Source organism: Sitophilus oryzae, unplaced genomic scaffold (genome assembly GCF_002938485.1).
Source record: "Sitophilus oryzae breed Bouriz unplaced genomic scaffold, Soryzae_2.0 scaffold_857_pilon_pilon, whole genome shotgun sequence".
Lineage (NCBI taxonomy): Eukaryota > Metazoa > Arthropoda > Insecta > Coleoptera > Curculionidae > Sitophilus > Sitophilus oryzae.
The window spans coordinates 2,219,601-2,472,303 of NW_022147480.1; the positions used below are offsets into that span (position 1 = coordinate 2,219,601).

The 252,703-nt window shown below is 32.8% G+C and overlaps 2 protein-coding genes across 5 annotated transcripts; both read left to right on the top strand.

The window, feature by feature from the left end:
• Positions 1-24,483: 24,483 nt before the first annotated feature.
• On the top strand, positions 24,484-24,918 carry LOC115889833 (potassium voltage-gated channel protein Shal-like). The gene has a single exon (XM_030909909.1). The coding sequence runs from the start codon at positions 24,484-24,486 to the stop codon at positions 24,916-24,918; it is 435 nt and encodes a 144-aa protein (XP_030765769.1).
• Positions 24,919-27,196: 2,278 nt separating this feature from the next.
• Positions 27,197-239,210, top strand: LOC115889921 (aryl hydrocarbon receptor nuclear translocator-like protein 1). Of its 4 annotated transcripts, none has more exons than XM_030910019.1 (11): positions 27,197-27,542; positions 98,743-98,864; positions 194,830-194,996; positions 201,753-201,922; positions 211,832-211,918; positions 212,102-212,302; positions 218,129-218,360; positions 222,477-222,763; positions 223,942-224,193; positions 224,601-224,777; positions 239,047-239,210. In XM_030910019.1, the coding sequence occupies exons 1-11, from the start codon at positions 27,516-27,518 to the stop codon at positions 239,161-239,163; spliced, it is 1,839 nt and encodes a 612-aa protein (XP_030765879.1). In that variant the 5' UTR covers positions 27,197-27,515; the 3' UTR covers positions 239,164-239,210. The 4 variants fall into 4 exon arrangements, with proteins under 4 accessions (XP_030765879.1, XP_030765880.1, XP_030765877.1 ...); XM_030910020.1 differs by lacking the exon at positions 27,197-27,542 and adding an exon at positions 54,222-54,366; XM_030910017.1 differs by lacking the exons at positions 27,197-27,542; positions 98,743-98,864 and adding an exon at positions 103,972-104,605.
• The last annotated feature ends 13,493 nt before the right edge of the window (positions 239,211-252,703 follow it).

The window sequence follows — 252,703 nt, forward strand, 5'->3', positions numbered from 1 at the left end:
GTTTGAGTTAAAAAGCTAAAAATTTAGGTGAATTATTTTGATTCGATACCAAATCGATCCCCTGAGTGCTAGTGAAAAAAACCGCGGGGGCAGATTTCTGATATTAAAACGGTATAACCTTTGCATGGATTTTCATGTTTTCAATTCTGATGCACCACCTGGTATACCTGAAAGTACGTATAAAATTAAAAACAGATGTTTTAACCTTTAGGATATCCTATATTCGAGAAAAAAAAACAGTGTCATGTTACCTTAGAAACTTAGATCGATAATATTCGCCACAAAATGCGATATAAAGAGAGCTTTTTGGATCATACGGTATATTTAACGAAAAATATCCGCAACTTCTACTTTTTGGATAAATAACTTTCTTAACAACAACGAAAATGTTAATAATAATTATAGGGATATGTATTATATAACTTTTACGCATGCTGAAAATGTCATTTAATTAAAACTTAAGACTTATCATTGGTAAATTATCGTACACGCCCTCAATTAGTTTTTTCCTTTCATTTTAACTGAACTTGGTGGCATTTTATGGATTTTTTCCTTTCTTGTGTGCATGGCAGTACCTTTATCAAGTAATTGTTTTTTATTAATATTATTCATTATATACTATTATTATTCTAAATTAACAGTACGTCGTACGAATATTAATTGAATATCTAACAAATGGGACAATAAAATTATAAATGAGCAACAATATTATACCGGGTGCGTCCCAAAAGTGTCTCACCCCCTATAACTTGTTTATTTTTTCAAATAAAATTCGAGATTTGGTATGTTAGTATATGGCATAAATTAGGATTGATTGAAGTATTCAATTGTTTTCGGTCACTTCTTGTTTCACCGGAAATGACTACAACTTTTTGATTTTTAAATGGCACCCTGGTATTTTTTTTTACTTTATTCTATAGAAAATGACACTCTGAATAGAATGACATATCATATGTCAACTTTTGACATTTTCGAATATGGCTTATTTGAAATTGCAACATGCGATTCACAAGGACAATTTGACTCGAAATACCAAGTGTATGCTGTACAAAGCTGAGGTATACCAAGTATGCTTTATTGAAATATGCTAATGAGCCACCCTCGTTCCATTTTCCAAAATTCGATTTAGGAATTTTTTAACCGGCCAGGATAAGACACTAAAAACATTAGACGATTTAACCTATTTTTCCAAGGCTCATTGATTAAAAATTAGTGTTTTTAACACACCCATGGCATTTTAAGCGAAAATGTCAAAAGTTTAGTGTCATTTTCTATCGAATAAAGTAAAAAATTACCGAGGGTGCCATTTAAAAATCAAAAGTGGTAGTCATTTTCAATAATACGATTTTAAATAAAAAATTTAAATTTACTACAAAACGTAACTTAAATGATTAATAATTTAAATTTTCTAGATTTTCATTTATTGTTTTGAAATTTTTAATGGAATTTTCCAATTAATGGTGTATTAATTAGCTATTATTTTATCGTAACAATCACCGATAATTTAATACAATTATCGTCATTATAATACAGCACATTTTTTTAATAATATATATTAATTATTGTATCAACAACAAATAATAAAATAAATTGTACTGAAGCTGTGGTTGGTTCCTTGTGAAACATCGTTGAAATATTAGTATTTTAATAAAGCACGCTTTTAGATGTTTCAAAAAACTTTTAATAAGAGTAACTTTAACTCTACATATATGTTTCGGCTTGTTAGGCCTTTTTCAAGAGTTTTTTAATAACTAATCGTCTAACTACACTGTAACTATATATATATTTGCTATGGGGGTGGTTCAGAGAGTTTACAATAGGGGTAATAAAAAATGTAGAGAGAATTTAGAAATCCTTGTTGGTCGTTAACATTATTTTCGTTTTTAACAGATTTTAGTATTTCTAACTGTTCAATGTAATTTAAGCGTCTACCTTTTGTTTCTCTGTGTAGTAACTTAATTGAGTTTTCATTAATTTTGTGATTATTTACTATACAATGAGTTGCAAGACCAGAACTTTGCTGGAGATTATTAATAGACTTTACATGTTCTTTAATCCTTATATCTAAATTTCTACCTGTTTGGCCTATGTACACGGCATCACAATCATTGCAATCCACTCTATATACACCCGACTTATTTTTGACATTAGTTTTGTCTTTATTATTTAATAAAATTTGACCTAAATTTCTTTTATTTACGTTAATAATTTTACATCCTATTTTATTGAGATTATTTAATATTTTGTTAGTTAAATTAGGAATGTAGTTTAAAAGTCGATAATTGTTATTGTCTTTAGAATTAGCGGAATAAAATTTTTTCATTAATATTTTCTTTTGTTTTTTCTTTAGCATATTATCAATAAGGGAACACTTATATCCTTTGTTGATGGCGATTTGTTTAATAATATTTAACTCTTTTTTAAAATTCTCTGGGCTCAGTGGAAACATTACTAATCTATGAATTAAACTATGAAAGGGTGACATTTTGATTTGCCAGGATTGGTGTGATTGACTATGTATTACAGTGTCTGTGGTAGTGGGATTTCTGTAAATATCAAATTGTAATCTATTAGACTGTTTTATAATTGTAACATCAAGAAAATTGATGGTATTAATACCTTTTTCAATAGTAAATTGTATTCTCGGGTTAATTGAATTTAATAATGTTAAAAAACTGTTTAAATTTCTCTCGGTGCCTGACCAAATACAAAAAATGTCATCTACATATCTTGCCCAATAATTTATTTTTGATATTAAACTACTCTTGTTTTTAAATAGATTCTTTTCAAAATCTTTTAAAAAAGAGTTAAATATTATTAAACAAATCGCCATCAACAACGGATATTATTATTATAATATCAAATAATCTCAATAAAATAGGATGTAAAACTATTAACGTAAATAAAAGAAATTTAGGTCAAATTTTATTAAATAATAAAGACAAACAAAATGTAAAATAAAGTCAATAATATAGGGTGGATTGTAAAACTTGTGATGCCGTACATAGGCCAAACAGGTAGAAATTTAGATATAAGGATTAAAGAACATGTAAAGTCTATTAATAATCTCCAGCATAGTTCTGGTCTTGCAACTCATTGTATAGTAAATAATCCCAAAATTAATGAAAACTCAATTAAGTTACTACACAGAGAAACAAAAGGTAGACGCTTAAATTACATTGAACAGTTAGAAATACTAAAATCTGTTAAAAACGAAAATAATGTTAACGACCAACAAGGATTTCTAAACACATTTTTTATTACCCCTATTGTAAACTCTCTGAACCCACTTCCATAGCAAATATATATATAGTTACAGTGTAGTTAGACGATTAGTTCTTAAAAAACTCTTGAAAAAGGCCTAACAAGCCGAAACATATATGTAGAGTTAAAGTTACTCTTATTAAAAGTTTTTTGAAACATCTAAAAGCATTAAAGTACTAAAATACTACATTAAAATACTAAATAATAAAAATATTGTTTTTTTCCCGCGACTTCGCCCGCGTAAACCTCAAAACTTTTATGCATTTCCTTTTTATGGTTGAATCTTACAAAAGCTATACCACTTATACATACACCAAAGTTTACAAAATTAATGTAAATTTTATTTACAAATCAACTACTATCAACAGTATCAACTGCCAATATCCACTATGAGTATCTACATTCATTCTACATCCACTATGAAGATCATTGATTTAGATCAAGGACACCAACTGATCATTAAACCTAATATAAAATACATGCGTTAATTTTTATTTGATAATAAGCATAAGAGTTATTGGCAAGTAGATATATAACTCTTCCACACGAATAATCAATCAAAGAAGATGGAATAAGATAAGCATCGTTAAATTAAACACATGACAGTTTAAGAATTATATCTCGACATTGGATGGAATTTGTCTCAAGCTGGTTGTAAATTACTATGGTAGAATAGAGTAGCTGCTATACAGGGCGAATTTTAAACCAGTGCAAGCATTTTAACTCTCAAGTAGGAAACATGATCCATCAAAACAGTAACAAAATGTAAATGCTTTGATTAAGCTTGTATTAAAAAAGCCTCTTCTATTTTTCCTTTAGAGGCTATCGCTTGTTTCATTATAATTTTTGCGTTGTTAGAATCTATTCTATGCCCTGTTTAACAACGCAAAAATTATAATAAAGGAAGCGATAGCCTCTAAAAGAAAAATAAAAGAGTTTTTTTTAATACAATCTAATAAAAATAAATCTATTATTCATGCATCTGTAGATGTTAGTAATAAAAAATGTCTATACCTATGTGGCGGATTCATCTCTCCAAAAAAAATCCTTTAAGGGTATTTCGCCACTGCACTGCAAGAAAAATCTACAAAATAAAATAGTTATTTTTTGTAAACACTTCTGCGTTAAACCTAAACGGACGCTGCTTGTCAGAAGTTATTTTTACAGTTATAAAAATTTACCTAACATAAAATTTACCTATGTTAGTAATGTACGGTAATCGCTTCTTTGATTTTAAAGAACATAACATAAATAAACATAACATACGTAAAAATTAAAAACAAAATAAAAATAATCATACAGAAAGTTTGAAGCGTGGTTTTTTTGGTTTTACCTTATTTAAGTAATTGTTATCAGATAGTAATTATTGTAGTATGGGGGGGTACTGTCGAGTATCTATCACAATATTTTCGATCTTGTTATGTCTGTAATAAAAAGTTTATTTGAATACATCGGGGTCCAAAAATTACTAGAAATAAGTTTTTAAAAATTTTCTCCAAATTATAAAATACCACTAAAAAAAACACTGTCAAGCTGATTTCCGTTTGGTTTCAAAGCAGTTGTGTTTACGCAGTAACTTTTTTATTTTTTAGTTTTTCTTCGATTGGCAAAAATCCCAAAATTTGCTTAAGAAATGAACCCACCATAAAAGTACCAAATGTCTAGATTTATTTATTCAAATTGCTTTTGGCATATTCTTCATTCCATTAAAACTGCCAAACGAAAATTGTTACAAAGTAGCAATTTTTTTCTGATGTATCTACATCTACTTAAAGCTACTGGGTTTCTAACCAAGATATACCATAACAGATTTGTTTTGTATTGCCCCCGACCTTGAAAAATCTCTAGATTTATGAGATAATCGATTCGATTTATAGATAAATCGCAGATATGTATGGCTGTCCACGCAACTGAATCGTGGCAAGTGACTAAGTAAGATAATCTTGATGTTACATAGCTCGAAACATTAAACAAGTTTAAGTTCATTACTTATATATTTTATTGCTTACTGAATTAATATAAGCTAATATCGTTTTGGTTACGCTAATCATAAGTAGAGTCAATTCCTTTGGGACACAATTAACGGGAATTAAGATGCCATAATTCCTTCTAGCTTTTAGCGGTAACAACTAGTAGTGGGAACTATCGAATGAATACTATCGAACCATTCGATAGTTGCAATTCATTCGAATAATTCGATAGCTAGTAAGAAAACATTCGTCGAAAACTATTCGAATAAAAATATCGAATAGATGCGTCATCTGCCTTGAAATATATTAATTCGGCAGCAAAAACCATTCATTTATAAAATTCATTCATTTGTAAAATTCATTTATTCGTCAGGATCGATTATAGTAAAATATAAACTGGATTTTAGTTGTCGCCCGGCGACGTAGGTTTCTTTCCCAGGAACCCGACAGCGGTCGGCGGTCGCTGGCAATGGTATGAAAAAAGCCGGCATCTTTGATTTTGAGTCAGATAAAGATAAGGACACATTATTTTTTTATTGAGGGGCTAGTATTTACACAAAAAGTACATTATGAACGGCGCTGTTGCCGTATATTCGTATTAGTTGGTATTAGCAAACAATATTATTCTTTGGTATTATAGTTAGTTAGGGATAGTATGACTATATATTTTGCATTTTTTTTATTAATATTCTGTTGTTACACTTCAATAATACTTTTTATTTTGGATGTAGGAAAATGATTTTTAATGTTTTTAAGCAAAACTGGTTTAATAAATAATAATAACAGTGATAATTTGTTATACCTATTAACACCAAAATTTAAAATCATTTAATATAAACATTTTTTTAACTAGTAGCAAAATATAAACAACAAATTAGAAGTCAAAATTATTTATATTAAATCCTATTTAAAAATAATATAGTCTCTAAATTTTTTGTGGCAACGTTGGTTTATTAAATAATAATAATTACAGAACTAATTTGTTATATTAACAACAAATTTTAAAATCATGAAATATAAACATATTTATTAATTTTCTGTGTAATAGAAGAAAAATATAATAAAAAATTAGAAATCAAAATTATATATGTGTATTACATTTTATTACTCTGTATTAGTATTTAAAAATAGTATTTGCTTTTACTGGCATTTACTTTAAAAAATAAATGAAATATTTCTTCGCAAAAATCTACATGTAAGAGAATTAGCATAAACAAAATACAAATATCGTTAACTTTTTTTAAATTGGCACGTGTAAAACTTTAATCAATCAATTTAATTTTCTCATCCCAAAATTTGACTTCGATAACCATTTACTTTTTTTTTACTTCGATAACCACATTACCACATTACTTAAATATGATTATTAAGTTCAACTAATTCATATTACTAAAACATCTAAAATACAAATACATATGTATTTTTAAAATTATTTGTAAGTTCACCTCATCTCTCTGAAAAATTGTTACTTCTCAAAATTTTCCATTAAAAAAATAAACCATATACCGCATAATAATAATTGAAAGATCGGAAAATCACACAAATTTTCGGAAAAATTTTGACCACCTGCACACGCACAGAATCGTCAATTTAAAAAAAACACTACTACTTTAGTATTTTAAATATTTTAATAAACGCAAAAATAGCACAGTATTTAGAAGGCAAGTTATAAAAATTTGGAAGAACTAATAATGCACTGACGCACACAAAAATCAAACGAATACTAAATTTCATTTATCAAAAGCATTCGATAGTCGTGGCTTAACGATAACCATTTAGTCGCACGGCGAGGTTGTCACATATGCTTTAGTATACAAACGAATGAAATCAATTCGAATGAAACCATTCGATAGTTGAAATCATTCATTCAGTAACCATTCGATAGTCTAATTCATTCGATAGTTCCCATCGCTAGTAACAACCATGAAATACAATAAAGATGTAAGAATATAAAATGAATATGGACTAATAATTTATTTACATCATTAAAGTCACATGTAATAAATTTACAAGAAAACAGTTTCATCGACATCCCCTGCTACAATATTTTTCTGTCCCAGCTACTGAAGATATATTATACAGGGTGGCCCATCGAAAACGTTCCGCAAGGCATAACGGCCAGGGTATATTTTTTTTTCAGAAAATTAAAAAACACGTCAATTTTGTTTGAGAGGGTGGCCCCCTTTTGCCCCAAAAATGATTGCAAAATCTTCAACCCTCTAAGCAAAGATTTTTTTTTTCAAATGGGAAGGGGGGTCAAGAGGTACCGCAATGAAAAGGGCTTTCTATTCTCTATACTTTCCCGCTTCGTTTTTGAAAATCGGTCCCGAGTCATTGAGAAAATATGAAGGATTGAAATTTGAAAAGTTTATTCAAACATTTATCAGAGTAAATGATAAGGATAAATTCCTTCGACCAATTTGCTGTTTTTTCTTATTGTTTCTAAATGTTTATGCCAGTACTTGCCACAAGGTTGAACGATCAGGTGCGGTAGTTGCTAGATAGCTGTTCTGTGACTTAAGGCTGATTCATGGTACACCGGGCCGTACCCGAGCCGGGCACGTTCCGTGCAGTAGACACCGGGCCACGTCCGGGCCTTCAATATATGTTACACCGAGTGGACAACGGGGATCGTGTCCGTGCCGATTATATTCTAGAAAACAGTGTTGCCGCAGTGGTACATTTGTACCAAATTTGATACTTTTAATTCTATTTGGTACAGTAGTACTACATTTTCAAATCCAGGATGATTTGGTACAATAATTATTTCCCACGCGCACCGAAATTGAATAGATATTTAATAATTATTGTCGTTGATATTGCATTAAACGCGCTTACCGATACCATTCGGAGAAAATCCGCATTAATTAACGACGTATTATAAACGTTGTAATGTCTATAGCGTTGCCTATATTAAATAACCCGAAGAAAAAACTTGAAAATTTACTGTTTCTAACATGCTTCTATATTTGCGTTTTTTTTAAATAAAATTTAAGTTTTCCAAGTATTGTGTGTAGTATTAGAATTACTTAGAATTCTTCAACCTATACATACTTATAATTGGGTTTTCTGAATTTCTATTTCATGTTTTTCGTCTCGATTTGTGTCTTTCTCCAGGAAGTTTTTTTATGTAGAAATTTATGAAGAAATTCACAGCGACCAAACCGGTTAAAGTCATATGCAGATGTATTTTGTTGTGCTTTAAAAAATTGTACCAAAGTGGTACATTTTTAGTTTATAATGTGGTACGCGCTAAAAGTTGGGTGCGGCAACACTGCTAGAAAACAGTCGCTATAGGCCCGTAGACGAACGAAGTATTTAGCCCGGGCGACTCATTTATGTTTGCCGCAACGGGGCCGGACCGAGGAAAAATGTACACCGACATTTCTCGGACGGGGCACGGACGGGTTCCGGCGAAGCTCGGCCCGTGCTCGGCTTAGCATGAATGCATAGGTATCAAATACGTTTTAATAAAATATACGGAGAGTACCGCTTAAATTCCTGTCCCGATGTTGAAGGATGGCTATAGAATGTCAATGCATTTCCTACATAAGTCTATCCTTGTTCGGGAGGAGGTTTTCTGCGCTTGCTCGATCTGTAAGCACTTTGATTGGACAGTTCCAAATCATATGATATGTTTTGTTTTGGTTTTATTTATTTTAAGTTGAGGTTAAAGACGTTCTAATTGAATTAAATCTTTCGAAAAATTGGAAGCTTTTTGTTAAATATTTTGAAATCAAATAAGTTTGATAATGTAACATTATGCGCATATTTGTCAATTGAGATATTTTAATTGTATCCAACATGTTATGGCAAAACACTTTTTCGACCAAAAGTTTTCAGATATCTTCGATTTAGTTATTTTCGAATGTTCATTTTGTTTATATCTATTACAAACTCAAGGAGCAACAGTTTTTTACAAGTAGTGTTAATTTTGATGCTGGTGCAATACTTCTACTCGTTAAAATAAGTTTATTATAAATATTACAGACATTTAAAAGAATAGGCTATGGAATAGGTATATAAAATTATTTTATATCTGTCTCACAATGGGGGGCTCCTAGTAGCGTAATAGGTATCTGCAGTGCGATTCTGTAAACATTTCCCTGTCTAGTGACTCATCAATCGTATACAAATAGCATAGGCTCGATAGGAAATTTCTTGCTACAGAGCTTACAGAATCCCATTGCTGATTTCTAAAATTCTTTTTCTAGATAGGCTTCCCGCATCGTAAAAACTCCTATTTTATGGTATGTAATTAGTATTCTGAAGGTATTAAAATATTTTAATATCAATATAGTTTTTTCACTGAAACTCGAGTTAAATCTTAATATACATTATTCATATTGTCGTTTTAGAGATTGTGCTTTTATACTTACTATTATGAAAATTTACTGAATAAAATATATAGTTGCAATCCTTTTACTGAACTCCTTAATTTCTTGTTTTATGAGGGGATAATTTTTGCTTATTTAGGTACTAATTTTAATCAGACCATTTTTTAATGAACTCATTTATATTTATATCATATCGTTCTAAGTAGACTTTGTTGTGTTAGACAATTATTATTAAATAAAACGAATGAAAAAAAGTGACAGGTACGATATTTTTTTTTTAAATTCAAAAAATAATTTAGTAAAACCACAATTATTAAGAAATTGTCTTAAAAACTTCGTAGTACAAATTGCATATCTATTTCACTTTTTTTAAAATTCAAAAAATAATTTAGTAAAACCTCAATTAAGGAACTGTCTTAAGAACTTAGTATTACAAATTGCATATCTATTTCACTCGACTTAAAAATTGCAGCAAAACAAAGTATAACAGTACATTTTTTACTGTCTATTGTTTCTTTTACTGCCCATGTATTTATGATCAATAATCAACATCAGTCCTGGTTTAAAATGAAACAAAAGTAATTCTTTATTATTAACATATTTTTTATTAAACAAATATAACTAAAAGTATGTACATATTAAGTTTATACATAAATCAAGCTAGATACAAAAAATATAATTATTTACATTGTTGCATTGTAATACTCTTTTATATTATGAAAAATAAACAATAAAATTTACAATAAGACAGTTTGTGTGTAACTGTGTAAGCATTATAATTAGCCTTATGTAGTCTCTATTTTTAGTCTTTACATTATAATGTCATTTTTATTTTAAAATAGTAAGACTAAATATAATGCTTTTAACAATTATTGATTTTTGAATAAAATTAGTTTCGTATATTTTTGTCTTATATTAACATCCCTTTCATTTCTGATTTTGCTTTCATGAAACAAACGAACATCGAGAAAAATTTCTATTATTAATTTGGTTAGTTGGCTTCTACCACACAAAAAGCAGTAGCCCATTCGCATTGTTCTATTAATTAAACTACAGCAAAAGTCTTTAAAACTAAATCACAAAATTGTCAATAAACGCACAAAGATTAAAATACAAACGAAAACACAGTACACGTGGAAAACACAGAAAGTTAGAGAAAACACTAATGGCGACTGCCCAAGTCCAAACTGAAAACAAAACGCCGACGACGCGTCCAAAAATAAATCGATAACCCATCTCGACACCATTCGGCCAATAGAAAAGTAGCATTTCGGCGCATGTGCATTACATCCATCTACTGAACAAGGATGGACTTATGTCAAACTCGATCTTCTGTCCTTCAATACTGGGACATAAATTCTCTCATTGCTCTTATGGGGAGGCCGCAGTATATTTTAATTAAAACGTATTTGATAGGTATAAATAACATTTGACAATGTTTGGCCGTGCCTTCACCGTCGCACGGCCCCGGCCCGTCACTGTGTACCATGAATCAGCCTTTATGCGTTTAAGTTCTTCTGAATATCGTTAAACTTTTTAACAATTATGGTGTATTCACTTGCGGAAAAAGTGGAAATAATCGAACTTTATTTTAAAAATAATGAATGTGCGGGTTGCGCAGATATTCAATGAAAGCCATCCTGACAAACACCTTTATCGTTCACGAGTTAGTAGTAAAACTTCGCGAAACTGGTTCCGTTATGTATAAAAAGAGACAGAGGGAAAATCCTGTGAGTGAACGAGTGGCGAGTGATAATAATTTCCTATTTAATGTGTGTTTTTCGGATGAGTGTACTTTCTTTTTGAACGGTGTAGTTAATCGGCACAACTGTCGGTACTGGGCTAAGGACAACCCCAGGGTTTTTCACGAGGTTTTGGAAATTCTATAATGCGGGTCAGTTTAACGATATTGAGAAAAACTTCAACGCACAAGTCACAGAACAGCTATCTAGCAACTACCGCACCTGATCGTTCAACCTTGTGGCAAATGAAAAAATGCATAAACATCTAGAAATAATAAGAAAAAACCTCAAATTGATCGAAGGAATTTATCCTTCTCATTTATTCTGATAAATGTTTAAATAAACTTTTCAAATTTTAATCCTTCATATTTTCTCATTGACTCGACCGATTTTCAAAAACGAGACGGAGAAACATAGAGAATAGAAAGCTCTTTTCATTGCGGCGCCACTTGATCCTCTTCCCAGTTGAAAAAAGTTGGGGGATGACACCCCCGCTTAGAGGATTGAACATTTTGCAATCATTTTTGAGGCAAAAGTTGTCCCTCTCACAAACAAAATTGACGTGTTTTTGGATTTTTTGAAAAAATAAATACCCTAGCCGTTATTCGTTGCGGAACGTTTTTGACGGGCCACCCTGTATATTCCTTTAGGTAAATAGATTCACTTTTAGGTGGGAGTAACGTTTGTCGTGTTGTTCAGCTTTTTTTAACATTTCTTTCATTTTAATGGAAACATACTCGAACATGTGTCGAATTCGTACGAAATTGACATGGTATTTTGTATATTACATTTTTTTCTTGCAGTGGCGAAATACCCATGTAGCATTTTTTTGGAAATAATTAATATTATTGGCCACTTCCAGTATTTTAAAAAAATCAGAAATATCTTTTTATGCTGTTGTAAATGTTATTGTAAATCTGTTAGATATTTTCATAGACTTAAGTCTATGTGGATATTCTCGTTTTCTTTCAATTATTATCTATCGGAAAATTTACGATTTTCTTAACAGTCCTGTAATTTATTTATTGAAACTAAGAATTTTATTAGAGACAGGTGCGTGTTGCTATACGAAAAAAAAAACTGTGTGACGCATACATTATTACACTTTGCCTACAGAGTGAGACAGAGTTGCGTGGTTGTGTAATTCTTTATTTACGCCGTCTTTGTTTTATGTTTTAATTGGAATTAATTATCGGGCATAATAAGGGTTATTCTAATTTAAATGTTGCTTTTTTGGTCCACCCGTGAATAAAAATATTAAGGAAGGATGCTAATGCTGTCCCTCCCGAACCTCCATTCATGAACCTCCATTTTTGACAGTTCTGTTTGACGTTTCAATTGACACATTTGAAATTTATTGAAGTTTTGTGGACTGATTATTATTTATTTTATAATTTATTTTGTTTATATGTACTAAATCTAGAAAGATATATTGTCAGAACTTGAATTATCAGTAACATTGTTACGAATACTAGACGAAAAAGGCTGTAAAATAGTTAGTTGCGCAGGTGTGTACAGACTTTCAAACCTACGTTTCGTATTTGAGCTGCCATCATCAACTTTATTTTTTTTGAATACGTTTGTAGATTATTTATTAAAGATTTTAAAAGCTTTTAAGGTCTCTAAGCCCCCCAAAAAAGTAGGAAACAAATAAAATAACGCTTAAAATGGAATGACCCATATAATATGTCTTTCTTTGGTTTAACATTAAGTTTGTATAGCAAAATGACATCATATAAATCTCATAAAGCTTAATACAATATTTATTTATTTAGATTCGCACTACTAAATTTATTACAATTACAAGAAAATGGAATCATTAAATGTATCCAAATTAGTAGTGGGAACTATCGAATGAATACTATCGAAACATTCGATAGTTGCAATTCATTCGAATAATTCGATAGCTAGTAAGAAAACATTCGTCGAAAACTATTCGAATAAAAATATCGAATAAATGCGTCATCTGCCTTGAAATATTTAATTCGGCAGCAAAAACCATTCATTTATAAAATTCATTCATTTGTAAAATTCATTTATTCGTCAGGATCGGTGGTAATGGCGGTCGGTGGCAATGGGATGAAAAAAGCCGGCATCTTTGTCAGATAAAGATAAGGACACATTTTTTTTTATTGAGGGGCTAGTATTTACACAAAAAATACATTATGAATGGCGCTGTTGCCGTATATTCGTATTAGTTGGTATTAGCAAAGAATATTATTCTTTGGTATTATAGTTAGTTAGGGATAGTATGACTATATATTTTGCATTTTTTTATTAATATTCTGTTGTTACACTTCAATAATACTTTTTATTTTGGATGTAGGAAAATGATTTTTAATGTTTTTAAGCAAAACTGGTTTAATAAATAATAATAACAGTAATAATTTGTTATACCTATTAATACCAAAATTTAAAATCATTTAATATAAACATTTTTTTAAGTAGTAGCAAAATATAAACAACAAATTAGAAGTCAAAATTATTTATATTAGATCCTATTTAAAAATAATATAGTCCCTAAATTTTTTGTGGCAACGTTGGTTTATTAAATAATAATAATTACAGAACTAATTTGTTATATTAACAACAAATTTTAAAATCATGAAATATAAACATATTTATTAATTTTCTGTGTAATAGAAGAAAAATATAAATAAAAAATTAGAAATCAAAATTATATGTGTATTACATTTTATTACTTTGTATTAGTATTTAAAAATAGTATTTGCTTTTACTGGCATTTACTTTAAAAAATAAATGAAATATTTCTTCGCAAAAATCTACATGTAAGAGAATTAGCATAAACAAAATACAAATACCGTTAACTTTTTTTTTTAAATTGGCACGTGTAAAACTTTAATCAATCAATTTAATTTTCTCATCCCAAAATTTGACTTCGATAACCATTTAATTTTTTTTTTACTTCGATAACCACATTACCACATTACTTAAATATGATTATTAAGTTCAACTAATTCATATTACTAAAACACTAAAATACAAATACATATGTATTTTTAAAATTAATTGTAAGTTCACCTCATCTCTCTGAAAAATTGTTACTTCTCAAAATTTTCCATTAAAAAAATAGACCATATGCCGCATAAAATTAAATAATTGAAAGATCGGAAAATCACACAAATTTTCGGAAAAATTTTGACCACCTGCACACGCACAGAATCGTCAATTTAAAAAAAAACACTACTACATTAGTATTTTAACTATTTTGATAAACGCAAAAATAGCACAGTATTTAGAAGGCAAGTTATAAAAATTTGGAAGAACGAATAATGCACTGACGCACACAAAATCAAACGAATACTAAATTTCTTTTATCAAAAGCATTCGATAGTCGTGGCTCAACGATAACCATTTAGCTGCACAGCGAGGTTGTCACATATGCTTTAGTATACAAATGAATGAATGATTTTATTCGAATAAAACCATTCGATAGTTGAAATCATTCATTCAGTAACCATTCGATAGTCTAATTCATTCGATAGTTCCCATCGCTAATCCAAATGAAGAATTCTATAATAGCTTTATTCAGTTAGCTACGATTATTGTCTATTAATTGTTTATTGGTTTAGGTAGAAATAATTATATAAAGATGTTACTTGTAACTATGATAAAAGAAAATACACATTGTATCGGTTTTCTGTAGTATTGTACCGTATGATCGAGAAAAAACGACGTCCAGTTGGCCATATAAATTTACATTTAAAATGACAGCGATCTTCATTTCCCAGCCAACTGGACGCCATTTTTTTTCGATCATACGGTATAATTAGGTTCATTAACGTAACTCTTCGAGCCCCATCTACATTTCAAGTTTGAGTCCCTTAGCTCACATAGGACAATACCCATTTTATTCCTTTAAGAGTCCATTTCGTTAGTCCGAAAAAGTAGGAAAATAAGCGTTCGGCATTTAACGTTTTACGTAAAACTGGCTAGGTAGGTATTTTTACACAAATGAAGAAGGAAAATAAAGATAAAGAAATATACTATATCCGTATTGTAGCATATTTTTAGACATCTTCTTTATTTTTAAGATTTTGATGGTCAAACATCAACAAATTATTACTTATGTTTGGATTAAATTTTCTCGGAAATAAAGACATAATTTAAAATTCTGTTACAATACGGAAATAGATTGAAGTTTTGTGATTACAGTTATATATAATTTACATGGTTTTGTAACAAATTGCTCGCTATTTTATGGCAAATGCTGAAGCCCTGCAAACTTTAATCAAGCCTTAATCAAAGCACGTGTGTTTGGAATTTTGTGTGGCTTAACACGACAGGATCAGGCCAAGCCTTAGGCAGATTTCTTAAATATAATATACCGGGTGTTGTATCGTCAATCGGGACATAGGAAATCCCATGTAAATTTTAATGGGGTCAATTATTGGCTTCCCTAATTATTTTAGAGAATAATTCTATTTAGGTTTATTGAAGAGCACTAAAACCCACATTCAAAAGAATAACATTAGATATTTTTGATTAGCCCGTTTACGAGTTATCGCCGATTTCTTTTTAAATATTTCTCCTTTCTTATGGCCCTGTATTTACTTATGAGCACCAGTCAAGGTAAAAGATAACTGTCAAATGAAGTTGTCATTTCAGAAATTTATCTATTTAGTGCTTTATTATTATTATTAAGAACTCATACCTACATCGAAAATATTAGCCATGAATTATACTACCGAAGAAAAAGTATTGATGATTAAATGGTATTATCAAGGAAATACTTAGTTATCACAAGGTGTCGGACATGTTTGCTGCTCTGTATCCGAATAGACCGATCGATACCTGGAAAATCTACAATCGCAAGGAATATCCAGAAATTTGAGACCAAAGGTACCCTAATAAATAACTGCAGATGTGAAGCAAGGCAGGAACAAAGAGAAGATGCAAGAAATGATACCGACTTGGAAGTTTTTTTGTGCGTGGAAGAGAACGATGGAAAGATCAGCACAAGGAAACTTGAGGATGAAATAGGAATAGATCACACTACAGCGTTTCGAATTTTGAAACGACATAAATACTATTCCTTCAAATATAAAAAAACACCAAGAGCTACGAGATGAGGACGAAATACGGCGACAGGCGTTTTGTTTTGATATGATGGAAAGAGCAAACACGGATAGGGAATTTTTTAAAAACATATGTTTTACTGACGAATGCACGTTTACCTTAAATAATGAACCCAATGTTCAAAATTATTGATATTGGAACAAAGAAAACCAACACAGGTTTGTCGAAACAAGGACGCAATATCCACAGAAAGTAAATGTTTGGGCAGGGATATTCGGACACAATATTATCGAGCCATTATTTCTTACGCGAAATTTAAATGCAGAATATTATTTGGAACTACTCAAAAATCATATTTTACCTGCTTTACATGATGCCGCTAGCGAAAATCAGGAAGTTTGGTACCAAATGGATGGCTGCCCGGCACATAGTACCCTGGCTGTTCGGGAATATTTAGACAATAGTTTTAACGGAAACGTTACTGGTCTAAATCATACATTAAATTGGCCCGGCAAGGTCTCCTGATATTTCGCCAAATGAGTTCTTTCTCTGGGGCCATTTAAAAAACAGGATATACAAGGATAAAAAATACCCAAATCTAGACGAGTTAAAAAATGCTATTTTTGCCCAATGCAATAGAATTTCAGTTTACCAACTAGCGAATGTAAGAAGAGAATTTTATGATCGCCTGGGTTATTGTCTAGCAGTCGATGGAGGAATATTTGAACATCTTAAATCCTAAAGTTCTAACAATTTAATAGTAGATACCTAAATTAATAAGTTATTGAATATTGTAATAATACCATAATTAACCTTGAAATTGATTACTTTATTTTACTTTAATTCATATTAATTTGTATTTATAAATACATCTTTAAGATTTCCGATGTAGGAATGAGTTTTCAATAATAATAAAGCACTAAATAGGTAAATTTCTGAAATGACAACTTCATTTGACAGTTATCTTTTACCTTGTCTGGTGCTCATAAGTAAATACAGAGCCATAAGAAAGGAGAAATATTTAAAAAGAAATCGGTGATAACTCGTAAACGAGTTAATCAAAAATATCTAAAGTTATTCCTTTGAATGTCGGTTTTAGTGCTCTTCAATAAACTTAAATAGAATTATTCTCTAAAATAATTAGGGAAGCCAACAATTGACCTCATTAAAATTTACATGGGATTTCCTATGTCCCGTCCGACGATGCAACACCCGGTATATTTCCTTCGGCTTGTGCCTGATATGAAATAATAAAACGCAGATACGTAACTGTTCCCTAAATGTGACAAAAGTTTGCTCACTGGGAGGTTACGACGCTCCAAGATCATTACCACATTTGTGACGCTTGGCGACCTTAGCGCGACCCTTCGCGTCACGCTAGCTCGTGTGTCGCGGCCTTCAATTTTTACTCCCTTCGCGCGTAAAGATGTTTCTCTTCAAAATATCTTAACAATGATTGTTTTAGCTTCACTCTGATCTAGCCATTTTAACAAGAGTGATTGATTACTAAATATAATTTTTCTTAAAATTATGATTTTTTTTAAATATTGACGTGTACAGATTGTGGTTTTAGTTTAGTGAGTAATATTATTATGAAAGAACAATGTATAAATGTGTAACACAAAAACTGGAAAATTAGTGTAATAATTGATAAAAGAGGGTCAAAACTACTGTATTTCTTGTTACTGATTTGTTATCTGGAATAACTGGATTTCTGGAAGATCTGGAATATGGAGTGACCGATATTTCCGCAAAATTTGTTTTTACATGACCAAGTCATATTTTTTAATATACAGGGAGAGTCGCTTTTTGAACAAGCTATACAGTATGTCCCCGGATTATCTTTACAAGAGGAAAAACTTTTTTATTATTGATATTTTGTGAAAAATGCATTCTTCATAAAAATTTTTGCTTGTTCTAAAATGGTTAATCTCGTTTATACTTTTTCAAATTTCCATACCATTTATTTAGAATAACTAAAACAACTATAAATATGTAATTAACTAATTTTTGGGCCGAAATGATGGTGGTATATTTAACTGGTATACTATTTTACAAAGATTTTTTTTTGTAAACAAATGGGCTTGCAATATTTTTATTTTTACCACCTGTGCATTTTGTACATATTATAAATATGTTGCTTTAAAAAAATCTAAAATGCCAATATTCCATGGGCATAGTGATAAATGTTATCTAAATTATAAGGAAATACATTTTCTACGAAAATTTGAAAAGGTAGGTAAAATAGTATAATACAATTTGATAGACAATTAAATTGTCCATCTGATTCACGTAAAATATAGAGGGTGTTCCATTTAAATTAAACAAGTTATTGCCGTTTAAATCTAGTAATTATTTAATATAAATTTTTGAACACTCTGTATAAGGTAGTATAATTTTTATTATTGCAACACGATATCTGATCAATAAATAATCTTCAGTAAATATTTAGTATTAAAAACTTTGATATCCTTGGAGAAAATGAAGCCTTAAATTTTTTACTGCACTTTCACAAAATTGAAAATATTTCAAAAACGGTAAGGTTTAAGTGTTATAAACCTTAATCAAATTTACCTTTATTTCAATCGTAGAATCTAAAAAATGTAATAATATACAGGGTGTTCCATTTAAAAAAAACTATAATATTTTTTACTTATTTGAGACACTCTGTATCTTGTAAAATTATTTTTAAATTGTAGCTCTAATAGTCCTCCAACTAACCCAAAACATACAATTTGTAAAAATGTAATCGTTTAGGTACAATATTTTTTAAGAAACCCCCAGAAAAGGAAATTCTAAATAATAATTATAATATTAATTATATTTTGATGTTCAAAATTTATTTTCAAACTCTAATCGCTGATACCTTCTAAAATCATTCAAATTCTCGATCGAGGATCGATATATCTGGACAACGTCCATGGATTCAAGTGGACACAACTGATAAGCGTTGGCATATTCTAAAGTGGCCTGGATATGACATGTAGTGGGCCAAATGATTTTATTCCTATGCGATTTCAAACAGTCGATTAAATGTGTGAGTCTGTGTAATGAAATATAATGAAATAAATGAAAGAATTAAATTGGGAGTTTTTAATATTCCTCTCCTTAATTTAATTAGGATAAAAAGTAAAACTAATGTAAGATATATATTTTTTTAAGAATAAGGGATCGTTCAGACGTTTTAATTAGTGTAGAAGTTTATAAAGTGTATATAAATATAGCATATTTATTGATTCTACTTAGAATTTACTTAGTTCTTTTATACCGGGTGCATCTAAAAATTGGCTCATCCTTATAACTTTTTTATTTTTTTACATCAAAAAACGATATTTGGTGTGTTAGTATATGACATAAATTAGAATTGATTGACGTATTCAATTGTTTTCGGTCACTACCTGTTTTACCGGAAATTACTACAATTTTTGATTTTTAAATGGCACCCTCGGTATTTCTTTACTTTATTCTATAGAAAATAACAATATGAACAGAATGACATATCATATGTCAATTTTTGACATTTTCGCATATCGCTATTTATTTGAAATTATAACTTGCGGTTCGTAATGAAAATTTGACTCGAAATACCAAGTGTGTGGTATCAAATTATTCGTAAAAAATGCTTTTTCCTAATATGCTAATGAGCCACCCTCGTTCCATTTGAAAAAATTGAGATATGATTAAAAATATGATTTGAGCATTTTCTAACTGGCCAGGACAAGACATTAAACAGGACAATTCCAAGCCAAAATACATTTCCAAGGCTCCTTGATTAAGAATTTTGTGTTTTTAACATAGCCATGCATGGCACTCTAGATTGAATTTTAAAATACGATTTTTTTTTAAGCAAAAGAATGTCAAATGTTGACATATGATATGTCATCCTATTCAGAGTGTCATTTTCTATGGAATAAAGTAAAAAAATACCGAGGGTGCCATTTAAAAATCAAAAGTTATAGTTATTTCCGGTGAAACAGGTAGCGATAAAAAACAATTGAATACGTCAATCAATCCTAATTTATGTCATATTCTAACATACCAAATCTCGTTTTTTTATCTGAAAAAATAAAAAAGTTATAGTGGTGAGCCACTTTTGAGACGCGCCCGGTATACTAATAAATTGGCACCTAAAGTATATGTATAAATCTGCACTTAGGTCCATTTTCATATAAAGAAGATACCATTACAAAGAAGCCAAAGCAAGTGTAATAATATATAAAACAACTCCAGAGTTCCCAACAGGAAAAGGAATATGGCAGTGAGACGCCTAACTAGGGAATGCAATCCCGCAAATGCGGGATCCCACTGAGATTCCGCGGGATCAAATTTGCGGGATTTACCGTGCGGTATCCGCGGAATCGACACATTACTACTGGGCACAGAATATACTAACGAAAAAGAAGCCCAAGTTCCTTGTAATAAATCGGTTCTATTTTCGTAACGCCATCTCTCGACATAGCTGACATTTACAGGCTAGCCAAAAAGGTGCGGGGCCGGGGGGAATTGTAAAATACACTTTTTTATTTTAATTATTTTTATTCGCTATTTGCAATTTTATTTTTAAAACATATTATGTGAAACAATCACAAATAATATGTCTTAAAAATAAAAATACAAACGGAAACAAAAGGAATTAAATAATCTGAAAATCTACAAAGTTTATTGATAAAAAAGTTAGGCTATGCAAATTGATATATTAAGTATTACCTCTTTGGTATAACATTGTTAAACAAACATTAACAAATCATAACATATCAGATCATAGAACTAAAAAAAGGACTTTAAAAACAGGTGATACAATACTTCAAAATTAATTTTAACATAATATCAAAACGGAAAAATCAAACTGCAAACACAACCACACTTATCACAACAGAAATTAACACACACTTCCGCGGCAAATGTCCAAGAAAGACTAATCATTCTGATTGGTCCTGGTCCGGTCGTAGCTCAAGTCGTATTGTCGGTAAGCAAAATCCCTGTACAAAAATTTTGACGATCAGCGCCATCACCCGTCATAATTGGGAAACTTTTGCTGGAACCATTTTTAATATTTCACTTACATGGCCCTGCTACTGGGTAACCGAATCGATCTCGATCAAGATCAAACCGCTTCGTTCCGGGCCGATGCGTCGACGCTCGGAACCCAGGAGCAGGGCCATGTAAGTGAAATATTCAAAATGGTTCCAGCAAAAGTTTCCCAATTATGACGGGTGATGGCGCTGATCGTCAAGATTTTTGTACAGGGATTTTGCTTACCGACAATACGACGTGAGCGTAGCTCCGGACCAGCACCAATCAGAATGATCAGTCTTTCTTGGACATTTGCCGCGGAAGTGTGTGTTAATTTCTGTTGTGATAAGTGTGGTTGTGTTTGCAGTTTGATTTTTCGGTTTTGATATTATGTTAAAATTAATTTTGAAGTATTGTATCACCTGTTTTTAAAGTCCTTTTTTTAGTTCTATGATCTGATATGTTATGATTTGTTAATGTTTGTTTAACAATGTTATACCAAAGAGGTAATACTTAATATATCAATTTGCATAGCCTAACTTTTTTATCAATAAACTTTGTAGATTTTCAGATTATTTAATTCCTTTTGTTTCCGTTTGTATTTTTATTTTTAAGACATATTATTTGTGATTGTTTCACATAATATGTTTTAAAAATAAAATTGCAAATAGCGAATAAAAATAATTAAAATAAAAAAGTGTATTTTACAATTCCCCCCGGCCCCGCACCCCTTTGGCTAACCTGTAAATGTCAGCTTTGTCGAGAGATGGCGTTACGAAAATGGAACCGATTTATTACAAGGAACTTGGGCTTCTTTTTCGTTAGTATATTCTGTGCCCGGGAGATTCCCCTTATAGCTTGGCCATTAAAAATAAGTGAAACAAAAAACAAACAGGTTAGTTATTAGATTTCTTTGTGGCGTATGTGCGTAAGTGAAGAAAAGCGTTTAACACTAGTTAAACCACAAGTACTAACTTGTGGACAACTTCGTCAAATAAACTGCCGGACATAATTATCGGGACAAGCAAAATTTTAGGGTAAATTTAAAGTTGAACATCTTTTGAACTAAAAAAGATTTTGGGATGCGGTTTGGACCAGGTTTTAGATGCATTTATTGTGATTTTGTGATTGTAAATATATTTAGCGAATTCTCGTATACAGGGTGTTTTATAAGAGTGTGAAAATTTGCTTAAGAATCTTTTTTACCGCAAATTTACAATTTTTAAAAAATCGAAATTTTTACCAAGTACGACTAATCTGTATTGAAATTAGAAAAAAACAATTTGATCGGTTTTTTAATTATTTTTGTTTTAAGGAAAATACGACGTTTTTTCGAAAAATATGCATTTTTAGTCATACGTATGATCCTAAATGGTACAAAAAGCTTTGTACATTCTGCATATGTCAAAAAATTATTGATATATAGTGTATCTAAAAGCAGATAACTAACACAATTTAAAAAAAAACTTCAACATCAGAATAATATTTTTATTTATAAAATAAGTAGATAAATTATATATATTATTAATATTAAATATATTTTTTGAACACCCTGTACACACCGGTCCAATCAATATATTGTGAGCCTATGCAAAATGTACAGTGCCTTTTGTACCATTTAGGACCAAATGTATGACTATTGTTTACAGTCCCGCAATTTTGCCGATCCGCGGGATTGATTGCTTTAATCCCGCGGGTTTGCGGGATTGAGATTTTGGTGCGGGATTGCATTCCCTACGCCTAACCAAAGCTGTTTACAGTAAAACACTACAGTAAAACGCAGTAAAAAGGTCATTTGGATCCGTTTTATTCCAAGCCTCTATAGGAACAGTGAACAGGCCATTTACTTTCAGAATTCTATTCTATTATAATTCTTTAAGATAGGTAATAAAAAATTGTTTTAATGTTCTAATCGTTTTTTATTTTTTAAAATGTGTCATATATTAGACCAATTTTTATTAGTTATACTCGCTACAAGGTTACCGTGAATAACCGAGTTGTCGATCTATCGGAGGGCTATTTCCGACATTGATGGAATGGAAAAAAGCCTTAATTTTTTATCTCAAGGTACTTCCTCCAGTTCTATCTCGCCAATGAAAGTACAATCTCCGTCTCTGGTCAACCACACACGTCTTATTTATGAACCAATTGTGCTAGATTTATTTGTAAATGGTCAAGGGAACGTATGAGTAAATGGGAAAGCAATTAAAAAAATAATTAAACAACCCTAAATTGGTCTATCTTATTTTAAAAATATATAGGGTGTCCAAATATTCCGTGGACATCACATTATGTCCAATGAACTTATTTTGATTTCAAAAATACGTAGTAGTTCTATGTCCAAGAAATATTGGGATACCCTGTATACAGGAAGCAGGGATGCCAACTCGCTACCTCCTTCCAAAAGGGTGATATGTTCAGATTCACTAAATGCATTACAATGCCTAAACGAATTATCACCAAAACATCCTTTAGCTAATATAATAGGCTAATATCTAAAGGTTCAACCACAGTTTAAAGAATATAAAATATATCAGTTGATCCACTCTAAGGAATTCTATTGTTATTTTGACTTCAAAGACGGCCCGTGACCCTTCGAGGTGACAAAAATTTGTACGTTTACCGGGTGCAGCGGATGTGCTATTTTATCAGTCAGAACGCTGGCCGTATACGAGGGATCAACTAAAAATACTAAGGAATTTTAATACAGCAAGTAGAAAAATAAAAATACAGTACTAGTTTTATTGATTAACAGTTTTAGGCGTCTTTAATAATTGATCAATATTTATTTACTTTCTTTTTATTATTATTTAATAACATATCTCAGTGTTTACAAATATAAATACGATATGAATTGAAATGTGAAATAAAAAAACGGATTTTAGTTAAGTACATTATCTTATAATACTAATTTATTCATGTTAATTTTACAACAAAATAATTTACATATTTTACCATCAATGTTAATACATAACGATTATAAATTCTTATTATATACATATATATATATAAAAGATTAAACGGGGCTCAGCCCCCAACAACTCGCAACCGTATATTATATATTATATAGGGTCGCGGTCGAAGAAGTACTCCTTGACGTCCTCGTCGTAGAAAAACATGCCGCACAGCATGGCCTCGGTCGCCGCTTGGCTGCCCTTCGCGCGGGCGGCGGCCATCGGCTGGGTGCCCATCGCCACGCACCCGCTGCCTCCGCCACCCGTGCCCAAGGACCGCCGCAAGACCTCTGGCAAGACCGACGACGAGAAGCTGCTCATCAACGTGTCGGGACGGCGCTTCGAAACCTGGAGGAACACGCTAGAGAAGTACCCGGACACGCTGCTCGGTTCCAACGAGCGCGAGTTTTTCTACGACGAGGACATCAAGGAGTACTTCTTCGACCGCGACCCTGACATCTTCCGCCACATCCTCAACTACTACCGCACCGGCAAGCTGCACTACCCCAAACACGAATGCCTTACCAGCTACGATGAGGAACTCGCGTTCTTCGGCATCTTGCCGGATGTCATTGGTGTTTCATTATTTATAGTTTAAGATTAAACGGCTCAGCCCTCAACAACTCGCAACCGTATACACCAGTGTACACCAGTGCAGACACGCACACTCACACACTCACACAACCACACACCTACACTAGTGTACTCTGATGTTACTGCCTTCAGGCTTTATCAGTACGGTAAGGAACCAGGAAGCGATGAAACCGATCCCAAAACACAAAAAACCAGGAAGCAAACGATGCAACGAGGCACCGTGTGCAACCCAGGAGATGGAAAAAAAATTGATGAGGAAACGAAAATAAATGATGGAAAATAAAAAGGAGCAAACGGGAGCCTAAAGCCCCAATTTGCAGCCAAGAACCAGAGTCGCCCAGGATTGTGGGCTTCGTCCAGAACAGCCGCGGAGGTAGCCAACAGCAACCCGCCGCAATACCCTTAGCCGTGGTACCAATATGAACAAGAAAGAAATAGTGAGGGAAATGTATAAAAAAGAAGAAAAAGAGGGGGCTTTAGGCTACCTTTCTTGCAAAAGGTGATGCTGGGAACTGCTGTTCTTAAAAATGCTGCTGTTCTTAATAATGAACGTTTTGCATTCGGTAACCAATAATGCACGTGTGTGTATTATTGGTTGCCGGATAAGGACTAATAACTATGACAAGGGCTACAATGACGTCACAAAGCGAGTAGTTTTCGCATGCACCTGGCGGACACTTTTGGCTGAATGAGCAGTCCTATTAGGTTAACTGTTGGTTCAACCCCAGATTTTTTTTTTGAAAATTTGTTTGGAAATGGTTTTAGTTTTTATTTAAAAAAATAATTTCTTGATAATATGGCAACATAGCTAGTAGATTAAATTTACAAGAAAGAAAATCCAGAAAAGATCCAGTGGTTCTAAAACATTTAGCAATAAATAATTTCTTTTTAGAAATTTTCAAAATAAAATAACTCCGTTATTTTGGACTTATTTGAAAAACGATAAAAAGAAAATATGTTTCTTTTATCGAGATCTACCACCCCTTAAAATACTTGAACTTATTTCTGGGACACCCTGTATAAGTAAAATAAATTAATGGTAGTTTTATACAAGGTGTTTGCTTAAATAAGTCATTAATATAGTGGATATGCTAGTATTTAGGAGTCGATTCTTAGACCCATTTTAAGAAAAAAACTTCATATGAATGAATGTATGTCTTAAACGTTCTACCTTTTAAGATACAGTATGCTAAAATTTTCCGAAAAGAATATTAAAATTAAAATTAAAAAAATATACTTTAGGCAAAGATTACACCACTTTAGGTCATTCTCGCATTTTACCACATAGATTGTATTCAAAATATATGTCAAAACATGCCTAATTATGCATAACACAACTTTAAAAATTCAAAGATAACGATCACAAAACCAATAAAATAAACAACCTAAGACAAAATAAACTTGTTGAAAAATAAAAATGTTGAGATAATAACAAATATTGTTGTTTAAGCATGTCTCTGCTTTATTAACAATGAAATACAACATCAATCGTAGGTTTTTTGATCCTCTTTTTCTAAATTTTATTTTTAAATACCAAAAAAAAATCCGGCACGATATGCTAGCGCTTTGTCTGAAGTAGATACCTACTTATTAAATCAGCATAAATAATATTAATACCTATATAATTTATTTAAAACGTATTTCAATTACAATCTATCTACACTTGAAACAATTCAATTTCAAGGACAAGTTAATATAAATCACTTTGAAGACAGAATGCATCAACTGTCCTTAACGCGGTAAAGGTAGTCCAAAAATTATAAAAATTAACACAATAACTAACACAAATTATGTAAAAAAGGTTGTAAAAATGTAGTTTTTAATTAAATGTATTATTATTGCTACGAAAAATATTTCTCTTAATGACAGGAAGAAAATAAAACATTTGTTTTTTAGAATACCCTGGAATACCAATGATTTTTTTTCAAATTAATTAAAATTTTTTAATCGTCTTTTTAAATTTTCTTCATTAGGCGCCATCTAGTGAGTTGTGTTGAATGCTGTTCAAGTTACAGTTCAGCTATGTATTATCTTAAAAATGTAAAAAAGAAAGATTCAAATATTTTACATAATGCTGATTATTGAATATATAATTTTATCAAGAATAGAATGTTATTCTTTCTTTGAATAAAACAGGATAGTTGTTATTTACGAGTTTTCTATTTATTTCGTTTTTAAGTATTTAGGATTTCGGTCCGATCAATCGCACCTGGCGCCCTAGTTCTTCAGTTGACTACTAGATGGCCCGTCGTCAAAGCAACCTACAATTTTTTGAGCGAAATGCCAAAATAGGTGCGCCGTGTCATTTTTAAACAATTTGACTGCCTAAATAATTTAAATTGGCAGCGCCAAATCCCGGTCATAACCTACCCCAACCCTTAATTCTTCGAGAAAAACCTCCAAATACAAAGTGCGTCTCGCTTCGTCAATTCTGCGCGTAAAACTGTGGGATGGGTCAATGTCAGATAGCTGACCGTATTGCTGCTAGCGTAAACCAGAATCAACCCGACCAGAATTGGCAAGTTTTTTGTGTTTTTTAGCAGTGTTGAATGCTTTCGAGTGGTGTGTGCGGACCCCAGTTCAACCACGAACTTAGATAACATGCCCTTCGACTCAGACACCAACAAGGTAAGTCATAATTTGGAGTGACATGCCCTAGGTAATGGTCGTGATAAACAAAAATATGTGGGTCAGTTACCGACAGTTTTTAGCCGAACTCTCCACTATTTATTTACGTTTATTTCGTTTGTTTTCATCTCCAAACCTGTAAAGAATCGCTATTTCACAAAAATCGAAATAAATAATAATATTTTGTCGTAACCTAACCAAAAAAAAAAATTACTCTGCGACAGTTTTGTTGTTATTATCTATAAACAACAGTGGCAAAATTTCCATTGAGATTTAAATAAAAATCTGGAGCATTATTAAAAACTCGGATGTATCAGGGGTGAATAACCTTTGTTTACCTACTGCTTGACAAACATGAAGAGTATAATTGAAGCAGTATGCCTTCTATTTGACAATGGTAATATAACCAGTTTAAATGGCTCTATTTGTTATTTAAAATAGTTTGTAGATATACGTATGTGTTCTATAAGTGAGTAGGATAATTTTCTTTTGTTATGATAATAGTTTTTTAGAGCTACTATGATTTGTAGTAGATATGCAAAGAATAATAATTTTGTTGAATATTAAATTGGCTTTATATTTATACTATAAAATTATATTTAAGTCGCTACATAATGTAAGTATATAAATTAGAGGAATTAAGAGTTTTTTATAAGCCATTTGTGTTGTTTTTTGCAATATTTATGTTTTCAACTGATTGATAAATATTATTTTTACGTGAGGAATTTCCCCACGAGAGATGGCACATGTTTTTTGAAACACCATGTATAAAAATTAACCGTAAATAACGTTATTATCAATGATGTATTGTTTATCACCACCTCCATATAGAAATTGTTATCGGAGTTAACCTAATTTGCAATTTATTTTCAACTATTATCAGAAAGCCGTGGAAAATTCTGGTTTATTTGACATTGACGGTACTATCAAACAACAAAAAAAATCTGTTTTGATTCATTTCTGCACAATTTTAAGTGTTTTTAACGATAAAAATGTTTCGAAACCCAAAAATTGATCTATTATTCTTAAAATATTGTCTTTATCTTTATGACAGTTTGATAATATAACATAGTTCTGGGTATTTTTCCTTTGGAAAATTCAAAATATGGTGAAAAATATATATTTATGTATTACCGTTATCCCATCATCATTGTTTACATAATAGGGATTAGAAAAACACCTTATTCTAGATTCAAAATGTGAATCTTTGTTTCAGATTCAAAATACGAATATTTATTCTAGATTCGGAATATGAATTTTGTTCTAAATTCGAAATATGAATCTTTGTGCTAGATTCAAAATATGAATCGTTGTTCTAGATTCATAATATCGATCTATGTCATTGTAGATTTAACAAATGGATCTTTGTTCTTTTTAGATTCAAAATATGAATATTTGTTTTTGAAATCTAGATCCAAAATAAGTATCTACAAAATATGTCTTTCTAAATTGCAAATCTGAATTTTTGTTCAAGATTAAAATTAAAATTTTTGTTTTAGATTCAAAAGACGGATATTTGCTATAGATTTAAAGTATGAATTCAAGATATCAACTTCTTCCTGCTTGTTCATGTGACATTTTCAAATGTAATTCAGAAATGTCTACCCTAAGTTTAAAACCTTGTAGGTACCTACCTATAATTGATTTTGAAAGTAGGTTTCTTTTAAACAGTCTGACATTTTATTGGAAAATTGCACACAATTTTCAATAGTTATATTTTATGCACTTTAAACTTAGCCACAATGTAATAAGTATTAGTTCAAATTAAAATCTATTTTAGTCCATCCATCGTACGATACGAATCATATCGGCATGGGAAAAGTTATTTATTTACACTGTTCCACACTTAACATACAAGGCCATTTGGTAAGTGTATTGTGTTTGTGTGAAATCGGCCGAGTGTTTTTAATTCAATGATAATCGGATGCTACAGTGGCGTAACGCTACAATGGATATTTTCTCGTGTTTTAATATTTATTTTGTCATCTTATATATACAGTATGTCCCCGGATTGTTTTTGCAAGAGGAAAAACTTTTTGATGTGAAACTTCTTTACGCGCGCTGGGAGTAAAAATTCAAAGCCATGACACACGAACTAGCGAGACGACACACGAATGTATTTGTGAGCAGTCCACGTGTTTATTAAAAATATTGATATTGTACAAATACAAATTTTGTGAAAGTGAATAAAATTATTTATTAACTAGCGTGTACCCGCGACTTCGTTCGCGTCGAATTAATCATTTGTAATGGTGATGATAAAGCAAAGCAAGAATTTCCAATAACATACAAACTGGATAAAATTTTCTCACATTTATGTCAGCATGAGAAAAAACAATATGGCGATATTATTATATAACTTGGTAATATTTGAGGGGTAGTTTCATCTCGTTGGAATTTGACTTTGGAAAAATCCGTTTGCCAAAAATAAGCTTTTTACGTCAAGCAGTTTAAGCAGAATCGTGGTTAATCAATTACTTTTTGGAACACCCTGTATGATTTTTTAAAAAATTTCAAAATATATGTAAAAAAACAAAATAAAAATTATGCGTGTCCAAGCGTTTTCCCGAAAGACTAACCGTTTTTTAAATAACAAATATTGTAATATTTGAAGGGCGTTTTTACCCTCTTGGAATTTGAGATTCGAGAAACCCCTCCTTATCGAACCTCTACACCCCACAGCCAATCCGTTTGCCAAAAATCAGCTTTAAACGTCAAGCAGTTTGGGCAGAATCCTGATTACTCAGTGGTCATAATTTATGAAACAGCCTGTATAAATTTTTAAAAAATCTTAAAATATGTAAAACAACAAAATATACGTGTTTAAGAGTTTTTCTGAAAAACCCACCGTTTTTTAAATAACAAATATTGTAATATTTGAGGGGCGTTTTCACCCTCTTGGAATTTGAGATTCGAGAAACCCCTCCTTATCGAACCTCTACACCCCACAGTCAATCCGTTTTCCAAAAATCAGCTTTTTACGTCACGCACTTTAAGCAGGATCGTGATTAATCATTGACCAGATTTTTCGAAACACCCAGTATACATTTTTTAAAAATTTTAAAATATGTAAAAAAAACAAAATAAAATATACGTGTTTAAGCGTTTTTTCGAAAACTGGACCGTTTTTTAAATAAAAAATATTCTAATTTCGAATAGAATCAACCTGTATGCCAAAATTGAGCTTCTTACTTTTGAGCAGAATCGTGATTAATCAGTGAGTCAGTCACTTAAGGATTTTATACATTAAATTGATTGGTTCCTTGAATACTAAATAGGGTACAGCACACAAAGCGAAGCCTATCCTGATCCTGACATAACAGATGATGTAAATATAGGAATATAGGATGTTCTGATATTGTGTACGTCACTGGTTTTATCTAAGCGACTCGCAAGCAAACAAGTCTAATATAAGACTGACTCAACGTGAAAAATAGTTTCCCAAGGCTGTCGGTGATTCTGTAATTAAACACATACATAATTCGTGTTTGTCTTTGAAAATTGAACGGTTTTTAGTTGAAGTTGCAAAAGAACAAGATATATTTCAGCTACAAGAAAAAAACCGGTATGGAAATGAATAAAAATAAACGATTTTTTAAGCAATATGTACCTGGGTGGTATGAAAAATTACCTACCTAAGAATTAGAAGGTTTACACAACACGTTTTTTTATTCAAATTTATTTTAATTTTTTATGCAAATCGTACAACTTTCTGCTATGTTCACATAACTTAAGTCATACCAAATAGTGATCGATATTTTTTCCTGTATAAAGTACTATAAAGTTCATTACTGCCGGACACAAACAGAATTTTATTTTACATTGAAGGTATAAGTTATCTCTATTTTTGATTTAATATGTGGATCTATGTAATATTCTAGAATATAAATATTCTAGATCAAAAATATTGATTTGTGCATTCTGAATTCAAAATATGAATCTTTTTGTTGTAAAATCAAAATATAAATCTTTGTTCTAGACTCAAAATATTAATCTTTATTCGTTCTAGATTCAATATATGAGTCTTTGTTACCTACAAATTTGCAAAATGGATTTGATAATATTTGTACTAGATTCAAAACGTAATATTTGTTCTATAAGCCAAATAAATGTGGATATTTGTTTTAGATTTAAAATATGGATCTTTGTTCTAGATGCAAAATACAAATCTGTGTTCGCTCTAGATTCAATATAATGAATCTTTGTTACAAATTTGAAATATTCATCACTACTAGATTTAAAACATAATCTTTGTTCTATAAACCAAATAAATATGAATCTTTGTTTTAGATTCAAAATATTGATCTTTGTTCGTATTGTATAAAATCTAATAATTTTGTTTCATATAGATTCAAAATAAAATATGGCCTTTATTCTTGATGCAAAATAAAAATATTTGTACGTTGTAAATTCAAAATATGAATTCTTGTTCTAAACATATATATGGATCTTTGTTCGTTCTAGATCAATAAGATTAAAAAATAATAATTTTTGTTCTAGGTACACAAAATAAGGCATTTGTTCTAGATTCCAGATATAGATCCATGTATGCTCTAGAATCAAATTATAAATATTTGTCCTAAATTGATCTTTATAATACTTATAAATATTATGATAAATTTATGAAATCTATGTGCTAGATTGAAAATAGGAATCTCTGCTTGCTGTCGATTCAAAATATGGATGTTTGTTCTAGATTCAAAAAATAAATCTTTGTTCTAGATGCACAATGAGAGACAGAGAGAGAAAATCTTACAAATGCTAAAATAATTATTGTAAAACTTGTAATGCTACTCCAATACAAAAATAATTGAGTGTTACTCAATTTTTTTCTCTAGTCGTTAGAAAAAATACAGTTATAAATAAAAATACGTTACAATGTTGAAACGAAGTATTTCGAAAACACTTTAAGGTACTTTTAATAGATACAATCTAATCAGTAATATACGTTTAATCTGTTTACTGGAGATATTATATGTATGTACTATACGGCGCCATTTATAGAAAAAAGTCCATCAATTCCTAATATAAAAACAATTTTTCAGATATACTACTATATACACGAAAATAATTCTTATACACAGCTAGTGATGTAAAACTCGTACTTCGAAAAACAATAATAACTAAGTTGTCTAATGTTCTTTTTTCTACCTTTGTATGAGGGGTTGGGAAGTGAACTGGATCAAGTCCTAGAAGATAATTATGGAGAAAATGAAGTTTTTAATGTTACTTAATTAAAATAAAACAAGCTGGAGAAGGAAACTTGACACAATGCTTTATTATATTTTATATTGTATAATTGTAAACTGAAGTAACTCAAAATACAACTGTGGTCAATTTTAAGAATGTTTGTTTGTACTTTTTTGGACTTGAACCATTTTATCTCTGAAAATATTTGAAATTTTAGATATAAATTGGTTCATCGGTACATTCTTCTTCGTCATTAAGGGATTTGTTGACTTCACATTGCCTATTAATAGTGTTTTCTTCGACTTTTATAAAAATTATGGTATATAGGCGGAATGAAGGGTAGAAGATCTTTTATGTGTTGCCTTTTAGAGTGTGTTACGTTACGTCTATATGAAATGATAAGATTTTTCTTCCTTGTGCAGTTTTGTTGAGATCAACAAACAACTTATTGATGTAGTGAGTAGTACTGAAAATAATGAAATCAAACTATACTTTTAGAATCGATAGAACCGGACCTTTCAGATGGCTGATTGTCTGATTCAGTTGGTGCAATTGGTTCAGACTTTGTCTCATTGTCATCAATTTGATAAAAAAAAATCAGCTCTAAACTTTAGCACGTGTGTTAAAATCGCACACAGCGTTAAATTTTATGAACTTGATCCAGTTCATTTTTGAAAGGAATCAACAGAATATTCAGAAACCAAACAGAAACAGGCTATACCTGCTTAATGCGTGAAGTATGACTTGATTAATTTCTCTTCTGGAAAAAACAATATTTTATAAACGTATAAAGATCATTATTTTAAAATAGTAGGGAATTGGACTTTATCCATTTTAATTCTGACCACTTCATATGCAAAATATGGAAGACAACCCTTATATTTCGAGCTAAACAACTTACTACAACCACGGACATCTTAGAAATGAACCCCGCGGCGTTCCTCGAACCAAAAATACCTCGCCAATACGCCCACCGTTCTTATTTTAGGTGCAATTTGCCCGTTTCAGGCCGCGACAACAATTCAAACCTGATCTTTGGATAACGAGTGGTGAATGGATCGTCAGCGACCCCCTCTGGCGGACAAAAACGCGGGAGACAGCGCGTGCGACTGCAAAACACCGACTTTTTACCACAAATAGTACCGCTCTTTTTGTATTTTTTCGTTTACGTGGGTATTAATAGTTGTGTGTTTGCGTAGGGTTGTTTTCTGTTGTCTATAAGTAGAAATGATGATCGAATTGATGACGTGGACTGTTTTTAAATGTCTTCCAGTCTAGTCACTGCTGAAGTTATTGAAATGAAGAATTCTTCACAATACATACAGGGTGGGTCAAATACGACGCTTTTAAATGGAAACATCCTTTTCTATAGGAGATAGACGAAAACTAATATCAGTGTCTGGAGCTCAATTTTAATCAAAAACATGATGGTGAAAACCGCACATCAATATTTGTTACCGTTTTGCAGTTACGGGGTGTTTTTCAAAAATATGCATTTTTAACAAATCGTAACTTTTTTTCTATAGAAAATTTTGTATTTCTATGAAAACATTTACAAAGCACCTTTTTACGTAGAATTTAATGGTTTAAGTATAATTGTTTTAAAATTAATAATTTAAAAGTTATCAACAGGAAAATTGATTTTTTATTTGGGACACCCTCTATATTTTTAATTAACTGAAAAGAATTTAAAATTATCTTTCCAAAAATATAGCACACTTGATATTTTGTTGTAATCCCCTTCGAAATACAGAATTTTTAATAGTTCGCCACTTTTAACTAGTAGGCTTTGGACCCCTTATTGATGATATACCCTTAATGGAACTCGAAAACATATTTTTCCAGCAAGACGACGCACCGCCTCTGAACGCTGAAGTTATCAGCAAATTTTTGCAACCAATTTCAAGAATAATTGAATAGCTCAACCAACATCCCAGCCGTTGGTCTTCGAGGCCGCCTGACTTAGTGCCCATGGATCTAATCCTATGGATATAATTGCGGAACAATAAAGGTTTACGGAGCTTATTTTATGTTAATTATTATTTATTTTACTACTGATAGTTGTATAAAGGTAGTAAATCTAGATGGAAATTGTGGCAGAACTTAAATTAACAGTGACACTATCGGGACTTATCGAATTATCGAAACAGACTCTAAAATAGTTGGTTGTGTAGCGTGCGGTAGATCTCGGCAAAAATCGAGTGAAATAATGGAACAACTTTTCGCTAGTAAGTGACTATATAATATACATACGTGTAGTAAACCGATCATTTATGAAATTCACTTAAATTAACTAATTATATTATTTTTTCTTGCATTTTTGCTTTTATTTACTACTTGTCAAAGAGTATATGCCAAAGAATTTAGATACGTCAATTTGACCTGCTTCAGTAGCGTATCGGATGTTTATGGTTATAAATAATTATTATAACTTATCTATTTTTATTAGAATTTTATATTTTTATAACAATTTTAATAATTTAACTACCAACATTTATTCACAACGTAAAATAAAAAAAAAGATTGAGTCTACCCCACGTCTACCCTACATCATAGTTTTACATTTTTTAAATAAAATTAGAACGGCACTGATAAACCGGAATTTAAGTCGGCCATATTTGAGGCCCATCACGGTGGACCTAAGATTTTTGATATGCTCCTTCCTTAGTCTTCTTATTCAAAGTTTTCAACGAAAATCATAACCTCTATCTATCTACATCTACTGCGGTTTTTCATTTGTCAATGCCAAGCGCCGCGCCGGTCCTCTTCAGACGCGCAAGCAAATCGAGCAAATCAACGATCGATACTTACGTCGATACGGTCGACATACGAACACGATAAAGGAGTTCGCGAGGTTTATGAAAATTTCACTTGAAATTTCACCTGTAAGTTGAAATTTCACGATACAATTCTGAAAATTTCACCTCCATAATGAAAAATTCGAACTGAACTTTCACTTGAAATTTCAATGAAATTTCACTTTTTTAAAATATGAAAATTTCACATTGGAAAAGTTGCCGACATGAAAATTTCATTTGAAATTTTCAAGTGGCACAACCCTAGCTACAATACGGATATAGTATAGTCCTTTATCTTTAATTTCCTTCATTTGTGTAAAACTACCTCGCCAGTTTTACATAAAACGTTCAATGCCGAACGCTTATTTTGCTACTTTTTCGGATAAGCAGTTTTTTATAAAAATACAGTAATCTCTATCTTTTAATGTCTATGGATAAGTCTGACTTATCATGTTGCCGAACTGTGATCGTATTGACATAGGACACGTTCGAGTGGGACGCTTGTTTTCTATCCAATAGATCGTTACTATAAAAATATTATGCTTTTATACTATTCCGGAGTATATAGTGTAGGATTGTGCACTTGCTCTAAATCTAAATACATTGGGAGAATGTAGCAACTCCTTATAGATCTATTGGGTCCTTCTTTTTTGAGTTATATAACTCATCATACAGTGTCAAGGCTTTGTCAAAAGCCAGTGTATGAGACGGTTTTACAGAGGTTAGTTCTCCATCTCCGATATCAGTCGTACCAAAGTATATGACACGAATGGTTGTCGTCTCGGCGCACTCAAAAATGAGGTGTTCTGGTATTCCCCCAGTTTCACCACAGAATATGCATGCGCCGTTGTATCTTAGCTTCAATCTACTGAGGTATTCATGTTCATGTTAGTAGAGTTTTCGATCCTTTTCTAGCTAGATCGTTTGCTTTTTCATTACCTTCTATCCCTTGGCGAGGTGTCCTCGCCAACTCGATGTCCTTACATTGGAGTTTTGACCCTGGACAAAGCTCAGCAGGGAGGTGGTGGTTAGGTGGTTTTCCCCTTGCTTCTCGGCAGAAAGACCGTGACGGCCGCCCCTTTAGGGATTTTTCCTCTCTTCACTGCAACCAGTCCCGGCCCTTGCAATGTTTAAGCTTAGGTGCGATTTCCACCAACCATTTCGCCGATTCTTGAGATACACAATCTATGAGGATCACGCCCACACGAAAGCGATCTGATCGCCACTACGTCGTCCAGTATAGCCTCTTCTAGAGCCGTTTGCTGGTCGGTGGTCAGTGCAACCTCTGGGAAATCCTTTGGCAGCACCATTTTGACTTGTCCAGCGAAAACGGCAAAGCTCCCTGCTCCCTGCCGGTGGTGGACGACTTTCCATCCTGGCTTTTTTCTCTCCTTGCCGGAGAAAAGCTCAGACAATCATTATTCTATAATACACAGGGTGTCCCAGGCTGAGCGTGCATTAGAAATTTCTAGAGAACCACAATATCTAGATCGGAGATGTTTTGCACATCATTGTTTTACAAGGAGATCTATCGATTAAAATATTTTCAATTGTTGAAAAAGTTGTACTTTTATTACTTTTAACGTCTATGGATTTATCTAGAACTGGGACTATAATCGAGTGCGAGATTAGGTGTTCGGATTTCACTGCTCCTCAACGTCGCCGATAGCATTTTTCCCAGCGGCCGTCGCGTCTGTCGCCTAAAAAAATACGACAGGACGAAAAAAAAACGACACAGACATACACTGTTTAATTGCGCCGAAACAGTTGATAAAGTTGTTTATTGATAAATGTGTGAAAATAACGACGAGAATAACCTTGGGCTTTGCGTGTTATGTGTGCAATTTGTATGCAGCTCCGTGTACACGGCGCGCCAAAAATAATTCTTTCCGACGCGCAATGTAGCAATTTTATTTAGTTTTGTAAGTTTGTATACCAATCTGGTCATTGAAACTGCATGGATTAATAATGGGTAGAGTAACCGTGATTAGCTATAACTTCACGACGTCGAAACAATAGTTTTCTTATGGTATCTGGTTCAGTGAAATTCCAGGCTTCTTTCAAAATTCTTATCAAATCTTTCTTATTGCTAATGTGACTTCGTCTTACCCGGCGATCTAGTTCCTCCCACAGGTTTTCAATGGGGTTAAGGTCTGGACTTCACGCAGGAAAGTCCATTTGTCCAATTTGTTCAGACAAAAACCATTCTTGTGAGACTTTCGAAATATGCTTTGGATCATGATCTTGCTGAAATATCCAGGTTAAAAGCAAATTATCATCAGCAAACGGGAACATCACTTTCTTTAAGATGTCCAAATACATAAATCGATCCATTGTTCCTTCTATTACATGTAGTGGTCCCATGGCATAGCCCGAGAAGCATTCCCACACCATGCAAGATCCACCACCATGCTTTACAGTGGCCTTGGTATACTTTGGATCAAATCTTTCCCACGATATGCCATCGGATCAAAATATATTGAATTTGCTTTCATCTGAAAACCCCCTTGGCCCTTTTTCCAGTCATTCGTCGACCAGTGCAAATATTTTTTTGCAAAGGTAAGTCGGGCCTTTTGGTTCTTCTTACTGATGAGTGTTTTTTTGGCTGCTCTTTTGCTAAATAATCTTGCTTCCTTTAATCTTCTTTAGATCATCTTAGAGCTTATATTGACACCAGGTAGTTCACTCAAAATTCGATTTGCCGATTTATGCGGATTAGTTTAGGAGATTCTTTTAATTATCATTTCAATTTTTTTCGTTGTTTTCCTTGACCGGCCACTTTTTTTAATAGTCTTTAAGGAATTGCGAGTTTTTAAATTGGAAATCGTTTTGCTAATGACAGACTTATACAAATTAAACATTGTGCTTGTGTCCATTTGCCGTACACCTTTCTGATGTGCGTTGATTATTTTTTTGCGTAAATCCTCAGGCAAATATTTTCCGCGTGGCATATTTAGTAAAAATGTAAATCAGAATATCGACAGTTTTCACCTTAAGCAAATAACTTCTAAGTATTATTAATTTTTATGTTGGTTTCTTTATTTATGTCCCTTCAAAAATATTTGTGTCCATATTATAAATAAACCTCGAAATAAACACTTGATAAGATAAATCTGGAATGTGGCGAAAAACGATGGTAATGCTAAAAGGAAATATGTTTAAAACAAACATTATTTTAAAAATACACTAATCACAATCACACAAAATATATAAACTTATTTTGACCACCCATATTAATTATTTTACTTCAATTTTCTTTCTTGCATGGCAAAAAAATAATATTAAGAGTAATTTTCAAATCAGTGAGTAATAATACAGTTTCATAATACCGGCATTAAACGATTTTATAATTATATTAAGTGTTTTCCTCTGTGTTGAAGCCTTGGAGCATGCGAAGTTTATAGTTGTAGGTATATAGGTATAATTTATTAAAATAATCGATAAATCAGACACATGGATGACATAGTTTCATGTCCCGCTAGATTAAAATGAATAGCGTAATGCTTTTTATGCATCATTGTGTTTGTTCGGTGTAAAATGTTAGTAGCCTTAGTTAAATATATCAATAGATCTCATTTTAGTGGGATAGGTCAGTGTGAGTCAATAATCTTGAAAATGTGTTCATTAACAACACAGGTCTACAATAATTTTGGTACTGGCAATGCTGGTAGCTTCTGCTTCTACGTGATCTGCTTTTAATTTCTTATTTGGCGTATCTTTCTGTCCCATGCATCGAATATTTACTCTACAGAGTTGACGGCTTCAAGGTAGTGGATAACTTCAGGAAATAGGCTAGCAATACCTTTTCTCTGAAATTCTCAACATGTTTTTCTTTGTCCCAGGTTTCAAAGTTGTTGTAGGTGGTCTCGTATAAGTTTTTTCGACTTCTCGGGCACTAACGTGGATAGCGCAGTTTCAGCAGCTTGTTGAATATCCAAAGACTCGTCATTATCACTCATTTTTTCATAAAACTTTGTAGGAAATACGGGCGACGTTGAACCTGACAGAACTTTGTCATTAAACAATGCATAAACAATGCCTTAGAAACCAGATCATTTTAAAAAATGTTTATATTTGCATTCATTTCGCAACTTGTTACATAAATAGCTATATTTCCATTTGGAGTACTTTATCAATAAAATTATTAAAATTCTGTGATGATTATTAAATATCAACACCTCGTATTTGAAAAGATTCATTTTTGTGGTCGGTTTCACGATGCATTTGTTTGTTGTTGTTTTTTTTTTTCGGGGCCATAGGAACCGCGTTTGACTTTCATTCGACCTAAGTCTAAACTGCAACTGGCTATTTTAATTTTATGATTGCAAAGTCCCGCAGTCACGTATGCTCGGCTGGCTCGGGGGCAGACGGAGTCGACCCACAAAACATGGCTCGATTGAAGCTTAATCGACTCGATTGCACGGTCCGGAAAATCGACAGAATTGGATAGTTTTCGACTCGATGAAGTTCCGCCTTTTTGTCCGAAGCTTATTTGTCAAAAACAGGTTATTTATTGTTTGCTAGTGGAATTTTTCTGATTTATAGTCCGTCGATGACGGCCCGCTATTTTTTATTGTTGCTCGAGACATTGCTTCTCCGTCCTCCCGATTGTCCAAAGATTGTTATTTTTTCATTTATCTTCATTTCCTGAGAAACCTCATCCATACAGGGTGAGTAAGCAGGGTAGTATTAAATAAGTGCAAATATTTTAGGGCTGGTAGATCTCGATAAAAGAAACATATTTTCTTTTTGCCGTTTTTCAAATAAGTCCAAAATAACCGAGTTATTTAAGTTTCAAAATTAAAAAAAATTGTTTTTTTTTTTTAAAATTGAGAGCCACCGGTTTTTTTCTGCAATTTGTTCCTATAATTTTAATCTATTACCGATGTTGTCACCTTTTTAAAATATTAAAGTTTTTAACTGAAAATTTTAAAATTTCACCTAAATGGTAGATATTTATTACACGCCAGCCAAAGGCACCCATTGCAAAGACGCGTTTCCTGTTTAATAATGTTTGCTAGCAGCACTGTTATCCCACACAATAAAAAGAAAAAACTTACCTCTGATATTTAAATAGGATATTATTCTATTATGTTATTACTTATTATATTTTTAACGTGTAAGTTCTGCCTTATCTGTACACAACATAACCAATATGTTTACATTTTCTTAAGTACTCACGAGACGTACGCATTTACTAACCAAATCTATCTTGGTAAAATCGCCTTCTTTAAGATTATTGCTTTTTTATGTCACTATATGATATGGGTAAAAGTTTGCTTTTGTTGGCTTATTGTTTTAGAGAGTTGACTCTTGACTGATATATCTACTTGGAATCTTCGTTAAAGCATTTTTTTTCTTTAAATTATAAATAAAAACGAATTGTATCAACTTAAAAACACTTTGAAACTACTACAACACAAAAATTTCAAAACATTTAGTGGTTTCAGCTGTTTTATTTGCTTTACGACAGAGGCGCTGTAGGCAGTAGGGCCGTGCGTTTTGTGTATTCGTTATATGTGTTAAGTAGAGATGTAATAATCCTAGTACCGAAGGTGTAATTGTATAAGTTTTAGTTCTGGTTATTTCTAATTGAATTTAAACATGGTTAAAGGGGTATGTTTTTATACTGAAGTCGATAAACTAATCATAATGGCATAGTATCTTGGTAATGGTAACTAGTATCTTTGCACTTTACCATACAGGGTATTTGTGTTCCCATCTTTTCTGAACCACCTCTTTTTCACCCTCTTTCAGTAATTTTTTATTTGTTAGTGGCATTTTCTCGTATGGATAATTAAAAATACAGGTCCTGTAGGAAGTGACATTGCATCCCTTTTAGTGCCGTAACCATGGTAATATCAGAGATTAAAAAATTATACTGTGGGAAAATTTGCGGTGAACAGGCAGTTTTAAAAAGTTACAGGGAAATTATTGGGGGTTACACAGGGAAATTTAAAAGGAAATGTACGATTTTCAACATCTCTTTGCGAAAAAAAGACTCTTAGACGTGTTCCTGGGGTCGAAATATATCACCCCTGAAAATATTTGCACTTCTTTAAGACTCATCCTGTATAATAGACAAAATATCTCACTCAAATAATAGACAATTAGATGTTTATGAAAGCTTAAAAATAAATGGAAAGACAATATAAACAGATATAATGGACAAATTCCTTCTTCGGATCTATTGGTTAATAATCTTCAACAACTAGCTAGTGTCACCTGAAATAGTATAGGGGCTTCCTCCGGACGCAAATCTGCCGCTAAACAGATTCGCATCCCAATCGAATAGGCTAATTGGGGTACCTCACTACCCCAACGCCGCATCGTGTCAATCGAGAAGACAAGGGAGACCTCAAACTCTCAAGACCAACCTCGAAGGCAAGACGTCACAAGAGGTTTTCTTCTCAATGGTCAAAAAAGGGAGACCTCAAACTCTCAAGACCAACCTCGAAGGCAAGACGTCACAAGAGGTTTTCTTCTCAATGGTCAAAAGACCCGTTGCCTTACAGCCAAACGATATGCAACTTTTATAGTCAAAAGACTCGCAACCCCCAATGTTACAACACAACACAACAGCCGACCGGCCGGCCCATCTACTACTGACCCGCCGCCGGCAAGCTAAGCCTCCTCTTACATCACAATTTTACCTGATCACAAATATTTACATCGCTTGCCAATTAATCATACTATTTTCTCTAATCGACTTTCAAATAGAGTGTTTTAGCATTACTAGATAGATAAATAGAAAAGAGTTTCCGAAGGAATGCATATTCTTTATTAAGGACGGTCCACACTTGCTATATAACACTGCTATATATCAAAGTTAGATAACATGTTACATGTTTCTAGTCATTTTAGAATAGCGAATAAATAAGAGCTATTATTATAACAAACTTATTTTCCAAGTTTTACACATGAAAATGAAGCTTTATTAGGGTCTGTTGACTAGGACCAAAGGCAAAAGCATTGTTTTAATGTTCCAACTATAGAGTTTTTAAACGTTTTTTTGTAATAATAATAAGTATAGACTTTCCTCTAATCTTGTATGTTAGAAAAAAAAATAGGTATCTTATGATTTCCTGTGTTTTTGTTTATTTCTTGGTATCCGGTGAGGCAATGCAGTTTCCATTAATTACTAGAATCAATATTTATTTTTCATTGATTAATTTTAAAAGAATTTTGCAATCAGTAAGACTTTTGATCTGCGAATTTTATTTTGCAGCGAAACCGCAATATATTAAAAGAATGCATTTTATTTATTTTGGTTTATAATATTTCCGAAATTATATAGAAATAAAATATAATTTATTTGGGCGAGATTACAGAATAAAATCGTGTTATTTCGTAATTACCCAGCAAATATTTAGATTGTCATTTTTTTCAGCCGCTATCTCTCGAAAAGTACACTCGAAAATAAAATTTGTTTACTTGGTGCGATGTGGTGTTCGCGTTTTTCTTTTTAATTTGTTGTTATTGTTGTTGCTAACAGAATTATATAGTATTATAAATAAATGCTAAAGTAATTGCAGATAAATACTTTGGAGTGTTATTTCTAATAAAAAGTTTTTTTTTTAATTTAGTACCATTAAATTATATGGTGCTATTAACATTATTAGTAATATTTTTTGTTAATTAAAATATGTTATTTCGTAATAAATGTAAATTAATAAGTCAAGTTCCAAATTGTTGCTTGTTTTGATTAACCTGCGTATTTTTTACAAATTTGAAAAATATTTGTTGAGACTAAAATTTTTATCATAATTCAGAGCCATTCAAGAAACGAACCCGCCACAAAAGTATACAGGGTTGTCCGTAGTATACAGGGTTGAACTGTATTCCGGAAACTTCGGCAGCATATAAAAATAAGTAAAAAAGTTCGTATAAATGTATATATGTCCTAAAATGCTTAGTTTCGGAGATACAGGGTGTAGAAGTTTCATTTTTATTTCGATTTCTTCCAAATCATTTCTGAAGTAACGTCAATATTTGGATGAAAATTGGTGTCTGGAAGTTTTTAGGCATGAGAAATTTGATTTTGATATCAATATGACTCCTACTAGTAGAGGGCGCCACCTACGTATTTTTTAACTGGTTTGAAGAGTAATAACTTTTCGTTTTTACCTGTATAAAATTACTGAGTAAAAAAATATATATTTACGACGTTTTTTACGTGAAAAAGACCTCTTGGTAAAAATCGCTACGAATAATGGTTTTCGAGATATTTGGAATCGAAATTATCAATACCTGTCATCATTGACATAAATTAAACATGTTGACTAAATAGTTATTAGACTGTATGATTTCAGTCTAATAACTTGAAACTATTACTAATTTAATTAACTAATTTGAAATGTTTTTGTGCCAAAAGTTCAATAGAAACTGTTTTATCGTCATTTTTTGCAGAAAAATGTATGGTTAATTAAAAAAAAATAAAAATTTCCCAAATATATATTTCAGTGAAAAGGCGGCCACAGACTGGCGGGGATGTGTGTCATTCAAGAACTTCATTCATGCCTGTGCGTTGATATTCGCTAGTGTGTGGTTAAAATTTGACACACATGTGCGTCGCACAAGTTTTCTGTTCGGAATTGAATTCATCAACGCGCAAACATCAACATACATACATGTATGTCGGTTTATTTTTAGATCCCGTGTCTCGACCAAATTTTTTAGATTTGTATCAATCGTGCTATTTCCTTCCAAATGTCTGATTTAAGAAGCTATTCAAAAGATTTTATTAGGGAGTTTATTGAACTTTATAAAAGTTTCTCGTGTTTGTGGAAAACTAAATGTAAAGAATATATGAATAGAACAAAAAAAGATGCAGCGTATGGAACATTACTGAAAAAGCTACAAGAGGTTGAACGGTTGAACCAACCTCAACAAAAAAAAGCGTTAAGGCTAAAATAAATAGTATTCGTGGAAGTTTCCGAAGAGAAATTAAAAACATCGAAGAATCATAACGTTCAGGAGCAGGAACAGATGAAATATACGTTACGCACCTATGGTATTACGACTTACACTTATTTTGCAAAGATCAAGAAGTTCCTCGAATATCAGTCAGCAACACTGACGATCAAGAAACTGAGCTTTAAAAGCCATTCCTTTACCCATTGGGTACGTGTTTGATTATGTATGTATGTAATTGTCTTTATTTCCCACAAAAATAAATACAAGAGAAGTAATGATATAATAAACACAATGATATGAACATAACAGAATAAAACAAATTCAGTGGAAAATGGAGCGAAATTATAATTCAACGATTATAATATAACAATACAAATACACTCATTTATACATCTTTGCATTGCTCTTCGAAAAGCCATGAACGAGCCATGGTCTTGAACGAAATACTCGTGAAACTCCTTAAGTGAGTTGGTGCCTGAGCATAGATCGTTGAGACCGAATAACTGAAAGATGTTTCGTAGAGGGAGGTTTTGTGGTAAGGAACTGATGATGTTTTTTAAATTTGCTTCTCTTTTTTTTAATAATGCATGCATACGCCACTGATAAATACAGAAAATCGTCTTCAACAGACAGCGTTCACAATCAAACTGTATGATTGACACTCAATCATGCTGTTCTGTGGCAAAGAGCATATTCGCACACATGTAGTTCATACACGTATGACATTCGTGTATGACACACATCCACGCCAGTGTGTGGCGGCCTAAATATCTATCTACTCAACGTGTTTATTTTTTGTCAATAATGACATGTATTGGCTATTTCCATTCTAAATATCTTGAGAACGGTAAAAAGGCACAGAGATGTATATTTTTTCACTCGGTAGTTTTATACAGGTACGCACAAAAAGTTATTACGCTTCAAAACAGTTAAAACACATGTATGTGGAGCTCTCTACTAGTTGGAGTCATATTGGCATGAAAATCAACTTTCTCATGTCAAAAAATTCCCAGGACACCAATTTTCATCCAAATATTGACGTTACTTCAGAAGTTATTTAGAAAAAATCGAAATAAAAATGAAACTTCTACACCCTGTATCTCTGAAACTAAGCATTTTAGAACATATATGTATACGAACTTCTTTACTTATCTGCTGAATATGCTGCCGAAGTTAATATATGCTGGGACAGTTAACACGCATATTCTCCAGTGAAAAATTTTCGAGGCCAAAATTTGATCAGCGGCCATACTGGTGACAAGATTTCGAGGTGACACCAAGCGAATTTTTATGTTTTTTGTGAATACTGTTTTGTTTTAAATTTATAAACTGTGTTGTTTAGTATGGTGAGATATTCGGCGTATGGCTGCAAAGGCTGAAGCGAGAAAAAAATGACTGGAATTACATTTTACAGGTAAAAGTTGATACACAACTTATGCTATGTAGTCATAAAATGTACATTTTTTTCATTATAGCAGTAAAAATATGTAAAATGCTTTTAATATGTCTTGTACCACATCCAAAGCAAACTGTTTTTATTAATTCCAAGTAGTATTTTCAATATCCTATATTATAATTAATGTTTGAAACTATAAATAATGCTACTCAGACAGAATTTCTCCAGTGACGTAGGGTGTTATAATCAGAGAAATACAATTTCTGCAATAAATATTTGTTTATATATTTTACATGTAAAAAAATGTATAAAGTATTGTTATCAATAATGTAAAATAATAATTGTAAACTATAAAAAAAAACATTAAAAATGTTGGTTATAAAAAATCTATATGTATAGTTGTTACATAAAACTTAAATTTACCTGCCAAGATTTGCTGGGGGTGGACAAACTTGTGGTGGGCTACTTATTGCATTATTTTTTTAAATATCCTTTCAAAAAATTTGCTAGTTTAGGTGTATAATAATACCGTATGATCGAGAAAAAACGGAGTCAAAGGCGGCTGGGGAATGACTATCGATGCTATTTTTGACGAGGTCGAACTCTGCTCAAAGTTAATTAACTTTATTTTGATTTTTTTAGTTAATTAAAATTCTTCTTCTTTTCGCTTTAAAGATCTTCAAAAAAAATTAAATTTTAATTAAAATTAATACTAATTGTAGAAAATCTAGAAGATAATAGTAAGTTTCCGGATACAGAAATCTATATCCAAAAAATTTTTTTTTCTGATAATTTGAACTATACCAGTTCTAATTAATACAAAATCTATATTAGGTAAATCCAGTAAATCGTAATTAATACAGAATGCGTCTTTAAAAGTAAAGAAGAGAAAAAATCAAAAAGGCTCTGACCTAACTATCGCCCCATGACTATCGCCCGTCCCAGTCCCAGACATTTCGATAACGTCTAGAGTTAACAAAAATTGGATTATTCTACTAGTTAAAATTCTATTAGTTAAAATATATGGATTATCCTTTTGTAATTGTCTAATACAGACTAGACCCTTCAGATTTACTAATACTGTAGCTGTAAACCAATATGTGTGTTCAATTACTAGTAATAACCCGTTAGTTCATGGAAGAAGTATCGTGTTTATCAACAAAGTTAATTGTAGGCCTTTAAATTTTGCTTAATATGGTCATATTTTGTAATATTCAACTCATAATTGTTGATACTTCTGGTGGATGATGTTGAATTTTTATACATGACATAATATAAAATATAAACACACTAAATTGAAATACAGAAACGGTAGGGTGAGATATTTTTAAGAATCTGTATTATTACTTATACATTACTTTTTTACTTATAGAATATCTACCCCTGTGTATAACCTCTAAGAAACAAATTAAATGAACAAAACTATGTCAAAGAAATAGTCTATTGTATAGAGGATTTAAAGAAAACCAAATAGGTGATGCTGTAATCAAAGCTTTGTCGATATTGACTTTGTTTGTACAATTTGTTTTTGAATTTCTTCTAGGTTTCTGCATCTTCAGTCAGTGAAAGTAGAAATATCATCAGCAGTTTTTTCAGTCCATAAGATTCAACATTTAAAAATACAGGAATATTTAATCATTAATTAATCTAATTAATTTTTTTTGGGATATAGGCACTATAAGCAGCAAACTATTAGCCTTATAATCCCGGAAGATGTGGGCAATAAATTAAATGATAAAGAATTGTAAATTGTTTATACATATTTAAATCACTTGTTTTAAAATAAAAAAAATTGGCATTTTAAATTTTTTATTGTAGGTATTTATTTATTAAATGATAAAATTAAAATACTTATACACTACATGATCTAACACTGTAAGTCTTAGTTTCTTTGGTTTGGTTTACTGTTTGCCGAGTACTATGGGTATAGTTCATTAAATTAATAGATTCTATTCTTATGATTTGCATATTAATTGTTTTCTTAAGTTATGTTACCATGAAACTCACTTTATAAACAGTATAATATAGGTCTGTATTTTCTTTTGAATGGTATTACAAAATATTTTTTTACTGTGGACCCTACTAATCAATATACTATGCCTGGTTCAAGAGTCTAAATCTGTACTTATTACATTTAATTTAATAACAAACCTAGAATTATTTGTCTAAGTTCTGCGACTTACTAAAAAAACAATTATGATTTTCGAAAAGTGATTAATACAGCTTTTTCCAAAATTATACATTACTTTGATGTATGTATTATATTAATTCATTTATTTACTTCAATTGTTCCAAAGTGTATATTATTTCCTACAATCTACCAGTAGTTACGTTAAAAGTTATGTATATAACAAATAAATGACTTACCAGCCTAAAATTCAAGATTAAATAACGTAATATATAAGTAGTAAAATTGACAATACACCAATAACATATTTTTAGCAATAACCATTGATTCCTGCATGGAACTTTGTGATTACAGCATCAGCAATTTTGTTTTCATTAAATCCTCTATGCAATAGATTATTTCTTGGACACAGTTTTGTTCATTTAATTAATATGCTTCTTGGAAAACAGAAACTTGGGCATACACAGGAACAGATACTCTATAAGTAAAAAAGTAATAATACAGGGATTTCGGAAAAATTACTATCTCACCTTATTGTTTCTAGTACTTCAATTTGATTTGTTTATAATTTATATATGTATAAATTGAACATCATCCACCAGAAGTATCAACAATTATGAGTTGAATATTGTAAAATATAACCATATTAATTTAAGTTAAAAGCCTACAATTAATTTTGTCGATAAACACGATACTTCTTTCATCAACTAACGGATTATTTACTGGTATTAAACACACATTTTTATTTACAGCTACAATCAATGCAATAGTAAATCTGAACGGTCTGAATTATTGTATGAAACAATAATAAAGGCTAATCCGTACATTTTAACAGCACAATAATGAAAAATTTTGTCTAAATATCTCGGTCGGAGGGGGTCGGAGGCTTGTCGGACGACGAGATTTGGATGGGATTAGTCTTACTGGCCTTACTCTTCTTTATTTTGAAAAAAGGCGTTTACTGCATTAAGGATGATTTAATATCGATTTTTTTATTGAGTAGAACTGGTGCAGATCAACACAACATTTGAAAAAACAATTTTTGGAAATAGATATGTGTTTCTGGAAACTTTCTATTCTTTTCTGGTTTTTCTATATAAGGTATTAATTTTTGACAAATTTTATGTCAATTCTCAGTAACTGACGTCTAGAGTTCTATCTCGTCAAAAATAGCATCGATAGTCATTCCTAAGCCGCCTTTGACGCCGTTTTTTCTCGATCATACGGTAGTTTATTCAGTGAGTAATTAATAAAAATTTAAAAATAAATAAATAAAATAACAGAAAGCTTCTAGAATATTTGTTTATTTTTTTTGCGGAAAATTAGGATATTCTTTTGATTGAAGGTAACAAATATTAAAAATTACATTATTCATTGAATCCGTAGGCAAGTGGGAAGGGGATTGGCTAGATTAATTATTATACCGTATGATCGAAAAAAAACGTCGTCCTGTTGGCTTGTAAGTGACTGTCGATAACATTCCTCTCACTCTTTTTTCGATGTCATTTTATATAGTTTTTATGTCATTTTATATGTAGAATTATATGGGGAATGTCATCGATCGTCATTTCCAAACAAACAGGATGCCGTTGCTTTTCGATCATACGGTATATATGTATATACACGTTTAAAATATATATATATATATATATATATATATATATATATATATATATATATATATATATATATATATATATATATATATATATATATATATATATATATATATATTTACATTATTTTTTATTAATTATACATTATACACACGTTAATAAATAAATAATTGTCTTGATGATCAGTTCACTGTGACTGTTAAATAAATTTTGCATTATCGGCTTAAATATTCTAATATTATAAAGGTGAGACTATAAAATACAAAAATGTATATGCATTACTCAAAAATAAACGATATATTAGTTAACGTTTTAATAAATATGTTTTATCGTCTAGGTAGAAGCTAATTTCTGATGCTACGCCATTGGAGAATTTCGCGTGGTGACAAGTGGCCTCACTTTCAGCTGCCGTGTTACCTGTCCCCTCTCTTTCCTTGTCTAAGGTTGGCAACAATGAATTTAAAAATCGCGCCTTCCAGTTTTTAGAGATATATGTTTATTTATTGCTATACTATTTTTATTTCTTTGGCTTCTTGAGGGAAAACTTTTGAACCTTCTTATCTTGAACTTTCGCATCTCTCAATAATATATGTGCATATTATTCCGGAAATAGCTACTTTTTTGTAGACGAATCTTGCATTATGTTTTTCCAGTAAATAAATTTAAATGAAGTTTGACGATGTTATATTAATAACTGATTAAATCGTCTGATCATTAAAGTTGTTTTAATATATTTGGCTATCATGCGATTTAATGGTCTTGTTTTGGCATAATCTATGCATATGTACGGTTGAAAAAGTCTAATTTTGAATGGAAATTGAGGGCTAGAGATAGGAGAGGTTAATTGTGATAAAATCGTTCATTATAAAATCAGCTCCTTAAGACCTGATGTGTAAAATTAGAATAGTTTGTTTTAATTGATTTGATATAATAGTGTTCACATTTATAAATCAAAATTAAATGTGCTTGTGTTTTTGGGCGCATATTACTTAATTTCTAATATAAAAACAACACACAATTAGGACAATAGGCAAAATTTAAGTTTAACGTTTTTAAGTTAAAAATTTAAAAAATTTTAAAATTTTTAACAATTTTTTCTTTAATTCTTCTTTCGATTTTGATATTGTTTTTACAAGTTGTATTTTGATTCTTCACGAATACTGTTCGTTCGCTGAATTATATGACTTATGGTCATTTTTAATGGTATACTGGTTACTTTTAATGGTAAAACCAAAGCTGAAATACTAATAGGAGTATTTTTGGGCCGAAGACTAAAAGGCCCGTATTTATAGTTGCGTCTCGAGACGCCAAGACGGTCTTGAGCTCTTGAGAGCGGAATCCACAGAATACACGAGCAAACGTCATTTTGGAGATTGCGATTTTCATTTTGGATAGTTTATGTGATCTGTGGATAGTTTCTTAACCCAACTTTTTTTGTAAACAAAGTAAATCCCTTGTAAATCCGTTTTGTCTGATTAAACAGTTTTGAATATGTTAGAAGAGTTTGAGGATATTTTGGACCATGTGGAAGAAGAAAATCGTCTTCGAGTTCCAAAAAGATATATACGGGATGCAGGAAATCCAATAGAAATGTTTAGCGAGGGGGATTTATACCGATATAGGTTTAACAAGGCTACAATTACAGAAACTCTTTTACCTCTTATAAATTGAAGACTTGCAAAAACCTACCAATCGGGGTTTAGCCATTCTCCCCGTTATTCAATTACTAATTTGTTTACGGTTTTATGCGACTTGTAATTTTCAGATGGTAAATGGAGATTTGTGTGGTGTTAGCCAACCTACAATAAGCCAGGTAATCAAGAATAATGCAATAATGTGGAAGTATTTCAAAATCGCAAAAGTTTTTTTAGGTCTAATTGTTCCGGTCCCAAAAGGGAAATTATGGATATTATAGTTCGATATCCAGGGTCCAAGTCATGATAGTGTTATATTCGATCCAAGTAATTTAAGAATGCTAATGGAAAGGAGTGATATTCCTGGTTTACTTCTTGGAGACAATGCATATAGATGTAGGCCATTTCTATTGACTCCTGTTCTACAGCTAGATAATCAACAAGAAACCAGATATAACTTTGCCCATAGAAGAATGCGAAATTTTGAAAGGCTATTTGGGACTTGGAAAAAACGTCTTCCATGTCTCCGAGGTTTACAAAACAACTGTTGCTATTATTTGTGCAAAAGTTGTTCTTCATAATATTGGTTTACGGGAAAATTTAGATAATTTTGAAGATGCTGATTTACACATTCCAATTATAAATAAAAAGGAAGAGAGTTAGATTTTTGAAGAGATCTTATTCAACATTCTGCATATTAATGTATTTATTGTATTAATATATGTATATCTAGTAATTATGTAATATGTTAAGTAATGTTCCAAGGTAACTAGTACCTATATAATAATTTTATTTACTTTTCTATTAGTGGTTAAGTTTTTATATATTTACATGTAACATAATTGTAAGTAATTCCTTATAGTCTTTTATTAGTTATCTTAAAAATACTGTTTTTCTATACTTAAATAATATATGATTTCTTAGTAGTTTTACGCTCACTATGACCAGACAGCTAAGTGCTTGTTTTAACTGGTCATACAGAACTTTCCCACTAATACATTAAAACTAAAAAAATTGTCTTTTTATTTTCATCATTCAAATTAAAAGAGGAAGATTATCCCATATTCAGCCATTCTTTGACAAGGACAAGATAATGCGAGTGGGTGGTAGATTAGGTAATGCAGATCTGGACTTCAACCGAAAATTCCCAATTATCTTAAGCTCGAAACATATATTTTCTAAATTACTATTTGATAGGGAACACCGGCGTTTATTACACTGCGGACCTCAACACCTTTTAGCATCAATTCGTCAATCATATTGGCCCCTAGGAGGACGTAATTTAGCAAGAAAAATATATCGAGAATGCGTTAAATGTTTTAGAACGCACCCGAAATCAAGTGTTCCTCTAATGGGAAATTTACCAAAAAATAGAATTACACCAGCCCCAGCATTCTATAGAACAGGAGTAGATTATGCGGGGCCATTTTCAGTAAAGGACAGGCAAGGACGTGGCTGCAAGATTACAAAGGCTTACATTGCTTTATTTGTTTGTTTTGTGACTAAGGCCATACATATCGAACTTGTTTCTGATCTAACTAAGGAAGCATTTTTAGCATCATTTAAACGCTTTATTGCTCGACGTGGAAAACCGATTCAAATGTTTTCAGACAACGGCACAAATTTTGTGGGTGCTAATTTTGAAATGCAACGTTTATATAATTTCTTACAAGAAAATAATAAATCTTTGTCTGAACATATAGAAAATGAAGGAGTTAGCTGGTCTTTCATTCCATCTCGCTCACCTCACTTTGGAGGCTTATGGGAGGCAGGAATTAAATCTGTCAAATGTCATTTAAAGCGCGTAGCGGGTAATGCATTACTAACTTTTGAACAATTTTACACGCTATTAGTTCAGATTGAGGCTGTTCTCAATTCTCGCCCTTTGAGCCCTTTATCCAACGAACCCTCAGATTTAACACCTCTTACTCCCTCTCACTTTTTAATCGGCCGACCATTAACGTCATTACCTGAACGAGATCTCGTAGAATACCTTGAAAACCGATTATCAACATATCAACGAATCCAGCAGCTACAACAACATTTTTGGTCCCGGTGGTCGTTAGAATATATTTCCGAGCTCCAACAGCGGTCCAAATGGCAGCAAAAAGTGAACCCCATTAAGATTAATGACTTGGTGGTCATTAAAGAAGAAAACCAACCCCCTTTAAAATGGTCCTTAGGCAGAGTTATAGAAGTCCGCCCAGGGAAAGATGGAACTGTTCGTGTAGCTACAGTGAAAACCAGCACCGGTACAATCAAACGTTCATGTGTGAAGCTGTGTCCTCTGCCAAATCAAGCAAAATAGGAAGTCACTTCAAGATACATTCCCTCCATCTATGTTTCGATGATGAAAGTGGATGTTGAAAGGAAAATGTCCTTTCAAGGTGGGGAGTATGTCAAGGATTACGGATCTGTAGCGGAATACATGTCTCTGTGGTGGAGAGTTATTTTATTGTTGCCAACTTCACATGCGACCACAGACCACAGATAATAGTTTTGATATTTAGTGACATGTAACATTACTGTATCTATTAACTTTTGTACTCTTTATATCATAAAAATTTTGTAACACGTTTAATTTAAACAAAACCGAATACTTTATTTTGGAAGACATAAATTACCCAGAAATAGTCCCGTACTCAACGTTAAAATAAACCGAACATAGAAATAAACTACGTACTGCTCGTTGGACTAACTATAGTTAATATTTCCCCTAATTGATGAAGAAGATAAGCGTGGTGTGTGCCAGGCCTTAGCCAGTGGTTCCTTTTTCGTGTGTCTACCGCAACATCATAGGTCAGGAGAGGCAGCAGCGGCAGCAGGCGAGCAAGCCAGCAGGCCTGTACGTCGGTATTTTTATTGCCTGCGACCGTACGTCCGCTGTAAAACGTGAACCCACGCCGACCGTTCTCAGGAAATTTCTGGGAATTCTCGTGCAAAACCTCGACGCGAAAAATAATCTCCGTTTAGTTGGCGCGGTGCGTTTGTCTGACGGATGCGACCTGTCAGTGTCAAACGTCGGTTTTTGTGTGTATCGTTTGGTGAACTGATCGGTGTGAGAGTGACTTGAAGGGGAGTGTTAAATACAGGGATGGTCTATATAGGTTGTAATATAGTGGTCAGGGATATGTAAGAATTTCCAGGTAAATTTTATAAATCTCGAAATTTTAAGAACCTCGCAATTAGTGGTTTCAATTAGCGTAGAAGTTTGTTCGTTTAATTTCAATGTAAGCATTCAGAACGTCAAAATTAGTGGTAGACATTTTCAATTAGTAGAAAAAGTTATCAAACTTTTAACTTTTCCACTGATTATACTTCAAAATTTGAGAGAAATGTCATTTTGGCCTTTGATTATCTTCCGTCAAGAGAAATTGTGGTTATAAATCAAAAGTTGATTGTTGTATAAGCTAAATATTAGGCTTTCTGTATGGATACAACTGACTAACGCAAATTGTTGCTAGGATATTCTATTAATTTTAATTGTTTTTTAAACATTGTAAATGATCGTGAACTAAAAAGTGTAATAAAATTGAAACCACTAATTATTCCACTAATTGCGAGGTTCTAAATGAAGCTTAAAAGTTGATTATGTTAAAAAGGAGCTGTTAAAAATAAAACGTATTTGTTGAATTCTTTAGAGATGCACTGAATATTATTCAGCGGAGCGCAATAGTATTGTAGTGGGGTTCTTGCGAACTGTACTCATAATATGATTACATGCGTGAGAAACATCAATTTTGTGTTACATTCAAGTCATTCCAAGTCTTGTTAGTCTTAAATACGAAATAAAAGTTAATTTATATCATTTACCTATACCTAGTGATGTTGGTAGCGAATATTTCCATTCGAATTTTGCAGGAAATTTCAGAAATATTCGGACCCAAAATCGCGAATATTCGCAAAAATCCGAATTTTGCAATAAATTTATTTTCAAAATTCAAGACATTGGACAAAAATTTAACAAAAGTGTATCAAGTATGCCGATTCTTAAGTCGGAAGAAAAAGAATGCTTCTCCGCCTTGCAAAATAAAAAACGTATGGCTCTTGGACCAATGCATTTTGCCGCGAATCTCTTGGATCCCTGTTTCCTGGGAGAGCACCCTTAACAATGAAGAACACATAACTGCTATGGAATTTATCAACAATATCAACAACAATCATCCTCAGTTTGTCAATAATAAGCCATTTTTACAGATGTAACAAATTATTGCGCCAAATCGGGTTTATGGGCTCTCGACTACGTTTGGATGTCAGTTAAAAATGTAGACTGTCTAAGTTGGTGGCAAGCAGTGTGTAAAAATATTTAGCTGTTGCTCTGCTGTCTTTGCCAACGTCATCTGCAGCCACAGAGAGAAGTTTCAGTACTTACAGTTTTATCTATACTAAAAAAAGGAATCGCTTAACTGCGCAAAGAGCCGATAAAATAATGTTCGTAGCTCATAACAATAAATTATTACTACAAAAACAAAAAGTGGATATGGAGCATGATATTCAACAACATGAAATAAAAACACACAATGAAAAAAACTTGACAGACGTGTTTCTGGGCTCGAAATATACTACCCCTAAAATTATTTGCACTTAGTTAAGACTCACCCTGTTTGCCCAACGACAAAATCCTTGACAGTTGAAAATTATTTATTATGGCATCTGCCTTTCTTCTAATATTGTCTGTCTGAATTTTCCCTGTGTCTTTGTACAAACTATATCTGGCTATCTATAGATGCACTGTAGTAAGACCCTATATATGTATATTATATATAGCAGAAAACGTCTGGCGCGAACCCAAACTTCCCCCCTCCACCCGCATGCCGTCGGCGCCGGGACGTCAAGGGGCGTCACGTGACTTTCCCCAATTCCCCCCTTCCTCTGCCCCCTTTGTTCCCCATCGAACCAGCGCCGGGGTTGTCTGGCAGCCGCCGTAATGTGACCTTGAACTTATCGAGCCATTGTGTTTTATGTCCCATCCCCGAGTCGCCAACCATAGATGTTATATAAAAATAATGGACAGAAAGAGTACCAACAGACTTTTCTTAAAGAAAAACGAGATTCCATTATAAAATACTACTTTTCTACTGTTTTTTTTTTAATTTATTGTCTTAAAGCAAATGATCTCCAAATCCTAATTAAGAGACGGTAAATGACGAAGCCTAAGCCAAAGACTGGCTTTAAAAAGTCACATTAGAAAAACTAAATTTATGGCTGCGAGTAATAGAACCAACATTCTGAACATCAATATTCACTTAAATGGAGAAAAAAAATGTCTATACCTCTGTGGCGGATTCATCTCTCCAAAAAAGTCCTATGGGTATGGGTATTTCGCCACTGTAAGAAAATCTACAAAATAAAATAGTTATTTTTTAAGATTGTAACAATATTACATTTGAGGGTTGGAACCTTTGGTGTTACACAGCAAAATAAAACACTAAATCACCACAATACACCAAAACGCTTTTACTTTTACACTGGACGCGCGTTTCGCTAACCATATTAGCATCATCAGCAGATGATTATAAACTAAAGTACAATCTACAAGTTGAGCGTTTATATACTTGCTCAGTAGGCACCGAGTGGGCGTGGCAAAATCTAGCTAACCAAGTCAGAGCCCACTGAGCGCAACAGTTAGATTTCCGCTACTAGAGTAGTAGGAACAAAGAACTTGAAGGAATTGGACCGTTGTCTCTGTTCATACTATCTTTACATTTATTAATTCTGATGCTTTCATATGCATCTAATTGACTGTAATTTGAGACTTGTTTAATTAATTTTAAATTATTAAGATCTATACAATGTTCTTGATCAACAATATGTTCGGCAACGCAATATTTATCCGGTCGACCATATCGTATCTGAGCTAAATGTTCTTTAAATCTAGTTAATATTGATCTTCTAGTTTGCCCAACATATTTCTGATTACAATCTTTACAAGAAATTTCATAAATACCCGACCTTTCCAGTGGAGGTGTTTTATCCTTTGGAGTACCGAATAATTGTTGTAATGTATTATTAGCACTATACACAAGTTTATAATTGACATTCTTAAAAATTCCTTTTAGACCACGGGATAACTCTCTATCAAACGGTATTGAAAAATATTTAGACGTATCTTTCTCCACTTGAAAAGTCGAATTTTCAGAAATCATTAACATATACCTACGTTTTCTAATTAATTTATCAACTAGTGAAGGAGAATATCCATTACACTCAGCTACATTCCCAATGTAATCTCTTTCTATTTCATATCTTTCGTTGGAAAGTGGAAAACTAAGTAATCTATGAACTAAGAAATTTAAACTAGCCATTTTATGTTCAACACTATGGTGTGATTTATTAGGAATATATCTGCGTGTGGTGGTATTTTTCCTATAGATATCAAATTCCAGGCAAGTATTAGTATTTCTAATAACTAATACATCTAGAAATGGTAATCTGTCGTTCTCAATTTCATGCGTAAATTTAATGGAAGGAAAACGATTATTTAACTTAGAAATAAAATTATCTATGGTATCTGAATGTGTGTCAAAAACAGCAAAAATATCATCCACATACCTAAACCATACTCTTGGAAAATACTCAAACTGATTCTTAGCCTCCACTTCAAACCTGCTCATGAATAAATTAGCCAAAAATGGAGACAACGGATTACCCATTGCTGTACCTTCCCGCTGTTCAAAAAAGTTGTTATTAAATTGAAAACAATTTTGTTTCATACATGACGATGTAAGCTCAATATATTCGATCACAGTTTTGTTGTCGAGACCATTTGCGTTCAGTAATTCCTTCAAGTAGCCTAAAGTATGTGGAATTGGAACACTTGGGAACAACGAAGATACATCAAAGGAGACCAAAATTTCACCTTCATACAATGTTATATCTTTAATTTTGTTAATTAATTCAATATTATTTTTAACTGAGAAAGAAGGTTCATGATCAGGTAAATTTTCGAACTCCCTTGATAACCATTTTGCCAAATTATAAGTCGGAGAACCTACAGCCGAAACAATTTTTTGACCGTTAACGGTCATTTATTGAATTAAACAATATAAATCGGAAATGAACAGAGGTAGAACTGAGTCTTTTATACTGCTTGGGATCTGTTTCACGGATTAGGGTCCAACAGTAATCGCTCATCATGCCTTCGTCCCAAAATCCTTGGTATCGCCTTTCGATTTTCGTATATCTTGGTGTAGCCGCTCTCCTTGCTCGTCGCGCGTCGCTCGTGTTGCACAAGTTTTGTGGAAAAAAATCAAGATGTGAATGGAGAAAATGTATCTCGAGAGACATTGCAGCTCCAAACTTGTGGTAATTTTGCAACAAATTGTCGATTACTTGCTTGTAATCCGGTGATTTAGGATTACCGAGAGAGTTGTGAACAACACTTTGAAACGATGCTCATGCTGCTGCCTGATCAAGCGTTAAACATTTTGTAAACGTTGCGTCTCAGCCATTAGTTTTCGAATATCAGGGCCGACACATATTCCTTCTTTGATTTTTGCGTATGACAGTTTTGGAAACAACTTGGCGAAGTACTGGAAAGCCGGTCCTTCGCGATTGAGCGCTTTGAAAAAGTTCTTAATAAGGCCAAGTTTAATGTGAAGAGGTGGCAGTAAAACGTCCTGTGGGTTTACAAGTGGTACAGAGGACACATTTTGTTGTCAGTGCAACTGCCATGCGCGAACTCGAAAACTAGAACCAATCTTGACAAACGGATTGAAGATCTGAGTTCAGAGCCTCAAATAACGTTAAAAATCGTTTTCATCAGCTCAGGTCCAAAAGTTGACCCGAATTTGTAAACTTGTGTAATCTTTATGTTCTTTAAGAGAAGTTTTTAATTGCCAGACATAATTTTTGTAACACTCTCCATGTCGTAACAATTTTAACCTATTTAAGGTTAAATTGGCTTATTAGTACTACAATTAACACTACTAAATTTGAATACAGTGCGTCATTACATATATATCATACCAAATAACATTTTAGTCACGTGATAAACTTGACCGGCACAGCGTTGCCTACTTTCACATTAGTAGAAATTTAAATTCCAGTTAGTCAGCCCAGCGCCGAATATGTCCATGGTGGGCCACAATGAATTTAATAATCGAGCCCTCGATGACGTAACTAAAAATTTAATTGGTATCGCTTATAGTTATTTTATTTCCGAAGTATATTTTTTAACATATCTAGGTACCATGTGGCCATTAAGTTTTGCCGTCCATATTGTTTAATGTTCGTGGTTTCCCCTGTCTATTCATTTCTATGGGGGAGTTTGTCCTGGAGAGGCGGAGAGGGATGAACAAGGTGGCTTTTAGTTTGATTTGAGGCTGGCTCACTTTTTTTTCACTCCCAATTCGGTTTTGGCTTGTTTTTTTCTCCTTTCGGTTATATAATGTCATTAAAATTGTATGTTTTATGTCTGGGTTATTTGTGTGTATTTCGTTTATTTATTTATTATTCGGGTTTTCGAAGGGTATATTTTCTAAACGAATTAGATTGAATTTGTTTGTTGTAAGAGTATGAATGGACATAAATATTTTTGATCGTAGGCAGAGTTCTATTTTAACTTCTTTTTTTATTTTGTCTTATTTTGTTTGATGTTCTAATACCTTAAAACTGTTGTTATTTTTTTTATTATTATATTGTTTTCTACACTATTTTTCGTTGAATTTCTTTTCAATAATGTCTAGTATGTCACTTTATTTGCAGTGGATATCAATAATTACGTGTGAAAATATGATTTGGATAGACTCAGTAATTGTCGGTTGTCAATAAATGTTGGTAGTCATTAAAATTGTTATAAAAATATATAATTCTAATAAAAATAGATGAGTTATAATAATTATTGTTTATTAACTCAAACTTCCTATGCGGTACTGGAAGCAGGTAAGTCAAATTGACGTATCTATGTATATTCTTTGACATCTAATCTTTGACAAGTAGTAAATAAAATCAAAAGTGCATAAAAATATATATAATTAGTTAATTTTAAGTGAATTTCATAAATGATCGGTTTACTACACGTATGTATATTATACAGGGTGAGTTTCCTACGATGTTCTCTATGGGTATCTCGGAAACTACTGGAGATAGAGAGTCGGTTAAATGGGGAAAGAATTGCAGTTTTGTGGTGTCATAAATATGCGTATATCATAAATAGCTTCACATTTCTGAGAGCAAAGACGATTAAACTTGTTTCCATGGCTAACTAAGTGAAATTGTTTAAAAATGGTAAGAATTGGCTATAACTCCATGGCCAACTATGGTTTCCATTTAAAAAAAACATATGTTTGTGTCATATGTCAAAAATGACAGGCTTTAGAAGAAAACGGAGGGCACAGTCTCATAAAGGATGTGATTATCTACAAGTTTTATCTGAAAACTATTTGTCTAAAATAGCTTATAATGGAGTTAGGGGCAATTTTTAAAATAGCCGAAATTTAATTTTTTCGAAATATCTAGTAAGCCATGAACCTTTTCAAAAATCTGAATGGCGCTTATTTATGACCCCACAAAACTGCAATTCTTTCCCCATTTAACCGACTCTCTATCTCCAGTAGTTTCCGAGATACCCATAGAGAACATCGTAGGAAACTCACCCTGTATAGTTACTTACTAGTGAATAGTTATTCCATTATTTCCCTCGATTTTTGACCGAGATCTACCGCACGCTACACAAGCAACCATTTTACAATATTTTTCGATAGATCGCAATAGTGTCACCGTTAATTCAAGTTCTGCCACTTGAAAAATTTCTACTAAACAAATACCAGTTGCTGGATAAATAATAAATAAAATAAAATAAGCTCAGTAAAGACTGGCAAATCCACAAAATTTTAAATCAAATTCAGATGTCTCAAACGAATCATCAAACAGAACAGGTCAGGATCCCCACCCTTAGGGCCCCATCTCCGTCGACCATGCATGAATAATACATTGATAGCTTTATATTCTTTCCTTAATCTTTTTATTCAAAGGTTCATTTAGATATCTGTAATTATTAATTCCTTTGAAGAAAGCCTGAATTTAATTTTACCTAAACTGTAACTAATGTAACGAAGTTTCCATATTTTATAGTATGTTGACAATTGCACTAAGTGGAGTATGTAGTAGAACTTTCAAGGTTGTACTATAAACTTAGTTTCATAAACAACGTCGAATATATGAAAGTCAAAGTTATGAAGTGTGTTTATCACTTTACTCAAAGTTGTCTTAAACAGTTATAAATTGACATTGAAAAACTTATTTTACTAAAAAAAAAAATTGGCGCCGGGAGGCACGTATAGCCGCCCATGCTAAAATATGTTAATAAAAAGTTGATAGGCAGTTCTTTTAGTTTCAATTATCTCAAAAACTGCGACTTTGACTGACTTTGATGTTATTACAAATTCTGTTGCAAATATTATTTCTAATCTTAAATTGAAAACCGCGTTTCGCTAGCTACTGTAATTTTAGAGTTACGATTTTTTAAAATATTTAACCCCCTCTCAAATCCCCTTACCAACCCCCCACCCCCACCAAAAACTAATGGCCAGATTCTCGGGTAACAGTATTTTTGTGCCAATTTTGGTTAAAATCGGTTTAGCGGTTTTTCAGTTACCGTGTTACAAACAGACAGACACCATGAAAATGTTTTGTATTTAGGTCATTTATGACCCATGTTACTATTACTATTACTATACAGGCCCGGCAATGGATCTCTAGGCATAGGAATTACATGCATTGGAATGAAACGCCTATAAAAAGTCTATGCTTAAACAGAGATGGACAACAACTTCCCCGTTTCTACTTCCACTACGACTGTCTACTTAGACAAACTCCAATAAGATAACAAATTTTGGAAATTCCGCCACCTCCCATCCACTCATGATACCCATCTCCCTGCCCTTTATTTATCGCCATTATTTTATTTCCCTTCCCGCGCCTCCGCATCTCGCTATTCCGACTCCCGTCAGTTCATCACAGAGTTGCCAGGTCTACCGGTTTCGTCTGTAAGCTACCGATCTACCGATTTAAAGAAAAATCTAACGATATATTCAACTGCGTCTTTAGTTTTTACAATAGAAGCACTTTTAAAAAGCTGACTTATTTGACTAAAAATTAAGCGACTGCCGCGTTGGAATCTGCATAATCTGACTTTATTATTGTTTCATTAAATTTTATTTAGTAATAACACACATACAGGTCATCGTTCTGTCTAGTTGCAGAGTTACAGAGATATTCCTAAAAATCCTTGGCGACATGCCCGAAGAAGTTGATATCTTTTGAAAAGATTTTATTTCATTCATCTACTAAAGTTGAACCCATATTTTCCCCCAAAAAATGTAAACAAAAAACAAAATTTAAGTTAAGAAACAACCTAAATTCGGACAAATATTTTAGTGATTTTCCCGTCAAAAAAATATATTAATATGAAAAAGAGTTGAGAGTTGCTACAGCTTTCCCATTGAAATGAAATTAATTTTAGATATCACTGATCAAAATTTGTACAAAGGTAAAAAGTGACTGCTACACTAATTTGTGACTGCTATCCCTACTTGTTATAGTTTTATATGTTTTTATTAATATATTAATATTATTTAATTCAATATTTTTTTTAATATTAAATAATATACCTAGCTATTTCTAATTCTTGTTATATTTATTATATTTGTATTTTATTTGAGTGATCTATTATTACGACACATAGGAATGCTAATTTTGGACTTAAATATTATATTTTATTTCGTTTCTGTACTTTTAATTTTTGTTGAAGATCTACCGAGAATTTTGTTCTCGTATGGAATTATAATCTAACAAACCCGGCAACCCTGTTCGTCTACTCCTTATAAAGTTTTTTTCGGCCTAATTCCTTTGTCACAGCCGCGGCTTTGTGAAGCGCCGCCGCCGACCGACTGTGTCGGGGCGACTGCTAGGAAGATCGTACAGTATTGCCATTTCATAGAATTGCACTTGCTATTTTAGAAATGATATCAAAGTTTTGCATGTTACTTTTCGTTTTAGAAAGAAGTTATGTGCCTAGAGAAAACATTCGTAAAATTGTTTCGTACTTTATTTAATATTTCATTAAGTAGGCAAGATAATGGGATTAGAAGATTTAGGATTTTGACAAGCCAACATAATTTCGATTTAATTGAATGGCAACACTGTCCGTCCTGTTTCTATTTTTTCGATTCTGTTCTATTAGTAGGCGGTAGCCCCCACACAAGCGTCTTAAAGACCCGCCCGGCGCCCCCTCTCGAGGGCTCTCTCTCGTCGTATCACTTCTATGATCACTTCCCCTATACGATGGTAGGGAAAAGACACTTTATTCGTCTCTGTTGCACTGCAGTGTATTTTGCAGCCTTACCATCTTTTTTTATCGCATTGAAAACCTCCTATTGCTAATATTCCTTTGCCAGTAGTGTATACCATGTTACCACTAAATATTTTGAGAACGGTTGCTCATGGCGATTTTTACCAAGAGACATTTTTTCACTCAGTTGTTTTATACAGGTACGGACGAAAAATTATTACTCTTCAAAACACTTAAAATACATGTAGGTGGCGCCCCCTAAAATAGAAGTTAATTTGACATCAAAATCAAATTTCTCATGTCAAAGAACTCCCAGACACCAATTTTCATCCAAATATTGACGTTACTTCATAAATTATTTGGAAAAAATCGAAATAAAAATGAAACTTCTACACCCTGTATCTACGAAAGTAAGCATTTTAGGACATACATTTATACGAACTTTTTTTATTTATTTTATCTGCAGAATATTCTGCCGAAGTTTCCGGAATACAGTTCAGACCACCCTGTATATAAAAAACAATTATTATGTTTTAATAGCAGGGTTACGGGACGTCGTTGCAGCCACCCTAAATCAATCTCCACTTAACCCTTCAATCGTTCCCCCTAACGCCCCCGACCTTTCCCATCACCCACTACATGCGACCTACCCCAAAAAAACCACTTGCAGGTGGGCCAAGCCCAAACCATCTCGCTGCTCTCTTTTTCGGGTTAGGCTAGGTCCAGATGATGGTGATGATGATGACACACAGAGCGGGGGAGAGTAGCGCGACGGGGAACGCCGCCATGCAGAGCTGCTCCCCCATTTTATAGGAAATCCATAGTAGGGGAGGGGAGCGTAACGTGGGACCGTCGTGGCGCCCAAGTGCAGTCGTGTTTTGTGTGACGGCTAGTCGATGCTGCAGCAGCAGGAAACAGGACTAGTCAGTTATTCGCTTGCTCTTTTAAAATCGAGTCAAGGAGCAGTGGCATTTTTGCTTCTTGGGAGAGAGCTAACGTCGCGTAGATAGGGCGAAGTGGTGCGAGATAACGTGTAAGACAGAGAAAATCATCTAAATTTTGTTTATTGTATGCTGTAAGAGAGTTTTTATTCGATTCAAGCTTTATCAGATGCTTTTTTGCAGTATTCTATGCTTATTTATACACACGTACACGCTAAAGCTGCATTAAGAACCTCGAAATTAGTGGTTTCAATTATTATACTTTTTTATTTACAATTTTTAATGGATATCCTAGCAACAGCTTATTAAAATTAATGGATATCCTAGCAACGGCTAATAAATATCTTTTAATTAAACATTTGATTTCTAACCATCACAATTTCTCTTTACGGATGAAATCAGATGCCAAAATGCCATTACTCGCAAATTTTGAAGTATACAGGGTTGTTCACCACATACGACACGGAATATTGTAGCTAAACGATTAGATTTTTACAAATTGTAAGTTTTGGGTTCGTTGAAGGATTATATTATTAGAGCTACAATTTAAAAATATTTTTACAAGATACAGAGTGTCCCAACTAAGTAAAAAATATTATAGTTGTATTTTTTTAAATGGAACTCCCTGTATATTATTCTTTATTATATATTATATCTTTATTAAATTTGTGGTCACACTCCTGTCAGGAAAGCCAGAAATGTTTTTTTAACACAACCACAACTATAGGTTTGGAATCTAAATTTTATACCTAGTAAGTGATGCGTCAACTAACAAATATAGGATAAAAAAGAATTATTAATATAGAGTGTACTTCTGCTTATTTATGAAATGTCTTTCCTTTCAAATGTGAGGAATACTAGTAAAATAAAACATAATTTTTGGTTTGGTTTGGTGTTTGGTATTCTAACTACATCTATTACAAACCTTAAGTGCTTTTAGTGAGTAACTGTATTTTTTATTATTCTTTGTGTATCCTGTAAACTAAAAAAATATATATTTCAAGAAATATAAAAACAATGCAATAGACATATTATATATTTCAAGTGTTATTTGATATTTGGTCCCATTACCAACAGTACCTTATTTACCTTTATTACGTTATTGGTGGATCTTCTCTACTAATTCAACTTTTAAACCTGTTTTAAACCTTCTTTATATTTTAAAACTGAGTTACAACAATCTGTAATGCCCGCGCTGTTTCCTGAAATATAAGTTTTAATCTATTTATTATCATATATGTACCGTATGATCGAATAAAAAGGGCGTCAGCAATGGCCATGAAATGAAGATCGCTGTCATTTTATATGTAAATTTATATGGGAAATGTCATCGATCGTCATTTCCCAGCCAACTGGATGCCATTTTTTTTCTATCATACGGTACATATTACAAACCTGAAAATTACTGATAGGAGGAAATTTCTCCAAATAATTAGAGACCTTTTTACAAACATCTGGACTAATTTATTTTCACGAATTTGTGGACGAGTCAATGCTTTCTAATACGTGTTTAAGCGTTTTACACATTTTGAATATCTTCCAGCCTATTCCTCAGTTCTTGATCGGTGAAAAGATTATTTATAACTATATAGTTAGTACTGCAGGCTGCAGGTTAAATAAAAGAACAAAATCAAGTAGAATTTGTAAATAAAAACTCAAAAAATAATGAAAATATTTAGAAAAAGGAACCGTAAACGTCAGTCAGCCAAGTGTCAGATTTCAATTAGCTTTACCACAGATTATCAATTTGAACGATTTGAACTACAGTCGATTCCAGTCTAGAGATTTTCGTTTTTTAAGCCTCCCATACTGAAGTCCGCCATATTGGGAAGTTTTAAATGAATACCAGTATAATTAGTGGGACAAGTTAAAAGTTTGATAACTTTTTCTACTAATTGAAAAGTACTACCACTCATTTTGACGTTTAGAATAGTCACAGTGAAATTAGAGGAACACACTTCTACGCTAATTGAAACCACTAACTTCGAGGTTCCGAGTAAAGCTTAATTCTTCTGTACAGGGTGACACGAATTCGACGCTCATCATTGGGATTTCGGAAACCGTAAGAGATATACAGGATCGGTTAAATGGAGGCAAAGTTGCGCAATTTGATGCCCAACAAAATACCGTTTTGCATTTTTATTTTTAATTTTTTTTTGCATAAAATATTCTGGTGATGGAATTTTCTGTACGAAACGTCGGCAAATATCAAAGTGACTGTATATAGTGTTTTAAGAGTGAGGAAAGGATTTAATTAAATTGAAAAAAAAATCAGGTCCGTATTTAAAAAAATTAATTTGGTGATTGTCGCCAGAATCCGAAACGTCAGAGTCAATATTTAATCACACAGAGTTATCGAGCAGAAAAAGTGGCCATGAAAATGTGTTTTTCATTTTAAGTTATCTTAACAAATAAAGCCAGGAAACAATAGAAAACAAAATTGAAAATTCCGTTGTTTTTTTTTCGAATATATTTGTAAGTATTCGGAATTTTTCAAAATGTAATACGGCATTTTATTGAGCATCAAATTGCGCAACTTTGCCTCCATTTAACCGATCCTGTATCTTTTACGGTTGCCGAAATCCCAATGATGAGCGGCGAATTCGAGCCACCCTGTACGTTCGAACAGCAGCACTATTTTTTTTTCAAGTTTTTATTGGTTAGTACTTTAGACAATAATAGTGTACAGTAGGCGCCGATCCGTCGGTACATGTTGTTTGGATCATATTTATATATGTATAATATATGACCAAAGATACGTTAATTCCGATATTATACAGGGAATATCAAAAATCATGTACCATCTCTGGTGGGGAGGTAGCTCACGTTAAAATTATTATATCGACATAGGTTCTATTCTGCTTTGTTTCTTAGCTACAGGGGGTTAAATTCTTCTGTTTATAGCATCTTTAATAAGCGACTTAAAAATCTAATATTTTTGCATAGTTTCACAAAGTAATATACAGGGTGGTCCGAACTGTAGACAATATTATAAATTAATTGCAGATAAAAATAAATAAAAAACTTCGTATAAACATACAGGGTGAGTTTCCTACGATGTTCTCTATGGGTATCTCCGAAACTACTGGAGAAAGAGAGTCGGTTAAATGGGGAAAGAATTGCAGTTTTGTGGGGTCATAAATATGCGCTTTTCAGAGTTTTCAAAAAGTTCATGGCTTACTAGATATTTCGAAAAAAACAAATTTCGGGTATTTTAAAAATTGTCCCTAATTCTATTATAAGCTATTTTAGACAAAAAGTTTTCAGATAAAAGTTGTAGATAATCACATCCTTAATGAGATTGTGTCCTCCGTTTTTTTCTAAAGCCTGTCATTTTTGACATATGACACAAACATATGTTTTTTTTTAAATGGAAACCATAGTTGGCCATAACTTCATAAAAAGCGCCATTTTTTAAGCTTTTCGGCGATATAAGCTATAATATGTTTTCTTCGAAAAATTATCGAGTTATAGCCAATTCTTATCATTTTTAAATAATTTCACTTAGTTAGCCATGGAAACAAGTTAATCGTCTTTGCTCTCATAAATGTGAAGCTGTCACATCCAAACTTTGTAAATTAAAATAAACAAAAATTGTAAATACGAATTTATCAAATGAAGAAAAGCGTGCATCAATAGAGTGTTTCCAACATGACTTTCATTATGACCCTCCCCCTCATAATGAAAGAAATGTTAAAATTTATTTATATCATAATTATGCAAACTCAGGGATAGACTAATTGCATGGACCTGCTCGATCACCTCACCTGTCCATTTTAGATGAAAGAAAGCCATGAACTTTTTCAAAAATCTGAAAGGCGCATATTTATGACCCCACAAAACTGCAATTCTTTCCCCATTTAACCGACTCTGTATCTCCAGTAGTTTCCGAGATACCCATAGAGAACATCGTAGGAAACTCACCCTGTATGTCCAAAAATACTTAGTTTCAGAGATACATGGTGTAGAAGTTTCATTTTGATTTCGATTTTTTCCAAATAATTTCTAAAGTAACGTCAATATTTGGATGTAAACTGGTGTTTGGGAGTTTTTTGACATGATAAATTTGATTTTGATGTCAATATGACTCCTTTTTGTAGCAGGCTAAGATAATTAAAAAATCAAAATTAATTTATTAAATAAAATTTTAAGTAATATAATTAATAAAAAAAATTAATTAAAGAAGTATTTTGTTTATTTACTTTAGTTACTATACTCGTAGGTTTTTCACAATAATTTTTTTTAGCTTATTCATATTTGTTTTTCCTTGTTATTACACATCGCGGGAAAGCAGAATGACATGTTTTTTTAATGAATACTTAGTACCAGTACCGAACAATGGACAGAACTTCGACAACAATATAGAATTGTATTTCGAAAATTATTGTATTTTTTAAACCGAAACTACGCACTTATACACATATTATGCACATATTGATAATAGCAGGATATAACTAGGGATGGGATTTTTCCAGATATATCGATAACCATCAATATGTATCGATATATCGAATAACAATAAATAATTTTAAAATTATCGATATATTGTTACCTATCGATATATTGTCTCTTATCGATGTATCTATTAATAGCATTTCCTTACGCATATAATATTGTAATATTGATGACTATCGATATAGCGAAATTTAGTTTTGTGGGTATAAGAATCGATAGTTATCGATGATTATCTATGTATTGATAATTATATCAATATGTCGATAGATAACGGTAACGGTTAATTATCGAGATATATATAGGTAAATTTCGATAACTTATCGATAGGTAAAATGGATTATCGTTCATCCCTAGTTTCGACTAATGACAGATAATCATGCCCGGAATAAATATTTTTACCGCACAATTCCATTCACTTATTGGTAATGCAGTAGCGTAGGTAACCAGCGAAACACCGGTTTGCTATCGATTATAACATGAAATTAAGCGACTTTAGACGATGTGAGAATTTGGACGGGTGAACATATGATGTAGTTTTATCAGACTCTAGAATTCAGTTTGAGGGTTGCTGGTTCAAGAGTCACTCTGACGGCTTTCCTGAGCTTTATTTTACCTGGGTACTGCACTGTCTATCCCCCCGATAGCCACGCTGCTGTGGTATTTTATCCTGTTTACGTATTTCCTATTTATTATACGTTTTTATTCGTTGAGTACTTGGTCAATTAGTACGTCGGATGATTTTAAATGAGTAATATTTATTATATGTGTGTATAAAAACAAGGTTCATAATTTTTCTTTAATAAATCTATTCGATTTATGTTAATACTAAATTTAAATTTTTGCATTTAGAATAGTGATGAATGAGATTGATCTTTAATCTTGCAGAAAAAGCAAGACCAAGTGCAAGATACTTAGCAAGTACCTTAGTAAAACCAAAGATAATTCTACTACGAAACTATAATATTCTTTGGTAAAACACAAGATCTAGATCTTTCATCCCAACAATCTGCAATCCTGATCTACGAACGGCTATAGTTTTCAACATCACCATGTATATGTCGCAGGCGTTTTTAACAAAAGAAGGATATTTTACAAAGAGCCTATCTGTTTTCAGTCGTTTTGCAAAATGCCTAATGAAGACTAGTCAGATTGCACAAAACATTATACGGGATTGGTATAACTAACCTAAATTTATCCAACGACATTTCTTGAACTTCTCTTGCAAAATTTGGAAATAATGGCACAAAAAGTGATAATTCTGTTAAATAGAGTATGGTCGAGGATGATTGTTATAAAGATCTAAATTCATTTTATTCTAAAAGAAAGCAAAGTTCCACAAAGAAGCAGCCCCGTACACAAAATCGAACTACAGAATATAATAATTAAATCAGATATTAATATTATGGTTTTAATATATTTTGTAATTAAAATTTATGAAATAGGATTCAAGTTGTTTTCGTCTAAACATAATAAAATTTTGACATATATAATTATGGTTTTTGTATAGGAAAATATGGGGTATTTTTATTAAAGCGTAAATTATTCAATATGCTTATGCTCATAGCTGACTAAACTTTGATCATTTTTTAATCTGCCTGGCCTCGATTCTCGATTTGGCATTTTGTAAAATGACTGAAAACAGGCAGTTTTTTTGCAGAAGTGTACAGAAAATATCATCATTGTCTAATATGCCTAATTCCAATGGGCTCTTTCACAAAAAATAAAATAGCCAATTCAAGGACAAAATCCGAAATAGAAGACTATTTTCAGTATATTTATCCAATAAAAAATAGTTCCATGAGATTGAATAATTTTTTTATAGGCCCTCAAAATTGCTTTAATTTGAAATAATTTTAAAGTGCCAATTGGTGACGTATGAAAAATATGCCCAATCACATTGCAGAACCGTGCTCGTGCGCCAGCCATCAACTGGCAACATTGCGATTTGATTTGACCAGCACCACCTCAACTCAAGGCCAATCAACAAGATATGGGCAAGGCAAATATGGCGGCGAAGGCAGCGCATTATTAAATTGTTTACCTTTAACCTAAAAAGCCGGTAGTGGTTCCGATTGCATACCAAAAATAATTATTTATCTAGTTTGTTGTGCTTCTGCAACACGTTTGTTTAGTTCTTAGTGTTCAGTGCATGGTGTGATCAGAAAATTGTGATAAAAAACAGTGTCATAAAAATCCAAACCAGACATTCCACATAGGGAACTTCAAACTTTTGTGCTTGTCGTACTCCTCTATTATTAATTATTTTAAGGTAAGAACTAGAAGTATTTATCAAGATATTACACCTAAATGAGTAAAAAGCCTTCGCCGCCAGTCTACATCGTACTTTATAATGGTTATTGCCAATAATCAAAAGATAGGTATTAAAGGGTAGGTATTAACATTTTATTGTAGCATGCCTTTTACATGCTCTGTTCCAAATTGTCACGGGAATGAAGGGGGTCACAAGGTTTCTGCTTTTATATTCCCCAAAAATGACGAGCTTCGTAAAAAATGGTTGACAGCTATTAAAAGAGATAATTTCACTCCTGCTAGTAGTTCTCGGGTAAGAAGTGCATTAAATATGCCTCAAAAAGGCCAAAGGCCAAAGCCTCTGTTACCCTAGTGGGGTAGTAGTTATGGTTACTGCTTACACTTACCTCACTATAAGTAAAAGATTGGAAGAAGAATCAAGCTTTTTGCATCAAAAAGATCACAGAAAGATGTTGACAACATTGACATTTGAAAATATAAATGGCATGGATGTAAGTCTTTTTTTTAGGTCACAATTGCTCACATATGTCAGAATTTATTATTAAATCCATCTTGTTCAGAATATCCAATATTTTATTGAAGAACTATGCAAAAAAAAAGGAATGACGTCTTTACCACAAAGACAATGCCCTATGTAAAGAGAAAGAGTAAAGAAAACTAAGCTAAGCGTAAGTTTTACCAAACCTCCAAAAAGGTATTTAGTTTTTTTTCTATATAAAATCTTGAAACACACATTATATTTTTTATTTATCCTTACCTATTATAGTTAAAATTTATTCCCATTTGTGTAATGCTGCAAAACATAGAAAAAATATTGAAAATTGACGAGTTGTAGTTTGAGCTCTAGACTTCCCTCCGTATTCGCCGGATTTAACTCCCAGCGACTTATTTTTATTTCCCAAGCTGAGGGTTGTATTCGGAGGAAAAATATTTTCCTTCAATAAGATTGTCGTAAACAACTATTTTTCTAACAAAGACGCCAACCACTATTAAGACGGATTGATGAGGTGGGAGTCTCGTTAGATGAAACGTTTGGGCAGATAAATAAAAGTAGATTTTCAAAAAATATATTTTTGTATCTTTGTGAGGTCGGAATATCTTTTCATACTACTTTCGAAACATATCTATCTATCCAAATATACGTAATGATATCGTTATCGCATTTTTCGATACTTTTATCGTGTAAAACCTGTAAAAATGTGAAAAATTCTGTTTAATTTTACAACGCAAATATAGTTGCAGCGCGGATTGTCGTGAAAATTTATACATCAATACTTAGATAGTTATCCAAGGTCGAAAAATATATATGGAGTTATCTCGCCCGTTCCATGAAAATAACAACCAATAATAACTTTAATGACACACACTGATATTTGTACGTTCTCTTTGAGGTGGATTTTTGTTATGCAGTCCTTCATTATCTTCGAAGCCTTTAATCGGACTAATTAAGGGATTATGCGGCTTACGAGTGCATCGTTATTTTTGCTGATTGTAGCATGCAATATTTATGAAGATAGTTGTGTTGTTTGTACGTCATATACAGGGTTAATCCAATAAAATTGTCATTTGAAAAAAAAATTACGGGCAAGCTGATTCTTTCAGAGTTTGTCAGCGAGTGTCTTCTGAGTGTAAAATAAACAAAATCGGAAATTTTCCCTTTGCGGTTTTTGGGCAATATTGGGCAATATAGGTATATCAATTTTGGGGTGTTTTTTTTAAACTGTACTACAACAAAATAATTAGACGCAAATTGTACATAAGAACATTCTCTATAAATCCGCCTAATGAATTTTTTTATAAGTTTATTATTTCCAGACTTAGCGGTCGTTTCATGAGCCCTTGGGGGTGGTTTTCAAAAAGTTTGTTTTACAGCAAATTGACCCGTATGAAAATTGTTCATAATAAATGGACAAGCAACTTTTCCTCAAGAATTTTTTTGTAGCTTCATTATTTTTGGAGATAGCGTCCAGTTCATGAACAAATTGGGGTAGTTTCATAATTTTTGTTTAGTTCTACAAATTTACCAACTTTAAGGTGTTCATATTAAAATTACATGCAAACTTGCGTATGAAATGTATTTATTTCCCCAAAACGAAACATGGAATTCATGTTTCACAATCCATTTTCCAATAGCACTTGTGAATTTCCTGAGAAAACAAGACATTTAAAGCTACCGCCACTTGTTCACCATCTGGGCGCTATCTCCAAAAATAGTCAAGTTACAAAAAAAGTTCATAAGGCAAAGGTATATGTACTCTTATTTTGAACGAGTTTCTTAGGGTGAATTTGCTGAAAAAAGAGTAACATTGAAAACTACCCTAATTTGTTCATGAACTCGACGATATCTCCAAAAATAATCAAGCTACAAAAAAAATCATTAAGAAAAATTGCTTGTCCATTGATTATAAACATGTAAAACAAACTTTTTGAAAACCACCCCAAAGGGTCATGAAACGGCCGCTAAGTTCGGAAATAATAAACTTATAAAAAAAATTCTTCAAATGTTCTTATGTACAATTTGTTGTCAGTTTAATTTCGATTTTTTCCAAATAATTTCTGTACCTACTAACGTCAATATTTGGATGAAAATTGGTAACAGGGTGGTTTTTGACGAATCTGTGCCATACGCGGCTAAGAAAATCACTATAATAAACTTGATATTATTGTTCCCACCTTGTGGGCTAGGAAGTAAATTTTCATGCATATCTTCATGGATAGGTCTGTAGCTTCTGGAATAACGGTCTAGGTAAAGCATCTAGCTCATTTGCCAGCTGAAAATTAGAATTTAGAGTTAGTAACTCTCATTTTCATTGGAGGACACTCTCATATTTATTTCAAACCAATAATAATCAACGAGAATATTCGCATATTTTAATAAAATTACTGTGAATCGCTATAAATAATGAATTGTTTGTAATTGAACTGTAATTTCTGTATTATTAATTCGGTAAATGATGGAGATAAACCATTGTGATTGAAATTTAAAATTTTATTTTAAGATGAAACTTTTGTTAACAACATTCTGAGAATTCGAATAATGAATTGAATAATGACAACACAAGTGACATGTGTCTAAAAAAGAAAGCGATTTAGAGTGACAATTTGGTTAAGTACAATTTAGAGTTTGATTATGCAAAAGAAATACATATGCTATGAGTTTGCCTAACGATTAACATTAATTTAAAAATAAATCCTCAACATGAATAATGAACAAAATATTTGAACAAAAACAGACCACAGACAACACGAAACAAATAGTTAGTTAGTAGTAGTCAGAGATATAGATGTAGTAGTATTTTGTTTAAATTTTGCCAGGCTATCCGACCGAGTGATAGAATTGTCGTTTTTCTAACAAAAAATTCAAAAAAAGCATTATAAAATTATAAAGCTAGAATATTATACGGTTTTATATTAACTCTTATTTTTTTAAATTTATAAAAAGCATTCACAAAAAATAATATACAGGCTGTTTCAAAACAAATGCGAAAAACTTCATGGGGCGATTTCTTGTTCAAAATAAAGAGTAGTTTGCTTCATAAACGTTTGGTCAAAAGTCAACCATTAGGGAGATATCGCGGTACAAAGATGGCGGAAAAATAATATAATATTTTTAAATAAAGAATCAAGTGGGCTGCTGTAATTTTTTTAGGAAAAAATCCAGTCGGCCGCTGTCACTTTTTAGGATGTTTCTAATATTATTTTATTTGACATTACTCTACTGCAATACGTTATTATCTAGATTATTATTATCGTTATTATCACTAGATTCTTTATCTAAAAATGTTTTTTGTCCTGACATGTAATGCTTTACATTTTATTTTTTAATTTCAAATCGGTGAGTTTTATTAAAAAAACACAAGAGATAAAAAAGTCTCTAAACAAACTAAACTATCCAAATTATTTTTTTGCATGTGTTTGAGATTTAAGATTTTTCTTTAAATTTCGTTAACAAGAATGATAAGGGTAGTTTATTTCAACCCCTTCCACTCATTTTAAAAAAGCGAAAAAATTACCAGAAAGTGTGTTTTCATAACAGTGATGCTTCCATAAAATTTCATTAGTCTATCTCTTTTCGTTTTCAAGATAAAAAATAAAAACATTATTTTTCCGCCATCTTTGTACCGCGATATCTCCATAATGGTTGACTTTTGACCCAACGTTTATGAAGCAAACTACCCGTTATTTTGAACAAGGAATTACCCCCTGAAGTTTTTCGCATTTGTTTTGAAACACCCTGTATATCCTTCAATTTAATAGCTGTTAGTAAGAAGTTTCGCTTGCAAATATGCGCACAATTTTTTTAAGCCAAAATGTCAAAAGTTGACGTATGATATGTCATTCTATTCAGAGTGTGATTTTCTATCGAATAAAGTAAAAAAATACCGAGGGCGTCGTTTAAAAATCAAAAGTTGTAGTCATTTCCGGTGAAACAGGAAGTGACCGAAAACAATTGAATACGTCAATCAATCCTAATTTATATCATATACTGACATACCAAATCTCGTATTTTTTATCTGAAAAAATAAAAAAGTTATAGTGGTGAGCCACTTTTGAGACGCACCCGGTTGTTAAAAAATTGTTAGTCATAATTTATAGTGGTAATAAAAGTTTCATTTTAAATTCATTTCCCGCAAAAGTTGTTTTTCTCTATTTTATGTTAGCAATTACTTACCTGATGATATATATTTATAGTTAATTTATTTTATGATCTTGTATTCTAACGTATTTAATAACAATGCAATCGATGTAAATTAAATTGAAATTCGAGTTAATAAATATTACTTTCGTTTTAAAAGATAAATATTATAATTTAATTTCTAAACTAGATTCCAAAATGGGCAAATTCAACTACAAATTGAATGTGTCCAACTCAGCTGCATAGTTTGGCTTAACCAGGAAGTACATAATAGTTAAACGCGTTTTGGTTACTTTGGAATTTCTAACTACATTAAATATTAAATTGACGTTTTAATTAATTTTGCTATACAGGCGCGATATCAGTTTTTCGGATAGAATAGATAAAATAGTGTTTTGGTGTATTGTGGTGAATTGGTGTTTTATTTTGCAGAACGCACTTGTTAAGTAGAAACTAACTGTATGTGTCAAAACTTTTGACACTCATTTTTTTTTGTCTTTCGTCAAATTTCAACTATTGGAGCTATTGGCTATTGAACACGTCACTGTATCCAAATAAAAACTTACTTTGTGTAAAGTGGCGCAACCAAGAACTATGGTATAATAACCAGTCTTATTATAGATATTGTACAGGGTGTCCCAGAAATAAATGCAAGTATTTTAAGGGGTGGTAGATCTCGATAAAAGAAACGTATTTTCTCTTTATCGTTTTTCAAATAAGTCCAAAATAACGCAGTTATTTTACTTTAAAAATTAAAAAAAAAGATTTTTTGCTAAAATTTTGAGAGCCACTGGATCTTTTCTGGATTTTCTTTCTTGTAAATTTAATCTAGTACTTATGTTGCCATATTATCAAGAAATTTGTTTGATTGATGAGATATATCATGTGTCAACTTTTGACGTTTTCGCTTAAAAACAAATCGTATTTTAAATTTCAATCTAGAGCGCTGCGTTAAAAACACTAGTTTTTAATCAAGGAGCCTTGGAAAAATAGATCTGATCATCTAATGTTATTCGTGTCTTGTCTTGGCCGGTTAAAAAATGCCCAAAGCGTATTTTTAATCATATCTCAATTTTTTCAAATAGAACAAGGGTGGCTCATTAACATATTATTTGGAAAAAGCATTTTTTCCTATTAATTTGATACCACACACTTGGTATTTCGAGTCAAATTGTCGTTATGAACCGTATGTTACAATTCCAAATAAACCATATTATGCGAAAATGTCAAAACTTCCGGTGAAACAAGAAGTGACCAAAAACAATTGAATACGTCAATCAATCCAAATTTATGTCATATACTAAAATACCAAATCTGGTTGTATTTAGTGATGTTAATATTTCAGAAATTTTTGATTGTTGCAGTGGAAATTTCTGAAACTTTCGGAAACTTTCGGAAATTTATGAAATATTAGGAAATTTTACAATTTTACATATTTTTTGTTCGATACAATAAAGGAATAAATTAGATAGACATTTGATACCAACATGTAAGTGGAAAAAAAAAACAATACACATAATATTAGTTGTTATATTTTTAATAAACAACTCCATAAAACCATGACCCATAAAAGTCATAAACATAACCCATAACAAAAATCATTTGGTAACATTTGTATTTTGTGCATAAACCACGAACTATGACTATGAATTTAAAAAAAAAACAAAAAAGCACGAAATATAAATTTAAAAAACGTAAAACACAAATAACTGAATTATTCTATTCCGAAATATCAGGCGCCGAGCTGGTCCCATCTTCATAGGGTATTATAGTAGTAGTAGTACTGTCTTCGTCAGTTTCTATTTCCAAATCAGATATATTTGATATATCATCTGGTTCTGATTCTGAAGGATGGACCTCTACCTCCACAAGTTCTAATGGTTCTGGAGGAATTTCATGTTGTTGAATATCATGCTCCATATCCACTTTTTGTTTTTTTAGTATGGATAAAACTGTAAGTACTGAAACTTCTCTGTGTGGCTGCAGATGACGTTGGTAAAGAGAGCAGAGCAACAGCTAAATATTTCAACTGAGTATTTTTACACATTGCTTGCCACCAACTTAGACAGTCTACATTTTTAACTGACATCCAAACGTAGTCGAGAGCCCATAAACCCGATTTGGCGCAATAATTTGTTACATCTGTAAAAATGGCTTATTATTGACAAACTGAGGAATTGTTGGTGATATTGTTGATAAATTCCATAGCGGCTATGTGTTCTTCATTGTTAAGGTGCTCTCCCAGGAAACAGGGATCCAAGAGATTCGCGGCAAAATGCATTGGTTCAAGAGCCATAGGTTTTTTATTTTGTAAGGCGGAGAAGCATTCTTTTTCTTCTGACTTAAGAATCGGCATACTTGATACACTTTCGTTAAATTTTTGCTCAATGTCTTGAATTTTGAAAAGAAATTTCTTGCAAAATTCGGATTTTTGCGAATATTCGCGATTTTGGGACCGAATATTTCGGAAATTTCTGAAATTTCCTGCAAAATTCGAATGGAAATATTCGCTACCAACATCACTAGTTGTATTATCTGAAAAAATAAAAAAGTTACAGGGGTTGAGCCGGTTTTGAGATGCACTCGGTACAGAAAGTTTAAAGCTTCTTGGTTTTACCTCATTAAGTAATAGCAGCACTATTGACATCGTGGAAATTCTTAGGACTTGTAGACAACTCGTTAAAATGAGACTTTCACATCGAAGCTCTATCAAAGAAACTAAGCGCTGCCTGTTTTGCGCTAAGATCAGTTTCTAAGGAACTTAACTTATCAACCTCTAGCATAGCCTATTATGCCCTTTTTGAGTCACATCTTCGTTATGCCCTTCCATTCTGCGGTACTTGCAGCGCAACAAAATTTGATCGTATTTTTAGACTTCAAAAGAGAGCAGTTCGATACTTATTGGGACTAAACAATAGAACTCACTGCCAGAATTTCTTTAAAAATTTCAAAATACTGACTCTTACTTCCTTATTCATTTTTGAATCCGTTTGCTTAATCCGCAAGCACATATTCTCTATTCCGGAAAGGCCATCTCATAACTATCCACTTAGGAATGCGGAGCACGATCTTTATCTGCCAACCCCGAGCTCAGAACTAGTTAAAGGTTCAATACTGTACAATGCCCAAAAAACGTACAATCATCTGCCTTTAAATATCAAGTCGCTTTCATTCTTTCCGCATTTCGTAAAGCTCTGAAGTTATACTTACTGGAGAGATCCCTATATGCGGTAAACGACTTTTTGGTTGATGTTTAATCATGAACAATTTTGAATTTTTAAAATTTTGATCATCTCACACACTGGTCAAAGGTCAAGTATTTAATATTTTATAACTCTTAAAATTATATCTATTTACTGCTTACTGTTCTGCAATTTAAATTTTTTTGAATTGTATGTGTGTATTTTTTGTTGTTTGTATATATTTTTTTGTGCTTTTGTTTGTTTTGTGAGTGCTTTGTCGATGAAGCTGTTTTGGCTTTTTGCACAATAGAGCGTTGTTTGATTGATTGATTTGAAGTAATTGTTATCAATAACCCGGAAGACTTTTTTGAAAAAATGAATCCGCTACAAAAATGTTTAATATTATTTAATAAACCATTAGTTAGCCAACCAATTGAGTATTTCAACCTTAAACTTAAAATAATAGTCTATGATTTCAACCCAGTTGTTCTAAAATTTGTTTTTGTCGTTAAATTCAGTTCGCACATATCAAAGTAACCGTCGCATCGTATTATGGATGCCGTAGTAAATAATTTACATACATAAATTATCCAAGTTCTGTTTATGTGCGAACCCCATTCGTTCGTTGCGACAATTAATTTTATTCGTTCGACTATTTTAAGATCGCTAAAAATTGTCCAATAATAATAGTCGAGCTGTAGCAAGACCGCCTCTGTTCCAAGGGCACCGGTCAGGGCTGTGTCACTCCATTGCGAATCATGTTTTCGTACTATAAATATACCTACACAACACACAATTTTTATTAGTTTTTTGTTTCTTTCATCAACCACAACGCATTTTACGTTTTGGATGCACAATTAGTGATGGGCACTACGGTTCTTTTTAGTGAATCGAATCACGCGATTCAATTTCTCATATTGAATCGACTCCTACGATTCGTTCTAGTGATGGGCATTACGATTCTTTTTAGTGAATCGAATCACACGATTCAGTTTCTCATTGAATCGACTCCTACGATTCGTTCTAGTGATGGGCATTACGATTCTTTTTAGTGAATCGAATCACGCAATTCAATTTCTCATATTGAATCGACTCCTACGATTCGTTCTAGTGATGGGCATTACGATTCTTTTTAGTGAATCGAATCACACGATTTAACTTCTCATATTGAGTCGACTCCTACGATTAGTTCTAGTGATGGGCATTACGATTCTTTTTAGTGAATCGAATCACACGATTCAGTTTCTCATATTGAATCGACTCCTACGATTCGTTCTAGTGATGGGCATTACGATTCTTTTTAGTGAATCGAATCACGCGATTCAATTTCTCATATTGAATCGACTCCTACGATTCGTTCTAGTGATGGGCATTACGATTCTTTTTAGTGAATCGAATCACACGATTTAGCTTCTCATATTGAGTCGACTCCTACGATTAGTTCTAGTGATGGGCATTACGATGCTTTTTAGTGAATCGAATCACACGATTCAGTTTCTCATATTGAATCGACTCCTACGATTCGTTCTAGTGATGGGCATTACGATTCTTTTTAGTGAATCGAATCACGCGATTCAATTTCTCATATTGAGTCGACTCCTACGATTCGTTCTAGTGATGGGCATTAGGATTCTTTTTAGTGAATCGAATCACACGATTCAATTTTTCATATTGAATCGTCTCCTACGATTCGTTTTAGTGATGGGTATTACGCTTCTTTTTAGTGAATCGAATCACACGATTCAATTTCTCATATTGAATCGACTCCTACGATTCGTTCATTTGAACGAACCGCATGCACAATTTACGTTTCATAAAAACAAGATCGTAACTGGTACTCCCGGCGATAATTTGGTAGGACAATTACTTAAGGGACCAGAAAAAGAAATATACAGTTCTTTCAGTTGTTTTTCAACTCTTTATGACACTGGCGTAATTGGATTGATTATTTTACCAATAATTTTAAATTATCAATCCAATTTATATATTCTATTTATTAGAGACTTCTTAATACCAATTTAATATTTTTAGAGCCATATTTTAATTCCGATTTAATAATCATAATAGAGTATATAATTTGGAAATGAACATCGATGATATTCCCCATATAATTTTACATATAAAATGATCGATCTTCATTTTATAACCATCGCTGATTATGGCTTTTGTTCAAGTTTAATTATTGGTGCCTGCATTTATGCCTATATCACTGCCGCGCCGCACAGTGCTTTGAAGGATAGGGTTTGCGGACAAAAATGAAATAAAGCATAAAAACGGGTTTTTAAAAACATGTTTAATTAAGAAAAAATCTTGATTGTAAATAATAAATCAAATGAACTCAATCGTGAACGTAAACTAAATAAACTTTAAGAAAAATTATCTTCTATCTCAGAAACCAAAAAAAGAAATTTTAGCTGTAAAAAAAAACCTTAAAGTTGATGAATTTTAACTTAACTTTATTCGGTTTCTTAGAAGCCAAAACAGTATTCTCCCTGAAAATTTCATCAAAATACCTCCAGTGGTTTCGGAGCTCTCGTGACACAGACATACAGACAGAAAAAAAAACCATGCTAGCATAAGTTGCCAGTAGTTGCAAAAAACCTTTACAATTTCAATAGCCCAAGGTCCACACTATTTAATAAAACTGAAAGTACAAGATGTTTGGCATAGAACTCAATAAAAGTTTAATCAAAGTTAATTACAACAAAAGACTAGATTATTTTCAGTCACTTTTTATTGCCGGATAACTTCGTACCCAAAAATAAAATTGTATATTTCATAATGTACAAAAATAATACATACCATGGTTAGCTTCCATGGCAGGTTTAGTTTCTTTTTAATGAACAGGCACTTGTTGGTACGATTCGTTTTAATCACAGTAAACGATTGATAAGACAATTTTATTTCTTCTACATTTTTACTATTTTTCATAATGTTTTGTAACGATATCGAATATTCTAACAATAAAAGTAATTCTGTTTGTGGTATTTTGATTATTGTCCATAGGCGAAGCATTCGAACGATCGCATTGTGATCCGATTCAATTCTCACGATTCTTTTTTACGCATCATCGTTCAAATCTTATGGATCCGTGTTGGCCACGATTCATTGTGATCCGATTCAATTCTCACGATCCTTTTTTACGGCTCATCGTTCAAATCTTATGGATCCGTGTTGGCCACGATTCATTGTTATCCGATTCAATTCTCACGATTCTTTTTTACGGCTCATCGTTCAAATCTTATGGATCCGTACTAGCCACGATTCATTGTGATCCGATTCAATTCTCACGATTCTTTTTTACGCCATTGAACGAACCGTATTGTAAGCAATGAATCAATTCTCACTACTCTTTGAACGCACGATCGCATTGTGATCCGATTCAATTCTCACGATTCTTTTTTACGCATCATCGTTCAAATCTTATGGATCCGTGTTGGCCACGATTCATTGTGATCCGATTTAATTCTCACGATCCTTTTTTACGGCTCATCGTTCAAATCTTATGGATCCGTGTTGGCCACGATTCATTGTTATCCGATTCAATTCTCACGATTCTTTTTTACGGCTCATCGTTCAAATCTTATGGATCCGTGTTGGCCACGATTCATTGTTATCCGATTCAATTCTCACGATTCTTTTTTACGCCATTGAACGAACCGTATTGTAAGCAATGAATCAATTCTCACTACTCTTTGAACGCACGATTGCATTGTGATCCGATTCAATTCTCACGATTCTTTTTTACGCATCATCGTTCAAATCTTATGGATCCATGTTGGCCACGATTCATTGTGATCCGATTTAATTCTCACGATCCTCTTTTACGGCTCATCGTTCAAATCTTATGGATCCGTGTTGGCCACGATTCATTGTGATCCGATTCAATTCTCACGATCCTTTTTTACGGCTCATCGTTCAAATCTTATGGATCCGTGTTGGCCACGATTCATTGTTATCCGATTCAATTCTCACGATTCTTTTTTACGGCTCATCGTTCAAATCTTATGGATCCGTACTAGCCACGATTCATTGTGATCCGATTCAATTCTCACGATTCTTTTTTACGCCATTGAACGAACCGTATTGTAAGCAATGAATCAATTCTCACTACTCTTTGAACGCACGATCGCATTGTGATCCGATTCAATTCTTAGGATTCTTTTTTACGCCATTGAACGAAGCGTATTGTAAGCAATGAATCAATTCTCACTACTCTTTGAACGCACGATCGCATTGTGATCCGATTCAATTCTCACGATTCTTTTTTTACGGCTCATCGTTAAAATCTTATTGATCCGTGCTGGCCACGATTCATTGTAATCCGATTCAATTCTCACGATTCTTTTTTACGGTTCATCGTTCAAATCTTACGGATCCGTGTTGGCCACGATTCATTGTGATCCGATTCAATTCTCACGATCCTTTTTTTACGGCTCATCGCTAAAATCTTATGGATCCGTGCTGGCCACGATTCATTGTGATCCGATTCAATTCTCACGATTCTTTTTTACGGCTCATCGTTCAAATGTTATGGATCTGTGCTGGCCACGATTCAATTGAACAAACCGGATTGCAAGTAATGATCGAATCTCACGATCCATTTTTAATACTCGTTCAAATGAACGACTCGTTCAATCTTTGCCCACCTCTAGTATAGAGTCTTACAGGTTTTTGAGTTCCGCTTTAAGTTGGCTTTCATTTAGGAAACAGAACGGTTCTGGTCCAGTTAGTGGACTGTTCGCTCCTTTTCTAGCTAGATCGTTTGCTTTTTCATTGCCTTTTATCCCTTGGTCAGTTGGCATCCAGAGCAGGAGAACTTTTCTTTCGAGGTTACAGATAGGGTCTTCCAGGTTCTTGAGTTCCGCTTTAAATTGGCTTCCATTTGGGAAGCAGAACGGTCTTCTTGGTGGACTAGCGCTCAGAGTAGGAAGACTACTTATTTTCTTTACCTAATTTGTTCAGGTTCTCTAGGCATTCTTTGACCAACTTCGAATTGATGGTTACTGAGTTGATCGCTTTTAATGATGTTCGACTATCGGATATGATGGTTATTTTCCGATGGTTTCTGATAGTTCTTATCTAAGATAAGATTTCTCTGCCTGAAAGATGCTGGGGTAGGTGCTCATTGTTTCGGAGTTCAGAACATCAAGTATTTAGCCCAAATACTCCTATCCCTGTTCCTGCTTTGTTTTTTGGAAGCATCAATATACTACGTTGTGTTATACCTATTTCTCCAGTTGGTATTATTCTAGTTCTTTTTCCAGTGCCGCTCCAACCCTTGCAACGAAAATGTGCATCTCGCTAACGAACGGTCGATTGGACGGCCGCCGCTGTCAACTGCCGAGCCGCGGCCCGCTGCGATTTTGCAGCGGCGCATTACGCCAACGACCTTGGACGGGTTGATGTTTGTTATTTGCGTGATGCGACGGGCCTCGACAACCACGCCAGCGAGCCCGGCAGCGGCTTGCTCTGGCGATGGCACATAATTTTTCGATTAGGTCCTGCTTCCGGTTTCGCACACACACGCTGCTGCTAGAGCTTTATTTTTCGACCTTGCTTAACTATTTCTCTATTGACTGCTAATTTTTAAGACCGCTCAATCGGTTGGAGAGGTAGCTGGCTTCCAGGAATATAAATTTCACTGGCTCTGGCGTTTTTAGCTCCAACTCAACTAACTACATTAAATCTGTCGTAAGAATACTGTTTCCGTATAGTTGTAGAGACTATTAATAGTATATTTTCATTACTATAGTTTCATTACTGTCGAGAGTTCAACTAAATCTCGAGACAATAATGAAAACTTTCCTCCGAGGTTTGTATACTATTTTATTTACAACCACATCATTAATTAAAAAATAGGGACAGTATTTTATTTTGAACAAAAAATAAATATGCGAAAATTTGTCGTTTTCTGTTTTGGCATTTCCGTATCTATAGTTACCGGTACCAGTGGTTGTGGCGCAATGGCGCAAACCTTCAACAGCAAAACACAGTTTTGAATTTCTCGTTCGCTTTTTCGCATTTGTATAACATAGAAAGCCAGAACGTTGTCGGAAAGTTCTGATAATGAAGTCAACTTTAATATTGGTACTCCACCAGAACTTACCGAAGCTGCAAGAAGAGCAGAAGCCAGTTTACTTCCAGAGAAAAGTAGGGGACGATATGAAATAGCATTGAAAGTATAGGAAAAATGGTGTGCCGAAAGAAATGCTAAGAATATTGCTTCGGAGACAGTCTTGATGGAATATTTTAGCGACACGGTTTGGTTAGTTAAATGACAGACACATCTATCACTGTCAAGGATCTTGTCATTGGACAGACTATATTACTAAAGGGTATCAACCACAGAGGTATAAACTAAGGCTGTATTCCGTTGCAAAACCAGGCGAACCAGACCGGTAAACTACGGTAAAAAGCGGTTTCTGAAAAACATCTGTTTGATACGGAACGGTTTGGTAAAATACTGGAAACGTCAAATGTTGACGTTTTCTAAATTTCAATACCACTATTATAAAATTTATCTTTTATGCATTTTTAATGTACCTGTTCTCTGCTTTTACGTTTGCTTCTTCTTTTCAATGGAGTTTAATATTGAAAAGTACTTTATTAATAAATTGTTAAACTCGTTAGACAGCTCAAGTGAAGACTTGCTGGTCCAATATTAAAACAGATCAATAATAAATAAACAAATCTAATTAATATTTATATTTTTATAGCTTACAAATCATTCACGATTACTTGTTGTCTTGTTTTTCATGTTTTCTTTAAATGTTCCTGACTTTAAGAAACAATGGCTGCATGATAAGTTTAAATGATCCTAAAAAGTCATTCTATTTAGTTAATGAAATTTATTTACCTTTACGTCCTACCTCCATTGCTTTTAAATACAAAATATTATTACAAATTTTAGAAATTAAATGAGAATTTCACTCGAACTTCCAATATTTGCTTGATTTCTGTCACATAAATGACATTGATTGTCAAACAAAACCAGAAAACCCAACCTTCTCGCGCTGGTTAGTTTGGTGACAGTTATAACCGAATTTTTCAGGAACCGTGTTCCGTAAAAGAAAACGTTCAGGAAACCGACAGAAACGGAACGTAAAACCAGAACCAAGGTAAGCAACGGAATACACCCTAAATCGCCAAATATATACATCTGCCACTCTAAATAAACAGGTGTTAAGCCCAAATCACGCCACTTCAGCAGCAGAATAATAGCTGACGTATCGGGATTATTCAAGAAAAAGAACGACAACCATCGACAACACAAAAGAAAGAGACGAAAAAGCGGATCGTGGCGTGGCACAAAGCATGGCGGGCAAAGGATCCATCTGACCCGTTTCCTCAACCCAGAACGCTTTGACGTAGGTCGGGGATAAGCCTGTTGCGAACCCATATATATTCCTGAGGGTACAACATACCACGACATGGGCCGCTAGGTTAGTAGACCCGGTCTCAGCAGCAGTGGGAGTTCTAAGAAGGGAACTAAAAATTAACATGCAAAATGCAGTTTGGAATTATTATCGCGATGTGTCTTTGTTAATGGTATTTTGTTCTGTTAATAATGTTTAAGTACTCGTAATAACAAGAGTGAAAAATATTTTTTCTGTTCATTTTGACTTTCTTCTTTGAAATCGTTTAACTTTTTTTAATTAAGTATTAATTTTTGATTAGGTCTTTATGCAAATTATATGAAATAAACTAACCATATGCGAGGTATCTTAAATTTGAGTCTCACCATTGGGATCTTACACACATAAGTTGCGAAACTGTCTCAGGGCTTTGACAAAAGCCAGTATCTGAGACGGTTTTACAGAGGGTATTCCTGTCACTTCTCTCATTCTCCTCACGACAAGTGTGGCCGCCTAGACAAGGACAGCATTGTTTCTGTCTAACTATTGTCTAACTTCACAGTTTAGAATTGACAGATTTGTTCTAGAACAAATCTATCAGATTTTAATTCGCTCCGTTTAGTTTCGTTTTGGAAGAAATCCTGGAGAAAACGACGTTTCTGCAGTAGGTATGTCCCATGTATATGAAAAATAGGTAGAAAATAAACACTGTTTCTACATTTTTTAGATGCAAGAAAATGCTGTTATAATCTCTTTGATCGGCGATTTTTTTGAAAATGGAAACAATTTATTGCAAGGTAAGATAATTTTTAACTATAGCCAACATTAATTATCTGCAATATGTGTGGTTTATTATCAATAATACAATAAATCTATAAGATACATATTATGTGATAAATTTATTCTTTATACCTAGTTATCTTAGGATTATTTCATATTTATTTTATTTTCAAGTTTTGTTAAATTTACTAAATGCATCTTAGTGTAGACCTAGTATATTTATATTTTATATTGATATTTTTACATTGTTAGTTTTAGTTTAAAAAATCTGTTTTTCTGTTTTCAGGTTTTTGTGTAAAGCTCCCGTTTTCATGTTCCTGTGTCCGTTTTCTGTCCTTGAAGTCTGCGAATACGTGTATTTATTTACAAATTACTGTAAGTCATGCTTATACCTTACTAATTTGCGTTAAAAGTACATATAATTAACTAATTGATATTGAAACAATACAATCCTCTATATTTTTATATTTATTTAGTCACGTTGTTCCATATTTCAAATAAATATATGTGAATAAATTATTTTTTGGTTTTATTTATGATAAGAAAAAATACAAAATACATTTAAACTGAGAGAGGGCCCGCCATTGAATAACCGAAAACGGAAATAAAAATGAAGCCATCATGTCAAACCTGTCAATTGGAAAATTAGTTCTCCAGACGACCACGAAGGTTTTTGGTGGCGTATCGTGTTTCCACGAGTTAACACAGAGTTGACACTCCTTTCTAGTTAATTATTTTATGATGAGGTGTTCTGATGTTTCCTCATTTTCGCCACAGAATCTGCATTCGCCGTTGTTTTTAGTAGGCTATTAAGATCGACAAAAAAAGTTTTTTTAATTTCACTCAAAATGAGTTATTTGTGTCATAAATGACCTAAATACAAAATATGTTCATGGTATCTGTCTGTCTGTCCGTCTGTAACACGATATCTCAAAAACCGCTAAACCGATTTTAACCAAATTTGGCAAAAAGATACTGTGGCACCCGAGAATCTGGCCATTAGTTTTTGGTGGGGGTGGGGGGTTGGTAAGGGAGTATGGGAGGGGGTTAAAAATTTTAAAAAATCGTTACTTCAAAATTACAGTAGCTAGCGAAACGCGGTTTTCAATTTAAGATTAGGAATAATATTTGCAACAAAATTTGTAATAACATCAAAATCAGTCAAAGTCGCAGTTTTTGAGATAAAAAAAATATCAAGTATGGCCGGCTATACGTGCCTTCCGGCGCCAATTTTTTGCCTAATTTGTTCAGATTGATTTCATGTAATGCATTTTTAACAGATTTATAATAGACGTACGTGCTAAAAACAAAAGAGTACTTGAAGAAGACCTCACGTTGTGAGCTCTTGGTCCATAGTTGATCGTGTATTGTTTTATATTGCTCACTTATTATGTGAAAACACTGGTTTTTCTTAACATTTGAATCGTAAGAAGCCTTAAACCGACTATACAGGTTGTCCCAGGAATAAGTGCAAGTATTTTAAGGGGTGGTAAATCTCGATATAAGAAACATATCTTCTCTTTATTGTTTTTCCAATAAGTCCAAAATAACGGAGTTATTTTACTTTAAAAATTTCCAAAAAAAGATATTTTTTGCTAAAATTTTGAGAACCACTGGATTTTTTCTGGATTTTCTTTCTTGTAAATTTAATCTACTACCTATGTTAGCATATTATCAAGAAATTATGTTTTTTGACCAAAAACTAAAAAAAATCGGATTTTCAAAATTTTTTTTCGCGAAAAAACTCATAGACCTGTTTCTGAGGCTGAACTATACTACCAGTTAAAATACTTGCACTTATTTCTGGGACACCCTGTATAATATGAACTTTCTTGTCTTGTTTCTAAAAAAAAACAACGCTTTATTGTACAAAAAGCCAAAACAGCTTCATCGACAAAGCAAAACAAAAAAAGCACAAAAACAAATATACAAATAATAAAAAAAATGTCATACAATACAAATCAATTCAAAAAAAAATTTACGTCATAAAATTACAAATAAAACATATATGGACATTGCAGAACACAGGCGTATCTAGAAAATTTTACAAAAGGAAAACTGTAAATGGATAAAATCATGTTATAATAACATAAAATCAAGAGTTATAAAATATTAAATACTAGACCTTTAACCAGTGTGTGAGATGATCAAAATATTAAAATTAAAATTCTAAATTGTTCATGATTAAACATCAACAAAAAAGTCGTTTACCGCATATAGGGCTCTCTCCAGTAAGTATGATTTCAGAGCTTTGCGAAATGCGGGAAAGAATGAAAGTGACTTGATATTCGAAGGCAAATGATTGTACATTTTCTTGGCATTGTACAGTATTGAGCCCTTAACTAGTTCTGAGCTCGGGGTTGGCAGATAAATATCGTGCTCCGCATTCCTAAGTGGATAGTTGTGAGAAGGCCTTTCCGGAATAGAGAATATGTGCTTGCGGATTAAGCAAACGGATTCAAAAATGAATAAGGAAGGAAGAGTCAGTATTTTGAAATTTTTAAAGAAATTCTGGCAGTGAGTTCTACTGTTTAGTCCCAATAAGTATCGAACTGCTCTCTTTTGAAGTTTGAAAATACGATCAAATTTTGTCGCGCAGCAAGTACCCCAGAATGGAAGGGCATAACGAAGATGCGACTCAAAAAGGGCATAATAGACCATTCTAGAGGTTGATGAGTTAAGTTCCTTAGACACTGATCTTAGCGCAAAACAGGCAGAGCTTAGTTTCTTTGATAAGGCTTCGATGTGCAAGTCCCATTTTAACGAGTTGTCCACAAGTCCTAAGAATCTCACGACGTCAATAGTGGTGTTATTAAGTACAAAAGGTTGTATAGTACTTTTATATGACAAAACTTTAGTTTTTGAAAGGTTGAGGCATAGGAGATTAGAATCGCACCAAGATTTAATGGTGCGTAAGTCACTGGATATAGTATCATATAGTGCCGTAACATCTCGGCCGCTCCAAGTGAAACTAGTATCGTCCGCAAAGAGGCAGATTTTACCGCTAATGTCTAGATTTGCAATGTCGTTGATAAACAACAGAAATAAAATAGGGCCAAGTACTGCACCCTGAGGGACACCACATTCTATAGGCTTACAAGAAGACATAGACGTATCAATCTTCACAAGCTGCCTTCTGTTGACAAGATACGACTTAAGCCTATAGGTACATGCATAAAATAGTTGTAGTAAAGATTTTATGGAAATTTACATATTAATAATATCTCATAAATTTTCTTTATGATAATTTAAAAAAAAATCTTTTATTCAACATGCAATTTTTTATTGTTGCTTCCCTTGATACACTTTAGGTTATTTTGTTTAGAATATAAGAACTAGGGAACTTTCTCGTCAGTTATTCTGTAAAGTTTGACTAAATTATCCATACCATTGCTTTATTTATTAATAACTAAATGCTAGGCAAGTCTATATCCGTACAAATCAAGTATCTATTAATTGAATTATGCAGAATTTTTCGCATAATAGGCAGTAACTACGCACAGTGTAGACAATACTTTCATTATTGTGACGTATATGAATTTAAAAAATGCAATATCCGCTAAATTGTTAATATAAGTATATTTCTCGTATATTTGCATAATGCTGGTTTCATTAATAAATAAATCAAACCATACAATAGAACCGTCTACAGATTCTGCAACACGGATGTTGTAGGTCCGATTTTTCTCTAGAACTTATCAACTGTTGTTCAGTTGTGATATTATACCAGTTGTTTCTCAAAATTGGCTCATCATTATAATTTTTTATTTTTTCAGATAAAAAAGGATTGATTGACGTATTGAATTGTTTTCGGCCACTTCCTGTTTCACTGGAAATGACTACAACTTTTGACACCTCGGTGTATTTTTAGTTAAAAGATGCCTATATAATACCCGAATAATTTGGTACCACACACTTGATATTTCGAGTCAAATTATATGAACCGCATGTTACAAGTTCAAATAAACCATATGCGAAGATGTCAAAAGTTGACATACGATATGTCATTTTATTCAGAGTGGAATTTTCTATCGAATAAAGTAAAAAAATACCGAGTGTGTCATTGTTAAATTAAACGTATTATTAAAATATAAATTGCAATTATTATTAAAATATCTACGTATAATATATGTAGGTATGTTGTTGACCTTTCAGAATTGTCGCTTACTAAATATTTAAAAAAGTTTTTAAAAAAATTAATAGGCCATTTATTACGCACATCTAACAGAAGAATATAATAGTTTTTTACTGGCAACAAGCTGTACTATGTATAATTTACCGGCAACACCACTCGAGGTTATGATGACCTCGCCACAAAAATTAGACAGTACCCAACGATTAACATATTGTCCTATAATTATATGTTAAAAAATTCGGTTCCAAGAGTTCTGCCAGTCCATTTAGATAAATTTAAATGTTTTTTTTATGGAAATCACAGGTAGATTGTTTTATCTTAAAGAACTAAGTAAATCTTGGTACTACCTATGTTGCCATATTATATATTACTAGTTGAAGCGAGGTGGCTTTATCCTGACGAAAGTTCAAACTGTCGAAACTTTCGTGTAGTATCGGGGGCGGTCGTGTGGAGCCGACTGTAAACCGCCTAAGCTCCTCCTCCTTTCTTCGTTTAGGATATGTCTAGGCCGAAACAGAATAAAAACGTGTTCTTCTTTCAAATTTTTGGGCAAATAGACAAAAATTTGACGTTTATCCCTAGATCATATATATAGAAATACATTTTTAAGATATTTGTATACTGTGTTTACCCGACAAATTCCACCAAAGGGCGACGAGGCCGATGTTTTCACTGATAAGAAATAAAATGTTTGTTTAGATAATTTTCGAGATATTTTTTCCTTCTGAATGCACATTTTAAAATATTTTATATTCTTTGACGGCTTGATCTACATACTGGTTGCACGTATCGAAGTTTTGTTTCTTGTAGTTTTAAAATATTTTCTTGTTTCTTTGTAGTTTTAGTAAAATTAGATTAATTTATTAAGTTTGATTATAATGTTTAGTGTAGACTACCAGAAGTAATTTAGAAGTGTTTTTATATTTTATTTTGAATTTAAGTAGTATAGGTGAAGGGGTAATTTGTGGTTATTTTTTCTTTATGTTTGATTAATTAATAAGTTTGATAATTTGTTTAGTGTAGAATACAAGAAGTAGTTTGTGTAGTGTTCTTGTAAGAGATTATATTCATTTATTTTCGAGTTGAGTAGAAGGTGAAGGTATTTGAGTATTTTTTTCTTTTTGTTTTTCTTTTAAATAATTATAGTAGTTCTTTTAAATATTGTGATAGATACATTATAATCTTCCTTCAACTTCGTTTAAAAGTGCGTTATCATATAATTTTGGTTCTCTGGTAGTTGAATATATACGAAAAAAAAGCTGATCAAATTTTAAATTAATTTAATCTAGTCTTATTAATCAAATTAAACTAGTCAAATAATATTAATTGCAATCAATTATTAAAAAATATTTATTATTTTGGAAAATAAATTTTGAAATGGAGTATTATTGATAAAATTTAGCCAATTTTTTTTACCCAGTAGCGTATTTCAATATGATCTTATCATTTATCACTGTATAATAACTTTGTTGTGGCAGAAAAATACCAGTTAGTTATATTATTTTTAAACGTCACAAAGTATTAATTTTGCGACGTGATTGACAATATAAAAAGTCATTTTAACGCCTAGGCATAAAAATAAAGTTTTACACCTAAGCATACAGGGCTATAAAATAAAATTTTAATTACTAAGTGTATGTAACTTTTTAAATATTAATAATTACCAGTAATTAGCAAATGTACCAACATATTGAAATAATAATTTCTTTGTTATACGGTTTTAGAATCCTTAAAACCGCAAAAATCGAAAATCAACAATGAAATAGTTTTGTTTAAATTTCTTAATCAGCTGAGCCCTATTATAGTACGCAAAAATCGAGCTATATTATTACATTACTCTGAAGGAAAATACAAATAATCCGATAATTTTAGCTCGCCCCTATAATTATATGTTAAAAAATTCGGTTTCAAGAGTTCTTCCAGTCCATTTAGATAAATTTAAATGTTTTTTTTATCGAAATCACAGGTAGATTGTTTTATCTTAAAGAACTAAGTAAATCTTGGTACTACCTATGTTGCCATATTATATATTACTAGTTGAAGCCTGGCGCATCCGCCACGACGCGACATCAGGAAAAAAAATACTTTTTATTTTTTGTTTAATTATAAATAAAAAATCCGGCGACGACAGTTTTTAGAAGAGCCAATCAGCTATCTTTTAGTAAAAAAATCAACTTTCTAGAGCAAGTCGTTACTTCAGTAGAGACGACACAGTTAGACATTAGCATTTTTTATATGTAGATAATAGCTTTAAAAGCCTAAAGGCTTATGGCTTGATTGGCTATCTTTCTCCATTTGTTTCTGTCTTTCGCCTTTATTCTCCATCCGTCCACTCTTATCCTTCTCAAGTCCTCTTCTACATCCTTTTTCCATCTGATTCTCGGTCTACCTCTCCTTCTCTTTTCACCAATTTCACGTTTGATTATTATCATACTAGGAATTCTTGCTTCAGCCATTCTTTCAATATGTCCCAGCCATCTCAGTCTTTGTGTTCTTGCTAGTCCCGTTATACTCGGGGCCCGATATAGTTAATTTAATTCTTCATTTGTTCTTCTGGTCCATATGTTGTCTATCTTCTTTCCTCCAAAAATCGTCCTCAGTATTTTTCTTTCCCAAATCTCTAGCTTCGAACTTTCCGTTGCATTGAACCTCCACGTTTCACATGCATATACCTATTGGTCGTATCATTGTTTGGTACATTCTGATTTTTCACTTCTAGAAATGTTCTTACTCTTAATAATTTTCCGTAGTGCGCTGACACATCTATTTCCTGCCATAATTTCATGAGTTACATTTCGATTCCTTAGAAATACGGCTCCTAAATATGTGAATGTATCTATTTTCTCAAACTTGTATCGTTTACCTCTCTCAAAATGTTGCCATATTACCAAGATATGATATGTTTTACCTGAAAATTTTAAAATTTATCCAATTTTTTTTACAAGAGACAAAAAATGTAATAAGTAAATACTAGAAGGACCATTTTACCAAAAAAGAAATCGGTCGTTGGTTGAGTTCGAAAATATTTATACTAAAATTTATGCAGGGGTGGGGGTAGTTTTCGCCCTTCCCGAGAGAGTGAAAGTCAAATGTCCAAGCACTTAGCAAAACATAGATACCCAAAATCTCATTCAAATCGGGATAACGGTTCTTAAAATATCTGAATATACCGGGTGTTGCATCGTCGGACGGGACATAGGAAATCCCATGTAAATTTTAATGGGGTCAATTATTGGCTTCCCTAATTATTTTGGAGAATAATTCTATTTACGTTTATTGAAGAGCACTAAAACCCACATTCAAAAGAATAACTTTAGATATTTTTGATTAGCTCGTTTACGAGTTATCGCCCGATTTCTTTTTAAATATTTCTCCTTTCTTATGGCCCTGTATTTACTTATGAACACCAGTCAAGGTAAAAGATAACTGTCAAATGAAGTTGTCATTTCAGAAATTTACCTATTTAGTGCTTTATTATTATTGAAAACTCATTCCTACATCGGAAATCTTAAAGATGTATTTGCTATACAAATTAATATGAATTAAAGTAAAATAAAGTAATCAATTACAAGGTTAATTATAGTATTATTACAATATTCAATAACTTATTAATTTAGTCCTATTAAATTGTTAGAACTTAGATTTAAGAAGATGTTCAAGTATTCCTCCATCGACTGCTAGACAATAACCCAGGCGATCATAAAATTCTCTTCTTACATTCGCTAGTTGGTAAACTGAAATTCTATTGCATTCGGCAGAAATAGCATTTTTAACCTTCGTCTAGATTTGGGTATTTTTTTATCCTTGTATATCCTGTTTTTAAATGGCCCCAGAGAAAGAAATCATTTGGCGAAATATCAGGAGACCTTGCTGGCCAATTTATTGTATGATTTAGGCCAATAACGTTTCCGTTAAACTATTGTCTAAATATTCCCGAACAGCCAAGGTACTATGTGCTGGGCAGCCATCCATTTGGTACCAAACTTCCTGATTTTCCTAGCACTACAGCAGATAAAATATGATTTTCGAGTAGTTCCAAATAATATTCTGCATTTAAATTTGGCGTAAGAAATAATGGCTCGATAATATTGTGTCCGAAATATCCCTGCCCAAACATTTTACTTTCTGTGGATACAGGCCCTTGTTTCTTTGACAAACCTGTGTTGGTTTCTTTGTTCCACATCGATAATTTTTGAACATTGTCTATTATTTAAGGTAAACGCATGCGTTAGTGAAACATATGTTTTTAAAAATCCTATCCCTGTTTGCTCTTTTCCACCATATCAAAACAAACGCCTGCCGCCGTATTTCGTCCCCATCTCAGTTTTGGTGCTTTCATATTTGAAGGAATAGTATTTTATGTCGTTTCAAAATTCGAAACGCTGTAGTGTGATCTATTCCTATTTCATCCTCAAGTTTCCTTTGTGCTGATCTTTCCATCGTTCTCTTCCACGCACAATAAAACTTCCAAGTCGGTATCATTTCTGCATCTTCTTGTTCCTGCCTTGCTTCACATCTGCAATTATTTATTAGGTACCTTTGGTCTCAAATCTCTGGATATTCCTTTTTGGTGATTGTAGATTTTCCAGGTATCGATCTATTATTCGGATACAGAGCAGCAAACATGTCCGACACCTTTGATAACTATTTCCTTGATAATACCATTTATTCATCAATATTTTTCGGTATTGTAATTCATGGCTAATATTTTGAGTAGGTATGAGTTTTTTAATACACACAGCACTAAATTTCTGAAATGACAAGTTCATTTGACAGTTATCTTTTACCTTGACTGGTTCTCATAAGTAAATACAGGGCCATAAGAAAGGAGAAATATTTAAAAAGAAATCGGCGATAACTCGTAAACGGGCTAATCAAAAATATCTAAAGTTATTCTTTTGAATGTGGGTTTTAGTGCTCTTCAATAAACCTAAATAGAATTATTCTCTAAAATAATTAGGGAAACCAATAATTGACCCCATTTAAAATTTACATGGGATTTCCTATGTCCCGCTCGACGATGCAACACCCGGTATGTGTTTATTTTTTTAAAATTTAATGTCCTCTAACGGACAAACGAAGCACTTTTGTATAGAGGTATAAATTGTGTCCAATGAACTTATTTTGATTCCATAACTTCGTAGTAGTTCTATGTTCGCGGAATATTGGCACACCCTGTATACAAGTAGTTTTTTCACTTATAATATCACAAGAGCTTAAATTATTTTCGGAAATTTTTTTGAGGGCACGAATATTTTGAAAATTATCCCGAGTCGAAAACGAGGGAAATTATTTTAAAATGTCATGTTGGATTAATATTTTAAAATAATTTCAATTTGTTAAGTTGGCCAAGGTATTGATGTTTTTGACATATTATGTGTTTTGTCATTTTTGTTTGCGATTCTGTCATTAAGCTATTACTAGTTTTAAAACGTCTGTACGTGAGGTTAGTGTATAGCGAAATGTCGCGATTTGGAAAAGTAACCAACAAGTCATTAAAGAAGAAATTGAAAATATAAAAACCAGATAACACCGAAAATCAAAATCAAGTGTATGGAAACAGTTTGTTGAATTTTGTGATGAAAAAGTCGTATAATATTCATGAGTGTATGAGTGTAGTACAGCTGGCTACTATACTGAGGACTACGCATTTAATATGAAAAGAAATTTTGAAGATTATAAGGAAAGTGTGGTCAAAGTGATGTGGAACTCTACTGCTAAGCAGTTGCAAGAAATTTATTACGAAAAATATAAAATAAAAATTTAATCCGTTTTCTGGATGGAATTTGTGACCGCCAGAGCTGCACGCGATGCTAAGCGCAAAATACTACAGAGAGATTCAGCAAAAAAAGAAAAGTGAGTGCTTCCAGCTCAACCAGTGACGAGAATACAAAAATTATTGAAATGTGGGATGAAAATATCTAGATGGGTTGCAGCGTAAATTTTTTCACATAGTTTCACATGAGCTGGCATGGAGAGGAGGGAAGGACATTCTGCTTGTATCCAATACTCAAAGAAGAAACTGATAATTTCGGAAACCCAAAAGGTCGGATAGAATATAACTAATTCTTCTCTAAACCACACAAGGTGGTTCTAAAAACTGTCGGATAAATGGTTGATTAGAAATTTCAAAATCCACAAATGTGTCCGAACGGCTTGTTTAGAAAGTTGATGGAAAGGGGAAAATCTTATTCAAAACTCGACAGACTATTCTTAACACCAAACCCATACTGAATCAACCCAATTCGAAAGGATGGTACAAGAATAGCCCAGGTTGGTAAGAACATTGTATCTTCATGGTTTAAATCAGCAGCTTCAGATATAGGAATTGACACTAAAAGTTAAAATAACCAATCATTCTGGCAAGAGCAACAGCTGTTTCGAATTTGGCCAAGAAAGGAGTTGGTGAACAACAGCTCATTAAAATTACTGGACATAGTAATAGTCAGTCGATCCTTTACTATGTTGGACGCTGAACATCATCAACAGATGATTGAATCCATGAGAGCATTTCCATCACCAGCTAAATTAATCATGATCAGAGCACAATGCAAAATAAAAACAGAAAATACCCAGATTCAAACCACCAATTCAAGCCAGCCTACAAACATTTACAATAATTGTGTTTTTAATATTAATAAAACCTATAATTACTAAATGTGTTTCGTTATTATTTTGCTATATTAGTCGATATCATTAAAGATTTGGCATTGAAGATAATTCAACATGAAATAAATTCTAAAAAAAATCATAGATATATCCATATCATATTTCGTTAAATAGAAAAATACCAGCTTTAGTTAAATAAAGGCGGCAGAACTATATTTTTAGAACATGGTACTTGAAGAAATTCATATGTGGTATATCTAACATATTTCCTAAATAAAAATTATTCTCTAACCTTAGTTAAGATCAAATGCTAAAACTCAAATGGGTAACATTCAATATTAGACATTGTAGTTCATTCTCACATTATGCAATGTAGATCTTATGTTTATTTTTTTCAACTGTCAAAAAATTTCCACTAAAGTTTTCAGGCGCCTCGAAAAATTTCCGGAAATTTTTTCAGTTGCCATGGTAACTAGTCAACATTAAAGCATGTTATTGGTTGAAAAGTAGAGGTGTGAGTTTTTTCAAGAGAATAAAATGAGGATGATCTGAGAGCGCACACGTATAAAGATGCGTGCTCAACACATTCGATCTAAGTCTGTACGCGACTTAACGGTAAAACAGAGGTGGTACTAATTGAATAAACATTTTATATAGTCCTATTTTTAAACTTAATTATTCCCATGCCGAACTAAAAAAACAAAACTATAATTAACCAGCTTAAAATTTAAAAAACAAAATTAATCAACGTATACGTCAAAAATCACAACATTACCAAATGTTGTTTTTCGATTCTTTCTTTATGCATATTTCTATTTAATCTATTCAAAGATGATTTATTTTTACGCTTCTTTCTTTTACAGGTGACTGGCTTTGTGAGAAATAACGGTACAAGTGCCGCAACCAAAGAGCGTGAAGAAGAAGCCATGCCAGCGGCGTGCGCCTCCCCTGACAAGGAGTACGCTGGCAACATGGCACCCGCTATGTAAGTACCTTGCAGAATATAAAGATTTTTTCACCGTCGACGCGTGGTCTGGATTTTAACGTGTCAGATGGAGTCAGCTTAATGAAAAATCAAATATATTGAAGAGAGAAAAAAGTTGGGTTTATCCATTTCTTCTATGCGGTATTGCCGGATTTTGCATCAAAATTTTAAACAATAAAAAAATAAACGCATCAAGGACCTAAAAACACACGTAAAACATCAAAAACTTAAATAAAATAATTAACTTTCGTGGTACTTGTACAGGTTGTCCCATTTTTGTGTGTTTTACAGGGTTTCTCGTTTATGGGCAAAAATACGGTTTTCACAGTTGCTAATTTTTTTTGTGAAACTAAAGATGGTAAACACATATTTGATGCCGCTGTTAAAAATTTACGATAAAAATATGTGAAAAAAAGACCTAATTTTTTTCTAAAAAGGCTTAAATCATTTAAAAGATTTAAGTCTTTTGTAAAATTAGTTAAATCTTTTCTAAAAAGACTTAAATCTTTTAAGAGACTTAAATCTTTTTTTAATGACTTAAATCTTTTTCTATTTCGGTATAAAGACTTAAATCACAAGTCATTTTGAAAATGACTTAAATTTTAAGGCTTAAGTCAACTTTCGAAATATGACTCAAAATTAAATTATTTAAGTCCTTAGAATGATTTAAGTCAAAAAAAGACTTAGGCCCGTATTTATAGTTGCGTCTCGAGACGCCAAGACGGTCTTGGGCTCTTGAGAGCGAAATCCACAGAATACACGAGCAAACGTCATTTTGGAGATTGCGATTTTCATTTCGGAGATTGTCATTTTGGATAGTTTATGTGATCTGTGGATAGTTTCTTAACCTAACTTTTTTAGTAAACAAACTAAAACAAACTTAAACAAAGTAAATCCCTTGTAAATCCGTTTTGTCTGATTTGACAGTTTTGAATATGTTAGAAGAGTTTGAGGATATTTTTGACCATGTGGAAGAAGAAAATCGTCTTCGAGTTCCAAAAAGATATATACGGGATGCAGGAAATCCAATAGAAATGTTTAGCGAGGGGGGATTTATGCCGATATAGGTTTAACAAGGCTACAATTACAGAAACTATTTTACCTCTTATAAATTGAAGACTTGCAAAAACCTACCAATCGTGGTTTACCTCCATTCTCCCCATTATTCCATTACTAATTTGTTTACAGTTTTATGCGACTTGTAATTTTCAGATGGTAAATGGAGACTTGCGTGGTGTTAGCCAACCTACAATAAGCCAGATAATCAAGAGCAATGCAATAATGTGGAAGTATTTCAAAATCGCAAAAGTTTTTTAGTCTTAGTGTTCAGGTCCCAAAAGGGAAATTATGGATATTATAGTTGGATATCCAGGGTCAAGTCATGATAGTGTTATATTCGATCGAAGTAATTTAAGAATGCTAATGGAAAGGCGTGATATTCCTGGTTTACTTTTTGGAGACAATGCATATAGATGTAGGCCATTTCTATTGACTCCTGTTCTACAGCTAGGTAATCAACAAGAAACCAGGTGTAACTTTGCCCATAGAAGAACGCAAAATGTTGAAAGGCTATTTGGGACTTGGGAAAAATGTCTTCCATGTCTCCGAGGTTTACAAAACAGCTGTTGCTATTATTTGTGCAACAGCTGTTCTTCATAATATTGGTTTAAGGCAAAATTTAGATAATTTTGAAGATACTAATTTACACATTCCAATTATAAATAAAAAGGAAGAGGGTTAGATTTTTGAAGAAATCTTATTCAACATTTTGCAAATTGATGTATTTATTGTATAATATTAATATATGTATATCTAGTAATTATGTAATATTGTTAAGTGATGTTCCAAGGTAACTAGTACCTACCTATATAATAATTTTATTTACTTTTCTATTAATGTTAAGTTAGTGTTTATATATTTACATACGTAACATATTTTAAGTAATTTGTTATAGTCTATTATTAGTTATCTTAAACTACTGCTTTTCTATACTTAAATAATATATTATATCTTAGTAGTTTTACACTCACTATGACAAGACAGCTAAGTGATCACACAGAATTTTCCCACTAATAAATTAAAACTAAAAAAATTGTCTTTTTATTTTCTTCATCATGAATATTTATATAAATATCATATCACATAACAACTAACTTAAAAATTACCTAAAAGAATAAAAAAAATATTCATTCTAAATTTATGATATTTAAAGATTTTAAAAACTTATGAAACTATTCAAAACTAAATAAACCAAAAGTAGTATTCATTAAATATTAAACATATTCTTCTATATACTTCGGTTTATGTGTTTTTCTGTGTCATGGGATAGAACTTGTGTCACTGTAAATAGTCCCTTATATTTAGTAGCACTTTTCATATAGACCATGTCTCGATCTATCTTATATGTGATCCCTTTAAATCTATATGTTTATCATAAATTTTTTATACTTCCTTTGTTCCATTTCTATATTTTCTTTGACCTCTTCTCTCAATTTTTCAGGTAATCAAATACTTTTCATTCTCTACTGTCAATAACCTCACTTGTCCATCTTCAATCATCGGAATATATCCATATAATAATAATTCAGAAGGTGTTTTTTCGCCACTGGATTTTATTCACAGATGTATTTATAGCTCTTTCTATATTCTTAATATATGTATCCCATTTGTTGTCATCATCTGCACAAGCTGAAACCAGTATCATTGGAATAATAATGCTGTTCAACCATTTATGGTTGGATCACACAAATTCACCCAAATGTTCTGCTATTAAAATGGACACCCTCTTGATAATCTGGCTTATTGTAGGTTGGTTAATACCACGCAAGTCTCCATTTAATATATGAAAACAAGTCGCATAAAACCGTAAACAAATTAGTAATTGAATAACGGGGAGAATGGGTACACCACGATTGGTAGGTTTTTGCAAGTCTTCAATTATAAGAGGTAAAATCGTTTCTGTAATTGTAGCCGTGTTAAACCTAATCGGCATTTAAATTCCCCCTCGCTAAACATTTCTATTGGATTTCCTGCATCCCGTATATATCTTTTTGGAACTCGAAGACGATTTTCTTCTTCCACATGGTCCAAAATATCCTCAAACTCTTCTAACATATTCAAAACTGTTTATACTCTGTTTTTTTTCTCAGGTAAGATTTCGACAGACGATGACAGAAGAAAAGCAGATGACGTCCCATACCAATCTATTTATTTTACTAAAAAAAGTTTCTAATAATTTTTAGGTTATCTATGGATGGGTTTAAATATAAATCCGTCATGCGTCGTGTCTTGTTGTTTTTAACCAGTTTTATTGGTTTATTTAAAAAATGACAGATCGTATTTCAATTTTATTGGTTTGACGGAACGATGAACGACAAACGGACGCCGATGCGTATGAACTCGCTGCCTTTAGATTTTTGTAATTTTTGACGCTTGTCATGTCTGCCAAATTATAGGTTATAAATTTGTGTCAACTTTTGTTAAATACCCTGCGTTTTGGAAGATGATGCATTTGATTCGTATTATTACGTGTGTTTTGTGTCTTTTGAAGTCAACTGGAGAAAAATCGAGTGAAAATTAACTGTAGACCCAGAGCACAGCTTATGGTTAATACTGCTGCCCAGGCAGAAAGTCTTATACGCCAATGAAGTTGCCATCGATAAAGTTTGTATACCATTTCGTCGTAGATAAGTGCATCTCGTATATGGTAGAAGGATCAAACTAAACACATACTAAAACTGAGTAGCTGTAAAATATCGACATCACACGATAGGTAAATAATGGATTTTAGTACTGCAGAAAAATAATGTCAAAAGGTACTGGTTCAAAAAAATTAAGATTAAAGTTAATTAATCAGCCTTTAAGGTATAAAATTTGGTAGGTGTTATTATTAATAAAATAGTTTGTTTTATTTACCTGTGTTGTTTTATTTATTCCTGTGGACAAATTTGTATTTGTACATAAGTTATATTGATAAATATAATCATAAATGCGGGTAGTTTCATAAAGCTTGAAAGTAAATAATAGTTCTTTTTTATATTTTTTTGGTATGTAGTGTCTGGTTCTTGTTTGTTTTGTATTAACACATACCGTTTTTATTAAATAAAATAACTCGATTACATTTTTTCATTTTTATACAGTTTTTTTCACAATATTTTGAAGTAATCACTTGTCATCTTGTCAATCAAATTTTAAATATTTCCTGCTATGCGTTCCAGTTGTACCAACTTATTTCTTTGTAAAATAAAATAAACTACTTTGAAATTAAAATGACAGACACATCTATCACTGTCAAGGATCTTCTCGTTGGACAGACTATAATCAGACAAAACGGACTTACAAGGGATTTACTTTGTTTACTAAAAAAGTTAGGTTAAGAAACTATCCACAGATCACATTAACTATCCAAAATGACAATCTCCAAAATGAAAATCGCAATCTCCAAAATGACGTTTGCTCGTGTATTCTGTGGATTCCGCTCTCAAGAGCCCAAGACCGTCTTGGCGTCTCGAGACGCAACTATAAATACGGGCCTTAAGTTACAGCTCTGTGGAAACATCTATGACACTTCCAAGGAAAAGGACAATGAGATTAAAAAGACAAGTTACACAGTCTAAAGTGTCCAGTGATTAACTCGTCATAACTAAACAACGCACCTAGTAGTAAACTATTCCAATAATTCCACTCGTGTGGTCTAAACCCCCCGAGCCAGAATTGTTTAGTGTGTATAATTTAGTGTCAACAACAATTTGTAACACTATGAGAATATATTTTAACTCACTGCTCTCGAAACACCTCATAAATTACCATCTATTTTCACCCGACTTTTCCATATTATTATTATTATGCATCTCCTGCTCGAAAATTGTAGCCAGTATATTTTCATCAACCTCGCCCCACCACCCAAGCGCATTTCCAGCCGCTCGTCCGCGTTTGCCACATCTCTTTCTTCGTCTTGACCCCCGACACCTGTATGCATATCCGTTTTCCTGGTTTATTTGCCCCGCATCGGCGCCGACTCTGCTCGCAGGAAATTTCCCGCGCGCCGGCAACGCCGCCTCGCAGTTGATAGGCCACGTTCGTCGGCAACCTCGCAACTCAGTTCCGTTTGAGACGCAGCAGGAATGGGTCGTAGCCTGTTGATCGTTGGCCGGCGCGTGAACTACCAATTTTTCCATTGCACATTTTCGTTATTTTGGCGAAGATTTTTAGGGAAAATTCATCGGGAAGTTAAAGAAAATCGAGTTTCCAGTGCTGGAAATATTTCGGTATAATTAAAGCAATTTTTGTTTTTTTTTTCGGTTGTTATTATCGTTATAGTGCGCACTTCGACCTCTCTCACGAAATTGGAAGGAAAAAAAACATAGTGTGTGTGTGCAGCGTTGCCGTCGATAGCACGGCACTGGTATTCTTCCATGGTGCATCGGCTCTATGTTGTCGCAAGTGTTGATGAGCAACAGTAGCCATCAGAGGCGTGCGGGCGATGGGAGCAGCGAGTACCCCGGAGCCGGACCCAGCGGGGTGTTCAGGGGCGTGCAGGGAGGGTTTTACCAGCAGGACCCGATGGCGGGGACGGCGCATCACGGGGGTAGTGTGACGGGGACTGTGGTGCACCAGCAGCATCACTATCATCATCAGGAGGCAGGAAGTAGCAGTGGTAGTGGTGGAAGGCATGGAGGTATCGCGCAACATCAGTGGTATTCTCCGCCGCCACAAGCGACGTACAGTTATGTTGGACCTAGGTAAAAAAGATTTTTAAAGAGTAGTAATACGTCATTGATAAAAACGTGATTTTACAATATTATATCAACTGGCTGATATGAGAGATTAGATTCTATTAAACCTAGATTTTCATTTCAATACTTCAAAAAGTGTAAAAACTTGGAGACTGACCTTCCATACATCTTTTTGCCAAAGGCTTACCATTGCCTAGTTCTGGAATGTGAACATTTGTTCCAATTTAAAACTATAGTCATGGCTCAACTTTCGTCTATCTAAAATCAGTTATGTAAAAAATATTTGTTTATTTAGTATTTGGAAGCTTTTTTGATTTTTCTGCGGTAATGCATAATTTTCATTTTTTCAACTCAGCTGAAACCAAAACACGTTTCTGTTTTTCTAAACATAGACAGGCAAAAAACTTCTTGCGGAAATGTACAATCTTTATTTATTGATAAAATATTGTAAAATATAGCAAGATTTGAGAAGCAATTATTGAAATTCGTAAACAGGCGCGTTTTAACTTACAGCGTGTTTTGATTACTTTGGTTTCGTTTATTTTATTGGTTCGTTTTTGTCGGTACGGTATTAATGTCTGAATTACAGTATCTCTAGGTTAAGTTCATACCTACTCAAGAAAAGTGTTTAGAATGTAAAGCAGGAACATGTTTTCATGTAACTCATTTTACTCTCCAAAAAACCCTACATGGGTAAATAGCTATGTCGCCACTGCAGGAAAATCTAAAATAGAATAAGTATTTTTTGTAAACACTGATGCTGCGTTAATCCAACGGAGACTAAAGCATATCGCGCACTTATGCGAAGCGCGGCGCGGCGCAGCGCGGCGAATTTTTGATGGGTCCGCTAACTTATGCACGGTTTTGCGTACGCGGTTGGTATTTAAAGTTGTTTTGAGCTGACCGTTTTAATTTTAGTGTTATCTCTATGACGGTTTGATAAAGGTGTGTTAAAATTTCATTATGTGCTCAAGTTCTAGCAGCAGTTCAGAGGGAGATTTTCTTACTTTATGTACAATAGCTGAGGAAGAAGAAATGCGTGAGAACAAAAAAAGAAAATCTTGGATTCATAATATAAATATAAAAAGAAATACGTACGGAGAATTCCATCACCTTCACTCAGATCTTCTGGAAGACGAAAGAAAATTTTTAATAAATCATAATATAACTTGATAATATGGCAGCATAAGTTGTAGATTAAATTTCGTTGGAATTTGACTTTCGAAAAATCGGTTTGCCAAAAATAAGCTTTTTACGTCAAGCAGTTTAAGCAGAATCGTGGTTAAGAAATTACCCAACTTTTTGGAACACCCTGTATGATTTTTTAAAAAAATTCATAATATGTAAAAAAAAAAACAAATAAATTATGCTTGTCCAAGCGTTTTCCCGAAAGACTAACCGTTTTTTAAATAACAAATATTGTAATATTTGAGGGCGTTTTCACACTCTTGGAATTTGAGATTCGAGAAACCCCTCCTTATCGAACCTCTACACCCCACAGTCAATCCGTTTGCCAAAAATCAGCTTTAAACGTCAAGCAGTTTAAGCAGAATCGTGATTACTCTATGGTCATATTTTATGAAACACCCTGTATACATTTATAAAAATCTTAAAATATGTAAAAACAACAAAATAAAATATACGTGTGTAAGCGTTTTTCGGAAACTTGACCGTTTTTAAATAAAAATATTGTAATATTTGAGGGGTGGTTTCACCCTCTTGGAACTGGCATTTCGAAAAATCCCTTCTTATCGAACCTCTACACCCTAGAATCAACCTGTATGCCAAAATTGAGCTTCTTACGTTGAGTGGTTTGAGCAGGATCGTGATTAATCAGTATGTCAGTCACTTAAGGATTTTATATATTAGTATAGATAGATAACTAATAGTTTTAGGTATATAAAACTATATACAAAAAATTATAGAATTTTACTCAGAATCTCTGCGTAAAATATGTGCTCTACATTTAAAAGAAATATTAAATTGGGCATCTCTTAAACTTCTCTAAAATTTGTTCTTTGTAGTCTTTTGTTGTAATTGTTAAAATAAATGAGATAATGAACAAAGAACTTTAGTCTATCCTTCACTCACCCTGTACAACAAATTCGTACTACGTTTATGTACCGCTACCCACTCCATAAACTTGGGAAATAATTAAAATTTCATACCTTTTATTCCGCATTTTTCTTCAATTTCTTCCCAAATATTGTCCCTTCTCAATTGATTATGATAATTGGGATCTCCAATATCATATATCTCTTTATAACTTTGTATAATTAAAATGAACGTTTCATCATCCATGATAAAACAATAATTAAATTACAAGTACTAAACAAACTCAAACGAAACAAAACGGCTCTTGATTAAACGTAACCTAAATGCCAATTAGTAATACATTAATCGTAGAATCCTTCATCCGAAGACACCCGAAATAGATTTCGAAAATGACCGAAAACAGAGATAGTTTCCGCAGACCACCGCGCACTAGGGCACGCGAAGCGCGCCGAAGAGAATTTCCTCGCTTTGGATTCCAGGTCTGCAACGAACGGCGCTTCGGCGCGCGGTGCAAGCGGTTGCTTCGCTTGAGTCAGCGGACGTGCATTATATAACACAAATTTAATCCGTTGCACGGTTTTTCGCCGCGCTTCGCCGCGCCGCGCTGCGCATAAGTGCGCGATATGCTTAATTGTCAGCAGTGGCTTGGTTTGCCTAACGGACAATATATTTATTTATGTTATGCTCATTAAAATCAAAGAAGCGATTGCCATAGATTAACTTACAGCGTGTTTTGATTACTTTGGTTTCGTTTATTTTATTGGTTCGTTTTTGTCGGTACGGTATTAATGTCTGAAGCGTATCGGTTCAGGAACTATCTTACATACAAGACAAAATTAAAAGTGTATAATGCTTATTTTTTACCTCACTTTAGATACCTGCTCCCTGTTTGGGGTACCTGTGGTGTCGCGAACTTTGGTAATATTCAAAGATTACAAAATAAAACACTAAAAATACTATTTAATTACGACCAACAGACTCACACGGAGACCTTATACAGGGAGCTGGGAGTGTTTAAGCTGGAGGACTTGCGAGAGTTGGAGCAGTGCAAACTCATTTATAAAATAATTAACCAACGTCAAAAGTCAAATACACCATTATCATTTTGCAACAAAAATCATGATCATAAAACGAGACAGCATCTGAACATTTATCTTTCTAACATTACTTCTAATAAAGGACTCCATAATCCGGTATATCAGGCTGCTTCTGCATACAACTCATTGCCAGATGACTTAAAGCACGAAGCAAGATATCAGGGATTTGTACGTAAATTAAAAAAAAAATATGTAAGAAAATAGTGTAAATAATGTTTATAATATACTAAGTATATAGAGCTGTTGCATGTGCCACTCTATTGATTTGAGTTAATATATAAATATATAGTGTAAATTTAAATTATTGTAAATAGAATACCTGTTTATTTTTTTTTATTTAAGTTCTCAATACCAGTGTTTGATATATACACTGTTTAGAGAAAGAAAAAAACTATGTTGAATTATATGAACTTTATGTTAAATAAATATTTTCAAAAAAAGATAACTAGCATCTACAGATGCATGAGCAATCCATTTATTTTTATTAGATTGTATTAAAAAAGCCTTTTTTATTTTTCTTTTAGAGGCTATCGCTTCTTTCATTATAATTTTGGCGTTGTTAAAATCTATTTTGTGCCCTGTGTTCCATGAATGCTGACAAATCTTAGATTTGTAATAATTTATATATATAAATTTTTTCGTATGCAGGATACAAGAAATACCAAACCGCCTACCGAAATCTATTTACGGTGAGCTTGTAGACGAGGTTGCAGGTATTCTAAGCCGGAAAAAAGGGAATGATGTATTTCCGCAGAGAAATTTTTGTGATTTTGTGTTGGGGGAGGCTTCTATTCTGAATCACCCTTGGTCTTGATCTCCATAATTCCCTAACCAACGTTTTTGCCAACACAGGAAGGATTTAAATTATTTGCCTTTTTGAAGGAAACCGGATATTACCTCAAGATTTAATTTTATTGCGATCATAAAGAAGAATTAAAAACTTAGGTAAAACACGAAATACGCTACTAAATAGCTATTAATGCTGATGCTGAAAATTATATTCCAACAAATGGCAGATGCATTATATTCATGCAAAAGAGATTAACAGCTATGTCTATAAGTAAATGTTTGTTTTATATTTATTGAGTGGCCCAGTAAAGATTATTACTGAACCTTTCTAGAAAAGAAATCGTGGAGCAAAACATTATTTGATGTTTTTGTGCACATGACGATTGATTTCTAATTTTTTATGAATTTTGTTTTTTAATTATAGCTTAATTTATAAATCTAATGTACAAAATGTACGTTTAAAATAGTTCTCCACATGTAACTAACCAAAGTTAACAAAATATTATGCAAACCACATATTTATTTTGATTACGTAGTTATTTATTACCTAACATAACAAAAGTAGAACATAAACTAAGACCAGAATTTGATTGTCGAACTGTTTTGCTTTATGTTCTGTCGGTATATTTAAGGCGTGTAGGTAGAATGAATGTACTTCGATTATATTCTACAGTATGTTCAAAGAAAATGCGATTCCTATCTAACAACAATGCTATAAAAATCGGAGAAGAACTATTGGAATATGTAGCGGAATTTAATTACCTACCTCGGCGCGGCATCGGCAGTTTGATTTCGGAAAAGGCCAATATCGACTCTGAAATTCATCACAGAATTAGCAGCTATTTTGAGAAAAATGCATTTAAAAAAAATGCTTCTTTTAAAATGGTTAATCCCGTTTATACTTTTCCAGATTTCCATACTTTTTAGAGAAAAATAAAAAAATTGGCGCCGGCGCTGGGAGGCACGTATAGCCGCCCATACTAAAATATGTTGATAAACAGTTGGTAGGCAGTTCTTTTAGTTTCAAAGTAAAGGAATTTTTCCAATTTTAGTCCGCGGTTATTTCCCCTATCCGCCACCTGGGGTCGCGTCCCATGGGAGTTTGGAGTTCTCCACACGGATTTTCTCAAAACTGCGACTTTGACTGATTTTGATGTTATTACAAATTTTGTTGCAGATATTATTCCTAATTTTAAATTGAAAACCGGGTTTCGCTAGCCACTGTAATTTTGGAGTTACGATTTTTTAAAATTTTTAACCCCCTCACATACCCGCTTACCAACCCCCTACCCCCACCAAAAACTTATGGCCAGATTCTCGGGTGCCCTACCGTAAACAGTATTTTTGTGCCAAATTTGGTTAAAATCGGTTTAGCGGTTTTTGAGTTATCGTGTTACAGACCGACAGACAGACAGACACCATGAACCTGTTGGTATGGTCGGCTAAAAATATGAAAATATGATTGATTTTTTTTCTAAATTCTAAAAATCAAACCGCGTTTCTATGGTAACGTAATTTCGTGTTTGTTCTTTGATTGATGGGTATTATTAATTTTAATTAACGTTATATTTTCTGCTGTTGTTTGGACAACATTGAACTAAATAAATGTTATCCTTCTTTAACATATTAAAACAGCAAAAAATATGACACTAATCAAAATTAATAACAACCATCAACCAAAGAATGAGAACGAAGATATATTACTGTTGCGGACCCGTGTGGACTCGACCTAACCTAACTATATGTCCCGCTCTCAGATGACCTTAACATCGCAATTAAAGAATAGACACCGTGATGATTCATTCGAACGTTCGAGAAAAAACGAGTTCCACTGGAATGGAGTAGTACTAGGGGATTCAATCCCGGACAATTTTATGTTGTCGGGATCCCGGGATTATTAACCACGAATCTCGGGATCCCGGGATTTCAGTAATAATGCTACCAATGTTACTTTCAAAGAACATTTTATTAAAATTCCTGGAGACAAACGGTACATTGTGAGACAGGAAATTGTAGAGAGAAACAAGCCCTATAACACAGGATACAACATTTTAATGAACAGTGCTTTCCATAAAATCAATAAAATGAAAAATATACGAAATAAAATAAATGTACCGATTCCTTTCGAAAATCGACATCTATGAAAATATGAACCCTTCCTGGACACAAACGGTACATTGTGAGACAGGAAATTGTAGAGAGAAACAAGCCCTATAATATATGATACAACATTTTAATGAACAGTGCTTTCCATAAAATCAATAAAATGAAAAATATACGAAATAAAATAAATGTACCGATTTCTTTCGAAAATCGACATCTATGAAAATATGAACCCTTCCTGGACACAAACGGTACATTGTGAGACAGGAAATTGTAGAGAGAAACAAGCCCTATAACATAGGATACAACATTTTAATGAACATTGCTTTCCATAAAATCAATAAAATGAAAAATATACGAAATAAAATAAATGTACCGATTTCTTTCGAAAATCGACATCTATGAAAATATGAACCCTTCCTGGACACAAACGGTACATTGTGAGACAGGAAATTGTAGAGAGAAACAAGCCCTATAATATATGATACAACATTTTAATGAACAGTGCTTTCCATAAAATCAATAAAATGAAAAATATACGAAATAAAATAAATGTACCGATTTCTTTCGAAAATCGACATCTATGAAAATATGAACCCTTCCTGGACACAAACGGTACATTGTGAGACAGGAAATTGTAGAGAGAAACAAGCCCTATAATATATGATACAACATTTTAATGAACAGTGCTTTTCATAAAATCAATAAAATGAAAAATATACGAAATAATATACATGTTCTGATTTCTTTCGAAAATTGACATCTATGAAACTATGACCTTTCCCCGACACAAACGGTACATTGTGAGTAGGGGATTCAATCCCGGACAATTTTATGTTGTCGGGATCCCGGGATTCTTAACCCCGAATCTAGGGATCCCGGGATTTCAGTAATAATGTTACCAATGTTACTTTCAAAGAACATTTTATTAAAATTCCTGGAGACAAACGGTACATTGTGAGACAGGAAATTGTAGAGAAAAACAAGCCCTATAACATAGGATATAACATTTTAATGAACAGTGCTTTCCATAAAATCAATAAAATGAAAAATATACGAAATAAAATAAATGTACCGATTCCTTTCGAAAATCGACATCTATGAAAATATGAACCCTTCCTGGACACAAACGGTACATTGTGAGACAGGAAATTGTAGAGAGAAACAAGCCCTATAACATAGGATATAACATTTTAATGAACTGTTCTTTCCATAAAATCAATAAAATGAAAAATGTACGAAATAAAATAAATGTACCGATTTCTTTCGAAAATCGACAACTATGAAAATATGAACCCTTCCTGGACACAAACGGTACATTGTGAGACAGGAAATTGTAGAGAAAAACAAGCCTTATAACATAGGATACAACATTTTAATGAACTGTTCTTTCCATAAAATCAATAAAATGAAAAATGTACGAAATAAAATAAATGTACCGATTTCTTTCGAAAATCGACAACTATGAAAATATGAACCCTTCCCGGACACAAACGGTACATTGTGAGACAGGAAATTGTAGAGAGAAACAAGCCCTATAACATAGGATACAACATTTTAACGAACAGTGCTTTTCATAAAATCAATAAAATGAAAAATATACGAAATAATATATTAATATTCATGTTCTGATTTCTTTCGAAAATCGACATCTATGAAACTATGACCTTTCCCCGACACAAACGGTACATTGTGAGTAGGGGATTCAATCCCGGACAATTTTATGTTGTCGGGATCCCGGGATTCTTAACCCCGAATCTCGGGATCCCGGGATTTCAGTAATAATGTTACCAATGTTACTTTCAAAGAAAATTTTATTAAAATTAACGTTAATTAGTTAAAACAAAAACAAAGTCTTTGGAACACAAAAATAAGTAAATATTCTTCTTAACCGACATTAAACAAAAATTAAAAATCTCAAACAAAACAAAAAAGAAACTGGACTGATAATATTATTCCATATTTTTAAAAAATAGCGCAAAAATATAATATTGTCTATTGTGTCATCTCTCATAGCAGAACGAAATTTTGTAACTATCAAGCCTACTGACGAAAAACACCTTTCCGATTCTACACTTGTAGGCAGTATTGTACTTAAAAAATCAAAAGCTAGTTGTAAGTTTGTTCCACGTTGTCCACTCTTCTGGAACGTATCCATCTCATTTTTTATTTGGGCTTCCAAGTTTTCAGTTTTTGTTACTGGTGGCACGGTTAACGCTTCATCTAGCCTCTCCGAAAATGACACGTCATCATTTAACGCCTGGTACCTGTTCTGAATAGTAGCAATTGGTAAATCTTCATCCGATTCCGAACTATCTGAGGAATCTAATATGATTTTACTTGTTATATCTAGTCGTTTTAAGAGGTTTGCTACTTCTTGTTTCAAAAGTTTTTTATTATTCCGGGAATCACCGACGTATCGCTTGCCGGCGGCGGCGCTATAAGGAAATAAGAAATTCAATTAAAAGAGTTTTTGCATATACAACCTTAAAAATAGCATTTTACTATATTATATAAAATCCCGGGATCTGTTATTATTTTCCCGGGATCCCGGGATTGAAAAAATCCGATAAAAACGTCGGGATCCCGGAATCCCGGGATTGAATCCCCTAAGTAGTACATAGGAGAACATTCGAAATCTTCTCTATGCACCTAATGATCTATGGATTATTCGAGAAACTCTTTAGCTGTGGGTATAAAATCCGACGGCTGGAGCCTGAAGGTGCGTATTCATTATCCGAACGAACGAACGAACGAACGAATGAAAGTGCGGTATATTTAGACGGGGACCGAACGCATGCGGCCGTTCGTTCGGTCGTGCGCTCGACCATCCGCTTCGAGTCGGTACATCAAAGGCGTTTAAGGTGCGTATTCATTATCCGAACGAACGAACGATCGAACGAACGAACGAATGAAAGTGCGGTATATTTAGACGGGGACCGAACGCATGCGGCCGTTCGTTCGTTCGTGCGCTCGACCATCCGCTTCGAGTCGGTACATCAAAGGCGTTTAGACGTCATGGTACAAAGAATACAAGGTATGATCGATAGTGGCTCCAATTTCGTTCAGTTCGCGCATACCACCTGTGACGTCACTAGGAAAATAATGAGTAAAAAAAAATAAAGAAAGTTGACAGGAGATCTGCATTTTTTGGGGTTATGGTTAAGAATTGTTTATTTTTAAGACTTTTTAGTTCGTTTAATTTAATAATTACTAAAACCAGCAGTTCTAAAAATATATTTAAAAATAATAATTATCTATTAACACGGATTTGGACGATACGTAAGAATACTAAATTTATTTCTATATTCGGTATAAAATTGTTTATTAGGTTTTTAGTTTGTGATGTTCATGGTAAATAATTTTCATTTTCATTGCCTCTGAATTCACATGAGGACAGAGTTGAGGATATCTATGGAAAAGTAACCACAAGAGGAATTGTTACATCATTTAAAAAATGTTGGGAAGTTTATTGTTTCCCATCGAGAAGTAGAAAATGCCAATGCAGATGAACGTATTGTAATTGTGATAGAAGTAATTCTAAGGGTGAAGTTTATTATAATTAGTGGAAGTAATACCAAGGGTGAAGTTTATTATAATTAGTGACTTGTGCTTCTTTTTATATGTAGAAGTTTCTGGTTTTGAGAATAAATCGGTTGAACGACACCCAAAATTTAAAGGAAGTATTTGCATACCCAGAATATGCCCATCAAGGATTATATAGCTCAAATTTCCTTTAATGGTAGGCAATTATTCAATGCAAATTAACTTTTTAAGTGACTAAAATATTAAATAGTTTACAATATGGTATATCACTAAAAATATATTACTTTTAGGTACAATTAGGGCCCGATACATTTCAAAAAGTAGAATATTATTTTATATTAAATGAGGTATTGTACTAACAATCAATTTATATTAATAACGGAGATTAAAAATAACAGAATAAATAGTTCTTTTCTTATACTACAAAAATGAACTATAGAATACAACAGTATTTAAAAAAAAATAAAAAGTGATGTTCCGGCCGAGATTCGAACTCCGGTCTCTCGCTTCCCTAGCCCGACTCCTTATGCACTGCTCCATAGTAACCTTGCTTAGCGATAATTCAATGACGGTATATAAACAAAAAAACAGGTTTATAACAATATCTTGACGATTTGAACTGGCGCGCGAATGAAGAAATGCGTGCGGTCTTCTCGTGCGGTTCTATCGTGCGGTCCCCGTCCATACCACTAGCGAACATTCGTTCGTTCGTTCGTTCGTTCGTGCGGATAATGAATACGCACCTTGAGATTGGGCAGAAATAAATAGACGAGTACAGTTGACGCGCTAAATTCAAAATAAATTCTTTCTAGATAAATAGCTATAAATCGTTTATAAATAGTTCTTTAAGTCTTTTATCGTTATTGTTTTTGTTAATTAGTATTAAATAAATTGTTTTTTTTTAATAAATTGTGACTTTCTATCCACACGGAACCGACGAAAAACGTAACATTACCTTAGAAATGCGTTTTCATTTTTAGGACTACATATAATTTGTTTTTATTTTTCTCTAAACAAAAAATCTGGAAAAATACAAACGGGATTAACCATTTTAGAACAAGTAATTTTTTTTGAAAATAAATTCCTCTCAAAATGTTAATAAAAGTTTTCCTGCTGTTAATAGGATTCGGGGATATACTGTAGAAATACGATTGTATGCATATTCAATAAAAACATATATTATTTATTTGCTATTGGGGGTCTAGGTTTGTTGCGACCTTAAATATTTTTGTTGGTCAAATATTTTTTCTTTAAATAGAAACACATAAAACGAGTCGTATTTCTTAGTTTTTTTTGCATGAAGATTATATTTTGATTTTTAAATATTTGTTTTAATGGAGATATTTCCAAAAGAAATCCTTTATTATCATTTGTAATTGTTAATATCGAGGTTAATATATTCTGTAACAGATAATATCTTTGCATTGAAACAGATCATCGAGAAGAAATCTGCAATGAACCAGGAAGTTCATATAACATTCATCGATCTACAAAAAGCATATGATACAGTGCCAATAATAAAATTATGGAAAGTATTGCACGAATCAAGAATTAACGCAGCTCTGATAAAAGCTGTACAAAATCTTTACCATGGAGGAAAATCACAAATAAAAACGGTCAACGGTCTCTCAGAGGAAATTTCTATCACTAAAGGGCTCCGACAGTGTTGCTGTATATCCCCAACACTATTTAAAATTTATATTACCAAGGCCTTATATCTATGGAAAAGAAAATGTAACGGAATGGGTATAGAACTAAATGACATATGCCTATACACCTTGCAATTTGCAGACGACCAGGCCATAATTGCAAACGACAAAGATGACATGGAATATATGGTGCAGAAAATAATTGAAGAATACGCTAAATGGGGTCTCACAGTAAATACAGAAAAAACAAAACACCTTCCAATTGGATCCAATACAGAAAATCTTATTTTGGACAATAATACGGAAATTAGGGCATGTGAAGATTACAGGTACCTGGGATCGATATTTACAGGAGATGGAACGGACGATAGAGAAATAAACAACAGAGTAATAGAGGCACGAAGAGTTATCAGATGCATAAATGGCATTCTATGAGCACTGAGATTACAAAAAACAGGAAATATAATATATACGAGACACTAGTTAAAAGCATATTACTCTATGGATGTGAAACATGGCGACTCACTGAAAGGAATAAAAGGAAATTAGAGACAACAGAAATGGACGCGATTAGAAGAGCAATGAGAATTTCACGGAGGGATAAGATCAGAAATGAAGACATTAGACAAAAGATGGGAATAGAGGGAGCAATAGTAAATGATATAGAACAAAAACAATTAATATGGTACGGCCACGTTCAGAGAATGCACAATGAAAGAATTCCAAAACAAGTCATTCATTGGATACCACCTGGTAAACGAAAAAGAGGACGTCCCAAGAAAACATGGATGGAAGGAATAAGAAGATCGATGAGCGAGAAAAATCTGACCGAAGATCAATGGGAAAATCGCACAGGGTGGAAGTTAGGCATCGGACAACGTCGTAGGACGTTCTGACCCGAATTTATATATATATATATAATATATTCTGTATTATTATATCTGTCCTTATTTTGCTGGTTTAACTTGCTGAATCCAACTTAACAGTGAAGTGAGAGTTTTTTGTCAATTGTCTGGTACAGATGACTGATTGATCTAATGATGCTGAATGATTGAGACCCACCGATTTGACAGTAACTGTCATTTGTTCTCTGTATTTTTGTTTACAAATTTATTTCTTTTTGGTTTCATTTGGTCCACCAAATCAGAGATTATTTATTAAAATCGGTCCATACGTATTCGATTAAATTTTTCAATCATACCATTTTTTTGCTTAGAATTTAAAAATCTACAGATAAGACTACAAGCTCTTTAGAAATTTGTCGTAAAAATATATTTAAAACCGTAATTTTAGAAAGTAAACAATTTTTACAGCGTCACAGGATCACAAAAAAAGTCGATAATGAATTCGATAAGAGCACGGCCAAATATTAGCGGTTCTGTAAACTTAATTTAAATTTCTCGTTTATCTTATCGTTTTCGTCTGCATTTTGTTATTTTGCCAAACAATTGAGACGGTTTTGCGACAAATAAGATCTAGATGTGTTGCAATGAGGCCAAATAAGTGATATCAAGGACATAAAGTATGTTTTTTATTAAGAAGTGTGTACTAAAAAAAGAAATTTGATTGTATATGTTCATCCAGTTTATATAGTACACAATAAAAATGGAAATTCTTATATAGAAACGATTACTGTTCATTTTCTTTTTGACTAAAACAGCTTCTCTAAACATTCTTTGGCCAACTTCGAATTGATTACTTATAGTATAGTGATGCTTGATTATAGGATAACAGCGCTTTCAGATGGAGCGGACTGTACGCGCGGAACGTCCGCGCGGATGTTTTTTTCAAGATAGCTCCATGTGAAATTGTTCATATAAGGTCATGGTACTTGCTCGAAGTCGCGGACGCTCCGCTCTATCTGAAAACGCTGTAAGATGGCTGTTTCTTATTTTTGATAGTACCTATCTAACAGCGTTTTCAGATGGAGCGGAGCGTCCGACTTGTTTATATGAACGATTTCACATGGGTCGCGTATGCTCCGTCCCGATGAGCTATATTGAAAGAACATCCGCGCTGTAAGATAAATTGTATGCATCTTTCGACAATGAAAAAAAAGAACCAATTAAGGCAAATTCATTTTCTTCACTTCTAACGACAGGTTTCTGCCTAATTGGTTTTTCATATACCACACTATCAACGCTGCGAATTAGGAAAAGTAATTTTTCAAAGGAATGCTTGCCAAGAAAATTCCTATTTGGATATCTTGGAGCATAAACCCTTCAGGCCAACAAGGAATTTTCCTCACAAAACAAAATCACTAGTAACTAGTGATGAGCCAAACTGTGATTTTCTGTTCACAGGCTTACCTGTGACAGCGACTTTGTATTATCTGTGACTCTTAACTGTGACTGCGACTTTATGATTATGAATCCGAAAGCACAATCACGGCTAAAATATAAGATACGATACGAATGATACGATTCTGTTGTTGTTATACTAATTTTTATTTGTCATTTATCCAAGGCCGCTGAAATAGAAAACACTAAACAGTGGGTAAAAGGTATATTAAAAAATAAAAATAAAACAATTTTTTATTAAAAGAAACCAACGGGAAAAGAATAAAATATGCAATATGCTCATAACCATAAAGAACGAAACTTAACAACACGAGATAAGTAATACATTAAACAACAAATATTTTCCTTTGTATTAAAATAAACGAAATATATAAAAAATGAAGTTTCTAAAAAAAATAAACAGTATAAAGGTAAAACTTTATGTTTGGCTTTAAAAAAACTTGCTAAACTAAAAAGAAACCAAACCGATTCGTAGTGATAAAAAATAGTAATAAAATATAAAATACATAAAAAATTAAATCACTTCCAACAGTCACTGTCTTTAGATCACTTTGTCAGATATCTATCCTGAGACGTACGTCGTGACTCGTGACTGTGAACTGAGTCACGACCAGTCAGCGCCATCGGCAGCTGCGTTTGCGACGCGCGACGTCCCGCTCTGTGAAGTATTTTCTCGTTACCAGAGAAATCACAATTACAGTTCGTCTGCTGGATCTGTGTCTATGAAAGGAATGCGGACAAAAAACATTTAAATAAACAACAATATATTTTATACGTCGACTTGACGAGTACGTCACCGCAAATCGCTCCGCCCACTCATTTTATTGGCTGCTTGCAAATTTGTCGAATTTTTATTGATGGGACGCGTCGTCTATTTTTTTACGAAAAACAACGAGAGAATATCGTTTCCCCTCTCACGGATACCCCGTAGCCACAGAACGGACAGACGTACTGTAACTGTAATCGACACGCTTGTGTCGACGTGTGTCATATTTTTGGAAAGATAATTTTAAATTATTTTCAATAAATTAAAAATATACAGGGTGTCCCATATAAAAAATCAAATTTTCTGTTGATAATTCTTAAATTATTAATTTTAAAAAAATTATACTTAAACCACTAAATTCTACGTAAAAAGGTGCTTTGGAAATGTTTTCATAAAAATACAAAATTTTCCATAGCAAAAAGGTAACAGCGATTTGTTAAAAATGCATATTTTTGAAAAACACCCCGTAACTCCGAAACGGTAACAGATATCGATATGTGGTTTTCACCAACATGTTTTTGACAAAAATTGAGCTCCAGACACCGATATTAGTTTTTGTCTATCTCCTATAGAAAAGGGTGTTTCCATTTAAAAGCGTCGAATTTGACCCACCCTGTACAAGGTGTTGACAAACTTTTTTTTATAGTATGCATATTTAAATATCTCAAAAACTAAAGCTTTTAAACATTGTTATATATCATTTAAACAATGCCTTATTTTATGTCCAAGAATCCAAAAATGAAACAAAATACCGGGTGTTCCATAAGAAAAAATATAACTTTGGTATGGATCTTAGTTCTGACATACCCTGTACATTTCAAAATAATTTTAAATTATGCACATTGCCTTCAAACATATACTCATAAACTATTTTGTTTCTACATCTTTCCGTTTTCGTATAATCAACCGAGGCGAATGAGGTGCGCCACCCTGTATTTTTTTCAGTGTGTACAAAATACAACCAATTCCCTACGTAGCCCGAGAAGTTCTTGAAATGCGCAAATTAATTTGTATCGGGCACGTAATCCAAATATCGTTCGATTTGCGAGCAACGTGCAAAACAAAGAGGAGACCCAATCACGACACTTACTTAAATCATCATTAAAACTAAATAATTCCGCGTCACGAACGGAAAAAGAATATTCAAAAGGCAGCGGAACAACGAGCACAGCGCGGGATTACCGGAGACGATGGAAAATTAAATTAATAAAGCCGTGGCCGTCGCAATAAGAAAAACAACACCGTTATTATTTCGAAACGTTGGCGAAAGAGAAGGACGAAGCGCCTAATGCCTGGAAGAAGGAAAATCGTAATAGGTCAAAAACGTTCCGTTACTAATACAGGCTCACCAATCATTTTAATACCAAATAATATACACAACCAAACTTAATATGGAAGCACTCATTATGACAAACACAGCGTAGAATTAAATTTCTATATCAGCAGTTAAGTGGCAAGAATCCTTATATAATTTTATTGTATACCTATACTGCAAGAAACTTGTTATCTATTTTATAATTTGGCTTGCCTGAAAAAAAGCCTTTTACCATCCTTTTACTATCGATAGTTGCGCCTCGGTGGTACAAAAGTACTTTTTTTTCCTGAGGATGGTAAAAAAATCTTAGACGCCTGGTCTGTTGTTCTAGCGACCGAGGTGTGCCGGATTCCTACCGACTAAAAAAATTCCACCCTATTTGGTAGACAAACTGCGCTGGAACTGCTCACGCATTACTTCGGCGCAGATGCCCCTCTCTACGTTAGACTTTGGTCATTCTTCAACCCTGCGTTGATCCAGCTCCTTCTGTCGTAGAATTTTTTATATAAACGCCACGAAAGCCTCCCATATATCTTCGTCCTCCACAATAGATGGTATTAGGTTTTCTTTTTTAAAGGGTACCTTAAAAATCCCTTTGATCTTTAATCTACCTGGTTCCCAGGCCGAGCATTCAAAAATGGTGTGACTGACATCGTCGATGGCACTGCCGTAATATTTACAGGCCGCACTAGCCCTTTACTTGAAACGATATAAATAATGTTCGAAAGCTCCGTGACCGCTAAGTATCTGGGAAAGAGAATAGTCTACCTGTCCGTGTTTTCGTTCAGTCCATCTTCTTATATTCGGGATTAACATATGTGTCCATTTTCCACCGTACGCCTCATTCCACCTTCTTTGCCACAGTTGATATAATATCTCCTTCGCTTCATTTTTGATATCAGCCTTATCTGTTCTTCCTCTAGTTTTCTGATCATATATATAAGCCCTTTCCTTTACTACCAAGGTCTATTGGTGGTGCGATTACGAATGCCGCTTGCTCCGCTACAGTTCTGTAGGCAGAAACAACTCTCAAGGCGCTCCGTCGCTGAACTGATAGAAGTTTCTGTTTTTCTTTTTTAACCTCCAGTGCCTTGGCCCATACTGGAGCGGCGTACAAAATACTGGCGTGGACCACTTCATTTAAAAGTATCCTTTTCTCCTGCCTTGGACCTCCGATGTTTGGCATTACTCTTGCTAATTTAGCCACTGTTGTCTGAGCCTTTACCACTACTGCATGTATGTGTTCTTTGAAATTCAGCTTTTTATCAATTTGCACTCCCAGATACCTGAGGCTTATGGACCATTTGATTTCCGTCCCATCCAACACAATCTTTGGATACGTAAAAGATCGCTTATCCGTTATCAGTACAGCCTCTGTTTTATGGACAGCCAATTGCAAATTTTTCATCTTCAGCCAACGGTGTATTCTATCTAAACTATCGTTAACTTCAATCTCCAGTTGTTCTGTTTTACTTGCCGTTGCCACAACAGCAATATCATCTGCAGATCCCACTATATCTGTGTTTTCAACCATTTCCAGTTCCATAAGCTCGTCATAAAATATGTTCCATAGGAGGGGTCCTAGGACCGATCCTTGGGGAACTCCCATTGTCATGTCATACGTTTTTGTTCCTTCAGACGTTAGATAGAATATTTTTCTCTCTGTAAGATAGCTATTCACCATATTTTTCAAATATTCTGGGAAATCTTTTCTGTCCAAGGCTTGTATAATTTCTCGGTAGAAAAGTACTACCATTGCACGCAGGCCGCTATCTCCCGTTCGAGACTTAATATCTAACCGACACTTTCCGACAAGTCGGAATTAACTATCTCTGCGCTGTGGTTGTCATTCTGTGGATCTGCCCAGGCTCACCTGATGATGGAGTAGGGCTCCGAAACCGGTAGTGAGAGCAGGTTGATCCACATTATGACAAACACAGCGTAGAATTAAATTTCTATATCAGCAGTTAAGTGGCAAGAATCCTTATATAATTTTATTATATACCTATACTGCAAGAAATTTGTTTTCTATTTTATTTCTGAATAGACTTTTTGCAGAGGAAAAAAATTGGTATACCACTTTAAGATAAGGCTTTTTGTTGTAAATAAACATGATAATAAGAATAAACGACTGCTGTGATTTATTTTCTTGTGAATTTTGTATTCAGTAGTAAAATCACGATTGTCCTGTAATTTTCCTTCGATCCAAAAAAATTCATTAACAGATATACAGAGGGGAAGAATTATTGCTTTCATTGAACAAGTAATGCCCCAAAGAGACGTAGCAGAGATAGTAGGCGTTTTTTTTTTAACAACAAGACCGCTTTGTATGTCAAATTGCTAGAATAAATTCCAATGTTTCTCATCTAGAGCTACAAAGACAACATCTGGCAGCTACAGGTGTGAACGTTGCAGTTGAAACCATAAGAAAAAGGCTTCGTGATCGAGGGTTGTACAGTAGAAGGGAGTTATCTCGGCAAAATAAAATTGACCTGCTAAATTAGCGCCTTCAACATCAAAACTGGACAATTGAGAATTAGCAAAATGTTATTTTTTCGGATGAGACCAGAACTGGCCTAAGATCAGATAACCATCAAATTCGAGTTGTCAGAGCTCCAGGAAGACGAGCGAGGCTCCAGGCTACCCAATCTGTACCAAAATATAAAGGAGGAACTGCAATGTTCTGGAGAAGTGTTATTCTGGGAGCAAAAGCTCCATTGTTATCACTTCACCAAACTTTAACGGGTCGGAGGTATGTTGATTTAGTGCTAGAACCAATCGTTAGGCTTCCGAGAGTTACAGTTGGTGATAGTTATAACTTCATGCACGATAATGCACCTCCCCATACTAGCACAGTGGCTGGAGAAAACAGTGGCTTAAAACGGAAAATGTCATAGTTTTAGACTGATGGCCTGTATGTTCACCAGATCTATACTATATAGATCTAACGCTACATAGAGCAAACTCATCGAAACAATCCACGATCTCTCGCACAGCTTATTGATACATCATTAGTAGAATGGGAAAACGTACCTCAAGACAACGTTGATAATTTAATAAGAAGCATGCCAGCGCGGATAGAAGCTTGCGTAGAAGCTAGAGGTGGCAACAAGGATTATCAAAATTATCAATTTGCTTTTTGTCCATTAATATTTAAATCTCATTTCGTTTCAGAAACCAAAAAAATATCATTGTGTTTGTTTTGGGAACTGATTAATTTTTTTCTATTGCTATATGGATTATTTTTCATTAAGTCTTTGGTAAGGACTTAGTTTTATTCTTAAACACAACATTTTCATACGTCTCAAAAATTATGAAAAATAATAGATGATTCCATATAAGTTTGGTTGTGTGTATACTTAAGCAATTAATGAGCCCATAAAATTTACGGTTGTGAAAGAGAATATTTCTGTCTTTGTCAGTAGGAGATAGTGGACCTATTAGCACCACTAACGCTTGCTGACTGCAACTTTTAACGCTTAGTGTATTTGTCCTATTTCTCTTTTTTTTTTCTCTTTTTCTTTTTTTTTCTTTTTCTGCACCTCAAAACAGAGAACTTTCAGTACATAGAACTATATTGAAGACGCAAACAAAAACCGATTAAATACTGTTCAGTCATCGTAACCATTCAATATACAATCCACAATCCATATACCGGGTGTTGCATCGTCGGACGGGACATAGGAAATCCCATGTAAATTTTAATGGGGTCAATTATTGGCTTCCCTAATTATTTTAGAGAATAATTCTATTTAGGTTTATTGAAGAGCACTAAAACCCACATTCAAAAGAATAACTTTAGATATTTTTGATTAGCTCATTTACGAGTTATCGCCGATTTCTTTTTAAATATTTCTCTTTTCTTATGGCCCTGTATTTACTTATGAGCACCAGTTAAGGTAAAAGATAACTGTCAAATGAAGTTGTCATTTCAGAAATTTAATTATTTAGTGCCTTTATTATTATTGAAAACTCATTCCTACATCGGAAATCTTAAAGATGTATTTATAAATACAAATTAATATGAATTAAAGTAAAATAAAGTAATCAATTACAAGGTTATTTATAGTATTATTACAATATTCAATAACTTATTAATTTAGGTACTATTAAATTGTTAGAACTTTAGGATTTAAAAAGATGTTCAAATATTCCTCCATCGACTGCTAGACAATAACCCAGGCGATCATAAAATGCTCTTCTTACATTCGCTAGTTGGTAAACTGAAATTCTATTGCATTCGGCAGAAATAGCAATTTTTTAACTCGTCTAGATTTTGGTATTTTTATCCTTGTATATCCTGTTTTTTAAATGGCCCCAGAGAAAGAAATCATTTGGCGAAATATCAGGAGACCTTGCTGGCCAATTTACTGTATGATTTAGGCCAATAACGTTTCCGTTAAAACTATTGTCTAAATATTCCCGAACAGCCAGGGTACTATGTGCCGGGTAGCCATCCATTTGGTACCAAACTTCCCTATTTTCCCTAGCGGCATCATGTAAAGCAGGTAAAATATGATTTTCGAGTAGTTCCAAATAATATTCTGCATTTAAATTTCGCGTAGGAAATAATGGTCCGATAATATTGTGTCCGAATATCCCTGCCCAAACATTTACTTTCTGTGGATATTGCGTCCTTGTTTCGACTAAACCTGTGTTGGTTTTCTTTGTTACAATATCGATAATTTTGAACATTGGGTTCATTATTTAAGGTAAACGTGCATTCGTCAGTGAAACATATGTTTTTTTAAAAATTCCCTATCCGTGTTTGCTCTTTCCATCATATCAAAACAAAACGCCTGCCGCCGTATTTCGTCCCCATCTCGTAGCTCTTGGTGCTTTTCATATTTGAAGGAATAGTATTTATGTCGTTTCAAAATTCGAAACGCTGTTATAGTGTGATATATTCCTATTTAATCCTCAAGTTTCCGTGTTCTGATCTTTCCATCGTTCTCTTCCACGCACAATAAAACTTCCAAGTCGGTATCATTTCTTGCATCTTCTCTTTGTTCCTGCCTTGTTTCACATCTGCAGTTATTTATTAGGGTACCTTTGGTCTCAAATCTCTGGATATTCCTTGCGATTTTAGATTTTCCAGGTATCGGTCTATTCGGATACAGGGCAGCAAACATGTCCGACACCTTTAGATAACTATTTCCTTGATAATACCATTTAATCAATAATGCTTTTTCTTCGGTAGTTGGCTAATATTTTCGATGTAGGTATGCGTTTTTAATAATAATAATAAAGCACTAAATAGATAAATTTCTGAAATGACTTCATTTGACAGTTATCTTTTACCTTGACTGGTGCTCATAAGTAAATACAGGGCCATAAGAAAGGAGAAAAATTTAAAAAGAAATTGGCGATAACTCGTAAACGGACTAATCAAAAATATAAAGTTATTCTTTTGAATGTGGGTTTTAGTGCTCTCCAATAAACCTAAATAGAATTATTCTCTAAAATAATTAGGGAAACCAATAATTGACCCCATTAAAATTTACATGGGATTTCCTATATCCCGCTCGACGATGCAACACCCAGGAGAAAAATTAATTTTATTTCTCCATAAATCAATGCTAAACCTTCTTCCATTAAGTAATTTCAGCTCGATATTTTTATCAACGGGGAACTCAAAGTTTAAATAGAAATAATCTCGCACCATAAACAACTAAGCCAAAAAATAATCGTTCAGTTTGTTTACCTGCTATATACGTAGCGCTGTAATGGAATTACGTAACTGTGAATGAAAGAGAGAGACGGTGAACGCGTTAATTTTTCATAGGAATTTGTCGAAAACACGTTCCTAACAATTGATTAAACTTTGTGGTAATTTAATAGTAAAGTTTCCGTAACAAACTAAACCGGAATGATATATATAATAATTCTCGTTTTAATGTTTTTACTTGTTTTTCCAAAAAATACTTTGTTAGTAATGTCTAGACATGCGTCTGAGGGTTACAAGTGGATTTGATAAGGTGCAATTCAATTATATGAATTCCAACTTTCATTGATTTTGTTTTTCTACTTACATACACTCATCGGCAAAAGTCTTGCACCCCCAGACAAATTTATTTCTTTGCATAGCATATTGTTGTTGCTATGTGTACAAATATCTTAATACAAAAAATAGATCATAAAAGCAATGAAAGAAAACCTTATCGATGGAATATATATGGTTTTGCTATTTGCGGTCAAATATTGTTTCTCAGTTCGAGTTCAATCTTGTAGTAAGTGTTGTGGAAGGCGACAAAAATGCCAGGGCACGAAATTTCTGCCTTGGATAGGGCCCGAATTATCGCTTTGCATGAAGAAGGTCTCAGCAGGCATCAAATTGCTGATCGTTTAAATTTAGTGCGAAGTACTGTAAGCCTAATTGTACAAGGGTATATGGACACCGGAATTGTAAGATCTCGTCCTAGGTTGGGCCGTCCAAGGGTAACGACTGAACGACAGGATCGCTACTTGGCTCAATTTGCCAGAAGAAAACGGTCAGTTCCAATTCGAGAGCTACGATCTCAGTTTCAACGAACTTACCACCGAATGATATCAAGCCGAACCATTTCCAGGCGACTTTCTAATTCTGGATTGCGGCGTAGACGTCCACTACGAGTCTCTCTATTAATTTTACATCATAGGCAAAGGAGGCTACAGTGGGCTAGAGAACACCAAAACTGGTTATTACCTCAGTGTAGAAACGTAATTTTCACTGACGAAACCAGGATAGGTTTGATCAGTGATGACTATCAAACTGCCCTTGTTGTTGCCAAGGAGGAACTGAGATGTTCTGGAGTGGCATCATGTACAACAGGTGAAGAGAGCTCATTCATATTCCTGAGGTAACGAACGCCCATTTGTATGTGGAAACTGTAATCAGACCAATAATTTATCCACTGCGAGAAGAAATCGGCAATAATTTTATTCTTATGGATGATAACGCTCGTCCTCACAGAGCTAGGATGGTCCAGGAAGCATTAAATGAAGGGGAAATAACTCGTCTGGACTGGCCTCCACTCTCCCCCGACATGAATCCTATTGAACATGTCTGGGACTATATCACCAGAGCTGTATTTCGCAGAAACAACCCACCAACAAATCGCCAGGAGTTGATCATTGCCGCTCAAGAGGAATGGCAGAACTTACCTCAAGAAACCATAAACAACCTTATAGTGGGGATACCCCGACGATTAATTTTTTAAATTTATTGTTCAAAATTTGGAGAGAAAATTCAGGCAATCTTCGAGGCGGAATATCTCGAAAACTACTAATTCTACGTAAAAAATGGCAAGGACCATTTTTGTAGGTACTTACCCAAGCTTCATTTTTTATTCCAAGAAAAATTTTGTAAATTATATATTTTGGCAGATATTTGCGAAAAACTGATTTTTCGGCCGAGCACGGTGTTGTTGTTCATTTACTGGACTATAAACCATAAAACCTTCTTCATTCTAGTCTGTTTGAATTGTAATTCCCTCCGCCACAAATCCAAATCGAAATACAATATTTAAAAAAATACAAATACAATAAATTGCAATTTGTCAAGTAGCTTTTAATTTATTGCTTATAACAGGAAAACCTTCCAAGGCAAGTAGGAATGTATCTAAGGTATTTAGGTATAAGATAAAGTTCACTTGTTACATTCAAGTCAAAGTTAATAAAGAGACATTTTAAAAGTTTATTTATTCAAACCAATTCAGCACAAATTGAACTGCTCCCAGAACGTATATTTTCCTAGAATAAATATACGGTGCAACATTTTGTAGTATGTGGCTGGTGATTGGAAAGGTTTAATATTGGCTGAAATCCAGTCGGTGCATTACGATGAGAGGTGCATATACAACTTAAATATTACGCATTAAAATCAAAAGCATCAACAAACAAGTAGAGGTATTAATAGAATCGGAAATTACTATATTAAAGCAGAAATAATTTTACCTCGAATTTTACATTAACGACGGAAGAACGGATGCTTTAACATTTTCATGTACTTGATGTTTAATGTGTTTTAATCTAGTGAATCACTTTTGTTTTTTAGCGACGATTTTGCTATTTTGGCGAAAGTTTGGATACCCTGTGGAATGATTTAACAAAGTAAACCATCAAGTTGCATCTTTTCTCTAGCGTTTGTTTTTTTTATTTATTTAAGTACCTTTTTTTCCACAAAAATTGCAGCCTATTGAGGAGTCAGAAAATGAGGCGTCAAGTTGCAAAGCCCGCCTTATCCCACAACGTGTTCATTGAGTTGAATGATTGTTTTGTATTTCGTTTGTCTAGAAATAAAAATTAATATTTATTTAACAAACAGAAAAAACACAAAAATAATTCGGATAAGGCGGGTTTTGTTGCAGTATGAAAGTATGAAATATTGGCTATGAAATGAAGAACGCTGTCATTTTATATGTAAATTTTTGTGGGAAATGTCATCGTTCGTCATTTCCTAGCTAACTGTACCCCGTTTTTTTTCGATCATGTACGGTATTTGCATCCTAACTTGATATAGATACTATTTTATTAAAAAAAAAATTATTGAAATTAAGTAAGGATTTGAAAAGACGTAGTAGTAATATTGTACTGTAAAAAGCTTATGCAAAAATGCGGGATTTGTAACAATAGTGGCAATAAAAAGCAAATATAAGTGAATAAGACGGATTTTGATGCAGTAACGTAATTTGTAGTGAAGTTTATATAGAAATAGATAACTTTTACTGTAATTTGAGGTTATGTTTATGTAGATTTCAGGGTCCATACTATTAATATATGTCATTATGCCATTTTTTAAAAAAATGGATACGGCGAGTTTTGCAACTTGATGTCCTGATGCCTCAAATGTCCAGATGATAGAAATAAATTGAAAATAATATTTATATTAAAACAGCATTATATTATGTCACTTTTTCAAACATGTCCTTTAAATCCATCAATTTAATAGCTGTTAGTAAGGAGTTTTATTTGAAATATGCGCACATAGGGCACACATTGTTATTTTTGTTAAAGATTTGTTAAAGAGATTGACCTGATATTAATTATAATCCTATACTTATTTTAAATTTGCTTGCTTTACCCAGTAACACAGTCTTTCTGTGAATTTTTGTGCTCAATAATATCATTGGAATTAAAGTGCAAAATAAAATAACTTGGATACTTACGTTCTTAGTACTAAAATAATAACATAATATTTAAATTTTAAATTAAACCACAAAAAAATATAAATGTAATCTAACACTATTGTTGGTTTGCTATTGCATTCAAGATCTCTGTAAATTCTAGGAAAAAACAAGTAAGTAATGCAGTAAGTAAATTTTTTTATCTCTCTTGCATACCAGAAGAGCATTAGAAGATTAAAATTATGTTATAATATACCATGTATCTATTAATTCCAAAATTAAATAGACAATTTATAAAAAATACCATACCGGGTGCGTCTTAAAAGTGGCTCACCCCTGTAACATTTTTATTTTTTCAGATAAAAACACGAGATTTGGTATGTTAGTATATGACATAAATTAGGATTGATTGTCGTATTCAATTGTTTTTTATCACTTCCGGTTTCACCAGAAATGATAACTGCTTTTGATTTTTAAATGGCAATCTCGGTATTTTTTTACTTTATTCAATCGTAATTTTAATCATATATCAATTTTTCCAAATGGAACGAGGGCGGCTCATTAGCATATTTGAAAAAAAACATTTTTTTACGAATAATTTGATACCACACACTTGGTATTTCGAGTCAAATTTTCATTATGAACCCCATGTTTCAATTTCAAATAAACCATATGCGAAAATGTCACAAATTGACATGTGATATGTCATTCTATTCAAAGTGTTATTTTCTATCGAATAGTTAAAAATTACCGAGGGTGCCATTTACAAATCAAAAGTTATAGTCATTTCCGGTGAAACAAAAAGTGACCGAAAACAGTTGAATACATCATTCAATTCTAATTTATGTCATATACTAACATACCAAATATCGTTTTTTTAACTGAAAAAAATAAAAAAGTTATAGGGGTGAGCCACTTTTGAGACGTACCCGGTATACAGGGTGGTTCCAAATTGCATTAGGGAAACTTCTGCAGATACAGAGTGTAGAAGTACCATTTTTATTTCGGTTTTTCTAAATAATTTCTGAACTGACGTGGATATTTGGACGAAAATTGATGTTTGAGAGTTCTTCGACACAATTCGGACCACCCTGTATATTTGTATAAAGAAAAGAATTTCGCAAATTCCTAACAATACGTTTGAAAACTAAGTAGAATATAAAAAACTAGCGTGTACCAGCGACTTCGTTCGCGTCGAATTAACCATCTGTAATGGTGATGATAACCAAAGCAAGAATTTCCATTAACATACAAACTGGATAAAATTTTCCCACATTTATGTCAGCATGAGAAAAAAACAATATGGCGATATTATTATATAACTTGGTAATATTTGAGGGGTAGTTTCATCTTTTTGGAATTTGACTTTGGAAAAATCCGTTTGCCAAAAATAAGCTTTTTACGTCAAGCAGTTTAAGCAGAATCGTGGTTAAAAAATTACCCAACTTTCTGGAACACCCTGTATGATTTTTTAAAAATTTCAAAATATGTAAAAAAAAAACAAATAAATTATGCTTATCCAAGCGTTTTCCCGAGAGACTAACCGTTTTTTAAATAACAAATATTGTAATATTTGAGGGGCGTTTTCACCCTCTTGGAATTTGAGATTCGAGAAACCCCTCCTTATTGAACCTCTACACCCCACAGTCAATCCGTTTACCAAAAATCAGCTTTAAACGTCAAGCAGTTTAAGCAGAATCGTGATTACTCAATGGTCATATTTTATGAAACACACTGTATAAATTTATAAAAAATCTTAAAATATGTAAAACAACAAAATAAAATATACGTGTTTAAGAGTTTTTCCGAAAAACTCACTGGTTTTTAAATAAAAAATATTTTAATATTTGAGGGATAGTTTCATCCCCTTAGAATTCGAAAAATCCCTTATCGAACCTCTACACCCTAAAGTCAATCTGTTTTCCAAAAATCAGCTTTTTACGCAAAGCGCTTTAAGCAGGATCGTGATTAATCAATGACCAGATTTTTCGAAACAGCCTGTATACATTTTTAAAAAATCTTAAAATATGTAAAAAAACAAAATAAAATATACAGTGCGACAACAGAATGAAGGGCAACGACGTCTGAGGCAGCAGAGGGGAAGCGTGTAAATAATCTAGTCATGTCATAGGCGTGCAAATTTATTTTAATCAGATTATTATTAAAAATATTAATCAGTTTTAATAAGTACATTGGAAGTAAATACAAATTTTGGTAATTATTTACTTAGATAATAATAGATATACTTAATATAATATTAGGTATAAACTAAGAACGCTGTGGTATTTTTGGTATTGTTTAAACTGAGTCTTAAACTTCAAATGACTACCTAATAGGTACTTATCTAATAAAAAACAAATAGGTAAAAAACTCAAAACATTTGGAAATAAATAAATAATATTAAAAGTATTATAATAAACTATGAACGGTCGAAACCTAAACTCTAAATTATAAATGTCTCTTTGGTAATGTAAGTACTTAACTATTAAATAAAAAACAAAAAACAAATACTAGGTCTATGAAACACCCTGTATATATAAGAGTCTAATTTTCTTTATCACTTTCATCGTCAGTGTCGGTGTCGGAATCATCATTACTGCTGTCATTATCAGTTTGAATAATTAGAGGTTCCACTTCTTCCATGTACTGGTCAACCTCCCAAAATGTATTTTCAATGTTGATTACGTTTTTATTTTTTATATCTTGTATTTTTTTATTATTGTTTATTATTTCTTTTGTACGTGTTTAAGCGTTTTTTTCGGAAACTTGACCATTTTTTAAATAAAAAATATTGTAATATTTGAGGGGTGATTTCACCCTCTTGGAACTGGAATTTCGAAAAATCCCTTCTTATCGAACCTCTACACCCTAGAATCAACCTGTATGCCAAAATTGAGCTTCTTACGTTGAGTGGTTTGAGCAGAATCGTTATTAATCAGTATGTCAGTCACTTAAGGATTTTATATATTGGTATAGAGTTCTCTTTCGGTATCAAAAAGCACTCTGCTAATATTAATTTCTGTTGAACTTTGCTCAAAGTTTTGGTGCAAATTATTGATTAGTCACCACAAAAAGCGCTCGTTTCTGTTTTTACAGTAGGAATTTAATATTATTTTTACTATGTTTCTCCTAAATACAGTCAGAACAGTGGTCATGCGTAAAAATTTAGAAAAAATACATGACTAGTGGATTTTCAAGCGTATTAACTGTTAAGAATGTACGTAACAAATCGATAGTTATAAAAAATCAATCTGTGCAGAGAAAAAGTTCTACCTCATTTTTTTGCCGCTTATTTAAAACTTCCAGAAAAAATATAATACTGTTCCTTAATTTCATTTTACTTTCTGTTTTATTCTAAAAAATTCACTTAAATTTCAAAAGGATCGTTCCCTAAAATCCCAAGTCATCTCTAAATGACCATGACTGGACCATCTTTCTGATGATGACACTGTATATAATTTTCATTAACGGTGGCAAGCCGTTGCAAAAACTATTACAAACTTCGCTTAAAGTACTTGATATTCTTACTTGAAACGAACTATACGGTGTTTGTAAAGTGTTGACACTTTGTAACTAAACTATTTGGAAAATGACACTATTTCGAGAGACTTTTGTCTTTATACTCAATTTTATATCCTCTATATTTATTCAACGAGAGTTAATAGTGAGAAATTTCGTACATTAGAAAATGAATGGTAATATCTTAAATCAAATCAAAAACATAGAATGTAAAAAATGCCAAGTCTCGCAACATAATTCTTCCACTGTAAAAAGTTATGAGATCTCATGTCAAACCAAGAGTTTTATTTATTTAAGATTCTACTTAAGCACCTATTCAACAATTTTGTTATAAATTGTTAGTATCAAGACATTTTTATTTCTCTATTACTTATAATGTCTTGGCAATTAATATTATCTTCCATTTCGATTACTAAGTAAGGCAAACAGTGCACTTAAGAACAAAGCTTTTTAATTAGTAATCATCTATGTATGTATATCTATAGGCAGGGTTTGCATGATTTAAATCAAAAAAAGTAATTTTATTATAAATCAAAAAATATACTGTAAAAGTTATAAAAATGTGTCCTAGAAAACTATAAAAAATATTTCTTTAAAAGATATAATAGATAATAAATCGAAAAGTAATTGTAAATGTTATAAAACTATATATAAAAATATCTATTCGTCAATTTAAATGTTGGACCGATTTTTGATTTAATTTCTTAAAAAATGATAATTAATTAATTAATTAACGTAATTTATTATTTTATTATTATAATGATATTATATATTATTATAATATATAATTTATTATTATTATTTAATTAAATTAATTAACGTAATTTTTTTGAAGTATTTTTCCAAATTCTTACCGACATTTTGATCTGCAGTAAGTATTTTACACTTTGACATTAGGTAATTCTAATTTCACTCACGACTTAAGACTATTTCCGAACAATAGTGTATTATTGTTCTATTAGGAGTAAAAATTATACTATCCTAAAAAGGACCGTCGTAAAGCTATTCCGACGTTACAAGGACGCACAAAAAGTACATTTTTACTCCGAATAGAACATACTATTTTTTTAAAACATTACAAATAATTTTTTAATCAATTTCAAACCATTGCAAATAATATAAACAGTAATCGAGCAACAATTTGTACACTAGTTGAATTTGACACTTAATATCAGTTTAATAATATATTTTTGTACTTTTGTGCTTAGGCGTAATAGTGCTTTACTTTTATACCCAGGCGTTAAAATGACAAAAATTAATACTTTTGAGATGTTTGAAAAAAAAATCCTTTTGATTTGAAGCGAGCGACTTTTTTGCGAAATATATTGGTAACCGATATAGAAAAATGACAAAACGCACCGTAGAATTGTTAAGCGGCCCATACATTATCAAACAAATTGCGCAACGAAGCGATGCGCAACTTTGCGTTGCACAACTGATTCAGCGGTCCATACACTATCAAACAAGTTGCGCAACAAAGCGATGCGCAACGTTCCGTTGCACAACTGCCTCACCCATGCACTTAGTAAAATGTTGATCAAACTTTTTATTAAAAGTTGTGCATTGTTTGAGAAACAATCATGTCCTCAATTGTCATTGCGTCAATTATTACCGTATATACCCTAGATGATGTCGATGATACCAAAAAACGAAAAAAAAAACAAAGAATTTGGATGAAAGAACTAAAATATTGCACAACGAAGCGCAACACACACATACACTACACAACGCGTTGCGCAAACAGTCCTGTTGCACAAAAGAATTCAAATATTCTTGAAACTCATCAAACAATTGCGCAACGCATCAAACACTATCATACATTGGCAACTAGTTGCGCAACAGCCTGCGTTGCGCAATTTGTTTGATGATGAATGGGCCGCTTTAATGTTATCGATATCGGGCAGAATTATAAATATTTAGCCATTTAGGATAGGACTTTAATTGGAAATAAGTCCTAGTCATTTAGAAATCCGATTTAAATATTGTTTTGAATTAAAATCAAAAAAATCTGATTTAAATCAAATAAATCTGATTTTTTTGATTTACTATATACAACCCTGTCTATAGGTATATATAAAATCCTTAAGTAATTGACTCACGATTAATCACGATCCTGCTCAAACCACTCAACGTAAGAAGCTCAATTTTGGCATACATTTGGTTGATTCTAGGGTGTAGAGGTTCGATAAGAAGTAAGAAGGGATTTTTCGAAATTCCAGTTCCAAGGGGGTGAAACCACCCCTCAAATATTACAATATTTTTTATTTAAAAACGGTCAAGTTTCCGAAAAACGCTTAATCACGTATATTTTATTTTGTTTTTTTTTGCATATTTTAAGAAATTATTATTCCAGAAAAATCTGATCATTGATTAATCACGATCCTGCTTAAAGCGCTTGACGCAAAAAAAACTGATTTTTGGAAAACGGATTTACTTTAGGGTGTAGAGGTTCGATAAGAAGGGATTTTTCGAAACTCGGAATTCTAAGGGGGTGAAACCACCCCTCAAATATTAGAATATTTTTTATTTAAAAACCGGTGAGTTTTTCGGAAAAATTCTTAAACACGTATATTTTATTTTGTTGTTTTACATATTTTAAGATTGTTTAAAAATTTATACAGGGTATTTCATAAAATATGACCATTGAATCATCACGATTCCGCTTAAACTAATTGACGTTTAAAGCTGATTTTTGGCAGACGGATTGACTGTGGGGTGTAGAGGTTCGATAAAGAGGGGTTTCTCGAATCTCAAATTCCAAGAGGGTGAAAACGCCCCGCAAATATTACAATATTGGTTATTTAAAAAACGGTTAGTCTTTCGGAAAAACACTTGGACACGCATAATTTATTTTGTTTTTTTTACATACTTTGAAATTTTTTAAAATATCATACAGGGTGTTCCAAAAAGTTAGGTAATTGATTACCCACGATTCTGCTTAAACTGCTTGACGTAAAAAGCTTATTTTTGGCAAACGGATTTTTCGAAAGTCATATTCCAACGAGATGAAACTACCACTCAAATATTACCAAGGTATATAATAATATCGCCATATTGTTTTTTCTCATGCTGACGTAAATGTGAGAAAATTTTAAGTAGTAGTAATAGTAATCAAATCTAGAAAGGTTATTTATTAATTTTGCATTAAGAAATAAAATTTCCGAACTTGAAGTTGGAAAAATTTTCGTATATTAATCTAAATTCCATAATTAAAAAACGATATGAGTACAATCGATACCAGATTATCAGTAATTTAGAATTAATGTGATGTAAAGTGTAATCGATAATTCTCGCACACCCTGTACAAAGATTGTAAAAAATCCAATAACAGTTATAGATATTATTAAGTTCGCATTAAGAAACAAAAATTCCAAATTTACAGCTGGAAAATTTCTATATTAATTTAATTTCCACAATTAAAAAACGATATGAGTACTATCGATACTACAGGACAATCAATAATTTAGAATTAATGTGATGTACCGTGTAATGGAATAAAATAAAACGTCACAGTAGGCGTAGAAATAGCCATTTTTATCTGAGTTTCACTACGATCTGACACTTCGATTTCACCCCAGCCAGTCTCGTTGCAATATCCGTTCAGTGAAAAAAAAATAAAAGATGACAACAGTCGTGGAATTGACACGTTAAGTATATACTTATTAATTTATTATTTAATTGTACCATATGATTGAAAAAATTGGTCAAGTGCGAGTCGGACTCGCGCACGAAGGGTTCCGTACCATTCATTATTTATACAACACTAGACACTATATTATTATAAACTTTTTTTCCGATTTAGCTGAAATTTTGAATGCGCGTAAAAGTAATTTAAAAAAATGAAGAAACACATTACTAAAAATTGTATTAATCAATAATAAATATGTAAAAAGTAAAAATAAATATGTAAAAATAAAAAAAACGATTAAAAAAAAGTCACTTTGACTAGGATTCGAACCTGCCTTACTAGGGCTCCAACGTCATAGCAGCGTAAAGTCGTAACGCTTTAACCACGCGGCCACCGAGGACTTGAAAGATTCTATGTAAAATTCTTACTTAAAAGATAATGTTTAGTGAAAGTACTTTTTTATTTATAAACATTTATTTAATTCTGTTTTCAGTATTTGTTCTTATAGCGGCAACATAGATACATTATCTGTGCAAATCTCAACTGTCTAGCTATAACGGTTCATAATGATTTTTTCAGACGGACAGCGAAGTCTTAAGCCGCGTCCAAGCTACTCGAGCAAAACGTTCGCGAACATATATAATTCACACTATATCGTAGCAGCAGGTCGTAAACGACGGCACAGCCCATCGCATTGGTCCCGAGGACTGAGGTGCGGGGAAGAATGCGACAACCAGTTTGCTCTATAGATCTAGGATGCGTTTAGGTAGTCGCTGTTTTTTCGAGTGGCCGGATTTCGAGTGCAAGCATTTTATTAAATAAATTAACCGGTAAACAGTTTCAGAACTTTTGTCGTTGAAGAATCAATATTTAGCAGGCGGAGGGTTACAGGGGTCTTTTGGTAGATTATTCGTTATAGTATATTTTAAGACCTGTATTCATTTTCAGCCGATTCTACCAGGTGTTTCTCAAAAGGAGCTCACTTTTTTACTTTTTTATTTTTTCAGATAATACAACGAAATTTGGTTTGTTAGTATATGATATAAATCGGGATTGATTGACGTATTCAATTACCTCCGATCGCTTCCTGTTTCACCGAAAATGACTACAACTTTGTATTTTTAGATTGTATCCTAAGTACTTTTTTACTTTATCTGATAGAAAATGACATTCTGAATAGAATGACATACCATACGTCAATTTTAGACCATTCCAATTAAATAAAAATAGCATTTTAAATTTCAGTCTAGTGTGCCAAGACTGAGTTAAAACTATTAATTTGTAATCAAAGAACTTTGGAAACATATATTTGATCGTGTAATTTTTTTTCGTATCCTTTCATGACCGCTTAAAAGATGGCCAAATCGTATTTTTAATGATAACTCAAATTTTTCAAATGGTCCGAGGCTGGCTCAGCATATTTGGAAAAGGCATTTTTTACGAGTAATTTGGTACCACATACTTGATGGTATTTGGAATAAAATTGTCGTTACGTTTATTTATGGCCATCTTTAAATTGAAAATGTCAAAAGTTGACATATAATATATCATTCTATTTAGAATGTCATTTTCTATCATATACGGTAAAAAAATACCGAGGGTACCATTTAAATCAAAATTTGTTGTCATTTCCGGTGAAATAGGTAATGACCGAAAATAAATGAAAACGTCGATCAATCCTGATTTATATCCTATACTAACATACCAAATCTCGTTTTTTATCTAAAAAATTAAAAAAGTTATAGAAGTGAACCACTTTTCAGGAACACCCGGTATATTTATTTCTAAAAAGGTAATGGTAAAATTTAATTTCCGGTGTCAAACTTCCTATTAAGTAGGATTGTTAATTTCAGAATCCCATAATAATTCCAGTTTTTAATAAAAATAATCATAAAGGTCTTTATTAACAAAAATGAAATTATATGGACGAAGTCTAGCTACATAGCTATTCATACTCAACCCACAATAAAATTAAAATTATAAAATCTTTTCTTTATGTAAACAAATTAGTTGTAAATGTTTTTCGCCCCCATTGTCGAATACTCGGTAAAAAATAAAAATCACAGATGGCCGCCCGAAATTAAAGGAGACCCTTCCAAGTGTCCGGTACAATGTCCGCCGAAATGCACGCCGTTCGCCTGTTTAATTATATATGTTCGCGAACATTTTGTTCGAGTATCTTGGACGCGGCTTTAGTAATAGGGTTCCCATTTTGACCCTTTGGGTACGGAACCCTAAAAACGACGTTAAAGATGGCTGGGGAATGGTAATCGGTGATAATTTTGGCGAGGTATATCTCTTCTACTAAAAATTGACATAAAACTTGTCAAAAATTAACCCTAATTATAGAAATACTTAAAAAATAGAACGTTTTCAGATACACAAATTTATTTCCAAAAAAAAAAATTCTCGAATTTGAAACTACGCACTATTTAAAAAAATACAACATTCTTAAGGCCCAATGGCAGTAAGCGCCATTAAGTAATAAAGAAGAGTACGGGCCAACTAGAGTGGCGACTAGGGCTTGACCTTGCCAAAATTATCATCGATTGTCATTCCTCAGCCGTCTTTGACGCCGTTTTTTTTGCACCATCTTTTTCTTATCACGCCCTCTCCTGCCGAAGGTTGGCGATCCAAATGGCAATTGTGGCTCTGGAAACTGCAGCCCGGAAGATTTCCGCAGACGAGCGTTCAAACCATCTCCTCAAATCTTTTAGCCATGAGTTCTGGCGTCTTCGTACTGATCTTCTCCCTTACACTTTGCCCTCTATTATGAGGCGCAGTATTTCGTATCTACCACCTCTCATCACATGACCCAGGTATTGCATTTTTCTTTCCTTGATGGTGTTCAGTATCTCTGCATGCGCTGGAGTACTTCATTGTTGGTGACCCTTTGTACCCATGAGATTCGCAGCATCCGTCTGTATATATACATTTCAAAGGCTTCTATTCTCTTCTCGGTCTGTGAATCCAGTGTCCAGCTCTCACATCCATAGAGTAACACAGAGAAGACGTAGCATCTGGCCATTCGAGTTCTGAGATCCGCACTGAGGTCTCTTCTTGTAAAAAATGATTTCATTCTCACGAAGATTTTTCTCGCTTGCTCAATTCTTGAAAATATTTCTCTTTTCGGGTCGCACTGACTATTGATGTTAGCTCCTAAATACTTTATCGAGGCACTTGTTCGATTGTTTGTCCCTTGACACGCAGGTGTGCATTTATTGGAGTCTCAGAAAAGACCAATAGTTTGGTCTTGGAGACATTGAGATGCAGTCCAAACATCTCACTATAGTGGACTACGGAATCTATAATGCTTTGCAGTTCTTGTATATCGTTGGCTATTATAACAGTATCATCGGCATATCTGATATTGTTTATTGGGATTCCATTGAACTTGATTCCGCCCTGGATTCGATCCAGTGCTCTCTAAATATAGTCTCCGAGTACAGGTTAAACAGGAGCGGAGACAAGACGCAACCCTGCCTAACACCCCGCCTGATTTGTATACCTTCCGATGTTGACTGCTTCATCTCAACTACCGCCGTTTGATGCTAATAAAGTTCTGATATGAAACATAGGTCTTGTTCGTCAACTCCGGTTGTTCTTAGAATTTTGATCATCTTCTGATGATTAACACAGTCGAACGCCTACGATAGTCTATGAAGCATGCAAATACATTCACATTCATGTCTCTACACTTCTGTGTCATTACATTTAGGGAGAAGAGTGCTTCACGCGTTCCGAGTCCGTTTCTGAAGCCAAACTGGGTGTTGTCCATCTGATTTTCGCACTTCTTGTAGATTCGAGTGTGGATGATTCTAAGAAAGGTTTTGAGGAGATGGGACATAAGACTTATCATCCGATAGTCATCACATTGTGAGGCGTTGGGTTTCTTTGGCAGGGTTACGAATGTTGATTTAAGCCAATCTGACGGTATTTTGCTTGAAAGTGAAGTTGCGTGAAAGTTTTTTGCACCATATATAATAAATAATAATTAAATAATTTTTTTAATCACGAAAAGGTATTAAATTTGACGCCCTGATTGTATAAATACATGGCACCCTATCATGAGGAACTATTGGATAAAATTTTTGCGTCATATATTTATTACAACTCGATATATTGATCTAATATCGCTTGACCTAGTTATATTTTTTTATTTGACTAAAAATAATATATAGGTCAAGTTTACCAGTTTTCCAATAAAGCTTTTGTTAGTAAAACAATGACAATAAATAAATAGAAATATTATTGAATTATTTACGTCAAAATATACTGGTCTGTTATTAACTTATAGAAAAAAATGTCACTAAATTGATAAGATCTAATTGGCCCCTGGAAAGAGCGACAAAATGGCTGAACTAAATACATTATTAATTGGAAAATTTTAACTGGAACTCGCTGGAAATTCTGGTATAACTGGATTATGTCTTTATTAAAAGCATCGTCAGGCCGGCATTAATGCATAACCAGACGTTTAGTACATGAATTGCTTTTTAATTTTGAATAATTTACTAGCAGATAGTAATTGAGTGTTTTTTTTCTCTCAAGAATAGCTAATTACAACTAAGAGAGAAAATACGGAAAAATAATGCATGGATAGTTATAGATAATAGGATTTAAGTTCTCATCGAACCATTTTCAAGTAACTAAAGTAGGAATAGTCAAAAAATATCGTACTGTGTAATTATACAACCTAGAAAAAAAAGCAAATGTCATGATAAATATAAGGTTTTACTTTAAATAAATTTGTGATCAAGTAAAGACTCATTAAGATTGTAGTCTTCATTTAATTTGAACTTAGTAACCTTTTACATAAAAAAGAACAGATATTTAGACTTGGAAGTGTTTGTTTTGGTGACAAGGTCATCCAAAATGAACCCGCTTTAAAGATATGTCTATATTTTTATCGTGACAACGATTGAGACAGTACTTAATATTTTAAATGTTATATCTTTTGCATTCAACTAACTATCAACATCAATTAGTTTAAAATTAAGGATTGACAACTGATTTAAAATGTTCAAAATTATTTAGTAGCATAATTTCTGGAATACTTGGTATCTAAGAACTGGATGCCGTTAGTCCATCAGCTATCCATTAGCTGAAGAAGTATGTTACTACGTTAATATAATATTATATTAGTCATTTTCAGCTTATTCAACAATTTTGAATTATGGTGTAGCCCCACTCACATATTTAGATACTCTCTTTCTACCGTTAATCTACCGTTCGTGTCGGGGAAGGGATCACAGTTCCATAGTTGTCGATTTTCGAAAGAAATCAGTACATGTATATTATTTCGTATATTTTTCATTTTATTGATTTTATGGAAAGCACTGTTCATTAAAATGTTGTATCCTATGTTATAGGGCTTGTTTCTCTCTACAAGTTCCTGTCTCACAATGTACCGTTTGTGTCCGGGAAGGGTTCATAGTTTCATAGTTGTCGATTTTCGAAAGAAATCAGTACATGTATATTATTTAGTATATGTTTCATTTTATTGATTTTGTGGAAAGCACTGTTCATTAAAATGTTGTATCCTATGTTGTAGGGCTTGTTTCTATCTACAATTTCCTGTCTCACAATGTACCGTTTGTGTCCGGGAAGGGTTCATAGTTTCATAGTTGTCGATTTTCGAAAGAAATCAGTACATGTATATTATTTCGTATATTTTGCATTTTATTGATTTTATGGAAAGCACTGTTCATTAAAATGATGTATCCTATGTTATAGGGCTTGTTTCTCTCTACAAGTTCCTGTCTCACAATGTACCGTTTGTGTCCGGGAAGGGTTCATAGTTTCATAGTTGTCGATTTTCGAAAGAAATCAGTACATGTATATTATTTAGTATATATTTCATTTTATTGATTTTATGGGAAGCACTGTTCATTAAAATGTTGTATTCTATGTTATAGGGCTTGTTTCTCTCTACAATTTCCTGTCTCACAATGTACCGTTCGTGTCGGGGAAGGGATCATAGTTTCATAGTTGTCGATTTTCGAAAGAAATCAGTACATGTATATTATTTCGCATATTTTTCATTTTATTGATTTTATGGAAAGCACTGTTCATTAAAATGTTGTATCCTATGTTGTAGGGCTTGTTTCTATCTACAATTTCCTGTCTCACAATGTACCGTTTGTGTCCGGGAAGGGTTCATAGTTTCATAGTTGTCGATTTTCGAAAGAAATCAGTACATGCATATTATTTCGCATATTTTTCGTTTTATTGATTTTATGGAAAGCACTGTTCATTAAAATGTTGTATCCTATGTTATAGGGCTTGTTTCTCTCTACAATTTCCTGTCTCACAATGTATCGTTTGTGTCCGCGAAGGGTTCATAGTTTCATAGTTGTCGATTTTCGAAAGAAATCAGTACATGTATATTATTTCGCATATTTTTCATTTTATTGATTTTATGAAAAGCACTGGTTCATTAAAATGTTGTATCCTATGTTATAGGGCTTGTTTCTCTCTACAATTCCTTGTCTCACAATGTACCGTTTGTGTCCGGGAAGGGTTCATAGTTTCATAGTTGTCGATTTTCGAAAGAAATCAGTACATGCATATTATTTCGCATATTTTTCATTTTATTGATTTTATGGAAAGCACTGTTCATTAAAATGTTGTATCCTATGTTATAGGGCTTGTTTCTCTCTACAAGTTCCTGTCTCACAATGTACCGTTTGTGTCCGGGAAGGGTTCATAGTTTCATAGTTGTCGATTTTCGAAAGAAATCAGTACATGTATATTATTTAGTATATGTTTCATTTTATTGATTTTGTGGAAAGCACTGTTCATTAAAATGTTGTATCCTATGTTGTAGGGCTTGTTTCTATCTACAATTTCCTGTCTCACAATGTACCGTTTGTGTCCGGGAAGGGTTCATAGTTTCATAGTTGTCGATTTTCGAAAGAAATCAGTACATGTATATTATTTCGTATATTTTGCATTTTATTGATTTTATGGAAAGCACTGTTCATTAAAATGATGTATCCTATGTTATAGGGCTTGTTTCTCTCTACAAGTTCCTGTCTCACAATGTACCGTTTGTGTCCGGGAAGGGTTCATAGTTTCATAGTTGTCGATTTTCGAAAGAAATCAGTACATGTATATTATTTAGTATATGTTTCATTTTATTGATTTTATGGGAAGCACTGTTCATTAAAATGTTGTATTCTATGTTATAGGGCTTGTTTCTCTCTACAATTTCCTGTCTCACAATGTACCGTTCGTGTCGGGGAAGGGATCACAGTTCCATAGTTGTCGATTTTCGAAAGAAATCAGTACATGTATATTATTTCGTATATTTTTCATTTTATTGATTTTATGGAAAGCACTGTTCATTAAAATGTTGTATCCTATGTTATAGGGCTTGTTTCTCTCTACAAGTTCCTGTCTCACAATGTACCGTTCGTGTCGGGGAAGGGATCATAGTTTCATAGTTGTCGATTTTCGAAAGAAATCAGTACATGTATATTATTTCGTATATTTTTCATTTTATTGATTTTATGGAAAGAACTGTTCATTAAAATGTTATATCCTATGTTATAGTGGTAGTGGTAGTACACGTTGGTCGAATGTTTTCTTCTTTAGATCAAGTGGCATTCTAGATTTTAATATGACTGAGTTTCTTCCCTAAGTACTCCAGGCTAACTTAGTTCTTCTGTTGAATTTCTGGTAGTAGAGATCCCGAGCTGTGTATAAGTTGTGCCAAATATATACAGGCAGAATCTTAAATAAGTGCAAATCCTTTCAAGGTTGGTAGATCTCGATAAAAGAACCATATTTTCTCTTTACCGTTTTTCAAATAAGTCCAAAATAAACGAGAAAATTTAATAACTTTTTTATTTTGTAAATTTTCTTCTAGTGGCTAAAAACCCAGAAGCCTTTTTGGGCCAACGGAAAATGCTTAATCTAATCTTGATCTAAATATAACTACTACCAGAACACTTTTTATACTAGTTTTTTAACCCCAAGTTTATGATTTCTGTTTTTATGCTGACCAATATACCGACTTCCCCAATAAACTAAAAATAGGATTTATATTTCTTCATAAAGAAAACTCACGACATTATTTTATTGTTTTGCTTAATGAAGAAGACTATAAACAGTTTATTTTAAAAGCTTTAAATTTATATTTTTTTTTTGATTTGGATATTATCAACCAGGTACCAACTACTAATGAGATATGTATAAAACTTTCTTTATATATGGCTTGTCTGATTTCAATTACACTTGGCTCCATTAATCGTTTTACTCTACATGAATTATAGACAATATAACACTCATTATGATTGCAAACACATATAAAAGGAGACGTGAAACAATTAAAAACTACGTTACACGTTTGATTCAAATTAACTATGCATTAAGTAGGAGCTACCGTAAGTGTGACATGAAATAATTTACAGATTAAAATATGTATATAGGTATAACAGTTGCTACTGGCATTAGAAATAGTAATATATTTCTAAATGCTATATGTATAATGAAAAAAAAGTAACTAGTATCTACCCAAGAAGCATTTTTTGTTTTATAAGTGTGTTAGGAAACTTCCCAACATCATATTATACAACCTAAACGCATCTAGAATAGTTGTCGTGAGTTATTGGTAACCATTATATAACACTTATATGCCCTAAACGGTCCATTTTATAACTGTTCCTATGGTAACCCTTAACACTCAAGGTGGGCAACCAAAGTCCTGAAAACTTTCTCAACACCTATCGAGTTACCGCTATAAAACTGAAAAAGGGTATATAATAGTTATATAGTGGTGGTGAGAATGTTCCCAGAGACTACCTCAATAGAAATATCGCGCATGCGCGTTTTTTGAAAATATACTTGTTTCTTTCTGGCTAACTACTTTAATATTTGCCTCTTTTTTTAACATAAAAAGCAGATATGATCTTATTGTTCCAAGTTGTCCTACGCAGATAATCCATACCAGAAACAAAAGAGACAAAATGACGCCATTCCTGTCATAGCCTACAAAAGCATTTGGGTTATGCAAATGACTTTATAGAAATTACTGGCTTAATAACATCTATTGCGCCTATCCAGAGTACTAAATACATATGCGATATTAAATTTACTGTGTGAAAATCAATTTTACCTCCAAAAAACACATGCTCCCCCAAAAGCAGAATTATTTAATAGATTTTTTTATAAACAAAAAAAATATGGTAAAATTTTTGTAATGAAAGTCAAATTTATTAATATAAATAATAGAACATACGACTTTTTTAATACATAGAAATAACTGGCAACTGGCCAAAATATAGTTTTGTACCAGTTTTTAACGTTATCTTAGAAATACTCATTGTAGCCAAAAATGAAGACATCAATAATAATGGCGTCCATTATATTTAAAGTGCTATATGTATATTACTTTAGGGTCTATAACATACTCATCAACCATTATATAAATTTGGTTACTTAAGGTTGCGTAAATGAGTTTGGGTTATTTAAAACACCAATTTTAGTGTTTTATACAACTAAAGGTGATACAAATCACCATTATAAATGCCGGGGTGTTTATGGCTACTTTTAGTCACCCAGAAAACCTTTATGTAACCTGACTGTAGCGACTCCCTGCGAACGAAGTTTGACATTACAGCAATTTGACAGAAAATGTGCAGAAAACAAAACATAACCTCATAAAATTATTATAATACTATTTTGGTTCAATTTGATCTATATTTAAAGTGGTAGGAGTATCAAAAGAGTTCTAGGGTACTTTGCTAGAACAGTTATGAATGAATTGACTATAGAAAAAAACTCTTTAAGTGCAGAATGTGTAATGTTAAAGCGCAAAGCTCATTCTCTTATGTTATGCATTCTTTAATGCCTTAACCAGGCATCTTCCTGTTCCTGATCGTTTTGGCAACTTTCTGTTGGAAATATCTCAGGTTGATTCTGATCTCTGCTTGTGGATGGTAAATTTGCATGTTGACTTTCAATATTGGTAGATGTAGTTTGAATGAGGTTTGGATTATTCCTATTTTTTTTTAAACTCTGAAGAACCTTCAGAAAGGGCGGGCGGCAAACACACTTAAAAAAATAAAAAGTAACGAAAAATTATAAACAAAATCAATAAAAAATTTTAAAAAGGTGAAAATAAAGCAAATTGTACCAGTGGTGAGTCTATACAGGGTGTCCCAGAAATAAGTGCAAGTATTTTAACTGGTAGTACAGTTCAACCCCAGAAACACGCCTATGAGTTTTTTTTTCGCGAAAAAAAAAATTAAAATTCGAATTTTTTTGGAAATTTTTTTAGTTTTTAGTTAAAAAACATAATTTCTTAATAATATGGCAACATAGGTATTAGATTAAATTTGCAAGAAAGAAATTCCAGAAAAGATCCAGTGGTTCTCAAAATTTTAGCAAAAAATCATTTTTTTGGGGGGGAATTTTCACTTATAATATCACAAGAGCTTAAATTATTTTCGGAAATTTTTTTGAGGGCACGAATATTTTGAAAATTATCCCGAGTCGAAGACGAGGGATAATTTTCCTAAAATATTCGTGCCCGAAAGAAAATTTCCAGGAATAATTTAAGCTTGCGTGGTATTCGGTAAGAAAATTTCACACCTAATTTTGAAAAAAAAAATATTAATCCAACATGACATTTTAAAATAATTTCAATTTGTTAAGTTGGCCAAGGTATTGATGTTTTTGACATATTATGTGTTTTATCATTTTTGTTTGCGATTCTGTCATTAAGCTATTACTAGTTTTAAAACGTCTGTACGTAGAGTAAGAAGTGTATAGCGAAATGTCGCGATTTGGAAAAGTAAACCAACAAGTCATTAAAGAAGAAATTGAAAATATAAGACCAGATAACACCCGAAAATCAAAATCAAGTGTATGGAAACAGTTTGTTGAATTTTGTGATGAAAAGTCGTATAATATTCATGAGTGTATGAGTGTAGTACAGCTGGCTACTATACTGGAGGACTACGCATTTAATATGAAAAAGAAAAATTTTGAAGATTATAAGGAAAGTGTGGTCAAAGTGATGTGGAACTCTACTGCTAAGCAGTTGCAAGAAATTTATTACGAAAAATATAAAATAAAATTTAATCCGTTTTCTGATGTGGAATTTGTGACCGCCAGAGCTGCACGCGATGCTAGCGCAAAAATACTACAGAGAGATTCAGCAAAAAAGAAAGTGAGTGCTTCAGCCTTAACCAGTGACGAATACAAAAAAAATTATTGAAATGTGGGATGAAAATGCTCCAGATGGGTTGCAGCGTAAATTTTTCACATAGTTTCACATGAGCTGGCATGGAGAGGAGGGGAAGGACATTCTGCTTGTATCCAATACTTCAAAGAAGAAACTGATAATTTCGGAAACCCAAAAGGTCGGATAGAATATAATCCAATTTTTTAAAAACCACACAAGGTGGTTCTAAAAAACTGTCGGATAGTAAATGGTTGATTAGAAATTTCGAAAATCCACAAATGTGTCCGGTTCGTTTAGAAAGTTGATGGAAAAAAGGGGAAATCTTATTCAAACCGACAGACTATTCTTAACACCAAACCCATACTGGCATCAACCCAATTCGAAAGGATGGTACAAGAATAGCCCAGTTGGTAAGAACATTGTATCTTCATGGTTTAAATCAGTAGCTTCAGATATAGGAATTGACACTAAAAAGTTAAATAACCAATCATTCTGCAAGAGCAACAGCTGTTTCGAATTTGGCCAAGAAAGGAGTTGGTGAACAACAGCTCATTAAAATTACTGGACATAGTAATAGTCAGTCGATCAAACCTTACTTACAGTTGGACGCTGAACATCATCAACAGATGATTGAATCCATGAGGAGCATTTCATCAAGTACTAGCCAGTTCAATCATGATCAGAGCACAATGCAAAATAAAACAGAAAATACCCAGATTCAAACCACCAATTCAAGCCAGCCTACAAACATTTACAATAATTGTGTTTTTAATATTAATAAAACCTATAATTACTAAATGTGTTTCCTGTTATTATTTTGCTATATTAGTCGATATCATTAAAGATTTGGCATTGAAGATAATTCAACATGAAATAAATTCTAAAAAAAATCATATAGATATATCCATCATATTTCGTTAAATAGAAAAATACCAGCTTTAGTTAAATAAAGGCGGCAGAACTATATTTTTAGAACATGGCAATTTCGAAGAAATTCATATGTAGAGTATATCTAACATATTTCCTTAAATAAAAAATATTACCAACCTTAGTTACATCAAATGCTAAAACTCAAATGGGTAATATTTCAATATATAGACATTGTAGTTCATTCACATTATGATTGTAGATCTTATGTTTACCTTTTCAACTGTCAAAAAATTTCCACTAAAGTTTCGTGGCGCCTCGAAAAAATTTCCGGAAATTTTTTCAGTTGCCATGGTAACTAGTCAACATTAAAGCATGTTATTGGTTGAAAAGTAGAGGTGTGAAATTTTCAATGCAAAATAACTCCGTTATTTTGGACTTATTTGAAAAACGATAAAGAGAAAATATGTTCCTTTTATCAAGATCTACCACCCCTTAAAATACTTGCACTTATTTCTGGGACACCCTGTATTATGAAAGCCATATTTATTTACTTGAATTACTGTACTACAAAATTACTGTTCTTTCTTGATGGTTGTTTGTTGTTTCTGTTTATTCCTGTTAAATATCATAAGGTTCTTGTGAAATGTTATGTAGATAAGCAGGCCTAGCAGGAAATTAGTAGTAATTTTCAATTAGTCTTTGTGATTAAACGCATCCAACATTTATATCAAATTAAACTAGGGAAAAATAGCCTTTCTCATGTTTAAATATACAGGGGGAAATAAACGCGAAGCACCAGAAGTAATATTTTATACTTGGTCTTAACTTGGACTGAATTAGACCACCCAAAAGAATTAGATAAAATCAGCTGCAAAAGTAATATTTACAAAAAATTTACCAGGGATTACGGAGGGTTAAAATAAAGATGAATATTTTTTTTTCAAACGTCACAAAAGTATTAATTTTTGCGAAGTGATTGACAATACAGGGTTGTTCACCACATACGACACGGAGTATTGTAGCTAAACGATGAGATTTTTACAAATTGTAAGTTTTGGGTTCGATGAAGGACTATTAGAGGTACAATTTAAAAATAATTTTACAAGGTACAGTGTCCCAAATAAGTAAAAAATATCAAAGTTGTATTTTTTTAAATGGAACATCCTGTATATTATTTCATTTTTAGTTTCTACGATTAAAATAAAGGTAAATTTGATTAAGGTTTATTATACTTAAACCTTACCGTTTTTTAAATATTTTCAATTTTGTGAAATTGCAGTAAAAATTTTAAGGCTTCATTTCTCCAAGGGTATCAAAGTTTTTAATAGTAAATATTTACTGAAGTTTATTTATGGATCAGTTATTTTGCTGCAATAATAAAAATAATACTACCTTATACAGAGTGCCTAAAAATTTATTTTAAATAATTATTAGCTTCAAACGACAATAACTTGTTTAATTTAAACGGAACACCTTGTATATTTTACGAGAATCAGATGCACAATTTAATTGTCTATCAAATTATATTATACCATTTTTTACCTATCTCTTTAAGTTTCCGTAGAAAATGCATTTTCTTGTAATTTAGAACTTATTTATCAATATACCCATGGAATATTGACATTTTAGATTATTTTTAAAGATGTACCAAATTTTTAAAGAGTACAGATACTAATATTGTCGATATAATTTGTTTATTTTATTAAAAAATACAAAAACTGTTTAAATATTTGTTAAATTATATTCTATCACTGAATAAAGAATAAAAAAAAATATTCTTTATTCAATGTATTCTATTAACTGTGCCGAAGCCGTTTAATAAATTAAACCATAATTTAAAGTTTTAAATTTAAAAGTGCCAAGTTTATGATTGTTATTGTTATGGCCTTTTATAAACATTTCAATTCCTATTGAAAACCTCCTCTCTAAAATTTCTTCTAAAACGATATAAGTATGTCCTTGTTTACGTGCGGTTTGTATTTCTTTTTATTTTATCAGTGAGATGGAAATGAACCAAATAATAGTAGTATTCTTTCGTTCTGAACGAAATGAAAATTTTCACTTAAACTGATTTATTCCTACGTGGTATAGGAAATAACAACGATTTCTGGATTTTTCTATATCGGATCGTTCCTTTCTTTGTCGATTCCCTTTATAAATCAGTTTAAGTGAAAATTTTCAGTTCGTTCAGAACGAAAGAATACTACTAAATCTAAATAGTACCAAATAGTACTAATTACTAATATTCGTCCATAACAGGTTATGTTTTATGTTCATTTGTAATTCGGTTACCTCAGATATAATATAAAATACTACTAATTTTTATCTCGATTATATTGAAAAAAGATAATCGAATTAGTTAGTTTTAATTTACTATCGAATTAGCCACCGTGTATATCAATTATCAAGAAGAAGACTAAAACAAAATAGTTATTTTTCCAGTAGTCGGACTCGGACACTCGTCTGTCGAGAACTCGTGAGAATTTTTAGCAAAAAAAAACGGAATTCTATTTCAGAAAGTTGGCAACACTGGGTGTAACTAACCCGACTTTATTTGATTTATTTTTGACCAATATTTTGAATTATAAATAAATGCCGACAATCATCCCACTTATAGGACATACCTAATGTAGAATGAATTAACTTTTTTCCAAGTTATGTATTTACTGTTATCAGAGCTTAGCCCACATCTATTCGAAACAACTTTCCTTTTTGTCTTTGTTTTCATCTCTCTCTCACGCACACTCTCTACCATTCTCCAGGGTAACGATCCAATCTAGTTATGTTTGTCTTCGTACCTGTTTTTATATGTAGAGACTGAAAAAAGAGAAAGCCTAATTATTTTTATAATACCTGAGCAAACAGATTGATGTTTTGGCCAAGTGAGAATGGACAGAGATATTAAAGGTTTCTAATTAATATTTTTTGTGTGGATTATGATTTCAGCATATACCGGGTGGTGCATCATCATAGGAAACAGGAAATCCCATGCAAATTTTGGACCATCCAAATATTGGCTCCCTTATTAATTTCACTCTTCTATAGAAGAGAATAAAAGTATGAAGGTGTTGCGGGGAAAACTATCAAATGGAAAGAGAGAGATCTTTAAACTAAAAGACAACCAAGGGGTCGTAACAACAAATAGAGAACGGCTGTTGAAAATAACAGAAAACTTTTACACTGAACTATACACAAGTAATTACCAACAAACATACAACAGTCAACAACGTCTGTGCAAAAAGATAGTTAACCAGGGGATCAGAGGATATACCGGAAATAACTACAGAAGAAATCAGAAACTCCTTAAAAGAAATGAAAAATAACAAAGCCCCGGGCGAGGACGGCATAGTGATTGAGGCTGTAAAACTCGGAGGAGGAACACTATTAAAATGGATTAAAGACTTATTTTAATCCCGTCTCAATGGAACAACGCCATAACGATACTTCTCCATAAAAAGGGCGATATCACCGAGCTTGAAAATTATAGACCGATAAGCCTTCTTTGTCACTTGTATAAGCTGTTTACCAAAATCATTGCCAAACGTCTCGAACGTAAACTAGATTTCTATCAACCAAGAGAACAGGCAGGCTTTAGGAAAGGTTATGGAACAAACGATTATCTTCAAGTAATTAAAGTCCTGATAGAAAAATCTGTGGAGTACAACAGGCCCCTAGCATTGGTGTTCATTGATTTCCAGAAAGCATTTGACACAGTAGAATTAACATCAATAATAGCAGCATTGGAGCAGGGAAGAGTAGATTATAGGTATACAAGGCTTATAGAATACATATATAGTAATGCCACCACAACTGTAAAACTTCACGAAACAACAGATACTATTGAGGTAGGCAGAGGAGTTCGACAAGGGGATACTATTTCGCCTAAACTTTTTACAGCTGTCCTTGAATACGCAATGAAATCACTCTCTTGGGAGAATAGGGGCATAAATATCGATGGTAAAAGGTTGACACATCTCAGATTCGCAGATGACATCGTCCTTGTCTCAGATAACATCGAGATTCAAAGCAGATGCTCGAAGAATTAGTGCAGGCCTCTCATTAAAAGTCGGTCTCCGGATAAATACGAGTAAAACGCAAATAATGACAAACTTAGTGCTGACACAGAACATCAGAATAGGTGACGCCGACATAAAAGAAACACATATATACAAATATCTCGGGCACGAAATACAAATCGGAAAGAACAACCAAACACACGAGATACAGCGCAGAATAGGTTTGGGTTGGGCTGCTTTTGGCAAACTGCGGGAGACCTTTAAAAGTGATATACCCATATGCTTGAAGAGGAAAGTTAATGAACAATGCGTCTTGCCGGTAATTACATATGGAGCGGAAACTCTAACATTAACGAAAAAGTCAGCAGAAAATTTAAGAGTAGCCCAGAGAGCCATGGAGAGAGCCATGCTTGGAATAACTAAAAGAGACAAAATTCCTAATAACACTATCAGACAAAAAACCAAAATTAAAGACATAGTGGAACACGTAACTCGAATGAAATGGAGATGGGCAGGTCATGTGGCGAGAACATCTAAAGACAGGTGGACTAGAAGACTGTTAGAATGGCGACCTCGAGCAGATAAACGTAGCAGAGGCAGACCACCGACACGCTGGACCGATGATGTAAAGAGGATTGCTGGAAATTGGATGATGACGGCCCAAAATCGAGAGACATGGAGAAATATGGAGGAGGCCTACGTTCAGCAGTGGACAACGATGGCTACATGATTATGATGATGATTAATTTCACAGCTAGGTCGTAACTAGGATTTTATGGGTTTGGGTATGCTGAAAACACATGCCAAATTTGAACAATTTTGGGCAAGCCGATTTTAAGTAATTTAAGAAAAACTGCATCTATTTTTAAAATAAAATTGAACAAGGTAAACAATACAAAACCAGTCAAATGTCAACGTGCCTTAAGTTGTCAACCTATGAGTTTCTTTAATTTGTTGTGCTTGTAATTAATACTCGTTAAAATGGGACTTGCACATCAAAGCTTTTTCAAAGAAACTAAGCGCTGCCTGTTTTGCGCAGGTCAAGATCGGTTTCTAAGGAACTTAACTTATCAACCTCTAGAATAGCCTATTATGCCCTTCCATTCTGGGGTACTTGCTGCGCGACAAAATTTGATCGTATTTTCAAACTTCAAAAGAGAGCAGTTCGATATTTATTGGGACTGAGCAGTAGAACTGACTGCCAGAATTTCTTTAAAAATTTCAAAATACTGACTCTTCCTTCCTTATTAATTTTTGAATCCGTTTGTGCCTAATCCGCAAGCACATATCTGCTATTCTCAAAAGGCCATCTTACAACAACTATCCACTTAGGAATGCGGAGCACGATCTTTATTTGCCACCCCGAGATCAGAACTAGTTAAAGGCTCAATACTGTACAATGCCAAAAAAATGTACAATCATCTGCCTTCGAATATCAAGTCACTTTCATTCTTTCCCGCATTTCGCAAAGCTCTGAAATCATACTTACTGGAGAGAGTCCTATATGCGGTAAACGATTGGTTGATGATGTTTAATCATGAACAATTTTGAATTTTAAAAGTTCGATCATCTCGCGTCCTACGACGTTGTCCGATGCCTAACTTCCACCCTGTGGGATTTTCCCATTGGTCTTCGGTCAGATTTTTCTCGCTCATCGACCTTCTTATTCCTTCCATCCATGTTTTCTTGTGACGTCCTCTCTTTCGTTTACCAGGTTGTATCCAATGAATGACTTGTTTTGGAATTCTTTCATTGTGCATTCTCTGGACGTGGCCGTACCATATTAATTGTTTTTGTTCTATATCATTTACTATTATTCCCTCTATTCCCATCTGTTGTCTAATGTCTTCATTTCTGATCTTATCCCTCCGTGAAATTCTCATTGCTCTTCTAATCGCGTCCATTTCTGTTGTCTTTAATTTCCTTTTATTCCTTTCAGTGAGTCGCCATGTTTCACATCCATAGAGTAATATGCTTTTAACTAGTGTCTCGTATATATTATATTTTCTGTTTTTTGTAATTTCAGTGCTCCATAGAATGCCATTTATGCATCTGATAACTCTTCGTGCCTGTATTACTCTGTTGTTTATTTCTCTATCGTCCATTCCATCTCCTGTAAATATCGATCCCAGGTACCTGTAATCTTCACATGCCCTAATTTCCATATTATTGTCTAAAATAAGATTTTCTGTATTAGCTCCAATTGGAAGGTATTTTGTTTTTTCTGTATTTACTGTGAGACTCCATTTAGCATATTCTTCAATAATTATTTTCCGCACCATATATTCCATGTCATCTTTGTCGTTTGCAATTATGGCCTGGTCGTCTGCAAATTGCAAGGTGTATAGGCATATGTCATTTAGTTCTATACCCATTCCGTTACATTTTCTTTTCCATAGATGTAAGACCTTGGCAATATCAATTTTAAATAGTGTTGGGGATATACAGCAACCCTGTCGGAGCCCTTTAGTGATAGAAATTTCCTCTGAGAGACCGTTGACCGTTTTTATTTGTGGTTTTCCTCCATGGTAAAGATTTTGTACAGCTTTTATCAGAGCTGCGTTAATTCTTGATTCGTGCAGTACTTCCCATAATTTTATTATTGGCACTCTCATTACAATTTATTGGAACTACATTTACAATTTTCCTATTGTAAAATTTTATTGATACGCCTGTGCGGCCTGTGTTCTGCAATTCCATGTATGCTTTATTTGTAATTTTAATGACGTAAATTTTTTTGAATTGATTTGTATTGTATGATATTTTTTGTGCTTTTGTTTGTTTTGAAAATGCTTTGTCGATGAAGCTATTTTAGCTTTTTGTACAATAAAGCGTTGTCTATTATTTATTATTATTATTATTTGTTGTGCAACTTTTCACTTAATCATAGGTTGACAACTGAAGGTATGTTGACATTTGCCTGGTTTTGCATTGTTGCCTATTCAGTTTCAATTTAGAAATAGGCTCAGTTTTTCTTAAATTAGTTAAAATGGGCAACACGAATTATATTTACGAGAAACCTATATTTAAAAATGATACAATAGTGTACTTACTATGCATAAAACAATTTAGATATTATTACTCTTTTTTTAAACAACACTTAAAAACAGTAGCTTTTTCACACGTCCGTGATAAAAGGATTGTTACAGAAAATATTGTTGCACGAACAACAACAAACCCAGTAAATTTTCGGTTCAATAACTATTTCGTCGCTTTTCAGAATAGAAATATAATTACTCTAAAGCCATGTCCACACCTAACGTTGTACCTGTTCACTCAAAACGTATCAAGTGAAACATTCTTTGTAGTCGAAAAAAATGTCGGACATGAGCTGAATTAAAACGGAAGAAGGAACGGATCATTAGCCATCTCTTTCTATTTTGTGCCTTCTTCTTCTTCTTCTTAAGGTGCCGACTTCTTGCGAAGGTTGGCGACCATCATGACTAATTTTATTTTGTTGACTGCTGCCCTGAACAGGTCGTTTGATGTACAGTTGAACCATTCTCTGAGATTTCGAAGCCTCGACATCCGTCTTCTTCCTATGCTTCTCTTCCCTATTATTTCACCCTGGATAATTAGTTGTACAAGCTTGTATCTTGTACCTCTCATTACGTGGCCCATATATTGGAGTTTTCTGATTTTCACCTCTTGGGACAATTCTAGATCTTTTGAGACTTTTTGTAAGACTTCTTCATTGGTAATTCTGTCGACGTATGATATCCGGAGTACCCTTCTGTAAAACCACATCTCGAAGGCATCTATCTTTTTAAGCATTTGTTTTGTTAGAGTGGCAGCTTCTATACCATAGAGCATTATTGTAAATATGTAGCATCTTAGCATTCGTATTTTAAGGTGGTTACTTAAAGTTTTGCAACAAAACAATTGCTTCATTTTAATAAAGGTGTTACGTGCTATTTCAATTCTCGTTTTTAATTCTGATGAGTAATCATTGTGGTCGTTGATCAGGGTTCCTAGATATTTATATTTATAGACTCGCTCTATTATCTGATGGTTTACGATCAGTTTAGTATTTTGATTTGGTGTTTTGGTAAATATCATGAATTTTGTTTTATTAAGGTTTTCTTATTCGTTGCAGGTCCTGTATACTTTCTGCTAGCAGTACGGTATCATCTGCGTATCGTATATTGTTTATAGGAACTCCGTTTACTACTACTCGAGCTGCTTCATTGTGTAATGCCTCCCTCATGATGACTTCCGAGTGCATATTAAACAATAGCGGGGAAAGTATACATCCCTGTCGTACACCACGTTTGATGTTGCTGTTTTCCGTGTATTTATTGTCTGTCTTGATGTTTGCTGTTTGGTCGTAACATAGGTTTTCAATAATTCTGACATCTGTGGTATCTATTTGCTTTTCTCTCAAAATTTTGATAAGTTGTTCATGACGGACTCTGTCAAATGCTTTCTCATAGTCCACAAAGCAAGCGTACACATCCTTGTTAACATCCAAACAGCGCTGAGTCAACACGTTTATACTAAATAATGCTTCTCTCGTGCCAACTCCATTGCGGAAACCGAACTGTGTATCGCTGATGTCGTTATTCAGTTTTTTATACACACGGTTGTGAATTATTTTTAAAAATAATTTGTGTGTATGGCTCATTAGGCTTATGGTCCTATGATCTTTACATAATCTTGCGTTGGCTTTCTTAGGAATCACAATGAAGGTCGACACCAACCAGTCTTTTGGTATCGTTCCTGATCTGTAGATCGCATTGAAGAGCTCAGCAATTGCATCCAAGCTATGTTCCTTAAGCAGTTTTATATTTTGTGCCACTTTCTATAGGCCTCGTGTCTTGGTCTACATTCCACAAGTCTCTTTGTCCACCGTCCATCTGTTATCCTAGCCACTTGTCCTGCCCAATTCTATTTAAGATGTAAGGCAAATATCACCGAATCCCTTACTCCTGTTCGATTTCTTTTAGTATGATGGGGTATTTTTTTATCTCTAAGGGTAACTCCCAACATGGACCTTTCCATTTTGAGTTGCATGACATTCTCTGTATTCTATTTATGTTCTTTTTTGCCAAAGTAAGTGTATCGGTAGCAAGTCAAAGTAAGTGTTTCATACGTGAGGATATACATTTGATGGACCTTTTAAAAATTTAATATTATTTTGCGTAGAGATATTTAATGATTATTACCCAACTGGCAAAGGAGTACGTCAAGGAGACGCGATATCCCCAAAGCTGTTTACAGCAACACTACAAGAAATCTTCCGCCAACTGGACTGGACCAACAAAACATTAAAAATACACACACCGGAAAAATATAGGGATATCATTTTATTAAAGTTAAAAATAAATGTTTTGAATAAACAACCACATATTTGTAGGCCGATTCTTTCTATTTCGATTGAAACGAAGTAGTCACACTAGTTATTTCTAAATTTGGGATATTTGCAGAAGTGTTTGTGCATTTTTTGTCAAATGTATAAAAAGCACCTAGCATCAATTGTTCGAATTTAACCTGTACTGGCTATGTTTTTATGATAACTGGCCAGAATTCATTCAAATAACTTTGTTTAGTATTAAACGACATAGACGTATTAAACGACATAGATTATGGAGCATAGACATCTTAACAGAGACGAAATGCTAAGGGCCATGGGTATGCTCGAAGCTGGAATGCGCCAAATCGACGTAGCTAGAGCATTAAATACAACGCAAAGTGTAATATCGCGATTAAGTGCACGCTACCGTGAAAGTGGTGATGTTGCTGAAAGGCACACAGGGCGACATCGCATTACTACCCCTTAGCAAGATCATTTTTTAGAATTAAATGCTCGACGCCGACCGATTCTTACAGCACCAAAGCTTAGTTTAATTCTCCAGGAAACACATAATGTAACCGTTAGTCCTGACACTGTTCGCAATAGATTAAGAGAGATCAACTTAAGAAGCAGACGCCCCTGGAGAGCTCAACCCTTAACGAGAGGAAATCGAGAGGTACGATATTTGTGGGCTCAAGATCATGTTCAGTGGTCAAATGAACAATGGGCCAATGTTCTCTTCACGGATGAGTCACGCTTTGGAATTCATCCGGATTCGAGAAGGCTTAGGGTATGGAGAGAACCGGGAAATCTTATTCGGTTGGATCATGTTCAGGAAGTGCACCCTTATCAAGGTGGAGCAGTTATGGTCTGGGGAGGAGTCCAGTTAGGCCGAAAAACCGATCTCGTTTTTCTTGAAAGGTTTCTAACAGGAATCACATATCGTGATTTAATTCTTGAGCCTGTCGTGTTACCATATGCCAATGATTTTGGGAGAAACTTCATTCTCATGCATGACAATGCACGGCCTCATACAGCCAGAGTGGTAAGTGAGTTTATCAATGCTCATCAATTAAACATCTTACCCTGGCCGGCACAATCTCCTGACCTCAACCCCATCGAGCACGTATGGGACGCGGTCCAAAGAAGAATTTTGAGAATGGATATGCCTCGTGAAACTCGTAGGGATCTGGTTCGGGCCGTGAATGCAGCGTGGCAGGCTGTACCTCAAGAAGAGATCGACAACTTGATCAGGAGCATGGAGAGACGATGTAGGACTGTAATGAACAGTAGAGGAGGCTATACCCTTTATTAAGTAAAAATGGTTTTATCTTTTTTTTTAATTCACAGTTTAGAATTAAAGAAAATGTGTGTATTTTTTTGAGTTCAATAAAAATCAAGGTAAATTTGAAAAATTCGGTAAATTTCGCATTTTTATTTCCAATACGTCCTGTAAACTATTTGTTTATTTTAATTCTATTATATCAGAAATGCAAATAATTAAATTACTGACGATGGCTGGATAAAATTGTAATATCCCTAGACTTTTCCGGTGTGTGTAGATGGAGAATATCTTAACTATCTAAGATTCGCTGATGACATAATCCTAATTTCCAATAGTCCTGAAGAACTACAAGCACGAATTAACGAACTAAATACAGCCAGCAATAAAGTAGGTACTAAAATGAATTTAACAAAAATTAAAGTAATGTACAACGAACCAGTTGATGATGACCTCCAACATGATATTAGGAAATTAGCACGGATAACTTGGGCCTCTATAGCCAATAATAGAAAACAATGGGCCGAACTACAAAGAGAGTATCTAAATATGTGAGTGAGGCTACACCATAATTGGAAATGATTGAATAAGCTGAAAATGATGATGGTGATGAGTAAAACTAGACTATTTTCACAATAATTAGCTTTGTATATTTATAAATGAAATTGAAACCATAAATACAGTTTTGTAGTCTTTAATCCGTCTTATTCGACCATCTTAACTGGCAGGTAAATCATTCTTGTCTTCCGTTTAAACTGACAAGCCAAACGTAAGTTAAAACGTTATGTGTACATGGGGCTTAACGTTAGCAAACCACAAAAATAGCAGTTTTATAGTCTGGTCCGACTAAAAATAAGTTTATTGCATATAGAAAAGAAAATAACGAACTTTAAAATAAGATCATTGTTTTTTTTCTTCTCGATGTTACAACATTTTCAGTTTTATTATAGAAGTGTAAAAAAAGTTTCTAAATATATCTGGCGGTTCAAATTTTTAGTTTTTTGTTTTATTTTGAAAGTATTAAATAGATTTAAGCCTTAGTGTGCGAACACAGTGCAAGAAGGTTTGCCGCTTTCTGGTAGCCAGCGCCAATCTGGGTACCTATTCTTGACATCGTTCGCAACTTTGCGTATACGCATCACGTGTATTGTTATAAACAGGGTATCCCAGAGATAAGTGCAAGTATTTTAAAGGGTGGTAGATCTCGATAAAAGAAACATATTTTCTCTTTATCGTTTTTCAAATTAGTCCAAAATAACGGAGTTATTTTACTTTGAAAATTTCCAAAAAAAAATCTTTTTTGCTAAAATTTTTGCTTGGAATTCCTCCCTGTCTTGAGCCAAACGGATAATTGCACTTGCCTCTCCTATATTAAACCACTGGCGCAAATTCCGCAAGCAGGAAAACCGTTTACGCCCGATACCTCGTCGTCCTTCAATCTTTCCCTCAACGATCAGCTGTAAGAAACTATATTTGTTATTTCGAAAAATATGACCAAAATATGCTGCTTTCCATCGTTTTATTGTAGTCAATAGTTCTTAGTCCTTACACATTCTTTCCAATACTTCGAGATTTGTTTGAGAACCACTGGATCTTTTCTGGATTTTCTTTCTTGTAAATTTAATCTACTACCTATGTTGCCATGTTATCAAGAAACTATTTTTTTTTAAATAAAAACTAAAAAAAAATGCAAAAAAATTCCAAAAATATTTTCAAAAAATTCCGAATTTTCAAAAAAAAAAATATTTAGAAAAAAACCTCATAGGCGTGTTTCTGGGGTTGAACTATACTACCAGTTAAGTTAAAATACTTGCACTTATTTCTGGGACACCCTGTATATGGTTACATAGAAGCGCCGCGCCGCGCCGCCTCGCGCTTATAACCTTGAAAAATTAAAGCGTGTTATCAAATCGGCTAGTTCACAGTGAAAGCAGGCAGGCACCGTCAACCAGCGTTCATCGGCGTTCTCGCTTTTACCGGAACGAAAATTTATTTATTTCTGCTTTTGCACGCGCCGACGGCGCACAGGGGGTATTAAGAACTAAAAGTTGGCCAAAATTATGTTTTATGATTTTTTTGCTTTTTTGCTAGTAATATTAATTATTAATTAGAGGAGAGGTTGCTAATATGGAACCCCATTTTGTTTTTCCTACACAATATTTTTTCCTCTACTCTGAAACCCTTTCCACCGATCAAATAGGGCCATTCTGTGCAAAACCAAGCAATTGGATGAGGATGCTAGAACAAGAAATAATTTGTATATTATAGACGATATTTGAGCGAGGATGGGTGTTAATAGGGTAAAGACTATTTCCTTTAAGAATCTATTTAAATTAATGTTTTTTTTTGGCAGTTGCAAAAATTGGCAAGATTTTTGTGCATATTCCAATGCTGGAGACTTTCAGCATTGAATGGATACTAATTTCCATGCGGAATATTGCCGAATAGTCTTACACCTTATAAAAATGCCACTCATTTTTTAAATATAAAACATTATAAAAAAATAGAATAGAAGGAAACGTTTCAAAATAAAAATATGGCATAAAACAGAATAGAGCCAACAAACAAAGCTGGCTCTGTATCCATCATGACAGTTATTATGAACAATTTGCAAAAAAAAGCACTACAAACAATTCCAGTATTTTTATAATCTTAGAAATATTCAGAATACACTCAAGATAATTCATACTTTTAACTGAAATATATTATTTATTTGATAGTCAACTTACGACTTAAAAAAGCTAATAACTAATAAACGTGCTTACATTTAGTATTTATAGATTTGTGTTCAGTTAAGATAAAAAATGAAAATAAAAAAATATCACTTTTGGCCAGGTTTATAGACCAAATACACCTATGTGCGGCCCCGGCGAGGCGGGCGCGGCGTTTGAATATGGTTTGGTTAGGTTAGGTTAGTTAATCAGGTAAATTTCCTCTTAATTATCTACTTCCGAATCCTTCTCGCATCTCCGAAATAGCCATATACAATACACGTGATGCATATACGCAAAGTTACGCATCTGTGTATTGTTATATGGCTTTTTAGGAGATGCGAGATGCGAGCGATATTTGAAGATGCGAGTGGTCAAGAATAGGTCCCCAGAGACGGCGCTGGTTGCCGGAAAGCAGAAACCTGCCTCCACTATGTTCGTACCCTTAATGCCAGATAAAAATTCAACGAAGTTTTTTGGAATATACAGGGTGTCCCAGAAATAAGTGCAAGTATTTTAAGGGGTGGTAGATCTCCATAAAAGAAACATATTTTCTCTTTATGGTTTTTCAAATAAGTCCAAAATAACGGAGTTATTGTACTTTGAAAATTTCAAAAAAAAATTTTTTTCCTCAAATTTTGGGAACCACTGAACCCATTGAACCAACAGCTCTATAAAATTAATTTAGATAATTTAGACTTTGAGAATTTCATATTGCTTGTATTTTGCAGGAGATTATGAAAAAGGTGCTTGTTTTTAATTTTAGTTGTTATACTTTCTTTTTATCGTTATATAGGCTGTCATATAATTATATCATTATCAATAATTATTGATACTTTTTAAAACTTTTATGGTACTTTTAGTAGGTCTATCCCACTTCTGATGTCGGAATGTAGTACCTATTTTCCTAATAAAACACTGGATTTCCTTCATAACTCCTTTCTTCCTTCGTAGTATTCAGGATTAGATGTTTATTCAGGATTACAGGATCGACTAACTATATCGAGCGTAGTTTTTCTCCCAACCTACCATTCTCGTTACATAATATCTAGGGTCATTCTCTGAATTATAATAATAATAATAATAGAGCTCCGGTATATAGCGTTTAACACCTTGGGAGTAGCAAGGTACAGCTTGCCATACTAGAGCCGTTCGGTATACAAGGAAGGTAATGTGGCTAGCACTACGCTTCAACCGCCTATTATTACCTCAGGATTGTGAATCCCAAGTACTCATTTAAGGCTGAGTCGACCTAGGTACTCAAACTATTTTTATTTTAATAAAAATAGTCGGCTGATGCAATGCCGGGTGTGGGAATCGAACCCACTACCTTGAGAAACATTGGTAGACGAGAGCCTCTACCTCTACGCCATCGGGCACCTATTCTCTGAATTATAAAGAGCTAAATCTCATATACAGGGTGAATCTGTAAGTAATTTTTTATCACACTTTTAAATGTGTAAGTAATATTTTCTCTCACAGTATTTTTTTTACATTAAAAGAAAAAAATAGGTTGTATAAGATTAAACGTATATACAGGGTGAGTTTTAAATAAGTGCAAATATTTCAGGGCTTGTAGATCTCGATAAAGGAGACATATTTTCTCTTTACCGTTTTCAAGTAAATCCAAAATAACCGAGATATTTTATTTTGAAAATTTCCAAAAAAAAAATATTTTGCTTAGATTTTGAGAACCACTGGATCTTTTCTGGGTTTTCTTTTTTGTATTTAAACTACTACATATGTTGCCATATTATAAAGATATTATGTTTTTTTAAATTCTTTTATTTTCTAGAATTTTGAAAAATTCTAGAAATTTTTCAAAAAATTCTTTTCGCGAAAAAATCTCATAGACGTCTCTCTAATTCTCGAAATATACTACCTAAAAAAATATAAGACTCACCCTGTATAAAAAAATGTAACTTTTTTTTAAAAGAAATACCTATTACGTAAACACCTACCTGTATAATACCATTATTAATAAACATCAACAAGATGAAAAAGACCAACCAATAAAAATATAAGCAATTAATTAATAGAAAATTGAAGTCAGAGTTCGTTATTTTTCGTTATATATTTTCCTGCAATCTCCTTTAATGCACTTTTTCGCCGAAAAACGAAGAAAACAAACTTCGAACTTGGTTCGCGACGTGACCCGTGACGTTGCCATAGTGACTGCGCTCAGCGTCAACGCCACGCTGCAACGTTGCCGCCTACGCCCGCTCGCTCGGCCAATGGCAGCGCGCGCTTCCCGGCTCTCCGCGGCAAATACGTTTTTCTTCTTTTTTTTCCCGTTGCCCTCATTTTAAATAAATCCCTGATGCGACGACGGAGGGAGGGGGGGAATGTTGGGGAAAACCGCGTAAACAACTCTCGCGAACTGAAGGAGTTTTAAATTTAAATGAGGGTGATTTGGTATTGTGTTTAAATCATTTACTGAATGTATGTACAGGGTGGGTCAAATTGGACGCTTTTAAAGGGAAACACCCTTTTCTAGAGGAGATGGACGAAAACTAATATCGGTGTCTGGAGCTCAATTTTTTTCAAAAACATGATGATGAAAACCGCACATCGATATCTGTTACCGTTTCGGAGTTACGGGGTGTTTTTCAAAAATGTGCAGAAAATTTTGTTTTTTTATGCAAACATTTTTACGTATATATTTTTTTAAAATTAATAATTTAAGAGTAATCAACAGAAAAATTGATTTTTTATTTGGGACACCCTGTATATTTTTAATTAACTGAAAAGAACATAAAATTACCTTTCCAAAAATATAGCACACTTGATATTTTGTTATAATCCTCTTCGAAATACAGAATTTTTAAAAGTTCGTAACTTTTAACTAGTGGACCCCTGATTGATGATCTGCTCCTAATGGAACTCGAAAACATTTTTTCCATCAAGACGAGGCAGCACGCTGAAATTATCAGTAAATTTTTATAGCCAATTTCGAGAATAATTGAATAGCTAACCAAGATCCCAGGCGTTGGCCGTCCAGGCCGCCGGACTTAGTGCCTATGGATTTTTATCTTTGAGGAAAAATAAAGGTTCTTATTATATTAAATTGCCTGTATAATATAGACAAGAATTAGAAGTACGTAGCGGTTATGCAAGGATATCTTTCACCCCTACTTCCGTAAGAAATGTTCAAAAACGGTCCCGTCTATCCATAACAGAAGACAGTCAATATGTCGAACACCTGTAGCAAAATATCATGTCTTGGTTTGCTGTTTATTTTTATTGTTATTAGATATAGTTTAAATGTGTTGATGTTTTTAAATATACTTTAAATTGTTATAAAACTCTGCATCGCTCATTGCAAATATTATTTTCGTTCTAATTGTTGCTCACAGCTAGAATTTTTTTGCATTACAGCCGGCACCGTTCAAAGCCTACTTATTAAAAGTGGGCGAATTTTTATAAACTCTATATCTCGAAGATGAATCGAGCAAAATATCAAGTGTACTATATTTTTGGAAAGGTAATTTTAAATTATTTTTAATAAATTAGAAATATACAGGGTATCCCCTGATGTGTTTGTTCGAAACGTCGAGGGCGTCATGATCCAGAGAAAGCATGTTAAGAGTCGCTGAAATGACGAACCTAAGGACCATAATGGGGAAGACTAGAAGAGACAGAATTAGAAACACAAATATCAGACAACAATGTGGAATATGGACGTTGTAAGATGGGGTAGGCAAAGAAAAAGACAAAAGACAGTTGGCAGTCCATCTACCAAGAACTCCTACAGAGACAACCTTAAAACTAACAGATCGAAAGATCTCAAATAAGTAAAAGAAGAAGAAGAAGAAAATTTTTGATTTGATTCATTGATGATGGGTGTTTCAGGGCCGAGTTTTAGCGCCATAACTCACATGGGGCCCAAGTTGCGACGCTCCAAGATCGTTACCACTTTTCCTCTCGCGTCTCGTGTGTCATTCAATTTTTACTCCCATCGCGCGTAAAGAAGTTTCTTCTTCTTCTTCTTCTTCTTTTAGAAGGCGTATCGCCTGTTTAGTTCCGGTTTCCTCCTCGTCTAAGCAACTCTTGCGAGGTTGACTGCCAACTGTCTTGCCAACGTTTAGGTGGTCGTCCAGTAGGTCTTCTGTCATGGGGTACGTTGTTGCGAATTATTATGGCCATTCTGTCGGGGCCCATTCTATTGACATGCTGGTTCCATTCTCTTCTTCTCTGCCTTATCCATCTGACAACGTCGTTTGTTTGGCACTTTTCTATTATGTCTACATTTCTCTGTCTGTCCCTCAATGTGTATCCAGTTATCATTCTTAAGGTCTTCATTTTAGTAGTTCGTAGGATTCTCTTTGTTACTGATGTTTCAGCTCTGGTTTCCGCACCATATGTGGTCGTATGCACATATATATTATCCACCGTATCCACATCACTGGTCGTGTGCAGGTTTTGTATATTCTTGACTTACATTCTGTACTCAAATGTTTGTTTTTCCATATAGGATATTTAAGATGTCCTGATATTGCGGCAGCTTTATTGGCTTGTTTCCTTACTTCTTCTTCCAGGAATCCTGAGCTTGTAATTTTGCATCCGAGGTATTCGAATGACATTATCTGATCAATAGTTTTGTTTTTTATTACCAATTTGCACCGTAGAGGCTCCTTTGTAATGGTCATGCATTTGGTCTTATTTGTGGAAATTTGCATGTTAAGTTTTTCTGCCTGTCTGTTAAAAGCTTGTAGCATTCTTTGGATGTCGTCCTCTGACTCTGCAATAAGTACTGCCTCATCGGCATAGCATAATATGTTTACTTTATGCATTCCCATTCGATATCCTAATCCAGTATTCTTGACGGTTTTTATTACTTGATCCATGATTGTGTTGAATAACAGAGGGCTGAGCTGTCGCCTTGGCGAATACCAGTTGTAGTTCGAAGATGCTGCGTTAAGGTAAAGTTTGTTCTTATTTGGGTTGTTGTGTTTGTGTTTAAGTCCTTGATAAGTTCTGTGAGTTCTTTCGAGACATTACTGCTTTCCAAGATGGTGATGATGTCTTTTAGTTGGACTCTATCAAAGGCCTTTGTTAAATCTATAAAACATAGATAGGCTGGAGAGTTATATTCTAAGGATTTTTCAACTAGTTGCCTGAGTATGAATAGTGCATCGGTAGTTGATCGGTTTCTTCGGAATCCTTGTTGTTCCTCGCTTATTGGCACTATTGAGGAGATTTTGTCCGCAATGATCTTAGTCAGAAGTTTTAGCGAGGTGCTCAGTAATGTTATTCCTCTATAGTTTGCTGGGTCTGTTTTATCTCCCTTTTTAAAAATGGGTATTGTTATACTTTGTTTCCATTCTTCTGGTATTTTCTTATGTTGTAATATAATGTTAAACAGTTTTGTGTATTCCTCTATGATAGCCGTGCCTGCGTTTTTTATTAGCTCGTTTGGTATTTTATCTTGATTAGGAGATTTTCTATTTTTAAGTTTCCTTATTGTCTCTTCTACTTGCTTGTAAGTGATTTGCGCATGATCTTCTGTATTATCTCTTTGGCTTGTCTCTTGTGCTTCCATTGGTTCATCTGTTTCTGCGTATAAGTCTCTGAAATATTTTTCCCACGTATCTTCTGCAATTGTTCTTAGTTGTATTGTTTCATTTGTTTCTCGTTTCAAACCCCTCAACATCTTCCAAATACGTTTTTGTGCTCCGTACATATCCACCTCCATTTCGCTACTAAATCGCTGCCAATATTCTTCTTTAATTTCTCGTACTCTATTATTAGTCCTGTTCCTTATTTCGGTATAGATATTTCGGTTCTCCGGTGTTGGAGATTTCTTGTATTATATTGTATTTTTCCTTCTTTTCCTTTGTAATGTTCTTGACTTCTAATGTAAACCAAGGTTTAATGTTCGGTCTTCTATTGTGTGATACAGTACGTGTTCCTAAAGCTTCTTTAGCACCTTTGCAGATGTTTTCTTTCAGTTTGTTCCAAGCTGTGTTAGGAGTATCAAACTGTGCTATGGGGTTAAGAGTGACATGTGTTTGGCATCTGTTTGAATAAAGTTGTTTAGTGCTTTCGTGGTCGAGGGATTCTATATTGAATTTTTCAGTTTTTATCGATGGTCTTTTTTTGGATGGCGGCGCACCTATTCGTATCTTTCTTAGCACAAGTTTGTGATCTGTTCCAATGTTGGCTGAGGATAAGACTCTTATGTCTATTATTTGTTGAGGTAAGAAACTTCGATTGGTGATGATATAATCGATTATTGATTTATTGTTTCTATTGTCATAGAAGGTGTATTTGTTTTGTTCTTTATGGGGAAAATATGTGTTGTTTATTCTCAGTTCGTTCTGTCCACAGAATTCGGTCAAAATTTCGTATCGTAAAGAAGTTTAACTTCAAAAATATAAATACCTCAATTTTCTATGTTTTTGTACAAGTCAAATTATTTTAAGCTGTAACTAATAGCATATTGTTCTTAGAAGCGATCTTGTTTTAAAAATAAACAAGTTGCCAAGTCATTGGTCTATGTCGAAAAATAAATGAATGTACTGCTGGTTTGCCATTAGCAAGGATAGAAATTCTTGATATTTATTTAGATGTAGTGGTTTTACAAATAAAAAAGTGTTTAAGGAAACGTTCAATTTCTGTATTTTTCAGGGAATACTGTCAGCGAAGCATAACACAAACAACTAAATTTAAGTTTCCTTTCAAACTGTCAGTTGATTCCGGCTCAACTACGTCGGAACATCGGTTCGCGATAAATCACCGAAGTTAAGCGATGGTAGACGATGCGAGTGGATGGACGGGTGATCGTGCTGTTAAAAATAAAATAAGGGTTTTTCAAAGTCCTTCCAATAACCACTTTTTAGTAATATATTATACAGGGTGGTCCGTACTGTATTCTGAAAACTTTGGCAGCATATTCTGCAGATAAAAATAAGTAAAAAAGTGCATATAAATGTATGTCCTAAAATGCTTAGTTTAGAAGATACAGAGTGTAGAAATTTCCTTTTTTGTTTCGATTTTTTCCATATAATTTCTGAAGTAACGCAAATATTTGGATGAACATTGGTGTATGAGAGTTTTCTGGCATGAGAAATTTGATTTTGATGTCCATATGATTCTCACTTGTACAGGGCGCCCTCTACATATTTTTTAACTGGTTTGAAAAGTAATAACTTTTCGTCCGTACCTGTATAAAACTACTGAGTACAAAAATATACATTTACAGCACTTCTTACTTATTTGGAATCGAAATTATCAATACCTGTTGCCATTGACATGAATTTAATACGTTGACTAAACAGTTATTAGACTGAAACCATAAATTTGAAACGTTTTTGTGTCAAAAGTTGAACACAAATTGTTGTCTCATCAATTTTTCGAAGAAAAAATTATGATTAATTTATATACTGTAGCGGATAGAGAGGGGGGAATATCTTCATAACGGTTACTCGTTGCGATTTTTGCCAAGAAATATTTTTTACGTAAAAAATCAGGAAAATGTGAATGAAAATTATATTTTTTCACTCTGTAGTTTTATACAGGTACGGACGAAAAGTTATTACTCTTCAAAACAGTTAAAACACATGTAGGTGGCGCCCCCTACAAATAGGAGTCGTATTGACATCAAAATCAAATTTCTCATATCAAAAAACTCCTAAACACCAATTTTCAATTCCAAATATTGACGTTACTTCAGAAATGATTTCCAAATAATAAAATAAAAATAAAACTTCTGCACCCTGTATCTCCGAAACTAAGCATTTTAGGACATACATTTTATACGATGTTTTTTACTTATTTTTATCTGCAGAATATGCTGCCGAAGTTTCCGGAATACAGTTCGGCCCACCCTGTATATAAGCTAGCAGAAAACCAAACCAAAACAGGCGTTGCTGTGGCTCAGGTCAGTGCTGAGCAAGTATCCGGTATATTGAAATTTGGGTAAATACCCAAGTTTTTGCGCCCGATATATGCATGGTACAAAGAATACAAGGTATGATATTGCGCAGGTTGGTCGCTACGTCACAGGTGGTAACAGGCGCTATTGGTCAGCACGCTCCGCGCGCCAGTTCAAATCGTCAAGATATTGTTATAAACCTGTTTTTTTGTTTATATCCCGTCATTGAATTATCGCTAAGCAAGTTACTGTGGAGCAGTGCGTAAGGAGTCGGGCTAGGAAGCGAGAGACCGGAGTTCGAATCTCGGCCGGGACATAACTTTTTATTTATTTTTTTAAATACTGTTGTATTATTATTATATTATTAGTTTATTTTTGTGGTATAAAAAAAAGAACTATTTATTCTGTTATTTTTTAATCTCCGGTATTAATATAAATTGATTGTTGGTACAATACCAATAACAAAGTTAATTTGCATGGAATAATTGCCTACCATTAGAGGAAATTTGAGCTATATAATCCTTGATGGGCATATTCTGGGTAAGCAAATACTTCCTCTAAATTTTGGGTTTCGTTCAACCGATTTATTCTCAAAACCTGAAACATCTACATATAAAAAGAAGCACAGGTTACTAATTATAATAAACTTCACCCTTGGAATTACTTCCACTAATTATAACAAACTTCACCCTTGGCATTACTTCTATCACAATTACAATACATTCATCTGCATTGGCATTTTCTACTTTTCGATGGGAAACAATAAAATTCCCAACATTTTTTAAATGATGTAACAATTCCTCTTGTGGTTACTTTTCCATATATATCCTCGTCTCTGTCCTCATGTGAAATCAGAGGCAATGAACATGAAAATTATTTACCATAAACATCGCAAACTAAAAACCTAATAAACAATTTTATAGGTATCGAATATAGAAATAAATTTAGTATTCTTACCTATTATGGTCCAAAGTCCAAATCCATGTTAATAGATAATTATTATTTTTAAATATATTTTTTTGGAACTGCTGGTTTCAAGATGTATTAAATTAAACGAACTAAAAAGTCTTAAAAATAAACAATTCTTAACCATAACCCCAAAAAATGGATCTCCTGTCAACTTTCTTTATTTTTTATTTATTCCTCATTTTCCTAGTGACGTCACAGGTGGTATGCGCGAACTGAACGAAATTGGAGCCGCTATCGATCATACCTTGTATTCTTTGTACCATGCGATATATGCCAATAAATAATAATAAAAAGGCCTGTAAAAAGGTCAATAAATAGTATATTGACTTTGGGTAAACACCATTATACCCGTTATATACCCAATTATACCCACGTTTCTGATTTAAGGTATACCAACATTTTTTTTAAAAACCACTTGTTAAATTAAAATTATTGAATTACTAATATCGCTATTAAAAAATAGGGATTGATGGTAGGAGGGTAAATATTTAGAGTTGTAGGTATTTTTAATGCCAAATCATAAAAAAATAAAAATCAAACATTTTGTTAAACATAAAAAAAATAAAAAAAATTGGGGTGGACCACCCTTATCAATTAGGGGTATAAAAAATAGGTAACTTATTCTCAGATCTACTGAATATACATATGTATAAAATTTCATCAAAATCGGTCAAGCCGTTTCGGAAGAGTATGGTAACAAAAACAGTGACCCGAGAATTTTATATATTAGAGTCGAATTTAACAGGTATCTGAGAGCAACGGTTAAATTTTATTAAGTAATTTTCATTCCAATCCAATTTATGTTTGAGACTGTAGTTTGGAACCGATTTGCGAGTTTAAAACAAGCTTTTATGTTCTCTGAGTTTATAATGAGCTTTATAATCATTCTTGATTTGTTTTGACTGAAAGTAAGTAGAATGTAGAATGTAGAATGTTTAGAAGGGGAGTTAATCACCGCGACCTTATAGATCTATTGTGTGTTCCCCTTTCTTGAGTTATAACGAGTTATAACTCATCATACAGTCTCAGGGCTTTAAGAAAAGCCAGTATCTGAGACGGCTCCACAGAGGCCAGCTCTCCATCCTCGACATCAGACGTGCCAAGGTTCATGGCACGAATGGTCAAATCGTCTCGGCACTCAGTGATAAGGTGTTCTGGTGTTTCCCCATTTTTCCCCACAAAATCTGCATTCGCCGTTGTTTCTCAGTTTCAGCCTACCGAGGTGTTCGTTGAGGAGACAGTGTCCTGTTAGAAACCCCGTGACAATCCGAAGATTGTTTTACTTAAATCAAGGAAAACCTTTGATTTTTCTCGGTCATAAGTTCTAAGGAACTTTTCGAGTGTCTTAGACCGTTGGAGGACACCCATTCCAAGTTACGGATGGAGTCTTCCAGATTCTTCAGTTCAAAATTCAGTTGGTTCCCGTTTGGAAAACAGAACGGTTCTGGTCCAGTTAGTGGAGTGTTCGCTCCTTTCCTAGCTAGATCATTTGCTTTTCATTGCCTTCTATCCCTTGGTGAGCAGGCACCCAGAGTAGGAGGACTTTATTTTCTTTGCCTAATTTGTGACCAACTTCGAATTGATGGTTACTGAGTTGATCGCGTTAAGTGCTGCTTGACTATCGGATAGGATGGCAATTTCCTGTTTTCGATAGTTCCTATCCAAGATAAATTGTACGCATCTTTCGATAGCGCAAATTTCTGCCTGAAGGATACTGGGGTAGATGCCCATTGGTTCAGGAGTATTCAGTTTTTCGGCCCAAATACTCCTATCCCTGTCCCTGCTTTGGTTTTGGAAGCATCAGTATACCACGTGATGGTATGGTCTTTTATATGCTGAGTAAGCGTTTCTTTCTTCCAATCCTTTTTATTACTCAATACTACAGTGAGGTGTTTCTCAAAGTTGTAAATTCTTGGTATGTCATCCACTGGGAGTTGGAGAAGTGGAATTTTCTTTTTGAGGGTGTTCCAAGCCCCTGACCTGAAAATTCTCCCAGTACTGTTTCCGTCAATGACCATTCTAATCATTGTCGCATTGGCATAACTACCGACGACAATATGCAGTGGTGTTAGGTCTAGAATGGAAAGTAAGTAAGTTTCGCTAACTCGTCTCGTCTGGATAACAAATAAGGGTTTTCCATCGCCAGACGGCCACAAAAAAGCCGTCGAAATAATTCCAAGGAAATTAATTTATTCCATTCGTTTTTGTGGAACGGGAATGGAATAATCTGGCTAGGTCTTGCCAGACGTGCGTGGGTGGGCACAGCCGTTCAACGTCAAAAAAGAATTATAAAAAGAAGAGAATGCTAAACCAGAGAGAGGAATAAGGAGGGGAGGAGTCCGTCTCGTTTTTTGCTCCTTGTTGCTATTGCGAAGGCGTGGGAATTGTTCAGCAAAAAAATGAATGGAAAGTGAGATAGACGGGTCCTTTTTTATGGGATATTAAGGTTTTTCAATGTTTTGTTCTGAAGAATTGAACAAAAATCTTGACGATAGAAGAATACATTTTTACTACCATCGGAAATTAAAACACACATTTTTACTTTACAGATAATATACAGGGTGGTCCGAACTGTATTCCGGAAACTTCGGCAGCACATTCTGCAGATAAAAATAAGTAAAAAAGTTTGTGTAAATGTATGCCCCAAATGTTTAGTTTCGGAGATACGGGGTGTAGAAATTTCATTTTTATTTCGATTTTTTCCAATTAATCTCTGAATTTATGTCAATATTTGGATGAAAGTTGGTGTCTTGGTGTTTTTTGACATGAGAAATTTGATTTTAATGTCAATATGACTCCTATTTGTAGGGGGCGCCACCTACATGTAGTTTAACTGTTTTGAAGAGTAATAACTTTTTGACGGTACCTGTATAAAACTACTGAGTGAAAAAATATACATTTCCTTGTTTTTTTTACGTAATAAATGTCTCTTGGTAAAAATCGCTACGAGCAACCGTTCTCAAGATATTTAGAATGGGAACTGTCAATACATGTGTGTGATAAAATTTGGGCACTTTTATTTTTTTAAATTGATGTCAATGACGACAGGTATTAATAATTTCGATTCCAAATATATTGAGAACCATAATTCGCCATTTTTACAAAGAAACTTTATTTACGTAAAAAACTTCGTAAATGTATATTTTTTTTACTCGGTAGTTTTATACAGGTACGGACGAAAAGTTGTTACTCTTCAAACAAGTTAAAAAATATGTAGGCGGCGCCCTCTATAAGTAAGAGTGATATTGACATCAAAATCAAAATTCCCCTGTCAAAAAACTCCCAGACACCAATTTTCATCCAAATATTAAGTTACTTCATAAATTATTTGGAAAAAAATCTAAATAAAAATGAAACTTCAACACCCAGTATCTCCGAAACTAAGCATTTTGGGGCATACATTTATACGAACTTTTTTACTTATTTTTATCTGCAGAATATGCTGCCGAAGTTTCCGGAATACAGTTCGGACCACCCTGTATAGTTAATAGCAAATAAACTTATCTTGTACACTTCGCACTAAAAGAGGTTCTAACAGCGCTTTCAGATGGAGCGGACGGTCCCACGGTGGGGTATTAGCATGAAAAAGGTGATCGAAATTCATAAAGCAAATGTGTTGAAGATTTCCCACAAAAGATAAATGATAAGTTAAATCATCTCTGCCATGAATGGCGTTGCTATGGGTGTGTTTAGTTGCATTCATTTGTTTCAACGAAACGTCAAAGTTGTTACTTCTCACAGATAAGAGGTAAATGGCTAAATTTTATGTTTAAAATTATAAATTGTTGTTGTTCTTGTGCTCTTTTTAGGTTTATATTATCGTTTTGATTGAAAATGGCTCAGCAAGCTGCAGGTATGTATTCTACAAAAACGTATTATTTATTTATAGCAGTTAAAAGACCATACCATAACTTGGTATACTGATGCTTCCAAAACCAATACGGGAACAGGGATCGGAGTGTTTGGGCCGAGAGCTAATTACTCCGAAGCAATGGGCACTTACCCTAGTATCCTACAGGCAGAAATCTACGCTATCGAGAGATGCGTACAACTTATCTTAGATAGGAACTATCGGAAACAAGAAATAGCCATCTTATCTGATAGTCAAGCAGCGTTAAAGGCGATCAGCTCAGTATCAATCAATTCGAAATTGGTCACAGAATGCATAGAGAAGCTGAATAAATTAGGCAAAGAAAACAAAGTCCTCCTACACTGGGTGCCTGCTCACCAAGGGATAGAAGGCAATGAAAAAGCAAATAATCTAGCTAGGAAAGGAGCGAACACTCCACTAACTGGACCAGAACCGTTCTGCTTTCCAAGTGGTAACCAACTCAAGGCGGAACTCAAGAACTTGGAAGATTCCATCCGCAACCTGGAATGGAAATCTTGCAATGGTCTAAGACACTCGAAGAAGTTTCTGAGTGCTTATGATCAAGAAAAATCACAGATCTTCCTGGGTCTGAGTAAGAACAATCTTCGGATTGTCACGGGGTTTTTAACAGGACACTGCCTCCTCAATGAACACCTCAGTAGATTGAAACTAAGAAGAAACGGCGAATGCAGATTCTGTGGGGAAGATGGTGAAACACCAGTACACCTCATCACTGAGTGCGCCGAGATGACAACCATTCGTGCCATGAATTTTGGTACGACTGATATTGGAGATGGAGAACTACCCTCTATAAAACCGTCCCAGATACTGGCTTTTGTCAAAGCCCTGGGACTGTATGATAAGTTATGATTCAAGAAAGGGGGACACAATGGATCTGTAAGGTCGAAGTGATTAACCCCCCTCCCACTCATTCTAAATTCTAAAATTCTAAAATTATTTATTTTGATATTCTCTATACTAACGATTTTTTTGCAACTAAAAGTTAGGCGTTCAGAAAATTTGATTAAATTTGTGACATTTTTATTATACTTAGAGATTTAGTTGCGCATTTCGAAGAATTCAGCAAATTGTCTATATACGTTTTACTTAGTAAACATTGGGCTTTCATACAGTAAAATAAAATACTGCGACTTTTTGCGATTTTGCTGATAAAATGAGAAAAACATTCTTGGTTTCCTCTAATTTGCCAATCAGTGATATACTAATGCGAGGTATAAACCGCGATGGCATTGTTGGATACAAAGCGATCGCATTAGTGCCATTAGCAGTATAGCACAATTTGGCATTAGTAGCGACTTTAGTGGTATGGGCATTGCTCGCGGATCAGTCGTAGCATTAGTAGTTGTAGTTGCGATATTACTACTGGCACTGACCGTGGAAATACTGGAACAGTGATTTTTCTTTCTTTTTTTAGAATCGACGAATTATCCTTTATTTTGTTCATATTATTTCCTCTTTAATTGAAAATAGCAATAATTTATATAAGGTCTACATAAAAATATTTCGATCAACTATCAGTGTCAAATACCCCACTGTGCGTCCGCGCGAATGTTTTTTCAAGATAGCTCATCCGGACGGAGCATACGCGACCCATGTGAAATTGGTCATATAAACTCATGGTACTTGCTCGAAGTCGCGGACGCCGCGGCCGGACGGTCCGTCGCGGACGCTCCGCTCCATCCTAAAGCGCTGTAAAAAGAACTGTTCGACTGCAAGGTCTGCTAATAAACAGTTTTAAGCTTAACTTATCGGAGATGGAGAACTAGCCTCTGCGAAGCCGTATAAGATACTGGCTTTTGTAAAAGCCCTGACAATAGATTTCTAAGGTCGCGGTGATTGACATCCCTTCTATAAACATTCTACATTCGTTTCTTAATCTTTTTAATCAAAGATTAAGACAAACCTAAACGTAAATTTTGCAACAATTATTATGGACAGTTTGAAAAATGTTCAAGATTTACAATTTTTCAACCAACGGAAATTTTGAACAGCAACTGGTAGAGAAAATCTATTCTAAAAATAAGCAATATATAATAGCAAAAATAAATCATCGAAGATAAATGTTTCCGTATAACTCATCATACAGTCCCAGGACTTCCTACGGAGACCCGTGTCCCTCACAGTCGAGGAGCTACGACCCAGGCCGGGTAGACGAAACGGTAGCTTGTGTCGCCTGTTGGGTTTAGAGGTAGGAGGTAGGCTCCCGACCCTTGGAGGAGGTGGTAGCTTGTATGCCACTTGCGGAGGATGGTCTCACGCAAGTGTCAGCCACCTCTCCTGTAGTTCTCTTTGGGTTTGGCCCCTTGGAACTTTCATTGTTACTGTTCCCAGTGTCGCTAGGGGGTTTCCCACAGCTTCACCGGTGATGTTTTTATTACTATTATTACCAGATCTCATAGTGTTCCTATGAGTCCCTAGGGACAATCGATCCACTTCTACAGAGCCCCGCATGTAGAAGTAAGGGGTAAAATACAATGGGGTGCCCCCCGGTGCCCCAAGGTTGAGGCTGTCCGTAGCCCCGCCCGGTATCGTTATATGTCTTGGTGCAATTCCCTTGCCACGACACTACAGTCAGGGACAAGACGATGAGGGAGATGCTTCTTAGACCAAGCCAAGTGCTAGGGGGATTCCCCCCAGCACCTGACCAGGAGCTTCCCCACCAACGACAAGGTCTTGCATCTCCTAGGGGAAGAAAAAAAATTGTAGGCTTAAAAAACGAGATAAAATTTTGAAAAAAATCCTTTGCCATAAATTTTGACCCTAAATCAAATGGTGACACTGAAAAATTATTTATTTGGAAAAGCGGAAAGGGTCGTTTTTGCAAGGGTAAGGGGTTGTTTCGTGAATAACTTTTTTGAGGTTATTCTTTTTGCAACGTGGATTCATTTTTTGAAAACTACATACCCTTTCCTACAAAAAAGGTACTCTTGTTGCACATCGCCCAGAGTGATGGTTTTCGAGAAAATTGAAGGCAAAGAGTTTGCTCTGATAGGTTGCTAACTAGTTAATCAACATAAATTTCTGAAAGTTATGGCGGTTCAAAAGTAACCAAGTAGTTATTAAATAATTAATTGGAATATCAAAATTTCATGATTTTTAAAACATCTTAATGCTTTAAAAACGAAATAAACCAATTACCAAAATTCCTAATTAAAATAACGCATTCCTAATTCATTCATAGTAAATGTTCAAAGTGACCACCATTCATTTCAATGCAGACATCTGCTCTTGTTCTCCAAAATCTGCGTACCCTGTGAAATATCCTTGGTGTTGTCCGAATTTGATTAGAACAGTCAATAATGCGTATCTCCAATACAAACAGAGATAATGTTATGATTAAAAAAACAAAATGCTCACAAAAGACGAGGCTACAATGTGATTTGATTTAGCAATAACTACTACAGCTGCTGCACCCTACAGGGTGTTACAAAGTTCGGGCAAAAAACTTCGTCTTATTGTTGTGCCCTGTATATGCTCAAAATAAATTCGGAAGAGAAATTTCTGACGTAGCATCCGTTAAGAAGGAATTAATTTACAATTTAAAAAAAAATCATCAAAATCTAATGAGTGGTTCGCGAGAAATCCGACTTTGAAATTGGGACTAGTTTTTAGTGGCCGGTTTTTTTTGTCGTTGAGTGTATATTAGGGTTAAAAATGGCGCTTTGAAAAGCATATTCTACATTACTTTTTATTTGCCCCCCCCCCCCCTAAAATAAATTCCTGTATCCGCCACTGGTTTGAGGAATTTTTATTTATTATAAATTTAATTTGCTTTTTATAAATTTATTTTATTATAAATTTAATTTCGACGTCTTTGATGACGTACAAGCTAACTTTCATTGATTTCTCTATAAATGAGATTTAAAAGTTTCAGACAAAATGTTTAAATGAAAATTAAACAAAATAAGAATAAAACAGTTTGTTGATGGCTCTAAAGACATTGTATTACATAAATTATTTTTATATAACTACGAAGGAATGGAAAGTTAATAAAATATTCAATGAATTCCTTCTCTACCTATGCTGAAATGTACAGTTCCAAAAAAAAAAGATTTATATTTACGCGTTCACCGATACACCGTTGTTTTTCATATTTTGTAACGATTTTACGAGCATTTCGACATAAAGAATATAACAGTAACGGCTTACTAGCCACCCACTTAACTATAAAACCGTATGATCAAAAAGAATAGCAAGAAATAATAACTAAATATAGAATTTTTATAAATCGGTAGTTCTTTCTGGCTTGCATTTTGTTGACTACTAGAACGAGTGAGTGGAATATCTGAAAATTGTCAGTCATGGTTTAACTTGGTTTTTAATGGTTTTAATTAACTCTCTTGTGGTCTTTCCTAGATATTTTCATTTTTATGATTTTGCCTCAGTCGATCTTTCATCATCATCATCATGTAGCCATCGTTGTCCACTGCTGAACGTAGGCCTCCTCCATATTTCTCCATGTCTCTCGATTTTTGGCCGTCATCATCCAATTTCCAGCAATCCTCTTTACATCATCGGTCCAGCGTGTCGGTGGTCTGCCTCTGCTACGTTTATCTGCTCGAGATCGCCATTCTAACAATCTTCTAGTTCACCTGTCTTTAAATGTTCTCGCCACATGACCTGCCCATCTCCATTTCATTCGAGTTACGTGTTCCACTATGTCTTTAATTTTGGTTTTTTGTCTGATAGTGTTATTAGGAATTTTGTCTCTTTTAATTATTCCAAGCATGGCTCTCTCCATGGCTCTCTGGGCTACTCTTAAATTTTCTGCTGACTTTTTCGTTAATGTTAGAGTTTCCGCTCCATATGTAATTACCGGCAAGACGCATTGTTCATAAACTTTCCTCTTCAAGCATATGGGTTCATTAGCACTTTTAAAGGTCTCCCGCAGTTTGCCAAAAGCAGCCCAACCCAAACATATTCTGCGCTGTATCTCGTGTGTTTGGTTGTACTTTCCGATTTGTATTTCGTGCCCGAGATATTTGTATATATGTGTTTCTTTTATGTCGGCGTCACCTATGCTGATGTTCTGTGTCAGCACTAAGTTTGTCATTATTTGCGTTTTACTCGTATTTATCCGGAGACCGACTTTTAATGAGGCCTGCACTAATTCTTCGAGCATCTGCTTTGAATCTCCGATGTTATCTGAGACAAGGACGATGTCATCTGCGAATCTGAGATGTGTCAACCTTTCACCATCGATATTTATGCCTCTATTCTCCCAAGAGAGTGATTTCATTGCGTACTCAAGGACAGCTGTAACAAGTTTAGGCGAAATAGTATCCCCTTGTCGAACTCCTCTGCCTACCTCAATTTTATCTGTTGTTTCGTGAAGTTTTACAGTTGTGGTGGCATTACTATATATGTATTCTATAAGCCTTGTATACCTATAATCTACTCTTCCTTGCTCCAATGCTGCTATTATTGATGTTAATTCTACTGTATCAAATGCTTTCTGGAAATCAACGAACACCAATGCTAGGGGCCTGTTGTATTCCACAGATTTTTCTGTCAGGACTTTAATTACTTGAAGATGATCGTTTGTTCCATAACCTTTCCTAAAGCCTGCCTGTTCCCTTGGTTGATAGAAATCTAGTTTACGTTCGAGACGTATGGCAATGATTTTGGTAAACAGCTTATACAAGTGACAAAGAAGGCTTATCGGTCTATAATTTTCAAGCTCGGTGATATCGCCCTTTTTATGGAGAAGTATCGTTATGGCGTTGTTCCATTGAGACGGGATTATTCCTTTTTCAAGGCATAGATTAAATAAGTCTTTAGTCCATTTTAATAGTTCCCTCCTCCGAGTTTTACAGCCTCAATCACTATGCCGTCCTCGCCCGGGGCTTTGTTATTTTTCATTTCTTTTAAGGAGTTTCTGATTTCTTCTGTAGTTATTTCCGGTATATCCTCTGATCCCTGGTTAACTATCTTTTTGCACAGACGTTGTTGACTGTTGTATGTTTGTTGGTGATTACTTGTGTATAGTTCAGTGTAAAAGTTTTCTGTTATTTTCAACAGCCGTTCTCTATTTGTTGTTACGACCCCTTGGTTGTCTTTTAGTTTAAAGATCTCTCTCTTTCCATTTGATAGTTTTCCCCGCAACACCTTCACTTTTATTCTCTTCTATAGTTCGCCTTATATTATCTGTATTAAATTTTCTTACGTCCTTTCTGACAGTAGATCTTTATTATTTGGTAAAATCTAGGTGGTTGTTTTGTTAATTCAACAAAAATTAAAGAATATATTGTAAAATACTCAACGGTACTAAAAAGATACACGTTTAAAATATATTTTAATAATTACAGAATTAAAACTAGGTATAAGCGTATAATTAAAAATTAGCTAGACGAAATCAAATGCCCAATATGTTTCATTTCTTGTTCAGTGCATAAAATGCAGTGAACAGTGGCATATGTGGAGTTCTACTTCGAAAAGCAGTCACAATCATTTCTCTCATGTTGTCGACAATACTTGGTCGAGTTTTGTAAACACTGTCTTTAACATACCCCAATAAAAAAAGGCAAGACTAGATAAATTAAAAACATTTAAGCATTCTAAAGATAATAGTAATAATAGTAAACTAATAGAATCATATCAATTGTCTCTAATGTAGGATAAGTTTCCATTTTTGTCAAATTTCTGAGATTTTTTGAGATTTTAACTGACACAAAATGATATCTAGTTATTAAAGTTGAACTAATTTCGGCCACCTAGATTTCATCAAATAATAAAGATCTACAGACACTAAATCATAAAAATGAAAATATCTAGGCAAATCTTTGTTTTGTTTGGTTTTAGACAACCTTAATAGTATTTTGAAGAGACATGAATTCCTCATTGAATATCGAAATAATATACTGGGTGTTTCATTTAAAATAAAAGAGTAATTTGCTTTTAAATTTGACCAATGTTCAATATTAATCTTGGCTCAACCTGTATAACTTTTTTGGGACTTTTATGTTTTAATTTGGTTTAAATTACAATCGTTATCTTAACTACATATTGAGTTATACCGGGTAAATTCGAATTTAGGTAGCTTTTATTGAAATTTAAAAATTGTTCTTCATTTTTAAAAAATGTTAAATATATCAAAAACCTTACATTTTAGTCATATACTTCTCTAATGAAACTCACCTTTATTTTTCACCTAGAATCATCACATAGAAAATCGATTAATGTATAGGGTGTTCCGTTACTAAAAACACAACTTGGAAGCGTAATTTTTTTGGGAACACTCTGTACAATTCTCTATATTTTTAAAAAATGTTCTAAATTGACCTACAAACTGTCGTTCTCTTTGGAGCCTCCGCGTAGTATTAAAGGCGCCACCCTGTATAAGGATTTGAGACCGAACTAACGAAATATTACCGTGTCTGAATGACATTTAAGTAGAATTTTCTTTAATTTGATCCACAAAGGATCCAGCGGAGAAGAAAATTACAAAAATACCCTCCAATCTCGAGTCGAGTTGCAGTCGGTCTCGTGACATCATCAAACCTAAATGGTTTGTTTTTTGTTTGTGCGTAGCCTTTCTCGATTCGGTTCAATTACAATCAACATGGCCATTGTTTGCGTTGAGAACAAGCAGGAATTATTCCTTTTACTCAATATATATGAAATAAAAATCAGATTGAAGGAAAGCTAGATGTGGGCGTTCGGCGATATTATTTACGAAAATATGTCTAATCAGAATAGTCTGGGTACTGTGTGTAGTTACGTTTTAAGTTTTTATCAGCTGCTCTAGCCGAATTCTATTGTGCTAATTGGTAAATATGTTCACGTTTAAAACGTGTTACGTTAATTAGTAGCGCAGTCAAAATAACCGAGATCTTTTTAGAATAATCACGTTTCGTTTGGAGATTTGATTTAGAAAATAAAGTCTGGTAGAGAAAAATCGTTTTTAAAACTATACAGTGTTACAGAAGGACAGAAGTCATTATACCGGGTGCGTCTCAAAAGTGGCTCATCCCTGTAACTTTTTTATTTTTTCAGATAAAAAATCGAGATTTGGTATATTAGTATATGATATAAATTAGGATTGATTGACGTGTTCAGTTGTTTTCTGTCGCTTCCTGTTTCACCGGAAATTACTACAACCTTTGATTTTAATAAATGGCTCATCACTAGGTATAAACTCTAGTATCATTCTAATAAATATAATTGTTTCTACACCGTACGTGTACATAATATAGATTATAGTACTATTTACAGTATTTACCGAGAAAATCTGCTATATTTAAAGAGTTTAGTTTCGTGGTTAAGATAAAATTTCAACATCATCAACTTTATACGTGATTTTGATGCATTAACAAAAGCTGTATATTTTTAGATGTGATGTTGGTCGCTTCTACAATCATTTTCGAATAATTCCTCACTACTTTTATTGTAAATTGCGAGATATATTATAGTGATGTGCGTCTTAAAGAAATATCGATATGTATCGAACACAACTTAACCTCGTACACATGTTTGAAAAAGTGTAGATTGAAATGTTGAAAAAATAATAAATTAATAAATAATTTAATTCAAATTCACAAAATTTGTATTAAAATGACCGTCTGTTCGTCTGAGGACTCCAATCGGGTACCTCTATACGTACCGAATTTGGTTCCAATCGACCCATAATTAAGAAAAAGCCTGATGATTTCGTCCATTTAGAGGCATCGGTTCGAAACGTCGCGTCGAGGGCGTCATCCTGTAGCCCGTCCCCTATTATGCCGAAATCGATCCACATTTTTCTTCAATATCAAATCCTTAGTCCCACCCTGATGAAGATGTAAACGAAACGTCGCGTCGTATCCAACTTTGTAGAGAGAGATCGTGTGCACCGTCGCTCACATAGCCTACCCACCAAATTTGGTCGCGATCGGGCGATATCAATTATCGTTTCTCACGTCATAACTAACTGTCACAGTGACACGTGTCGTACACGGTCAAGTTGGTCTTTGTCTAATCCATCGACATACCAAATTTCATTTAAATCAGACGTTTTTTTCGCCAAAATATCATAAAACTCCAACTACAACGCTCCAAAGACCCATCTCAACTTCCTCATTGGCTTACCACTTTTTCGATCGTTATTACTTTTCGTGACGTGTGTCATGACGCTAGCTCGTGTGTCACGGTCTTCAATTTTTACTCCCAGCGCGCGTAAAGAAGTTTCACTTCAGTAACTTTTATTTTGTAGATTTTCTTACAGTACAAATGGAGAAATAATACACAGAGACCTTTTTTGAAGAGATATATTTTTAATCGTATCGATAGTTTGGTATATCGATAGTATTTAACATCCCTAACATTTCGAATCGTTTGTTTACAAAAATCAATTTTTCTGGGGTCAACACAATCAACGTGATGTAGGTTTGGCGCGATATGTGCGATTATTCCCTCTGCCATTGGTCGATATTTTATCACGGTCCATTCTTATTGGTCCAATTCATATCTTTGTTTTATCCTTGATTCGAGTGGAGGAATATAGGAAAAAATACACACAAATGCCCACACGGCTCCCAATTATTTTGTTTTCGTCTCTGTGATGCATTTCGAGCTGGGTAACACAAAAGATAATTAATGTATGTAGTTTAAAATTGTATTTGCGAAGGATGTTTTCCAGTTGTATGCGTTGGAAGGTAATTTTCAATGAAAATTGTACATAATTAGGTACTGGAAAGTTATTTGTGTATACTCGTGAACTGTCCAAAACATATTTTTATCAGATTTTAATTAAAACGTTATTTAGAGAAATAAGTACACATAGCGGCACAACAAAAAATAGATATACAGAGTCCGGCAATAGTGTGTCAGCCATCTGTAGTTTCTAGAATAAAAAACTTGGGAATTTTGTGAAAGTGCATACCTAAAGTATGTACTAGGATGTATTTCAGGAAAATATTTTAACTTCTATAGGGTGGCTCAAGAAAGTGTGAGCGGATCGCGATGATTTTTTTTTAAATGGAACACCCTGTATGTTGTTACATTTTTGGCTTCCTTTCAGATCACTTTACGTAATCCTAAGATATATTATAATAATAAAAATATATTTCAATAAATATATATAAATAAAAATATAGTTATACAGGGTGTCCCAAAAAAAACCATAAATACGATATATTTTATCTTAGCGGGTCGCGGTTAAAAATTGGGTAAACTGAATAAAAAAATCTGGTTTATTTTTATCATTAATAAAATCGTTTTTTCGATATGACGTCAAAAAATATTGAAATAAAAAAAAATACCCCTTTCATCCCCCAGTGGCGCGGCTAAAAATCATTTTAAAAATCCAAAAAAAATAACAAAGGAATTTCAGGAAATCAAATGGATTCTTCGAAGGCGGTACCTCAGTAATATAACACAAGCTCTTGATAGGTCGTTAAATATTGCTGTGATTTATATAAAATAATTATTTTGCGTATTCCAATTCAAAACCAATATCGCAGACAAGGATAATACGTAAAACGTTAAAAACAAAAATAAAAAAGGGACCGTTTCTATTGATGTTTCCCAATCACCTGGCACGATATGTCAGTGTGTGCGTTTCCGTCAGGGACGTCAGGGTGGGGGGAGAGGAGGGAATAAATATGGAACATGTCAGGGAAAGATCGATTGATATGTTCCCTGCGATTCCCTTTTTATTTAAGCCCCGTACGAAACACGAACGGTAAACAAGGCGAAACGTTTCCACTATTACGGACTTTCTAAGATTTCCCCAGATTTTCCTTTGATTATACAGCAGAAACTATTTGCAGTTTTCCTAGAGCAGTTTGAGGGCAAATTGGATTGCAGCAATATGGTTTCGAAGCGACCTTATATTAGATTTGTGTACAGAGGTGTACATAATTTATGTGGTAAAGGCAAGTTGCAAAAATTGATTTAGTGTACTTTAGTTGATTTTCATTACATTCTATGTTGTATTGTATTTACTAGGAAAGTGGGTTCTACCCACCACCACCTCAACTCAAGGCCAATCAACATGATATGGGCAAGGCAAATATGGCGGCGAAGGCAGCGCATTATTAAATTGTTTACTGTTGTTTACCTTTAACCTGAAAAGCCGGTAGTGGTTTCTCGTTCCGATTGCATACCAGAAATAATTAATTATCTCTAGTTTGTTGTGCTTCTGCAACACGTTTGTTTAGTTCTTAGTGTTCAGTACATGGTGTGATCAGAAAATTGTGATAAAATTCCCCATAGGGAACTTCAAACTTTTGTACTTGTCGTACTCCTGTATTATTAATTATTTTAAGGTAAGAGCTAGTAAGTATTTATCAAGATATTACACCTAAATGAGTAAAAAGCCTTTACCGCCAGTCTGCATAGTACTTTGTAATGATTACTTACAATAATCAAAAGATAGGTATTAAAGGGTTAACATTTTATTGTAGCATGCCTTTTACATGCTCTGTTCCAAATTGTCAGGGAAATTATAGAGGAGGTCCCAAGGTTTTTGCTTTTATATTCCCCAAAAGTGACGAGCTTCGTAAAAAATGGTTGACAGCTATTAAAAGAGATAATTTCACTCCTACTAGTAGTTCTTGGGTAAGAAGTGCATTAAATATGCCTCAAAAAGGCCAAAGGTCAAAGCCTCTGTTACCCTAGTGAGGATGTAGTTATGGCTACTAACTGCCTACACTTACCTCACTATAAGTAAAATATTGGAAGAAGAATCAAGCTTTTTACATAAAAAAGATCACAGAAAGATATTGACAATTAAAAATATAAATGGCCTGGATGTAAGACTTTTTAGGTCACAATTGCCCCTCACATACGTCAGAATTTATTATTAAATCCATCTTGTTCAGAATATCCAATATTTTATTGAAGAACTATGCAAAAAAAGGAATGGCGTCTTTACCACAAAGACAATGCCCTATGTAAAGAGAAAGAGCAAAAAAACTAAGCTAAGCGTAAATTTTACTTACGAACCCCCAAAAAGGTATTTAGTTTTTTTTTCTGTATAAAATCTTGAAACACATTATATTTTTTAGTTATCCTCACCTATTATGGTTTAAATTTATTCCCATTTGTGTAATGCTGCAAAACATAGAAAAAATATTCCATATTTTTTGATCCAAGCCAGTGTAGTTTATAATTCCAAAAGCATTTACCAAGGCTTTTACTAAGACAAGTAACTTCCTATACTGTCCATAATAGTATATATTTATCAAACGTTCAGTAAATTATGGTAGTTAAGTGTTTGCAATTGAATATTTAGTTTATATTGCTATTTTCTGTCATATATTTCTGGTTATTTTTTTCCGATGGTTCTGAACACCCTATATATGCTATCTCAAGTTTGAATATTTTAACACTACCTATTTTCTAAGAAAGCAGACCTTTTTATAAAAAGTAACTAACTGATGTTTTCATAAAAGTAATAATACAAAAAATTCCATATTTATGTGGAGAACTTTAGACTCCCTGTATATTAAAAAATTAGTGAAATATTACGTAATCTAACCCGACATTTGTGTGAAAATGCCTATTTGGAAATAAAACAGTGTTTAAAATACGCGCCAAATAAAGCACTTCTATCTCCGCCATATTGGAAAAGGTAGAATGGGCTTGTGTTGAGGTGGTAGTGTTCCACCAGGGACTTGGTTTGGTTTGATTTGGTTAGGTTGCCCACTTTTATCTATTTTCTTTTAATCAAAATATTTTAAGAAACAAAAATAAATTAATTGTAAATATATAAACAATTATTGTTTACATCAACAAAATTCACCTTCTTAACAACACTTAAGGGACATACAGGGCCATTACTGCCGCTATATTTCTTTACCAACTTTAATATGGATAACTAATATTGCGCGATATCTATGATCAATTGATCAAAATTATAATTTAAGATTATTGTTTCATTGCATTTCAGTGTGCAATATTGTGTGTAAACAGTGTGTAAATTGAACCTGTAGGTTCATTTGCTTTGGAGATAAAAAAATAAATGCAAAAGGTCAGAAAATCCTATGTTATTTATATGGGAAAAGTATCACGATTCGAGCACGATTGAAATTAAAAATTAAGAGCTTGTTTACGTTGGATAATTTTTTTAGACAGCCTAATGTGTCTGTATCTTTGTTTTGTGAAGAAATATTTGAAACTGAAGATTGAAAAATAAAAAAAAACTTCACTTCATCCAAATCATTTAAATTTTCCCGGACTTTATCGTTAAGGTGAATCATCAAACTTGTTGGCTAATTTAATTTGTTTGTTTCGACATCGTTTCCAGGCGAGGAAAAACCGCTCGGAAAATTCCCTGCTGGCCACCGAACAGAAATTAGAAAGCAAATACGGTCAGCTGATAAGCCGGGGCTATGCTGTTCCTGTGCCTCGTGTTCGACCAGTTTAGAACTTTGAATAAAAAGATTTTGGAAAGAGCATAGTGACAAACTTAGGTCGCGCGCGATAGGGGATTAAATAGGGTTGCCAACTTTCAAAATAAAAAATTGTGGACGAGAGGGTAAAAACGAGGCACAGGCGAGAATTTTTTGAAACCTCGCCCAAATGTCTAGTATTTACCAAAAAGTTATGTCAGCGTTATGCTACTGATGGTTACTTTCTTAATAATTTTATACTCAAAACTTGTTAAAATAAAACAAACCATTTTCAACCAAACTTTCTTTTCAAAACATAAGCTAACAGTAAATAAACATAAAATAGTGTTTATCGCTTCCACAGATATTTCTTGTACATAAATATTTCTACATTTTCTTTTCTGTACAAACGAGTGGAATTAGCGAAAGACACAGATTAACAATTTTTTAAAGCATTTTGGCGGCATTAGGTCTGGTTTGGTATGTAAAAAGAGGACTTTTTTCAATGAAAAGAAGACTGTAAGGTCAAAAAGAGGACTGTCCTATGGAATAGAGGACGGTTAGCAATAGTAGTGGGAACTATCGAATGAATACTATCGAAACATTCGATAGTTGCAATTCATTCGAATAATTCGATAGCTAGTAAAAAAACATTCGTTGAAAACTATTCGAATAAAAATTATCGAATAGATGCGTCATCTGCCTTGAAATATTGTATTCTAGTAATTCGGCAGCAAAAACCATTCATTTATAAAATTCATTCATTTATGAAATTATTCGTCAGGATCGATTATAATAAAAAATTAACGGTCAGCGGTCGGTGGCAATGCTATGAAAGAAGCCGGCATCTTTGATTTTTTGCGGAGTCATATAAAGATAAGGACACATTATTTTTTTTATTGAGGTGCTAGTATTTACCTTAGTAAGGTATTTATACAGAAAATACATTATGAAGGGCGCTGTTGCCATATATTGGTATTAGTTGATATTAGCCAAGAATATTATTGTTTGGCTTTAGTTAGTTAGGGATAGTATGTCTATATAGTTTCAATATTTTGCATTTTTTTATTAATATTCTGTTGTTACACTGCAATAATACTTGTTATTTTGGATGTAGGAAAACTATTTTTAATGTTTTTAAGCAAAGACTGGTTTAACAAAAATAATAATAACAGTAATAATTTGTTATACCTATTAACAACAAAATTTAAAATAATTTAATATAAACATTTTTTTTACGTAGTAGCAAATTATAAACAACAAATTAGATGTCAAAATTATTTATATTAGATCCTATTTAAAAATAATATAGTCTTTAAATTTTTTGTGTGACAACGTTGGTTTATTAAATAATAATAATTACAGAACTAATTTGTTATATTAACAACAAACTTTAAAATCATGAAATATAAACATTTATTAATTTTCTAAGCATGCAGTGTAATGGAAGGAAAATATAAATAAAAAATTAGAAATCAAAATTATTTATATTAGGTACTTTATATTACTATTTAAAAATAATATTTACTTTTACTGGCATTTACTTTAAAAATAAATGAAATATTTCTTCGCAAAAAACTACACGTAAGAGAATTAGCATAAACAAAATACAAACATCGTTAACTTTTTTTTTAAATTGGCACGTGTAAAACTTTCAATTTAATTTTCTCACCCCATAGTTTGAGTTCGATAACCATTTACTTAACCACATTACTTAAATATGATTATTAAGTTCAACTAATTCATATTATTTAAATATCTAAAATACAAATATGTATTTTTAAAATTAATTTTTTTAAATTAATTAAATTTAATTAATAAATTTTAAAGTTCATCTCATCTCTCTTAAAAATTGCTACTTCTCAAAATTTCCCATTAAAAAATAGACCATATATACCATATAAAATAAAATAATTGAAAGATCGGGCTACGGAAAATCACACAAATTTCGGAAAAATTTTGACACCTGCACACGCACATAATCGTCAATTAAAAAAAAACTACTATTTTAGTATTTTAAATATTTTAATAAACCCAAAATTGGCACAGTATTTATAAGATGAAGTTATAAAAATACGGAAGAACTAATGCACTGACGCACACAAAAATCAAACGAATACTAAATTTCATTTATCAAAAGCATTCGATAGTCGTGGCTCAACGATAACCATTTAGTGGCACGGCGAGGTTGTCACATATGCTTTAGTATACAAATAAATGAATGGTTTTATTCGAATAAAACCATTCGATAGTTGAAATCATTCATTCAGTAACTATTCGATAGTCTAATTCATTCGATAGTTCCCATCGCTAGTTAGCAACCCTAGATTAATATGGCGGACTTATATTCCGGTTTATCAGTGCAATCTCTAATACAGGAATACATAAGATAGCATTATACTCTTCTTAATCTTTGTATTCAAAGGTTTAGAATGTAACGAGAACATAATGTAGACGCTGAGTTCACTCGATTCATTTCTGTTTGTTAGACAGGTTTTCTTATTTTACTTATTGCACTTTTTGCTGAATTCTACAAATCTTTATGCAGCCAAGGTTCTATTGCAACGAACTATAAGGTCGTCGGTTCATCCTATATTATCTTTTTATTAATATAAAATTATTATACTTACATTAAAAAAGAGATAAACTTTATTTTTGAGAGGAAAAACTTAATATAATAGAAAGTTTTACCTCTTGTAAAGACAGTCCGGGTACATACTGATTAATCACGATCCTGCTCAAACCACTCAACGTAAGAAGCTCAATTTTGGCATACACGTTGATTCTAGGGTGTAGAGGTTCGATAAGAAGGGATTTTTCGAAATTCCAGTTCCAAGGGGGTGAAACCACCCCTCAAATATTACAATATTTTTTATTTAAAAAACAGTCAAGTTTCCGAAAAAACCGCTTAAACACGTATATTGTATTTTGGTTTTTTTTCATATTTTAAGATTTTTTGAAAATGTATACAGGGTGTTTCGAAAAATCTGGTCATTGATTAATCACGATCACGTTAAAGCGCTTGATGTAAAAAGCTGATTTTTGGAAAGCGGATTGACTTTAGGGTGTAGAGGTTCGATAAGAAGGGATTTTTCGAAACTCGAATTCTAAGGGGGTGAAATCACCCATCAAATATTAGAATATTTTTAATTTAAAAACCAGTCAGTTTTTCGGAAAAACTCTTAAACACGTATATTTTATTTTGTTGTTTTACATATTTTAAGATTTTTTAAAATTATACAGGGTGTTTCATAAAATATGACCATTGAGTAATCACGATTCTGCTTAAACTGCTTGACGTTTAAAGCTGATTTTTGGCAAACGGATTGACTGGGGTGTAGAGGTTCGTTAAAGAGGGGTTTCTCGAATCTCAAATTCCAAGAGGGTGAAAACGCCCCTCAAATATTACAATATTTGTTATTTAAAAAACGGTTAGTCTTTCGGGAAAACGCTTGGACACGCATAATTTTGTTTGTTTTTTTACATATATTTTGAAATTTTCAATATTATTAGATACAAAATAAAAGAATTCAATGCATGTTATAATCTCTCCATAACAACAGAAATATATAAATTGAATTTTGAAATATAATTAATAGTGTTCGATGTGAGAATTGACCCTACCGACCTCTCTAACACTTGATTAAAAATATTTATATCAGTGACCATTAGCCCACACCACCATTGATAACGTTGTAATTGATTAATGTTATTTAGTAATCAGTGATTTTTTTTAATATTAATCAAATTTTCAAAAAGAAACTAATAATTTTCTGGAAAATTTTAAGGTCCTGTATTTGTAAAACGAAGCGTATGCGGCTTTTTCGTGGCTTCTTTAACATAAAAGCCATTAATGTTTGTAGGCATCATATTCTTGGACTTGGACCTTGGACATAGACTGACAATATAACTGTCATTAAACTTGTCTCAAATTAACATCAGTTATAGGAAGGTTAGCCATTCCCTAGCCGTCTTGACGCCGTTTTTTTTTCGATCATATGGTACCTATCTAATACACTAGAAATAGAGAAAATTTTCAAATGGGAAAAATAATTAATAAAAAAATTATTATTAGTATGGATTTAGGACTATTTTTATGATTTCTTTATTTATTTAATCTAAATTTAGACTATTTTTAGTAAATCTCTGTTTAGAATCTAAACTTAAACTTACACATGGGTTGAATAATATTAATATTTAATTTTTATCGAGAATGGTTAACATAAATTATATTTAATACAGTATTAAATTGTTATCTATACTAATATATAAAATCCTTAAGTGACTGACATACTGATTAATCACGATCCTGCTCAAACCACTCAACGTAAGAAGCTCAATTTTGGCATACAGGTTGATTCTAGGGTGTAGAGGTTCGATAAGAAGGGATTTTTCGAAATTCCAGTTTCAAGAGGGTGAAACCACCCCTCAAATATTACAATATTTTTTATTTAAAAAACGGTCAAGTTTCCGAAAAACGCTTAAACACGTATATTTTATTTTGCTTTTTTACATATTTTAAGATTTTTAAAAATGTATACAGGGTGTTTCGAAAAATCTGGTCATTGATTAATCACGATCCTGCTTAAAGCGCTTGACGTAAAAAGCTGATTTTTGGAAAACAGATTGACTTTAGGGTGTAGAGGTTCGATAAGAAGGGATTTTTCGAAACTCGAATTCTAAGGGGTTGAAACTATCCGTCAAATATTAAAATATTTTTTATTTAAAAACCGGTGAGTTTTTCGAAAAACTCTTAAACACGTATATTTTATTTTGTTGTTTTACATATTTTAAGATTTTTTTATAAATTTATACAGGGTGTTTCATAAAATATGACAATATTTGTTATTTAAAAAACGGTTAGTCTTTCGGGAAAACGCTTGGACAAGCATAATTTATTTGTTTTTTTACATATTTTGAAATTTTTTAAAAAATCATACAGGGTGTTCCAAAAAGTTCTTTCTTAACCACGATTCTGCTTAAACTGCTTGACGTAAAAAGCTTATTTTTGGCAAACGGATTTTTCGAAAGTCAAATTCCAACGAGATGAAACTACCCCTCAAATATTACCAAGTTATATAAGAATATCGCCATATTGTTTTGCTGACGTAAATGTGAGAAAATTTTATCCAGTTTGTATGTTAATGGAAATTCTTGCTTTGCTTTATCATCACCATTACAAATGATTAATTCGACGCGAACGAAATCGCTGGTACACGCTAGTATAAAATATATAAGTAGCATTTAATTGCTTAATATTAATTATTGAGAGAAAAAAAATACTGTTACAAAAAGTAACAATAATTGACATTTTTGACGCGCACTTTCATGATTATTAGTTAATTGACTAGAGTAATTATAAATATATTCTTAAAAAAATTACAAGGTGTAAATGAACAAGCACGGAAAGCAAAAAATAGTTATAAAAATGTTAGAAAAATCCACTCGGTATAGATTGTGACATTTGGTACTTTTGGAATGCTGATTGATGATGATTGAAAAAGATAAACCACTCTGTAGGTATCGAAACAAAACAGAACATTGGTCAGTACTGTTTTTTTACTGATCAATTGTATGTATACTTTGTTTTTTTTCTCAGGTAAGATTTCGACAGACGATGACAGAAGAAAAGCAGATGACGTCCCATACCAATCTATTTATTTTACTAAAAAAAGTTTCTAATAATTTTTAAGTTATCTATGGATGGGTTTAAATATAAATCCGTCATGCGTCGTGTCTTGTTGTTTTTAACCAGTTTTATTGGTTTATTTAAAAAATGACAGATCATATTTCAATTTTATTGGTTTGACGGAACGATGAACGATAAACGGACGCCGATGCGTATGAACTCGCCTTTAGATTTTTGTCATTTTTGACGCTTGTCAAAGTCTTGCCAAATTATAGGTTATAATTTTGTGTCAACTTTTTGTTAAATACCCTGCGTTTTTGAAGATGATGCATTTTGATTCGTATTATTACGTGTGTTTTGTGTCTTTTGAAGTCAAGTGGAGGAAAAATTGAGTGAAAATTAACTGTAGACCCAGAGCACAGTTTATGGTTAATACTCGCTGCCCAGGCAGAAAGTCTTATACACCAATGAAGTTGCCATCGATAAAGTTTGTATACCATTTCGTCGTAGATAAGTGCATCTCGTATATGATAGAAGGATCAAACTAAACACATACTAAAAACTGGAGTAGCTGTAAAATATCGACATCACACGATAGGTAAATAATGGATTTTAGTACTGCAGAAAAATAATGTCAAAAGGTACTCGTTTAAAAAAATTAAGATTAAAGTTAAAACCTTTAAAGTATAAAATTTGGTAGGTGTTATTATTAATAAAATAGTGTGTTTTATTTACCTATGTTGTTTTGTTTATTCCTGTGGAATATTACAAATTTGTATTTGTACATAAGTTATATTGATAAACATAATCATAAATGCGGGTAGTTTCATAAAGCTTGAAAGTAAATAATAGTTCTTTTTTATATTTTTTTGGTATGTAGTGTCTTGTTCTTGTTTGTTTTGTATTAACACATACCGTTTTTATTAAATAAAATAACTCGATTACATTTTTTCAGTTTTATGCAGTTTTTTTCACAATATTTTGAAGTAATCACTTGTCATCTTGTCAATCAAATTTTAAATATATCCTGCTATGCGTTCCAGTTGTACCAACTTATTTCTTTGTAAAATAAAATAAACTACTTTGAAATTAAAATGACAGACACATATATCACTGTCAAGGATCTTCTCGTTGGACAGACTATATATTACAATTTGTATGTATTTTACATTATTTAACTGTCATTATTACGTATATTCTAGTTATTCTTATTTTATTATTCTATTCTTATTCTTCTATATTCTTTTTTTTTTATTAGTGCGTAACTAAGTCGCATTGATAACTGGTATAAAAATATACTTTCTTTTGTTACAGTAATAGCAGAGAGATGCGCAACAGGGCCGAGAAGCAACGAAGAGATCGCATCAATTCGTTCATCGGCGAACTACACCACCTGGTACCGTTGGTGTCCACCAGCGCCAAAAAAATGGACAAAATTAGTACCTTAAGACTGTCAGCAGCCTACTTGCGATTATGTCACTGTAAGTATTGCGGTTTTTTCTTAATAAACCCGCATTTTTCAACATAATACAGTTTTTTGAAAGAATTGGGAAGTTATGCAACCTATGAGCGAATTCGTGACAAGGCTGGTTTGATTTCCCCTTACTTCTCAAGTGCTGTTCAGTGGTGACACCAATCGTTCTGCGGTCAACGCATAAAACACTTATTTTCTCTAATTCGGCCAATGCAGGCATATAGAAGACCGTATGGATCTTAAAGCGACAGTGTTGCCATATTAAAATCTGAAATATCTGTAATACGTTTGACGAAAATATCTTTGGATGACAAAATCCGCGTTTATGTGTTGAAAATTGATTCGCGTTAAACATAGAATAAACAACAAAAATATTTTTTTATACAGGGTGTCCCAGAAATGAGTGCAGATATTTTAAGAGGTGGTAGATCTGGTCAAAATAAACATATTTTCTCTTTACCATTTTTAAAATAAATTGAAAATAACTGAGTTATTTAACTTTGTAAATTTAAAAAAATAATCGCAACATTTTGAGAACCGCCGGCAGATATTGCCAACTAAATCCAATTACCCGGATCAAGCCCGGATTTCAGTTAATTCGACGCACTGTGTTGCCATATGGACAAGAAAGTATATGTTTACAAGTAAGTCATAAAATCACAACACCTGAGGAGTTTGCAGAGATGCATTACATTTTTAAAATTGTGATATTATTACATAAAATAAATTAAAAGTTAAATGTTTAAAAGTTAAATTAAAAAACTTACCCAACATTAAAAAAGATACTTATGACAGATCGATTAACTGCGACAGTTCTCTTTTTCGATACACACTTAACTAAAATACACTTCATTGTGCTGCTTTACTTGTACGTGCTATTATAAAAACTGCTAAAATAACAGTCCCCATTTTTAACTTAACACATTATTTTCATATAGGCTTCATCACAATTTGAACCACTGATTTACAAAACACATTGGAAAACACACATTACACATTACTTTGAATATCTTTCTGAATGAATAAATGTTGAGAATTATTGTCTCTTACCGCCACTTTACGAACTACTTTCAATCTAAGAAAATACATGTTTCACTCAACAATTTTAAATACGTATTTTGCTTTTTCGCTATTTTTTTTATGTATTTCGACAATTCCGTCAACAGCCCAACCGTCGGCCAAGACAGCCACGCATCACTGATCACTGGTTGGTAACTGCTCACTGCTTCTTTGTCGCGCCGGCGTGTCGAGCTTGCGTCATGCGAGGTTGCCGTAGTTTCAACAATTTCAAATTCAAGACACTCGAAGCAATCAAATTCTTATTAAATTTTAAAAATAAAACAGAAAAACATGAAAGGAAACAAACAAAACACAAATGAATTGATTATTGATAAGGTCACAAAAAAGAAATTTCTAAAATGTTTATCGTAATTCAGAATTCAATATATCGAAAACAACCCAACGAATAATCAATTCATTTTTGTTTTGTTTGTTTCCTTTCATGTTTCTCTGTTTTATTTTTAAAATTTAATACGAATTTGATTGCTTCGAATGTCTTGAATTTGAAATTGTTGTAACTACGGCAACGTTGCTTAACATCGTCGTCTGACGCAAGCCTGCCACGACGGCGCGGCTCAAAGGACCAGTTCACACGTGGCACTCTTGGCCGACGCGCGACGTTTGGGCTGTCAAAATACATCGCAAAAATAGCGAAAAAAACAAAATACGTATTTAAAATTGTGAGTGAAACATGTCTTAGATTGAAAGTAGTTCGTAAAGTGGCGATAAGAGACGGTATTCAAAGTAATGTGCGCTTTTCAAGGTGTTTTGTAAATCAGTGGTTCAAATAAAACAGAGAAACATGAAAGAAAACAAATATTGAATTCTAAATTACGAGAAACATTTTAGAATTTTCTTTTTGTGACCTGGTTGTGAATAATATGATGAATCATTTTCGTAAACGTCATAAACGTAATGTTTTAGTTAATTTTCGGTGGTTTTTGTTAAGTTTTCATTGAAAGGGTAAGTAAGTACTAAAAATAATAATTAATGTTTTTTTCTATAATAATTATTAATAATGAGCACTGATGAAAATTTAACATTCTTAATTTTTGAGTAGAAATTTTTCTATGAATTTATAAATGTAGAACTATGTAGAATGTGGATAACATAGGAGGTTACAACACTGCATGGTTTAGATACACCGTAGAGAAATCTCAGGTGAATAAACAAGTGGCACTAAAAAGTTTTTTCAAATTTCCCGGAAAATGCCAAGAAAAATTTTAAATTTTCAACATTTTTTTTTCGCAAAAAAAACCTCATAGGCGTGTTTCTGGGGTTGAACTATACTACCAGTTAAAATATCTGCACTTATTTCTGGGACACCCTGTTATAGGTACTGAATATGTCGTATGATCGAAAAAAGTCATTTAGTTTCCTTGGAAATGACGGGGTATTGACATTTACCATAATATTTAACATACGAAATAACAGCGATCTTTATTCCCAAGCCAACTGTGACACCGTTCTTTGTTTAATCATATAATATTATATTAAATCGTTTAATGATAGGAAATCCGTTTTATTAACGTACTGTACCCAAAATCCGTTGGTCTACGGATTAATCAGTAGTTCTGGCAACACTGTCTCTGGCAACCACTCACTCTGTCGACTGAAAGCAGAAGTGAGATACAGTATTCTTTATCCGCTGCGCTGTAAACGACTATCAGGGCGCAGCGGCGCAGAGCTAATCCAAATCTCGGAATTCACGGACAGTCTTGACAGGTTTTGTGCCACGAAATCGCCCATAAGGTTGCGCATCTTCTTATTTCTTTATTCAACGATTGAATACAGAAACAAACAACCACTCCACTCTAGTTTAAGCTTGATAATCTTCTTCGTCTTCATGTGCCTTCTCCTCATCGGAGGTTGGCGACTATCAATTGGAATTCTTGAGCCAAACGGATAATTGCACTGGCATATTAAACCACTGGCGCAAATTCCCCAACCAGGAAAACCGTTTACGCCCGATGCCTCGTCATCCTTCAATCTTTCCCTCAACGATCAGCTGTAGGAAACTATATTTGTTATTTCGAAAAATATGACCAAAATATGCTGCTTTCCATCGTTTTATTGTAGTCAATAGTTCTTGGTCCTTACACATTCTTTCTAATACTTCGAGATTTGTTATTCGTTCGGTCCAGGATATTTTCAACATTCGTCGGTATAACCACATCTCAAATGAATCCAAGCGTGACATGGTCCGTGCCTTCAACGTCCATCCTTCGACTCCGTATAACAATGTAGAGAGTACATAGCATTTGGTAGCTCGCCATCGAGTAGTCAGATTCAGGTCTCGGTTGCAGAGTAGAGTTTTCATTTTGAAAAAAGTGTTTCTGGCTATTTCAATTCTATGTTTGATTTCTTCATCAGGATCCCATTTATCATTCACCCAAGTACTTAAATCTTCTTACCCTTTCTATATTTTGATCTTCCACTTGTATCCTGATATTTTCAATATTTTGTTTGCTGATAATCATAAATTTTGTTTTGTTTATATTTATTTTAAGACCATAACTCTGACTAATACTGCTAACTCTGTTCACCATTTCTTTTTGAATCACTTCTTCAATCTTTTTGATCACACCTTGATAATAACTATCAGAAATTCATCTGTTCCTCTTTTAATAAATAAAGAGTAAATTTTCAAAAATCGCAATTAATAGTTATTTTTATACAAGACGATAAAATGGTATTTTATCGTCTACCAAAAAGATACATCGATACTCGGGAGACGATAATGCAATTTTATCGTCGTGTATAAAACAATATTTTTTTCCATAGGGAGTTACGTTTTAAAAATATTCAGAAATTATTATTTCAAGGAATTTATTACGAGTAGAAAAAATATTGTACCCAGCACAATATTTATGGCGTTTTGTTTCTATGTAATTTGACAAATAAATAAAGCTGTCTCTTTAGTTGTCAGTTTTGAGTCAATATGTTTTAATTCTCTTTCGCGTCGATTGCTGATTGAATTGGAGCCAGAAATGGCTCAAAACGAAAAAAGTAAATTACCAACAGATATTCAGGCTGAGGCGACAAACGCCATATCCAAACTACTTCCATTTAAATCCCGAATATCTTATGAAAAGGAACGCAATTTTTTTCAAAAATGGAAGCAATTAAAAAACGTGCCAGAAGAAATAAAGTTTTTAACCTATCCTCGCTGTTAAAGTATCATTTAATCTACCCTTCCGGTTAAAGTATTATAGTCTGTGAAACGAATAACTTTGAATTTGACAGTTCCCGCGGGCTTTTCTAGTGTTAATTTTATTAGGTTAGCAACTTGCGGCCATGCTGACGCAATGCCGTCTCTAATAGAACAGCCTCGGAGCGAGATTTATGACGTCACGCTAGTTAGATACTACGGATTAATAAATATGTTGTAGAATACATGGAAAACATAATTATTCCTCGTATTTTTGGTTTGTTTTTTAAAAATGATATAGTTTACATGAAATATACATAATATACAGTTAATAAATACAATATATATATATACAGGGTGTTTCAAAACAAATGCGAAAAACTTCAGGGGGTGATTCCTTGTTCAAAATAAAGGGTAGTTTGCTTTATAAACGTTGGGTCAAAAGTCAACCATTAGGGAGATATCGCGGTACAAAGATGGCGGAAAATTAATGTTTTTATTTTTTATCTTGAAAACGAAAAGAGATAGACTAATGAAATTTTACGGAAGCATTACTGTTATGAAAACGCACTTTCTGGTAATTTTTTCACTTTTTTAAAATGAGTGGAAGGGGTTGAAATAAACTTCCCTATCATTCTTGTTAATGAAATTTAAAGAAAAATCTTATCAAACACATGCAAAAAAAAAAATTAATTTTGATAGTTTAGTTTATTTAGAAACTTTTTTATCTCTTGTGTTTTTTGATAAAACTCACCGATTTGAAATTAAAAATAAAATGTAAAGCATTACATGTCAGGACAAAAACATTTTTAGATAAAGAATCTAGTGGGCAGCTATAATTTTTTAGGAAAAATCTAGTCGGCCGCTGTCACTTTTAGGATGTTTCTAATATTGTTTTATTTGACATTACCCTACTGCAATACGTTATTATCTAGATTATTATTATTATCATTATTATCACTAGATTCTTAATCTAAAAATATTTTTAGTCCTGACATGTAATGCTTTACATTTTATTTTTTAATTTCAAATCGGTGAGTTTTATAAAAAAATACAGGAGATAAAAAAGTTTCTAAACAAACTAAACTATCCAAATTAATTTTTTTACATGTGTTTGATAAGATTTTTCTTTAAATTTCGTTAACAAGAATGATAGGGGTAGTTTATTTCAACCCCCTTCACTCATTTTAAAAAAGTGAAAAAAATTACCAGAAAGTGTGTTTTCATAACAGTAATGCTTCCATAAAATTTCATTAGTCTATCTCTTTTCGTTTTCAAGATAAAAAATAAGAACATTATTTTTCCGCCATCTTTGTACCGCGATATCTCCCTAATGGTTGACTTTTAACCCAACGTTTATGAAGCAAACTACCCTTTATTTGGAACAAGGAATCACCCCCTGAAGTTTTTCGCATTTGTTTTGAAACACCCTGTATACCTATTTATAATAATGAATAGGTATGCCTACAAATAATGAATAGGTACATAAGATAAGGGGTAAAATGTAAAATATATTTAAAATTTTGGGGTTTGAAAATCGATCTAATTTAACAAAAAACATTCAATATCTACAAATAGTGATGTATTATTATTTGCATTCACAAAATTTATCCTAAGAAAATCAAAAATTTTTGAATAATTTTACATATAAAATAACAGCGATCTTTATTTCATGGCCATCACTGACGCCTTTTTTTCTATGATATTGTATTATTTGCAAATATAATTTTTCGAACATTGATACTTGCAAAATATACATATAAATTTTGTGAATGCAAATAATAATACATCACTATTAGTAGATATTGAATGTTTTTTGTTAGATTAGATCGACAACCCCAAAATTTAAAATATATTTTACATTTTACCCATTATCTTATGTACCTATTCATTATTTGTACATTGTAAAACATTTGCTGCATTTGTGTGGTTCATAGTTTATTTGCCAAAGTATTTATTACTATAAATAGGTATATATATTGTATTTATTAACTGTATATTACGTATATTTCATGTAAACTATATCATTTTAATAATACAAACCAAAAATACGAGGAATAATTATGTTTTCCATGTATTCTACAACATATTTATTAATCCGTAGTATCTAACTAGCGTGACGTCATAAATCTCGCTCCGAGGCTGTTCTATTAGAGACGGCATTGGTCTGATATTTAGAAATGTCAAAAGCTGATGACATTTTACCTTTAGAATTATGACATTTTGTGTTGATTTTTGCAAGAAGAGGAAGAACTGTCACTTGTTTTATTCTTTTCCTTTTCTATTTCACGAAAGTAAAAAGAGTTACCTATCTGATTCGTTCAGGCACTCAATTTAAAGAATATCAGTAACTTTTTTGATAGAGGGATTTTATATTTGCCATGTTGGTAAAAAATAACGGTCAAAATTCAAAGTTATTCATTTTATAGACTATATTTTATCTACTATTTTTGATAGATATAAGGCAATTTTAACAGTTGCTATGGAAAAAAACAAGATTTATAACAGTTGAAGCCTGATGTAGACATTGTTTATAGTTGTTGTTATTAATAGTATTGGCTAAATCGAAGGGAGTGCGGATGGACTTTCCTTGTCAAGTGGACCAGTTCATCATGGAACAGCTGGTTGGCGAAGACCTGAAAGGATTTATGATGATCCTGAGTCCCGATGGCAAGATCGTGTTCGTATCTCCGTCTGTTGAGTCACTTTTGGGACATTTGCAAGTAAGTGGATATTTGCAAGGGCCAGTCTTAAATAAGTACACATATTTTTACAAGGCTGGTAGATCTCGATAAAAGAAACATATTTGCCCATTGTCGTTTTTCAAATGAGCCCAAAATTGAGTTATTTTACTTTGAAAATAAAAAAAAATATAGAATTTTTTAAATTTTTTTTTTCTATATTTTCATTCCTCTAAATTTGATCTACTACCTATGTTGCCATATTAACAATGTATTATGATTTTTAACTGTAAATTTAAACGTTTTCCGAAAAAAACGATAAACGGTAAGAGAAAATATTAAGAGTTTCTTTTATCTAGATCTACCGACTCTGAAAATATTTGCACTTATTTAAAACTCACCCTGTATATACGTTTATTCTTATATAAGCAATTTTTTTTATTTTAATATATAAAAAATTATTGCAAATATCAACTTCTAAATCTTAAATATAATTGCTACACATTATTATTCTGTCGTTAATGGAATAGTTAAAAGAAAAATCATGTTTTTCATTACAAACCGTTACTTATAACTTTATAACATTTAGCATTAAGTTGAAGGCCTTCACTCTCACACAACTCTAATAGTAAATATTTATTACTAATTGTTACACAAATACCGTGCAATCGAAAAAAACGGCGTCACAGTAATCTTTGAAATAGTGATGGGAAAAATCGTATTATTTCAATCTGTCTAACCGAATTGAGCATTGTTAAATAAAAAACTTAGATATATTATACCTTCGTTTATTGTTATATCACGTTCGAACCGGCAACACTGTATACCGCTTTTTAGTTTGTCTCTCTATCTGGCAACTGGTCGTGTATTATTATTTATCTCTGTCCATGGTAATCGCAAAACAATTTCCGATGCACGTGATCAACTTTGAGTGACAAGCGATGGCGACAGCGGTGCCAGATTGTGATGGATTTATTAGATTAATCTTAATTTAAAATTGACAAATAATATATTTATTATATCATTTTTTAAAGAGTTTTACGTTTTATTTTTAATTTAATAACTAATATTTTAGTGATTAATTGATTTGTTTTATAGCTTATTTTACTTATTACATATTGGCAAAAACTAGTCCATTATAAAGATTGTTATAAGCGTTATTATTGGTTATTTATTTATTGATGTACATCTTACAACGCCATAAGTGGTAATAACCAGTAAGAGGGTGCTATTAATGGACAAACTAATAATCACAGAAATTAAATTAATAAAAACTAACGTAGAAATAACTTTGAAACTGGTGTAATGTGCTTATTAATCAAACTTACTTTTCTATCTGCAGTCAAGGGTAGACGACACTAAAACTCACCAAAACCTCGGAAGCATTCGGATCCTACACGGAGAGTTCGGTTTTGTTCGGCGAAAAGCGCTTTGCGGGAATTTTGAACATAATGAATAATAATGGTTGTTCATTTTGTTTTTTATAGTTTTTAGACTATTTTTAGAAATACGGCTATATTTAAAAACTGATCTGCATTCATATATTTTTAAAACATACAAATATCATTAAAGTTACGAAATGTAATTTGTTATTATTTGCTCATTTTAAAGAAGGAAGGTGGTTAATGTATCTGGCTGATATTTGGTAATATGCCTATATTGCCTACATCAAGTGATTTTAGTCAAAGTTGCATTGATTATTGGTGTAGGTAAATTAAAAATTGTTTCATTTGCAGATTGCATGATCACTATCTAATTTGATGTATAAGTGAGAACCATAGCTTACTTGGAGAGAGCTCATTATTCTCGAATTCTACTCTAGTTATTATCATTATGTCCTATATATGAATGAAGACCGGTTAGAAAAATTTGTAATACAGTACAGGGCAGAGAAATATTATGTTCCGAATCAAGTTGGAAGTCTTTTAAAATATCAGTTCTTGAATTGAATCACATTTTCATGGGGGAAATAAACGTTTTGTTTGAAAATTTGTTAGCTTAATTACTGTAACATATTAGAAATAAAAAAGCAAATTTATAGAGAGAGAGTTCTAATTTTATTAGAATGTTGGAGTTTCGATTATGGTCTATAAGAAGAAACTGCAATAAACTCATGGGTGTTCTATGTCAAGAAAATACAATAATTACAACAATAAAATACAATAATTTTAAAAATAAACAATACCACATTGTACAATAATTTTAAAATAAAATAATGATTTTTGTGAGAATGCAAATAATAATACATCACTCTTTAAAATACAATAATTTTAAAAATAAACAATACCACATTGTACAGGTAGTATGTAGTACAAAATAAATATAAAACCCTTAACCAACAGTCAATACATATTTACTTAACTAAGACCAAAAACAAAATAAATAAAGCCTTAAACCAATAACCTCTTTCACTTTGTTCGGAATAATTCTTGCTTATCCATTTTCCTTTTATGGCTCATTATATGGTATTTTTATTGAACTACTGGCCTTCTCTGTTCATTTAGAACAATTTCTCGTGTATCCTAAAAATAAAAAGAGACTATTTGGCATAGTGCTTTTTTTTCATTTATATTTTTTATATTTTTTCATTTATATTTTACCTACCTGGCTGATTTACTATGATTACAATAATAATTGTAAGTTTTTTTCCACATAGACATTATATTTTCTTGACTTGGCGAATGCATAATAATTTATCTTAATCTTCTGTTTTTCGTACCACAGTTTATAACTTTCCTTTCTAGGCTTTGTAGCAAAATCATAGGCAAAGTTATGCGTTTCCATTCCCAATTTTACTTCATGGTGTTTACGTTCAAATGTTGTTGCAATATACTGCAACTTTCAGAAACTATACAGACTACCATATTTAGAGTAAACAGAGGGCAAATAATACGTTTCTTCTTATTATAGTGTTTTTCACAAGATTAAGTGAAACAACACAAATTAAAAATAATCCCGTCTGTAATATTAATTATCAAAGTTCTACGTATCGCTGGGTCCCCAAAACACATTCACAAATTGTAAATCTTCTTTAAAGTGCTTTTAATATTTTTTGTATTATTTAAAAATACAGGAATGCTGATGAATTTTTAACTTTGTTTTTAAATAGGGCCATATTTACTCTGATATTTATAAAAGTGCCGTTGTTTGTTGTTTACAAAGTCCATTCTAAAATTCAGCTGAGTTTGACATAAACCGCGGTTGCGCGGTTCAGCTTCCGAGTATTTTGTCCTTAGAGAAGGAAAGAGAGACTCTCTTTCCTTGTCTAGGGTATTGTGAGTTTTAGTGTCGTCTAGTCAAGGGTAATAAAGGACCTTTATTGTCACGTTCTCGTTCAAAATAGTTTTAAAAATACAGGGAAGCTACAAGCTATTTTCTTCGACTGTTTAAATGCTTCGGCATATTTTCAACACACAAATTTCAAGAATAGCAATACAAAAATTCTTAAAAGAACTGTTTGTGCTTAAGAGTGCCATTTCTAAGATAAGACCTGTGATAAGACTATGAAAATAGGCAAAAAAAAACGAGAATTACTCACAAAGATTCAACAACACGATATTATACAAAATAATGACTGACACTAGGATAATTGTGAAATAATAGAGGGCAACATTGCTGAACACGGCGCAGTGAGACCAACATAGCGATAATAAAAAAAATAAATAAACATTTTTGACAAAATTTTATTTAGTCAGGTTTATAGACTTTAATGTCAATGTCGATATGATTGATGACGTGCATTGGAAAATGTTTTGCGATTACAATATGTATGCATTAAAATACAGACCACGGAATTATTTTTTCCATTTAATTATTAATTGGATAGGTGCCGTCCCGCCAGAAATTACCATCGGTTCTCATTTAAAAGGCTACTACGACGCCGTTTTTTTTTGTTACCGGTTATGAAATACCGACTAAAGCGGAAAATTCCTGCGTCGAGTGGCTCAATGTTTATTCTCGTGTGCCAGGAAAATATTTTTAATTTTCCGCTAAAAATACTAGTTTGTGGTGTCGTTGTATTCGGTCATGGAATTCGATAATAACGGTGTTTTTTTGATTGACGCACGAGATGGCCAGGTAAAAAGACCGATCTCTACGCACGAACAATTTCGGTAGAATACCGAAAGGAAATCGATAGGTTCGACCGTAGTTAGGAAAAAAACTAATCAAAGGCAGATGAAAAACTATTCATTTTTGTTTTGCGGTTGTTACCTCCTTGAATTTGGTAGGATGGTCAAAATAAAAACGGATGGAAAACGTGGAGTCTCATAAAATCATCTCTGAAATCTGAACTTTATTATTAAAGCGTCATAAAAGATTGAATTTTTGCGTAAAATTCTTAGGAGTCCATTTCACTTTGCCAAACACCTCAAACCTGGTACATTGTTTCGTCATCTTCCATACAGAGTCGGCATTCGGCGTCTTCCACCAGTCCCATCCTCTGTAGGTGTGATCTCAGCCGGCAGTGGCCCGTGTATACTGCAGTAAGCGTACGCGCTCCGTTCCTACCAGCCTTTAGGAGTTCATCTGTTCTACGTTTGGATGGCCCTGCTAGGATTGTTTTGGCATGTTCCATTCCGGGACTGTCATACCAGTCCCGAAGCGTTACACCCCTAACCCATTCACAGAGCCTGTCTCTTGCGAGATTTTTTGGTACGCTGAGTGTCGGTTCTGGGCCCACGAATGGCGAGCCTGCACCAGTTTTGGCGAGGGAATCAGCACGTTCATTTCCCTCTAGGCCGACATGTCCCGGTATCCATATTAGCGACACTTTGTTTTCCATCTCCTAATGTATTGAGTAGTTTCTTACAATGAAGAATCGTCCTGGACGTACTTTTCGTTGCCTCAAGTGCTTTCAACGCGGCTTGACTATCCGAAAATATGCTTATTGTTTTCCCGGTGTATTGCTGTTCTACCAGCAGTTGCACACAGGTTTCAATCGCATATAGCGTTTTGGTGATTACAATGATATATAATTAATATGGTTCTGTAACAAATTGCTTGCTTTTTTATGGCAAATGCTGAAGCTCTGCAAGCCTTAATCAGAGCACGTGTGTTTGGAATTTTAGGTGTGGCTTAACACGACAGGATCGGGCTAAACTTTAGGCAGATTTCTGAAAGATAATATATATTTCCTTCGGCCACACACCCGCTTTACCCGACCCCTGAGAGCGGCCAGAACAGTACAGCGTAATAGACTCTTAAAATTATTACTAATAAGAATATAAAATATAATTTAATATCAAAAAGTAATAGAAATTGAAGCTCTATTCTTTGGTGTATATTGAAGCTTTGTGGAACGTGTTTATTATACGTGGAACGTGTTTATTATTATATCGAAAAAAACGGCCTTAAAGACGGCTGGGGAATGACCATCGATGATAATTTTGGCGGGGTCAATGTCTAGACGTCATATACTAAAATTGACACAATACTTATCAAAAATTAACGCTAAGTATACAAAAAAAAATAAAATATAAGTAGAGCGTTTCCAGGCACACAAGTCTATTTCCAAAAAATTCTTTTGTCTCGAATTTAAAACTCCCTTTTATTCAATATAAAAATAAATTGAAGAAGAAACATATCTAATGAGTTTATGTAGTTATCATTTCGAAAAAAAAACTTAGGAATTAGCGTCGTTCGACTAGGCAAACGCGCACCTGTATCTCCGATAAATCTGGCAACGTCGCAACAGCACACCGTCCACCGTCGCATTTTTCTCACTCCGACTGAATAAGATCCCTACGCGATTCACTTGCACTCATGTAAATAACAACCCAATAGCAAGACTTGTCAGCGCGATATACGATTTTTTAAATAAATAATAGAAATATTGAAAAAGTAACTACTCGTTACTCATCGATGCCCGAAGTAACGAGTATCGAATTTAAAACCATACAGTTACTTTGATTACTATTATTACTTAAAGCATACTAAGTATTTAGCATTTATCATGGGTCGTACTTATACGTAATATGTATAGTATTGCATTGTAAAAATGTTATTAAATGCGAATTCTTTAAAAATACAATGGGTCGTATAATACCGTATGATCGAGAAAAAACGGCGTCAGCGACTGCTGTGAAATGAAGATCGCTGTCATTTTACATGTAAATTTATATGGGAAATGTCATCGATCGTCATTTCCCAGCCAACTGGACGCCGTTTTTTTTCGATCATACGGTAGAATCTAGGGTATTTGGCAAATTCGACTATTATATTTTCATAGAACTTGCATTTGATTACATTTACGATACAATACTATGCATATTAGGTATAGGTATAAGTACGATACAATGAACTAAATGATACATAGTATAAAAAGTTAAACTTCCACCCCTATTTTCAGTAGTTTCACCCCCTTAAAGGTTGAATTTCCGAAAATCGCTTCTTAGTATTTAATTTCACCGCTTAAGTGACCTCTGTGTAAAATTTCATACTTCTAGGATAGATTTAAAAAAAATACCTACAATATTAACCTCCTAATTTTATTAGGGGGTTAGAATTTCACCCCTAATTTCACCCTCTGAGGGTGAAATTAGGGGTGAAATTTTGTACAAGTGAACTTTTGAATATTTGTACAAAAAATTGTAATAGTTCTAGAAGTATTAAATTAACACACAGAGGTCCATTAAATGAAAGACGTGGGTACTAAGAATCTATTTTTCAAAATATGTCCCTTAAGCAGGTGAAATTAGACACAAAGGTTGACGGCAGTTGACAAAATTGACAGCAGTACCAAAATCAGTAAAAAGTATCATAGTAATCAAAGTAACGAATTAACGATTAGTAACGTGTAATCAAAAGTAAGGAAAATCAAATCATTAATAAATAAGCGGCAACCTAGCATTTTCTTTTTTATATCTGATTTGTATATTTATATTATTTTTGTCTGAATTTTATCATCCATTTAACATATATTAATATGCTGTTTTCCGCTTAATTTTTGAATAATACTTAAAATTATAAACTTTTATCTCCATCCAACGGTTATCTATTTTCGCTGACATTGAATACATAAATAAAATTTACAGATAATTTATACATTATCGTCATCGGAAGTCGTTTGTTTAAGTATTTAATTGTCCTACCACAAGGACAATTAAGTCTTATTTTTATTTTTAAAGGATTTCTCTTTAACTTAGAATACGACTTTAAACATATAAATGAACGTTCTGATAAATTACGAAGTAATATGATTACCAGGGTGCAAGGTAATCAGGGATTTAAACCGAAAAAATCAACTTGTAAAAGATATAACACTGATTAAAATTTAAAAAAAATTAATCATGATTTTTTTGCACCCTGTATGAGACTATTAAGAACTCTCGCGGCGAAGTTTTCCTTTTTTAGAAAGAAAGAAATTGTCTAATTCTCTTTTAACGAGTTCTGTAATGCATAAAATTTTTAATAATCGTAACTTAGCCTTTGAATGCTAATGGTTCTAATATATTTATAAAACCGTGTAATTTAAAAATCATTAATAAAAAAATGTACATTTTTTATGGAGGACTACTGTTTTTCTTCTGTTTCCTTAGACACTATAAACTTTATGGATAAAGTTATGGTATAAGTTACTACACTCAACTTTGTTTCTATTGATCTTCCGAATGCATTTTTCTACTTATTGAACTTAGAACAAGGTTAAGGTATAAAGCGCGGTCTACACGATAGATAGTCTTATTTTCGTTTATATTCTGATAGTAAAGTATTAAATATTTGTTTTTTTGAACCCCCAGAATTATTTAATACTTTATTATCAGAATATACACGAAAATAAAATAAAAAAGTCTTTGCCCTGACCCGGATTCGAACTCTGAATCATCGGTTTGTGCTCGGAAACTCTACGCACTGCGCTATGGAGACATATTCGATTTATATCCAATACTAGAGTTTATAGAACTAAATTAATAAAAAATATAGGATCTTCTTCCGATGTGCAGTAGTGAACGCAACGGGTATCGGCAGCCAGACGGGCCGCATGCTGTTCGAGAGAGCATAGTAAAAGATATATCAAAGAGCCAGACGTCTTAAAATACTTTCTCGAAAACGTTGCTAGCTCTTAGACTATTATGTTATGTTCATCAAAAAATCATTTATATTGGATTAAAATCTTAAAATTCTTTATCCAAAACACTTTTTATTCTACAGTAAGCCTCATAATAGGTTTTAGTAATTCAAGCAAAAAAAAAAGAGATAAGACACTATGGCGTCATAGACAGTCGAGAATAATATTTATTTAATTTCCCAATGAGAGAAAAAAATCCTATGTGTAATGTTTATCTGTTGTCTGATCGTCCTTGACAGGTACATGTAAATAATCTACTGGTTTTAGGTGAATCTGGCAGAATTCCAGATAAAAATTGCTATCAAAATCAGCCTGTAATAAAAAAAGTTGTATGTTTAAAGGCCCGTCTACACATAAAGTTTTACCTGTCAGGTAAAACGGAGACACTGACGACAGTTCTCCAGACGAAAGAAGGATTGGTAGCGTATACACTGGAAATTTTATCGGCGATTTTATCAATTACTAGCGTGTACCCGCGACTTCGTTCGCGTCAAATTAATCATTTGTAGTGGTGACGATAAAGCAAAGCAAGAATTTCCATTAACATACAAACTAGATAAAATTTTCTCACATTTATGTCAGCATGAGAAAAAACAATATGGCGATATTATTATATAACTTGGTAATATTTGAGGGGTAGTTTCATCTCGTTGGAATTTGACTTTCGAAAAATCCGTTTGCCAAAAATAGGCTTTAAACGTCAAGCAGTTTAAGCAGAATCGTGATTACTCAATGGTCATATTTTATGAAACACCCTGTATAAATTTTTAAAAAATCTTAAAATATGTAAAATAACAAAATAAAATACGTGTTTAAGAGTTTTTCCGAAAAACTCACCAGTTGTTAAATAAAAAATATTCAAATATTTGAGGGGTGGTTTCACCCCTTTAGAATTCGAGTTTCGTAAAATCCCTTCTTATCGAACCTCTACACCCTAAAGTCAATCCGTTTTCCAAAAATCAGCTTTTTACGTCAAGCGTTTTAAGCATGATCGTGATTAATCAATGACCAGATTTTTTGAAACACCCTGTATACATTTTTAAAAAATCTTAAAATATGTAAAAGAACAAAATAAAATATACATGTTTAAGCGTTTTTTCGGAAACTTGACCGTTTTTAAATAAAAAATATTGTAATATTTGAGGGGTGGTTTCACCCCATTTGGAACAGGAATTTCGAAAAATCCCTTCTTATCGAACCTCTACACCCTAGAATCAACCTGTATGCCAAAATTGAGCTTCTTACGTTGAGTGGTTTGAGCAGGATCGTGATTAATCAGTGAGTCAGTCACTTAAGGATTTTCTACCGTATGATCGAAAAAAAATGGCGTCCAGTTGGCTTGGAAATGACGATCGATGACATTTCCAATATAATTTTACATATAAAATGACAGCGATCTTCATTTCATAGCCATCGCTGACGCCGTTTTTATTCGATCATACGGTATATTAGTATAGATTACCTTATGTTATTACCCAAATACCAATCTTATTATGGACGGATTTATAGAGGGTATCTACACCTGCACACAAGGTATTACATGATACGTTTTGACTGAACAGGGAAAATGTTATGTGTAGACGAGATGCTTAAAACCCATATTGTCGAAGGTGGTCTATAAATATCCACTGCGATTGTATATAGATTGACAATTCGAAAATAATAAAGCACTTCAGATACTAATGGAATCTATATGTATAAATTTAAATAAAGGACTCCCCTCTGATTTTAAAATAATAGGTTTTTTTAAAGGAAATCACTAATTTTTTTAAATTTTACAATAAAAATATAATAATTATTATTAGTTTAAAAGGTAGATAATGGCTTACTAATAAATGAATTATTTATTGTGGTTTAATATAAATAAATCTTCTTTGTTTCAGACAGATTTACTGGGTGAATCGTTGTATTCAGTGACAGCTTCCGAAGACCGCGAAAGATTAAAAACGTACCTGCGCTGTGAAGGAGAGGTGAGTGAAATCATTATACTTATTATAATTCTATGATTTATTATCTATACTATTTAAATGTGTAAATACTACAGAAATGACAGAATTGATTCTACTTTAATATTCAATAACATACAATAACTGTAACTGTCAAACTTCTCACAAACAAAAAGCAAAACATTTGATATTTTTTTCTGATTCCAGTTAGAACAAGGCTGGCGAAAATATTTCAGTATACGCATCAAGAGGGCGGGTCCCCGTTCTGAACCCGCCATCTACGAGACCATCAAAATGATGGGCATCCACAAGCAAATGACCCCGACCAATGTCGACAGTACCAATGCGAACTGTACCGCCCTGGTGCCGTCCACGTCAGGAGGCGCACCGGAACCATACAATTCGGACGTAAGTTCTCGCAAAATTCGATCCAACTCATAGGTACTTAAAGGCGGCTTCACACAATCGAATATTTTACATACGGACATTAACGAATGCACACAATGTTGCCACGGCTACTTACAACACACGTTTTAGTACAAGCGTTGATTGAAAGAATTGGGAAGATAAGCAACCTGATGGGTAAATTCGTGAAAAGGCTGATTTGATTTCCCCTTACGTCTCAAGTGCTGTACGGTGGAGACACCAGTCGTTCTGCGGCCAACGCATGAAACACTTATTTTCTCTAATTCGGCCAGCTAAGGCATATCGAAGACGGTGTGGAACTGAAAGCGACAGTGTTGCCATATTAAAATGTGTAATATCTATAATACGTTTTTTTTTCGGACGAAAATATTTTTGGATGAAAAATCCGCGTTTATGTATTGAAAATTTATTCGTATCAAACATAGAATAAACAACAAAAATAAAAATTCTTTTATAGGTACCGAATATATCGTATGATCGAAAAAAATCGTTTAGTTGGCTTGGAAATGATGATTATTGACATTTACCATAATATTTTACATATGAAATAACAGCGATCTTCATTTCCAAGCCAACTCTGACGCCGTTCTTTGTTTAATTATATAATTAATTATATAATGTTTATACAATGTTATACAATATACTATTTATAATGCTTTCTTAAATTGTTTAATGTTAAAAAAAATCCGTATTATTAACGTACTGTATCCAAAATCTGTAAATCTACGGATTAATCATTGGTTCTGGCAACACTGTCTCCGGCAACCACTCCCTCTGTCGACTGAAAGCTGAACTACCGTACAGTATTCTTTATCCGCTGCGCTGTACCGTAACCACCGTAATAACAAGGCCGGGAAGCTGTGACGTAATAATCTCGTGACGTCACCAACTGGAGGCCTAACTCTATTTAGCAGCGTTGATAATTACCCGATAAAAGTTCAAATTGTGGATCTTTTTTCACACAGCAGATATATTTCGAAGTTTTAAAATATCTTTTTCCGAGTTTTTAAAAATATTATAGTATATAAAAATAGTTTTAATAGAATACGGAAAAAATCATAGTAGTCAATAAATGTTTATCTCTCACTTTTTGTCAATCAAATTTAATAAAGGAATATTTTAGTATTCAGTCATTAATGTCCCTAAAATCTACTTGTTTTGGTTCTATAAAAATCTATACTTTTTATGATTTTATGATGACAATACCTTGTCTAAAGAAATACCACGCAATACAAGTACCACATTGAATCAGATTGGTTTAACATCGACATTACTATTTCTGAACAAGATATCGAAAATGTGAAGGTTAGACCTGTTATTGCTTATTTAGAAGGATATTGCTGTTATATTGTTTTAAAGGAAATTAAATGCGATACATGTAAGAATAAGTTAACATTTTTAGTTATTATATATATATATATATATATATATATATATATATATATATATATATATATATATATATATATATATATATATATATATATATATATATATATATATATATATATATATATATATATATATATATATATATAATATATATATATATATATATATATATATATATATATATATATATATATATATATATATATATATATATATATATATATATATATATATATATATATTTTTTTTGTTTCGTTTCTTTGACCTGTATACTATATATTTTTTGTTTTCACTCTTGGCTTTAGGTCGTTGGGGTTGCAAAGATGTTTCTAGATTTTGTTCATTATTTTTTATTTTGTGACGACGTTTCGACAGTATATGTCTTTTCAAGCCTCTTTAAGTATATAAAAACAGTCAGTTAAAATCAATAAGATAAAATGTCAAACTAAAGGTCTTACCTTGAACGTAGATTCTTTCAGAGTTAAAATTTGTTAAACTGGACAACACAATAACACATATTACTATTGTTTTTAATTGTTTTGGACATTACACTTTACTACGAGCACGTACGTATTTCCTTGCCGATCGCTCTGTATAAAACACATTCATCGGTTCAATACCCGATGTCTACTGTTCTTAGTGCGTTAGAGGATCGACAGATTTGCTTAGATTTTTTTAGGTCTTTTTATCATTTACCGCGTTTTTTGTTTTGTATCTCCACCATTTCATAAAATTCTCTCTTTTTTTGGTGATTTTCTGTTTTTAAAATTTTAGTTTTATTAAAATCGAATGTATGATTTTCTGTTGACACATGATTTGTGAGGGCGGTTACATTTTTTTATAATACTTGTGCCCTTTCAGTCTATTTTCTAACCATTGAGAAGTTTGTCCTATGTAAACTTGGGCGCAGTTCGAACATGGAATTTCATATATAACATTGCTTCGTTTGTTTAACGGTGTTACAGATTTTAGTTTAGAGAAATTATTAGCTAACAAGTTATGTGCTTTATAACAAATCGTTATATTATACTTTTTATGTAACCCTTGTAATTGTTGAGACAACCCATTTACGAAGGGGAGCGCAATATATCGTATATCTTTTTTAATCTTTTTATTTTCTATTTGATTTTGATTGTTTTTTGTGTTTAAGAATTTTTGGAGTCTATCTTTGAATATTTTGTTTATTAGTTTTTGTGGATGGTTATTTTCTTTTAATGCATTTTTTGCTTTTTTTATTGCAGCATCTCTATATTCTGGGTCGGATAGACGAATTGATCTGTCCGCCAAGCCAATTATCACCGATCTTTTTTGGTTAGCTGGATGGTTAGATAGAAAATTGAGATATCTTGAGGACCAAGTTTTCTTTGTATATCATTCGGTTTTTATGGTTTGATTGGTATGATGTAAAGTAATATCTAAGAAGTTAATTTTTTTATCGTTCTCTATTTCTGACGTAAATTGAATATGTTTATTATAGGCATTAAATTTTTCTTCTATATACCTAATTTTTTCTTTTGGTATAGCTGTTAGAGCTGTTAGACAAACAAATACCCACTAATGAAATCATTTGTAACATTGAAAATGGTATAAAACATTTAAGATTATACGAGCAGGACGAAATAAGAGCAAAAACGTGTAATATAATAACGAACTTTCAGAACAAATTAAAAAATAAGTCTAAGAGGCAAAAAAGAGATAATAAACTAAAATTAAAAATAAAAAAAACAAACCAGTTTCTAAAGAACCACACGCATTTAAAAGTTTTAAGAGCCGACAAGACAAGTAAAACAGTCATTATGACAGAATCTGATTATGATAAAAAAATGAATACACTATTAGAAGATAAAAAAACCTACAAAATCATAAAAACAGACCCCACAAAAAAATATCAAAAACAAAATAACGAACTTATTGACAGGTGGGATAAAAAACTTTATATTCCTCCAAGTGTTGCAAAAAATCTTAAAATTCATAATGCTATTACACCGAAAATTTATGGACTTCCTAAAATTCACAAAAATGACGTACCGTTGCGACCCATTGTATCCTGTATTCAATCCCCGTTCAATTTACTCTCTAAATTTTTAAAAAACATCCTCAATAATATAGTTTATAAAAATAATTATTACATTAGAGACTCCATTGATCTCAAAGAAAAAATAAAAGATATAACAATACCACAAAATTACATATTAGTATCTTTAGATGTAATTTCCCTATATACCAGTATCCCAATTAAATTAGTAACAAAGGTAATCGAAGAAAAATGGGACGAAATTAAGCAATACACTGATATCCCGATGAACGAATTTATTGAAGCTACTGAACTTACGCTTAACTCAACTTACTTTATGTATAAAGACCAAATTTATAAGCAGATTGAGGGTTGTGCAATGGGGGCGTCGATTTCTAGTGTTGCAGCGCAAATGGTTATGGAACACTTGGAGAGTAAAGTTCTATCTGATATCGATTTTGAAATACCCTTTTTTTATCGGTATGTTGATGACTGTCTAACAGCTATACCAAAAGAAAAAATTAGGTATATAGAAGAAAAATTTAATGCCTATAATAAACATATTCAATTTACGTCAGAAATAGAGAACGATAAAAAAATTAACTTCTTAGATATTACTTTACATCATACCAATCAAACCATAAAAACCGAATGGTATACAAAGAAAACTTGGTCCTCAAGATATCTCAATTTTCTATCTAACCATCCAGCTAACCAAAAAAGATCGGTGATAATTGGCTTGGCGGACAGATCAATTCGTCTATCCGACCAGAATATAGAGATGCTGCAATAAAAAAAGCAAAAAATGCATTAAAAGAAAATAACCATCCACAAAAACTAATAAACAAAATATTCAAAGATAGACTCCAAAAATTCTTAAACACAAAAAACAATCAAAATCAAATAGAAAATAAAAAGATTAAAAAAGATATACGATATATTGCGCTCCCCTTCGTAAATGGGTTGTCTCAACAATTACAAGGGTTACATAAAAAGTATAATATAACGATTTGTTATAAAGCACATAACTTGTTAGCTAATAATTTCTCTAAACTAAAATCTGTAACACCGTTAAACAAACGAAGCAATGTTATATATGAAATTCCATGTTCGAACTGCGCCCAAGTTTACATAGGACAACTTCTCAATGGTTAGAAAATAGACTGAAAGGGCACAAGTATGATAAAAAAATGTAACCGCCCTCACAAATCATGTGTCAACAGAAAATCATACATTCGATTTTAATAAAACTAAAATTTTAAAAACAGAAAATCACCAAAAAAAGAGAGGATTTTATGAAATGGTGGAGATACAAAAAAACGCTACAAAAACGCGGTAAATGATAAAAAAGACCTAAAAAATCTAAGCAAAATATATCTGTCGATCCTCTACGCACTAAAAACAGTAGACATCGGGTTTTGAAATGATAAATGTGTTTTATACAGAGCGATCTGCTAGGAAATACGTACGTGCTCTATAGTAAAGTGTGATGTCCAAAAACAATTAAAACAATAGTTAATATGTGTTATTGTGTTGTCCAGTTTTAACAAATTTTAACTCTGTAAGAATCTACGTTCAAGGTAAGACCTTTTAGTTTGACATTTTATCTTATTGATTTTAACTGACTGTTTTTATGTACTTAAAGAGGCTTGAAAAAGACATATACTGTCGAAACGTCGTCATAAAATAAAAAAATAATGAACAAAATCTAGAAACATCTTTGCAACCCCAACGACCTAAAGCCAAGAGTGAAAACAAAATATATATATATATATATATATATATATATATATATATATATATATATATATATATATATATATATATATATATATATATATATATATAAGTTATTGTAAAAATTGTCATAAATCCTATTAGAAATACACGTCTGAAAAACTACTGTTGTAAAAAAATGATAGACTTGGAAAAGGAAATAAAAGAAACTTAGACACACTTACAGCATAAATAAATACAATGGCGATGGATAATGTGAGATGGGATCTGATGTTTTTTATGTTTAATTATTATTTATTAAAAATTCGGTGCAATTAAAGTTTATATCCATTATATCGTATAAAGTGTATCAAATGCAATCAAAGTTTAGGCCTCCAGTTGATGGCGTCACGAATAAGCGTCCGGCCTTGTTATTACGGTAGTTACGGCTGTGCACGACCATCAGCGCGCAGCGGCGCAGAGATAAACTAAATCTCGGAGTTCTCGGATAGGCTTACTGTAACGCCAGCTACATCTCAGACAGGTTTTGTGTCACGAAATCGCCCATATGGTTGCGTGTCTTTTTATTTCTTTAGTCACCCGTACATACCCTGAAAAACCTGTGATAAAAACTCATAAACAGAGATTCACTTGTTGATCTAGACTTATGATAAATGTTTTTGTAGCTCCTGATATTTTTTGCCAAGATATTCCGACCCGAGCCCCTCATTGGCATGTTGCAACAGGCGTCCAAGGATGAGTACGTGACGCGGCATCTAATTGATGGCAGGATCATCGGATGCGACCAGAGGATATCGTTGATAGCAGGGTACATGTCAGACGAAGTGACCAATCAGAGCGCCTTCCTTTACATGCACAGGGATGACGTGCGATGGGTGATGATAGCCTTAAGACAAAGTAAGTAATTTGGAGACCAAGACTACAGCTTTTTGAATTTCATTTTTAAAAAGTTAGTCATAGATTTTCTTTTCGGTTACCGTCAAGAACAGTTAACCTAATAGGACTGCTCATTCAGCCAAAAATGTCCGCCAGGTGCATGCGAAAACTCCTCGCTCTGTGACGTCATTGTAGTCCTTGTCATTAGTCCTTATCCGGCAACCAATAATACACACACGTGCATTATTGGTTGCCGGATGCAAAAGGTTCATTTTTTAGTTTATTTATTTAAACACCTTATATGTATGCAGTATAGAAAATTAACTATAAATCGTATTAAATACTCGGATAATGCATTTTTAAGAGCAGTAGTTCCCAGCATCACCTTTTGCAAGCATTCTTTTTAGAGTATTTCCATATTTTGCTTTAAAATAATTAATAAACAATATCGTAGGCACTTAGTAAGCACTTTGTCACAATCCACAACACAAAATGAACGTATTTATACACTATAGCTCTAAAAACGTTAAAAACACCTTTTTCACATTTAAAATTGACAAAATAACTCAAAATTTCTCAGCTATTATTTTTATAAGTTTATCATAGGCAACTAACAATACACACTATCATGACAAGGACTACAATGACGTCGCAACTGTCAGCTGAAGCGCGGGAAGAGGCGAACGTACGTCTTATGAGGATGAGCAATCCTATTAGTTTACCGTTCTTGGGTAACCGTAGTATTAGTAAACTAAGTTAAACTATTGATTTGTTCTCATAAATAACGAATTTCTGTGCATGGTATTCCATTTTTTCGGCCTCCTTGATAACATAAACGCAATTTTATTAATTTGTCTTCATCCAAGTCTAATAGCAACCAGTGGCGGGTCGTGGTTATTGTAGGGAGGTCAATGTCTAAAAATATTGCGTCGATTTTTTGTTAAGACGCGACCAAATTTAATTGGTTTCTTACAAAGGTACTTGTACGTTTAGTTAAAGGAATATAAATCTAAAAGTAAATACAAATTATGTTAAAAAACATCTGGTCTAGTGCCATTTCACTAAAAAGCCAGTCAATGTTCTTTACACAAATTTTCCACGGTACGATTTAAAAGACACTTAAATATTAATATAAAAATATAAATACACATACACATTTCTAAAAGTTTTATTTCGCATTTTTTTTATATTTTAAGTTTCTTATATTTTCATTATATTTTCGTTTCTCTAAACGTTTTTCGAAATTTAAGCAATAATTGTTTTCTTTTAACCGCACGATTTTACAAACTAAACACCATATATTGTCTATTTGAAAATATCTATTCCAGAATCAGTCAACAAGAGTTCATCATTTATCCAGAACCAGAAAATTATGAATTATTACCTACACAAATTTCCCGCTGCATCTCAAACCCTCGGCTACGACAAAGCTACGGCAACTAAAACTAAAATTCTTTTCGATATTAAAAATTTAAATATTGATTTATACTGACTAAACCAAACATTATACGCGATACGCGATAAACAATACAAAAACCTAGGTTTAGTTTAGGCGAAATTTTTCCTGCGATATGACTGAAATCTTGTAATATATTTATATAGAAATAATGCACTCGATATTTCTTAATCAACTATGTTGATTCTCAACTGATAAACAATATTACAAATTACAATAATAACACGCTGGGGGGTTTCTAGACAAATACAAAAACCGCCACTTTTTATATCGTCTGTCAGTAAGCTACTAAATACAAGTCTATATAAAGTTGCCTACCTTAGAAATCCTTCTATGAATGACGCGGTCAATGACCAATATAAACTATATCTATCGCACCTTAACCCATTATATTTTCTATACGTAGTATACTTTACCTTGTTGTTATCTTAATGAGTTTTTCTAATTTTCTCCTGATTTTTTTTGGGGAGGGGGGGGGGCATTGACCTCAAATGGTCTCATGGTTAAGCCGTCACTGATAGCAACGTTTAAAATTTTTTAATATGATTATCTTCCGAAAGCGTTAAACTAGTACTCACTGATTCCTCATCAAAAAATATGAAAAAAGTGCCTATAAACATGGGTATGGAAATGCATTGTTTATATAGTCTATAAAATGAATAACTTTGAATTTTGACCGTTATTTTTTACTAGCATGGCAAATATAAAATCCCTCTATCAAAAAAGTTACTGATATTCTTTAAATTGAGTGCCTAAACTAATCAGATAGGTAACTCTTTTTACTTTCGCGAAATAGAAAAGGAAAATAATAAAACAAGTGACAGTTCTTCCTCTTCTTGCAAAAATCAACACGAAATGTCATAATTGTCAAAAGTAAAATGTCATCAGCTTTTGACATTTCTAAATATCAGACCAATGCCGTCTCTAATAGAACAGCCCCGGAGCCACATTTATGACGTCACGCTAGTTAGATAATGAAAAAAAAAAACACAACGCTTTATTGTACAAAAAGCCAAAACAGCTTCATCGACAAAGCAAAACAAAAAAAGCACAAAAACAAATATACAAATAATAAAAAAAAAATGTCATACAATACAAATCAATTCAAAAAAAAATTACGTCATAAAATTACAAATAAAACATATATGGACATTGCAGAACACAGGCGTATCTAGAAAATTTTACAAAAGGAAAACTGTAAATGGATAAAATCATGTTATAATAACATAAAATCAAGAGTTATAAAACATTAAATACTAGACCTTTAACCAGTGCGTGAGATGATATTAAAATTAAAATTCTAAATTGTTCATGATTAAACATCAACAAAAAAGTCGTTTACCGCATATAGGGCTCTCTCCAGTAAGTATGATTTCAGAGCTTTGTGAAATGCGGGAAAGAATGAAAGTGACTTGATATTCGAAGGCAAATGATTGTACATTTTCTTGGCATTGTACAGTATTGAGCCCTTAACTAGTTCTGAGCTCGGGGTTGGCAGATAAATATCGTGCTCCGCATTCCTAAGTGGATAGTTGTGAGAAGACCTTTCCGGAATAGAGAATATGTGCTTGCGGATTAAGCAAACGGATTCAAAAATGAATAAGGAAGGAAGAGTCAGTATTTTTAAATTTTTAAAGAAATTCTGGCAGTGAGTTCTACTGTTTAGTCCCAATAAGTACCGAACTGCTCTCTTTTGAAGTTTGAAAATACGATCAAATTTTGTCGCGCAGCAAGTACCCCAGAATGGAAGGGCATAACGAAGATGCGACTCAAAAAGGGCATAATAGACCATTCTAGAGGTTGATGAGTTAAGTTCCTTAGACACTGATCTTAGCGCAAAACAGGCAGAGCTTAGTTTCTTTGATAAGGCTTCGATGTGCAAGTCCCATTTTAAAGAGTTGTCCACAACAAGTCCTAAGAATCTCACAGAGTCCACGACGTCAATAGTGGTGTTATTAAGTACAAAAGGTTGTATAGTACTTTTATATGACAAAACTTTAGTTTTTGAAAGGTTGAGGCATAGGAGATTAGAATCGCACCAAGATTTAATGGTGCGTAAGTCACTGGATATAGTATCATATAGTGCCGTAACATCTCGGCCGCTCCAAGTGAAACTAGTATCGTCCGCAAAGAGGCAGATTTTACCGCTAATGTATAGATTTGCAATGTCGTTGATAATAATAATGTTACATAATATGAATGTTTTTTGTTAAATTAGATCGATTTTCAAACCCCAAAATTTAGAATATATTTTAAATTTTACCCAGTATCTTATGTACCAATTCATTATTTGTATATTGTAAAACATTTGCCAAAGTATTTATTACTATGAATAGGTATAATATATTGTATTTATTAACTGTATATTATGTATATTTCATGTAAACTCTATCATTTTTAAGCTACAAACCAAAAATACGAGGAATAATTATTATGTTTTCCATGTATTCTACAACATATTTATTAATCCGTAGTATCTAACTAGCGTGACGTCATAAATCTCGCTCCGATGCTGTTCTATTAGAGACGGCATTGGTCAGCATCAGTCAGCATGGCCGCAAGTTGCTAACATAATAAAATTAACACTAGAGAAGCCCGCCGGAACTGTCAAATTCAAAGTTATTCGTTTCACAGACTATATATACAGCTCCTATTTAAATTTAAAATGTCACCTTCTTCAGTGTACGACAAAGGAGAGAGTCGAGGAAATTCTTGCTACCGGTTGAAGTCGCGTAACGGCGAGTTCATCTACCTGAAAACCTTCGGATTTCTGGAGATAGACAAAAAGGGCATCGTGGAAAGCTTCGTCTGCGTCAACACGCTCGTGAACGAGGACGAGGGCCAGATGGAGATCAGGGAGATGAAGAGGAGGTACGGCGCCATCTTCAGCAATCCGCTGTCGAATTTGGGCGATTCTGAAGACAGTAGTAGCGGCATGGAGGACGAACAGTGTTCAGAAACCAGTCAGGTAAATTCTGATTTATAATACCTACTTTCACCGGCATGAAAAACGGGCACATTAAAATTTTCCTGTATTTTCAAGTTTAATATATTTTGTTAAAACAGAAACGTCTACAAAAACCGTTGACGTTCTGTTAAAATGACATTATATCAAGTTAAACTTCAAAATTAACAATTACTACCTAATAACTATAAATAATATAAATAAGTTAAAACCATAGATAAATGCAACAAGTTTAGATTGGAAAGCCCGTAAAAATTTTAGGTCGCGAAATTATTTTGGGTCGCGACCGTTATACGCGATCTGGCGCTGCTATAGCGGTCGCTAAGAACAACGGCAAACAAAAAAAGAAATAATTTTCTCTTGTCAAAGTCAGAATCTTCAAAAATCATAATAATCTTTCAAAATCTAAACCGCTCTCATTAAAGAAATTCCGAAAAGTGTTTATAGCGCCCATTTTCAAAGTAATTATTGCTATCTTGTAAGTTTAATTCAGGTTTTATTTACTCCAACCGGTGATAATTGTGAAAAAGTGGCATTAAAAACTTAAAAAGCTGTGCTGTGAACTGTGAACTACAAAAACCATCGTGGATCACCGACGTTATGCCACGGTATAACGTCGGTTTCCAATGTTTCATAGGTATTTCATACATGCGTCCTTATATAAAATAAAGTTTCTTGTATGCAACACACTGTATTTTATTTATAAAATTAAACGAAAATAATAATAAATTTGAATAAACAATATTTGGCGATATAATTCCGGAAAAAGCCGAACCGCTCCGAAATTTTCGAAAGTTTTGGGTCGCGACCGTTGCAAAAATAGCGCCAAATAGTGTTTACATTGTCCTTATGGGCACTTTCCAATCTAAACTTGTTTCATTTATCTATGGTTAAAACCAAAAAGCTTCAAACTTTCTGTATGGTTATTTTTAATTTTTATGTATGTTATGTTCTGTAAAATCAAAGAAGCGATTGCCCATACAACATCTAGAGATGCATGAACAATACATTTATTTTTATTAGATTGTAGTAAAAAAGCCTCTTTTATTTTTCTTTTAGAGGCTATCGCTTCTTTCATTATTTCTTTATTAATTCAAAATTTTACCCTTACCGTTGCTCCGATATTTAAGATTCGTTTGTCAGACTGTATAATATAGACACATATTATTGTATTCTGGTAGATAATGAGAAGGGTGGCTACGTTACAAAAAGTAAGAAGTGACGATTTCACGGAAGATCCCCAAGTGGTGGAAAGCGCAATCCACGAGCTTATGCAGAACTTACCGTCTCCGGGATCGGACAATGCCAACGAAGCTGACCAGTTGCGCGCGCAGGAAGAGCAGATGCGCGAAAGGAACATTGCGCAACGGAACGCCAACAACAATGTCAAGTCCTCGGCCGAAGAAGTCGTTCCCAAACAGCCAGATAATAAGGTCAGTTATAAACGTTCAATTAAAACTGTATTATTTTTTAAGGAATGTGTGAAGAGGACAAAAAATACACAAAAATTTGTCAAAACTATAGAAAAGAAAACACATAAAGAAATAGATATAAGATAACCGAGACTTTTTCTTAAAGTCGATATACAGAGTGGTAGGTCTGATTCTGCTTTGTTTCGTCGCTACAAGGGGTTAAAATATTCATTTTTTGCCACTGAGGCACATGCTTTTTTTAGAAAAAATTTCCAGCACGTCCTTGGTGAATCTGTCGACAATTTTTTAATATTATAATATGTAACATTTACCCTCAAAATTTAATTAGAATCACAAAAAGGCACTTTTTGTGATGGGAAAAAAACACCCTGTATATGACAGTAAAATTTTACATATTTTTTTTACAGGCCTCCTCCAAAATACCCCATCTAAAACTGAGAGTTGGTAGTAAAAGGGCGGCCTCCCTGTCGCCGGATCACATAAAAAGGCAGAGGATGAGCAGCGTGGACTCTGAAGTGTCGCAATTGTCGCCCATTAGTCCGTCGATAAGTTCCAAAGGGTCCCCCATGAGTCAAATTCAAAAGGTAATATCTATGAATTATTAAGTACCTAGCGCACGCAGATTTAGCTTTCATTGGTTGGTCTTTGTATGGTTTGTGCAACTGTCGTTCAACGTTACGTCATCATCAGATATCTAATCTTCGTTTTAGGGCGTGTCTGAAAAAGTACGTTCCGAGATAAAAAGTTTATTGAGCGCGTTCCGAATTTAGTAATTTCAAATCCTAGATCATACCGTGCTGGCAACTGTTACTTTTGGGTCGGTATTTACATGTATGGAAGTAAATTGCATAGGGATCTTATTAAGTCGGAGTGAGAGAAATGTGACGGAGTGCTGTTGCGGCGTTGCCGGTACGTCTTTCCCTATCAAGTAATGTAAAATCACGATCGCAAACCGCTTATTTATAAAAGACTTTTTTTGAAAAGATAACTAGATAAATTCATTAGACATGTTTCTGAGCATCTGAAATGGAATTATAACAATATCGTTACCGGCAATGGTGCGTCGGGCATCTGTAGTTCTAATAATAAAAAACTTATGAATTTTGTAGTCCAGACATAAAGTATGTATTAGGATGTATTTGAGGAAAATATTTAAACTTCTAAAGGGTGGCTCAAAAAAATGTGAGTAGATCGCGAATATTTTTTTTATATACGGGGTGGCGCAACTCATTCGCGTCGGTTGATTATACGAAAACGGAAATATGTAGAAACAAAATATTTTATGGGCATATGTGGGAAGACCATGTGTATAATTTAAAATTATTTTGAAATGTACAGAGTATGTCAGAACTATGATTTACACCAAAATTATATTTTTTCTTATGGAACACCCGATATTTTATTTCTTATTTGGATCCTTGGACACAAAATAAGGCATATATTATAAGGGTTATTATATATTAATATGTTTACAAGCTTTGGTTTTTGAGATATTTAAAGATATTTAAATATGCATGCTACAATGGAATAGATTATTATCAACACACTGGACTTTACTTTTTAGAATTAATTCTTTTGCTGATTTTAAATATTTATTTTACATAAAAATCTTGTTATTTCAAATAGGACAACCTGTATTTTTTAAAATAAATCTAAACAGATTCAACAGATGCTCTTTCAAACTCTTATTAGGGTAGCCTATACCTATCTAGCTCAGATTTTGAATAAAGAGCAATTTTTCAATAAAATGGCAACGAAGAGGGCTGATGTCGTCATGGCAAGTTTCTAGCGACAGTATAGCTATTTTCAAAATCGAAATTAGTTTATGGACTTTATTTATTTATAACAAGTACTTTAATCGCTAGTTGATTAAAAAAAAGTATACCATTAATATTGCAAATTATATTTTATCCTCTTATAGTATGTCTTTTTAATTTTTTGATGATGTAACGAGCACTTTGTTTACTCACTTGTTTCGTCGAAATGCTTGAATCCATTTTTGCTTTTGATCAAATCTATGAAGCTATAAAATTTTGTTTCGGGAGAGTTGAGTTATTGAATGTATGTAATTGCACCCAACAACGCCCTAAAGTATACGCTCTCCTTTACGCGTTAACATTTTTTCGGCAATTTTATTAACATTTGAAATTGTCCCAACACAGCACGACGCCTAGTTCGAATTCTTTTTCATTTATTTTTTATTACCCGAAACAGCGTTACATCACAACGAAACAGCGTTACCCAAAACAGCGTTACCACACACAAACCTCGTACCTGAGTGTTTTATCTCTTTTTTGTCTCAATAATTACACTAACAAAAACTAAAATACTTAAAAATATTATAACCAAACCACGATTTCAATATTATTCTGTGCGATCAACATGACGGCGACGTGAAATAGGTAGGGATAATATCTGATTTTTGCCGTTGTAGCGCTGCGGTCGGAATTTGTTGAAATCAACTGAAATGCAACAAGGGCCTATACTAATTAATTAATAACTACTTTTTATATAAACTGGTGTTTAACAAAACGACGATGGTAAATCCTTCAGTATGCCTACGCGCACCTATTAGTGTTTTAAAACAGTGCGAGTAGGATGCATCGCAGCTACCATCCTGGCGAGCAGCGCGGCCAGCATCTTGGCGAGTATCGCATCGAGATGCCTCACTATGTTTGCGTCCTTACAATATGTTTACATAAGAAAAATTCGATAAGGTTGTTTTTTTCCATTGAAGAATTGTAAACAACCCATCTTTTACTTTTAGAGCATCGCAATTTTCAGCAGTCGTATAATTTTTTTATTGATAAAGATTTTCACTTACTGTCTACGAAGAAAATATAGCAGAAATATTAAGAAAGTTTTTGAAGAAACTACAATCAATTATTTTTAATAGATTTCGAGATATCGATTTTTGAATTCAGAGTTCTAATAGCGCGACCACCGTCGAACTCAATTCCACTTATTTTTACCGAAAATGCAAGTGTTCCACTTGCACTTAAAATTTTTCAAGGTATAGGGAAAATTACAACGACTCGTTAATAAGTATCGCGAGACGTACCGTAAAATGGGGGGAAACATAGAAACATAGTGGTGAATAGAAACAAGATTTCTGAAAAAAATCAAATCACGATTAAAAATATTCAAAGTAAAAAGAGTCGACATATCTAATTTTTCTATCATTGGTAATACACAATAAAATGTAAAAACTATATTTTTATCTGTGGCAGCACTGTTTCTGTCAATCAGCTGATCAATAAATGTGAGATCGATTTATCACCTATTTTGTATGGCGCGAAAACTTTATAAATAAAATATTTATTTTTAAAGTAATACATAAGCTGGTACATGTAAGTTGTGATATTATATGCATTGTTAATTATTGTTAAACCTACTTAAATATGTAATAATTTATTGTTTCTAATCACCTTGTTGGAAATAGAATAGATAAAAACTTTAACATCAAAGTGTGTTTCTATTCTCCCGAATAGCAGGTGAATAGAAACACAAATGTTATTTTTATTTAATTTTATATGCATATTTTTCAAAAATCAAATTATATGTATACGCAAAGAACAAACAAAGACCCATGTTTTAAAATATTCGGGAAAATAATACCACATTTTTATCAACCGGTATATCGCTAATAGCCTACGAAACTGTTTCTATTCACCCCATTTTACGGTAATTAAATCGTGAAGCTGAACGCATGATGTACACCTTTCCCTAGAACTTTAGGTACTGACAGAGGTACTGATTGGGTCGACCGGTGGACTGCGTCAAATCACTTGTGTCTAGCCCTAGCAGGCAACTATTAAGCCCGACCAATCACGTTAGAGTTTTTAACAAACATAAATGAATTAACACACTTCATATAACCACGCTAACCAACCTGATTGGTCAAGCTTAAAAGTTAACTGCTAGGGCTAGACACTTCTGTCAAATCTGCTATATCCCCTTCCACGTCTCTTAGCATTATGCGCAGTTTCTCGGTTTAGTTCGTACGTTTGGCAGCATGTTTACTGTTGTCTCTTTGTTCAGTACATTATAAACGCATTGTACTCTTCTTACATACGGAAATCTCTACCCAAGACCAACCTTTGCCAGCCCTTAGTATGTAGGCTAGCTCCCACATTATCAACTAACTTAAAACAACTATCTTTGCATGCTCATATCTGAAGGCTTTCATCACATCGTGTCATCTCCTGGTGTTTGATCGAATATCTCTAACTGACCTGATCTGTTCTTTTTTAAGCTGGAAGAGCAGTATTCGACGCGACCGTCGGACGTCTCGCTACACCAGCAGCATCACCCGGCGTAATGGCGGATCCCCGGTGACGGCAACGTTGCAATGAGTAATAAAACAAGACTGATTATAAGCCATACTTAAGCGAGAAAAGATAGAAGATAACTAGGCAACAAAAAAACGCACAGACTGACACTTATTGGCGTTTGCGGTTCTCTTTTATGTATATTTCGATGCAGGACGACCCCCACGTTTAATTCCACGAATTACGCTATCGACTGTACCTGAGGGTGTGTTATTTACCAAGTTGATCATTTCTCTCACGTCGCCCTCTCAATTTTTAGTTTGTTGTCAAAAAAAAATAACAGATCATGGTAAACCTTAATATTCACATTAAACCTTGCCCCAAAGACGATTCATTTTCCGTTTAAATTACATGGGAATTTGTCATTTTTTGCAAATATTTTTTTTTCTCTCGATCTTGTTCTCTCGCAGCCATGGCAACGTATTCTTGTACAGAATTGAACGCTCTACAAAAAAGGTTTCTTACAATTTTTCGATAAACCTACTCCTTCAAAAGTTATTCACGGCTAAAGTTAACCACTCGGTAAATTTCTAAATTTTTCAACTTTTTTGAAAAAATTATGATTATTTTTGAAAAATTTAATCTATTATTAAGGTGCCCGGTGGCATAGAGGTACAGGCTCTCGTCTACCAATCTCAAGGTAGTGGGTTCGAATCCCACACCCGGCATTGCATCAGCCGACTATTTTTATTAAAATAAAAATAGTCTATAAATTAATAGTAATACCTAGGTCGACTCAGCCTTAAATAAGTACTTGAGATTCATAATCCTGAGGTAATAATAGGAATTTTGAATTATGGAAAACAGTTGAATGCATGACAGGTTTTTAATTCTAATACTTATTATTTTTGAGCTTGTATTCTTTTGAGGTTATTTTTGAAAAATTGAATCTATTACTGTAAAAATATACAATAATTCTGATAGTGTTAAGGTTGGGAATTAAGAAATCTTCAAGTCTAATCAAGTTTAAACCATTTATTTTAATAAACATTCTTGGTTAGGTTTTTAAAAGTTGGATTAGTTGGATTTTAATATTTTTGATATTTTTTTGTATGTTGGCAAGAATGTTTGTAAAAATAAATTCAAATCGCCAACTCAACAGAAAAAAAAATGTTAGAAAAATAACAGAAATTTACGGAACTTACTTAAAATTAGTTAATTAAGTACTACAAAAGAATACAAGCTCAAAAATAATAAGTATTAGAATTAACTACCTGTCATGCATTCAATTCTTTTCCATCATTCAAAATTTTTTCTCATGGTATCATGAAAATTGACACAAAACGCACGTAATAACACGAATCAAAATGCATCATCTTTCAAAACGCAATTGTTTTCAATAGGTAATTCAAAATTTTTATCATGGTATCATGAAAATTCCTTTTTTTTTCAAATAATAGATTAAATTTTTCAAAAATAATCATAATTTATTCAGAAAAGTTGAAAAATTTAGGAATTTACCGAGTGGTTAACTTTAGCCGTGAATAACTTTTGAAGGAGTAGGTTTATCGAAAAATTGTAAGAGACCTTTTTTGTAGAGCGTTCAATTCTGTACAAGAATATCTGATTGTCATGGTTGCGAGAGAACAAAATCGAGAGAAAAAAAATTATTTGCAAAAAGTGGGAAATGAATTTTCTTCGGGGCAAGGTTTAATGTGAATATTAAGGGTTTACAATGGTCTGTTATTTTTTTAGACAATAAACTAAAAATTTAGAGGGCGTCATGAGAGAAATGATCAACTTGGTAAATAACAGTCACCCTGCTGTACCTGGAGTGGGGAGGGGAGTAGCTCGAAATGACCACCTCGAGCACCTAGTTGTAGCAGCGCGTCGACGAAATTATCTAGAATTGGTAGTAGCGTTCCGGCTAGCCCAGACCCGATCAGAATAAGCTCTACAAAATATCCCCTCTTCGACTTCGTCGTAAATTTACGGAAACCAATTACCTGGACAAAGCTCAGAAAAAAGTACATACGACTCGATGATATAGGTGTTAAGGGAAAAAAGCTCTATATGGCAGCGGCAAATAAAAAGGATTTTTTTCAGGCAGTAATAACTTCACAAAATATGCAACCAAAAATATAGTAAATCCTAAGGCCCAGCGTCCACGGTGCGACTGTTTTGTGACAAAAGTTGCAAATCGATTAATCTTGCAACTATTTTATAACCTCGGTAACGTATTATCTGACAAACGAATCTAAAACAGCGGAAGGAATTCGGGCAAAAAAAGTCGATGTTGTCACATTTAATTATAGAAAAGCAAAGTTGCTCGATATTACCTATAAATTGAATATATTTTAGTTCATTTCAGCATACATAATTATATATATGCTAATATGTTGACGTAGTCCTTATTGTAATAATGTGTATTTATCTAATTAACAGTTTTCGTTCGTTCTGCCATTGTTAATCTAAGGTTCTGCCTATTATAAAAGGTAAAGTATTTCCTTAAGATAATGTCCGCTTAGGGTAAGCTGGCAACGCTGACAAAATTCATCATGGCATCCCGGATTCAACCAGTCTGATTGGTCGAGATTCTCGCACGTCTTGCTGCCATTACCCCCAACTTTATGCCCCTCTCTAGGAATAGTAGAAACAGTCACTACTATTGAAAAATCCAGTGGCGGTGTTATTGTATTGTGTTTTATGTCTTTAACTTGATTTGTGTTTATTGTAATTAGTACACGCGTTTTAACAAATATTACTATATTTGGCAAATGACTAAACAAAATGTAGGTACATTTAAAGTAAAATAATATTATAAACTTCACTGGAAAATATTATAAAAATTCCTGATATATTTTTATGAAACACCGCACGCTCGTGGATATTTTATGAATGAAATCGGTCATGATTTTAGAAAATTGCGATCCCCTCACCGTTGCCCCGTTGTTTCAGATCCGTTTGTCAGACTGTATAATAGGGTTGGTGCATTCTCCGCGGGTGCTGCCACCATCAGAGAATATTGTAAACAACTACTACTTACAAATACACGGGTTTAAATAGCAAGAATACGAAAAATTTATTATTTTATTATTCTGAAAGTGTTAGGAAGTATAATTTGTGAAAATTCTAACAATAAAAATAAAAAAGTAAATATTTTGATGTATTCAGAAGGTCTAACTTGTATTATAATTTATTATTCCAGTTAAAAAAACTTTTTAAATGAGTTCAACTACGGTAGCGAGCATAGTTTTAATCACCGGTTTTGCTAGTAGGGCATAATTTGGGCTATTTCGGCTATAACGAAATTTTTTAAAGGTACATAATTATAATTTTAAAAGATGTTCATAAAACATTTAATCACTAGTTGATTAAAAGAAGTATACATTAAAATTATGTAATGTATACTTCTTTTAATCATTAAATATATATAAATTCAAAAAACTAGTTACGCTACGTGAAAAACTCAGTTATCCCCTTTTCGATAAGTTATAAGATAAGCAAGATACAAAAATGCATAATTTTAAAATTCGCCCTGTATTTCAGGAACTAAAAAGAGGTCTAGGAAAAATCTGTGTGTAGAATTTTTAGTTACGTAAAAAAAGGGGCATAGTGATGTGAAAGCCGCATCTTTGTGTCTACTCATAAACGAGAAATCCCATGAAACACGAAAATGGGACGCCCTGTACAAACTTTATTTAACTCTTCTCTTAAGTCGAGTTTCTAAATCAATTTGGTTAGGATTTAGCGTTTTGTTGGTTGCATATTTAATAACGACAATTTACAAAATTATCCAAAGATTAAAATTAAACTTCCACATCGATTAGTTTGCTTTCAATTCAAAAAATTAAACTATACCGGATGCGTCTCAAAAGTGGCTCACCCCTGTAATAACTTTTTTATTTTTTCAGTTAAAAAAACGAGACTTGGTATGTGATACTAGTAGTATAGGACATAAATTAGTTTTGATGCATTCAATTGTTTTCGGTCGCTTCTTGTTTCACCGGAAATGACTACAACTTTTGATTTTTACATAGCACCCTCGGTATTTTTTTACTTTATTCAATAGAAAATAACACTCTGAATAGAATGACATATCATATGTCAACTTTTGACATTTTCGCATATGGTTTATTTGAAATTATAATTTGCGATTCGTAACGAAAATTTGACTCAAAATACCAAGTATGTGGTATCAAATTATTTGTAAAAAAATGCTTTTTCCAAATATGCTAATGAGCCACCCTCGTTCCATTTGAAAAAATTAAAATATGATTAAAAATACGATTTGAGCATTTTCTAACTGCCCAGGACAAGACACTAAAAACATTAGACGATCAAATCTATTTTTCCAAGGCTCCTTGATTAAGAATTAGTGTTTTTAACACAGCCATGGCACTCTAGATTGAATTTTAAAATACAATTTTTTATTAAGCGAGAGTGTCAAAAGTTGTCATACGATATGTCATTCTATTCAGAATGTCATTCTCTATCGAACAAAGTAATAAAGTACCGAGGGTGCCATTTAAAAATCAAAAGTTGTAGTAATTTCCCGTGATTAAAAACAATTGAATACGTCAATCAATTCTAATTTATGTCATATACTATCATAACAAATCTCGTTTTTTTATCTGAAAAAAATAAAAAAGTTATAGGGGTGAGCCACCTTTCAGACGCATCCAATATAGCTACACTTTAAAATATACATTTCTTTTTTGATCAGAAACTGAAGATTTATAAAAATCGCATTCAGTGTCATATCGACACATGTCAATTCAGAAAAACAGCCGCCCTGCCATGCGAGCTCCAATATTGACTTTTTTAAGTTGGCAGTAGGATAAATATAAATATACATTTGTGAAACTTGTACAGATTTTTATTCTCATAACTCTTTGTTATATAATATACTTTAATGTTAACTGATAGTACTCCCTGTGATTGTAAAAAATATAAGAAATTAACTGGGTGTTTTATTTGAAAGAACTGAATTGAAAAAGGAAATTATTAGTAATATTCTTTTGAAAGGACACCCTTAGGTAAGCCTGTTAAATGTGTTATGAGTGAATGAGATAATAACTAGATATATATAATAAACGTATTGATCAGCTCTCTATAGAAAATAACCAGATTGTACAATTTGCCGATTACCATATAAATTTTAACAAAAAAAAACTCGTCTTGAAATGAGTATACTTTGAAGAAATTCAAATCAAAGTTCAAATTGGTGTTTAACGTCTTTTGCTTGATACGTTTTAAGACCGACAGGTAAAACGTAGTGTAGACCAAGCTTTACACACATTACACTAGCTATTCCTCAAAGTTTACTTTTTTCACGAGATTGTCATTTTTAATATGCGTAATCGGTATTTTTGTATCACTCTTACATATATGGATTCACTGTTTATCCCTTTTATTATTTTCTATTTTATTAGAGAAAAGATTTTATTTAAAAATTATTTTTGTACCAAAAAACTACCCGTGTTCAGTTCCTTCGTCTTGTAACTGTTTATTTTTAACTTATATAAACGGAGTGTATAATTAAATTTAGCCTTGTATAATACTGTACGCGAAATATAACTGTTACAAGCAGAAGAGCTAAGTGTTTCTTTTTTCTTTACTGTTGCAATTGCTACATCGAGTGCAAGACTTTAATAATTGAAATATTGGCAAGTAAATGAATATACTCACTGTGTTTATGTCACGAACAAGGCATGTAGACCGAATACCCACCCAATAATATAAGTTTCCATTTATTACTAGATGATTTGATTATGGTTCGCTCTGAATAAAATTCAGTGAAAATGTAAATCAAATAATACTTTATCAAAAATAGTTTTAAGTACACTCACCGGCAAAAAAAACGGTCACTAAAAACTAATCCCAACTTCAGAGTTGGATTTCTCGCGAACCACTCATTAGATTTTGATGATTTTGTTTAAATTGTAAATGAATTCCTTCTTAACGGATGCTACGTTCGAAATTTTTATTCGGAATTTATTGTGAGCATATACAGGGCACAACAATAAGACGAAGTTTTTTGCTCGAACTTTGTGACACCCTGTAGGGTGCAGCAGCTGTAGTAGCTATTGCTAAATCAAATCACATTGTAGCCTCATCTTTTGTGAGCATTTTGTTTTTTTAATCACGGCATTATCTCGGTTTGTGTTGGAGATACGCTGCTTTAAAACGAACATCTCGGAAAAATGCTTTGCAGGCAAAACCGCGACCAAACCAATTCACATGTAAACGCGCAAACTGAAGACGTGCTCCACGATGTCTTGGAAGTAGCTGGGGTCCTGTGGGCAGGCCTCCTTGCAGACAAGCTGTTTTCTTTTAGTTTTCGTTGGACTGTTCTCTCACTGACTCAAGTCAGTGAGAGAATTTCTGACGTAGCATCCGTTAAGAAGGAATTAATTTACAATTTAAAAAAAATTATCAAAATCTAATGAGTGGTTCGCGAGAAATCCAACTTTGAAATTGGGACTAGTTTTTAGTGACCGGTTTTTTTTGCCGGTGAGTTTATATCATAAAAAAATATATTTGATTTAATTTTTAAACAAATTTTAAATCTCTAGTAAACATTAGATTATAACAGAATAAACAACTTACACTAAAACGCACAAAACGTGGTATCCATTTCACTTTTACTTTATGGTACTCTGATTGCTATTAAGAACGTTCTAACAAAATAAACCAAATAACAATCAAACTTTGAAATAAACTGTAAAAATAAACGTCTCTAGTTTAACTGACAATTGAAAATCATGAGGACAAAAAACGGCAAGCTAGTGAAAGTTGTCAATATGGATTTTTGTGGAATAAATTCAGTTTACAGTCATTTTTATAGCACTTATTTTTTAAACTCTGTTCATCTATGAACTTTTCCATATATTTAAATTACTCGTATCGTTATACATGTTTGTAATAAATAAATGTCATCATAGGCAATAGTTATAGAAAGAACTATAATTATTTACATCTCTTTATAATATCTATACTCCTCAGACTATATTTAACTTCTGTCTATTAAAGTTTATTCTTGGTTTATTCATTTACTTGTCAATATCAAAAAATAGTGTATATTTGACAGCGCCATCTAAGTACAGAAGCAAAACTAATATACAGGGTGGTCCGAATTGTATTCCGGAACTTCGGCAGCATATTCTGCAGATGAAAATAATTAAAAAAGTTCATATAAATTTATGTCTTAATATGCTTCGATTTTTTTAAAATAATGTCTGAACTAACGTCGATTTTTGGATGAAAATTGTTTTTTTTGACATAAGAAACTGGATTTCAATGCCAGACTTGTTTAAATAATATATTTCCTTTTCTTTATAATTATTATATTGTTAATGAACAATAGTAGTAGTTCCTTTTGTTCTTAGATGGCGCTAAAATTAGTAAACTTACATAACCTGTGTGCTCTCAGCGAATCAAGATAAACTATTTTATGGTTTGAAGAGATAACTTAATACAATTTTAATATACCAGTATGATCACATTGTATTATTTTATAATACATATATGAAGCTCTGTAGATCAGTTTTAAAATTAATTTTATTCTATAAAATTTAAATAAAGTTTTTCTGTTAACTAGGAAAAAAAAATATTTTTTTTTAATTTGTACTTAGGTCATCGTCAAATCAAGTAAATATCAACGAATAGATTTTTTTAAAAAAAGAATGCATGTGAATATAAAGTTAGTTCGCTGAGTGTGAAGTGCAATCTTTAAAAAGGTACACTTATAATTGTTTAGATAATTGTATGAAAAGAAATTTGTTTAAATAAAAGTCGTTTTTATTAATAAACAAGGAGTATTGACTGTATTTTCCTTTTCAACGTCGTTTTTCTTTTATAATCTAATAGCATTATGAAGACTGAGGTAAGAACATATCGAATATAACGATAATTATCTTTTAATTTAGCTTAAAAAAATGTTTGAGAAAAAAAATGAATGAACATGAAAAAAAAATAGATCTAAAATTGTTTATTATTTTCTTAAAAAGCTAGAGGTTTGTTGTTAAGGCTAAAAGTTCTTTCCTTTATTATAGAAAACGAATTTAAATATTATTATTTAATGTTCCTAATAATATGTTATTATTTAGAGATTATAATATTTTTATGTTCAGGATTCCATATTTATAGAAGGGCGATTAATGGAACAGTTTATGGAATAAGAGACATACAAAGGACATGTTTGGCTGAGCTAATTTAATTCAAACAGCAGAAGATATAGTTCAGACAACCATAGTTGAATCACTACTGCAAGGTAAATATTCTGTGAATGTACACAGTACACACACCAAAATAGAAACATTAAAAATCAAAATTAATGGTATATAAAATAGACTACCATATCACAATTTCAAAGTTGTCTCTGAAGGGATTAGAACTATAGAAACAAGTTTAATAATCTGTGAACATATTGAAGTATTTATTTTTTTGCAATAATTTTTGGTTTTTTAATTTTAGAGTTCCTGCATCATGAACACGACTTTTCAACTTTTGACAGATATTTTCATGAGGGAACACTGATAGAAATCTTCAAGGAGCAGTCCACAGGACAGGTTGGTTTTTAAAAATAAGCTTTATATATAATATATATATATATATATATATATATATATATATATATATATATATATATATATATATATATATATATATATATATATATATATATATATATATATATATATATATATATATATATATTTTGTCATTTCTAGGTCAACTTGACGCCGTTTTTTTATCATACTCTTCTATATCCTATATCTCTGAAAAAGACTAAAATCTACTTTTAGAGCAATTTTTTTATCTTTTATTTTCAGAGTGACTGTAACATGAACAATGTTTATTATTTTCTTAAAAAGCTAGAGGAACAAGGCTTTCAAAATGAACAAGACTTTCCTGCTTTTGACAGATATTTCCAAGGAGGAGAACGCATCTTCAAGGAAGAATACACAGGTTGGTTTTTTAGAAATAAGCTTTTTATGTTTTATAATTTTGTTGCCAGTTCCAGGGCAACTTGACGCCGTTTTTTGGTCATACAGTACTGTATTTTATATCTGTAGTGTCATTTCTGAAAATTTACTAAAATCTATTTTTACAATAATTTAATCTTCTATTTCCAGTTCAGTGTTCCTACATCATTAACAAGACTTCAGCTTTTGACAGATATTTTCATGGAGGAACAATCATAGCAATCTTCAAGGAACAATCTACACGATAGGTTGGTTTTTTTTAAATAAGTTTATTAAGTTTTTAATTTTTGTCCAGGTCAACTTGACGCCGTTTTTTGCTCATGCGGTACTTATATCTGTAGTGTCATTTCTGATAAGTTACCAAAATCTATTTGTTTAACTAAGAACAATTAACAGAGTTTAACTAGACATATTGTCGCGACCTAGCTGGGGGTTGTTTGCTAGGGTCGCTATACCAGGTTCTCTCTCTCAATCAAAACAACCATTGGATAAAATATGCATTTATTTAATATAAGGTTTACAGTGTATAACAATTTTGGGGAATGCCAAGACTTAACGGTTTACTTAAAGAAATACTTACAGGAACATCTTCACTCTGCGCTGCCTTCTACTAACGGACTGATAACGCGAATTATATACTGACCGTAATAATTCGACTCACATCGACGGACTAACTTCTTGACTCTCTTCAGCATACATTTTTATATTTTCTATCCCTCGTGATCATCGCCGGTAACGTCGTTCAATCTGTTTTCATCTAATTACATTCACCCGGTTATGACTATGAGGAAATCGAACTTTGGTAGCCTGCGTTTGATTATCGACCCGAGATTGTTGTATTTTAATTGTTTAATTATCAATTTTATTTAAAAACATATCTGGGTCGATGTCATGCAGGTAACCGATCTCTTGAGCCTATATGAAATTGTTTTTTCCCAATTTGATCTAAACCCAAGTTGACATCTATTTAAGTCTTGACAATATCTTCACATTCAATATACAGGGTGTCCCAGAAATAAGTGCAAATATTTTAACTGGTAATATAGTTCAACCCCAGAAACACGCCTATGAGGTTTTTTTCGCAAAAAAAAATTTTTTTGAAAATTCGAAATTTTTGCAAAATTTTTTGGAATTTTTTTTTAGTTTTTAGGTAAAAACATAATTTCTTGATAATATGGCAACATAGGTATTAGATTAAATTTACAAGAAAGAAAATCCAGAAAAGATCCAGTGGTTCTCAAAATTTTAGCAAAAAATATTTTTTTTTGGAAATTTTCAAAGTAAAATAACTCCGTTATTTTGGACTTATTTGAAAAACGATAAAGAGAAAATATGTTTCTTTTATCAAGATCTATCACCTCTTAAAATATTTGCACTTATTTCTGGGACACCCTGTATATATTCTATTAATTATAGTCGAATATATTATATTCTCTAATATAATTAATAATATTTTTATTATTATTTATAACTAATCTGCTTAAAAATAAATATTATGTATTATTATTAAGCAGGTTTGTGTTCAAGTAAGAACCACTAACCAGTGATATGTTATTGCTTAGTTTTAAGCTAATTTTTATTTTTTGTTACAGATTTGGAACTTTCAATCACTGCAAGAAACCCATAGTTATGGTAGTTCCAGGATTTCGATACCAGCTGTGTTTTGTGTTACTTTAATAATTTGTTATATAATATTTAGTGTTGTTTAAGAATAACGTAATGTTAAAATAAACACCAATTATATTTAAATAAATATATAAATAAAACTTGCAAACCTTTTAACTTGATTTTTATTTACCCTGTACAAAATCTCCAATTACCTCCTCGCTCTTATATGTTTCTTATAGAAATCTTGAAAAATAAAGTTATATATTTTCTTCAAAATATTAAATTTCTGTCAGGAGAATATAAAAACGGGGAGGTATATACAAATAATATAAGATTTTTAACAACCACATACCTCCTCAAATTTGTAATGCTCCTGGTACAAATCCGAGATTTTCTTAGACTATTAGCAAAACTTGGATAAAATTATTTAATTGTGTACAAAATATTACATTTCTATCAGGAGAATATAGTGAGCGAGGAGATATATTTTATTTTCCACAGCCAAATACTTTCTTGCTTTTATATGTTCCTAATACAAATCCGAGGTTCAGTCAACTTTTAGAAAAATTTGCACAAAAATTTATTGAACGTCTGCGAAATGGTATTTCTGCCATCTCTAGCAATTCGACCTCGTTGGAAAACTTCAACCCCTAATATCTCGGAAACTATAAGGGTTAGAGGGGAACGGAACAGCGCTTTCGATAGGCATTTCAACCCTCTATAAGGGTGCAAAATAAGGGCGCGATCGGAGACAAAAAAATTTTTTGGCGAAAAATGAGGTAAGGGGTTAACCTTCCTTCATTTTTGCCGAGAAATTTTTTTTGTCTCCGATCATCCCCTAATTTTGCACCCTTATAGAGAATTGAATTCCCTATCGATTGCCGTCTTCCGTTCCTCGATATCTCTTATAGATTGGAAGTTATGGCCGTTTTTCCAAAAAAATCTAACTATTCTAACTCGTTGGTCGGGTACTCTAAAAATTGCTCTAAAAAGGCTGAAATTATTTTTAGTTGGGTTTGTCAAAAATGGAGTAACGTAGAATTTGTATCAGGAACATATGAGAGCGAGGAGGTATTTTTCGATACCAGGAGTAAGCAGTTGCATTCACCATTTGTTGAAAATTTTGTTCCGAATTAGTCTAAATATCTGAACATACCAAGTCGAATATGTTTTGACAAACTTTATGCCAGATTTTGATCAGGAATATATAAGAGTGAGGATCTAAATGTAGGAATAATTTTTATATAAAATACTGTCTAATTCCAGAAAAACTTGTTATGTTATTTAGTATAAGGACATAATATTATTTTTGTGATAATCAAATTACTTTTTCGTCTTGTTCAGGATTAGGACAATACTTCTAATTTGTATATTTTGGTTTAATAAAACTAATTTATTATTAATTTTTATTTATTAACATATTATATTTTATTAACAATAGTAATATAAAAAGTATATTAAAATCCAAGGTGTTGATGAACGTGCTGAAATCTTCATGGTGCTGATGTCTATATTGAGGTAAATAAATCTTCTGGTTACCGTTCTGGAAAGTCTTCTGCCTCTGGAAAGGTTCTGTAAAAAATATAAAGAAATAATTAATTATTTGTTCACTAACAAGCTTCAATAAAACTATTATTACTTCTATATCTTTACATTGATAGGGTACATAAAATATTATAACGTAACTTTTTTTATAGTAATACAAGGAAAAATATGGTTAATCCTCTGTATTTGTAATTAAATAATATTTTAATTAGATTATTTAAAAAAGTGTGAAAACTAAATTAAAATATTTAAACACTTTATACGGGCAACTTTATATACACATTAAGTGTATTTATAGTTGCCTAAAACCGAAAAAAATGTATATTTAGTTGCCTATAATAAAGTGAATTATGCGCCAAAACGTTTTATTTAAAATTAATCATTAATATCTACCGTTTGATCGAAAAAAACGGACGCCAGTTGGCTTGGAAATAAACAGACAGCGATCTCTCTTTATTTCACAGCCATCGCTGACGCCGTTTTTTTTCGATCGTATGGTACATATTTTACAAAATACAATAATATTAGGTATTTACTAAACATATTTGATTTAAAAAATACATCTTTTCCTACAATTTACCTAAAATTATTTAGCTTCCTCTTCAATGATGAATTTCATTCTCAATCTGCTGTTCAGTGTTGAATTTAATCAACCTACTGACATCTTGAAGAGGCTGATTGAATTGAAGTACAGTTGGACCAAAAAGACTTTTCCAAAGCAGTACAATATCCCATTCAAATACACAATTTTACACGGAATTAAAAAAGGAAAAAACGAAAATCAATGAATCCAAAACTACACAAAGTCTTAGAAGGAATAGCAGTAACATAAACAATGATGTAAATAAAAGAAATTTAGAAATACAATGAACAAGTAACTGTATGGTATGATGAATTGAAAAAAACTATGAAAGTGATTCCAAAATTGCACCTCTATAGACAATAAAAGCACAAAATGACGAAATACAAAAAAAAAAATACATTAAAACTGATACAAGTGAATGGTGACTGATTACTCAGAAATACATGAATTAATAAAATATATCACAGAATGAAGAAAATATGAAAGACAAATAAAGAAATAAAGGCATGATCAATTAAAAACAATTGCATGAAAAAGAGTGACAAACTTCAACAGGAATATTGACAAAAAGTTATGCTTAGCCACCTTTAACGAATATCTAGAAAGGAAAATCCTCCAGAGCATATAAGTTCACCTCCCTTCGTCAGATTTAACCCTTGGCCGACGATTAAGCCTCGCCAGTCAGTTCCCATCCCAGCTAAGCAGCCTCGTCTCGGGTCACCCTCGTCACCCATCGAGCGGACATCCACCGGGACCCCCTACAGGCGGACCCCCCTCATCATCTTCAATGTGTCCGATATCCCGCCCCCTCTACTGTCGAGACCGTCACGGGATACGTGCACGAAGAAGTCTCGTAGCTTGGGTGCCAGGTCGTATCCGGCCGAAGCCTCTAGCGTTAGAACACCTAGCTCGTAAACCAGAGGGTGGTGACTCCCTTGGGTACCTATGCATGCTACATAGGTCATCGATGGCCGAACATCAGGGTTAGGGGGTGACCCAGGTCTCCTCCTCTTAGGGGAGGCTAGTTAGGATACTCTGGAGTCGATGTTACTCAGGAAAATTAATTGGAAAAAAATGCTGCCAAAAATGCTGAAAGCCAGAAGTGACATCCTGTGGAATGTCATGTTTTTTAAATAAATGGCAAATGCGCCAGGAATTATTCGGAAGTTAGACTTGATTTTAAGATTTTTAAATCTGCTATGTGTTTAAATTATATTTAAACAACGCAAACTGAAGCAACAGAATACGTAAAAATACAGATATTCATGGTATATGATCTGAAAAAAATGGCATGGAAATGAATCCATCAAAACTGAAATTCTGTACAAGAAATTACACAAGCAAAAAAGTATTAACTAAGACCATAAGAAAAATAATACAAGGAAAAGGTAGACTTATAGGAATACAATCTATGGAATATTCTATAGAGTCTATGAATGCTATTATTTCCATAATGAAGAAAATGTGGAAGTCAAGCTGATGAAGAAACATGATACTTAACCATAAACAAAACAAAGTAAAATTCTAAGTTAGATGGTAGTTTACCAAACAAATAAAACCTATAGAAATACAGTCAATAAAATATTGTATAAAAATGGTAAATGGTATTTTCTCAAAATCAAGATATGCAAGGCAAGTCATAATAGAGAAACGAAAGTAAACCATAACATGAAGTAAAATTCTAAGTAGATGGTACATTTTACCAAACAAATAAGACTTACACAGTCAATTGAATATTTTATAGAATGGAATGGTGATATTATTTTTATTTGAGTCAAGGTATTATAAAGAAATAAAAGTAAACCAAAAACATGAATTGAAGTTCTAAGTAGATGGTATTTTCACAGAAAAAATAAGAGGTGGTCAAAAGCCAAGAATTGACACAAATTAAAAAATAAATGGTCTGAATTTGTCTATGATAAAAAGGAACCATAAAAATTAACTAACACATTGGAATTTTTTTGTACTTAAATTTAGAAATCATGAAATCCACTGATGAACATAAAAAGTAAAAATATAAGTATTTACCCAAAAGAAATAAAATTTTAGATATATGTACTTATAAGTCCTGATGCATTGGTAATATTTGCGAAAAGGATAAATATACTGCCTTGGAACTGTATATCTCCATCTATTTGTTGTACAAAATCTGCAAAAAGGAAATGAATATTATTACATTTCATCATAATTTATATCTACATATCTTAAAAAATGAAAAATATTAGGTGTTTATTAAATATTAAATATATTATTGGATAAAAAAAACATTTTAGTATAATATTTACCTAAAATTATTTAGTTCCTCTTTCTCCTCAATTTCATCCCCATTACACTGGTGAATGTTGAATTTAATCAATCTAATGGGGTCTTGAAGAGGGTGGTTGAAGTGCAGCTGTCCCATAAAATCCATATGTTCCAAAGCAGTATAATATCCCATTCACAAACAGAATTAGAGAATGAATTAAAAGAAAATTAATTAGAAAATAATCCAAAACTATACAATCCGTGTAGGCATCAATAGAAATGAAATCACAGACTTGGAAATCTTAGAAGAATGGGAGTAAAATAAACAATGATACACATAAACGAAGAGCTTTTAGAATACAATCAATATAGAAGAAAAATAATAAAGAGTAAGACAGTTAGCCTCCTTTGATAGCATATCTCCTAAAGAAAAAGGAAGCTTTGTGAAATGCATCTTATGGACAAGAGATCCTAAGATTGTCTGACTGCCAGAATATGCTAGTTCATTTAGCGTTATCCAGGGTGCACCACGAGGAGGCGAACTAGCTTTGCACCCCTCCAGAATGAAGATAATATAGGACACAAATAAAGGTAAGAAAAATTGAGAAAAACTGCATGAAAATGAGTGATAAACTCAGAAAAGACAAAGAAGATAAACAATGAAATAGAAATATCATGCATTGAAAAACTGACCTGATGAAAATCTAAAGTAATAAAAAATATATGATGAATTGAGATTGAAAAAAATGGCATGAAAATGGGAGATAAATTGGGGGAAATAGCATGAATATTTAAAAATATGGATAATATTCCAATAATATAGAGAGTATGGCAGACAAAAATAGAGCGAGGTAGGCCAAAAGCAAGATGAAGCAAAAAGAATTAGATATTAAAAAATAAAGAAGTGTGTCACAAACAGGAATATTGACAAAAAGTTAAGCTTAGCCACCTCTAACAAATATCTACAAAGAAGAGAATATCTCCAGAGCATATAAGGTCGCCTCCCTTCATCAGATTTAACCCTTGGGCGACGATTAAGCCTCGCCAGTCAGTTCCCATCCCAGCTAAGCAGCCTCGTCTCGGGTCACCCTCGTCACCCATCGAGCGGACATCCACCGGGACCCCCTACAGGCGGACCCCCCTCATCATCTTCAATGTGTCCGATATCCCACCCCCTCTACTGTCGAGACGTCACGGGATACGTGCACGAAGAAGTCTCGTAGCTTGGGTGCCAGGTCGTATCCGGCCGAAGCCTCTAGCGTTAGAACACCTAGCTCGTAAACCAGAGGGTGGTGACTCCCTTGGGTACCTATGCATGCTACATAGGTCATCGATGCCCGAACATCAGGGTTAGGGGGTGACCCAGGTCTCCTCCTCTTAGGGGAGACTAGCTATAATGCTCTGGAGTCGATGTTACTCAGGAAAATTAATTGGAAAAAAATGCTGCCAAAAATGCTGAAAGCCAGAAGTGACATCCTGTGGAATGTCATGTTTTTTTAAGTAAATGGCAAATGAGCCAGGAATTATTCGAAAGTTAGACTTGATTTTAAGATTTATAAATCTGTTATGTGTTTAAATTATATTTAAACAACGCAAACTAAAGCAACAGAATACGTAAAAATACAGATATTCATGGTATATGATATGAAAAAAATGGCATGGAAATGAATCCATCAAAACTGAAATTCTGTACAAGAAATTACACAACCAAAAAGTATTAAATATTACCATAAGAAAAATAATACAAGGAAAAGGTAGACTTATAGGAATACAATCTATGGAATATTCTATAGAATCTATGAATATTATTATTTCTAAAATGAAGAAAATTTGGGAGTCAAGCTGATGAAGAAACATGATACTTAACCATAAACAAAACAAAGTAAAATTCTAAGTAGATGGTACATTTTACCAAACAAATAAGACTTACACAGTCAATTGAATATTTTATAGAATAGAATGGTGATATTATTTTTATTTAAGTCAAGGTATTATAAAGAAATAAAAGTAAACCAAAAACATGAACTGAAGTTCTAAGTAGATGGTATTTTCACAGAAAAAATAAGAGGTGGTCAAAAGCCAAAAATTGACACAAATTAAAAAATAAATGGTCTGAATTTGTCTATGATAAAAAGGAACCATAAAAATTAACTAACACATTGGAATTTTTTTGTACTTAAATTTAGAAATCATGAAATCCACTGATGAACATTAAAAAGTAAAAATATAAGTATTTACCCAAAAGAAATAAAATTTTAGATATATGTACTTATAAGTCCTGATGCATTGGTAATATTTGTGAAAAGGATAAATATACTGCCTTGGAACGGTATATCTCCATTCATTTGTTGTACAAAATCTGCAAAAAGGAAATGAATATTATTACATTTCATCATAATTTATATCTACATATCTTAAAAAATGAAAAATATTAGGTGTTTATTAAATATTAAATATATTATTGGATAAAAAAAAACATTTTAGTATAATATTTACCTAAAATTATTTAGTTCCTCTTTTTCCTCAATTTCATCCCCATTACACTGTTGAATGTTGAATTTAATCAATCTAATGGGGTCTTGAAGAGGGTGGTTGAAGTGCAGCTGTCCCATAAAATCCGTATATTCCAAAGCAGTACAATATCCCATTCACAAACAGAATTTTAAATGGAATTAGAGAATGAATTAGAAGAAAATTGATTAGAAAATTAATCCAAAACTATACAATCCGTGTAGGCATCAATAGAAATGAAATCACAAACTTGGAAATCTTAGAAGAATGGGAGTAAAATAAACAATGATACACATAAACGAAGAGCTTTTGGAATACAATCAATATAGAAGAAAAGCAATAAAGAGTAAGACAGTTAGCCTCATTTGATAGCATATCTCTTAAAGAAAAAGGAAACTTTGTGAAATGCATCTTATGGACAAGAGATCCTAAGATTGTCTGACTGCCAGAATTTGCTAGTTCATTTAGCGTTATCCAGGGTGCACCACGAGGAGGCGAACTAGCTTTGCACCCCTCCAGAATGAAGATAATATAGGACACAAATAAAGGTAAGAAAAATTGAGAAAAACTGCATGAAAATGAGAGACAAACTCAGAAAAGACAAAGAAGATAAACAATGAAATAGAAATATCATGCATTGAAAAACTGACCTGATGAAAATATAAAGTAGTAAAAAATATATGATGAATTGAAATTGAAAAAAATGGCATGAAAATGGGAGATAAATTGGGGGAAATAGCATGAATATTTAAAAATATGGATAATATTCCAATAATATAGAGAGTATGGCAGACAAAAATAGAGCGAGGTAGGCCAAAAGCAAGATGAAGCAAAAAGAATTAGATATTAAAAAATAAAGAAGTGTGTCACAAACAGGAATATTGACAAAAAGTTAAGCTTAGCCACCTCTAACAAATATCTACAAAGAAAAATCCTCCAGAGCATATAAGGTCGCCTCCCTTCATCAGATTTAACCCTTGGCCGACGATTAAGCCTCGCCAGTCAGTTCCCATCCCAGCTAAGCAGCCTCGTCTCGGGTCACCCTCGTCACCCATCGAGCGGACATCCACCGGGACCCCCTACAGGCGGACCCCCCTCATCATCTTCAATGTGTCCGATATCCCGCCCCCTCTACTGTCGAGACGTCACGGGATACGTGCACGAAGAAGTCTCGTAGCTTGGGTGCCAGGTCGTATCCGGCCGAAGCCTCTAGCGTTAGAGCACCTAGCTCGTAAACCAGAGGGTGGTGACTCCCTTGGGTACCTATGCATGCTACATAGGTCATCGATGCCCGAACGTCAGGGTTAGGGGGTGACCCAGGTCTCCTCCTCTTAGGGGAGGCTAGTTAGGATGCTCTGGAGTCGATGTTACTCAGGAAAATTAATTGGGAAAAAATGCTGAAAGCCAAAAGTGACATCCTATGGAATGTCATGTTTTTTAAATAAACGGCAAATGCGCCAGGAATTATTCGGAAGTTAGACTTGATTTTAAGATTTTTAAATCTGCTATGTGTTTAAATTATATTTAAACAACGCAAACTGAAGCAACAGAATACGTAAAAATACAGATATTCATGGTATATGATATGAAAAAAATGGCATAGAAATGAATCCATCAAATCCTGAATCCATCCTGAAATTCTGTACAAGAAATTACACAAGCAACAAAAATTACAAAGCCATAAGAAAAACATAAGGAAAAAGTAGACTTATAGGAATACAATCAATGGAATATTCTATAGAATCTATGAATATTATTATTTCTAAAATGAAGAAAATATGGGAGTCAAGCTATAAGAATGGTAGTTAACCATAAATAAAAATTAAGAGAATGATGAAGTAGATGGTACATTTTACCAAACAAATAAAAACCTATACAAATACAGTCAATAGATTTTTTTTCTAAAAATGATAAACGATTATATTAATCTCGTAATCAAGGAAATATGGGAGGCAAAAAAACTAGTATAGAGAAATAAAAATTAACCATAAACATCAGGAAGTAAAATTTTAAGTAGATGGTATATTTTGCCAAACACATAAAAACCTATAGAAATTCACTAAATGGAATATTTCATAGAAATGATAAATTATATTATTTTCATAATCAAAGAGAGAGTCAAGCTATTATCAAGAAATGAAAGTAAACCAAAAACAACATGAACTAAAGTTGAAGCAGATGTTATCCTACCAAAAATCCACTGATGAACAATAAAAACCAGTAAAAATATACATATTTACCAAAAAAAAAATAGATATATGCACTTATAAGTCCCGATGCATTTGTTGGTAATATTCATAAAAAGGATAAATGTACTGCCTTGGAACCGTACATCCACTAATGTGTTGTAGAAAATCTGTAAAAAAAGAAATAAACAATATTACTTTTCATTAATTATGTATATGTTATAAAAATTCTGTTATGATATTACGATTAAATATCTAAATATGGTTATTAGTCTGTTGATAAACATTTAATAAATTTATTAAGATTATTTTCAAATAAAAAGTTAAACTTACTTTTAATCATATAATGTAAAACCATTCTCGTAAACCAGAATGATGGCCAAACATCAGGATTATATAAGGGATGACCTAGGTCTCTTCTTTTGGGTGGTGTTTATGTGCTGGTGTGCATTATTAATAACACTCCTAAAAAACAAAATTACAATTAAAGCATTATATATTAAAACAATACTAAATTGTGTTAGCACTATACATTGGTTTAAACGTATTTTATTTTATCTGATAGTGTTAATAATCCTTGTTTATATCATAAATATAATCAAGGGTATTATATAATTATTGAGAATGGGAGGCCCCTTTAGCTATACTACAACCGACTCATTCTAAATGCGTAGAAAATACTTTTGTTTGTCTGTAGGAATGAAGAGCAAAAAAAATCCTATAAAAAACATCTTTAAACTCTACCCAAAAAAATTGTTGAAAAAATATCAAATATCTCTAAATATGCAGCATTTTTCTAAGTAACTTTATTTCTAATGTACAATAGAGACATCAAGGAATGAATGTATCTATATTTCCATAGACTCGATTTTGAAAAAGAATATCAGAAAAATAGACAAAATGTGCAGCTTTTCATGATGATGTAATTGAAATACTTGAAAGTGAAAAAAACTATAGAAAGCGAACAAAATAATGAGTACTTACATTTTCAGGAGGTTAAACAGACCTTAAGGAACCGAATACACTCAAATAGTGTAGAGAAAAATCACTTTTTCTACCAAAAATCAGAAAAATTGTACGAGCGACATAACAACATGCTAACAAAACCACAAATCTCGCACTGCCAACGTTGCCAGATTGAAAACGTATTAAACAAAATGATAATTTCTTGTTTTATAAATAATGCTCCGTCTAAAAGAAATTATTTATTTATTCTTCTGAAACAATGTTTATATAATGTTTTAGACAGAGTTATCATGATTTTTTAACCGTTCAATTCGTTTTATACTTACAAAAATATTGATTTAGATTAGTTTCCGGAATTCACTGATATCTTGGCAACACAGGCGTAAGAAATTGAAATGCCAACATACTGGTTGCATACCACAAAAACCCAAATTTAAATTTATAGGACAGAAATAATTTTCTACATACAAAAATAAACATGGATAGTGAAAAAAATAGGTAGATAGCATGCATGTATTTGGGAACATAGGAAATCCCATGCAAATTTTGGACTGTACAAATATTGACCTCTTGTTGATTTTACAGAAAAAAGGTAGCGAAATCGAAAAATTGGGGTTTTAAAGGTCTGCGTATGCTGAATACATAATGCCAAATTTGAACAATTTTGGACAAGCCGATTTTAACTAAATTAAAAAAATGCATCTATCCTTAAATTAAAACTTATCAATGCAAAACCAGGCCAATTCCAACATACCTTATGTTTAAGTTGTCCTATGATTTTGTACAAAGAGAAATTATTGTAATTTCAAATCTTTAAATACGTAGTAATGTTTGACAATTTTTCGGCAAAGAATTATAAAAGAACATATCTAAACAATATTATTACATAAATTAATGATAAAAAAATCGTATATTTCAAGAGACGCCATGACGGTTTGAGCGAATGAAAAAATTTTGAGATCAGAAAATACTGATAATAGCATGAAATAAACGGTACTTACCATTACAAAGAGTCTAGCAGGGCCTTAGGAAAAGATTGTGACCAAATAATATACAATTAAATCACTTTTTCTAGCTAAAATTTCAAAAAATCCAAGAGCGGTTGGCTTACGTATGTACGTTAAATTCTTGTTAAATTAAAGGAATAGTATTAAATTCCAATAATAGATGGCTCTGATTAAATACTTTTTGGATCTTAAAAAAGTAGATTTCTTTAATTTAATTAATCGGAAATGATAATAATATATCTATTTCCTGATAGATGTCATGACAGTTGATTAATTACAGAACTCTATCGAAAATAGTAGATTTCTTCTTTATATAAATGCATAGTGTTGCAATTTTCCGCTAGATGTCACAATACGAAATTTTTACAGAAAACTTTTAATTTGCAGAATAGTTTCACTAATTAACGACTGATGGCGCCACATGATATTATAGTTACGAAAAACGCCACCATAATAATTTGGCGCTACGATCGCTTCCGCGGGCTTAATGGACAATTTGAAATAAAACAATCTTCAATTAGAACGAATATTATTACTTTAAAGATAAAATTCTTATTTAAAATGTTAAAACTAATATGACGATACATTTATTAGTTGAAGTCTATGTAAACATTGACAATAAATAAACTTAGAGTAAATAAAAATTGTTTTTTTCAGTTATATCTTTAATAATATTGTCTTAATTTATTTAATTGTTGCAATCAAGATGTATATCATTATTATTATAATTTTAATATATATTAATAATAATAATATAAATATATATATATATATATATATATATATATATATATATATATATATATATATATATATATATATATATATATATATATATATATATATATATATATATATATATATATATATATATATATATATATTATTATTATATAATTATAGTATAAATATATTTTAATACAATAATAATATATATATATATATATATATATATATATATATATATATATATATATATATATATATATATATATATATATATATATATATATATATATATATATATATATATATATATATATATATATATATATATATATATATATATATATATATATATATATATATATATATATATATATCAATAGTCTCAGAAACGAGAATTGAAATATACAACATGTTCGAAAAATGTACGGCCAAATTATGGATAAAAATGATTTTTTGTAATTATCTTAAAAACCTTGTAGATGAATTTCTTCAAATTTGAGGCAACATAATTTTGAATTACTTCAAATTAAATTAACGGACATTTGGATAGACAGTGTTGAATAATGAAGGCGGACATTGTATCTGAATAACAGACTGTCTGTCACTTTATACTTTAGTAGTTAATTGTTGGATAATAGATTATTATTTTGCAAACATTGTTTAATTTCATGTTTCCGAATGTGATAAAAGCCAGACCGTTACAAGATTTTCCATAAATCGGTTCAAAGACAGCGGTCTTCTTTATCATGCAGGCAGTGGACGACACCCAAACAATATCACGTGGCAACGTCGATTAGCATGCAAAAATGAACGATATTGCGACATCACAAAATCTACGTTACGTAACAGTCGATTTAAAATTTATACAGGGTGATTCAAGATATTTTTTTGTCGGAAATATATGCTACGATATTTTATTTTCACATTTGAAATATTATTTAACCAAACAGGTCCAAACACATAGATAAATGAAACAAGTTTAGAATAGAACGGGTTTATAAAAAAATGTAAATACTATTTGGCGCTGTTCTGGAAGTTGATTTTTGCAGTTTATTTTTGTAAGTGTTTTAATATCACTTTTTATATAAAAGTAAAACTTATATTTAAGAAAAAAATATACTATATAACTTGAAAAAGAACACTTTAAACACTTTTCGGTGTATTTTCTACGAGAGGCAATTTTAATTTTTATAGAATACAAGATATAAATTTTGACAAGAGTAACTGCTATTTGTCCTACTGCTTTGGGGTAGTTCTTAACAAGCGCTAGCAGCGCCCCACTACGGATGCGTCTCAAAACAATTATAGGCTTTGGCGGGAAGCCGATCATACCAGTCAAAAAAATAAACGCCTAAAATTATTCTCTTTACTAACTCACATTTCTACATTTCTATGTCTTTACTTTACTAACACAAACTGGCCTATGCTCACGTCTTATTCGTTCTTTCAACTTTCAACTGCTAAAATTTTAAAAGTAATATGCATTTGAAATTCAGCACACTTATGTAACTTGAGGCAGCCTTTAAGACTAGCCATAAAAAATAGAATTATGATTTAAAAAAAATCTGCCGATGTGTCCGAGAATATTTTCAAAGAAAAAAGAAATATTTTTGATTTACTGAAATCACTAAAGATTTCAAGTTTGAAAATCACCCTGTATATTAAGCGTCTAATGAAATATTGATAGTGTCCTCATTCAATTTATATTTCACGAGATGATATAATAATCGCCACTCATTGATAAATAAGTTACTAATACATGATACGGATTAAAAGATTAGTTTTTTAGAGTAAAACAAACAAATCTAGATCGAAATTTCCAGAAGCACTCTAAGCAGAATAATTAATAAGGAAAATCTAGTTCACCCAT

Coding starts and splice junctions, on each gene's coding strand:
- LOC115889833 (XM_030909909.1), top strand. CDS start 24,484: ATGCCGCACAGCATGGCCTCGGTCGCCGCTTGGCTGCCCTTCGCGCGG.
- LOC115889921 (XM_030910017.1), top strand. CDS start 104,295: ATGTTGTCGCAAGTGTTGATGAGCAACAGTAGCCATCAGAGGCGTGCG. Junction 194,997..201,752: donor CTACTTGCGATTATGTCACT/GTAAGTATTGCG, acceptor TGTTATTAATAG/TATTGGCTAAATCGAAGGGA. Junction 212,303..218,128: donor CGGAACCATACAATTCGGAC/GTAAGTTCTCGC, acceptor ATGTTTTTGTAG/CTCCTGATATTTTTTGCCAA.